This window comes from Pseudophryne corroboree, chromosome 11 (assembly GCF_028390025.1).
Source record: "Pseudophryne corroboree isolate aPseCor3 chromosome 11, aPseCor3.hap2, whole genome shotgun sequence".
Lineage (NCBI taxonomy): Eukaryota > Metazoa > Chordata > Amphibia > Anura > Myobatrachidae > Pseudophryne > Pseudophryne corroboree.
This window is the reverse complement of record NC_086454.1, coordinates 50,553,348-50,841,705: the sequence shown is the minus strand read 5'-3', so window position 1 is coordinate 50,841,705 and position 288,358 is coordinate 50,553,348. Positions and strand designations below refer to the sequence as shown.

General features: G+C 48.0%; 1 protein-coding gene across 1 annotated transcript; it reads right to left on the bottom strand.

Annotated features, from left to right (window-relative positions):
- Window positions 1–134,289: 134,289 nt before the first annotated feature.
- Window positions 134,290–279,741, bottom strand: LOC134969904 (uncharacterized). Its single transcript, XM_063946079.1, has 4 exons — window positions 279,113–279,741; window positions 208,862–209,119; window positions 148,160–148,300; window positions 134,290–135,142 (listed from the first exon to the last, which is right to left on the bottom strand). The coding sequence occupies exons 1-4, from the start codon at window positions 279,612–279,614 to the stop codon at window positions 135,093–135,095; spliced, it is 951 nt and encodes a 316-aa protein (XP_063802149.1). The 5' UTR covers window positions 279,615–279,741; the 3' UTR covers window positions 134,290–135,092.
- Between the last annotated feature and the right edge of the window lie 8,617 nt (window positions 279,742–288,358).

The window sequence follows — 288,358 nt, the reverse complement described above, 5'->3', positions numbered from 1 at the left end:
ACCATTGCCATGTCAACCTTTTGACCCTGTCGAACTTTTGCAATGTCTACCTCTTTACATGTTGACCTTTTGGCCCTGTTGACCTTTTGACCCTGTCGACCTAATGCATGTCTACCATTAGTGGCCGATCTCTTGACTGTAGACCTTTTTAGTGTAGATTGATAGTCCGGATACCATAATTTATTCAGCAAAAGTTACAAAAGGGAATGAATACATCCAGTGTCGGACTGGGGCATGAAGGGCCCACCGGGGGAATGCAGTGATAGGGGCCCATACTTAAGGGTGTGGCCAGCCTACAAAGGGGGTGTGGCCAACCTCCACAGAGGCTTGAAATACACAATAGTCTAGTGCAGTGTAATGCAACATATCTACCATGTATAATAAAAGTGCACAGTCTGGAACCTGATCCCTAGAGGAGGGAGTGGGCATTCAGACAGTGGGGCCTACCGGTGGTTTCCCTGGTACCCCTGTGGGCGAGTCCAGCTTTGAATACATCTATAAATGAAAGTAATCTGAAGGAGGACCCTTTAAGGTTTTATGTAGAGATAACGGCCCTCATTCCGAGTTGTTCGCTCGCTAGCTGCTTTTAGCAGCATTGCAAACGCTAGGCCGCCGCCCTCTGCGAGTGTATCTTAGCTTAGCAGAAGTGCGAACGAAAGATTAGCAGAACTGCTACTAAATAATTCCTTGCAGTTTCTGAGTAGCTCCAGACCTACTCCTAGTTTGCGATCAGCTCAGTCCGTTTAGTTCCTGGTTTGACGTCGGCCAGCCACTCCCCCGTTTTTACCTGGCACGCCTGCGTTTTTTAGCACACTCCCTGAAAACGCCATGTTGCCGCCCAGAAACACCCCTTTCCTGTCAATCACACTACGATCACTCGAGCGTTGAAAAAACGTTGTTCGAGCTTGTGTAAATCTCCAAAGTTTTGTGTTAAATAACTAAGATCATGCACGCTGCGTACCATGCGCATGCGCATTTTCCACCTAATCGCTGCGTTGCGAAAAACGGCAACGAGCGAACAACACGGAATGACCACCAACATTAAGTTGATGTCCCAGCACTTAACCTGTAACAAATGCTCTCTAGAAGGCTACCAGGGCAACGGATGCAGCAGGTATCGCTGACAGTGAGTGTGCAAGTGCAGGGCTATGTGAGGCCACCAGAGCTCTCTACTGCTGATATTTAGACTATGAACTCATGCAGAAGCGGATCACACTTTGTTCTGTGGAACTCTTGTTTTCTTAAGTTACTGTCATAATAGCCTCATTGTGTATGTACTGGTTTACGCTGTATGTAAACAAATCTCTATAACCATTTGTTCTCTCTCCCAACAGTATCCGTCTTTGCATCTCATTGAAGTCTGGAACAATGTGCAACATTGTTTTTTTATCATATGAGATATGGTCTAATAGGTCATCAGGGCAGATTCTGCAAAGGGCAAACTGTTATTTGGTTATCTCTCCACTTCCTTTCACTTGAGTATTTACAGAAGAATAGCAGTACGGCAGATGAGGGTGTATAATATTCCACAATAGATGCTCAGGAAGTGTGTGCGCTGAGGACACGGTGTAAAATCTGGAGAGTTGTTTCTATATTTAGAGTCGATTGGAATCTTCAGAGAATCTAATATTCCAACTTTAGAATCATGCAGGCGTTGGGCCAACTGTTATCTATATCAGGATATTAGAATGTAAGGGATTAAGGGGTCTATTAATTAACATTATTTTTACTAAAATAAAGTGAAAAAGAGGTGTTTTCTATTTTCGCACCCTTTTCACATTATTTTAGTATCACCTGAATGTATTAAAGGGCATTTGGAGCAGTTTTCATGAAAACCTGCTCCAAACCCTTTAATTCACATTTTTTTTTAGTAAGCCACATCGCATTCCCCATACTTATAATGGGAAATGTGATGTGGCTAAATTTCCTACAAAAAAAATGTGTAAAAATACAGCAGTGTGCCCTGTGATAATCTCGCCAGCTCAGGCTGGCGAGATCACAGGGCAACACTGCGATAAGGAGGCATTTGCCCAGCTTTCTCTGCCCCTGGCAGAGAAAGCTGAGCGGGACCCGGCTACAGTGATCAGCTATGTGTGTCCGATGGACGCACAAGCTGATCACAGTGTAAAAAGGAAAAAAAAAAAGGAAAAAAAACACACAAAAAAACTTACCAGTCCAGGAAGCCGGTGTCCGCTGCTCCGCTGAGCGCTGCCGGGTGTCGGTTCCCCATATGCTGCGCTGTGACCCCTGTACAGTAAAGTGACGTTGCAAAGCGGCAGCGCAGTGTACAGCACCGGGGGGTCACCGCAGCGCACAGGATCCGGCACCCGGCAGCCCAGCAGAAGCAGTGCGGACCGGCTCCCAGGACTGGTAAGTATATTGATCTGCTGGGGTGTGGGGTCTGCTGGGGTGGGGTGGGGGGGGACCAGGCGGTGGCGGTAGCGGCGATGTTGGCAGGGGCAGTGCATGCGATAATTGATACATCCCTGCGATCTAATCAATTATCGCAGTGCGAGTTTGGCCAATTTTATCACCTGTCATCCGCATCCTGGATGCGGATGGTGATAAATAGGCCTCTATTTATGCAGGGCTGGAGCAGGGGGTAATGCGTCCTGGGCACACGTGGCCCCCCAAACATGTGACATTATGACGTCACAATGAGGGAGCAGGGCCACCGGAACGAGGAAGAAGCTGAATGATCACAGTATTCTAAGGTTGCAAGGGGTAGGGAAAGCAATACTGTGTTGAGATTTAATGCATAAAAGTAACACCGGGCCCGATTCAGACCCGATCGCTGTTGTGCGTTTTCGCAGGGCGGACGATTATGAATCGACTACGCATGCGTAGATGGATCGTAATGCACATGCATGAGGCCAAACTGTGAAAGAATCCAGTGTCTTTTTTGATCACTAGGCGCATGCAAGTTGATTGACAGGAAGTGGGCGTTTGCGGGTGGTAACTGGCTGTTTTCTGGGAGTGTCAGGAAAAACGCAGGCGATCCCAAGCGTTTTCAGGGCGTGTGTGTGACGTCAGCTCCGGCCTCGATCAGCCTGTTTCTATCGCACTGTAGGAGTAGGTCCTGGGCTACGCACAGACTGGAAAAAACATTAGATTGTGAGTGTGTTGCGAACGGATTTGCAGCTGACCGACGTACGCAGAGCTTTTCGCAAGGCGTATGCAGACTTGCACGGGGCGGGTTTTCACTCTGTTTGGGCGGCGACTATGAGATCGCAAACGTCTGCAAATTTGCAGAGGAGCGATCAGTTCTGTAACGGGCCCACTGATACACGTTGGGGAAAAATAACATCCAATATATTGGCAACGTCTTTCAAAACCCCTTTGAGAGAGTCCTACAGGGGGGCAACTCTGTCCAATGAGTGATACGATCACATAATCATGACCCAACTACCGCTGTTCAAAGACGTACCTTAAATGAAGGGCTGGGCTACAATTATGCAATACAATGTAAACAACATCATCCAACCTCCGTTCCCATCACTTCAGTAAGAAAGTGGGAGGCAGCGGAACAGTGGTGGCATAGATTTGTGACTCTTCCGGACATTCCAAGAGGTTTGGCAAGTATGTGTTACATAGGTGCAATGGGCAGAATAAACAATACATGGAGGCAAGATAAACCTTGGGGTAAAGCAAAAAAACAATCTTTGTCTTCTTTTTTTTAACTACTGTTGGTCCAATTATTGCCAAAATCGTATTTTTCGGGAATTGTAACACCGGTTTGCTCATATACAATGCCCGTAAACCCCCCTCCTCTTGGCAAGTGGCTAAAATTATGACAATAGCAATAGTATATAATTACTAGAGCTGCCAGCACATCATGCAGTTTAAGGGACAGCAGCTTCTTCTACCAAGTTTGCTGTATGTGTGTGTCAGGAACCACAGTTCACGCACTGCTCGCACACGCCACTTACCGGTACGCTGGTATATTCTGTGCCGCAGATCAGCCACTGGTGCTTTCAGTAGTTACTAGCATGATTTCCATTTTCCACTGACTCTGGCAGAGTCACATGATCCAGTCACATGATCCAGAGTCACATGATCCAGGTATCCAGGTAATTACTTCCTGGTTCTGTGCATGCTGCTGCTGCTGCTGCCGGCAGCAACCAATCAGCATCCTTCTGGGGGGATATAAGCAGGCTTCCCAGAGTCCTCATTGCCTTGAACAACTTGTCAATTCTCCTGCAAGTTCTCCAGCATCGCTCTCAAGGCTTCAAGCTTGCTCCAGAGATCCGTTTACCTGTGTCCTGCTGTACCTGCCTTTCCTGGTTACTTACTTGCTGCCAGAGACTTTCACTATCTCCATCTCAGTGTGTTACCAGTCTGCGGTGCTCAGCCCAGGATTCCTCTCACAGGCTCCGGATATCCTCAGCTACCCAAGCACTCCAGAGTTCACCATCTCCGATATACTTACCTTTTCATGTCACCATCGGACTCACCATCGATGGTTAAGCACTTCAGTATAATCCGGTATTAAGCATCCCTGTATACCCGAGTGTCTCACAGCCTCCACAGAGGAACCTGAGCAGAGGGCCGCGACCTGCCCGTCAGGCGCAGCGAAGACCATATCCCCTGGCGGGGGTCACTGGCGAAAACCCCTGGCGAGTTAGACTCCGCGCCTCTGCTTCAGGTCTGGCCAATTCTCTGTGCTCAATGTGTAAACTTCCGGAGTGCTCCAGCATATGACTTGTCCATCTCTCAAGCCACCTAACTTCTGCCTCCCTGCGCCCTCCACTGGCTCACCCAGGTCATTACCAGGAACACAATCAGACCAGCCCCTGACAGATTGTTCAAGGCCGATGGACTCGGCACATGACCACAGTGTGGGCCCAGCGGCTCTTCAGGATGTTATTTCACGAATAGAGACACAGGAAGCCACGCAGCAGCAAGTCACTACCTACCTACAGGAAGTGTCCACTCACTTGGATGTTCTCCAGCAGTCACTCAGGTCACCTGCCCCTGTAGTGTCCACTCCACCAGCTGCTCATTCTTCTGTGTCTGTCTCTCACTTACAGCTTCCTGCTCCTAATAAATATGCTGGCAACCCCAAGCTCTGTAGAGGATTTCTCATTCAATGTGATATCCAATTTGAACTACAACCACAGAATTTCCCTTCTGCTAGGACCAAGATAGCTTACATTGTCTCCCTGCTAACTTGTTCAGCTTTAAGTTGGGTATCACCGCTGTGGGAAAGGTCTGACCCTTTACTCACTGATTACGTCAAATTTGTTTCCGCATTCAGACGCATGTTCGACGAGCCAGGTCGAGCAGCGTCCACCTCTACAGAGATACTCCGTATTAAACAAGGCTCCCGTCCCATGGGACAATTTGTAGTCCAATTCCAGACCTTGGCTTCCGAATTAAAGTGGAACAATGAAGCACTAACTGCTGCTTTCTGGCTAGGAGTTTCGGAGCGCATTAAGGACGAGTTGGCTACCCGTGATCTTCCAGTTCAGTTAGAAGATTTGATCTCCCTGTGTGTCAAAATAGACCTACGTCTCAGAGAGAGAGGTCTAGAGCGGCAGGAAAAAGTTTTCTCCAGAGTTTCTTCCACGCCTCTGCATTGTCCAGTGACTGCTAGTACAGAAGAACCTAAGCAAGCAGGTAGATCTAGGCTCTCACCGGAAGAACGATCTAGGAGGCAAAAAGAGAAATTGTGTTTGTATTGTGCCGCTTCCGGTCACTTTATCGGGTTCTGTCCTGAGCGTCCGGGAAAACACCAAGCCCTAACCTGCAACGGGGGAGTCAGGTTAGGCCGTTTAATAAAGTCTCCTCCTTCTCCTGACTTAGTACTTCCAGTTACCCTTGTGACTCCAGCAGGTTCCTATCACGTCCCTGCCCTGGCGGACTCTGGGGCAGCAGGGAACTTCATTACCTCAGACCTTGTCAAAAAAAGTAATATTTCAGTCTCGTCATTGTCTCCGCACCTCTATCTGACTGCAGTCGATGGTAATAAAATTCTTGGCAGTGATATCACACATCAGACAGCTTCTGTTACCATCCAAGTGGGGATTCTTCATCAGGAACGCATTAAGTTTCTCATCATTCCTAAATCGTCTTACGACATTGTGCTAGGGTTGCCGTGGTTACGACTCCACAATCCTCGCATCAATTGTTCCTCACTTCAGATAGAGGAATGGAGTGATTATTGCCAGAAGCATTGCACCAGTGAAGTAACTCCTATCCGGTCTACTAAGATTAAGCCCTTGCCTGGCCTACCCACAGCATATGAAGAATTTTGTGATGTATTCAGTGAACAGGCTGCTGATGTGTTACCTCCTCATCGTAAATGGGATTGCCCCATTGACCTTCTACCCGGAAAGTCCCCTCCTAAGGGGCGCACATACCCACTCTCTATACCCGAGACTAAAGCAATATCCGATTACATTCAGGAAAATCTGCAAAAAGGTTTCATCCGCCCTTTCTCCTCTCCCGCTGGAGCGGGTTTCTTCTTTGTGAAAAAGAAAGATGGAGGCCTGCGTCCCTGCATTGATTACAGAGGCTTAAACAACATAACAGTCAAAAACAGTTATCCTCTTCCTCTCATAACTGAGCTGTTCGATCGTGTCAAGGAAGCAAAGGTCTTCACCAAACTGGACCTCAGAGGAGCATATAACTTAATCAGAATCCGTGAGGGCGATGAATGGAAGACAGCTTTCAACACCAGAGATGGGCATTACGAGTACCTTGTAATGCCCTTCGGATTAAGTAACGCTCCTGCAGTTTTTCAAGAGTTTGTGAATGATATATTCAGAGATGTATTATACAAGTTCCTCGTAGTATATCTTGACGACATCCTGATATTTTCCCAAGATCTCCAAACCCATCGCAGTCAGGTGAAAGAAGTCCTGTCCCGTTTACGTGCAAATAAATTGTATGGTAAACTCTCCAAGTGTACCTTTGAAGTACCCTCTATACCTTTCTTGGGGTACATTATCTCCGGCTCAAAATTACAGATGGATCCCGAAAAACTTGAGGCCATCAACGGTTGGTCCCAACCAACTACGCTAAAGGCTGTCCAGCGCTTCATTGGCTTTGCCAATTATTACAGAAAATTTATCAGGGGATTCTCCACGCTCATCTCTCCAATTACAGCCCTGACCAAAAAAGGAGCAAATCCCGCCGCCTGGTCTGAAGAAGCCTTGTCCTCATTCCATCTGCTAAAACAAGCCTTCATCTCGGCACCTATTCTCCAGCAACCAGACCCTGATAAGCCCTTTTCCCTTGAGGTTGATGCCTCTAATGTGGGTATTGGCGCAGTGCTATCCCAGACCGCGGAAGATGGGAAGCAACATCCATGCGGGTTCTTCTCACGAAAATTCCTTCCTGCAGAGAAAAACTACTCCATTGGCGATCAAGAGTTGTTAGCGATCAAGTTGGCATTGGAAGAGTGGAGGTACTTGTTAGAGGGTGCCAAATTCACCGTAACCATTTTTACAGACCACAAGAACTTGCTCTACCTCCAAGCGGCCCAGTGCCTGAATCCTCGCCAAGCCCGCTGGTCATTATTCTTCTCGCGTTTTGATTTCAAGATCTTGTATCGTCCAGGCTCCCAGAATGTAAAGGCGGATGCGTTATCACGGTCCATGGAGGAAGATGTTCAGCCTCATGACCAGCGTCCCATCATCAGTCCCACTGCCTTTGCCACCACTCACGTGTCTCCTGTGCCACCTCCAGGGAAAATATATGTGTCGCCTGAACTTCGGCCGAAGTTACTATCCTGGGCTCATGCCTCACCATTTTCTGGTCATCCTGGGGTTCTCAAGACACTTGAACTTGTTTGTCGCTTTTACTGGTGGCCCAAAATTAGGAAAGACGTCCAAGATTTTGTGGCCTCTTGTTCCACATGTGCCCAACATAAAGTACATCGCCAAGCTCCTGCAGGTGCTCTACTCCCATTGCCCATTTCTACGCGTCCATGGACACACTTATCCATGGACTTCATCTCAGAGCTCCCAAAGTCCCAAGAGTGTAATACCATCTGGGTAGTGGTGGATCGATTCTCAAAGATGGCACACTTTATACCACTCACCGGTCTACCTTCGGCTCCCAAGCTCGCCCAAATATTCATACAGCATATTTTCAAGATTCATGGACTTCCTACAGAAATTGTCTCTGACCGTGGTGTACAATTCGTAGCCCGCTTCTGGAAATCCCTTTGTTCTGCCTTACAAGTGAAGTTAAATTTCTCCACAGCGTACCACCCCCAGTCCAATGGGCAAATGGAGAGGGTCAACCAGGACCTTGAAGCATTCCTCAGGCTATACATTTCCTCTTCACAGGATAACTGGGTTAGTCTACTTCCTTGGGCAGAGTTCTCGCATAATTTCAGGTACCATACGGCTACGGGTTATTCACCATTCTATATTGTGTACGGTCAACATCCGCGTCCACCTAACTTCGAGGCCCTACCAGCTTTAGAAGTGCCAGCTGCATCTTCTACACTCAAGCACTTCTCTCTAGTTTGGAAAAATGTCCATGTCTTGCTCAAGAAAGTTTCCAAGCGATATAAAATCTTTGCTGATTGCAAACGGCGAGCTATTCCTCTGCTGAAACCTGGAGACAAAGTTTGGCTCTCCACTCGGAATCTACGTTTAAGGGTTCCTTCCATGAAGTTTTCCCCTCGATTCATAGGCCCATACTCCGTGGAACAAATTATCAATCCTGTGGCATACAAGTTAAAACTACCAGCCTACCTGAGAATACCTAATTCTTTCCACATCTCTTTGCTGCGGCCTCTCATTCTTAACCGCTTCCAAAAATCTTCCCCTGAGTCCCCCAGAGTCTACACCCGTCGAGGAGTTGAGTTCGAGGTCAATAAAATTGTGGATTCTCGCCAGAGATATGGGCATATCCAGTATCTTATCGATTGGAAGGGCTATGGCCCAGAAGAGAGAAGCTGGGTTAATGCCTCTGATGTTCACGCTCCTCGTCTGATCTCAGCCTTCCACAGGGACAATCCTTCCAAGCCTCGTGGGTGTTCGGTGCCCACCCTAAAAGGGAGGGGTACTGTCAGGAACCACAGTTCACGCACTGCTCGCACACGCCACTTACCGGTACGCTGGTGTATTCTGTGCCGCAGATCAGCCACTGGTGCTTTCAGTAGTTACTAGCATGATTTCCACTGACTCTGGCAGAGTCACATGATCCAGTCACATGATCCAGTCACATGATCCAGTCACATGATCCAGAGTCACATGATCCAGAGTCACATGATCCAGGTATCCAGGTAATTACTTCCTGGTTCTGTGCATGCTGCTGCTGCTGCCGGCAGCAACCAATCAGCATCCTTCTGGGGGGATATAAGCAGGCTTCCCAGAGTCCTCATTGCCTTGAACAACTTGTCAATTCTCCTGCAAGTTCTCCAGCATCGCTCTCAAGGCTTCAAGCTTGCTCCAGAGATCCGTTTACCTGTGTCCTGCTGTACCTGCCTTTCCTGGTTACTTACTTGCTGCCAGAGACTTTCACTATCTCCATCTCAGAGTGTTACCAGTCTGCGGTGCTCAGCCCAGGATTCCTCTCACAGGCTCCGGATATCCTCAGCTACCCAAGCACTCCGGAGTTCACCATCTCCGATATACTTACCTTTTCATGTCACCATCGGACTCACCATCGATGGTTAAGCACTTCAGTATAATCCGGTATTAAGCATCCCTGTATACCCGAGTGTCTCACAGCCTCCACAGAGGAACCTGAGCAGAGGGCCGCGACCTGCCCGTCAGGCGCAGCGAAGACCATATCCTCTGGCGGGGGTCACTGGCGAAAACCCCTGGCGAGTTAGACTCCGCGCCTCTGCTTCAGGTCTGGCCAATTCTCTGTGCTCAATGTGTAAACTTCCGGAGTGCTCCAGCATATGACTTGTCCATCTCTCAAGCCACCTAACTTCTGCCTCCCTGCGCCCTCCACTGGCTCACCCAGGTCATTACTGGGAACACAATCAGACCAGCCCCTGACAGTGTGGATCTGAGTCCTCAATCAGTGCACTAGACCAGAGAGTAGCTGCCAGGAAGAAGAGACAGGAGCCATACCATGAGGTGGGAGAATGTATGCTTAGAAAGTGCAGTGCTGTTTTCCATACAGTATGCATTATATAAAGACCAATGTTTTCATTAATGTCCAGGGTCATTACTGGGTTCTCCTGCTGCTCCCCCAGACTCCCACACTTGTTTCAGTGTTCCGCAGAGTGGAATATTATGGACTGCATTTGGAAACCCCCCTCTAGAAATCCTGCGTTTGCCACTGCCAATACACATTACAGGTGTGTTCATGGAACTGTGTGCTATGCAGATTTGCCAAACTGTATAGATATGCCAGAGAGTATATACAGAGAAGATGCATTTTCAGGATGATGATGATAATGATGATAATGGTAACTGGACATGTCAACTGGTAGACTACTAGATGTTCTTTGCTCCTCCAAAGACATTGCCCCACTCATTAAGCACACTTATTAAATAGAATTGGGAGAAAGCTGGCTAGTGAGAGCTTTTCAAGAAGACCAGCACGCTCAGGCTAGGTATGTGACTGTTGTACGCCTTAAGCAGTTTGGTTATTCTATTTTACAAGAAAGAGTTTGGAGGCTGAGAAAGAAGCCCTCGCGCCATCAGTCAGCCAATCAGGAATGACACTGTTCATAAATACATGGTTGACTCACATTATTATGACCACCATGTGCAGCACGGACAGCAGCTTGATGGGCTGAACTGTCGTTTTGGACACACGTCTGGTAGCCCCCAGATTTTATTTGACAGTGAGCTGCCCCACTGGGGTGCGTCGGTCGGCCCTCATGCACCTTCGCAGCCGACGTTCACCTCATACATCAATGGCACGTGGTGCTCTGCAGTCTCCACGTCAGTATTTCGCAGTCAGGATAAATCTTCACCACAGCAGCACGCGCGCAAGTCACACACTGCGCCGTGTCAGAAATACCGCCACCCTTGGCCCGAAAGCCGATAATCATCTCTTTCTGCAACTTGGATAAATTGCACCTTTTACCCATGACAGCAACGAGTGATATATGTGCAGACGGGCTATCCCACACCTTATATACCCACCAAGCCATCGCACGACACGTGACGTACTTCATGGGATACGTTCTGCCGACGTCACATGTAGGAGGTGGTCATAATAACGTGACTCGACCGTGTACAGGAGAATTGAGAGTTGTGGTCCACAGTGTTCTGTGTTTATGCCGTGCTTTATGTATACCTCTTGCACAGTGCTGCCTACACCTTATTGCTAAAATATCTTCTATATATTAGCCCAGATCTGTGACTTAGTGACTCATTTGCTAACGCTGGGCGGAGTCACATCACTGGGAGGAGTCAAGTCACAGATCTGCCCTAATATATAGGAGAGATATAGGAGAATAGGAGAATTACATAGGCGAATAGTCTATATAGATAGAATTACTGATTATAAAAGTAGCAGGATGTAATTACTGAGACCAGTACAGACCGCTGGATTGTGCGGAGACATCAGCAGCTGCACCAGGTTAAGGCTCCATCCAGGTCCCGCCCCCCGATGTCAGCCATTGGACAGATGGTGGAAGCCTGCGCTGTGATTGGCTGCTGCGGCTAGCTGCTAGCAGCGCAATGCTTGAGTCCTGCTGGGTCCGCTCTCACGCATGGAGCATGGAGCCGCTGGCCGGACAATGGGATGCCACGCGGCTGCCAGACCGGTAAGGTATCCGTGCACGCCGTCCCCTCATACTGCGCACCTCCCGGTACCCAGACTCATCCCCCGTCCCCGCTGCTCTGGAGCACGCGCACCAAACCGCTCCTCTGCCCCTGCGTGCTCCAGAGCGGCATCAGGCACAACCTCTGCCTACTGTACATGGGCTAAAGCAACAGCTACATTGCCGCCCGTTATGTGCGGACACCGGAGCGGGGCCAGCAGCAGGAGTAGCAGGAGGATGGAGCCTGAGGACAAGGGTGACACCCAGCGCATCATCCAGAGGCTGGAGTGGCTGCAGAACCGCATCACCCGTCTGTATGCTGTCTCTGTATAACACATATACTATACCTACCTCCATCCCACCCACACCCGCCCCTACACCACCCGCAGCGCCTCTGGAACCCCTCCACTGCACCCCCGCCGCTCCCCCACCAACGTAACCCCAGCCCCTCACCAGCCCGCCGCACCACCGGACCCCAACACCACCCGCAGCACACCCGCCCCTTCCCCACTCGCAACACCTCTGGAACCCCTCCACCATCCACCGCACCCCTGCCCCTCCCCCACCCACATAACCCCAGCCCCTCACCAGCCCGCCGCACCACCGGACCCCCAACACCACCCGCAGCACACCCGCCCCTTCCCCACTCGCAACACCTCTGATACCCCTCCACCATCCACCGCACCCCCACCCCTGACCCTCCCACACCCACGTAACCCCAGCCCCTCACCGGCCAGCCGCACCACCGGACCCCCAACTCCACCCGAAGCACAGCCGCCCCTTCCCCACCTGCAACACCTCTGGAACCCCTTAACCATCCACCGCACCCCACCCCTGCCGCTCCTCCACCCACATAACCTCAGCCTCTCATCGGCCCGCCGCACCACCCACTGTACACCAACCCCTTCCCCATCCCCAGCGCCTCTGGAACCCCTGCCACATACGCAACAGTCCTGCACCTGCCCATCCCCCACACCCAGCACCTCCAACGTTACCCCAAACGCAGCACTGCCCACCCCCTCCTCCATCCACCACCCCTCCTCCACCACCTCCTGACCCCCTCTCCTATCTGCACCCCCCCATCCACCCGCAGCATGCACAGACACCCTCTCCCATATGCGGTCACCCCTGCGCTGTTCACCCCCACAACGCACGGGTACAAAGCGGATCTCTGCCATGGGTTTCAGCCAAGAATACATTTGCACGGTACTCGGGTTACAGGGGCGCAGCCCCTTCCGACGGTGTGAAGAGCGCCCGTAGGGCGTGATGAATCACCTAGTAATAATAATAATAATGATAATAATAATAATAATAATACAGCATTCTGGGCCTAATTCAAGGTTGATTGCAAAATAAACATTTTCCTCTAATGGGCAAAACCATGTGCAGTGCAGGTGGGGCAGATGTAACATGTGCAGAGAGAGTTAGATTTGGGTAGGGTGTGTTCAAACTGAAATCCAAATCGCAGTATAGAAATAAAGCAGGCAGTATTTACCCTGCACAGAAACAATATAACCCACCCAAATCTAACTCTCTCTACATGTTATATCTGTGTCCCCCCCCCCCCCATGCAGTGCAGCATGGTTTTGTCCATTAGAGGAAAATTGTGTTTTGCAATCAACCTTGAGGCCTCTCTATATATTCATATTTATGCATTGTTTGAAGTATGCAAAGTACACACATATGGTTGTGTCCCACTTTCAGCATACATCCATCTCTGCACGCATACAGTACACAATTGGGTACGCTTATTCCGAACGTAAAATGTAACTATGCCTACAAATATATACTTGCTCCTCTGTGTACATGGTATTGCCGTGAAAGTAATTCCAGCTTCCATACATAGGGCACGCCATGAGACCTGAAGCTGCAACCGCTGTATGTCTGTCGTTTATCTAGTTTTGGGGGGGACAACATTTTTTGTATTATTCGCATCAGTCTCACACCCACTCATTACATTCAGAAAGACAAGACCTGTTTGCAAGCGATCACAACATTAGCAGCATAACCTGCTTTGTAATCATGCCATTAAATGATAAAGGAGCCATATGATCGCCCTAAGGCTGTACCGTCTCTGGAACATAAATGAAAGGGATAAGAATTGTAACTTAATTGATGAGAAGTCATTGTGAGGTTCATCATTTATCATTTTCTGAATACAGCTATGTTCTGTACAGGCTATGAAATAATTTAGTTTTACTGTATATATTCATCGTCATTTGTGACATCTTGGGCCGGATGTAATGACCTCCGATTTAGCTGGACATGGGGGCTGCCAGCCGGACTTGGACTTATTTTTAAAGCGCCAATCATTTACAAGGCAAAATCATGTATTTTAAAAGATTGGCACTTAAAAAAAAACCGTTCAGCCGGCAACCCGCACCTCCAGCCAACTTGGACGGCATTACGGGGGTCATTCCGACCCGTTTGCACGCAGCGGTTCTTCGCTGCGGTGTGAACGGGTTGGAAATGCGCATGCGTGGCGGACGCATTGCGCACGCGTGTCGTTGCCTGGCGACGATCATCGCCGGGCAACACTGCTGCCAGCGACAAATGTAATCGCAAGAAGATGGAAAGGCAGGAGGCGTTCCGGGGCGGATACTCACCATTTCCAGGCGTTTTCAGGGAAGTGGTAAGAAAAACGCAGGCGTGTCCAGGCGAACGGAGGGCGGATGTCTGACGTCAAAACCGGGACCTGTATTGCTGGATCTATCGCACAGGGTAAGTAGGTCTAGGGCTAGTCTTGTTTTGTGAAACTTTTTTAGCGGTTGTAGTATGGTACGCTGGCGGCTGGGCTGCCGGGCGACCAGCATACTGGCGCCGGAATCCCGACCGCCGGCATACCGTCAGCACGGCGAGCGCAAATGAGCCCCTTGCGGTGCGGGCACGGTGGCGCGCTATGTGCGCCACACTATTTATTCTCCCTCCCAAGAGGGAGATAAAGTGTCGGTATGCCGGCTGTCGGGATTCCGGCGCTGGTATACTGTGCGCCGGGATCCCAACAGGCGGCAAACTGAAGACCACCCCTTTTAGCATAGCAGGGCTGCACAAGCGATCGCAGCCCTGCTATGCTAAAATACATTCCCCCATAGGCGGAGATTAGTTGATCGCACAAGCAGCAAAAAGTTGCTTGGTGCGATCAACTCAGAATGAGGGCCTACATCTGGCCCCTCCTTTCCAAAATGTAGTCCCATTTACTTGATAGTGGGGTTTGGGGGCTAGTGGTATTTGTCAGGTACCATTAACAAAACAGATGGGTAAAGTTGGCCCCAGCTTGCAGAGGTTTGCACTGCGGAACACTCTGACATGCCTACTTTGTCACATGATCATGCTGCCACTTCATTCCACAGCCCAATTAGATTCTATGGCCTCTTTACTTTAACTGTTGGTGCTCAGAGCGTCCAATCTTATTACGTTCAGGGACTGAAGAAGCAGCGTATTGTGGTGGTGGGAGTGGGAGCTTTACTACACACAGCTTTTACATTAGGACTAGTTTTGTGGGTGTGTGCTTGCATTATTTTGAATAATAAAATGATACCTATGTTGTAATTTGGATTATCAGAAATGAACAGTATGGAAAACTAGGCATTTTGGAGTTGAAACCCCATTTTGGTAGTACTCTTGGTTCTGGAATCGGGGATCCTAATCAATTAAGAGAGGAAGAGGTCCATGTACAGTCTCCGTGAGGGCCCACCCTCTCTCGCCAGCATGCTGATCTCTGGGAACATGGTGCCCACTCGATGTTCCCAGTAATCGCTATACTGCCCATACAGATGGGTCCATGTTTATCTTGACCTTTAATGGGATTAATTGAGACTGGGCAGTTGGATTTAATCCCCTGCTGTAATGATTTAATCCCCTGCTGTATTGTTCTCTGTATTGTATTGCAGCTGAGAACAATAGATGAAGGGTTTATGTTAATAAACCATGTTGTGCCTAGGCGCAGCAAACTAGCCAAGATAACCGTGGACCCATCTGTATGTAGAGCTCTAGGAAAATGGCAGCACCAATGGACAGGTAGGTATAATCTATGGGAGCAGGGTGTGGACCCTCCTGGATCACACCCTGCTTCCATTATAGTATGACAATGGTCCTAATGCTATACAAACTATGTCAAACTATGTAACAGCTTTAAGGCTCATTAATATATATATATAAGTCAATTATATAATACACCTCTCAGGCAGAACAGTACACTTCCACTTTAATGCCCAGCTCATAGGTGTTGCTTTCACGATCTCCCAGAAATACTTTGTAAAAAAGTAAGCACGTGTGCATAGAGGTCTGTTGAGATAGTTTTTAATGACTTATTAATTGCAATGAGGTTGATATCAATTATAAACAATTAGGGGATCCAGGCCTCACTCTTCCAATGCATTCATATCATGTTTTAACAAATGCGTCCCCATGCGCTCCTGTGACTTTTTAGTGCTTGCAAATTACAACATTTTGCAAGCTTGCCAAAGGGAATATCTAACTGTCACTTGGAGAACACCCTTGAATTATTTAAGCTACATTTTTTAATTTTGTAGATTAATGAACATGCCTCCTTGATCCTGCCCGGAGAATAGGTCTGCATTTTGAAGTCTTCTTCAAAGAATGTTCCTCCCATGAAACTTCAAAACATCCGCCTCCAGGTACTGGGAACACAGACACCTTTCAGATGGAATTCACAGCCTGTTTGTATTCGGATCCCATATATTGCTCAGACTGGTGAAATGAAGTGAAATCCCACATGAAAAATTCCTTGATGGCTTCTAGCACATTCCTTGGGTTAAAGTAATACTTGGAACAAGCAGTTGGCTTCTTTGACACATTAATTTGTGGAATTAAAAAAAAGAAACACTGGACAAAATTCAAGAAAGTTCAAGAAAATCTTCAGTATACTTCCGACGGATCCTGTGGGGTAGGTGGTCCAACAGGAACATGCCGAGTAGAAAACGAGTTCTTTTTAATGGAGCAAATATTTGTCTGGGTTGTTTTAGAAGAATGAGGGAAACTTTTCAGCAATGCTCCATGGGCAAAATATTGGAATTAGCCTCTCCAAATGTAGAAGGGAATTCTAGTATAAGCTACGTATACCATAGCCCTATATGTCAGTGCCACACCCATTGGGCTTTTAGAGCATAACCTGTTCCTGCTTCGGTATTATCAGTGTAGGGTAGGGATGGAATTCAACAGGTTAACCATAGCCATTGGTGGATAACCATTGCCATTGGTGGATAACCATAGCCATTGGTGGTTCAACAGGTAGCCATTGGTGGATAACCATCAATGCTTTGGGAATGATTGTGCCCAAGGAACGTGGACAGCGGCCACTCATGCACAGTTCCTAAGTGCAATAAGATTTTGCCATCGGACTTCACTCATCGATGGTATAACTATTTGCCATTGATGGTTGCGAGCTATCAACAGTAGATGACCATAACTCTTGCAGGGTAGACGGCTCTGGACACATGGATTTGTGAAAATCTAATGGCTTGCGGACATCTCAGATGTTTCCAGATTTGCCCATGATCTGTTCTACGCATGTGCAGATCTCTGTCTGCAGAGGCGTTCGCAGTGCCCCCTAAGCCGCAGCATGATTGACATCCTGGGGGCGGAGAAGGGGTGTGTCTGCCCCATTGCCTGGGTGTGCCAAGACCTGTAGTGGCTTCTTTGGACGCAGCTTCAATGGCCCCGGCTGCGTGACAACACAGGCACACCTTTAGGGTTACTCAGATGTTCACGCAGAGTGATCTGATGCTGTGCCCTCAGACTCAGCATTAGATCACAGAAGCTGGTCGGAGGCATCTATGTACACAAGCCGTCTTCTGAGGCATTAGCATCATCAGGCACTAAATATCGCACATTGTGATATGCAAATGTTAAATATAAATATATTAGCCCTCTTGCAGGCCAAAGCATGTATACTGGGTTTGAGACACCAAGAAGACATCTCATATAAATTTATTTCAAAGAAATCAAAGACAGTTTTTATACATTAGACATTTTAGATTTTTTCATTACTGGTGTATAATAATCACACTGGTACACTTACTTTTTGAGATTAATATTTTTAATTAAGAGACAAACAGTAAGTTCAAAAAAATAAAATAAGAAGATGCACTGAAAATCACAAACTACTTTCAAAGACAATTGTTTTGATGGGTGTTTGTCATCTTTATCTTCATGGAGCAGGATTTATGAAGCAAATGGGGTTCCAAGGGTCAGAGATAAGTGGCTATGCCCCACTATTGTGACAGATAGAAACATAGAATTTGACGGCAGATAAGAACCACTTGGCCCATCTAGTCTGCACCTTTTTTTTATCATATAGAGATGAGCGGGTTCGGTTCCTCGGAATCCGAACCCGCCCGAACTTCATGTTTTTTTACACGGGTCCGAGCGACTCGGATCTTCCCGCCTTGCTCGGTTAACCCGAGCGCGCCCGAACGTCATCATGACGCTGTCGGATTCTCGCGAGGCTCGGATTCTATCGCGAGACTCGGATTCTATATAAGGAGCCGCGCGTCGCCGCCATTTTCACACGTGCATTGAGATTGATAGGGAGAGGACGTGGCTGGCGTCCTCTCCATTTAGATTAGAAGAGAGAGAGTGAGATTGAGACAGAGACACTTGATTTACTGGAGCTTAGGAGTACTAGAGAGTGCAGAGTTTACTAGTGACTGACCACTGACCAGTGACCACCAGTGCAGTTTTATTTAATATAATCCGTTCTCTGCCTGAAAAAAACGATACACAGTGACTCAGTCACATACCATATCTGTGCTCAGCCCAGTGTGCTGCATCATCTATGTATAATATCTGACTGTGCTCACACAGCTTAATTGTGGGGGAGACTGGGGAGCAGTTATAGGTTATAGCAGGAGCCAGGAGTACATACATATTATTAAAATTAAACAGTGCACACTTTTGCTGCAGGCAGGAGTGCCACTGCCAGTGTGACTGACCAGTGACCTGACCACACTGACCACCAGTATAGTATACTATATTGTGATTGCCTGAAAAAGTTAAACACTCGTCGTGTGACTTGTGTGGTGTTTTTTTTTTTATTCTATAAAAAACTCATTCTGCTGACAGACAGTGTCCAGCAGGTCCGTCATTATATAATATATACCTGTCCGGCTGCAGTAGTGATATATATATATTTTTTATATCATTATTTATCATCCAGTCGCAGCAGACACAGTACGGTAGTTCACGGCTGTAGCTACCTCTGTGTCGGCACTCGGCAGTCCATCCATAATTGTATACCACCTACCCGTGGTTTTTTTTTTCTTTCTTCTTTATACATACTACATCTCATTATCATCCAGTCTATATTAGCAGCAGACACAGTACAGTACGGTAGTCCACGGCTGTAGCTACCTCTGTGTCGGCACTCGGCAGTCCATCCATAATTGTATACCACCTACCCGTGGTTTTTTTTTTCTTTCTTCTTTATACATACTACATCTCATTATCATCCAGTCTATATTAGCAGCAGACACAGTACAGTACGGTAGTCCACGGCTGTAGCTACCTCTGTGTCGGCACTCGGCAGTCCGTCCATAATTGTATACCACCTACCCGTGGTTTTTTTTTCTTTCTTCTTTATACATACATACTACATCTCATTATCAACCAGTCTATATTAGCAGCAGACACAGTACAGTACGGTAGTCCACGGCTGTAGCTACCTCTGTGTCGGCACTCGGCAGTCCATCCATAATTGTATACCACCTACCCGTGGTTTTTTTTTCTTTCTTCTTTATACATACTACATCTCATTATCAACCAGTCTATATTAGCAGCAGACACAGTACAGTACGGTAGTCCACGGCTGTAGCTACCTCTGTGTCGGCACTCGGCAGTCCGTCCATAATTGTATACCACCTACCCGTGGTTTTTTTTTCTTTCTTCTTTATACATACATACTACATCTCATTATCATCCAGTCTATATTAGCAGCAGACACAGTACAGTACGGTAGTCCACGGCTGTAGCTACCTCTGTGTCGGCACTTGGCAGTCCATCCATAATTGTATACCACCTACCCGTGGTTTTTTTTTCTTTCTTCTTTATACATACTACATCTCATTATCAACCAGTCTATATTAGCAGCAGACACAGTACAGTACGGTAGTCCACGGCTGTAGCTACCTCTGTGTCGGCACTCGGCAGTCCATCCATAATTGTATACCACCTACCCGTGGTTTTTTTTTTCTTTCTTCTTTATACATACTACATCTCATTATCATCCAGTCTATATTAGCAGCAGACACAGTACAGTACGGTAGTCCACGGCTGTAGCTACCTCTGTGTCGGCACTCGGCAGTCCATTCATAATTGTATACTAGTATCCATCCATCTCCATTGTTTACCTGAGGTGCCTTTTAGTTGTGCCTATTAAAATATGGAGAACAAAAATGTTGAGGTTCCAAAATTAGGGAAAGATCAAGATCCACTTCCACCTCGTGCTGAAGCTGCTGCCACTAGTCATGGCCGAGACGATGAAATGCCAGCAACGTCGTCTGCAAGGCCGATGCCCAATGTCATAGTACAGAGCATGTCAAATCCAAAACACCAAATATCAGTAAAAAAAGGACTCCAAAACCTAAAATAAAATTGTCGGAGGAGAAGCGTAAACTTGCCAATATGCCATTTACCACACGGAGTGGCAAGGAACGGCTGAGGCCCTGGCCTATGTTCATGGCTAGTGGTTCAGCTTCACATGAGGATGGAAGCACTCAGCCTCTCGCTAGAAAACTGAAAAGACTCAAGCTGGCAAAAGCACCGCAAAGAACTGTGCGTTCTTCGAAATCCCAAATCCACAAGGAGAGTCCAATTGTGTCGGTTGCGATGCCTGACCTTCCCAACACTGGACGTGAAGAGCATGCGCCTTCCACCATTTGCACGCCCCCTGCAAGTGCTGGAAGGAGCACCCGCAGTCCAGTTCCTGATAGTCAGATTGAAGATGTCAGTGTTGAAGTACACCAGGATGAGGAGGATATGGGTGTTGCTGGCGCTGGGGAGGAAATTGACCAGGAGGATTCTGATGGTGAGGTGGTTTGTTTAAGTCAGGCACCCGGGGAGACACCTGTTGTCCGTGGGAGGAATATGGCCGTTGACATGCCTGGTGAAAATACCAAAAAAATCAGCTCTTCGGTGTGGAACTATTTCAACAGAAATGCGGACAACAGGTGTCAAGCCGTGTGTTCCCTTTGTCAAGCTGTAATAAGTAGGGGTAAGGACGTTAACCACCTCGGAACATCCTCCCTTATACGTCACCTGCAGCGCATTCATAATAAGTCAGTGACAAGTTCAAAAACTTTGGGTGACAGCGGAAGCAGTCCACTGACCAGTAAATCCCTTCCTCTTGTAACCAAGCTCACGCAAACCACCCCACCAACTCCCTCAGTGTCAATTTCCTCCTTCCCCAGGAATGCCAATAGTCCTGCAGGCCATGTCACTGGCAATTCTGCCGAGTCCTCTCCTGCCTGGGATTCCTCAGATGCATCCTTGCGTGTAACGCCTACTGCTGCTGGCGCTGCTGTTGTTGCTGCTGGGAGTCGATGGTCATCCCAGAGGGGAAGTCGTAAGCCCACTTGTACTACTTCCAGTAAGCAATTGACTGTTCAACAGTCCTTTGCGAGGAAGATGAAATATCACAGCAGTCATCCTGCTGCAAAGCGGATAACTGAGGCCTTGACAACTATGTTGGTGTTAGACGTGCATCCGGTATCCGCCGTTAGTTCACAGGGAACTAGACAATTTATTGAGGCAGTGTGCCCCCGTTACCAAATACCATCTAGGTTCCACTTCTCTAGGCAGGCGATACCGAAAATGTACACGGACCTCAGAAAAAGACTCACCAGTGTCCTAAAAAATGCAGCTGGACCCAATGTCCACTTAACCACGGACATGTGGACAAGTGGAGCAGGGCAGGGTCAGGACTATATGACTGTGACAGCCCACTGGGTAGATGTATGGACTCCCGCCGCAAGAACAGCAGCGGCGGCACCAGTAGCAGCATCTCGCAAACGCCAACTCTTTCCTAGGCAGGCTACGCTTTGTATCACCGCTTTCCAGAATACGCACACAGCTGAAAACCTCTTACGGCAACTGAGGAAGATCATCGCGGAATGGCTTACCCCAATTGGACTCTCCTGTGGATTTGTGGCATCGGACAACGCCAGCAATATTGTGTGTGCATTAAATATGGGCAAATTCCAGCACGTCCCATGTTTTGCACATACCTTGAATTTGGTGGTGCAGAATTATTTAAAAAACGACAGGGGCGTGCAAGAGATGCTGTCGGTGGCCAGAAGAATTGCGGGACACTTTCGGCGTACAGGCACCACGTACAGAAGACTGGAGCACCACCAAAAACTACTGAACCTGCCCTGCCATCATCTGAAGCAAGAAGTGGTAACGAGGTGGAATTCAACCCTCTATATGCTTCAGAGGTTGGAGGAGCAGCAAAAGGCCATTCAAGCCTATACAATTGAGCACGATATAGGAGGTGGAATGCACCTGTCTCAAGCGCAGTGGAGAATGATTTCAACGTTGTGCAAGGTTCTGATGCCCTTTGAACTTGCCACACGTGAAGTCAGTTCAGACACTGCCAGCCTGAGTCAGGTCATTCCCCTCATCAGGCTTTTGCAGAAGAAGCTGGAGACATTGAAGGAGGAGCTAACACGGAGCGATTCCGCTAGGCATGTGGGACTTGTGGATGGAGCCCTTAATTCGCTTAACAAGGATTCACGGGTGGTCAATCTGTTGAAATCAGAGCACTACATTTTGGCCACCGTGCTCGATCCTAGATTTAAAGCCTACCTTGGATCTCTCTTTCCGGCAGACACAAGTCTGCTGGGGTTGAAAGACCTGCTGGTGAGAAAATTGTCAAGTCAAGCGGAACGCGACCTGTCAACATCTCCTCCTTCACATTCTCCCGCAACTGGGGGTGCGAGGAAAAGGCTCAGAATTCCGAGCCCACCCGCTGGCGGTGATGCAGGGCAGTCTGGAGCGACTGCTGATGCTGACATCTGGTCCGGACTGAAGGACCTGACAACGATTACGGACATGTCGTCTACTGTCACTGCATATGATTCTCTCAACATTGAAAGAATGGTGGAGGATTATATGAGTGACCGCATCCAAGTAGGCACGTCACACAGTCCGTACTTATACTGGCAGGAAAAAGAGGCAATTTGGAGGCCCTTGCACAAACTGGCTTTATTCTACCTAAGTTGCCCTCCCACAAGTGTGTACTCCGAAAGAGTGTTTAGTGCCGCCGCTCACCTTGTCAGCAATCGGCGTACGAGGTTACATCCAGAAAATGTGGAGAAGATGATGTTCATTAAAATGAATTATAATCAATTCCTCCGCGGAGACATTGACCAGCAGCAATTGCCTCCACAAAGTACACAGGGAGCTGAGATGGTGGATTCCAGTGGGGACGAATTGATAATCTGTGAGGAGGGGGATGTACACGGTGATATATCGGAGGATGATGATGAGGTGGACATCTTGCCTCTGTAGAGCCAGTTTGTGCAAGGAGAGATTAATTGCTTCTTTTTTTGGGGGGGTCCAAACCAACCCGTCATATCAGTCACAGTCGTGTGGCAGACCCTGTCACTGAAATGATGGGTTGGTTAAAGTGTGCATGTCCTGTTTATACAACATAAGGGTGGGTGGGAGGGCCCAAGGACAATTCCATCTTGCACCTCTTTTTTCTTTTCTTTTTCTTTGCGTCATGTGCTGTTTGGGGAGGGTTTTTTGGAAGGGCCATCCTGCGTGACACTGCAGTGCCACTCCTAGATGGGCCCGGTGTTTGTGTCGGCCACTAGGGTCGCTAATCTTACTCACACAGCTACCTCATTGCGCCTCTTTTTTTCTTTGCGTCATGTGCTGTTTGGGGAGGGTTTTTTGGAAGGGACATCCTGCGTGACACTGCAGTGCCACTCCTAGATGGGCCCGGTGTTTGTGTCGGCCACTAGGGTCGCTTATCTTACTCACACAGTCAGCTACCTCATTGCGCCTCTTTTTTTCTTTGCGTCATGTGCTGTTTGGGGAGGGTTTTTTGGAAGGGCCATCCTGCGTGACACTGCAGTGCCACTCCTAGATGGGCCCGGTGTTTGTGTCGGCCACTAGGGTCGCTAATCTTACTCACACAGTCAGCTACCTCATTGCGCCTCTTTTTTTCTTTGCGTCATGTGCTGTTTGGGGAGGGTTTTTTGGAAGGGACATCCTGCGTGACACTGCAGTGCCACTCCTAGATGGGCCCGGTGTTTGTGTCGGCCACTAGGGTCGCTTATCTTACTCACACAGTCAGCTACCTCATTGCGCCTCTTTTTTTCTTTGCGTCATGTGCTGTTTGGGGAGGGTTTTTTGGAAGGGACATCCTGCGTGACACTGCAGTGACACTCCTAGATGGGCCCGGTGTTTGTGTCGGCCACTAGGGTCGCTTATCTTACTCACACAGTCAGCTACCTCATTGCGCCTCTTTTTTTCTTTGCGTCATGTGCTGTTTAGGGAGGGTTTTTTGGAAGGGACATCCTGCGTGACACTGCAGTGCCACTCCTAGATGGGCCCGGTGTTTGTGTCGGCCACTAGGGTCGCTAATCTTACTCACACAGCTACCTCATTGCGCCTCTTTTTTTCTTTGCGTCATGTGCTGTTTGGGGAGGGTTTTTTGGAAGGGACATCCTGCGTGACACTGCAGTGCCACTCCTAGATGGGCCCGGTGTTTGTGTCGGCCACTAGGGTCGCTTATCTTACTCACACAGCGACCTCGGTGCAAATTTTAGGACTAAAAATAATATTGTGAGGTGTGAGGTATTCAGAATAGACTGAAAATGAGTGGAAATTATGGTTTTTGAGGTTAATAATACTTTGGGATCAAAATGACCCCCAAATTCTATGATTTAAGCTGTTTTTTAGGGTTTTTGAAAAAAACACCTGAATCCAAAACACACCCGAATCCGACAAAAAAAATTCGGTGAGGTTTTGCCAAAACGCGGTCGAACCCAAAACACGGCCGCGGAACCGAACCCAAAACCAAAACACAAAACCCGAAAAATTTCAGGCGCTCATCTCTAATATTTATCTCAAACCTTATTTGATCCTTTTTACTTTGTAAGGATATCCTTATGTCTATCCCATGCATGTTTAAATTGCTCCACTGTCTTAGCATCTACCACCTCTGATGGGAGGCTATTCCACTTGTCCACTACCCATTCTGTGAAGTCATTTTTCCTCAAATTTTTCCTGAAACTAGCCCCCCCCCCCCCCCCCCATCCTCCCCTCCAGTCTCGTGTCCTATTGCTTCTCTTCATTTGGAGAATGTTTCCCTCCTGGACTTTGTTAAAACCCTTTATATATTTGAAAGTTTCTATCATGTCCCCCCTTTCCCTTCTCTGCTCCAAACTATACATATTGAGATTTTTTAGTCTTTCTGGGTATGTTTTGTGATGTAGACCATGCACCATTTTAGTTGCCCTTCTTTGTACAGTCTCTAATGTATTAATATCCTTTTGAAAATATGGCCTCCAGAATTGAACACAGTATTCTATATGAGGCCGTACCAATGACCTATACAGTGGCATTATTACACTTTCTGCTGCTGATTCCTCTCCCAATGCAGCCAAGCATCTGACTAGCCTTCCTCATTGCTTTGTTATATTGCTTACCTGCCATTAAGTCACCAGAAATAGTGACTCCTAGATCCCTTTCCTCCTCAGTAGTTTCCAGTATAGTGCCATTAATACTATATTTAGCCTTTGAATTTTTGAGACCCAAGTGCATGGTTTTGCATTTTTGGGCATTAAACTGTAAATGCCACATTCTTAACCATTCCTCTAGTCTACCTAGATCCTCAGTTATTTGTTTTACCCCACCTGGTGTGTCTACCCTGTTGCATACCTTTGTGTCATCTGCAAAAAGGCATACTTTCCTTTTAATGCCATTTGCAATGTCACCAATAAAGATATTAAAAAGCACTGGTCCAAGTACAGATCCCTGGGGTACTCCATTGGTAACATTTCCCTCCTGTGAATGCACTCCATTTACCAAAACTCTCTGTTTTCTATCCTGCAACCAAGATCTTATTCATTCAATAATCCTAGTATCCAATCCCAAGCTTCCAAGTTTATTAAGCAGTCTGCGATGTGGACCAGTGTCAAAAGCCTTACTAAAGTCTAGATAAGCTATATCCACGGCTCCACCTTTATCCATCACTTTAGTTACACAGTTAAAAAAGTCAGTAAGATTTGTTTGACATGATCTCCCCCCAGTGAATCTATGCTGTTTGGGATCCTGTAAATTGCTGGATTTGAGATAATCTACAACTCTTTCTTTTAAGAGTGTTTCCATCAATGTCCCTACTACTTATGTAAGACTCACTGGTCTGTAGTTGTTTGCCTCTTCCTTGCTTCCACTTTAGTGCAGTGGGACTACGTTCGCTCTTTTCCAGTCCTCTGGAATTACTCCTGTAGCTAATGACTGGTTGAATAATTCTGTCAATGGTGCTTCCAGCACCTCTTTAAGTTCTTTTAGTATCAGTGGATGTATTCCATCTGGTCCGATAGATTTTTCCACTTTCAGCTTTGAGAGTTCTGTTAGGACTTTCTCCTCTGTTATACCCATTTCACATCGCAAAAATAACCCGGTATATTGCCGAGTTTGAGCCGTGTCAACCCGGTTTGAGGTGCAGTGTGAAAGCGCCATTATGAATTTACCGTGTCAAACAACCCGGTATTTCAACCCGTGTAAAAAGAAGGATCCTACACGGTTCGGAACCGGTTCATTTGGCAGTGTGAAAGCCTCAGACCCGCTATATTCAACCCGGTAATCTTAAAAAGGAGGTGATAGGTTGTCTCCCTGCATGATGTCACCTGTCTGAACCCGTAAATAAACAGGCAGCACGCTTTAAACAGTGTGAATTTATTTATACTACATTCACAGTGCTACAGTGCTTGGAGAATATGGCAAACTGGAGAGAGGATGAGGTTAGGGAGCTGTTACGGATAAGAGGGGAGTCTGAAATCACCCACCAAATGACAGGGACTGTTAAGGATGCAATCACGTACAAAAACATAACAAAGATGCTTGCAGCCTCTGGATTCCACCGCACCTCCCAGCAGGTAATCAATAAACTAAAGGCCCTTAAAAGGAATTTCCATAAGGTCCACGACCACAACAGAAATAGAAGTGGTGCTGCCCATATGGAGTGGCAATATTACGAGCAGTGTGCCCCATATTTGGACACACATCACTTGCAACACCGGTTAGCTTATCCTCCAGCATAGCAGCAGCAGAAACAAGACAGGCCTGTGCTGCTTCCACCTGCAGCGTACAGGACCCAGACACCCGAGCACAGGACCCAGACACCCGATCACCACCACCACCATCTCCACTACTCGTACTGGATGATACGCAACCGATGCAAACCACTAAGCCTGACCCAGTTGTACAGGAGCCCAGCAGAACTGAAACCACTGATGCGCCAGAAGACACAGAGGCTGGGCCAAGTCAAATGGCCCCAATTGCACAAACGCAGCCTTTGCGTGGAAACAGTAAGTACAACAATCCTAAAAGCATAATAATTAACATTAACAATGAACGTAAACTAAACACAAACTAACAACTCTAAACATTAACGTCATTAAATCTTAACAATAAATGCATATAATTAAAAATGATAAATGTTGCAGAGTATATACAGTGTGTAGGTGGGAGGAGGCCACAAACACGTTTGCGAACACTGCTATTTTATATAAGATCTTTGCTAATTCCAATAACATAATTATTTGATTTGTGTCTGAAGTATATACTGTTCCGCCAAGGAGGCGCCGCCCAAATAAAACGGCGCAAGCTGCAAGAATTATGACCACTGTCCTGGTGGAGAAATTAGAGCAGATGGACGCTGCCATGGCTGATCGAGACGATGCACGTCTCGAGCGATTTTTGCAGGCAGAGCAAGACATGAACAACACATTTATGACGCAGCTGATCTCTATGCAGGAAACCTATAATAGGGATGCAAGAGAACGTCAGAGGGAAATGCAGGAATTTCAAATGTCCATATTTGACCGAATGTTCCAATGCATTGAAGGGCTGCACACAGTGCCACCAAACTACCCTCAACCGTATACCCACTATTACCCTGGCCCCCCCTACTATGAACATACCCCACCTCAACCAACGCCACACCATACCCATCCTCAACATAACCAACCTCAACAAACCCCACCTCCAACTCCAACTCACTATACCCATCCTCGACATACCCAACCTCAACACACCCAATCACCTTCTGAAACGGAGACAACTACAGAGTCTCCTGTTTACCGTAATTTATCTTAAATGGTTATTGTTTTTTTAAAAAAGTTGTTTTTAAAATCATAGGAGTGTTTTTCCTACACTATTACTGGTTTGACTTTTATTACTGTAAAGATTTCACTACTTTATTTACCAAAGTTTTATACAAATTAAAATTCTACGGTCTCTGCCCTTTTGTTAATCTTTGGACTTGTCCTATTTTTACTTACAAACAAAATGCTTGAAACATCCATTTCAAATTGGATATTGATGTTGTACATTTGTTATCGACACAGTAGCAGAACGTCAACTAAACAGGTTTATTTTTTGTAGCAACAACAATTAACAGAATATACAAACTGAAAAAAAAATTAACGGAGTAATGAGGGAAGGTTGGCCATTATAGCAGACCTCATCTGTTCTGCACTTCCAGAATGGTCGCCCAGATAGGCCTCACAATCAAGTGCAGGGTACGCAGCGGAGGCCTGCACTCTCCACTCTGGCAGGAATTCCTCCCTCTGAAATTCACATAGGTTATGCAGAATACAACATGCTGCAACAATGTTAGGCATGATATTAATGTCTACATCATTGCGCTTCATAAGACAGCGCCAACGTCCTTTTAATCGTCCAAAGGCAATTTCGACCACCATTCTTGCCGAGCTCAGGGTGTGCGTATATGTAATTTGATTGGGGCTCAGCTGGACATGTTGGGTGAACCCCTTCATGAGCCATCGTCGTAACGGGTAGGCTGCATCACCAATTATGTGTACCGGGATCTCCACTCCGTCCACAAATTTAGATTTCTAGTAGGAATATAGATTAAAAAAATGTACGTTAGCAACAAGAAATTGGTATACAAATATGAGCAGACTCCTCCGTGATGGGCAGGCTGGTGGGCACATAGGAAGCATGTTTGAAGGTAACGACAACTAATTGGTTCCAATGTAAATTAAATTGCATTCATCTATTACCTGCTTGATTCATGAACATTGCGTCATTTTAACACATCTTTTCTTGGGCACGTTTTCAAAAGTATTAAAATTCTTAAACAAAATCACCTCTCTTGGAAAAAGGTAGCCCCCTTGCTTGTCCTCGGGATGCAGTCAGTTTACCTCCAATCAAAATCCCGACGTTCAAAATCCCGACACCAATTGGCCGATGGTCAAAATCCCGACATGGACAAAGTACCGACATTTAAAATACCGACAAGGTCAAAATACCGACATGTAAAATGCCGACATGTCAAAATACCGACATGAGTTTTTCATGATTTTTTTAATTGAAACCGACTTGTTCATACTCTATCATCCCAGTGGACCTGGAGGGGGAATATAATAGTGTGCCGAGCGCAGCGAGGCACCGTGCCCGAAGCATGGCGAGTGCATCGAGCCATGCGAGGGGACGCGGTACACTTTATATGGTGTCAATGTTGACTTATGTCGACATACACACAAAAAACAACAAAAAAACGAATGTCAGTATTTTGACCATGTCGGTATTTTAAATGTCGGGATTTTGACCTTATCGGGATTTTGACCATCGGTCAATTGGTGTCGGGATTTTGAACGTCGGTATTTTGATTGGAGGTATTTCATACCGATCCCTTGTCCTCTGCTAGCCGGTACAGATCAGAGTTAGCAAGCACTCGAGCGTCATGTGACCGGTCGGCCAACCGATGAATACGTCTGTGAAGCTAATATAAAAATATATATTAAGTTGTAAATTAGTTATAAACAATTAGCATTAAGAAAACACACTGACAAGAACATTACCAATACTTATGATCCACCACAGCTTGCAAAACAATGGAATGCCATCCCTTTCTGTTGTAGTAGTCGGCCGGATTATCATAAGGTGCGATTATAGGGATGTGGGTACCATCGATTGCACCTGCACACTGCGGATATCCAGACTCCGCAAATCCCTTAATTGTTTTATCCAAACGCTGGCCATGCGGAAGAGAAATAAATCTGTGGTATAGGTTGTCCACCAATGCTCTGGTCACCTCATGTACAATGGTGCAAACGGTAGATATCCCCACACCAAACAGGCAAGCAATTGTGCGATATTCACCTGGAGTGGCATACCACCACAATGCTATAGCTAGCCTCCTGCTTGGCTCTATTGGTGACCTGAAGTTTGTGGTCTGTCTAGAGAGTGCTGGGGTCATTAAATCCAAAAGATAGTGGAATGTGTGACGCGACATACTGAAGTGACACTTCCATTGAACATCCTGAAAGTTCAGGACACTTTGCATAAAAACTTGCCCATGCTGGCGGTCTCTAGACCACAATCTTCGTTGTATAGAGAGGTTAAGGTCAGGGGTTAAAGTGGGCCGGAACGGGGCGGAACTGCGTTCCGTCACCTCCTTCTGGAGGCGGAACCGTTCCGCCTCCGCCAGCCCACCTTCCCCTGCTTATACCCGAACAGCTACTGCTGGTGATGCGCCGCGCTGCATATTTAAATAGACGAGGGAGGCAGGCGGCACTACAGTGACATGGCCCGCCTCCCCCATCCGATGGCAGGCTGGGAATGAGACGCGGTGACATCATGGAGGGACGTCTGCCTCGTTCCCTGCGCTGCGCCACACACGCCGCACAGAGAGCAGCAGAGGAGCTGCTGCTGGGGTCGATGCTAGATCCCTGCTGCTGGACTTACAAGGCGGTAAGCATGCCATCGCTGCACAGATTAGGAGCGGGCACACAGATAGGAGTACTCGGCCAGCCCTACCTTACATGCAGCTGAGCCCACTCTGTTGTTGGCTGTGGGAGGTGCACACAGCAGCCCACAGGTTAGCAACAGTGGTTGAATGCTGGAGGAGGTGTGTGTGTGTGTGTGGAGGGGGGAGGGGGGGCTATTTATATCACATATGTCTAAAAAGTATTCTGAGGTTTGGGTTGTTGTTGTTTTTTTTTTTTTTGGGGGGGGGGGGGTGTGTTGTTACTAGTCATTGAGAATTGCTAGGGGTGTAATTAGTGAATGTGGGTGTGGGTGCTCTGGGGTGTTATTAATGAATGTGGGTGCTTTGGAATGTAATTAATAAATGAGGGTGTGGGTGCTTTGGGGTGTAATTAATGGGATGGCGCTGGAGAGATGAAGGCAGGGATGGCGCTGGGTAGATACAGGAATGGATGGAATTGAAGAGACAGGGGGAGGGAAGGTGCTGGAGAGACGCAGGGAGGCGGGGATGGCGCTGGGTAGATACAGGGAGGGATGGCGGTGAAGAGACAGAGGGAGGGATGGTGCTGGAGAGACTCAGGGATGGTGCTGGGTAGATAAAGGGAGGGATGGTATTGTAGAGACAGGGAGGGAAGATGCTGGAGAGATGCGGGGATGGCGCTGGGTAGATACAGGGAGGGATGGTATTGAAGAGACAGAGGGAGGGAAGGTGCTGGAGAGACGCGGGGATGGCGCTCGGTAGATACAGGGAGGGATGGCATTGAAGAGACAGAGGGAGGGAAGGTGCTGGAGAGACACAGGGAGGCGGGGATGGTGCTGGGTAGATACTGACAATGCTAAATTCCCTTGTCGTATAAACAACCCTTTATGAAGCTAAGAACACTGTACGCTGTTTACTTAAGAAGTACCGTAATGGTACGCTAGTTGCGTAACGATCGCTCAGCCGTAGGCGAGACGCTCAAGCGTCACGTTCGCTCACGGCCCAGCGATCACAGGACACGTTATTGGCTATGACTAGAGTAATGATTCGCTATGGCGTAGCGGACGCTCGAGACCACGAGGAGATCACCAGCGGCGCAGACGCTCACAACGCTATACCTTTATGTCTAAGCCTTATACCAATGAAATACACGGAATACCTTAATGTGAATACAGGGTGTAAGTGCAACCTTGTGTAACCTGACTAACTACAAAGCTGCTTGAGCGTCACCGACGCTCAAGTGAACACTTAACACTATAGGAAATACACAGATACTGGTTTAGGGTCCAAAGCCTATTAACTGTATTATATCTAGTATACTTGTAAAAAGGGGATAACAGTACAAATGATACACTACAATATAACAAAGACTTCCTAACCAAAATACAATACTATCTAATACAATACAATACTAGTCTAGGGGAGATACGAGAGAAAGAGAAGGGAAAGAGAGAGAGAGACGGAGAGAGATGAGAGAAATTGGCTCACAGAAAGACAATGATCACGGAGAGAAACTTACGCACAAGGGTAAACGATCGCATGCGCCTGGACATCCAGCACCCGATTTTCAGCAATGAGAACCGTTGAAGAGTGAGAGCTGGATGTGGTCGGCCTGCCTATTTATGCCCCCCACACAATGCAATCTCATAGTCCCTACAATCCCATTGTCCATTGGATGAAGGAATTCGACCCTGTATCACAACAAAAGGTCATAGGTTGATTCATACAGGTGGGCTGTGACGATTTCCAACAGCTCAGGTGGGTGGGAAACTAGGTTTCCCGCCGCATACCTGAGTATGAGTAAATAATAGAAATGGACATAAACTTCTTATGTCCATAACTATTCGCACGAGCGATTAATACGCTCCAAACCAACACCGGAATATTGCTAATTAAATACTCTTCCGATGGGTACCAAACACTGCTGTATGATTCCTGTTAGACCCTTCGTACGATACAAAGAGGGATTCCTTAGCTCAGGGACCTTCTATATTAACCAAACTTTCAGAGACTATCAAAGGGATCATGATCTATAAACTACATTAATTGTGAAAATATGTAACGAATGAGTCGCACGCTACGACTACATAAACTCTACCGTAAATACGCATACCGCGCCTGCGAGTGCACGCTATTGCGGGTATGCGCCTTCACGGGAGAGCGTACGCATGCGCAGCACGGACCAGTGTGCGGTGCAAATATGGCAACGTGCATAGAGACATTTTTCTGACTTTGACAGTCCACCCTTTGGCAGTCAATAATAACTGCCACAAAACATTTAAGGAGAAAAATGCAAGTCAGGGGTTAATTGATTTCCATGGTGGGGTAAGGAAGAAGAGAGGAGTAGGTGTGAAGAGGGTATGACCTAGTGAGAAAGTAGAAGCATGTGTGTATGAGTCCATGTTTGGAGGGTCATGTATCATCGTGCCGTACGTGTGGTAAATCAAGCTTCGAGGTATTGCGAAGTATACATTTGAATTCCTTCTTATCCTGTGGTACAGGTCTGTGGATGGGCTGTCAAACTTTACCGAGCTCTTTTCGGATTTTGAACAAAATGGGGAGCACATTTTAGTTGATGATACATGAATGGGGGAGGTATGTGGTTGCTGATATCTGTGCCTGTATTCCCTATCGTCTATGTGTGTCATTACCTGAGGGTTGTAGAGATGAAGATAAAGAACACTTATGGAAAATGCAATGATATTCTATGTCAGGGAAATGTACATCTGTCGTCGAAGTTGTGTTCGGTATCTGTTGAGAGTCGTCTTCTTTGCGCTGTATTGCTCCTTGGGCATGAGCAAATAGCTTTGTCTGAGCCATCAGATTTACAAAAAAAAAATGTTGGGCTAGCGTGAGTTTAAAAGTACTAGGGAAACTGGGGATCCATGGCAAAGTTCATCAAGTGTCCATATCATAGGTTGTCAAAACTTCATCTTTGGTGCTTGTCTGTTGTCTGTATAGCGTCTCGTCAACTTCCTCGTCCAAGGGGGTCTTTGTATCTTGGAGAAAAGCAGAAAAACAGGTGAAAGAAACGGACCGTATAATCGCATTTTCATCCCATCCTGGTTTCTATCATTGGGTCATAAATCAAATCCAGGTTAATTACAGTTTCCTCGCTCCTCAAGCTCATCACTCTTGTACTTTGTTTGCACCTCATTAAAGCCTGCCCGCATCTAAATATCAATCCAATCGATATAACGACACCCAAGATACATAGTAGAAACTTTCCAACATCCATTATGACTCCTTGAGCCCAGTCCCCCAAACCGGAGAACCAATTTCGCGGGTTCAACCATGACACCCAACCAGTCAGCTCATTACCTACAGCAGCAAGGGTGAGATTGTGTTTTTCGACGAAATTCCCACTTCAATTGGAGAATATCGTCCATCTTTTGGTCTATGACCTCTACCGGATCCTCGGTGCTATTCGTGATATAAGTGCAACACTTTATGCCGTACTGTGTTGCCAATGTAACACAATATCCGCCTGTTACTGCTGTAAGATAATTAAGAACCATCCTATGCTGAACTAGTTCTGTTTTATAAGCTTGAAGTTCTCTTCCAGTGTATCTAAACGTGTCATCATACATTTCAGTGATATTATCTAACAAATTGGCGAGTGCGGAAATGTATCTATAATTCATCACTCCTCGAGCGGTGCGAGTGAAATCTAACGCTACCAGAACCTGAATCCCGGTGGATTCATGGATAAGATCGGAGGCCGGATGCTCTAACCTTTCTGACAGTTGTCTTTTAACTCGGTGCTCGTAATGAGTGTGAGTATAAGGAGCTTGGGCACCACGGTGTATGTCCTTCATTTTGTCATGTGTTACAGTCATCACTTCAGGCAATACTTTTCCAATATAACACAATCCTTCAGAGTTTGGGGCAAGCCACTTGTACGCCTTTCTCCCGCATATGAAATATGCGTCATCTGGGAGAACATATGGGACGGAGAAGGACATGACCATGTTACAAACCTTCCAGGTGAAATCTCCTGACCCTAATTCTTCCATCTGCTTAATGCACGTATCAGTTTGTACGATATGTGCACAGTATCCTGGTGATACCTCTCCAACTCTAGTAATCCTATTTCCTAAGGTATATCGATACCGAAAAGATTTTCCTCTACTGGCTATGTGGCGTACCAGCTCTGTATCTGTAGGCATTCTATCTGCTCTGTGTGAAAAGGTCATGGTAAGGTTGCTCCATGACACTTCCCAATTTCCCGGTTTTCTGGGATTGGAGATATTGAAACATAAGAGGGACCTATCCACATGGTATTGGTGGAGCTTCAAACTAGGAGGGCTGGAGATATTAAACCTCCGGTCCACCGGTCTCCCACCACTTAGCTCAAGTACCTCCCCTAACGTTAAAGGAAATGGTACTAGCCCTGATTTGCTATGACCCTGAGGTACTTGAGAGCATACCCAACAATCTGTTTGGTTTAACACATTACCCACTAAAGAGTGATAGTCACTCAATGGATGCCGGTCTATATGGATATTAAAACTGGATTGGCATTTCTTTATGCATCCATCTTCAACCAGATTATCACAGAGCCTACAGATACAATTTTCTTCAGCTAACAATCCATCACAATTTCTTCTATCGGATCGTTTTCTGATACTCGCCTTTGCTTGTTGGTTTGGTTGATCTTGGAAAACTACGCCTCCATCATCATAATCGGAACCCATTCCAGAACCTCTCTCGACCTCTATGGTACTCTCGCCGGAACAGACTGCTCTGGTCAACATCATGGTTAACATCAAAATCCGGATCACAGTCTCTTGGGGCAAGTCCATCTTTGAGGAGGAAATAGAGAAGAATGAGAAGGGGGAAAAAAGAAATTTCAAGGAAGAGGGGATGGGAAGTGGAGAAAAACAATAAAAGGGAGAAGGGAGTCGACAACTGCTTTCGGTCTTCAAGGCTCAGGTGCCGCCTCAGTCCTCCTGGAACAGACACTCCAGTGATACAACCTCTACCGTCTGTTCCTTATCACGGGACTTCTCTGGATCAGCAACCTTTTTGCAGTGGGATGAATGGACCCAAGTCTCTCTCTCAGCCACCTTCAATGCTGTGGTGCTAGTCAATAAGACCTGGTATGGTCCTTCCCATCTATCAATAAGACAACCTGAGCGTAGAAAATTTCGTATCATTACATAATCCCCAGGTTCAATGTCATGACAATTACTATCTGGTAAATCAGGAATCACCAACTTCAGATTATCATTTTGATTCCTCAACTGCTTACTCATGTTAATCAAGTACTTTACAGTTACTTCATTGTTACATTTCAAATCATCCTGAGGGTTAATCATGACATGCGGTTGTCGACCAAACAAGATTTCAAAAGGAGACAGATTAAGAGGGGACCTGGGAGTGGTTCTGATGCTATACAAAACAATGGGTAAAGCTTCTGGCCACGTCAATCCTGTCTCTGCCATTACTTTACTCAATTTATTTTTAATAGTGCTGTTCACTCTTTCGACCTTCGCGCTCGCCTGTGGACGGTACGGAGTGTGCAGCTTGCTATCAATTCCCATCAACTTACACATTCCTTGAAAGACATCACCTGTAAAATGGGTACCCCTATCACTTTCAATGATTCTAGGGATACCATATCTACATACAAATTCCTGCACAATTTTCTTAGCTGTAAACATAGCGGTATTTGTAGCTGCTGGGAAAGCTTCGACCCAATTCGAGAAAACATCTATACAAACAAGTACATATTTCAAATTTCGACATGGGGGTAATTGAATGAAGTCAATTTGTATTACCTGGAAAGGGCCGCCGGCAGGTGGGATATGGGATGGTTCTGTAGGTATTGCTTTTCCAATATTCTTTCTCAGACAGGTAAGGCATGACATTGCTCTTTTACTCGCATGAGAGGAGAATCCTGGGGCGCACCAGTATGCTCTTACCAATTTGCACATCCCCTCCTTGCCTAGATGAGTCAGCCCGTGAGCTGCTTCAGCCAGACATGGAAGGTATGCCCTGGGGGCCACTGGTTTACCATGTCCATCCGTCCAGAGCCCTGAGGACTCCTGGCCATATCCCTTTGCCTTCCAGACTGCTCTTTCCTGTGTGGAACACAAATTCTGCATCTCACACAACTTTTGTGTGTTGATGGTATTAAATACCATCAGTTGTGTGGTGTCTGTCTGTATGGGGGTAGCAGCTGCAAGCTTTGCGGCTTCGTCTGCTCGGCTGTTACCAAGGGATACTGGGTCTTGGCTATATGTATGTGCTTTACATTTGATAACAGCCACTCTGTCGGGTTCCTGTATCGCTGTTAGAAGCCTTTTTATATACGCTGCATGCGCTATTGGTGTACCAGCTGCCGTCATGAAATTTCTGAGACGCCATAGCGCTCCGAAATCATGTACTACCCCGAAGGCGTATCTAGAATCGGTGTAGATATTGGCTGACTTACCCTTAGCCAATTCACATGCTCTGGTTAGGGCGACCAGTTCAGCAACCTGGGCTGAGTGAGGTGGGCCTAGCGGTTCCGCTTCTATGGTGCCTTGGTCATCTACGACTGCGTATCCAGTACACAAGTCTCCCGAGTCTGACTGTCTATGACAACTACCGTCCGTGTAGAACGTTAGTTCTGCATCTTCCAGTGGGTTGTCACTGATGTCAGGCCTTGCGGTGAAATTTTGGGTCAAATATTCCATACAATCATGTGTATCTTCCTTTGCATTAAATCCTCCTTCCCCATCACTCTCACCTTCCACCCTTTGTGCCTGACCAGGCACACCTGGGAGAAAAGTTGCAGGATTTAATGCGCTGCATCTCCTTATGGTGATGTTTACTGGGGCCATTAATGCCAATTCCCATCTTGTAAACCTTGCAGATGAGACGTGTCTGGTTTGGGCAGAATTCAATAAGGCAGATACCGCATGCGGTGTATGGATTGTGAGGTTGTGGCCTAACACGACATCTTCGCTTTTCGTCACTAGCAATGCTATCGCCGCAACGCTACGCAAGCATGTGGGGAGGGATCGCGCTACCGTGTCTAGCTGGGCGCTGTAGTATGCGACTGGCCTGCTGGCGTCACCGTGTTTTTGGGTTAGTACACCTGCTGCGCACCCAGCACTTTCTGTTCCGTATAGTTCAAAGGGTTTCCCATAGTCTGGCATACCTAGTGCTGGTGCCTGCGTTAGGCACTGTTTGAGTCTCTCAAATGCTGTTTCGGATTCGTCTGTATGCGAAATCCGATCAGGTTTGTTTGAAGAGACCATTTCCTGCAAAGGTAACGCCAATATGGAAAACCCTGGGATCCAATTACGGCAATACCCACACATTCCTAAAAACGTCCTGATCTGTTGCTGGGTTTGTGGCAGTGTCATGTCTCTAATGGCTTGGATTCTATCAGCGGTCAGGTGTCTCAGTCCTTGTGTTAGACAGTGTCCCAAATATTTTACCTTAGTTTGGCATAATTGTAACTTGTCTTTGGAAACCTTGTGACCTGTGTCTGAAAGATGAAACAGGAGCTGTTTCGTATCCTTCAGAGATGCTTCCAGTGAATCTGAACACAGTAATAAATCGTCCACATACTGTATCAATACTGATCCACTGTCTGGTTGGAAAGACTGTAAACAATCATGCAAAGCCTGAGAAAATATACTTGGACTATCTATGAAACCTTGGGGTAACCGAGTCCACGTGTATTGGACTCCTCTGTATGTGAATGCAAACAAATATTGGCTGTCAGGGTGCAGAGGTACCGAAAAGAAAGCGGAGCAGAGGTCAATAACAGTGAAAAATTTGGCAGTGGGAGGAATTTGCATTAGGATGACAGCTGGATTAGGCACTACGGGGAACTGACTCTCAACTATTTTGTTAATCCCCCTTAGATCCTGCACTAGCCTGTAACCCCTCCCCCCACTCTTTTTAACAGGGAAGATGGGACTATTGGCTGTGCTGGACGTTCTTACCAGAATGCCCTGTTGCAGCAAGCGTTCTATTACTGGGAAAACTCCTAACTCCACCTCTGGCTTCAGAGGATACTGTGGGATTTTTGGAGCTATCCTACCATCTTTTACTTGTACAACTACTGGAGCTACGTTTGCCATTAATCCAGTGTCCTGTCCATCTTTTGTCCAAAGTGACTCTGGTATCTGAGATGTCATCTCTTCTACTTGGGATGGGTTCCTATTTGTCATAATGGAATGTGACATTAATTTTGATGGGGAGTCTAACATGTCTCGTACCTCCTGAGCGTGATTCTCAGGAATGTCCAAGAATACACCTTCAGGAGTACAATAAATGACGCAACCCATTTTACATAGTAAGTCTCTCCCCAGGAGATTAGTTGGTGCCGATGCAGCCAGCAAAAAGGAATGCTTGGTATGCAAAGGCCCTATTGTAATCTCGGCTGGTTTGCTAACAGGGTAGTGCTGGACTACTCCTGTTACTCCCATGGCTGGAATTGTCCTACCAGTGGTTCTCATGCCCACTGTCGAATTTATCACTGACTTGGCCGCCCCTGTGTCTACAAGAAAGTTTAAAGTTTTACCAGCTACATTGATTGCAATCTCTGGTTCGCTTCCAAGACTGGCAATCAATTTAACTGGCTGCAGATTACAGGTGTGGCCACACCCCTATTGGGTATGCTGACCTCCCTGAATCCCATTGGCAGCAACTACTTGTGGGGGAGTTAGCTGGGAACTACCAGAGGCCTGCCAGTCTCTGTTCGGGGGATATCTTTTTGTTTCCCCTGTATGTGGCTCAAAACTCCGCCTCTGTGGACCCTGCTCCCAATGTCGTGTGTTGTGTTGTTGTCTAGGGGGTTGAAAAGATCTTTGTACATTCTTTGTTCTACATTCTCGTGCAAAGTGTCCCGGTCTGTTACAAGAAAAACATGTTATTACACTTGCCTTACCCACAGGATTCGGTGGTACATACGCAGGCTGCCTTGTGGTCAGCGCCTGTATACTTACGGACATCAACTTATCACTTTGCGACTCCCTGTGTCTAGTGATGTTTTTGTCGTGATCAACAGCAGCCTCTCTCAAGGTGGACACTGACAGACCTCGCCAACATGGTTGTGTGGTCTGTACCCTAGCTTTTAATGTTTCTTTCAAACCATCCATCAGTACAGATACTGCTACTTCTCGATGGTTTGGGTTGGTCTTAATGTCTTCTATACCAGTGTATTTTGCCATTTCTGATAGTGCCCGGTGGAAATATTCTGCTGCCGTTTCGGACTCCTTTTGCTTAATGGAAAATATTTTATTCCATTTAACAACGGCTGGGAAATACTCCTTTAGCTGTAAATTTATCCTTTTTACATTATCCTGGTCGTACACATCTGTAAGCGGTACATCTTTATCTAGTCCACAATCAGCCAAGAATTTAACTGAGTCGACATTGGAAGGTAAGCAAGCTCTTAGCACTATCTGCCAATCCTTATTATTGGGCTCTAAAGTGTTTCCTAGATCCCTGATGTATTTTTGGCTTGCCACTAAATCTTTTCTGGGGTCTGGGAATTCAGACACTATGGTCCTCAATTCCATTCTAGTGAACGGGCAATACATGGCAATGTTCCTGACGGGTGTGGCTCCTGATGCATCTGTTTTCCCATTGGGAACTACTATCACCTTTACAGGAGCAATTCTAACAGCCTCATTCTGCGTAGATTCTACAACTTGTGGTACAATTGTTTCAGTGTAGTGCATGGTGCCGTACTTACCCGTTGACACGACCTCACCTATCCCTCCGCTAGGGGCCTTCACTAATCTCGTGGGTGGTGCAGTTCCCACTGTGGTTTCTGATATGGTGGCCGCTAGAGAGAGCGCTGAAATTGTTGCCGAATCTTCTTCTTGATCACACTCCTGAGGAAGGTTCAAAACAGGGTACATCTTGCACGGGTTAATACTTGCATGAGTTATTTGGTTAACATCATTTACATTTACAGGGTTACTAAGAGTTTGTGTTTTACAACCCAGTGCGTTTCTCTCCGTAATCAGCTTCTCTCCTGCAATGTATGGTGGAGGTGGAGCTGTGGCTATCAGCTTCCTGACTGCCCCAGATCCCGCCGCCAGAGCCAAACCTCTCTGTATCTCACCTTCCTGGTGCCATAACTGTAAGTAATCATGATGCTGAATTCGTCTCTTTGATGATTTTACGAGACATATCCTCCTCCTTAAATTTTGTAACACGTCTGGACTGAAGCTACCTATTCTTGGGAATTTGTCCCTGTCTTGTACAGTCATTCTCTCCCATTCATCACATAAAGATTCTGTGTGACTTCCGTATTTTTCACACATGATGTACCTTGCCGACCCAACGGGTCGGTTCTCTGAATCATCCCGAACCGAGGTTGATCGCCCCCTACCTGAACAACTGGCCCCCATAATTCTGCAGGTGTTGCTTATTCCTCCTTGGATCTTTATCTCAAGGTTTTCAGCGAACCCTTACAGCAAACCAAATTGTCCAAAAATAGGCCGGCGGTGGCGGTTTACCGAGTACCCCACTCACTCGCCCACCTCGACCAATACGACCTGATCACACCGATATGGTGCTGGCATACTCGATACAGGGCCCCTATGGAACCTTCAGTTTACTGGAACATATGAGGGTTACCCGCAGGACACTTACTCTTTCCAGTAAAGGTGGGGTTGTTAGATAGTTCCTGAGTGACCAGCGAACTTCCCTTCCAAAAATAAAAAATTACACAAATCACGTCAGAATGTACAGATAGCGTTTGTGACCACTTTACTCTAATGGTATTAGGTCAGATTACTAACTACTGCACACAATTACGTGCGGTCCAATCGTTCAGTACATAAGCACTACTTGTCATGTACTGAAAGATCAATGGAATCGATGTTTCCGGCCGCGATTCCTTCAGCAAGAGCTTATGGCCTATATGGGTTCTGCACCAACACCCCAGGCGTTGTGCCACTGGACTTTTATAGCGGACCTCTTTGTCTATTTTACCTGTTACCTTATGACCTCCTGGTCTGTTACCGTCTGTTAATGACCTCCTGGTCTGTTACCTTATGACCTCCTGGTCTGTTACCTTATGGTCCGCTATACTCTAATGCTCAAATATTATTTAACCAAGGATGCCTCCCTAGCCACCGTATATGTCACTTACACGTGTGTCCCTTGACGAGTACCCGACTTTCCTTTTGGTTCAACCTCTTAAGTTATATAAACTTATGTAATAAAAACACACTCACTCAACACATGTACACTTTGTTTCTATATCTATTTCTGCGCAGAAATTGTCTTCAGTCCAACAGTGTTACTAATTAGGAGCAGGATCTGTTAAACTAAATTTCAGATTTTCCAAAAATAGATTTGCGTTATTTACCGCTGTGCGTTACTTATCGTCTTTGCGCTAATTATCGCTTTGCGCTGATTCAACTTTTCGTGACTTGAGCTACGTTGCGTAACCAGACGCTACGTTGCGTAATGTACGCTGCGTGCGTCTGCCGTTTGGATTGCGTACGCAAGTCTTTTGTTAGGGACACGTGTACGCAAAACAAAGATCCACCGTAACACAATTTCTACCTTTATCAATGTAGATGATCCCTGATCATCTACCGCACACCACACTGACTGTCTTATCTCCCAGACAAGCCGTGTGTTGGTCTATACTTTAACTATTACCTCTACTATGAAATAACAGCAAATCTCTTTTTGCACTTTCTATCAACTATAAAACTTGGCAAACAGGAATAGTGATATACGAAATTTGAAAAAGAAATGCAGATAAATGTATGTGTGCGTGTATACGCAAGACAGAAGAGAAATAAAACAGTTTTAAAAGACACAAGCGTTTTGTTCTTACTTCCGGTTCCCGGATTCCTTCAGCACTCTTTATCTAAGCGAAGCAGACGCTTATCCCGTCAGCACTGCGAGACAACCTCCCACCCTTTGCTGGGGGGATAATGTCTGCTGATCTACCTAGTGCAGATATGAGAAGGATAGGACGAGTCCCCAATTGACAATGCTAAATTCCCTTGTCGTATAAACAACCCTTTATGAAGCTAAGAACACTGTACGCTGTTTACTTAAGAAGTACCGTAATGGTACGCTAGTTGCGTAACGATCGCTCAGCCGTAGGCGAGACGCTCAAGCGTCACGTTCGCTCACGGCCCAGCGATCACAGGACACGTTATTGGCTATGACTAGAGTAATGATTCGCTATGGCGTAGCGGACGCTCGAGACCACGAGGAGATCACCAGCGGCGCAGACGCTCACAACGCTATACCTTTATGTCTAAACCTTATACCAATGAAATACACGGAATACCTTAATGTGAATACAGGGTGTAAGTGCAACCTTGTGTAACCTGACTAACTACAAAGCTGCTTGAGCGTCACCGACGCTCAAGTGAACACTTAACACTATAGGAAATACACAGATACTGGTTTAGGGTCCAAAGCCTATTAACTGTATTATATCTAGTATACTTGTAAAAAGGGGATAACAGTACAAATGATACACTACAATATAACAAAGACTTCCTAACCAAAATACAATACTATCTAATACAATACAATACTAGTCTAGGGGAGATACGAGAGAAAGAGAAGGGAAAGAGAGAGAGAGACGGAGAGAGATGAGAGAAATTGGCTCACAGAAAGACAATGATCACGGAGAGAAACTTACGCACAAGGGTAAACGATCGCATGCGCCTGGACATCCAGCACCCGATTTTCAGCAATGAGAACCGTTGAAGAGTGAGAGCTGGATGTGGTCGGCCTGCCTATTTATGCCCCCCACACAATGCAATCTCATAGTCCCTACAATCCCATTGTCCATTGGATGAAGGAATTCGACCCTGTATCACAACAAAAGGTCATAGGTTGATTCATACAGGTGGGCTGTGACGATTTCCAACAGCTCAGGTGGGTGGGAAACTAGGTTTCCCGCCGCATACCTGAGTATGAGTAAATAATAGAAATGGACATAAACTTCTTATGTCCATAACTATTCGCACGAGCGATTAATACGCTCCAAACCAACACCGGAATATTGCTAATTAAATACTCTTCCGATGGGTACCAAACACTGCTGTATGATTCCTGTTAGACCCTTCGTACGATACAAAGAGGGATTCCTTAGCTCAGGGACCTTCTATATTAACCAAACTTTCAGAGACTATCAAAGGGATCATGATCTATAAACTACATTAATTGTGAAAATATGTAACGAATGAGTCGCACGCTACGACTACATAAACTCTACCGTAAATACGCATACCGCGCCTGCGAGTGCACGCTATTGCGGGTATGCGCCTTCACGGGAGAGCGTACGCATGCGCAGCACGGACCAGTGTGCGGTGCAAATATGGCAACGTGCATAGAGACATTTTTCTGACTTTGACAATACAGGGAGGGATGGCGGTGAAGAGACAGAGGGAGGGAAGATGCTGGAGAGACGCAGGGAGGCGGGGATGGTGCTGGGTAGATACAGGGAGGGATGGCGGTGAAGAGACAGAGGGAGGGATGGTGCTGGAGAAACGCAGGGAGGGCGCTGGGTAGATAAAGGGAGGGATGGCGGTGAAGAGACAGGGGGAGGGAAGGTGCTGGAGAGACGCGGGGATGGCGCTCGGTAGATACAGGGAGGGATGGCATTGAAGAGACAGGGGGAGGGAAGGTGCTGGAGAGACGCAGGGAGGCAGGGATGGCGCTGGGTAGATACAGGGAGGGATGGCGGTGAAGAGACAGGGGGAGGGAAGGTGCTGGAGAGATGCAGTGAGGCGGGGATGGCGCTGGGTAGATACAGGGAGGGATGGTGATGAATAGGCAGAGGGAGGGAATGCTGGAGTGACGCAGGGATGGTGCTGGGTAGATACAGGGAGGGATGGCGTTGAAGAGACAAAGGGAGAGATGGTGCTGGAGAGAGGCAGGGAGGCAGGGATGGCGCTGGGTAGATACAGGGAGAGATGGTGCTGGAGAGACGCAGGGAGGCAGGGATGGTGCTGGGTAGATACAGAGAGGGATGGTGCTGGAGAGACACAGGGAGGCAGGGATGGTGCTGGGTAGATACAGGGAGGGATAGTGCTGGAGAAACGCAGGGAGGCAGGGATGGCTCTGGGGTAGGGAGGGATGGTGCTGGAGAGACGCAGGGAGGCAGGGATGGCTCTGGGGTAGGGAGGGATGGTGCTGGAGAGACGCAGGGAGGCAGGGATGGCGCTGGGGTAGATACAGGGAGGGATGGCATTGAAGAGACAGAGGGAGGGAATGCTGGAGTGACGCAGGGATGGCGCTGGGTAGATACAGGGAGGGATGGCATTGAAGAGACAGAGGGAGGGAAGATGCTGGAGAGACGCAGGGAGGCGGGGATGGTGCTGGGTAGATACAGGGAGGGATGGCGGTGAAGAGACAGGGGGAGGGAAGGTGCTGGAGAGATGCAGTGAGGCAGGGATGGTGCTGGGTAGATACAGGGAGAGATGGTGCTGGAGAGACGCAGGGAGGCAGGGATGGTGCTGGGTAGATACAGGGAGAGATGGTGCTGGAGAGACGCAGGGAGGCAGGCATGGCGCTGGGTAGATACAGGGAGAGATGGTGCTGGAGAGACACAGGGAGGCAGGGATGGTGCTGGGGTAGATACAGGGAGAGATGGTGCTGGAGAGACGCAGGGAGGCAGGGATGGTGCTGGGTAGATACAGGGAGAGATGGTGCTGGAGAGACGCAGGGAGGCAGGCATGGCGCTGGGTAGATACAGGGAGAGATGGTGCTGGAGAGACACAGGGAGGCAGGGATGGTGCTGGGGTAGATACAGGGAGGGATAGTGCTGGAGAAACGCAGGGAGGCAGGGATGGCTCTGGGGTAGGGAGGGATGGTGCTGGAGAGACGCAGGGAGGCAGGGATGGCGCTGGGGTAGATACAGGGAGGGATAGTGCTGGAGAAACGCAGGGATGGCGCTAGGTAGATAAAGGGAGGGATGGCATTGAAGAGACAGAGGGAGGGAAGGTGCTGGAGAGACACAGGGAGGCGGGGATGGCGCTGGGTAGATACAGGCAGGGATGGCGGTGAAGAGACAGAGGGAGGGATGGTGCTGGAGAGACTCAGGGATGGCGCTGGGTAGATAAAGGGAGGGATGGTATTGTAGAGACAGGGAGGGAAGGTGCTGGAGAGATGCAGTGAGGCGGGGATGGCGCTGGGTAGATACAGGGAGGGATGGTGATGAATAGGCAGAGGGAGGGAATGCTGGAGTGACGCAGGGATGGTGCTGGGTAGATACAGGGAGGGATGGCGTTGAAGAGACAAAGGGAGAGATGGTGCTGGAGAGACGCAGGGAGGCAGGGATGGCGCTGGGTAGATACAGGGAGAGATGGTGCTGGAGAGAGGCAGGGAGGCAGGCATGGCGCTGGGTAGATACAGGGAGAGATGGTGCTGGAGAGACGCAGGGAGGCAGGGATGGTGCTGGGTAGATACAGAGAGGGATGGTGCTGGAAAGACACAGGGAGGCAGGGATGGTGCTGCGGTAGATACAGGGAGGGATAGTGCTGGAGAAACGCAGGGAGGCAGGGATGGCTCTGGGGTAGGGAGGGATGGTGCTGGAGAGACGCAGGGAGGCAGGGATGGCGCTGGGGTAGATACAGGGAGGGATAGTGCTGGAGAAACGCAGGGAGCCAAGGATGGCGCTGGGGTAGATACACGGAGGGATAGTGCTGGAGAGACGCAGGGAGGCAGGGATGGCTCTGGGGTAGATACAGGGAGAGATGGTGCTGGAGAGACGCAGGGAGGCGGGGATGGCGCTGGGTAGATACAGGGAGGGATGGCGGTGAAGAGACAGAGGGAGGGATGGTGCTGGAGAGACTCAGGGATGGCGCTGGGTAGATAAAGGGAGGGATGGTATTGTAGAGACAGGGAGGGAAGATGCTGGAGAGATGCGGGGATGGCGCTCGGTAGATACAGGCAGGGATGGCGGTGAAGAGACAGAGGGAGGGATGGTGCTGGAGAGACTCAGGGATGGCGCTGGGTAGATAAAGGGAGGGATGGTATTGTAGAGACAGGGAGGGAAGGTGCTGGAGAGATGCAGTGAGGCGGGGATGGTGCTGGGTAGATACAGGGAGGGATGGCGTTGAAGAGACAAAGGGAGAGATGGTGCTGGAGAGACGCAGGGAGGCAGGGATGGCGCTGGGTAGATACAGGGAGAGATGGTGCTGGAGAGAGGCAGGGAGGCAGGCATGGCGCTGGGTAGATACAGGGAGAGATGGTGCTGGAGAGACGCAGGGAGGCAGGGATGGTGCTGGGTAGATACAGAGAGGGATGGTGCTGGAAAGACACAGGGAGGCAGGGATGGTGCTGCGGTAGATACAGGGAGGGATAGTGCTGGAGAAACGCAGGGAGGCAGGGATGGCTCTGGGGTAGGGAGGGATGGTGCTGGAGAGACGCAGGGAGGCAGGGATGGCGCTGGGGTAGATACAGGGAGGGATAGTGCTGGAGAAACGCAGGGAGCCAAGGATGGCGCTGGGGTAGATACACGGAGGGATAGTGCTGGAGAGACGCAGGGAGGCAGGGATGGCTCTGGGGTAGATACAGGGAGAGATGGTGCTGGAGAGACGCAGGGAGGCAGGGATGGTGCTGGGTAGATACAGAGAGGGATGGTGCTGGAAAGACACAGGGAGGCAGGGATGGTGCTGCGGTAGATACAGGGAGGGATAGTGCTGGAGAAACGCAGGGAGGCAGGGATGGCTCTGGGGTAGGGAGGGATGGTGCTGGAGAGACGCAGGGAGGCAGGGATGGCGCTGGGGTAGATACAGGGAGGGATAGTGCTGGAGAAACGCAGGGAGCCAAGGATGGCGCTGGGGTAGATACACGGAGGGATAGTGCTGGAGAGACGCAGGGAGGCAGGGATGGCTCTGGGGTAGATACAGGGAGGGATAGTGCTGGAGAAACGCAGGGAGCCAGGGATGGAGCTGAGGTAGATACACGGAGGGATAGTGCTGGAGAGACGCAGGGATGGCTCTGGGGAAACGCAGGGGAAAGCTGTAGGAGGATTGTGTCTCCAGCATGTTTGTTCAGGGAAGTTCACCTTTACCCTGCCCCAAACAATATTTAGTTAAACCTTTATTATATTAAGATGACAATACTATTCCTATGCAAACAGGTGGCTTCCGGGACACATCTCCTATATGTATACTTTACTGAATACCATCTCAAGACATGGGCCCTCATTCCGAGTTGATCGGTCGCAAGGCGAATTTAGCAGAGTTACACACGCTAAGCCGCCGCCTACTGGGAGTGAATCTTAGCTTCTTAAAATTGCGACCGATGTATTCGCAATATTGCGATTACTAACTACTTAGCAGTTTCAGAGTAGCTCCAGACTTACTCTGCCTGTGCGATCAGTTCAGTGCTTGTCGTTCCTGGTTGACGTCACAAACACACCCAGCGTTCGCCCAGGCACTCCCACCGTTTCTCCGGCCACTCCTGCGTTTTTTCCGGAAACGGTAGCGTTTTCAGCCACACGCCCCTGAAACGCCGTGTTTCCGCCCAGTAACACCCATTTCCTGTCAATCACATTACGATCGCCGGAGCGAAGAAAAAGCCGTGAGTAAAAATACTTTCTTCATAGTAAAGTTACTTGGCGCAGTCGCAGTGCGAACTTTGCGCATGCGTACTAAGCGGATTTTCACTGCGATGCGATGAAAAAGAACGAGCGAACAACTCGGAATGAGGGCCATGGTCTGCACAGGGAGACTCCCCCGATGCAAAGAAACCACCAAACAGGTAATAAAAGACCCAAACACAGGGTATACATACAGTAGGGGTTGCCAAAAAAAAAAACATTAAGTGACGAAGACTTGGATACCCAATAAAAAAAACAGAAACGGGTGGCAGAAAAATAATTGCGTGGCATAGAATTTTTCTTTTTCTTTTTAAGAGACCTAATATTGTAATCGCAGCTGGTGAAAGGGGTGTTAAAAAGCATCTAGAATGTATAACACACTATCATAGCCCCTACAGCTTCTGGGGGCCTAAGCGGCCCCCAGGCCCCCGGCTATTCACTTTCAATTTCCTATACACAACAGTGGGGGTAATTCCAAGTTGATCGCAGCAGGATTTTTGATAGCAATTGGGCAAAACCATGTGCACTACAGGGGAGGCAGATATAATGTGCACTTGTGCAGAAAGAATTAGATTTGGGTGGGTTATTTTATTTCTGTGCAGGGTAAATACTGGCTGCTTTATTTTTACACTGCAATTTAGATTGCAGATTGAACACACCCCACCCAAATCTAACTCTTTCTGCACATTATATCTGCCTCCCCTGCAGTGCACATGGTTTTGCCCAATTGCTATCAAAAATCCTGCTGCGATCAACTTGGAATTACCCCCAGTGTGTTTACATGTGCACATGGTATTCATTCCATGTGTATTGATGTTTAACACCATGGGGGTAATTCCAAGTTGATCGCAGCAGGATTTTTGATAGCAATTGGGCAAAACCATGTGCACTGCAGGGGAGGCAGATATAACATGTGCAGAGAGAGATAGATTTGGGTGTGGTGTGTTCAAACTGAAATCTAAATTGCAGTGTGAAAATAAAGCAGCCAGTATTTACCCTGCACAGAAACAAAATAACCCACCCAAATCTAACTCTCTCTGCAAATGTTATATCTGCTCCCCCCTGCAGTGCACATGGTTTTGCCCAACTGCTAAAAAATTTCCTGCTGCGATCAACTTGGAATTACCCCCCATGTTCTTACGCTGAAATTATTTGTGTTGCTAGTGTGTATTTTAGTACCTATATAACTACATTTTTTTCAAGATATTAAGTGCAACATTTCTTATGTGTTCTACACACCAACCCTAGTTGGTTGCAAATCCGGCAGTGGCAAGACACCATTTCAGGGTAGCTCCCCACCTAGCACATGGGGAAGGGGGTTTGGAGGACCAGGGGGGGGGGGGGGGGGGGGGGGGGTGTAAGCTGGCGATGATGGGTGAGTTCCACCACCTCTCCAGGACCACTTTAAGCACTGGTTACGGTTGAGTATGGTGGTCACAGAAGCTGATATAAACGATCTCCTCCTGCGCAGGTATTGTCGGCGACGAATGGCGGTGTCTCTCAAATACTGCAACCTCCTCCTCCTCCTCATAACATAGCTGCTGAACAAGCTACAGAATGTGAGAAGCTCAAATATCTTCTCACAGGCTGAATCCAAGAGCAGTACAGCTGAGACTATCATAAAGTCTATAGAGACATGTGCTGTGTCGGCCATGATTGCTGCACTACTGAGCACTCCCTAGCCCCTCCTTGTAATACATTACAAACCTCATCAATAGGAGACAGAAAAGTCCATTTAAAATGACATCATAAATGTTTTCAAAGGGTGAACCGGGTTCAGTGTGAAAGGCACCAACCCGGGAATAACCCGGTAATAACACGGCTCCAAACTGCAATGTGAAAGGGGTATAGCGTGTTCAGACTAGTGATGTGTACCGGAAATTTTTCGGGTTTTGTGTTTTGGTTTTGGGTTCGGTTCCGCGACCGTGTTTTGGATTCGGACGCGTTTTGGCAAAACCTCACCGAAATTTTTTTGTCGGATTCGGGTGTGTTTTTGATTCGGGTGTTTTTTTCAAAAAACCCTAAAAAACAGCTTAAATCATAGAATTTGGGGGTCATTTTGATCCCATAGTATTATTAACCTCAATTACCATAATTTCCACTCATTTCCAGTCTATTCTGAACACCTCACACCTCACAATATTATTTTTAGTCCTACAATTTGCACCGAGGTCGCTGGATGGCTAAGCTAAGCGACACATGTGGCCGACACAAACACCTGGCCCATCTAGGAGTGGCACTGCAGTGTCAGGCAGAATGGCACTTCAAAAAAATTGTCCCCAAACAGCACATGATGCAAAGAAAAAAAGAGGCGCACCAAGGTCGCTGTGTGACTAAGCTAAGCAACACAAGTGGCCGACACAAACACCTGGCCCATCTAGGAGTGGCACTGCAGTGTCAGGCAGGATGGCACTTCAAAAAAATTGTCCCCAAACAGCACATGATGCAAAGAAAAAAAGAGGCGCACCAAGGTCGCTGTGTGACTAAGCTAAGCGACACAAGTGGCCGACACAAACACCTGGCCCATCTAGGAGTGGCACTGCAGTGTCAGGCAGGATGGCACTTCAAAAAAATTGTCCCCAAACAGCACATGATGCAAAGAAAAAAAGAGGTGCACCAAGGTCGCTGGATGGCTAAGCTAAGCGACACAAGTGGCCGACACAAACACCTGGCCCATCTAGGAGTGGCACTGTGGTGTCAGGCTGGATGGCACTTAAAAAAAATTGTCCCCAAACAGCACATGATGCAAAGAAAAATGAAAGAAAAAAGAGGTGCAAGATGGAATTGTCCTTGGGCCCTCCCACCCTCCCTTATGTTGTATAAACAGGACATGCACACTTTAACAAACCCATCATTTCAGCGACAGGGTCTGCCACACGACTGTGACTGAAATGACTGGTTGGTTTGGGCCCCCACCAAAAAAAGAAGCAATCAATCTCTCCTTGCACAAACTTGCTCTACAGAGGCAAGATGTCAACCTCATCATCATCCTCCGATTCCTCACCCCTTTTACTGTGTACATCCCCCTCCTCACAGATTATTAATTCATCCCCACTGGAATCCACCATCTCAGGTCCCTGTGTACTTTCTGGAGGCAATTGCTGCTGGTGAATGTCTCCACGGAGGAATTGATTATAATTCATTTTGATGAACATCATCTTCTCCACATTTTCTGGAAGTAACCTCGTACGCCGATTGCTGACAAGGTGAGCGGCTGCACTTAAGACTCTTTCGGAGTACACACTGGAGGGAGGACAACTTAGGTAGAATAAAGCCAGTTTCTGCAAGGGCCTCCAAATTGCCTCTTTTTCCTGCCAGTATACGTACGGACTGTCTGACGTGCCTACTTGGATGCGGTCACTCATATAATCCTCCACCATTCTTTCAATGGTGATAGAATCATATGCAGTGACAGTAGACGACATGTCAGTAATCGTTGGCAGGTCCTTCAGTCCGGACCAGTTGTCAGCACTCGCTCCAGACTGCCCTGCATCACCGCCAGCGGGTGGGCTCGGAATTCTTAGCCTTTTCCTCGCACCCCAGTTGTGGGAGAATGTGAAGGAGGAGATGTTGACGGGTCACGTTCCGCATGACTTGACAATTTTCTCACCAGCAGGTCTTTGAACCTCTGCAGACTTGTGTCTGCCGGAAAGAGAGATACAACGTAGGATTTAAATCTAGGATCGAGCACGGTGGCCAAAATATAGTGCTCTGATTTCAACAGATTGACCACCCGTGAATCCTGGTTAAGCGAATTAAGGGCTCCATCCACAAGTCCCACATGCCTAGCGGAATCGCTCTGTTTTAGCTCCTCCTTCAATGTCTCCAGCTTCTTCTGCAAAAGCCTGATGAGGGGAATGACCTGACTCAGGCTGGCAGTGTCTGAACTGACTTCACGTGTGGCAAGTTCAAAGGGTTGCAGAACCTTGCACAACGTTGAAATCATTCTCCACTGCGCTTGAGTCAGGTGCATTCCCCCTCCTTTGCCTATATCGTGGGCAGATGTATAGGCTTGAATGGCCTTTTGCTGCTCCTCCATCCTCTGAAGCATATAGAGGGTTGAATTCCACCTCGTTACCACCTCTTGCTTCAGATGATGGCAGGGCAGGTTCAGGAATGTTTGGTGGTGCTCCAGTCTTCTGTACGCGGTGGCTGAATGCCGAAAGTGGCCCGCAATTCTTCGGGCCACCGACAGCATCTCTTGCACGCCCCTGTCATTTTTTAAATAATTCTGCACCACCAAATTCAATTGACAAAGCCTAATATTTATCCTATATAACACACTATAAAGAGGTTAAGAGACACAGTACGCAATTGGCGCACGAGGTACCGTAAGGGTACGCTCTTAGCGTAGCGGACGCTGTATCGGGAGCGAGCCGCTCGAGCGACACAAACGCTCGCGAGAATACGCTATTGGTATCGGGCACACTATAGGTGAGCGACTACCGTAATGCTACGCTATCAGCGTAGCGGACGCTCGAGACCACGAGGAGATCACGAGCGGCGCAGACGCTCACAAGATAACAATCAGTAGACCTTGAATGTAACACACAAAAGGATATTCTTATACTGTAGACCTTGTACTAAAACACTGTAGCGATATAACGCTGCTTAACCTTGTTTATACTAAAGCTGTTTGAGCGATAGAGACGCTCCTATTACCCTCTGCAATATAATGAACACACAATACCGGTCTAAGGGTCTAACGCCTTTTAAGGAAATGAATGAACGTTCAATTGCAAAAGAATAATACAATACAAGTTATACACTACCAAGATAACATAAAATACCTAACCAAGTAACTACACATAAAATACAATAAAGATACAATTACTTTTAAAGGGGGAAGGAGAGAGAGAGAGAGAGAGCGAGAGAGAATAGCTTATAACAATAAAGACAATATGATTGCAGAGAAACTTACGCACAAAGGGAAACAATCGCATGCGCCTTCTGGATATCCAGCTCCCGATTATCAGCAATGAGAACCGTTGAAGAGAATAGAGAGCTGGCCCAGATCGGCTTGTCCTTTTATACACTACACACAATACAGTACAATGGTCCCTATATTCTTATTGTTCATTGGACACAGGAATTCGTCTTCGCATTATAACAAAAGGTCATAGGTTGATTCATACAGGTGGGCTGTGACTATTTCCAACTGCTCAGGTGGGTGGGAAACTAGGTTTCCCGCCGCATGGATAATAAAGTGCAAATACAGTAAAAGTCCATAAACTTCTTATGTCCATAACTATTCGCACGAGCGATTAATCCGCTTCAAACCAACACCGGAATATTGCTAATTAAATACTCTTCCGATGGATACTAAACACCACTGTATAACCCCTGTCTGACCCTTCGTATCAAACAAAGAGGGATCTCTTTGTCTATGAACATGCTACATTAACTAAACTTTCAGATTCTATCAAAGGGACCATAATCTACAAAATACATTATATGGTTAAAATATGTAACGATTGAGTCGCACGCTAGACGTATACAAACTCTACCGTAAATGCGCATACCGCGCGCCTGCGGGTGCACGCAACTGAGAGTATGCGCACGCACGGGAGGGCTCATGCACGCGCAGCGGGGACACGCATGAGGTGCAAATATGGCAATGTGTAGCGTGATATTTTTCTGACTTTGACACAATGTATGTGCAAAACATGGGACGTGCTGGAATTTGCCCAGATGTAATGCACGCACAATATTGCTGGTGTTGTCCGATGTCACAAATCCCCAGGAGAGTCCAATTGGGGTAAGCCATTCTGCGATGATCTTCCTCAGTTCCCGTAAGAGGTTGTCAGCTGTGTGCCTCTTATGGAAAGCGGTGATACAAAGCGTAGCTTGCCTAGGAACGAGTTGGCGTTTGCGAGATGCTGCTACTGGTGCCGCCACTGCTGTTCTTGCTGCGGGAGGAAATACATCTACCCAGTGGGCTGTCACAGTCATATAGTCCTGAGTCTGCCCTGCTCCACTTGTCCACATGTCCATGGTTAAGTGGACATTGGGTACAACTGCATTTTTTAGGACACTGGTGACTCTTTTTCTGAGGTCTGTGTACATTTTTGGCATCGCCTGCCTAGAGAAATGGAACCTAGATGGTATTTGGTACCGGGGACACAGTACCTCAATCAAGTCTCTAGTTGACTCTGAATTAACGGTGGATACCGGAACCACGTTTCTCACCGCCCAGGCTGCCAAGGCCTGAGTTAACTGCTTTGCAGCAGGATGACTGCTGTGATATTTCATCTTCCTCGCAAAGGACTGTTGGACAGTCAATTGCTTACTGGAAGTAGTACAAGTGGTCTTCCGACTTCCCCTCTGGGATGACGATCGACTCCCAGCAGCTACAACAGCAGCGCCAGCAGCAGTAGGCGTTACACTCAAGGATGCATCTGAGGAATCCCAGGCAGGAGAGGACTCGTCAGACTTGCCAGTGACATGGCCTGCAGGACTATTGGCTTTCCTGGGTAAGGAGGAAATTGACACTGAGGGAGTTGGTGGTGTGGTTTGCAGGAGCTTGGTTATAAGAGGAAGGGATTTAGTGGTCAGTGGACTGCTTCCGCTGTCACCCAAAGTTTTTGAACTTGTCACTGACTTCTGATGAATGCGCTGCAGGTGACGTATAAGGGAGGATGTTCCGAGGTGGTTAACGTCCTTACCCCTACTTATTACAGCTTGACAAAGGCAACACACGGCTTGACACCTGTTGTCCACATTTGTGTTGAAATAATTCCACACCGAAGAGCTGATTTTTTTTGTATTTTGACCAGGCATGTCAATGGCCATATTTGTCCCATGGACAACAGGTGTCTCCCCGTGTGCCTGACTTAAACAAACCACCTCACCATCAGAATCCTCCTTGTCAATTTCCTCCCCAGCGCCAGCAACACCCATATCATCATCCTGGTGTACTTCAACACTGACATCTTCAATTTGACTATCAGGAACTGGACTGCGGGTGCTCCTTCCAGCACTTGCAGGGGGCGTGCAAATTGCGGAAGGCGCAAGCTCTTCCCGTCCAGTGTTGGGAAGGTCAGGCATCGCAACCGACACAATAGGACTCTCCTTGGGTATTTGTGATTTAGAAGAACGCACAGTTCTTTGCTGTGCTTTTGCCAGCTTAAGTCTTTTCATTTTTCTAGCGAGAGCATGAGTGCTTCCATCCTCATGTGAATCTGAACCACTAGCCATGAACATAGGCCAGGGCCTCAGCCGTTCCTTGCCACTCCGTGTCGTAAATGGCATATTGGCAAGTTTACGCTTCTCATCAGACGCTTTCAATTTAGATTTTTGGGTCATTTTACTGAACTTTTGTTTTTTGGATTTTACATGCTCTCAACTATGACATTGCGCATCGGCCTTGGCAGACGACGTTGATGGCATTTCATCGTCTCGGCCATGACTAGTGGTAGCAGCTTCAGCACGAGGTGGAAGTGGATCTTGATCTTTCCCTATTTTACCCTCCACATTTTTGTTCTCCATTTTTTAATGTGTGGAATTATATGTCAGTATCAATAGCAATGGCCTACTACTATATATACTGCGCACAACTAAAATGCACCACAGGTATAGAATGTAGATGGATAGTATACTTAATGACGACACAGAGGTAGGCACAGCAGTGGCCTTCCGTATCGTACTGCTATATTATATACTATACTGGTGGTCACTGTGTCAGCAAACTGCAAAACTAAAATGCACCACAGGTATAGAATGTAGATGGATAGTATACTTAATGGCGACACAGAGGTAGGCACAGCAGTGGCCTTCCGTATCGTACTGCTATATATAGTATACTGGTGGTCACTGTGTCAGCAAACTGCAAAACTAAAATGCACCACAGGTATAGAATGTAGATGGATAGTATACTTAATGACGACACAGAGGTAGGCACAGCAGTGGCCTTCCGTATCGTACTGCTATATTATATAGTATACTGGTGGTCACTGTGTCAGCAAACTGCAAAACTAAAATGCACCACAGGTATAGAATGTAGATGGATAGTATACTTAATGACGACACAGAGGTAGGCACAGCAGTGGCCTTCCGTATCGTACTGCTATATTATATAGTATACTGGTGGTCACTGTGTCAGCAAACTGCAAAACTAAAATGCACCACAGGTATAGAATGTAGATGGATAGTATACTTAATGACGACACAGAGGTAGGCACAGCAGTTGCCTTCTGTATCGTACTGCTATATATAGTATACTGGTGGTCACTGTGTCATCAAACTGCAAAACTAAAATGCACCACAGGTATAGAATGTAGATGGATAGTATACTTAATGAATGACGACACAGAGGTAGGTACAGCAGTGGCCTTCCGTATCGTACTGCTATATATAGTATACTGGTGGTCACTGGTCAGCAAAACTCTGCACTGTACTCCTCCTATATAATATTAATTATACTGGTGGTCCCCAGTCCCCACAATAAAGCAGCACACTGAGAACAGATATGGAGTATTTTTCAGGCAGACAACGTATACTGGTGGTCACTGTCAGCAAAACTCTGCACTGTACTCCTGCTATATAATACAGCTGCTCCCCAGTTCCCACAATTAAGCAGTGTGAGCACAGATATATTATGCAGCACACTGAGCACAGATATGGAGCGTTTTTTTCATGCAGAGAACGGATAAAACTGGTGGTCACTGATCAGCAAAACTCTGCACTGTACTCCTCCTAACAGCTGCTCCCCAGTCCTCCCCACAATTAAGCAATAAAGCAATCAAGTTCAACAATAAACGGAGATGACGCCAGCCACGTCCTCTCCCTATCATCTCCAATGCACGAGTGAAAATGGCGGCGACGCGTGGCTGCTTATATAGAATCCGAATCTCGCGAGAATCCGACAGCGGGATGATGACGTTCGGGCGCGCTCGGGTTAGCCGAGCAAGGCGGGAAGGTTCGAACCTGCCTCGGACCCGTGTAAAAAGGGTGAACTTCGGGGGGGTTCGGTTTCCGAGAAACCGAACCCGCTCATCACTAGTTCAGACCCGGGTCGGAAGCGTGTTCAAAAGCTGGTTCTTTACCGAGTTAGCGATGTGAAAGCGGTATAAATGTACTTGTTTCATTTTCCTGAATATCCCTGAAACTTAACTGTGGCCCATTCCCCTCTCTTTCAGTAGTGAATACTGAGCAAAAATAGTTATTAAGATGATCTGCTATTGAGTGCTATTACATTGTCTCCCTCAAGAAGACTCCCAGTCTCTGTCTTTAGTTTTATTATTCTGCCTATTGTTTTTCTCCTTTTGCTTATATACCTAAAAAAAGTTTTGCCTCCTTTACCCACTGACTGGGCCATTTTCTCCTCAGCTTATGCCTTTGCCTTTTTTAGTAACCCACATCGCATTCCCCATACTTATAATGGGAAATGTGATGTGGCCATATTTACTTCAAAAATTTTTTTTTTTAAATACCGCAGTGTGCCCTTTGATAATCTCGCCAGCCCAGGCTGGTGAATTCACAGTGCAGCACTGTGATAATGTGGCATTTGCCCAGATTTCTCTGCCTCTGGCAGAGGAAGCTGAGCGGGGACCCGGCAGAGTGATCAGCTATGTGTGTCCGATGGACACACAAGCTGATCACAGTGTAATTTTGTTTTTTTTAAAGTTAAAAAAATAATAAAGAAAAACATACTCACCTGTCCAGGGAGCGGATAACAGGTGATAAAACTGCCCCAACTCGCACTGCGATAATTGATTACATCGCAGGGATGTATCAATTATTGCATGCAGGAACAGAGCTTGCGGTCAAGCTCTGTCCCTGCGATGCCTCTTTGCAGCATAATTGGGGTATTTTTCGTAAAAAATACCCCACCTTGACGACATTGCTGCTACTGCCGCCGCTCGGTCGACCCCCCCCCCCGTCTCGAATACCCCCGCGCGCCGTGGCTCCCCCCCACCAGAAATCAATATACTCACCTGTCCGGGGAGCCGGTGTCCACTGCTCCGGTGAGCGCTTCCGGACGCCGGGTCCTTCTCCTGTGCTGTGACCCCTGGTGCTGTAAAGTGCACTGCCATTTTGCAGCGTCACTTTACTGCACCGGGGTCACCTTGCACCATATGGGGACCCGGCGCCCGGCAACACTCACCGGAGCAGTGGACACCGGCTCCCTGGACAAGTGAGTATGTTTTTGATTGTTTTTTACTTTTTTTATCATATTTTTACTCTGTGATCAGCTTGTGTCCATCGGATACACATAGCTGATCACTCTGCCGGGTCCCCGCTCAGCTTTCTCTGCCAGGGGCAGAGAAAGCTGGGCAAAAGGGTGCACATCGCAGTGCTGCCTTGTGAACTGGCCAGCTTGAGCTGGCAAAATTATCACAGGGCGTACTGCGGTATTTTTTCAAATTATTTTTTTCTGTAAATTCGGCCACATCACGGTGGTCATTCCGAGTTGTTCGCTCGGTAAATTTCATCGCATCGCAGCGATTTTCCGCTTAGTGCGCATGCGCAATGTTCGCACTGCGACTGCGCCAAGTAAATTTGCTAAGAAGTTCGGTATTTTACTCACGGCTTTTTCTTCGTTCAGGCGATCGTAGTGTGATTGACAGGAAGTGGGTGTTACTGGGCGGAAACAGGCCGTTTTTTGGGCGTGTGGGAAAAAACGCTACCGTTTCTGGGAAAAACGCGGGAGTGGCTGGAGAAACGGAGGAGTGTCTGGACGAATGCTGGGTGTGTTTGTGACGTCAAACCAGGAACGACAAGCACTGAACTGATCGCAGATGCCGAGTAAGTCTGGAGCTACTCTGAAACTGCTAAGAAGTGTGTAATCGCAATATTGCGAATCTTTCGTTCGCAATTTTAAGAAGCTAAGATTCACTCCCAGTAGGCGGCGGCTTAGCGTGTGCAAAGCTGCTAAAAGCAGCTTGCGAGCGAACAACTCGGAATGACCACCCACATTTCCCATTATTAGTATGGGGAATGCGATGTGGGTTACTTAAAAAAGTGAAAAAAGGGTTTGGAGCAGGTTTTCATGAAAACTGATCCAAATGCCCTTTAATACATTCAGGTGATACGAAAATAATGTGAAAAGGGTGTGAAAACAGAAAACACAATTTTTCACATTATTTTAGTAAAAATAATGTTAAGAAATAGACCCCTTAATGTCTATTAAACTCCACTCAAAACGCCATGTTTAGTCTTGGGTGCAGTTATCTTTTAATTCCCAGTACAATCTGTAATATTGAGCATCTTTTGCTGCACCAGACTCTGCTTTGTATTTTGGCATCCATGTAAATATGTGAGATGTCATTTAGGAGCTTACATAGCTCATCCACAGTTGGATTTCTTAAGACATTGTAAAAACACGTAATAAACTTTATGGTTCAGCATCAGTGGCAATGGTATGGCCACTTCCCACTAGGCCAGGCATGTCCAAACTGCGGCCCTCCAGCTGTTGAGAAACTACATATCCCAGCATGCCCTGACACAGCTTTAGCATTCTCTGGCAGCAAAACTGTGTCAGTGCATGCTGGGATATGTAGTTTCACAACAGCTGAAGGGCCGCAGTTTGGACATGCCTGCACTAGGCCATGCTCATATATTGTGAGAAAATCTGGCTCTGGTTCTAGCCAGTGCCTCTTGAGCCATTTACCTCACCACACGTCCCTGGGCCACACCCCCTCCATGACAGCAGAAGGGGATGCCTGCAAGGCTGCACCCCTTTATCCAAGGTAACACCTTTTGGCCACACAGGGTGTCACCGACCCCGTTGCCGCCACTGCCCAGAGAACAATGGTCACCAGAGGGGAGCACCGATTGGTTGCCATGGACAACTTCTCCACTGGCTAATATCCATATTTACACCGCTAATTAGTGAAGATGAAAGTTTACACTGCTGGATTCCTCCTGGTCATATCATTGCCCATGCGTGACTTTGGGTTATTCTCTAGTACACTGTGAGCGTATGTTGTTGTGTCTGCGATGCGACTAATGCCGGGCATACACGGGCAGATAAAATACCTGCCAGACTGATAGGCATTTCATCTGCCACTGCCGATATCCAGGACATACACCGTGAGATCTCTCACAGTGTATGTCACATGATATTGGCGCTCCGTCCCCGGGTGAGGAGACATTGCGCTGTTCCTTCCCATGTGAGATCTCTCACATTTATGTCACATGATATCGGCGCTCCGTCCCCGGGTGAGGAGACATTGCCCCGTTCCTTCCCATGTGAGATCTCTCACAGTGTATGTCACATGATATCGGCGCTCCGTCCCCGGGTGAGGAGACATTGCCCCGTTCCTTCCCATGTGAGATCTCTCACAGTGTATGTCACTTGATATCGGTGCTCCGTCCCCGGGGAGGAGACATTGCCCCGTTCCTTCCCATGTGAGATCTCTCACAGTGTATGTCACATGATATCGGCGCTCTGTCCCCGGGTGAGGAGACATTGCCCCGTTCCTTCCCATGTGAGATCTCTCACAGTGTATGTCACATGATATCGGCGCTCCGTCCCCGGGTGAGGAGACATTTCCCCATTCCTTCTCATGTGAGATCTCTCACAGTGTATGTCACATGATATCGGCGCTCCGTCCCCGGGGAGGAGACATTGCCCCGTTCCTTCCCATGTGAGATCTCTCACAGTGTATGTCCCATGATATCGGCGCTCCGTCCCCGGGTGAGAAGACATTTCCCCGTTCCTTCTCATGTGAGATCTCTCACAGTGTATGTCACATGATATCGGCGCTCCGTCCCAGGGTGAGGAGACATTGCCCCGTTCCTTCCCATGTGAGATCTCTCACAGTGTATGTCACATGATATCGGTGCTCCGTCCCCGGGTGAGGAGACATTTCCCCGTTCCTTCTCATGTGAGATCTCTCACAGTGTATGTCACATGATATCGGCGCTCCGTCCCAGGGTGAGGAGACATTGCCCCGTTCCTTCCCATGTGAGATCTCTCACAGTGTATGTCACATGATATCGGTGCTCCGTCCCCGGGGAGGAGACATTGCCCCGTTCCTTCCCATGTGAGATCTCTCACAGTGTATGTCACATGATATCGGCGCTCTGTCCCCGGGTGAGGAGACATTGCCCCGTTCCTTCCCATGTGAGATCTCTCACAGTGTATGTCACATGATATTGGCACTCCGTCCCTGGGTGAAGAGACATTGCCCCGTTCCTTCCCATGTGAGATCTCTCACAGTGTATGTCACATGATATCGGCGCTCCGTCCCAGGGTGAGGAGACGTTGCCCCGTTCCTTCCCATGTGAGATCTCTCACATTGTATGTCACATGATATCGGCGCTCCGTCCCCGGGTGAGGAGACTGTCAAAGTCAGAAAAATGTCTCAATGCACGTTGCCATATTTGCACCGCACACTGGTCCGCGCTGCGCGTGCATGCGCTCTCCCGTGGATTCGCATACCCGCAATAACGTGCACTCGCAGGCGCGGTATGCGTATTTACGGTAGAGTTTATGTAGTCGTAGCGTGCGACTCATTCGTTACAAATGTTCACAATTAATGTAGTTTATAGATCATGGTCCCTTTGATAGATTCTGAAAGTTTGGTTAAAATACAATGTCCCAGAGCTGAGGAATCCCTCTTTATATCGTACGAAGGGTCTAACAGGAATCATACAGCAGTGTTTGGTACCCATCGGAAGAGTATTTAATTAGCAATATTCCGGTGTTGGTTTGGAGCGTATTAATCGCTCGTGCGAATAGTTATGGACATAAGAAGTTTATGTCCATTTCTATTAATTACACATACTCAGGTATGCGGCGGGAAACCCAGTTTCCCACCCACCTGAGCTGTTGGAAATCGTCACAGCCCACCTGTATGAATCACCCTATGACCTTTTGTTATGATACAGGGCCGAATTCCTTCGGCCAATGGACAATGGGATTGTAGGACCAGGAGATTGCATTGTGTGTGGGGCATAAATAGGCAGGCCGACCACATCCAGCTCTCACTCTCTCATCAACGGTTATCTGCTGATAGCCGGGAGCTGGATATCGAGGCGCAGGCGATCATACCCTTTGTGCGTAAGTTTCTCTCCGTAATCATTGTCTTTCTGTGAGCCAATTTCTCTCATCTCATCTCTCTCTCTCTCTCTCTCTCTCTCTCTCTCTCTGTTCTGTTCTCTCATATCTCCCCTAGACTAGGCTAGTATTGTATTGTATTAGATAGTATTGTATTGTATTTCTTTTAGGTCAGAGTAGTATTGTCCTTTTGTATTTATTGTTTAGTTCTGTGGTTAGGAAGTCTCTGTTATATTGTAGTGTATCATTTGTACTGTTATCCCCTTTTACAAGTATATTAGATATAATACAGTTAATAGGCCTTGGAACCTAAACCAGTATCTGTGTATTTCCTATAGTGTTAAGTGTTCACTTGAGCGTCGGTGACGCTCAAGCAGCTTTGTAGTTAGTCAGGTTACACAAGGTTGCACTTACACCCTGTACTCACATTAAGGTATTCAGTGTATTTCATTGGTATAAGGTTTTATCATAAAGGTATAGTGTTGTAAGCGTCTGCATCGCTGGTGACCTCCTCGTGGTCTCGAGCGTATGCTACGCTACAGCGAATCATTCCCCTAGACATAACCAATAACGTGTCCTGTGATCACTGGGCCGTGAGCGAACGTGACGCTTGAGCGTCTCGCCTACGGCTGAGCGATCGCTACGCAGATAGCGTACCATTACGGTACTTCTTAAGTAAACAGCGTACAGTGTTCTTAGCTTCATAAAGGGTTGTTTATATGACAAAGGAATTTAGCATTGTCAATTGCGGGCTCGTCCTATCCTTCTCATATCTGCACTAGGTAGATCAGCAGACACTATCCCTCCAGCAAAGGGTGGGAGGTTGTCTCACAGTGCTGACGGGATAAGCGTCTGCTTCGCTTAGATAAAGAATGCTGAAGGAATCCGGGAACCGGAAGTAAGAACAAAACGCTTGTGTCTTTTTAAAACTGTTTATTTTTCTTTTGTCTTGCGTACGCATACATACCTGCATTTCTTTTCACTTGTGTATTTCATTTTTTCGTATATCACTATTCCTGTTTGCCAAATTTTATAGTTGATAGAAAGTGCTAAAAAGAGATTTGCTGTTATTTAATAGTAGAGGTAATAATTAAAGTATAGAACAACACACGGTTTGTCTGAGATACAAGGCAGTCAGTGTGGATTGCGGTAGATGATCAGGGATCACCTACATTGATAAATAAATATATTGTGTTACGGTGGATCCTTTGCATTGCGTACACGTGTCGCTAACAAAGACTAGCGTACGCAATCCAAAAGGCAGACGCACGCAGCGTACATTACGCAACGTAGCGTCCGGTTACGCTCACGTAGCTCAAGTCACGAAAAAGTTGAATTAGCGCAAAGCGATAATTAGCGCAAGGCGATAAGTAACGCACAGCGGTAGATAACGCGAAGCGGTAAATAACGCAAATCTATTTTTAGAAAATCTGAAATTTAGTTTAACAGATCCTGCTCCTAATTGGTAACACTCTTGGCCTGAAGACAATTTCTGCGCAGAAATAGATATAGAAACAAAGTGTACATGTGTTGAGTGAGTGTGTTTTGTATACAAAAGTTTATATAACTTTAAGGTGGAACCAAAAGGAAAGCCGGGTACTCGTCAAGGGACATACGTGTAAGTGACATATACGGTGGCTAGGGAGGCATCCCTGGTTAAATAATATTTGAGCATTAGAGTATAGCGGACCATAAGGTAACAAGACCAGGAGGTCATAAGGTAACAAGACCAGGAGGTCATAAGGTAACAAGACCAGGAGGTCATAAGGTAACAAGACCAGGAGGTCGTAAGGTAAAAGGTCCGCTATAAAAGTCCAGTGGCACAACGCCTGGGGTGTTGGTGCAGAACCCATATAGGCCATACAAGCTCTGGCTGAAGGAATCGCAGCCGGAAACATAGATTCCATTGATCTTTCAGTACATGACAAGTAGTGCTCGTGTACTGAACGATTGGACCACACGTTATTGTGTGCAGTAGTTAGTAATCTGACCTAATACCATTAGAGTAAAGTGGTCACAAACGCTATCTGTACATTCTGACGTGATTTGTGTAATTTTTTATTTTTGGAAGGGAAGTTCGCTGGTCACTCAGGAACTATCTAACAACCCCAACTTTACTGGAAAGAGTAAGTGTCCTGCGGGTAACCCTCATATGTTCCAGTAAACTGAAGGTTCCATAGGGGCCCTGTATCGAGTACGCCAGCACCACGTCGGTGTGATCAGGTCGTATTGGTCGAGGTGGGCGAGTGAGTGGGGTACTCGGTAAACCGCCACCGCCGGCCTACTGTGGAGTAATTTGGTTGTCTGTAAAGGCTTGCTGAAAACCTTGATACAGAGATCCAAGGAGGACTAAGCAACACCTGCAGACTATGGGGGCCAGTTGCTCAGGTAGGGGGCGATCAACCCTGGTTCAGGTTGATTCTGTGAACCGACCAGTTGGGTCGGCACGATATGTAATGTGTGAAAAATATGGAATTCACACCGAATCTTTATGTGATGAATGGGAGAGAATGACTGTACAAGACAGGGACAAATTCCCAAGAATAGGTAGCTTTAGTCCAGAAGTGTTACAAAATTTAAGGAGGAGGATATGTCTCGTAAAATCAACAAAGAGACGAATTCAACATCATGATTGTTTACAGTTATGGCACCAGGAAGGTGAGATACAGAGAGGTTTGGCTCTGGCGGCAGGATCTGGGGCAGTCAGGAAGTTGATTGCCACAGCTCCTCCTCCACCATACATTGCAGGAGAGAAGTTGATTGCGGAGAGAAACGCACTGGGTTGTAAAACACAAACTCTTAGTAACCCTGTAAATGTTAATAATGTTAACCAAATAACTCATGCAAGTATTAACCCGTGCAAGATGTACCCTGTTTTGAACCTTCCTCAGGAGTGTGATCAAGAAGACGATTCAGCAACAATTTCAGCTCTCTCTCTTGCAGCCACCATAGCAGAGACCACAGTAGGCACAGCGACACCCACGAGATTAGTAAAAGCCCCTAGCGGAGGGATAGGTGAGGTCGTGTCAACGGGTAAGTACGGCACCATGCACTACACTGAAACAATTGTACCACAACAAGCTGTAGAATCTACACAGGAAGAGGCTGTTAGAATTGCTCCTGTAAGGGTAATAGCAGTCCCCAATGGAAAAACAGATGTGTCTGGAGCCACTCCCATAAGGAACATAGCCATGTACACTCCATTTTCCAGAATGGAATTAAGAACAATAGTGTCCGAATTTCCTGACCCCAGGAAGGATTTAGTTGCTAGCCAAAAATACATCAGGGATCTAGGTAACACTGTAGAACCCAACAACAAGGATTGGCAGATACTGCTAAGAGCTTGTTTACCTTCCAATGTTGACGCAACTCAATTTTTAGCTGATTGTGCATTGGATAAAGATGTACCGCTTACAGACGTGTACAACAAGGAAAATGTAAAAAGGATAAATTTACAGCTAAAGGAGTATTTCCCAGCCGTTGTTAAATGGAATAAAATATTTTCCATTAAGCAAAAGGAGTCCGAAACGGCAACAGAATATTTTCACCGGGCACTATTAGAAATGGCAAAGTACACTGGTATAGAAGACATTAAGACCAACCCAAACCATCGAGAAGTAGCAGTATCTGTACTGATGGATGGTTTAAAGGAAACATTAAAGACTAGGGTTCAGACCACGCAACCATGCTGGCGAGGTCTGTCAGTGTCCGGCTTGAGAGAGGCTGCTATTGATCACGACAGAAACATCACTAGGCACAGGGAATCGCAAAGTGATAAGTTGATGTCCGTAAGTATACAGGCGCTGACCACAAGGCAGCCTGCGTATGTACCACCGAATCCTGTGGGTAAGGCAAGTGTAATAACATGTTTTTCTTGTAACAGACCGGGACACTTTGCACGAGAATGTAGAACAAAGAATGTACAAAGATCTTTTCAACCCCCTAGACAACAACACAACACACGACATTGGGAGCAGGGTCCACAGAGGCGGAGTTTTGAGCCACATACAGGGGAAACAAAAAGATATCCCCCGAACAGAGATTGGCATGCCTCTGGTAGTTCCCAGCTAACTCCCCCACAAGTAGTTGCTGCCAATGGGATTCAGGGAGGTCAGCATACCCAATAGGGGTGTGGCCATACCTGTAATCTGCAGCCAGTTAAGTTGATTGCCAGTCTTGGAAGCGAACCAGAAATTGCAATCAATGTAGCTGGTAAAACTTTAAACTTTCTTGTAGACACAGGGGCGGCCAAGTCAGTGATAAATTCGACAGTGGGCATGAGAACCACTGGTAGGACAATTCCAGCCATGGGAGTAACAGGAGTAGTCCAGCACTACCCTGTTAGCAAACCAGCCGAGATTACAATAGGGCCTTTGCATACCAAGCATTCCTTTTTGCTGGCTGCATCTGCACCAACTAATCTCCTGGGGAGAGACTTACTATGTAAAATGGGTTGCGTCATTTATTGTACTCCTGAAGGTGTATTCTTGGACATTCCTGAGAATCACGCTCAGGAAGTACGAGACATGTTAGACTCCCCATCAAAATTAATGTCACATTCCATTATGACAAATAGGAATCCATCCCAAGTAGAAGAGATGACATCTCAGATACCAGAGTCGCTTTGGACAAAAGATGGACAGGACACTGGATTAATGGCAAACGTAGCTCCAGTAGTTGTGCAAGTAAAAGATGGTAGGATAGCTCCAAAAATCCCACAGTATCCTCTGAAGCCAGAGGTGGAGTTAGGAGTTTTTCCCGTAATAGAGCGCTTGCTACAACAGGGCATTCTAGTAAGAACGTCCAGCACCGCAAATAGTCCCATCTTCCCTGTTAAAAAGAGTGGGGGGAGGGGTTACAGGCTAGTGCAGGATCTAAGGGGGATTAACAAAATAGTTGAGAGTCAGTTCCCCGTAGTGCCTAATCCAGCTGTCATCCTAATGCAAATTCCTCCCACTGCCAAATTTTTCACTGTCATTGACCTCTGCTCCGCTTTCTTTTCGGTACCTCTGCACCCTGACAGCCAATATTTGTTTGCATTCACATACAGAGGAGTCCAATACACGTGGACTCGGTTACCCCAAGGTTTCATAGATAGTCCAAGTATATTTTCTCAGGCTTTGCATGATTGTTTACAGTCTTTCCAACCAGACAGTGGATCAGTATTGATACAGTACGTGGATGATCTACTGCTGTGTTCTGATTCATTGGAGGCATCCCTGAAGGATACGAAACAGCTCCTGTTTCATCTTTCAGACACAGGTCACAAGGTCTCCAAAGACAAGTTGCAATTATGCCAAGCTAAGGTAAAATATTTGGGACACTGTCTAACACAAGGACTGAGACACCTGACCGCTGATAGAATCCAAGCCATTAGAGACATGACACTGCCACAAACCCAGCAACAGATCAGGACGTTTTTAGGAATGTGTGGGTATTGCCGTAATTGGATCCCAGGGTTTTCCATATTGGCGCTACCTTTGCAGGAAATGGTCTCCTCAAACAAACCTGATCGGATTTCGCATACAGACGAATCCGAAACAGCATTTGAGAGACTCAAACAGTGCCTAACGCAGGCACCAGCACTAGGTATGCCAGACTATGGGAAACCCTTTGAACTATATGGAACAGAAAGTGCTGGGTGCGCAGCAGGTGTACTAACACAAAAACACGGTGATGCCAGCAGGCCAATTGCATACTACAGCGCTCAGCTAGACACGGTAGCGCGATCCCTCCCCACATGCTTGCGTAGCGTTGCGGCGATAGCATTGCTAGTAACAAAAAGCGAAGATGTCGTGCTAGGCCACAACCTCACAATCCATACACCGCATGCGGTATCTGCCTTATTGAGTTCTGCCCAAACCAGACACGTCTCATCAGCAAGGTTTACAAGATGGGAATTGGCATTAATGGCCCCCGTAAACATCACCATAAGGAGATGCAGTGCATTAAACCCTGCAACATTTCTCCCAGGTGTGCCTGGTCAGACACAAAGGGTGGGAGGTGAGAGTGATGGGGAAGGAGGATTTAATGCAAAGGAAGATGCACATGATTGTATGGAATATTTGACCCAAAATTTTACCGCAAGGCCTGACATCAGTGACAATCCACTAGAAGATGCAGAACTCACGTTCTACACGGACGGTAGTTGTCACAGACAGTCAGACTCGGGAGACTTGTGTACTGGATACGCAGTCGTAGATGACCAAGACACCATAGAAGCGGAACCGCTAGGCCCACCTCACTCAGCCCAGGTTGCTGAACTGGTCGCCCTAACCAGAGCATGTGAATTGGCTAAGGGTAAGTCTGCCAATATCTACACCGATTCTAGATACGCGTTCGGGGTAGTACATGATTTCGGAGCGCTATGGCGTCTCAGAAATTTCATGACGGCAGCTGGTACACCGATAGCGCATGCAGCTCACATAAAAAGGCTTCTAACAGCGATACAGGAACCCGACAGAGTGGCTGTTATCAAATGTAAAGCACACACATATAGCCAAGACCCAGTATCCCTTGGTAACAGCCGAGCAGACGAAGCCGCAAAGCTTGCAGCTGCTACCCCCACACGGACAGACACCACACAGTTGATGGTATTTAATACCATCAACACACAGAAGTTGTGTGAGATGCAGAATCTGTGTTCCACACAGGAAAGAGCAGTCTGGAAGGCAAAGGGATATGGCCAGGAGTCCTCAGGGCTCTGGACGGATGGACATGGTAAACCAGTGGCCCCCAGGGCATACCTTCCATGTCTGGCTGAAGCAGCTCACGGGCTGACTCATCTAGGCAAGGAGGGGATGTGCAAATTGGTAAGAGCATACTGGTGCGCCCCAGGATTCTCCTCTCATGCGAGTAAAAGAGCAATGTCATGCCTTACCTGTCTGAGAAAGAATATTGGAAAAGCAATACCTACAGAACCATCCCATATCCCACCTGCCGGCGGCCCTTTCCAGGTAATACAAATTGACTTCATTCAATTACCCCCATGTCGAAATTTGAAATATGTACTTGTTTGTATAGATGTTTTCTCGAATTGGGTCGAGGCTTTTCCAGCAGCTACAAATACCGCTATGTTTACAGCTAAGAAAATTGTGCAGGAATTTGTATGTAGATATGGTATCCCTAGAATCATTGAAAGTGATAGGGGTACCCATTTTACAGGTGATGTCTTTCAAGGAATGTGTAAATTGATGGGTATTGATAGCAAGCTGCACACTCCGTACCGTCCACAGGCGAGCGCGAAGGTCGAAAGAGTGAACAGCACTATTAAAAATAAATTGAGTAAAGTAATGGCAGAGACAGGATTGACGTGGCCAGAAGCTTTACCCATTGTTTTGTATAGCATCAGAACCACTCCCAGGTCCCCTCTTAATCTGTCTCCTTGTGAAATCTTGTTTGGTCGACAACCGCATGTCATGATTAACCCTCAGGATGATTTGAAATGTAACAATGAAGTAACTGTAAAGTACTTGATTAACATGAGTAAACAGTTGAGGAATCAAAATGATAATCTGAAGTTGGTGATTCCTGATTTACCAGATAGTAATTGTCATGACATTGAACCTGGGGATTATGTAATGATACGAAATTTTCTACGCTCAGGTTGTCTTATTGATAGATGGGAAGGACCATACCAGGTCTTATTGACTAGCACCACAGCATTGAGGGTTGCTGAGAGAGAGACTTGGGTCCATTCATCCCACTGCAAAAAGGTTGCTGATCCAGAGAAGTCCCGCGATAAGGAACAGACGGTAGAGGTTGTATCACTGGAGTGTCTGTTCCAGGAGGATTGAGGCGGCACCTGAGCCTTGAAAATCGAAAGCAGCTGTCGACTCCCCTCTCCCTTTTATTGTTTTTCTCCACTTCCCAGCCCCTCTCCCTTAAAATTTCTTTTTTCCCCTCCTCATTCTTCTCTATTTCCTCCTCAAAGATGGACTTGCCCCAAGAGACTGTGATCCGGATTTTGATGTTAACCATGATGTTGACCAGAGCAGTCTGTTCCGGCGAGAGTACCATAGAGGTCGAAAGAGGTTCTGGAATGGGTTCCGATTATGATGATGGAGGCGTAGTTTTCCAAGATCAACCAAACCAACAAGCAAAGGCGAGTATCAGAAAACGATCCGATAGAAGAAATTGTGATGGATTGTTAGCTGAAGAAAATTGTATCTGTAGGCTCTGTGATAATCTGGTTGAAGATGGATGCATAAAGAAATGCCAATCTAGTTTTAATATCCATATAGACCGGCATCCATTGAGTGACTATCACTCCTTAGTGGGTAACGTGTTAAACCAAACAGATTGTTGGGTATGCTCTCAAGTACCTCAGGGTCACAGCAAATCAGGGCTAGTACCATTTCCTTTAACGTTAGGGGAGGTACTTGAGCTAAGTGGTGGGAGACCGGTGGACCGGAGGTTTAATATCTCCAGCCCTCCTAGTTTGAAGCTCCACCAATACCATGTGGATAGGTCCCTCTTATGTTTTAACATCTCCAATCCCAGAAAACCGGGAAATTGGGAAGTGTCGTGGAGCAACCTTACCATGACCTTTTCACACAGAGCAGATAGAATGCCTACAGATACAGAGCTCGTACGCCATATAGCCAGTAGAGGAAAATCTTTCCGGTATCGATATACCTTAGGAAATAGGATTACTAGAGTTGGAGAGGTATCACCAGGATACTGTGCACATATCGTACAAACCGATACGTGCATTAAGCAGATGGAAGAATTAGGGTCAGGAGATTTCACCTGGAAGGTTTGTAACATGGTCATGTCCTTCTCCGTCCCATATGTTCTCCCCGATGATGCATATTTCATATGCGGGAGAAAGGCGTACAAGTGGCTTGCCCCAAACTCTGAAGGATTGTGTTATATTGGAAAAGTATTGCCCGAAGTGATGACTGTTACACATGACAAAATGAAGGACATACACCGTGGTGCCCAAGCTCCTTATACTCACACTCATTACGAACACCGAGTTAAAAGACAACTGTCAGAAAGGTTAGAGCATCCGGCCTCTGATCTTATCCATGAATCCACCGGGATTCAGGTTCTGGTAGCGTTAGATTTCACTCGTACCGCTCGAGGAGTGATGAATTATAGATACATTTCCGCACTCGCCAATTTGTTAGATAATATCACTGAAATGTATGATGACACGTTTAGATACACTGGAAGAGAACTTCAAGCTTACAAAACAGAACTAGTTCAGCATAGGATGGTTCTTAATTATCTTACAGCAGTAACAGGCGGATATTGTGTTACATTGGCAACACAGTACGGCATAAAGTGTTGCACGTATATCACAAATAGCACCGAGGATCCGGTAGAGGTCATAGACCAAAAGATGGACGATATTCTCCAACTAAAGTGGGAATTTCGTCGAAAACACAATCTCACCCTTGCTGCTGTAGGTAATGAGCTGACTGGTTGGGTGTCATGGTTGGACCCGCGAAATTGGTTCTCCGGTTTAGGAGATTGGGCTCAAGGAGTCATAATGGATGTTGGAAAGTTTCTACTATGTATCTTGGGTGTCGTTATATCGATTGGATTGATATTTAGATGCGGGCAGGCTTTAATGAGGTGCAAACAAAGTACAAAAGTGATGAGCTTGAGGAGTGAGGAAACTGTAATTAACCTGGATTTGATTTATGACCCAATGATAGAAACCAGAATGTGATGAAAATGCGATTATACGGTCCGTTTCTTTCACCTGTTTTTCTGCTTTTCTCCCAGATACAAAGACCCCCTTGGACGAGGAAGCTGACGAGACGAGATGTATACAGACAACGGATTGACCAAAGAAGAAGATTTGACAACTTTAAATATGGACACTTGATGAACTTTGCCATGGATCCCCAGTTTCCCTAGTATTTTTAAACTCACGCTAGCCCACCATTTTTGTAAATCTGATGGCACTGACAAAGCTTGTTGCTCATGCCTAAGGAGCAAAACAGCGCAAAGAAGACGACTCTCAACAGATACCGAAAACAACTTCGACGACAGATGTACATTTCCCTGACATAGAATATCATTGCATTTTTCGTAAGTGTTCTTTATCTTCATCTCTACAACCCTCAGGTAACGACACACATAGACGATAGGGAATACAGGCACAGATATCAGCAACCACATACCTCCCCCATTCATGTATCATCAACTAAAATGTGCTCCCCATTTTGTTCAAAATCCGAAATGAGCTCGGTAAAGTTTGACAGCCCATCCACAGACCTGTGCCACAGGATAAGAAGGAATTCAAATGTATACTTCGCAATACCTCGAAGCTTGATTTACAACACGTACGGCACGATGATACATGACCCCCCAAACATGGATTCATACACACATGCTTCTGCTATCTCACTAGGTCATACCCTCTTCACACCTTCTCCTCTCTCCTCCCCTACCCAACCATGGAAATCAATTAACCCCTGACTTACATTTTTCTCCTTAAATGTTTTGTGGCAGTTATTATTGACTGCCAAAGGGTGGACTGTCAAAGTCAGAAAAATGTCTCAATGCACGTTGCCATATTTGCACCGCACACTGGTCCGCGCTGCGCGTGCATGCGCTCTCCCGTGGATTCGCATACCCGCAATAACGTGCACTCGCAGGCGCGGTATGCGTATTTACGGTAGAGTTTATGTAGTCGTAGCGTGCGACTCATTCGTTACAAATGTTCACAATTAATGTAGTTTATAGATCATGGTCCCTTTGATAGATTCTGAAAGTTTGGTTAAAATACAATGTCCCAGAGCTGAGGAATCCCTCTTTATATCGTACGAAGGGTCTAACAGGAATCATACAGCAGTGTTTGGTACCCATCGGAAGAGTATTTAATTAGCAATATTCCGGTGTTGGTTTGGAGCGTATTAATCGCTCGTGCGAATAGTTATGGACATAAGAAGTTTATGTCCATTTCTATTAATTACACATACTCAGGTATGCGGCGGGAAACCCAGTTTCCCACCCACCTGAGCTGTTGGAAATCGTCACAGCCCACCTGTATGAATCACCCTATGACCTTTTGTTATGATACAGGGCCGAATTCCTTCGGCCAATGGACAATGGGATTGTAGGACCAGGAGATTGCATTGTGTGTGGGGCATAAATAGGCAGGCCGACCACATCCAGCTCTCACTCTCTCATCAACGGTTATCTGCTGATAGCCGGGAGCTGGATATCGAGGCGCAGGCGATCATACCCTTTGTGCGTAAGTTTCTCTCCGTAATCATTGTCTTTCTGTGAGCCAATTTCTCTCATCTCATCTCTCTCTCTCTCTCTCTCTCTCTCTCTCTCTCTCTGTTCTGTTCTCTCATATCTCCCCTAGACTAGGCTAGTATTGTATTGTATTAGATAGTATTGTATTGTATTTCTTTTAGGTCAGAGTAGTATTGTCCTTTTGTATTTATTGTTTAGTTCTGTGGTTAGGAAGTCTCTGTTATATTGTAGTGTATCATTTGTACTGTTATCCCCTTTTACAAGTATATTAGATATAATACAGTTAATAGGCCTTGGAACCTAAACCAGTATCTGTGTATTTCCTATAGTGTTAAGTGTTCACTTGAGCGTCGGTGACGCTCAAGCAGCTTTGTAGTTAGTCAGGTTACACAAGGTTGCACTTACACCCTGTACTCACATTAAGGTATTCAGTGTATTTCATTGGTATAAGGTTTTATCATAAAGGTATAGTGTTGTAAGCGTCTGCATCGCTGGTGACCTCCTCGTGGTCTCGAGCGTATGCTACGCTACAGCGAATCATTCCCCTAGACATAACCAATAACGTGTCCTGTGATCACTGGGCCGTGAGCGAACGTGACGCTTGAGCGTCTCGCCTACGGCTGAGCGATCGCTACGCAGATAGCGTACCATTACGGTACTTCTTAAGTAAACAGCGTACAGTGTTCTTAGCTTCATAAAGGGTTGTTTATATGACAAAGGAATTTAGCATTGTCAAGACATTGCGCCGTTCTTTCCCATGTGAGATCTCTCACAGTGTATGTCACATGATATCGGCGCTCCGTCCCCGGGTGAGGAGACATTGCCCTGTTCCTTCCCATGTGAGATCTCTCACATTGTATGTCACATGATATCGGCGCTCCGTCCCCGGGTGAGGAGACATTGCCCCGTTCCTTCCCATGTGAGATCTCTCACAGTGTATGTCACATGATATCGGTGCTCTGTCCCCGGGTGAGGAGACATTGCCCCGTTCCTTCCCATGTGAGATCTCTCACATTGTATGTCACATGATATTGGCGCTCCATCCCCGGGTGAGGAGACATTGCCCCGTTCCTTCCCAAGTGAGATCTCTCACATTTATGTCACATGATATCGGCGCCCCGTCCCCGGGTGAGGAGACATTGCCCCGTTCCTTCCCATGTGAGATCTCTCACAGTGTATGTCACATGATATCGGCGCTCCGTCCCCGGGTGAGGAGACATTGCCCCGTTCCTTCTCATGTGAGATCTCTCACAGTGTATGTCACATGATATCGGTGCTCCGTCCCCGGGGAGGAGACATTGCCCCGTTCCTTCCCATGTGAGATCTCTCACAGTGTATGTCACATGATATCGGCGCTCCGTCCCCGGGTGAGGAGACATTTCCCCGTTCCTTCTCATGTGAGATCTCTCACAGTGTATGTCACATGATATCGGCGCTCCGTCCCCGGGGAGGAGACATTGCCCCGTTCCTTCCCATGTCAGATCTCTCACAGTGTATGTCACATGATATCGGCGCTCCGTCCCCGGGTGAGGAGACATTTCCCCGTTCCTTCTCATGTGAGATCTCTCACAGTGTATGTCACATGATATCGGCACTCCGTCCCAGGGTGAGGAGACATTGCCCCGTTCCTTCCCATGTGAGATCTCTCACAGTGTATGTCACATGATATTGGCGCTCCGTCCCCGGGTGAGGAGACATTGCCCCGTTCCTTCCCATGTGAGATCTCTCACATTGTATGTCACATGATATTGGCGCTCCGTCCCCGGGTGAGGAGACATTGCCCCGTTCCTTCCCATGTGAGATCTCTCACATTTATGTCACATGATATCGGCGCCCCGTCCCCGGTTGAGGAGACATTGCCCCGTTCCTTCCCATGTGAGATCTCTCACAGTGTATGTCACATGATATCGGTGCTCCGTCCCCGGGGAGGAGACATTGCCCCGTTCCTTCCCATGTGAGATCTCTCACAGTGTATGTCACATGATATCGGCGCTCTGTCCCCGGGTGAGGAGACATTGCCCCGTTCCTTCCCATGTGAGATCTCTCACAGTGTATGTCACATGATATCGGCGCTCCGTCCCCGGGGAGGAGACATTGCCCCGTTCCTTCCCATGTCAGATCTCTCACAGTGTATGTCACATGATATCGGCGCTCCGTCCCCGGGTGAGGAGACATTTCCCCGTTCCTTCTCATGTGAGATCTCTCACAGTATATGTCACATGATATCGGCACTCCGTCCCAGGGTGAGGAGACATTGCCCCGTTCCTTCCCATGTGAGATCTCTCACAGTGTATGTCACATGATATCGGTGCTCCGTCCCCGGGTGAGGAGACATTTCCCCGTTCCTTCTCATGTGAGATCTCTCACAGTGTATGTCACATGATATCGGCGCTCCGTCCCAGGGTGAGGAGACATTGCCCCGTTCCTTCCCATGTGAGATCTCTCACAGTGTATGTCACATGATATCGGTGCTCCGTCCCCGGGGAGGAGACATTGCCCCGTTCCTTCCCATGTGAGATCTCTCACAGTGTATGTCACATGATATCGGCGCCCTGTCCCCGGGTGAGGAGACATTGCCCCGTTCCTTCCCATGTGAGATCTCTCACAGTGTATGTCACATGATATTGGCACTCCGCCCCCGGGTGAGGAGACATTGCCCCGTTCCTTCCCATGTGAGATCTCTCACAGTGTATGTCACATGATATCGGCGCTCCGTCCCAGGGTGAGGAGACATTGCCCCGTTCCTTCTCATGTGAGATCTCTCACATTGTATGTCACATGATATCGGCGCTCCGTCCCCGGGTGAGGAGACATTGCGCCGTTCCTTCCCATGTGAGATCTCTCACAGTGTATGTCACATGATATCGGTGCTCCGTCCCCGGGTGAGGAGACATTTCCCCGTTCCTTCTCATGTGAGATCTCTCACAGTGTATGTCACATGATATCGGCGCTCCGTCCCAGGGTGAGGAGACATTGCCCCGTTCCTTCCCATGTGAGATCTCTCACAGTGTATGTCACATGATATCGGTGCTCCGTCCCCGGGGAGGAGACATTGCCCCGTTCCTTCCCATGTGAGATCTCTCACAGTGTATGTCACATGATATCGGCGCCCTGTCCCCGGGTGAGGAGACATTGCCCCGTTCCTTCCCATGTGAGATCTCTCACAGTGTATGTCACATGATATTGGCACTCCGCCCCCGGGTGAGGAGACATTGCCCCGTTCCTTCCCATGTGAGATCTCTCACAGTGTATGTCACATGATATCGGCGCTCCGTCCCAGGGTGAGGAGACATTGCCCCGTTCCTTCTCATGTGAGATCTCTCACATTGTATGTCACATGATATCGGCGCTCCGTCCCCGGGTGAGGAGACATTGCGCCGTTCCTTCCCATGTGAAATCTCTCACAGTGTATGTCACATGATATCGGCGCTCCATCCCCGGGTGAGGAGACATTGCCCCGTTCCTTCCCATGTGAGATCTCTCACATTGTATGTCACATGATATCGGCGCTCCGTCCCCGGGTGAGGAGACATTGCGCCGTTCCTTCCCATGTGAGATCTCTCACAGTGTATGTCACATGATATCGGCGCTCTGTCCCCGGGTGAGGAGACATTGCCCCGTTCCTTCCCATGTGAGATCTCTCACAGTGTATGTCACATGATATCGGCGCTCTGTCCCCGGGTGAGGAGACATTGCCCCGTTCCTTCCCATGTGAGATCTCTCACAGTGTATGTCACATGATATCGGCGCTCTGTCCCCGGGTGAGGAGACATTGCCCCGTTCCTTCCCATGTGAGATCTCTCACAGTGTATGTCACATGATATCGGCGCTCTGTTCCCGGGTGAAGAGACATTGCCCCATTCCTTCCCATGTGAGATCTCTCGCAGTGTATGTCACGTGATATTGGTGCTCCGCTCACCGGGTGAGGAGACATTGCGCCGTTCCTTCCCATGTGAGATCTCTCACAGTGTATGTCACATGATATCGGCGCTGTGTCCCCGGGTGAGGAGACATTGCCCCGTTCCTTCCCATGTGAGATCTCTCGCAGTGTATGTCACATGATATCGGCGCTCCGTCCCCGGGTGAGGAGACATTTCCCCATTCCTTCTCATGTGAGAGCTCTCACAGTGTATGTCACATGATATCGGCGCTCTGTCCCCGGGTGAGGAGACATTGCCCCGTTCCTTCCCATGTGAGATCTCTCACAGTGTATGTCACATGATATCGGCGCTCCGTCCCCGGGTTAGGAGACATTTCCCCATTCCTTCTCATGTGAGATCTCTCACAGTGTATGTCACATGATATCGGCGCTCCGTCCCCGGGGAGGAGACATTGCCCCGTTCCTTCCCATGTGAGATCTCTCACAGTGTATGTCCCATGATATCGGCGCTCCGTCCCCGGGTGAGAAGACATTTCCCCGTTCCTTCTCATGTGAGATCTCTCACAGTGTATGTCACATGATATCGGCGCTCCGTCCCAGGGTGAGGAGACATTGCCCCGTTCCTTCCCATGTGAGATCTCTCACAGTGTATGTCACATGATATCGGTGCTCCGTCCCCGGGTGAGGAGACATTTCCCCGTTCCTTCTCATGTGAGATCTCTCACAGTGTATGTCACATGATATCGGCGCTCCGTCCCAGGGTGAGGAGACATTGCCCCGTTCCTTCCCATGTGAGATCTCTCACAGTGTATGTCACATGATATCGGTGCTCCGTCCCCGGGGAGGAGACATTGCCCCGTTCCTTCCCATGTGAGATCTCTCACAGTGTATGTCACATGATATCGGCGCTCTGTCCCCGGGTGAGGAGACATTGCCCCGTTCCTTCCCATGTGAGATCTCTCACAGTGTATGTCACATGATATTGGCACTCCGTCCCCGGGTGAAGAGACATTGCCCCGTTCCTTCCCATGTGAGATCTCTCACAGTGTATGTCACATGATATCGGCGCTCCGTCCCAGGGTGAGGAGACGTTGCCCCGTTCCTTCCCATGTGAGATCTCTCACATTGTATGTCACATGATATCGGCGCTCCGTCCCCGGGTGAGGAGACATTGCGCCGTTCCTTCCCATGTGAGATCTCTCACAGTGTATGTCACATGATATCGGCGCTCCGTCCCCGGGTGAGGAGACATTGCCCTGTTCCTTCCCATGTGAGATCTCTCACATTGTATGTCACATGATATCGGCGCTCCGTCCCCGGGTGAGGAGACATTGCCCCGTTCCTTCCCATGTGAGATCTCTCACAGTGTATGTCACATGATATCGGTGCTCTGTCCCCGGGTGAGGAGACATTGCCCCGTTCCTTCCCATGTGAGATCTCTCACATTGTATGTCACATGATATTGGTGCTCCGTCCCCGGGTGAGGAGACATTGCCCCGTTCCTTCCCATGTGAGATCTCTCACATTTATGTCACATGATATCGGCGCCCCGTCCCCGGGTGAGGAGACATTGCCCCGTTCCTTCCCATGTGAGATCTCTCACAGTGTATGTCACATGATATCGGCGCTCCGTCCCCGGGTGAGGAGACATTGCCCCGTTCCTTCCCATGTGAGATCTCTCACAGTGTATGTCACATGATATCGGTGCTCCGTCCCCGGGGAGGAGACATTGCCCCGTTCCTTCCCATGTGAGATCTCTCACAGTGTATGTCACATGATATCGGCGCTCCGTCCCCGGGTGAGGAGACATTTCCCCGTTCCTTCTCATGTGAGATCTCTCACAGTGTATGTCACATGATATCGGCGCTCCGTCCCCGGGGAGGAGACATTGCCCCGTTCCTTCCCATGTCAGATCTCTCACAGTGTATGTCACATGATATCGGCGCTCCGTCCCCGGGTGAGGAGACATTTCCCCGTTCCTTCTCATGTGAGATCTCTCACAGTGTATGTCACATGATATCGGCACTCCGTCCCAGGGTGAGGAGACATTGCCCCGTTCCTTCCCATGTGAGATCTCTCACAGTGTATGTCACATGATATTGGCGCTCCGTCCCCGGGTGAGGAGACATTGCCCCGTTCCTTCCCATGTGAGATCTCTCACATTGTATGTCACATGATATTGGCGCTCCGTCCCCGGGTGAGGAGACATTGCCCCGTTCCTTCCCATGTGAGATCTCTCACATTTATGTCACATGATATCGGCGCCCCGTCCCCGGTTGAGGAGACATTGCCCCGTTCCTTCCCATGTGAGATCTCTCACAGTGTATGTCACATGATATCGGCGCTCCGTCCCCGGGTGAGGAGACATTGCCCCGTTCCTTCCCATGTGAGATCTCTCACAGTGTATGTCACATGATATCGGTGCTCCGTCCCCGGGGAGGAGACATTGCCCCGTTCCTTCCCATGTGAGATCTCTCACAGTGTATGTCACATGATATCGGCGCTCTGTCCCCGGGTGAGGAGACATTGCCCCGTTCCTTCCCATGTGAGATCTCTCACAGTGTATGTCACATGATATCGGCGCTCCGTCCCCGGGTGAGGAGACATTTCCCCGTTTCTTCTCATGTGAGATCTCTCACAGTGTATGTCACATGATATCGGCGCTCCGTCCCCGGGGAGGAGACATTGCCCCGTTCCTTCCCATGTCAGATCTCTCACAGTGTATGTCACATGATATCGGCGCTCCGTCCCCGGGTGAGGAGACATTTCCCCGTTCCTTCTCATGTGAGATCTCTCACAGTGTATGTCACATGATATCGGCACTCCGTCCCAGGGTGAGGAGACATTGCCCCGTTCCTTCCCATGTGAGATCTCTCACAGTGTATGTCACATGATATCGGTGCTCCGTCCCCGGGTGAGGAGACATTTCCCCGTTCCTTCTCATGTGAGATCTCTCACAGTGTATGTCACATGATATCGGCGCTCCGTCCCAGGGTGAGGAGACATTGCCCCGTTCCTTCCCATGTGAGATCTCTCACAGTGTATGTCACATGATATCGGTGCTCCGTCCCCGGGGAGGAGACATTGCCCCGTTCCTTCCCATGTGAGATCTCTCACAGTGTATGTCACATGATATCGGCGCCCTGTCCCCGGGTGAGGAGACATTGCCCCGTTCCTTCCCATGTGAGATCTCTCACAGTGTATGTCACATGATATTGGCACTCCGCCCCCGGGTGAGGAGACATTGCCCCGTTCCTTCCCATGTGAGATCTCTCACAGTGTATGTCACATGATATCGGCGCTCTGTCCCCGGGTGAGGAGACATTGCCCCGTTCCTTCCCATGTGAGATCTCTCACAGTGTATGTCACATGATATCGGCGCTCCGTCCCCGGGTGAGGAGACATTTCCCCGTTTCTTCTCATGTGAGATCTCTCACAGTGTATGTCACATGATATCGGCGCTCCGTCCCCGGGGAGGAGACATTGCCCCGTTCCTTCCCATGTCAGATCTCTCACAGTGTATGTCACATGATATCGGCGCTCCGTCCCCGGGTGAGGAGACATTTCCCCGTTCCTTCTCATGTGAGATCTCTCACAGTGTATGTCACATGATATCGGCACTCCGTCCCAGGGTGAGGAGACATTGCCCCGTTCCTTCCCATGTGAGATCTCTCACAGTGTATGTCACATGATATCGGTGCTCCGTCCCCGGGTGAGGAGACATTTCCCCGTTCCTTCTCATGTGAGATCTCTCACAGTGTATGTCACATGATATCGGCGCTCCGTCCCAGGGTGAGGAGACATTGCCCCGTTCCTTCCCATGTGAGATCTCTCACAGTGTATGTCACATGATATCGGTGCTCCGTCCCCGGGGAGGAGACATTGCCCCGTTCCTTCCCATGTGAGATCTCTCACAGTGTATGTCACATGATATCGGCGCCCTGTCCCCGGGTGAGGAGACATTGCCCCGTTCCTTCCCATGTGAGATCTCTCACAGTGTATGTCACATGATATTGGCACTCCGCCCCCGGGTGAGGAGACATTGCCCCGTTCCTTCCCATGTGAGATCTCTCACAGTGTATGTCACATGATATCGGCGCTCCGTCCCAGGGTGAGGAGACATTGCCCCGTTCCTTCTCATGTGAGATCTCTCACATTGTATGTCACATGATATCGGCGCTCCGTCCCCGGGTGAGGAGACATTGCGCCGTTCCTTCCCATGTGAAATCTCTCACAGTGTATGTCACATGATATCGGCGCTCCATCCCCGGGTGAGGAGACATTGCCCCGTTCCTTCCCATGTGAGATCTCTCACATTGTATGTCACATGATATCGGCGCTCCGTCCCCGGGTGAGGAGACATTGCGCCGTTCCTTCCCATGTGAGATCTCTCACAGTGTATGTCACATGATATCGGCGCTCTGTCCCCGGGTGAGGAGACATTGCCCCGTTCCTTCCCATGTGAGATCTCTCACAGTGTATGTCACATGATATCGGCGCTCTGTCCCCGGGTGAGGAGACATTGCCCCGTTCCTTCCCATGTGAGATCTCTCACAGTGTATGTCACATGATATCGGCGCTCTGTCCCCGGGTGAGGAGACATTGCCCCGTTCCTTCCCATGTGAGATCTCTCACAGTGTATGTCACATGATATCGGCGCTCTGTTCCCGGGTGAAGAGACATTGCCCCATTCCTTCCCATGTGAGATCTCTCGCAGTGTATGTCACGTGATATTGGTGCTCCGCTCACCGGGTGAGGAGACATTGCGCCGTTCCTTCCCATGTGAGATCTCTCACAGTGTATGTCACATGATATCGGCGCTGTGTCCCCGGGTGAGGAGACATTGCCCCGTTCCTTCCCATGTGAGATCTCTCGCAGTGTATGTCACGTGATATTGGTGCTCCGCTCACCGGGTAAGGAGACATTTCCCCATTCCTTCCCATGTGAAGGAACAGTGGAATGTCCATCGGCCCGATGCAGCCAACCGGACACTTAGAAAATATTGAATTGGAGGACATGCCCAACCGATCGATATTTTCAGATTGGTCGGCCACATACATGCTGCAATTATCTGGTCGATCCGCTGGCCAGATAATTGTACCATGTATGTCCTGCAGAAGATGCTAAATTGAAAGAAGAATACGGTCTGCTACTCTTCTTAGAGCTCCTCAGTTGCATCGGGTGTCTCGCGCCGTGGAGAGGGCACATCTGTATAATTGAACTTGAGTTTTTTCCAGTTTAGAAGACCTTTGCTATCAGTGCTATGAAGGCTCTGCAGTAGTACTGCCCTTGGTAGAATAAATGAGAGGAGACGAAATAATGAAAAGAAATTGTATGATGGAGTCATACAAAATATCACACACTATGTAATCAATTAAATATTGCAGAGCAATGCAGAGACCTGAAGGGCATCATAAGAGCTCACAAGCAGTGCCGCAACTAGACATTTTAGCGCTGTGTGCAAGATAGGGCATCGGCGCCCCCTTTCTCCCCTATTTAAAAAAAGGGGCAGTGCGTGTGAAGGTGCGGCCAAAATATATAGGGGCGTGACTTTGTGGGGAAGGGGTGTGGCCACAAAATAATACCAATTCATATTACATATTATAGTAGTCTCCATTATTCAAATTACGCCGCACAGTAGCCATCACTACACCAGGTACAGCCCCTCTTACACATTACGATGGACAAATTCCCCTATTTACACATTACGGCAGACAGCGTCCCCTTTTACACATTACGACAGACAGCATCCCCTTTTTGCACATTACGGCAGACAGCGTCCCCTTTTTGCACATTACGGCAGACAGCGTCCCCTTTTACACATTACGGCAGACAGCTTCCCCTTTTTACACATTACGGCAGACAGCTTCCCCCTTTTACACATAACGGCAGACAGTGTCCCCTTTTTACACATTACGGCAGACAGCGTCCCCTTTTTACACATTACGGCAGACAGCGTCCCCTTTTTACACATTACGGCAGACTGCGTCCCCCTTTTTACACATTACGGCAGACAGCGTCCCCTTTTTACACATTACGGCAGACAGCGTCCCCTTTTTACACATTACGGCAGACAGCGTCCCCACGGCAGACTGCGTCCCCCTTTTAACACATTACGGCAGTTAGTCCCCCTTTTTACATATTACGGCAGACAGCATCCCCTTTTTACACATTACGGCAGCCAGTCCCCCTTTTTACACATTAGGGCAGACAGCGTCCCCCTTTTTACACATTAAGGCAGGCAGACTGCATCCTCCTTTTACACATTAGGTAGACAGACCGATAGATAGATAGACAGACAGACAGACAGACCGATAGAATAGAATAGATGATACTTACGATCTCTCCGCTGGCTCAGGCAGTCAGGCTTCTCGGTGCTTGCAGCTCTGAGGGCAAGGGAGAAGGAGGAGGAGGGAGCCGCAGCAGCAGGGGCGGATTGGGAACAAAAAGCGGCCCTGGAAAAATTTGTACTAGTGGCCCCACATGGGCAGCATCAGAGGTGTTAGGTCTAGCCATGGGCCATGGCAGCAGCACCCTCCCCCCAAGACTTTCCAGGTAGTGGTCATGTCCAGCATCAAGGGGGAAGTTAAAAAGAAATAAAATTAAATATTATAAGCACATTATATGATACACCTTTAGAATTTAGGAAACTATATAATTCTTTAGAAAGATATATTTTCTTGCTTATTACACCATCCGTATCCCAATCACTATTCACTCAATCTTATACAGTATGTCAGCCAAGCAGGCAGACCGAGCATCAGAGGCGTAACTAGGGTTTTTGGAGTCCAGGGCTAGATGGAAAATGGCGCCCCCCCCCCCCCCCCCCTAAAAAAAAAAACACTAAAAGAAGCATGTGCGCGCGCCGAAGGCAAAAAAATGGGCGTGGCCACACACCAGAAGGGTGCGGCTACACTCCAGAAGGGGTGTGGCCACTGAAAATGGCCCACAGTGCCAATTACATTGCCCCACGGTGCCGGATACATGCCCCACGGTGCCGGATACATGCCCCACGGTGCCAGATACATGCCCCACGGTGCCAGATACATTGCCCCACTCAGTGCCAGTTACATTGCCCCACTCAGTGCCAGTTACATTGCCCCACTCAGTGCCGGTTACATTGCCCCACTCAGTGCCGGTTACATTGCCCCACTCAGTGCCGGTTACATTGCCCCACTCAGTGCCGGTTACATTGCCCCACTCAGTGCCGGATACAATGCCCCACTCAGTGCCGGATACAATGCCCCACTCAGTTCCGGATACAATGCCCCACTCAGTGCCAGATACAATGCCCCACTCAGTGCCGGATACAATGCCCCACTCAGTGCCGGATACAATGCCCCACTCAGTGCCGGATACATTGCCCCACAGTGCCGGATACAATGCCCCACAGTGCCGGATACATTGCCCCACAGTGCCGGATACATTGCCCCACTCAGTGCCAGTTACATTGCCCCACAGTGCCAGTTACATGCCCCACAGTGCCAGATACATGCCCCACAGTGCCAGATACATGCCCCACAGTGCCAGATACATGCCCCACAGTGCCAGTTACATGCCCCACATTGCCAGTTACATGCCCCACAGTGCCAGATACATGCCCCACAGTGCTGGATACATGCCCCACAGTGCCAGTTACAGTGCCCCACAGTGCCAGTTACAGTGCCCCACAGTGCTGGATACAATGCCCCACAGTGCCAGGCCCCCCCGTGCCGCCGCCGGACCCCCGTCACTCACCTGTGAGGGGAGGAGAGCGCAGCGCAGCTCCTCTCCTTTCCCTCGCCGCTCCAGGTCTCCGGATGCCGGCGGCTGTCTGGCGCCGGTTCGCTAGCCAATCAGAGCTCGCGGACCGGCAGCCAATCAGGAGCCGGTCCGCAAGCCCTGATTGGCTAGCGCTGGAGACCGGACATGGCAGCGGTGCTGGCAGCGCTGCTAGTGCTCCCAGCGGCGGTGAGGGGAGGGAGAGACGCTGCGCTCTCTCCTCCCCTCACATTTTGGGTTAACGGGGCGAGTGGGGCATGATGCCCTGGACGCCGGCGGCGCCCCCCTCTCCTGGGCCTGCCAGGGCGCCCAGGGCACGTGCCCCACTCGCCCTACCCTAGATACGCCTCTGCAGAGCATACACTAGATCATCTGCAATCAGGCTAAGTGGCAGTAATTTTCATATATGCAAATTATTTTGCATCTTATTCATTATGTCTATAAATAGGACCACATGTCCTCAAACAAAACAGGCCCCACGGGTGCGTCGGCCCACCGGGAATCTTCCCTGTAAACCCTATGGACAATCCGCCTCTGCGCAGCAGCACAGTGTAATTGCTGGCGGCGCCGCATGCAGCTGTCCCTCTCCTTCCGCATTGGCTGGCCGCCGCCGCTGTGAATGCTGGGATGAGGGAAGCGCATCCTAGCATTTACAGCAGCGCCGGCCAGCCAATGCGGAAGGAGAGGGACTACTGCAGCAGCGCCGCCACCAATTACATAGCGCTACTGAAAAGTAAAAAGATATGTAAGTGCACAGTCAGCAGCAGCTGGTAAGGGGATGGTCAAATCCCCGAATATAATAGAAATAAAAACACAGAATACCAGCGCTGGCTGTAAGGATTATAAAAAGACGGTTTGCTGAATAAAATAACAATTTATTAAACCATTAAAAAACCAGGAATAAATTCCTGTTATTATTCTTAATAACACTTTTGATTATAAATTCCCGCTGGGTATAATCACTTTTGTATCCACTCTCCTCTGGGACATATATTGTTACGGCTAGGACAGTCTCCAGATGGCATTCACTGTAGCAAAGGATAGTTACCAATTCCACAATGGAGGTGTATGATGGCATCAGCTTTAGGAAAAGTCCATTGCTAGCTGTGTTTGTGGATCCGGTCTTTTATCTTTGTTTGGATTAATTTCCCAGTGATAGGAGCAATGTCCAATAGGTGCCGAAGATGTCAAAGTCCCAATATATCGGAGAGTGATGCCCAGGTGGGTAAACAGGCTCAACGCATTTCGCTGGCAACAGGGTGATCCAGCTTCCTCAGGAGCATAGCGCTACTGCTGCTCCCTCCTCCCCCTCCCTCCTCCTCCTTCTCCTCCGCTGCTCCTCTCCTCCTCCGGCACAGGCGGCTTGTAATGAGTCAATTTGACTCATTATAAGCCGCTGACTTTAGGGAATGGGGGCCGTTGCGCCCTCAGTGCGACTGCGCTGTGTGCCAGGAACACCTGGCACACAAGTAATTACAAGTGCCAAAAGTGGTTTTTCCAATCATGACGCTACTAGACCCCTGCAAATTAAGTTGTAAAACTATAAGAGCTCCAGCTCGGTGGATGCGATGAAAAAGTTCTGAAATCAGATTTATTTATTTATTTTCATTATTTTTATTGAAACACATGCGTTTAGATCATTTAAATTATAGAGATAACAAAATACATAATGTCAGTACATTCGGATGTATACGTGGAGTTTAAAAGTACAAATCAAAATTTTAAATGTAGGACAAACAAAGCATAACACTGATACCAATGCAATACAATGGTAAAACGCGCATCTCACGCAAAGGAGCTTAGCTTTAAAAAACACGTTGTTACATCTCCTAGCAGTAGCTTTGTTATAAACAGCCAAAAGCATCTATCGGAGCGGAGGAGAGGCGGTTTAACATTCTCATCGATCCTATTCAGTCACCACCTGTCAGACTAAGTGCTAATAAGTCTAATAAGCCTCCGATCTCACATTTGATGGAGGAATACAATTTATTATTGTCTATTATCATTATGGTCCTTTATACATCTAATCCATATGATAAAGGGGCCATCTAGATACGTAAGGTAGGTATGTATGGGGTATTTGGGATGCCTTATGAGACAGAAATAATCAATAACCAATTTGTCCATAATTCAGGGGGTATGAGAGGAGGTATGTGTTGTCACAAAGACAAATAATTCTTCAATCTATTATAAATACTCCTAATGCACCTCCTGCATTGGGCATCCTTTATTATTGACATATACGGGGGATTAGGAACCCCGGGCATGCACTATACTAGGCCGTAGAATCCATCCCTCTTATATCAGCTATAACGCCTCCTCTCTTTCCCATACCCCCCGAAGTGCAGGGGATAGATAGGCAACAATGGAATAAGCAGACAGAAAAGTCCAACTTAAAATTTAGGACACAAATGTGACAAATATTCTGATTATTGTTGGCAATGATAAAGCACAGCCTATACGTATACTAAGCCGAGGTCAGGCTGTATGGTGCATTGTCAGGAATATGATTATGACATCACATTGACATGACTCTCATTATGACATCACAGTGACATGACAGTCATTATATCACAGCCTGTGGCCCACTGGCCCCTCACTTTCAGATTAGTGGTGGAGGAAGATGAGCAATCTGAAAATGCTAGGAATGTATTTCCTAATATTCTTTAGCCTGTTTGGCCTATTGTCTGAAAGTAAGGAACAATATATTTATATGATTTTATTTTAGTACAGGTTGAGTATCCCATATCCAAATATTCAGAAATACTGACTTTTTTGAGTGAGAGTGAGATAGTGATACCTTTGTTTTTTGATGGCTCAATGTATACAAACTTTGTTTAATACACAAAGTTATTAAAAATATTGTATTAAATGGCCTTCAGGCTGTGTGTGTGTAAGGTGTATATGAAACATAAAACATAAATCCAATATCCAAAATACCTCTGGTCCCAAACATTTTGGATAACGGATACTCAACCTGTATAGAGTTATAAATCAATTTATTTAGAATTATGGGCCTATTTATCATGTTCAAAGAGCTTATTATTCACCAAAAACAGCTCTTTCTATCATATGTAGTGCTATTTGTGTTATCCTTATTTACTTATTAAAGCAGTAAAAACAAACTTTATTAATTTAAGTTAAAAACAAATGAAGCTATATATTATATATAATGTTAATTAACGGCCAATCTTCTTTCTTAAATGATGTAACTGAATGTTCAGATCTGGGTTTCACATAATGTTAAAATTCAAAATATTTTTTATTTGCAGATACCACCCCGGAATTTCCGGGATATATGGCCATTCATGGTAAGTTTATATTTATCAAATACTTCTTTTCAGTCTATATAAATAATGAAACTGATTGCTAATACAAATGATGTCATCAGATTGGCAGGCAGTGACAGTTGCTCTAACCTCTGACCCCTCCCAGCAGTGTCAGGGAGGTTAAAGGAGAGAGTGAGGGGATAGTGACTAAGGCTAGGGCCACACATAGCAGCCAAGCTTGGCCGGGAGCGGGGTTTTGTCACATGGATCCTGTTCTGGAGGATGCCGCAGAACAGGGGTCGGCCAGTGATGCACAGGATTTCAATGGAACACAGCCGCACTGTGTGAACACATATATTGAAATGTATGTGTTCACATTAAAATCCCACCGTCCTGTCATCTGGCCCAACCACAACATGCTGTGGTTGGATATGGAGGCGGCGGGACTGCCGCACATGCGTGGGTGTCTGCATAGGCGCCCATGGCAAGTCTCCATCCAGCCAAGCGCTGCTATGTGTGGCCCTACCCTACGGCCCAGATTTATTAAGCCTTGGAGAGTGATATAATGCACGGTGATAAAGTACCAACCAATCAGCACCTAACTGTCATTTTTCAAACACAGCCTGTAATATGTCAGTTAGGAGCTGATTGGCTGGTACTTTATCATCATGCAATTAATCCCGGATTGATAAATCTGGGCCAGAGAGAGACAGTGGGGAGAGGGGAAGAGAGGTGGGGAGACAATGATAGGATGGGGAATAAAAAAAGTGGGAGAGAGAGGTGGGGTGAAAGTGTTCGGGGGGCTCAGCTCCAATTGCAGTCAGTCAGCACGGTGTCTCTAGCACTGGCATATTTTTAATGGGTACTGTCTTGGCGGTACACACAGGCACTCAGGGTCCAGGGCATCCAGACCGCTCACCCTGCATCAATTTTTTTCATGATAGCTAGTCTGTAATACAGATTATATAGCACTAAATTGTTTCCAGTTATGAGGTTTATGTATTAATAATCGAGGCATTGCTTAGCTTTTTGGAGTTTGGTACACAGGGGTCACATTGATAATAATGGGGACTATGATCTGCAGCGGTAGTTGGCCTTTTGCTTGAGATTTCTGTGAAATATCCTGCATGATGCTATTAGCACATAGAGCTGATCCATAACATTATGCAGAAACTATAGTTTTTGTGTAATTTATAAAAACAATTACCTCGATTATGTGTCTGTGTGGGAGATGCTATGTGTGTTGTATATTATGTGTCTGTGTGGGAGATGTTATGTGTGTTTTATATTATGTGTCTGTGTGGGAGATGTTATGTATGTTCTGTATTATGTGTCTGTGTGGGAGATGCTATGTGTGTTGTATATTATGTGTCTGTGTGGGAGATGTTATGTATGTTCTGTATTATGTGTCTGTGTGGGAGATGCTATGTGTGTTGTATATTATGTGTCTGTGTGGGAGATGTTATGTATGTTCTGTATTATGTGTCTGTGTGGGAGATGCTATGTGTGTTGTATATTATGTGTCTGTGTGGGAGATGTTATGTATGTTCTGTATTATGTGTCTGTGTGGGAGATGCTACGTGTGTTGTATATTATGTGTCTGTGTGGGAGATGTTATGTATGTAATGTTATGTGCCTGTGTGGGAGATGTTATGTATGCTGTGTATTATGTGTCTGTGTGGGAGATGTTATGTATGTATTGTTATGTGTCTGTGTGGGAGATGTTATGGATGTATTGTTATGTGTCTGTGTGGGAGATGTTATGTGTGTTGTATATTATGTGTCTGTGTGGGAGATGTTATGTATGTTCCATATTATGGGGTAAGTTTACTAAGGTGGAAGATTTTTAGAACTGGTGATGTTGCCCATGGCAACCAATCAGATTCTTCTTACCATTTTTCTAGCTGCTTCTAGCAGATAATAGATATAATCTGATTGGTTGCTTTGGGCAACATCACCAGTTCTAAAAATCTCCCACCTTAGTAAATTTACCCCTATGTGTCTGTGTGGGAGATGCTATGTGTGTTGTATATTATAGTGTTATGTCCTGTGTGGGAGATGTTATGTATGTTGTGTATTATGTGTCTGTGTGGGAGATGTTATGTATGTATTGTTATGTGTCTGTGGGAGATGTTATGTATGTTCTGCATTATCTGTCTGTGGGAGATGTTATGTATTGTTATGTGTCTGTGTGGGAGATGTTATGTATGTTGTATATTATGTGTCTGTGTGGGAGATGTTATGTATGTATTGTTATGTGTCTGTGGGAGATGTTATGTATGTTCTGCATTATGTGTCTGTGGGAGATGTTATGTGTGTTGTATATTATGTGTCTGTGTGGGAGATGTTATGTATGTAGTGTAATGTGCCTGTGTAGGAGGTGTTATGTATGTTGTGTATTATGTGTCTGTGTGGGAGATGTTATGTGTGTTGTATATTATGTGTCTGTGTGGGAGATGTTATGTATGTAATGTTATGTGCCTGTGTGGGAGATGTTATGTATGCGGTGTATTATTTGTCTGTGTGGAAGATGTTATGTATGTATTGTTATGTGTCTGTGGGAGATGTTATGTATGTTGTGTATTATGTGTCTGTATGGGAGATGTTACTATATGTGTGACTGTGTTGTGTATTATATGTCTGTGTGGGAGATGTTACTGTATGTGTGTTGTGTATTATGTGTCTGTGTGGGAGATGTTATGTATGTTGTGTATTATGTGTCTGTGTGGGAGATGTTATGTATGTATTTTTATGTGTCTGTGTGGGAGATGTTATGTGTGTTGTGTATTATGTGTCTGTATGGGAGATGTTATGTATGTTCTGTATTATGTGTCTGTGTGGGAGATGTTACTGTATGTGTGTTGTGTATTATGTGTCTGTGTGGGAGATGTTATGTATGTTGTGTTTCTCCGTAGCGGATGTCTGTATGTTGGAGATTAGGAAGGGGATCAGTTAGAAGTCTAGTTCCCTAGCCCAATGCTGGACAATACATGGCTTAATAGTGTTTGTAATCAATTTATTTTTCTTTGCAGAAAAGTATTCCACCCCAGAGGTGTATGAATACTACTTGATGTGGGAGCTAGAGGCGATCAGAGAGCACAGTAAGTCTATATTTACCAGAGATGTTTCTCACATGCATATATATAAAACACAGAGAGCCGGATGTACTAAGCGGAAAATGCGGTAAACCCCCTGTTTACCGCATTTTCCTGATGTACTAAGCCCCGTCCAGCAGGTCAGTGCCGCGGCGGGGTACGCCAGCTTTAGCTGGCGATAGTCCATAGAAGCCTATGGGCTTCAATCCGCGGCGCTGTGTGAGGGATCCGATCGAATCCCTCCCAGCATGCCCTGCGGCCGCCCCCCGTCACCCCGCGCATGCGCAGACTGACTCCTGGGGCCGAATCCCAGAAGTCAGGCTGCCGCTGTGCATCGCGGAGGACAGTTCTTATCGGAAGAGCTGTCCTCCGCAATGCTGATCGCATATGTTAGTACATATGCGATCAGCATCGTGGCGATGGGCGGCGATGTACATTAGTACATCCCGCCCAGACAGTCCCTGGCTTGCATGGCAAAGCGAGAGATGACAAGACTGGAGCACCCAGCAGTGCAGGTGGGGATGGGGGCAGAGTAGCAATTAGGCACAAGTCACACCTTCTGTGGCTGACAACAACCCTCCACAGCTGGCCAGGTGCATCATGGGTTGGTCACACCCCCTTCAGCAGCATCACAGAGGTCTGGTGTGCCCTCTATGTAGTCCTGGATAGCAGGCACCATATACCAGTGATGGGCAACAGGCGGCCATCATAAATACAGCAACATACAAAGTGAGCAGGTTTTAGCCTATGGTCTGAGCTTTTATGGCTCCGGGCCTAGCGGGTGCAGGAAGACAGGGTAACAGAATGGAGATTGGGGTCATGGAGAAGGGGAGAGTGATAAATGATACAAGGCTACAGAAAGTAATATAGGTGGGGGAGATGGGGGCATAGGTGAGGCAAGGGGACAGTAGTCAGGGGCGGGTCAAGAGAGGAGAGGGCCTGTGTGCAGGCTCCACACAGTCCCTCCTCACTGGTGGCACCACTATAGACGCTGACTTTGTGCCAGAGTCTACTGCGATTTCTGTCTGCAATGACGGTGGCCACCATGGGACTCTCTAGGGGTAAGTATAATTATGTGGGTGCAGGGTGTGTGGTGTGGGTCCGTGTGTACCGCACATTCTGCACCCATTATAGTTATGCCAATGGCAGGAGGATTTGGAGGACAAAGGGCAGACAGAGATGAAGCAAAAGGGACTGTGGGGGTCATTCCAGGTTGATCATAGCTGTGCTAAATTCAGACACTCAGACATGCGGGGGGACGACCAGCACAGGGCTAGTCCGCCCCGCATGTCAGTGCCGGCCTGACCCCGCAGAAATGCATTTGAGGAGTAACTCCCGGCCAGTGCAGCTCCTGCGGCTGGTCAGGAGAACCTCCTCGCTGCCCGGGTCGCAGCGGCTATGTGTGATGTCAGACAGCTGCCGCGGCCTGCCCACCGCGCTCCCTAAATGGCAGCTTAATGCCGCCGTCCAGCCCCCTCCTGCCTAGCGACCGCCTCTGCCTGTCAATCAGGCAGAGGCGATCGCTAGGCAGCAACGGCCTTCGGCCGCCTGGCATGCGCCGGCACACTGCGACGCCGGCACATGCACAGTTCCGACCTGATTGCTGCGCTGCGATAAACTGCAGCAGGCGATCGGGTCGGAATGACCCCCTGTGAGCAGAAGAGACATAGGGATGAGGAAAGCAGGCAGCAGGCAGATTAGACCTGAAAGAGACCGGAGACATGGAGGCAGAGGAGACTGAGATCCCATAGCTCTGTCATCTCCACATAATACAATGTTATATACAGTATATCGTGTCTTTTTGTTATCCCCACACCCTGTGAGATATAAATGCTTATTCTGGTTTAATGTTAATGTTATTTCACTCATTAATAATGTCTATATATTTGTTTTTAAAGGAGGACCAGACCTCACCCATATAATGAAAACTTTGTGGATTGAGGTACATTAATTATTCTATGTAATGTTCAATTATCTTGATAGACAGCTTAATTAATGGAATTTAACGTGTTATCTTATATTATTGTATTTCTCCTGTAAGAGTGTGTCATCATACTGTATACAGCGGTTTATGGCAGTGTGTGTCAGAGACGTGAGGGGAGACATTTTATTTCCTACCCTCAGCCAGCAAACTGATTGGACAAGGGGTCAGCGCTACCATTAGGTGAAACTATGCGGTCGCCCAGGGTGCCATGGTTTAGGGGCATCTACAATACTTAATGAGCAACATAATCAAACTCATATCCCCTTCAGTGTCTTTATTTGCCTTGTGGTTCCCCTCTGTGACAAGGAAGAGAACCATCCGGGTATAACTGTTAGTAAACATCTTAGTGATATTTGGTGGACCCCTTTCTTTGAAAGTAAAGCATTCATAACCTAGAACCAGAAATAACGACACTGAGACTTGAATTTTGGCAGAAAATTGCTAGCTATTTATTTGTCCCTATCCATTAGGAAACCTGTAATAAAGAAATTAATTTAATATGCCGCTCCAGCTGGCATATGGTGGCGGCCCAAAAGAACGGCTCAATTAATCTGAATTAACTTTAAATAACTAACCCTATAAATTTACTAAAACTTACTATAAACCGGTAATAGGTGACAACTCAACCCCCACAGTGACTACCCACCGCTCCTGGGTGCCCTGCCGCTGCCTTCCCGGACGGGTGGTCAAGCGGCCATAAGTCGATGGAGGTGAGTGCACCTAAACCACAACAAACTGTAAAAAACACTACAGTTTTCCCTACAATACAAAACTGCTGTTCTTTTCCGCCAATAAATAGCCAAAGAAAACAGCCAACAACTTAAAGCCAAAGCCCACGTGCCACAAATTCTTAATACCAGGGCGGGAGGGTGGGAAAGCAAATCACCAAGAGACTTAAGATGGCCTCTTCTTCCCTATATATAGCAAACCCTCCCCCTAAAGAAGGCTGTACTTTCCTCACAGCTAGGTCCACCCCTCCCCAGATGTTTAACTCTTTCCTCTCCTATGCAGTCAATACTCTCTCCTAACTCCCCGTGAGATTAGTTCCATCATGAATCACGATAGCCGGCTGTGGTGAATGCGCAGTTACACTCTCATGGTGTTTTTCATGAAAAATACCATGAGAAGTTTGGGGAGGTTTGCAGGGACAGAACTTCCTCACAAGCTTTTTCCCTGCATGCGGTATCTGATACATCCCTGCAACGTATTCAATTATCGCAATGTGAATTGGGGCAAATTTATCACATCCCATCTGCATGTGAGATGCGGATTTCAAAAAATATGCCCCGTAATGAGATTGCTGGCAGTATAATTAGTGAGGGTGCTGGTAAACTGTCAGGGTAGTTGCTGGCAGGCTCGGTTCTAGCCCTTTTGGTGCCACGGGTGCAAAATAGGGGCGTGGTTTCATAAAGGGGGCATGGTCAGTTACGCCCCCTGTACGGTTGTGCCCCCATTTGTGCCCCCTGTAGAGTAGCGCCGCTTACACAAAAAAAATAATAATATTTACTATCCCCACTCCTGATTCCCGACCACTGCAGACCTCCGCCGGCGCCGCTCCTCTCCTCGGATCTATGGGAGAGACGTCATGACGTCTCTCCCATAGCACAGCATAGATAGACATTAGAGGTCAATTATGACCCCTAGTGTCTGTGTCAGTCCCACAATGCTGTGCGGTGCGCAATGACGTAATTGCGCACTGCACAGCAAAGGTCCTCTCCACGAAGGGAAACTAGATGGGTAGCGTCTAGTTCCCTTCACAGCGGGGGACACAGCAGACAAGGGGGGTGCACAGCAGCGGATCTTGCCATGGTGCGGCGCCCTCCGGATGGCGCCGGCGTCCTCCGGAAGGCGGTGCCCCGGGCAAAAGTCCTGCTTGCTCGTGGCAAGATCCGCTACTGATTGTTGGCATGCAGTGTGGTTAGTGAGATTGCAGACACAGTATAATCAGTGAGATTGCAGACACAGTATAATTAGTGAGATTGCCAGCATGCAGTGTGGTTAGTTAGATTGCCGGCATGCAGTACGGTTAGTTAGACTGCAGGCATGCAGTATGGTTAGTGAGATTGCGACACAGTATAATTAATTAGTGAGATTGCCGGCATGCAGTATGTTTAGTGAGATTGCTGACACAGTATAATTAGTGAGATTGCTGGCAGGCAGTATGTTTAGTGAGATTGCTGACACAGTATAATTAGTGAGATTGCCAGCACGCAGTACGGTTAGTTAGATTGCTGGCATGCAGTACGGTTAGTTAGACTGCAGGCATGCAGTCTGGTTAGTGAGATTGAGACACAGTATAATTAGTTAGATTGCCGGCATGCAGTACAGTTAGTTCGATTGCCGGCATGCAGTACAGTTAGTGAGATTGCCAGCATAGAGTATGGTTAGTGAGATTGCCAGCATAGAGTATGGTTAGTGAGATTGCCGGCATGCAGTACAGTTAGTGAGATTGCCAGCATAGAGTATGGTTAGTGAGATTGCCAGCATAGAGTATGGTTAGTGAGATTGCCGGCATGCAGTACAGTTAGTTAGATTGCCGGCATGCAGTACAGTTAGTTAGATTGCCGGCATGCAGTACAGTTAGTTAGATTGCCGGCATGCAGTATGGTTAGTTAGATTGCCTGCATAGAGTATGGTTAGTGAGATTGCCGGCATGCAGTACAGTTAGTTAGATTGCCGGCATAAAGTATGGTTAGTTAGATTGCCGGCATAAAGTATGGTTAGTTAGATTGCCGGCACATAGTATGGTTAGTTAGATTGCCTGCACATGATAGTGATAAAAGAAAAGAGACATTTACTTTGTTGAATTCCCCTGGTGGCTCCTCCTTGCTCTTTTGCTAATCGTAGTCTTCTGCTCTTTCCTTCTCTTCCAGGCATACATTGATAACGTCTCATGCATCCGCGCACATTTATGGAAGCCAACAATGTATAACGTCCTGTTGTGCCGCCTCCAGGTGTGCCATGCACTACTGACACACCTGTTCTTCTAACAGAGACGCTGGGATCAGGGGCTTATACGGGGAATGGTTGCGCCCTATGCACAGGTACTGTGTTACTTGTGTGTAAAGTACCCGTAGTTTAATAAGCCCTGACCCCAATTGAAAGTAAGTCAGTTAAGAAAGGTCAAAATAGCGGTGTTGTAAATAAAAGACGAAAGTTGATAGATCTGATCTTAGAGTTGCCCATACAGACTCCAGGCGGGATGTATTAAAATACCTCACCACCCACCGCAGCGATGCTAATCGCATATGTACTAATATATACGATTGTAAAGAGAGTTTTTTTAGGTCAGTGCGCTTAGTCTCGCGTCCAAATGTTCCTTTAAAGGAAGGGGTCGTCAGAAAGTTCTGCTGTTTAGATTTAGTCAGTCGTGGATACTCCGTTAATAGACACCTCCCAAGCTTCTTTGGTGGCTGCTCAGTTCTTCAAAATACGACTTGGGTATGTTCAGTCAAGCAATTCTGTGAAGGCAGGGGAGAAGAACAAGCGCCATATGGTGTAGTATTTTAGAATAAATGGGAGCGGTAGATATGTATATAAAATGTAAGTACTGGATAGATTCTTGAGATTAGGCTTGTCTGTCTCAATAAATTCTTTGTGGCTGTTCCCCACCTAGGAAACAAAGATCATCGCCATATGGTGTAGTAACCTCAAATATATCTTGGGGTGCCCACCCCTATATTTCATGCGTACCAAAAGAAAGATTCAATATAGCATATAGGATATTCTTATATCCTGGTGGATCAAGTCGGTCCAGTGAGATTTCTCCTGAGGAAGCCCTGGAGGCGAAACGCGTTGAGACTGACCTGCCTACTGCCTATACCAATCAGCTAAGATTTTTGATTTGATTTATTTGAATTTGTGTATTATTATTTTTGTTGATTAAAAACTTTATTGATATTACATAAGGCAGTGGCAGGCAATTGATTCAGCCATTACATCTCACTGGACCGACTTGATCCACCAGGATATAAGAATATCCTATATGCTATATTGAATCTTTCTTTTGGTACGCATGAAATATAGGGGTGGGCACCCCAAGATATATTTGAGGTTACTACACCATATGGCGATGATCTTTGTTTCCTAGGTGGGGAACAGCCACAAAGAATTTATTGAGACAGACAAGCCTAATCTCAAGAATCTATCCGGTACTTACATTTTATATACATATCTACCGCTCCCATTTATTCTAAAATACTACACCATATGGCGCTTGTTCTTCTCCCCTGCCTTCTCATAATATATACGATTATCATCATAATGCGATGACAGAAGCCCCCCGCGATACATGTGAGAAGGTGTGCGGGGGTCTCCGTCATCTCCCAGGGGACTCTGTCACCTCTCATCCCCGAGAGGTGAGTCAGTCCCAGGCTCCTCCTCCATGCTGCTGGAAGGATCTCCGGCTGTATTGCTGGGGAAGGAGGCGTTTAGGTTCCGGGACCATGGGCTGCCTGCACACAGGTACACCAGGGGTGGGGGGTGGTCACCGTGAGCGGCATGGAATGGCACCGGGTGGTGATGGGGTCGGGATGCGGTAAGAAGCCCATGGGCGATGATGGTAATGATACCCTCTGCGTCCATAACCCAGCAGCCGGGGGTTAGTACATATGAAAATGGGGGGTTTACCACATTGTCCCTCTAGTACAGGCATGTCCAAACTGCGGCCCTCCAGCTGCTGTGAAACTACATATTTTGCTGTCAGTAAATGCTAAAGCTGTGTCAGGGCATGCTGGGATGTGTAGTTTCTCAACAGCTGGAGGGCCGCAGTTTGGACATGCATGCTCTAGTACATCCCGTCCTCCATCTTTAAAGACAAAAACGTTACTTTATGTAATATACCTTTAAGTAAATGTATTATTCAAAACACAAGAAATGTTCTGAAAGGAACCAAATAGATTGTTCCCATTAGCTTCATAGTGTTGGAATGTATTTAGATAAAATATAGCTGTGTGACCTTCACAACACACACAGAACACAATGAGAATAGATGAGGAGGAGTTTGCCAGGTGCAGAAGCTGAACTCCACCACGTATTTCTTGCACATCTTAAGGGGGGACACATATAGAGATGTGTGCTGAGCGGAGGAGGGGGGTGACGGGAGGGGGGGACTCTCACTTCACAGAGCGGGGAAGTGAGCGATCTAACTAGATAGCGCTTGCATACAGGCCGATCTAGAGTGAGCGATAGCGATGCGCGGGGCCACGCCTCACTATCGCTATGGGACATACACACGGAGAGATGTGTGCTTCTTTTCTAAGCAATCTAGTCAGACATCTCTCCGTGTGTACCCCCCTTTAGACGTAGCTATAATATAAGGATTGTCTGTACAATGATCCTTTGTATTGTATGACTCACAAATGTTATTATATGTATTGCACTGTATGAGTTTGCCTATAATGGGTGTAATTCACTCCGATTAATCGATAAATAATGACGTTCTTCTGAAATCATTCAACTTCATTTATTGCGCTTGCAAAAACAGATTCCATAACTTGCATTTCAGCAGGGGGGAAGGACCCGGAATGCGGAGCGGCCTTCCCCTGTGCTCGGCAGCGCCGCATGCTAGAGAATGGAGTTGTAGTATTCCGATTTCTCGCAAATCTACAACTTATTATTATTATCCTTTATTTATATGGCGCCATAAGGGTTCCGCAGCGCCCAATTACAGAGTACATAAGCAAATAATCAAACCAGGTAAACAGTGACTTACAGTTGAAGTCAATATAGGACTAGTACAGGGTAACTAAACATAACTACATCACTAGATGACACTGAGATAAGTATCAGGGTGGCCGAAAACTGCAGGATTTGGGTCAGTTGAGGATTATTAAAGTAAGAAAGGGATAAGCACATGAGGGAAGAGGGCCCTGCTCGTGAGAGCTTACATTCTAAAGGGGAGGGGCAGACAGACAGGGGTGACACAGATGGGGTAGACCGAGCATGAGACAGAGGGTTAGGATGAGATTTGGCTGGGTTTGGTGAAGAAGTGGGTCTTAAGAGCCCGTTTGAAGTTTTGTAGAGAGGTGGAGAGTCTGAGGGGGAGAGGTAGGGAATTCCAGAGAAAGGGAGCAGCACGTGAAAAATCTTGGGAGATAGGAGTGGGAGGAAGTAATCAGTAGACAGGAGAGTCGGCGTACATTAGCAGAGCGAAGAAAACGGGTGGGAGAGTAAAGGGAGAGAAGGTCAGAGATGTAAATGGGAGAGGAGTGGGTGAGGGCTTTGTAACAACTCAGGCTGAATTAGGTCTATAATAATAAATAGGAAATATGGAAAAGAAACTTCATGAAAATAACAAACAAGGGCAGGAGATCAAAGTGACTGTAATCTTGGTATATATATTTTGTATCATTTAGAGAAAGCTTAGTACAAAATTATTATTCATATTGAATAGTTTCCTAACTTAGTTTTAAGTATCTTAGGACCTGACTTACTAAGTGTCATTTCTTTTTTCTCTTGCTTGCTTCCCTGCTCCATGTTCCGGCTCCATAGAAGACCTCCTGGGACTAAGTGCGCCTTGGCTTCCGTTAGTCCAAATATAACATACAGTACAAAAGGAGGAAAAAATACATTTTAAAAATATTTGTGTTCATTTGTGTTTATTTTTATGTTTGTAGATTTTTAACAATCTAGGACACTCGCTTATTTCTAGGGTGTCAGCTGACCCCAAAATAATATAGCGATGGTAGGTTGCTTAGCTAAAATCATAAAAACATAGAGAAGGGTATTAGCGACCACTGGTGTCCCACCATAAAACATATAGAAAATGAATCTGTGTCTTTAAAAAGAGACCATAAACATTTTTCAGTTTAAAAACTGGAGATAATTAATAAAAAAAAACAACATACTATTAAAAATAGGTAATTATAGCAGCACAAATACAGAAAAAGCCCGATCTCAGAGGTCAGTTCGGGCATCCCAAATACATTTCGTCAATCAGATTCATCAAGGTACTAGTTTGGGGGATAGTCTTAGACAACATATTTATACCACAGATAATCAACTAATGAACATAATGGGCATGACCTCACTTCATGTTAGTCAGATATGTTACTTACTATTAAATGAAGATATTATATGCTTTGCTTTCCAGTCTTTTCCTCAACAATCCACCTTTTAAATATAACAGACATCTAAAAAAAAAATATAAGATCCAAAAACATATTAAAATGTCATAATTAAAGGGACTTTCTGTCCCCGCCCCTACCGAGTTACTTTCACCCCACTTCCAGTATCCTGTTTGCAATACTGTGCATGTAAAAGTTCTCCAGCGCTTCTCATTTCCATACAGATGGTGTAATGTTTAGCATTACTGCCTCACAGCACTGAGGTCAAGGGTTCAATTTTCACCATGGCCCTAACTGTGTGGAGTTTGTATATTCTTCCCGTACCTATGTGGGTTTTCTCTGGGCACTTTTGGTTTCCTCCCACAGTCCAAAAAAACACTGGTTGGTCAATTGGCTTCCAACAAAAATAAGCTCATATTTATGGGCTGCTGTGTCATCTATCTAAGGGACTGCTGTGGGCTCATATTTAGGGGCTGCTCTGCAGAGGTGGGCTGGCCCGGGGGGCAGGGTACTATGTGCCCCCCCTGGGCAACCCTACTGCCAAGGGTCACGGGCCGGTGGCCACCTTCCACTACACCAGCGGTGGCAAACCCACGGCTCTCGAGCCGCATGCGGCTCTTTCTATCTCTGCATGCGGCTCGTAAGCTCCTGCGGCGCCTCCTGCTGTCCTAGTCTGCAGTGCCCGCACCGGTCCGTGAGCCAATCAGAGCTTGCGGACTGGCAGCCAATTAGGAGTCTTAGCTGCCGGTCCGCGAACTCGGATTGGCTCATGGGCTGGCGCCTAATTAGAGAGAATCAATGCCACCGGAGAGTGGAGACTGAGGGGGAGGAGAGGCGCACGCTGCGCTCTCCTCCCCTCACAGCAGACTGAGCAGAGCAGCAGAGCAGCAGTGCAGCGGTGAGTAGCACTTGGGGGGCGCAGTATGGGGACATGTGTATCTTACACTGGGGGCATATCTGGCACTGGGAGTATGTGTATCTCGCACTGGGGGCATATCTGGCACTGGGGGACATGTGTTTCTGGCACTGGGGGCATATCTGGCACTGGGGGGACATATGTTTCTGTCACTGGGGGCATATCTGGCACTGGGGGGACATATGTTTCTGTCACTGGGGGCATATCTGGCACTGGGGAATGTGTATCTGTCACTGAGGGCATATCTGGCACTGGGGGTATATCTGGCACTGGGGGGATGTGTATCTGGCACTGGGGGCATATCTGGCACTGGGGAGATGTGTAGCTGGCAGTGGGGGCAAATCTGGCACTGGGAGGATGTGTAGCTGGCAGTGGGGGCAAATCTGGCACTGGGAGGATGTGTAGCTGACAGTGGGGGCATATTTGGCACTGGGGGCATGTCTGGCACTGAGGGGACATGTGTATCTATTTTGTGCTGTACCCCTGTATACATCCAGAGACTGCTGATGTTGGTTCATCAAGGGGCTGCTCTGTCTATGTAAGAATTGCGCTGTCCGTCCATCCAGGGACTCTGCCCCAGTGTTAAAATATATATATATGTAGTATTAGTGTAATTGGCGCCTTGGGGTTGTTATAACACCCCTATTTTTGTGACAGAATGACCTAATGTCAAATGAAATCTTGTTTAGGAAAACAAAAAATGTGTTCCAATACGCAAAATGTATTAAAATTTATAAAAGATCATCTGATACTGCATTGATATAACTGCCCATAAAACATTTCAACCACCACTAACATCCAGTGGTGGTCCACATAAGAGCAGATGTACAAATATTTATTTTGCGAACTCCTCCTTCAAGGATTGTAAGTTGGAGGTCAGATCACAACAAATTCGATAACCCAACGCGTTTCGTCTCACAGAGACATCATTAGGGGTACATCTAAAACATTAGAACATAATTTTAAGAACATATGCTCACTGGTTTACACAATTTTTAACCACAAGTTATAATACAAATAAAAATTGGAACACAACTGTTAGACAGGCTAATGGAAAACAATGTGAAGATAACATAGCCGTTTGCATAGAGTAATATGTAGGCACATACCTTATTCGAGTAATTAGCCTCAAACAATCAATGGATTAATTTACTCAATGGATTAATTTACTCTTGGATATTAACATCGGTGAAAAGTGGATCATCCACTATGAGTACATAGCCAATAATGCCTATTAAAAAAAATGGTGCCATCAAACTGAGCTGAGGGCCAATCAATCAGTAACAGCACATACCTGGCCAAACAGGAGGGATAAAAGTGTGGAAATTATGGAATCAAAAACCCACTGGAGATTCATATAATTCACAACCTATAGGATTTATTAATGAATGTATTCAGTATCAGCTCTAAGGCAGCAAGTATGCACGGGGAGAGTGGAAGATCAATTACTATTAACTATACTAGAGATCCAATATCAGAAGGGACCAAGTTAACCAATAATGAACAGTGGGTTTTTTTTTTATAATAAACTTACTTATTGGTTCACAAACTTCATACAAAAGATGGTACTTCTATAAAACTTTCATAAAGCCATTTTATATTTACCAAGGGCACATACCTGATCAATCTTAAAAATCGGCATGTGATACTCAAAGAATCAAAATCAGTAGTAGCACTCAATGGTTTTGTACCTGAAGGGTTCATTATTAAGTAAAATTAGAATAATCAGTGTCAGACATCTGTCATAAAATATATACAGATAGGGAAACCCAATGGTTTTTTATTTGTATGTAGATAAGAATATATAACATGCAGTGGCCAAAGCTAGATGTTTAGTATCATAGTTATGTATTAGTGCAACCCTGTTTTCAAAAATGCATAATGCCTTTAGAGAGAACTTATAGTCACCATATGGTTCTAATAAGGGGACTAAAATCATCCTATCTGTATATATAATAGTGATGTGCACCGGAAATTTTTCGGGTTTTGTGTTTTGGTTTTGGGTTCGGTTCCGCGGCCGTGTTTTGGATTCGGACGCGTTTTGGCAAAACCTCACCGAAATTTTTTTGTCGGATTCGGGTGTGTTATGGATTCGGGTGTTTTTTTCAAAAAACCCTAAAAAACAGCTTAAATCATAGAATTTGGGGGTCATTTTGATCCCAAAGTATTATTAACCTCAATATCCATAATTTCCACTCATTTTCAGTCTATTCTGAACACCTCACACCTCACAATATTATTTTTAGTCCTAAAATTTGTCCTAAAATTTGCACCCAGGTAGCTGTGTGACTAAGCTAAGCGACCCAAGTGGCCGACACAAACACCTGGCCCATCTAGGAGTGGCACTGCAGTGTCAGACAGGATGGCACTTCCAAAAAATACTCCCCAAACAGCACATGATGCAAAGAAAAAAAGAGGCGCACCAAGGTCGCTGTGTGACTAAGCTAAGCGACACAAGTGGCTGACACAAACACCTGGCCCATCTAGGAGTGGCACTGCAGTGTCACGCAGGATGGCCCTTCAAAAAAACACTCCCCAAACAGCACATGACGCAAAGAAAAATGAAAGAAAAAAGAGGTGCAAGATGGAATTGTCCTTGGGCCCTCCCACCCACCCTTATGTTGTATAAACAGGACATGCACACTTTAACGATCCCATCATTTCAGCGACAGGGTCTGCCACACGACCGTGACTGAAATGACTGGTTGGTTTGGGCCCCCACCAAAAAAGAAGCAATCAATCTCTCCTTGCACAAACTGGCTCTACAGAGGCAAGATGTCCACCTCATCATCATCGTCCGATTCATCACCCCTTTCACTGTGTACATCCCCCTCCTCACAGATTATGAATTCATCCCCACTGAAATCCACCATCTCAGGTCCCCGTGCACTTTCTGGAGGCAATTGCTGCTGGTGAATGTCTCCACGGAGGAATTGATTATAATTCATTTTAATGAACATCATCTTCTCCACATTTTCTGGAAGTAACCTCGTACGCTGATTGCTGACAAGGTGAGCGGCGGCACTAAACACTCTTTCGGAGCACACTGGAGGGAGGGCAACTTAGGTAGAATAAAGCCTGTTTCTGCAAGGGCCTCCAAATTGCCTCTTTTTCCTGCCAGTATACGTACGGAATGTCTGACGTGCCTACTTGGATGCGGTCACTCATATAATCCTCCACCATTCTTTCAATGGTGACAGAATCATATGCAGTGACAGTAGACGACATGTCAGTAATCGTTGGCAGGTCCTTCAGTCTGGACCAGATGTCAGCACTCGCTCCAGACTGCCCTGCATCACCGCCAGCGGGTGGGCTCGGAATTCTTTGCCTTTTCCTCGCACCCCCAGTTGCGGGAGAATGTGAAGGAGGAGATGTTGATGGGTCACGTTCCGCTTGACTTGACAATTTTCTCACCAGCAGGTCTTTGAACCCCTGCAGACTTGTGTCTGCCGGAAAGAGAGATACAACGTAGGTTTTAAATCTAGGATCCAGCACCGTGGCCAAAATGTAGTGCTCTGATTTCAACAGATTAACCACCCGTGAATCCTGGTTAAGCGAATGAAGGGCTCCATCCACAAGTCCCACATGCCTAGCGGAATCGCTCTGTTTTAGCTCCTCCTTCAATGTCTCCAGCTTCTTCTGCAAAAGCCTGATGAGGGGAATGACCTGACTCAGGCTGGCAGTGTCTGAACTGACTTCACGTGTGGCAAGTTCAAAAGGTTGCAGAACCTTGCACAACGTTGAAATCATTCTCCACTGCGCTTGAGACAGGTGCATTCCACCTCCTTTGCCTATATCGTGGCCAGATGTATAGGCTTGAATGGCCTTTTGCTGCTCCTCCATCCTCTGAAGCATATAGAGGGTTGAATTCCACCTCGTTACCACCTCTTGCTTCAGATGATGGCAGGGCAGGTTCAGGTGTTTTTGGTGGTGCTCCAGTCTTCTGTACGCGGTGCCTGTACGTCAAAAGTGGCCCGCAACTCTTCGGGCCACCGACAGCATCTCTTGCACGCACCTGTCGTTTTTAAATAATTCTGCACCACCAAATTCAAGGTATGTGCAAAACATGGAACGTGCTGGAATTTGCCCAGATGTAATGCACGCACAATATTGCTGGTGTTGTCCGATGTCACAAATCCCCAGGAGAGTCCAATTGGGGTAAGCCATTCTGCGATGATCTTCCTCAGTTGCCGTAAGAGGTTTTCAGCTGTGTGCGTATTCTGGAAAGCAGTGATACAAAGCGTAGCCTGCCTACGAACGAGTTGGCGTTTGCGATATGCTGCTACTGGTGCCGCCTCTGCTGTTCTTGCAGCAGGAGGCAATACATCTACCCAGTGGGCTGTCACAGTCATATAGTCCTGAGTCTGCCCTGCTCCACTTGTCCACATGTCCGTGGTTAAGTGGACATTGGGTACAACTGCATTTTTTAGGACACTGGTGACTCTTTTTCTGAGGTCTGTGTACATTTTCGGTATCGCCTGCCTAGAGAAATAGAACCTAGATGGTATTTGGTACCGGGGACACAGTACCTCAATCAAGTCTATAGTTGGCTCTGAAGTAACGATGGATACCGGAACCACGTTTCTCACTGCCCAGGATGCCAAGGCCTCAGTTATCCGCTTTGCAGCAGGATGACTGCTGTGATATTTCATCTTCCTCGCAAAGGACTGTTGGACAGTCAATTGCTTACTGGAAGTAGTACAAGTGGTCTTCCGACTTCCCCTCTGGAAAGACGATCGACTCCCAGCAGCTACAACAGCAGCGCCAGCAGCAGTAGGCGTTACACTCAAGGATGCATCGGAGGAATCCCAGGCAGGAGAGGACTCGTCAGACTTGCCAGTGACATGGCCTGCAGGACTATTGGCTTTCCTGGGTAAGGAGGAAATTGACACTGAGGGAGTTGGTGGTGTGGTTTGCGGGAGCTTGGTTACAAGTGGAAGGGATTTACTGGTCAGTGGACTGCTTCCGCTGTCGCCCAAAGTTTTTGAACTTGTCACTGACTTATGATGAATGCGCTGCAGGTGACGTATAAGGGAGGATGTTCCGAGGTGGTTAACGTCCTTACCCCTACTTATTACAGCTTGACAAAGGCAACACACGGCTTTACACCTGTTGTCCGCATTTGTGTTGAAATAATTCCACACCGAAGAGCTGATTTTTTTTGTATTTTGACCAGGCATGTCAATGGCGATATGGAAAAAGATAGTATACACTATCAAGGGAGCGCTTAAATCGTATTGGATTTTAAATATATTTATTTTATTTTGTTCATATTCCTTTTATAACATAAAACATGAAACCATATGTAGATACAAATTAATATATTCAAATAATCCGATCCGCATGCAATATCCACATACAAAAACTCCTATAAAATAGCCCTTTAAAAATATTAATAAAAAGTGTCCATGAGTTGTCTTTTGTATATATACTTATTAGCAATTGCTACATGAACAGCTGTTCCTTGTAAGTACCGGAATATAAAGTGCAGTTTATTGATTTTAGCCACTTTGATCCAATTATTAGAGTTTATCAGGGGGAGAGCGCTGTGTATTGTGCTGTCCACAGCGGTATGCTACGACCCAGTTATCCTCTGACGAAACCGCCAGCCTATTTAGCGGAGAAACGCGTAAGTAAGGCACCAGCATCTGCAAACTACTGCCCGCTGTTATCCAGTTCCAGTGAGCACCGGAAAACCATCAAACAGGGCAAAAGCTATAGCGAGACCGAGCAAAGGAGGTCCGCACCCTGTTTATTTCAAAGCCGCTGCAGCCGTGAGTAACCAGTGATTCATACAGTTGCTAGACAGCACAGGGGTGAAGTGTATCGCCGCAGCTAATAATCAACATAGCGGACTCTCCCTGTTAGCAACAAGCAAGCCCACAAGTGAGTGAAGCTATTGATCTACACCTTTATTCCGGCTAAAGAGTTTCAATATGACGGTATACTAATTGGGGTCGTAGCATACCGCTGTGGACAGCACAATACACAGCGCTCTCCCCCTGATAAACTCTAATAATTGGATCAAAGTGGCTAAAATCAATAAACTGCACTTTATATTCCGGTACTTACAAGGAACAGCTGTTCATGTAGCAATTGCTAATAAGTATATATACAAAAGACAACTCATGGACACTTTTTATTAATATTTTTAAAGGGCTATTTTATAGGAGTTTTTGTATGTGGATATTGCATGTGGATCGGATTATTTGAATATATTAATTTGTATCTACATATGGTTTCATGTTTTATGTTTTATGTTATAAAAGGAATATGAACAAAATAAAATAAATATATTTAAAATACAATACGATTTAAGCGCTCCCTTGATAGTGTATACTATCTTTTTCCATATTGTTTACCTTGGGTGATACAGTGTCGCCAGTGGGAGACGCAGGAATCTTTCTTGGATATTTTTATATATATTTTTATATATATATATATATATATTAATCTTTTTTTGGTGGTAGCAAGTGCTGTGTTTTAGTATAATATAATGTCAATGGCGATATTCCTCCCACGGACAACAGGTGTCTCCCCAGGTGCCTGACTTAAACAAACCACCTCACCATCAGAATCCTCCTTGTCAATTTCCTCCCCAGCGCCAGCAACACCCATATCCTCATCCTGGTGTACTTCAACACTGACATCTTCAATTTGACTATCAGGAACTGGACTGCGGGTGCTCCTTCCAGCACTTGCAGGGGGCGTGCAAATGGTGGATGGTGCAAGCTCTTCCCGTCCAGTGTTGGGAAGGTCAGGCATCGCAACCGACACAATTGGACTCTCCTTGGGGATTTGTGATTTCGAAGAACGCACAGTTCTTTGCTGTGCTTTTGCCAGCTTAAGTCTTTTCTTTTTTCTAGCGAGAGGATGAGTGCTTCCATCCTCATGTGAAGCTGAACCACTAGCCATGAACATAGGCCAGGGCCTCAGCCGTTCCTTGCCACTCCGTGTGGTAAATGGCATATTGGCAAGTTTACGCTTCTCCTCAGACGCTTTTAATTTTGATTTTTGGGTCATTTTACTGATCTTTTGTGTTTTGGATTTTACATGCTCTGTACTATGACATTGGGCATCAGCCTTGGCAGACGACGTTGATGGCATTTCATCGTCTCGGCCATGACTAGTGGCAGCAGCTTCAGCACGAGGTGGAAGTGGATCTTGATCTTTCCCTATTTTTTTAACCTCCACATTTTTGTTCTCCATATTTTAATGCGCACAACTAAAAGGCACCACAGGTATACAATGTAGATGGATGGATAGTATACTTATGGATGACGGGTGACGACACAGAGGTAGGTACAGCAGTGGCCTACCATACTGCTATATACAGTATAATGGACCTGGTGGACACTGTCAGCAGACTGCATTTATAGTATTAAAAAAAAGCCACCACAGGTATACAATGTAGATGGATGGATAGTATACTTATGGACGACGAGTGACGACACAGAGGTAGGTACAGCAGTGGCCTACCGTACTGCTATATACAGTATAATGGACCTGGTGGACACTGTCAGCCGACTGCGTTTATAGTATAAAAAAAAAGACACATGTATACAATGTAGATGGATGGATAGTATACTTATGGACGACGAGTGACGACACAGAGGTAGGTACAGCAGTGGCCTATCGTACTGCTATATACAGTATAATGGACCTGGTGGACACTGTCAGCAGACTGCGTTTATTATAGTATAAAAAAAAAAGACACCACAGGTATACAATGTAGATGGATGGATAGTATACTTTATGGACGACAAGTGACGACACAGAGGTAGGTACAGCAGTGGCCTACCGTACTGCTATATACAGTATAATGGACCTGGTGGACACTGTCAGCAGACTGCGTTTATAGTATAAAAAAAAAAGACACCACAGGTATACAATGTAGATGGATGGATAGTATACTTTTTATGGATGACGAGTGACGACACAGAGGTAGGTACAGCAGTGGCCTACCGTGCTGCTATATACAGTATAATGGACCTGGTGGACACTGTCAGCCGACTGCATTTATTATAGTATTAAAAAAAAGACACCACAGGTATACAATGTAGATGGATGGATAGTATACTTTATGGACGACAAGTGACGACACAGAGGTAGGTACAGCAGTGGCCTACCGTACTGCTATATACAGTATAATGGACCTGGTGGACACTGTCAGCAGACTGCGTTTATAGTATAAAAAAAAGACACCACATGTATACAATGTAGATGGATGGATAGTATACTTATGGACGACGAGTGACGACACAGAGGTAGGTACAGCAGTGGCCTACCGTACTGCTATATACAGTATAATGGACCTGGTGGACACTGTCAGCCGACTGCGTATATAGTATAAAAAAAAAAGACACCACAGGTATACAATGTAGATGGATGGATTGTATACTTTATGGACGACGAGTGACGACACAGAGGTAGGTACAGCAGTGGCCTACCGTACTGCTATATACAGTATAATGGACCTGGTGGACACTGTCAGCAGACTGCGTTTATAGTATAAAAAAAAGACACCACAGGTATACAATGTAGATGGATAGATAGTATACTTATGGACGACGAGTGACGACACAGATGTAGGTACAGCAGTGGCCTACCGTACTGCTATATACAGTATAATGGACCTGGTGGACACTGTCAGCAGACTGCGTTTATAGTATATAAAAAAGACACCACAGGTATACAATGTAGATGGATAGATAGTATACTTATGGACGACGAGTGACGACACAGAGGTAGGTACAGCAGTGGCCTACCGTACTGCTATATACAGTATAATGGACCTGGTGGACACTGTCAGCAGACTGCTAAACTAGTATAAAAAAAAGCCACCACAGGAGTGTTTTTCAGGCAGACAAACGTATACTGGTGGTCACTGTCAGCAAAACTGTGCACTGTACTCCTGCTATAGCTGCTCCACAGTCCCCTCAATTAAGCAGTGTGAGAACTCACCACAGATATATCATGCAGCACACTGAGCACAGATATGGTATGGAGCGTTTTTTTCAGGCAGAGAACGGATAAAAAACTGGTGGTCACTATTAGCAAAACTCTGCACTGTACTCCTCCTAACAGCTGCTCCCCAATCCTCCCCACAATAAGCTAAGCAATCAGATCAACTGTGTAGTATATAACTATATAAACGGAGAGGACGCCATCCACGTCCTCTCTCTATCAATCTCAATGCACGTGTGAAAATGGCGGCGACGCGCGGCTGCTTATATAGAATCCGAATCTCGCGAGAATCCGACAGCGGGATGATGACATTCGGGCGCGCTCGGGTTAACCGAGCCATACGGGAGAATCCGAGTATGGCTCGGACCCGTGTAAAAGGGTGACGTTCGGAGGGTTCGGTTTCCGAGAAACCGAACCCGCTCATCACTAATATATAATATATATATATTTAATTCTATTTTGTGCTGTACCCCAGTATAGATCCAGAGGCTGCTGCTGTTGGTCCATCAAGGGGCTGATCCGTCCATTAAGGGGTGTTCTGTCCGTCCATCCAGGGGCTCAGCCCCAGTGTTAAAAATAATAATAAAAGCTAAAAACAAAATGCCTAAAATTATAATTATAAAAATATATATGGATTTTATTGTTTGTGCTGTACCCCAGTGTACTGTACAATTTGTATTTTATTTTCATAAGTACTGTGACTGTGTAAGTATTATTTCCTACTGATACACATATGGGGGGTAATTCCAAGTTGATCGCAGCAGGAAAATTTTTAGCAGTTGGGCAAAACCATGGGCACTGCAGGGGAGGCAGATATAACATTTGCAGAGAGAGTTAGATTTGGGTGGGTTATTTTGTTTCTGTGCAGGGTAAATACTGGCTGCTTTATTTTTACACTGCAATTTAGATTGCAGATTGAACTCACCACACCCAAATCTATCTCTCTCTGCACATGTTATATCTGCCTCCCCTGCAGTGCACATGGTTTTGCCCAACTGCTAAAAAATTTCCTGCTGCGATTAACTTGGAATTACCCCCCATGTGCACTGCAGGGGAGGCAGATTTAACATGTGCAGAGAGAGTTAGATGTGGGTGTGGTGTGTTCAATCTGCAATCTAAATTGCAGTGTAAAAATAAAGCAGCCAGTATTTACCCTGCACAGAAATAAAATAACCCACCCAAATCTAACTCTCTCTGCACATGTTATATCTGCCTCCCCTGCAGTGCACATGGTTTTGCCCAACTGCTAAAAAATTTCCTGCCGCGATCAACTTTGAATTACCCCCATTGTGTGATGTTGTCGGTGAAGTTAACCGCAGTGTGTAATTATTATATACATTTCTGACTCATTTGTGACACCCCACTTCGTACCCCACTTAATGTTTATAGAAATGGAGGACAAACAATTGAAAGATCAGGAACCACTTCCTACTACTAGTGCTGAAACTGCTTCCACTTGTCATGACATTGAAAATGTAAGTCCGTCAACGTCATCTGATAAGGCCGATGCCCAATGGCATATAGGCCATGTAAAAACAAAGAAGCCATATTTTACGGTGATAAATACAAAAATTTTTTTAAAAATGAGCTAATGAGAAACTTAAAATTGGAATTATATTCACTACACAAAGTGGCAAGGAAAAGCATTGGCCTGTGTTTATGACTGGTGGTTCTGCATCTCATAATGATGATTTAAGCCTCCTCCCTGTAGAAGAGTTAAAAAAATGCAACTTGCTCAGGCACAGGAACCAACTGTGAGTTCAGAAATATCACCAATCCCCAAGGAGAGTCCAAGTGTGTCCGCGGTTGTAATGTATAAGCCTAACCTTTCCAGTACTGGAGGAGACTCTTTCCACCATTTGCATGCCCTCTGCAAGTGTTGGGAGGAGCAGCGCCAGGCAACGTGCTGACATTGAGATTGAGGATGTCACTGTAAAAGTACACCAAGAGTAGGAGGATATTGGTGTAGCTGGCACTAATGAGAATGTTGACGATGAGGATTTTGGTGATGGGGATGTGGTTTGTTTAAATAAGGCTCCAGTGGAGACAGTTGTTGCCCATGGTATGAAAAACAAGCCTGGGCAAAAGACAAAACAATCCACCTATTCTTCTGTGTGAAATAATTTCTCCCCACACCCAATTACTATGGGGCCATCTGCAGCCTTTGTAAAGCCATTGTAAGTAGAGGTAGGGATCATAACCACCTAGGAATCTCCTCCCTGTTACGCCACTTGCAGCGCATACATCACAAGTTGTTGAAACATTCAGAAACTCCCCACCACCAACCAACACCTTCATTGTCAATTTCCTCCTCAATCAGGATCGTAAGTAGTCCTGTATCCAATTATTCAATAGGATCCTTGAGTGCTACACCTACTGCTGCTGCTGTTGCTTCTAGGAGTCGATCTGCATCCCCGAAGGGGACCAGGAAGACTACTTTTAGTTTAACAAAAAAATTGACTGTTCAACAATCCTTTGCAAGGAAGATGAAGTATGACATCAGTCACCCAGTTGCAAAGTGGATTACCGAGGCCATAACAACTATGCTGGTGTTAGATGTGCATCCAGTATCCACCATTAGTGTAGTGGGATTTAGATAGTTGATTGACGTACTGTGTCCCCAGTACCAAATGCCATCTAGATTCCACTTCACTAGACAAGCAATTCCCAGCCTGTACAAGGACATTAAAAGAATTGTTATTAGTGTCCTCAGAAATGCCATTGTATAGACTGTCCACTTAACCAAGGATATGTGGACAAGTGGAACATGGCAAACTAAACAGCAGCATCAGCATCTCACAAATGCCAACTCAGTCTGAGGCAAGCTACACTGTGTATCACCGCTTTCAATAAGAGGCACACCACTGAGAACCTCTTAGAAAAACTCAGGGAAATCATTGCACAATGAATTACACCACTTGTACTCTCCTCGAGATTTGTGATATCTGACAATGCCACCAATATTTACATCTGGATCAATTACAACATGTCCCATGTTTTGCTCACACAATTATTTTGGTGGCGCAGATTTTTTTTTTAAATGACAGGGGCGTTCAGTAGATGCTGTCGGCGGCCCAAAAAATTTGTGGGCATTTCCAACATTCAGCAACTGCATGTTGAAAACTGGAGCACCATCAAACACTCTTGAATTTGCCTTGCCATCAGCTGAAGCAAGAGTTAGTAACAAGGTAGAATTCTACCCTTTATATGCTTCGGCGGATGGATGAGCAGCAAAAGGCCATTCAAGTCTACACATCCACCTAGGACATAGGGAAAGGAGCGGGAAAGCACCTGAGTCAAGCGCAATGGAGAGTAATTTCTGTGTTTTGCAAGTTTCTCAAACCCTTTGAAGTTGCCACATGTGAAGTTAGTTCGGACACTGCCAGCTTGAGTCAGGTCATTCCCCTCAATAGGCTTTTGCAAAAGCGGCTGGAGAAAGTGAAGGAGGAGCTGAAATGGACCGATTCCACTAAGTATGTTGGACTTGTAGATGAAGCCCACCATTTGCTTTGCCAGGATTCAAGGGTCGTCAATCTCTTGAAATCAGATCACTATATTTTGGTGACCATACTTGATCCTAGGTTTAAGCCATACATTGTGTCTTTCTTTCCAATGGGCACAAATCTGCAGAGATGCAAAGAGCTGTAGGTGAGAAAATTGTCAGCTCAAGCGGAACATCTACTCCTTTCTCCAGCAACTGCGGCTGCGAGGAAAAATCAAAATTTTCCTAAAAGACCCATTGGCAGTGATGCAGATCAGTCAGGAACAAGTTTTAACATCTGATCCGGACTGAAGACGCTGCATTCAATTACTGGCATGTCTACTATAACTGCATATGATGCTGTCACCATTGAAAGAATGGTTGACAACTATTTCAGTGATAGCATCCAAATAGGCATGTCAAACAGTCCGTTTCAATACTTGTAGGAAAAAGAGACAATTTGGAGGCCCTTGCACAAACTGGCTTTGTTTTACTTAAGTTGCCCACCCTCCAGTGTGTACTCAAGAAGAGTTTTTAGCGCAGCTAGAAACCTTGCCAGCGATCGGTGTAGGAGGTTACTTCCCCAAAATGAGCGGAAGATGATGTTCATCAAAATTAATTACAAATTCCATGAGGAAGACCCTTTACTAGCAATTACCACCAAAAAGTACAGAGGGACCTGTGATGGTGGATTCCAGTGGGAACGAATTAATAGTCTGTGAAGAAGAGGATGTACACACTGATGGGGGTGAGGAATCAGATGCTGATGACGACATCGTGCCTATCTAAAGTACTAAAGCCAGTTTGTCCAAACAAACCAATCATTTCAACCACAAGTGACAGTCCTTGTCGCTGAAATGATTGGTTTGTTAAACTGTGCATGTCCTGTTTAATATAAAATATAAGGGTCGGTGGGAGGGCCCAAGGACAATTCCATCTTGCACCTCTTTTCTTTGCATTATGTGCTCTTTGTAGCATTTTTTTGGGCATAGTTTATAAACCTGCCATCCTGTCTGCCATTGCAGTGCCACTCCTAGATGGGCCACGTGTTTGTGCCACCCACTTCTGTCGCTTTGCTTAGCCATCCAGCTACCTCGGTGCAACCTTTTCAATTAAACTGGATGAAAACAATATTGTGAGCTATGGCCCAGTGCACACCCCTAAACAATACTAGTCCAGCCTGGTGCCTCACCCTGTCGGGTTTGACCCCGCTTCCAACAATACACACGGCTCGGCAGCTGAAGCCGCCGATCTGCGTGTATTCCGACAGTCTCCCGACAAGTCAGAATTCCTGACTTGTCGGAAAAAACGTACCCCTTCCGACCTATTCCAGTTGGAAACTTCCGTCTTTCCGACAAGACGGCAGTTTCCGACTGTAATTGAATATATCCCTATAGGTTTTATGGGGTGGTCTTCAGTATGCCGACTGTTGGGATCCCGGCGCATAGTATACCGGTGCCGGAATCCCGACAGCCGACATACCGACACTTTTTCTCCCTCGTGGGGGTCCACGACCCCCCTGGAGGGAGAATAAAATAACGCACGCCACCGTGCCCGAAGCATGGCGAGCGCAGCGAGCCCGCAAGGGGCTCATTTGCGCTCACCACGCTGTCAATATACCAGTGGTCGTGCTCCCGGGGCCGGTATGCTGGTCGCAGGGAGCCCGGCCGCCGGCATACCATACTACACCCGGTTTTATGGTGGTCACAGGGAAACTGTGCGTACTGTCATTGGAATGCTTTGTGTATCTATTGTGGTCACTGGGATGCTCTGTGTAGTGTATGAAGATCACGATATACTACATTCTTGGATCAACAATCCAGGAATATGTTACTAAAAACATTATTAGAGCATCAATAAACCGATATGATGAATGACTAATCACTAGAGATGAGCGGGTTCGGCTCCCTGAGAACCGAGCACCCCCCCCCCGACCACTACTTGAGCCCGGATCTGAGTCAGGCGTGGGATTTCCTGCCTTACTCGGAAACCAGAACGAGGCAAAGCGTCATCATCCCTCTGTCGGATTCTCGTGGGGTTTGGATTCCATATAAGGAGCCGCCATTTTCACTCCGGCATTTGAGAGTGCAGAGAGAGGACGTGTCTCCATACTCAGTGTCCTGTATCAGTTCAGTGGAGTGTCTTGTGCTGCATCAGTCCAGTGGTGGTGTCTTGTGCTGCATCAGTCCAGTCACAGTGGTTGTGTCCTCTGCTGCCATATGTCCAGTGCTGCTGTATAAGTCCAGTCCATTGCACTGGTGCTGTGTTATCCTGCATCAGTCCAGTGGTGGTCCCTGTGCTACTGTATATGTCCAGTGGTACTGCCGTATATGTCCAGTGATACTGCCATATATGTCCAGCGGTACTGCCGTATAAATCCAGTGATACTGCCATATAATTCCAGTGGTACTGGCGTATAAATCCAGTCCAGTGATACTCAGTGGCGGAAGTTCCGGAGGCAATGGAGTCGGTCGCCGCCGGGCTCCAGCTCTGAAGGGGGCACTCAGCCTGACCTTCTCCATTGCCTCTGGTGAGCTCCAGCCTCTGTGTGCAGCGTAAGAGCACTCAGAACAGCGCTGTGTATAGTAGCGCACTCCTTACTCTCAGTGGTGGGAGGAGGCGGGGTTTGCCGGCAGTGTCAGGCATTGTGCCCGCCTCCTCACAGCCTTGCTTGTTTGTCTCAGGCAGCTTTCCTCTCCCCCGCATGCGGTTCCACCGCACTCTCGATACCGAAAGTGGTGACGTGACGTTCAGGATGCAGCCTCCACATATCACAAATCACGTTCAGACGCAATAACCGGATCAGCCGCGATACCGGAAATACCAGCGGTGGAACGCACTACAAATGCCGGAAGTCACATTCAGTGTCCCGCTGACTATAAGTCCTGTGCTGCTATTGTCAAAATGAAAAGAGTTAAGATGGCAAAAGCACAGCAAAGAACTGTGCGTTCTAAGATGGTATCACAAATCCCCAAGTCACAAATCACACAAGTCCAAGTGTGTTGGCGGTTGCAATGCCTGACCTTCCCAACACTGGACGGGAAAAGGTGACTCCTTCCACCATTTGCACGCCCCCTGCAAGTGCTGGAAGGAGCACCCACAGTCCAGTTTCTGATATTCAAATTGAAGATGTCAGTGTTGAAGTACACCAGGATGAGGATATGGATGTTGCTGGCGCTGAGGAGGAATTTGACGAGGAGGATTCTGATGGTGATGTAGTTTGTTTAAATCAGGCACCGGGGAAGACACCTGTTGTCCATGGGATGAATAAGCCCATTGTGATGCCTGGGCAAAATACCAAAAAAGCCACCTCTTCGGTGTGGAATTATTTCTCTACAAATCCGGACAACAGGTGTTAAGCCGTGTGTTGCCTCTGTCAATCTGTAATAAGTAGGGGTAAGGACGTAAACCACCTAGGAACATCCTCCCTTATACGTCACCTGCAGCGCATTCATCAGAAGTCAGTCTCAAGTTGTGAAACTTTGGGTAAGAGCGTAAGTAGTCCACTGACACCTAAATCCTTTCTTCCTCTTGTACCCAAGCTCCTGCAAGCCACACCACCAACTCCCTCAACGTCAACTTCTGCCTCAGTCAAGAATGTCAGTAGTCCTGCAGGCCATGTCACTGTCAAGACTGAGGAGTCCTCTCCTAACCGGGATTCCTCCGGAGGATCCTTGCGTGGTACGCCTACTGCTGCTGCTACTGCCGCTGCTGTTGTTGCTGCTGGGAATCGATCGTCATCCCAGAGGGGAAGTCGGAAGACCACTTGTACTACTTCAACTAAGCAGTTGACTGTCCAACAGTCCTTTGTGAGGAAGATGAAATATGACAGCAGTCATTCTGTTGCAAAGCGGATAACTGAGGACTTGACAGCTACGTTGGTGTTAGACGTGCATCCGGTATCCGCCATTAGTTCAGTGGGATTTAGAGAATTGTTTAAGGTAGTGTGTCTCCGGTACCAAATCCCATCTAAGTTCCACTTCACTAGGCAGGCGATACAGAGAATGTACAGAGACGTTCGAAAAAGTGTCCTCAGTGTCCTAAAAAATGCAGTTGTACCCACTATCCACTTAACCACAGACATGTGGACAAGTGGAACAGGGCAGACTAAGGACTATATGACAGTGACAGCCCACTGGGTAGATGTATTGCCTCCCGCAGCAACAACAGCGGCGGCACCAGAAGCAGCATCTCGCAAACACCAACTCATTCCTAGGCAGGCTACGCTATGTATCACCGCTTTCCGTAAGAGGCACACCAATGACAACCTCTTATGGAAACTGAGGGACATCATCGCACAATGGCTTTCCCCATTTAGACTCTCCTGGGGATTTGTGATATCGGACAATGCCACCAATATTGTGCGTGCTTTACATCTGGGCAAATTCCAGCACGTCCCATGTTTTGCACATACAATTAATTTGGTGGTGCAGAATTTTTTGAAAAATGACAGGGGCATGCAGGAGATGCTGTCGGTGGCCCGAAAAATTGCGGGCCACTTTCGACATTCAGCCACCTTGTGCCAAAGACTGGAGCACCAGCAAACACTCCTGAACCTGCCCTGCCATCACCTGAAGCAAGAGGTGGTAACGAGGTGGAATTCAACACTCTATATGCTTCAGAGGATGGAGGAGCAGCAAAAGGCCATTCAAGCCTATACATCCACCTACGATATAGGCAAAGGAGGGGGAATGCACCTGACTCAAGCGCAGTGGAGAATGATTTCCGTCTTGTGCAAGGTTCTCCAACCCTTCGAACTTGCCACACGTGAAGTCAGTTCAGACACTACCAGCTTGAGTCAGGTCATTCCCCTCATCAGGCTTTTGCAGAAGCAGCTGGAGAAATTGAAGGAGGAGCTAAGATGGAGCGATTCAGCAAATTATGTTGGACTTGTGAATGGAGCCCTTCATTTGCTTTGCCAGGATTCAAGGGTGGTCAATCTGTTGAAATCAGAGCACTACATTTTGGCCACTGTGCTCGATCCTAGGTTTAAAGCCTACGTTGTATCTCTCTTCGCGGCAGACACAAGTCTGCAGAGGTTCAAAAACCTGCTGGTGAGAAAATTGTCATCTCAAGCGGAACGTGACCCATCAACAGATCCTCCTTCACTTTCTCTGGCAACTGGGGCTGCGAGGAAAAGGATAAGATTTCCTAGCCCACCCGCTGGTGGTGATGCAGGGCAGTCAGGAGCGAGTGCTGACATCTGGTCCGGACTGAAGGACCTGCCAACGATTACTGACATGTCTACTGTCACTGCATATGATTCTGTCACCATTGAAAGAATGGTGGAGGATTATGTGAATGACAGCATCCAAGTAGGCATGTCAGACAGTCCGTATGTATACTGGCAGGAAAAAGAGGCAATTTGGATGCCCTTGCACAAACTGGCTTTATTTTACCTAAGTTGCCCCCCCCTCCCTCCAGTGTGTACTCCGTAAGAGTGTTTAGTGCAGCCAGTAACCTTGTCAGCAATCGGCGTACGAGGTTACTTCCACAAAATGTGGAGAAGATGATGATCATAAAAATGAATTATAAATTCCTCCGGGAAGACCTTTACCAGCAATTGACTCCAGAAAGTACACAGGGACCTGAGATGGTGGGAATTATTACTCTGTGAGGAGGAGAATGTACACACTGAAAGGGGTGAGGAATCGGAGGATGAGGTCGACATCTTGTCTCTGTAGAGACAGTTTGTGCAAGGAGAGATTTTTTGGTGGGGGCCCAAACAAACCAGCCATTTCAGCCACAGTCGTGTGGCAGACCCTTGTTAAAGTGTGCATGTCCTGTTTATACAACATAAGGGTGGGTGGGAGAGCCCAAGGACAATTCCATCTTGCACCTCTTTTTCTTCTTTGCATCATGTGTTGTTTGGGGATTAGTTTTTTTTAAAGTGCCATCCTGTCGAACACTGCTGTACAGCTCCAGGGGTACTGCCGTATAAGTCCAGGGGTACTCCCATATAAGTCAAGTCCAGTGGTGCTGTCTTGTGCTGCATCCGTCCAGTGGTGGTGTCTTGTGCTGCCATAAGTCCAGTGGTGATGTCCTGCAGGGGTGTATCTTCCTATTGGCCAGGATGGCACTTTCCTGTGCGCCGGCCAAAGGGGGTGGGGGGTGGGGGGGGGGTGCCGCCCGGCAGTGCCACCCGAGCCAAGGGGTAGAATGACATACTAGTTCTTACTGAGTATATCCCTTAGCAGTGCTCATCCACTGCCAGACTCTCAGAAGCGTATTGCACTCTGACACTCTCTGTGACTACAGTCACAATGATAGTGAATATAGCCGGGGAGCGGGGCACCTCCTCTTCCTCATCCGCTTCCCTTCTCATTGGTCCCTCGCGGTCTGTCACCAAACACCAGCCACTGCAATCAGCACCAGTCAGCAGTGCAGCATGAGCATACCTGTACATTTTCTGCGGTACCGTAGCTGCACTGCATGTTCTATCCTGGCAGTCTGGATCACAGCTTACAAAGAGCTCTGTATGGAGAGGTATCTAGACCAGTCACTGCCTGTCCAGTTGTGTTGAGACTACAAGTCCCAGCACACATTGTCAACTGGATTTGCTGGGACATGTAGTGCCAACACACCTAGAAAGGGGTTATTAATAGAGATGTGCACTTGAAATTTTTCGGGTTTTGTGTTTTGGTTTTGGGTTCGGTTCCGCGGCCGTGTTTTGGGTTCGACCGCGTTTTGGCAAAACCTCACCGAATTTTTTTTGTCGGATTCGGGTGTGTTTTGGATTCGGGTGTTTTTTTCAAAAAACACTAAAAAACAGCTTAAATCATAGAATTTGGGGGTCATTTTGATCCCAAAGTATTATTAACCTCAAAAACCATAATTTCCACTCATTTTCAGTCTATTCTGAATACCTCACACTATTATTTTTAGTCCTAAAATTTGCACCGAGGTCGCTGGATGACTAAGCTAAGCGACCCTAGTGGCCGACACAAACACCTGGCCCATCTAGGAGTGGCACTGCAGTGTCACGCAGAATGGCCCTTCCAAAAAACACTCCCCAAACAGCACATGACGCAAAGAAAAAAAGAGGCGCAATGAGGTAGCTGTGTGAGTAAGATAAGCGACCCTAGTGGCCGACACAAACACCGGGCCCATCTAGGAGTGGCACTGCAGTGTCACGCAGGATGGCCCTTCCAAAAAACACTCCCCAAACAGCACATGACGCAAAGAAAAAAAGAGGCGCAATGAGGTAGCTGTGTGAGTAACATAAGCGACCCTAGTGGCCGACACAAACACCGGGCCCATCTAGGAGTGGCACTGCAGTGTCACGCAGGATGGCCCTTCCAAAAAACACTCCCCAAACAGCACATGACGCAAAGAAAAAAAGAGGCGCAATGAGGTAGCTGTGTGAGTAAGATAAGCGACCCTAGTGGCCGACACAAACACCGGGCCCATCTAGGAGTGTCACTGCAGTGTCACGCAGGATGGCCCTTCCAAAAAACACTCCCCAAACAGCACATGACGCAAAGAAAAATTAAAGAAAAAAGAGGTGCAAGATGGAATTGTCCTTGGGCCCTCCCACCCACCCTTATGTTGTATAAACAGGACATGCACACTTTAACCAACCCATCATTTCAGTGACAGGGTCTGCCACACGACTGTGACTGAAATGACGTGTTGGTTTGGACCCCCACCAAAAAAGAAGCAATTAATCTCTCCTTGCACAAACTGGCTCTACAGAGGCAAGATGTCCACCTCATCATCATCCTCCGATATATCACCGTGTACATCCCCCTCCTCACAGATTATCAATTCGTCCCCACTGGAATCCACCATCTCAGCTCCCTGTGTACTTTGTGGAGGCAATTGCTGCTGGTCAATGTCTCCACGGAGGAATTGATTATAATTCATTTTAATGAACATCATCTTCTCCACATTTTCTGGAAGTAACCTCGTACGCTGATTGCTGACAAGGTGAGCGGCGGCACTAAACACTCTTTCGGAGTACACACTTGTGGGAGGGCAACTTAGGTAGAATAAAGCCAGTTTGTGCAAGGGCCTCCAAATTGCCTCTTTTTCCTGCCAGTATAAGTACGGACTGTGTAACGTGCCTACTTGGATGCGGTCACTCATATAATCCTCCACCATTCTTTCAATGGGGAGAGAATCATATGCAGTGACAGTAGACGACATGTCCGTAATCGTTGACAGGTCCTTCAGTCCGGACCAGATGTCAGCATCAGCAGTCGCTCCAGACTGCCCTGCATCACCGCCAGCGGGTGGGCTCGGAATTCTGAGCCTTTTCCTCGCACCCCCAGTTGCGGCCCGGGAGAATGTGAAGGAGGAGATGTTGACAGGTCGCGTTCCGCTTGACTTGACAATTTTCTCACCAGCAGGTCTTTGAACCCCAGCAGACTTGTGTCTGCCGGAAAGAGAGATCCAAGGTAGGTTTTAAATCTAGGATCGAGCACGGTGGCCAAAATGTAGTGCTCTGATTTCAACAGATTGACCACCCGTGAATCCTTGTTAAGCGAATTAAGGGCTCCATCCACAAGTCCCACATGCCTAGCGGAATCGCTCCGTGTTAGCTCCTCCTTCAATGTCTCCAGCTTCTTCTGCAAAAGCCTGATGAGGGGAATGACCTGACTCAGGCTGGCAGTGTCTGAACTGACTTCACGTGTGGCAAGTTCAAAGGGCAGCAGAACCTTGCACAACGTTGAAATCATTCTCCACTGCGCTTGAGACAGGTGCATTCCACCTCCTATATCGTGCTCAATTGTATAGGCTTGAATGGCCTTTTGCTGCTCCTCCAACCTCTGAAGCATATATAGGGTTGAATTCCACCTCGTTACCACTTCTTGCTTCAGATGATGGCAGGGCAGGTTCAGGCGTTTTTGGTGTTGCTCCAGTCTTCTGTACGTGGTGCCTGTACGCCGAAAGTGTCCCGCAATTCTTCTGGCCACCGACAGCATCTCTTGCACGCCCCTGTCGTTTTTTTAAAAATTCTGCACCACCAAATTCAAGGTATGTGCAAAACATGGGACGTGCTGGAATTTGCCCAGATTTAATGCGCACACAATATTGCTGGCGTTGTCCGATGCCACAAATCCACAGGAGAGTCCAATTGGGGTAAGCCATTCCGCGATGATCTTCCTCAGTTGCCGTAAGAGGTTTTCAGCTGTGTGCGTATTCTGGAAACCGGTGATACAAAGCGTAGCCTGCCTAGGAAAGAGTTGGCGTTTGCGAGATGCTGCTACTGGTGCCGCCGCTGCTGTTCTTGCGGCGGGAGTCCATACATCTACCCAGTGGGCTGTCACAGTCATATAGTCCTGACCCTGCCCTGCTCCACTTGTCCACATGTCCGTGGTTAAGTGGACATTGGGTACAGCTGCATTTTTTAGGACACTGGTGACTCTTTTTCTGAGGTCTGTGTACATTTTCGGTATCGCCTGCCTAGAGAAATGGAACCTAGATGGTATTTGGTACCGGGGACACAGTACCTCCAACAAGTCTCTAGTTGGCTCTGCAGTAATGATGGATACCGGAACCACGTTTCTCACCACCCAGGATGCCAAGGCCTCAGTTATCCGCTTTGCAGCAGGATGACTGCTGTGATATTTCATCTTCCTCGCAAAGGACTGTTGGACAGTCAATTGCTTGGTGGAAGTAGTAAAAGTGGGCTTACGAGTACGACTTCCCCTCTGGGATGACCATCGACTCCCAGCAGCAACAACAGCAGCGCCAGCAGCAGTAGGCGTTACACGCATGGATGCATCGGAGGAATCCCAGGCAGGAGAGGACTCGTCAGAATTGCCAGTGACATGGCCTGCAGGACTATTGGCATTCCTGGGGAAGGAGGAAATTGACACTGAGGGAGTTGGTGGGGTGGTTTGCGTGAGCTTGGTTACAAGAGGAAGGGATTTACTGGTCAGTGGACTGCTTCCGCTGTCGCCCAAAGTTTTTGAACTTGTCACTGACTTATTATGAATGCGCTGCAGGTGACGTATAAGGGAGGATGTTCCGAGGTGGTTAACGTCCTTACCCCTACTTATTACAGCTTGACAAAGGCAACACACGGCTTGACAAATGTTGGCCGCATTTCTGTTGAAATACTTCCACACCGAAGAGCTGATTTTTTTGGTATTTTCACCAGGCATGTCAACGGCCATATTCCTCCCACGGACAACAGGTGTCTCCCCGGGTGCCTGACTTAAACAAACCACCTCACCATCAGAATCCTCCTTGTCAATTTCCTCCCCAGCGCCAGCAACACCCATATCCTCCTCATCCTGGTGTACTTCAACACTGACATCTTCAATCTGACTATCAGGAACTGGACTGCGGGTGCTCCTTCCAGCACTTGCAGGGGGCGTGCAAATGGTGGAAGGTGCATGCTCTTCACGTCCAGTGTTGGGAAGGTCAGGCATCGCAACCGACACAATTGGACTCTCCTTGTGGATTTGGGATTTCGAAGAACGCACAGTTCTTTGCGGTGCTTTTGCCAGCTTGAGTCTTTTCATTTTTCTAGCAAGAGGCTGAGTGCTTCCATCCTCATGTGAAGCTGAACCACTAGCCATGAACATAGGCCAGGGCCTCAGCCGTTCCTTGCCACTCCGTGTGGTAAATGGCATATTGGCAAGTTTACGCTTCTCCTCCGACAATTTTATTTTAGATTTTGGAGTCCTTTTTTTACTGATATTTGGTGTTTTGGATTTTACATGCTCTGTACTATGACATTGGGCATCGGCCTTGGCAGACGACGTTGCTGGCATTTCATCGTCTCGGCCATGACTAGTGGCAGCAACTTCAGCACGAGGTGGAAGTGGATCTTGATCTTTCCCTAATTTTGGAACCTCAACATTTTTGTTCTCCATATTTTAATAGGCACAACTAAAAGGCACCTCAGGTAAACAATGGAGATGGATGGATACTAGTATACTTATGGATGGACTGCCGAGTGCCGACACAGAGGTAGCTACAGCCGTGGACTACCGTACTGTGTCTGCTGCTAATATAGACTGGATGATAATGAGATGAAATCAATATATATGTATATATAATATCACTAGTACTGCAGCCGGACAGGTATATATATTTATTATGTAATGACTGATGATGGACCTGCTGGACACTGTCAGCTCAGCAGCACCGCAGACTGCTACAGTAAGCTACTATAGTAGTATGTATAAAGAAGAAAGAAAAAAAAAAAAACACGGGTAGGCGGTATACAATTATGGATGGACTGCCGAGTGCCGACACAGAGGTAGCTACAGCCGTGGACTACCGTACTGTGTCTGCTGATAATATAGACTGGATGATAATGAGATGAAATCAATATATATGTATATATAATATCACTAGTACTGCAGCCGGACAGGTATATATATTTATTATGTAATGACTGATGACGGACCTGCTGGACACTGTCAGCTCAGCAGCACCGCAGACTGCTACAGTAAGCTACTATAGTAGTATGTATAAAGAAGAAAGAAAAAAAAAAACACGGGTAGGTGGTATACAATTATGGATGGACTGCCGAGTGCCGACACAGAGGTAGCTACAGCCGTGGACTACCGTACTGTGTCTGCTGATAATATAGACTGGATGATAATGAGATGAAATCAATATATATGTATATATAATATCACTAGTACTGCAGCCGGACAGGTATATATATTTATTATGTAATGACTGATGACGGACCTGCTGGACACTGTCAGCTCAGCAGCACCGCAGACTGCTACAGTAAGCTACTATAGTAGTATGTATAAAGAAGAAAGAAAAAAAAAAACCACGGGTAGGTGGTATACAATTATGGATGGACTGCCGAGTGCCGACACAGAGGTAGCTACAGCCGTGGACTACCGTACTGTGTCTGCTGATAATATAGACTGGATGATAATGAGATGAAATCAATATATATGTATATATAATATCACTAGTACTGCAGCCGGACAGGTATATATATTTATTATGTAATGACTGATGACGGACCTGCTGGACACTGTCAGCTCAGCAGCACCGCAGACTGCTACAGTAAGCTACTATAGTAGTATGTATAAAGAAGAAAGAAAAAAAAAACCACGGGTAGGTGGTATACAATTATGGATGGACTGCCGAGTGCCGACACAGAGGTAGCTACAGCCCGTGGACTACCGTACTGTGTCTGCTGATAATATAGACTGGATGATAATGAGATGAAATCAATATATATGTATATATAATATCACTAGTACTGCAGCCGGACAGGTATATATATTTATTATGTAATGACTGATGACGGACCTGCTGGACACTGTCAGCTCAGCAGCACCGCAGACTGCTACAGTAAGCTACTATAGTAGTATGTATAAAGAAGAAAGAAAAAAAAAACACGGGTAGGTGCTAGGTGGTATACAATATTATATATATATTATATACAATTATATATATATATATATATATATTAAACTCATAAACTGGTGGTGATTATTAAACTGGTGGTCAGGTCACTGGTCACACTATCAGCAACTTGCAAGTAGTACTCCTGAGTCCTAAGCAGACAATCACAATATATATTATACTGGTGGTCAGTGTGGTCACAAACAATGGCAGTGTGGCACTCTGGCAGCAAAAGTGTGCACTGTACGTTATATGTACTTCTGAGTCCTGAGTCCTGCTCTCAGACTCTAACTGCTCCCCACTGTCAGTGTCTCCCCCACAAGTCAGATAATACAGTCACACTATCTCTATCACTTCAGCAAGTACTAGTAGTAGTAGTACTCCTCCTAATGCTCCCAATTACTACTGTGTCTCTCTCTGTCTCACTCTCTTCTCGAATCTCTATAAACGGAGAGGACGCCAGCCACGTCCTCTCCCTATGAATCTCAATGCACGTGTGAAAATGGCGGCGACGCGCGGCTCCTTATATAGAATCCGAGTCTCGCGATAGAATCCGAGCCTCGCGAGAATCCGACAGCGTGATGATGACGTTCGGGCGCGCTCGGGTTAACCGAGCAAGGCGGGAAGATCCGAGTCACTCGGACCCGTGTAAAAAAACCTGAAGTTCGGGCGGGTTCGGATTCCGAGGAACCGAACCCGCTCATCTCTAGTTATTAACTGTATGTATGTGTGCATATATCCCCTCGGTCTCCCTGCCCGCATCATCCCTGTAACTGCCCCCTCAGTGACCCTGCCCATACACTCCTGTAATTCCCTTTCAGTGTCCCTGCCCGCACCCTTCCCATAATTCCCCCTCAGTATCCCTGCTGCACCCTCCCCGTAATTCCCTCTCATTGTCACTACCCGCACCCTAACTGTAAATCTACCCCAGTGTCCCTGCCTGTACACTCCTCGTAATTCCCCCTCAGTCTCCCTGCCTGCACCCTCCCCGTAATTCCATTTCAGTCTCCCTGCCTGCACCCTCCCCGTAATTCCATCTCAGTGTCCTTGCCCGCACCCTCCTCATAATTCCTTCTCAGTGTCCCCGCCTGCACCCTCCCTGTAATTCTCCCTCAGTGTTCCTGACCTCATCCTCCCTGTGACTCCCGCCTCAGTGTCCTTGCCTGCACAGTGCACACTACTGTAATTCCCTCTCAGTGTCCCTTCCCGCACCCTCCCTGTAATTGCTTCTCAGTGTCCTTGACCTCAGCCTCCCTGTAGCCCCTCCCTCTCATTTTCCCTACCCGAACCCTCCCTGTAATTCCCCTTTAGTGTCCCTGACCTCAGCCTCCGTGACTCCCCCCTCAGTGTCCCTGCCCATACCCTCCCCGTAATTTCCCCTCAGTGTCCCTGCCCGCACACTCCTGTAATTCCCCCTCAGTGTCCCAGCCCGCACCCTCCCTGTAATTCTCCCTCAGTGTCCCTGACCTCATCCTATCTGTAAGTCCCCCCTCTGTGTCCCTAGGTGTGGGAGTGCCACTTCCTTACTTTGCCAGGGGCGCTCAGACCCCTAGATACACCCCTGGTGTCCTGTGCTGTATATTATTTACTCCAAATAAAAGGGTTATATACATTACTTATATTATTATCCAAATACATTTTACAGGGTTTTCCCTGTGTGGTGCAGGGGTACGATCGCCTGTGCTGCATAGTATTATAATAGCTCAAAATAAAAGGGTTATTATTATACAAATTAATTTTACAGGCTCTGCCGTCTGTGTGTGTGGTTTAGGGGTACGCTCTCCTGTGCCACCAATATTGTGTGTGTATTACATCTGGGCAAATTCCAGCACGTCCCATGTTGTTTGTGCCGCACACTTGTGTAGCTTAGCTTAGTCATACAGCTACCTCATTGCACCTCTTTTTCTTCTTTGCATGATGTGCTGTTTGGGGCCTAGTTTTTTTAAGTGCCATCCTGTCTGCCACTGTAGTGCCACTCCTAGATAGGCCAGGTGTTTGTGCCGCACACTTGTGTCGCTTAGCTTAGTCATACAGCTACCTCATTGCACCTCTTTTTCTTCTTTGCATGATGTGCTGTTTGGGGTCTAGTTTTTGCCATCCTGTCTGCAACTGCAGTGCTACTCCTAGATGGGCCAGGTGTTTGTGTCGGCCACTTGGGTCACTTAGCTTAGTCACACAGCTACCTCATTGCACCTTTTTTTTTTCTTTGTATCATGTGCTGTTTGGGGACTATTTTGTAAATCTGCCATCCTGTCTGACACTGCAGTGCCACTCCTAGATGGGCAAGGTGTTTGTGTCGGCCACTTGGGTCGCTTAGCTTATCCATCCAGCGACCGTGGTGCACCTCTTTTTTTCTTTGCATCATGTGCTGTTTGAAGCCTATTTTTTATATCTGCCATCTTGTCTGACACTGCAGTGCCACTCCTAGATGGGCCAGGTGTTTGTGCCGCACACTTGTGTCGCTTAGCTTAGTCATCCAGCCACCTTGGTGCAACTTTTTGGCCTAAAAACAATATTGTGAGGTGTGAGGTGTTCAGAATAGACTGGAAATGAGTGGAAATTAATGTTATTGAGGTTAATAATACCGTAGGATCAAAATTACCCCCAAATTATGTGCTTTTAGCTGTGTTTTTTTTTTTTTTTTTTTTTGCAAATCATCCAGATCCAAAACCAAAACCAGAACCAAAACACGAAAGGGTGGTTTTGGCAAAACCAATCCAGATCCAAAACACGAGCATGGAACCAGAATCAAAACCAAAACACAAAATACGAAAAGTGCCCGCCGCACATCTCTAATGATTATTAGTCTGGAGAAAAAGAAACATTGATGTGCATATACACAGCAGGCTTACATGTAAGCATTGTGTAAGCACTAAGCAGCCATTTATTATTCCACACAGTGGTGATTTTCCAGTGAAACTGCGGGGAACACCTGTTGGGAAAGAATCTGTGTGGCACGATTATTTCCTCCTATGAAGCACTTGCTACCATAGACTGTTCATGCAATATTACACTATTGTATTTTTTTTTATTTTCTTGCATGGTAAAATCTGCTTCAAAACCCTAACCTGAAAGGAATCTTGGTTGGAGAAAAAAACCTTTGGGACATTGGTAGCTATACAAACATATTATTGAAGCACAATTGTTTATTTGATGTTTGTTGTATATTCTAATGCATATGTACTCAGTACTTGGTTGGGCCCCTTTTGCATGAATTACTGCCTCAATGAGGCGTGACATGGAATCTATCAGCCTGTGGCACTGCTGAGGTGTTATGGAAGACCAAAATTCTTCAATGGCGGCCTTCAACTCTTCTGCATTGTTCGGTCTCATGTCTCTCATCTTTCTCTTGGCAATGCCCCATAGATTCTCTATGGGGTTCAGGTCAGGCGAGTTTGCTGGCCAATCCAGCACAGTAATCCCACGGTCATTGAACCAGGTTTTGGTACTTTTGGCAGTGTGGGCAGGTGCCAAATCCTGCTGGAAAATGAAGTCAGCATCTCCATAAAGCTTGTCTGCTGAAGGAAGCATGAAGTGCTCTAAAATGTCCTGGTAGACGGCTGCGGTGACTCTGGACTTAATAAAGCACAGTGGACCAACATCAGCAGATGACATGGCTCCCCAAATCAACACAGACTGTGGAAACTTCACACTGGACTTCAAGCATCTTGGATTGTGTGACTCTCCATTCTTCCTCCATACTCTGGGTCCTTGGTTTCCAAATGAGATGCAAAATTTGCTCTCATCAGAAAAGAGAACTTTGGACCAGTGAGCAACAGACCAGTTCTTTTATTTTTTGTAGCCCAGGTAAGACGCTTCTGACGTTGTTTGTTGATTAGGAGCGGCTTGACAAGAGGAATACGACATTTCAAGCCCATGTCCAGGATCCATCTGTGTGTGGTGGTTCTTGATGCACTAACTCCAGCCTGGGATTACTGTGCTGGATTGGCCAGCAAACTCGCCTGACCAGAACCCCATAGAGAATCTATGAGAGAAAAGATGAGAGGTATGAGACGGAACAATGCAGAAGAGCTGAAGGCCGCCATTGAAGCATCCTAGTCTTCCATAACACCTCAGCAGTGCCACAGGCTGATAGACTCTATACCACGCCGCATTGAGGCAGTAATTCATGCAAAACGGGCCCAAACCAAGTACTGAGCACATATGTATGATTATACTTTTCAGGGGGCCGACATTTCTGTATTTAAAATCCTTTTTGTACTGATTTTATGTAATATTCTAATTTTCTGAGATTTTGTATTTGGGGTTTTCTTAAACTGTAAGACACAATCATCAAAATTATAACAAATAAAGGCTTGAAAATATCTCACTTTTACATGTAATTAGTCTATATAATATATTAGTTTCACCTTTTAAGTTGAATTACTGAAATAAATGAACTATTGCATGATATTCTAATTTTCTGAGGTTCATCTGTACAGTACCAACCAATCATCTTCTATCATTTTAAAGGATGTGTTTGAAAAACAACAGTTAGGAACTGATTGGTTTGAACTTTATGTCTCTCCAAGGTTTCATACATCTCCCCATAGTTTGGTGTATTGTGGGCTGATAGCAGAGGCGGAACTACCGGCAGTGCAGGCAGTGCACTGCACTGGGGCCCGCCTCTGTCCAGGGGCCCAAGCATGTAATGAGTCAAACTGACTCATTACATGCCGCTGTGCGCTGCAGGCAACCGCTGCCCGCAGCGCACAGCCGCCCGGAGATAGGAGCTGAGCAGCGGTACAGACGGGGGAAGGAGGAGGGAGCCGGAGGACGGAGCCGCAGCAGCGCTTTGTTACTGGTGGAGGCGCTGCTGCTGCTGCTCCTCTGCTTCCCTATAGGCTGTCTTCCGAGAACAGCCTATAGGGAAGCAGAGGGGCAGCAGCAGCAGCGCCTCCACCAGTAACAAAGCGCTGCTGCGGCTCCGTCCTCCGGCTCCCTCCTCCTCATTCTCTACTGCCCGGGAATCGTCGTCTGACGCAGCTGCACCGAGGAGCCTGAGGGTAAGTATAATTCTTCTTTCTTTCTTTCTTTCTTTCTTTTTCTTTCCTTCTTTCTTTCTTGTGCCTGCCTGCCGCAATGTGTAAAAAGGGGGGACTACCTGCCGCAATGTGTAAAAAGGGGGGACTGCCTGCCGCACTGTGTAAAAAGGGGGGACTGCCTGCCGCAATGTGTAAAAAGGGGGGACTACCTGCCGCAATGTGTAAAAAGGGGGGACTGCCTGCCGCAATGTGTAAAAAGGGGGGACTACCTGCCGCAATGTGTAAAAAGGGGGGACTGCCTGCCGCAATGTGTAAAAAGGGGGGACTGCCTGCCGCACTGTGTAAAAAGGGGGGACTGCCTGCCGCAATGTGTAAAAAGGGGGGACTACCTGCCGCAATGTGTAAAAAGGGGGGACTGCCTGCCACTATGTGTAAAAAGGGGAATCTGCCTGCCGTAATGTGTAAAAATGGGGACACTGTCTGCCGTAATGTGTAACAAGGGCACGCTGTCTGCCGTAATGTGTAAAAAGGGCACGCTGTCTGCCGTTATGTGTAAAAAGGGGTAATCTGCCCGACGCTATGTGTAAAAATGGGGAATCTGCCTGCCGTAATGTGTAAAAAAGGGGGGCTGCCTGACGCTATGTGTAAAAATGGGGAATCTGCCTGCTGCTATGTGTAAAAAGGAGGAATCTGCCTGCCGTAATGTGTAAAAATGGGGACGCTGTCTGCCGTAATGTGTAACAAGGGCACGCTGTCTGCCGTAATGTGTAACAAGGGCACGCTGTCTACCGTAATGTGTAAAAAGGGCACGCTGTCTGCTGTAATGTGTAAAAAGAGGAATCTGTTCGCTGTAAGGTGTAAAAGGGTCTCTACCTGGTGTAGTGGTGCTACTGTGCGGCGTAATTTGAATAATGGAGACTACTGTGTTGGTATTATTTTGTGGCCACACCCCTTCCCCACGAAGCCACGCCACTATGTATTTTTGCGCGCGCCTACGGCGCGCACTGCCCCCGGGGTGGACTTGGATGGGGGGGGGGCCAAAGCATTTTGTCGCACCTGGGCCCACCGCTTGCTTGTTCCGCCACTGGCTGATAGGTAGGGAATGGATGTCTCTTACATATGAGATAGCTGGAGGGAGCGTTACTGTATGCTGGATGATTGAAGCTGGATTTATAAACTGGAGAAATGGGCAAATTATATGCAGGCCACTGTGCCCGAATAATATGATGAACACATGTGGCTGTAAAATGAGCAGTGAGTGTTGTTTTCTTCCTCATTTAACAATTAGTGTCATCTCCCATGAATGCTTTGTGTGCCTTTCTTCTGTCACTAATAACCGGTTCACCTGTACAGGATGTTTAATGTTGGTAAGCAAACCTCAGCCAGCCACACATGTGTGACTTTATGTATCTTTGGAATTAATTCAGCTCTTGCAGTAGTTCTGCATTCAGGGGCTGCTACAAACTCTCCCTGCATTTGGTTTTCTCTTCTCAGTCGCAAATTTACCAAATCCGTCCATGATAATATGCATCTGCGTCCTTTATTGAGTTATTCTTAACAATTGTCAGTTTTATTACTTTTTGACTTTTTTTGTTTTTGCTCTTAATTAGTAATTAGTGCTCTTAATTGCTCTTAATTAATTAGTTAATTAGTTAGGGCAAATAGGAATAAGAAAAGGACGCAAGTCAGTATGTAGTTGCCGACCATACGCAATTACAGGTGACGGAGAATCGTACACAACTGCGTTGCATGTCCAGTGGCACTTGCACGTACAGATATCACCTGGCGCCCATATGCCATATCGTGCGGATTCCAGACTGAGATGCTCCGGGAGGTGTAGCGTACCATATTATTCTTTACATTCTACATCTTATGCGCATAGCACATGCAGACTGATTTTCAGCACCACGGATAGGACTGGTGCTGTGAAACCAAGCGTGCAAACAGGGGCAATCCAGCTATATAGACCTTTGCATTCAGGCAAATATGCGCATTTAGGACCCTATCCAGCACGGATCGCAAAATTCACAAAACGCAATCCGGCCGATTATCGAACAACTGCGTATGCACAGCGTTCACAATGCATTGTGCACCTGCGGTTTGCGATTATTTCTGTGAATGCATTGAGCTTCAACGCAATCGCATTTTGATTGACAGGAAGCTAGTGTTTAGTGGAGGAAATATGGTGTTTTGTAGGTGTGTTTGTAAAAATGCAGGAGTGGCAAGGCGTTTTTATGGTGGGTCTATGACGTCAACGTGACCACTTCCAGCCTCTTGCTTATGCAGAATTGTGGACGACCTTGCCTGGCGCAGATGGAAAAACTCTTCAATGTTCCGGTATTTGCGGATGGTTATGCGATCACACATTGCCATGCATTTGCAATTTCTGCACTGGCCTTTTTTTCTGGTCGGCAACTATTTGATCGCAGCAACTGCTTTTTAGCAAGTTTTGCGATCCAACCTGCATGAGGGCCTTAGTCCCATGCACACAATGCGGAAGGAATTACCAGTGCTTTGTGCTGCACCCTGCACCGGCACCTATAATGCATTGAATGGGTATATTTAGCTGATAACCCCGCCCCCAAACAGCAAAATGCCTCTGTAAATTTAATTTGTTGGCTATGACAAGGTGTTGATGTCTTAAGAGATCTGACTGCTCCCGGAAGTGTCCTAAGTACTGGGGGCGCTAAAGCATGTGCCGCTGGACACCCCATACCTGATCTTGGCTGTGCCATCTTCCTTATGATATAGAGGTCTATTTACTAAGCCTCAGAGAGAGATAGAGTGCCAGCCAATCAGCTCCTATCATGTTGGCTCTGTTTGAAAAGTGACAGTTAGGAGCTGGTTGGCTGGTACTTTATTTACGTCCACTTTATCTCTCTCCAAGGCTTAGTAAATAGACCCCATATTGAGAAATATGGCAAATGCGCAGAAGAGCAAAAACTGGCACGGTACCATAGTCTTTGCCACTCCTGTTCGGCGATATCTTTCCGAATGTATCACCGGAAAGATGATGCCACCAGATGAGTGTATGGAGTGGGGCCAAACAGGTGGCTACAGTGGTGAATGGTTGTGCAGTACATTATTCTGTGTGCACCGCACACCATGCACCCATAGATAGATATTGTACGCCACTGACTGCTCCGCATTCTCAACTCAAGGCGAGGAGCAGATGCATAGAGGAATGTTCTCCTATAAATAATGCTCACACACACACACATTATTGAATGTCACTGAATTTCATGGAGAAACATCCGAGAGGACTCATCATTGAGCTGCTACAGATTACTGTTCCCCACTGTTCATGCTATGACAGCTAGAGAGAAAATTGGCACAACACCGGCAGCAACGGCTGGAGCGCCAAAGGGTGCCCACCTATTATTTATGCAGAGAGGAATGTGTACGTGGGTGGTTTTGGGAATGTGGTGAGCTGTATTAACTGGACGGCTTCCCTTTAATGTCAATGACTGATTAGTGGCAAAGTTATTATAGAGACTGAACCCTATTGAGTAATATGTTTTCATTTCTGTTGAAAGTGGTTGCCACAGAACCAAGATCAATAGATGGAACAATGCTACAGTGATGACACCTTGCAGAAACAATGCACTGGGCCACATCTAACTTTCTCCAATTCCTCTGGTAATGTCAAGATTTCAGAGAAACTCCCATCAAAGTAATTATGCTGGTTATGTAATGTCATTCTCTTCTTGTGTCGTTTTTTCCCTTTCGTCTTCTTCTTCTCCTTTCTCTTCCTTTCAAAACCTCTCATGTTCTCAATGTTTACTCTTTGGCTTCAAGAAGAGTTAGACATGAAGGTGAGCGGTGTTGTTACTCTGCCTTCCCATGGGAAAATGACACAATGTCTTTCAACAAACGCAGTATGGGGAAAGGAATACTGTAGAGACTGTTTACGTTAGCAAACCTCTCGGTTCACACCTTCACTGCTGGCCAGGTTGTGCGCACCTGAGGAACAGTCAAAAACAAAGCAAAACCCAGTGAAAGTGATGAAAAGAATAGAGATACGGCCCTAACTGTGAGCAAGGAACGTATTGTCTCTCCCGTACTATTTCACACCAAAAGTAACTTTAAACGCAGGGGATGTGAAGGGTTAACCTGACCTCAAAGGATATCCTCTGCATCCTGTATGTCAGGTACAGGTATCATCGCTTTGGCTCCCGTCCAGCCAACTAAAAATAATCACAAGACTTCCCGGCAAATACTGAACGTTCTTCTGTTTCCAGTCACACCGCTTTTGCTAGACAATCTCATGCAAGAAGAAGAATCGTAATATAAAATATGCAAAAAATGCTCAGGTTATGCTATATATGTGTCAGTCACGCTGTATCTAGAGGGCTATTTATAAAACAGTGACTGTTTCTGGTTTAAAAAAAAAAGGATGAAATCATTGCATAACGGAGACATAGGGCTGGTGCAAGGGTTTTCTACACCTTAGGCAAAACGTCTTAAATATTTTAATAACTATGCGTGACATTTTGTGGGGACCCCCAGGCAGCAGGGTCGGGGCAAGGTCTCTCTGCACCCTAGGCAAAGCTTTAGCCGAGCTCCTCCTAATCTGCAATCTCCACCGCTGCCACCATCTCTCGGAGGGGAGATGCAGGTGGCCACTAGGTGGGCTGCGGTGAATTGCATCATTATACATATACAGAGAAAAGGGACAACACTCAAGGGGTGGGATGTACTAATATACATGGCCGGTCATCGCAGCGATGCTAATCACATATGTAACAACATATGCGGCTACTATCGCAATGCGATGACAGAGGCCCCCTGCGATACCTGTGAGAGCCGCGGGAGGTGACGTCTGTGCCAGTCCAGGGTTCCGCCTCCTCCTGCCTGCAGCTGGAAAGACAGCTGGCTATGTTAAGGGGGAGGTTGGAGGACCGGACAGCACGCCGGGAGGCTGACAGCATGCAAGTGAGGGGGGATGACGTGAGTCGCCCGTAGACTTCTATAGGGTATCGCCATAAAAAGCTGGCGATACCCTCCGCATTGGTAATATATATGTAAAGCTCAACGGAGTTTGCTGCACTATATAATAAACTGTTAAGAAATATTAAATATAGGGTCTGATTAGGAGAGTTAATTGTTTGTATATACATACATAAATACATACATATACACACATACATATCATACTTGCCTACTTTTGGAAATGCATGTCAGGGAGATTGTGAAAGTAACACCTATCAGTACGGACGTGTACTGCTACATCAGAGAGGCGTGTCATGAAAATGACTTATATCCAAATGTAAATGATCCCCAAAGTTAGTAAGATCTACTTGTTGAAGAAACGACACTGATATTTTGCACCATTCTTTCATGTATTGTGTTTTACAAAAGCTTCCATATACTGTAAGGGGCCACAAGATACCTTATATAAAATGCATGTAACCATAGGGATCAATGGGGGACATTCCGACCCGATGGCTCACTGCAGTTTGTCGCAGCGCAGCGATCGGGTCGGAACTGCGCATGGCAGCCGTCGTTGCCTAGCGATCGCCTCTGAGACAGAGGCGGTCGCTGGGCGGGAGGGGGCTGGATGGCGACGTTAAGTCGCCATTTAGGGGGCGCGGTCCGGCCAACGCAGGCGTGGCCGGACCATTGGTGGGGGTGGGCCGCGGCGGCGGCGTGACGTCACACGCAGCCGATGCGGGCCGGGGAGCAATGAGTAGCTCCCGGCCAGCACGCTAAAGCTGCGCTGGTCGGGAGATACTCTTGAAATGCAAGGGGGGGAGCAGGGGGGAACTGACATGTGGGGCGGACTAGCCCTGTGCTGGGCGTCCCCTGCATATCAGTGTGAATGATCGTAGCTGTGCTAAATTTAGCACAGCCACGATCAACTCGGAATGACTCCCATTGTGTCTTATAACCAATGCAGGGAAATGGCGCTGATGTTCCTATTTGAATGTATGTATCTCTGATTTCTTTCTCCCCCCCCCCCAAGAATATAACAGCTACGTAATGGGGGTAAGGTACAATCAGGGAGATTGCTGCTTTATTCAGGGAGTCAGGGAGATTGCTGCTATTTCAGGGAGTCTCCTGCAGAATGAGGGAGAGTAGGCAACTATGATACATATAATTGTATGAGCCTTATTGTGTTCCATCCTCTATCTGTAAATTCACTTCTGACAAACCCCCCCCCCCCCCATTCTCCTCCATATATACTGTATTGTGCTCCAGTGCCTGTGTTTTCCCTATTATGCTGTTCAGTGGCGTGCGGTGAGGTCAGAGGCTGGTGAGGCACTACAGCCATAATGTCCTCCGGATTCTGCCGATGACCCCTACCGCCGCCGAGCCAATGCCCGCTACTGCCCCTGAGCCGATGCCTGCTGCCACCGCCAATGGCTTACAAACTTGCCCACCATCAACTGACCCAGCCCTCCGCCACTAATTTGCATCTCAATCCGATGCCGCCAATGCCCGCTGCCTGCCTGCTCATCATACTTGTGATATATTGTACATTTTTATAGAAAAAAAATTAAAATTAGTGTTTGGGACTGGGAAGGGAGTGGGAGGAGGACATAAATGCAATGTTGTTGTCCAGGGCTTCTATTAACTTAATGGAGAAGGGTCTGAATGGGTTAAAAAATAAAAAAAAAATGCGTGAGGTCCCCCTTCCTAAGTATAACCAGCCTCGGGCTCCTTGAGCCGGTCCTGGTTGTTTAAATACTGGGAAAAAATTGGACAGGGGTTCCCTGTATTTAGACAACCAGCACCGGGCTCTTAGACCAGTCCTGGTTCCAAAAATACGGGGGACAAAAAGATGTAGGGGTCCCCCGTATTTTTAAAACCAGCACCGGGCTCCACTAGCCAGGGACATAATGCCACAGCCGGGGGACACATTTATGTAGGTCCCTGCGGCCGTGGCATTACCCCCCCCCCCAACTAGTCACCCTGGCCGGGGTTCCCTGGAGGAGTGGGGACCCCTTAAATCAAGGGGTCGTCCCCCCCCTCCAGGCACCCAAGGGCTAGGGGTGAAGCCCGAGGTGCCGGGCTGATAGCCATAAGTGTGTAAAAAAAAGAATATTGTTTTTTGTTGTGGAACTACAAGGCCCAGCAAGCCTCCCCCGCTTGCTGGTACTTGGAGAACCTCAAGTACCAGCATGTGGGGAAATAATGGGCCCGCTGGTACCTGTAGTTCTACAACAACAAAAAATACCCAAATAAAAACACAACACACACACCGTGAAAGTAAAAATTTATTAAAACACACTTACACACTCACACATACTTACCTACATCCAACGCTGAGATTCACGTCCACTTGTCCAGTAGAATCCAATAGGGCCGGTACCTGTAAAAATTAAAATTATACTTACAAATGAAGTAATCCACAAGAGGAGAGAGAGAGAGAGAGAGAGAGAAATAGAGAGAAATTAATGAATATTGGGGGTAATTCCAAGTTGATCGCAGCAGGAAATTTTTTAGCAGTTGGGCAAAACCATGTGCACTGCAGGGGAGGCAGATATAACATGTGCAGAGAGAGTTAGATTTGGGTGTGGTGTGTTCAATCTGCAATCTAAATTGCAGTGTAAAAATAAAGCAGCCAGTATTTCCCTGCACAGAAACAAAATAACCCACCCAAATCTAACTCTCTCTGCACATGTTATATCTGCCACACCTGCAGTGCACATGGTTTTGCCCAACTGCTAAAAATTTTCCTGCTGCGATCAACTTGGAATTACCCCCATTATGCACTCGCTGACGCGGAAGGACGTTAGCACAGACGGGAGAGTGCTGCTGCTGGCTGGGAGGATGGAGCAGGCGCCCCCAATAGTTGTGAGCCCAGTAGCTGTGCCCCCAGTAGCAGTGCCCCGAGTAGTTGTGACCCTTGTAGCTGTGCCCCTTGTAGCTGTGCCCCCAATAGCTGTGCCCCGAATAGTTGTGCCCCCTGTCGCAGTGCCCCCAGTCGCTGTGCCCCCTGTAGCTTTGCCCCTTGTAGCTGTGCCCCCAGTAGCTGTGCCCCAAGTAGTTGTGACCCCTGTAACTGTGCCCCCAGTAGCTGTGCCCCTTGTGGCTGTGCCCCCAGTAGTTGTGACCCCTGTAATTGTGCCCCTTGTAGCTGCGCCCCCAGTAGCTGTGCCCCCTGTAGCTTTGGCCCCAGTAGCTGTGCCCCCAGTAGTTGTAACCCCTGTAATTGTGCCCCCAGTAGTGTACCCCTTGTGGCTGTGCCCCCAGTAGTTGTGCCCCCAGTAGTTGTAACCCCTGTAATTGTGCCCCCAGTAGCGTACCCCTTGTGGCTGTGCCCCCAGTAGTTGTGACCCCTGTAACTGTGCCCCCAGTAGCTGTGCCCCTTGTGGCTGTGCCCCCAGTAGTTGTGACCCCTGTAATTGTGCCCCTTGTAGCTGCGCCCCCAGTCGCTGTGCCCCCTGTAGCTGTGCCCCTTGTAGCTGTGACCCCAGTTGCTGTGCCCCTTGTAGTTGTGCCCCCAGTTGCTGTGCCCCTTGTAGTTGTGCCCCCAGTTGCTGTGCCCCTTGTAGTGGTGCCCCATTGCTGTGCCCCTTGTAGTGGTGCCCCCAGTTGCTGTGCCCCTTGTAGTGGTGCCCCCACTTGCTGTGCCCCTTGTAGTGGTGCCCCCACTTGCTGTGCCCCTTGTAGTGGTGCCCCCAGTTGCTGTGCCCCTTGTAGTTGTGCCACTTGTAGTGGTGCCCCCAGTTGCTGTGCCCCTTGTAGTGGTGCCCCTTGTAGTGGTGCCTCCACTTGCTGTGCCCCTTGTAGTTGTGCCCCCACTTGCTGTGCCCCTTGTAGTGGTGCCCCCACTTGCTGTGCCCCTGGTAGTTGTGCCCCCACTTGCTGTGCCCCTTGTAGTGGTGCCCCCACTTGCTGTGCCCCTTGTAGTTGTGCCCCCAACACAAACACATGAAAAAAAAGAATTCACACACACACACACACACACACACAATACTTACCGATCCTGCAGCGCTGTCCTCCGTCTCTGGCTGCCGGCTCCTCACTACTATGGGAGAGACGTCATGACTCATGACATCTCTCCCTTAGTAGCGCCGCTCAGACACCAGGGGTCAATTATGACCTCTGGTGTCAGTCAGCGGCGCTGGCTGCAGCGGGCGCCCACACAGCCCACGGCGCCTGCTGCAGCCGGGAAGGGGGATCGCTAGTGATTGGACAGCGGATCCAGCACTGGATCCGCTGGGCCAATCACATCTTGGGCAGTGACAGGGGCGTGCATTCATCGGGACTGAATGCACGCCCCTGTCATTGAGGCACCTGTAGTGGTGCCGCTTCTCCATTCTTTTTCAATGGGCTTTCACAGCCCATTGCTGCACCCCGCCCCCTGCCCGCCCCCCGCTGCCCGGACTTTAATGTTAGCAGCGGGAGGCACCTCTCCCGCTGCCTCCCACCCTAACATGCAGCCACAGTAATAGGGGAAAAATGATTCCAATAATAAAAGAAGATATTTATCACAGACTCTGTGATAAATATCTTCTTTTTATTATTTCAATCATTATGACAGGGAGGCACTGCCTCCCCTGCCTCCCCTGACTGCACGTCCCTGATGCTGTTTACAAGTGCACACTACCCTTCATGCTGTAAGTTCTGTACTGTCTGTGGTCCCGCAGAAACCCCTATGGGTTACTTACCAAAGTGCAAAAGACTTGCTCACCGTTCCGTTGGGCCGGGAGCGGCACACGAGTTTCAGGAGCCTTCCGGCCATTCCAGGAGGGTAGGCAAATATGATACAGTGACATCCTTCAGTGTTTTGCTAGATGAATTCAGTGGCGCCCACCAGGGACCGGCACCCCTAGGCACCCACGTAGTGGTAGAGCCAGCCCTGCCAGACAGGCTGACGTGTGTACATTGCAGGACATAACAAGATAGATAGATAGATAGATAGATAGATAGATAGATAGATAGATAGATAGATAGATAGATAGATAGATAAAGTGTGTGCATGGAGCTGGGGGAATATATAGATATATATGGAACTGGGGGTATATATAGCCAAAATGTGCTGGGACTTCTAGTTCCACAGCCAGCTGCAGTGTGATATGAGGTGGGACAGATACAATTTCCATCTGAGAATGGCCAGTTACCCGCATCTCACAGCACAGATCGGAAAGTGCTGGAAGGACACCCCCCTAATGCAGCTGACAACGGGTCACTCGTCTGTGGCTATCAGTTACCAGTACACGTGCGGTTTGCGGTGGTGCATGGGCAGCCGTGCCTGCGGAGATCCGAGCACTGAGCGGCGGGGAGAGAACCCCAGCAGCATGTTCCAGGCAGGTAGCGGCAGCTGCTCGTGGAAATCCCCCTGGCTGGGCAAACGCCAGCGGGACACACAGGGGGCAAACACACATCAGTGCTGACAGACATCCGGGCCCAGGGCAGACGCTGCGGGGAGAAAGACCAGTGAGCATTGCCGATGGAAGCACACAGTCACAGTGACGGACAGCGGTGGCTGCGGCTGGCTAGACCAGTGCTGTGGCCGCCGCTAGACCATACAGCCATAGCACAATGTAACCTCACTACTCATTTACTGACTGCGTGCGGCGCCCTCTAATGGCCGGCGTCCCTAGGCAGCTGCCTAATGGTGGCACCGGCACTGTGGATACAGCAAACTGAAATAATAAAAAATGGGTGTGGATCATTGGGTTGACTCAAATTAGGTTGACAGTCATTAGGTCGACCACTATTGGTCAACAGTGACTAGGTTAACACCTGGAATAGGTCGACATGGAAAAAGGTCGGCATGAGTTTTTGGATATTTTCTTTGTGTCGTTTTCTTTGTGAAGGAACCCCAATTAGTACACCATCTCCCCTCGCACGGCTCACTTCGCTCACCACGCTTCGGGCACGGTGCCTCGCTCGGCTATCACTACACAAGTTACTATTCCCAATCATAGTCTACGTGGATTGTAAAGTAAGAAAAAGTTTGAAAACTGAATTTTTTTAACAGCTCATATCGACGATTTCATGTGATGACCTTTTCCATGTCGTCCTAATGCATGTCGACCAGCAGTGGTTTTCTTGCTCATAGGCAGGACTCAACATGGTCTGGCCAGAGGGGCATTGGTTTGGGTGTGTCAGGGTTTTGGATGGGCTTGGTGATGGGTGCACAGCTATGTAGCCATGCCCCCCCCCCTTCCCCCAGGAGTGGAGCATTTTTCCCCCTGCACAGCTGGCCTGGGGACCTGCCGGGCCCCTTATACAAGCCCAAGACTGGTTAATTAGTGTCTGCTCCCCCCTCTTGTTGGCGCCCCTGATTGTAAGTTTGTTGTTTGGCAGCGTCCGGAGCACTGGGTGGCAGTATATTGCGAAAAAGTTTTGGAAGACATCATGTTTCTTTAGTGTGCTATGGCAGGGGCAAACGCAGGATTCCTAAAGGGGGTTTCCAAATGTAGTCATCAACGGAACATTGGAGCAAGTGCAGGAGCCGGGGGAGCGGTAAAAGTACCTAGTATTGACAGTGCTGGCAACAGAAATTTTGGGGCCCGGTACACTATCTCTGGGGGCCCCTCAAGCCCCCATGATCCCCCCACTTTTAAATCAGAGGGCGGTTGTAGAGAAATATAATATATCATATATATATATATATATATACACACACACACTATATATATATATATATATATATATATATATATATCATATATATACACACACACACACACACACACACCCCCCCCCCCCCCCCACATATATATTAGTGGTGGGCAACGATTAAAATTTCTAATCGCGATTAATCGCATGATTTTCTCAGATTAATCGCGATTAATCGCATTGTTATGCCCAAGTTTCAATAATGAATTCAAAAGTAGTGTATTGCGCTCCTGATTGGCTGCCAGTCCTCGAGTTCCGATTGGCTCGCTGGCGGCCAGCAATACACTTGAAATGGCACCGGCGCCGTCAGGGTCTCCATGGCTGCCCGCAGCTAACTACTGTATGCACCAACAGCTGGGAGGACGAAGAGAGCTGATTACAACTGCACAGTGCTAGGGTGGAGGGTGGGGGTGATCGCCACAATCACCCTCCGCCAGGGCTGCCATCAGAAATGAAGGGGCCCGGGACTGACAAATGAGGCAGGGCCCCCCTCCCCACACAAACGCTGCCCCATTCCTCCCCCCTGCATTCTACAAAACTTACATTTTGAGCAGGCTTGCCTACCCTCCTGCATTCAGCGGGAGGCTTCCGATTTTTAGATGAGCCTCCCGCTGCCCCGGAATCTTTGATAGCCCTCCCGGTTTTTATAGGCCCTGACTGAAAATGTGGACCGCTCATGCGCGAGTCCGGAGCGGCCGGGGGGCGGGGCCAGCACAGGAGACTTCATACCTAGCTGGCCACCGCAGGGTTGTGTGTAGCAGCGGCCGACACTGCAGCAGGCCTCTGCTTCTCCGTGGCTGGCCCTCCCACCACTGTCAGGGCTGCAGCGTCTGTGTGAGGATCAGCCCAGCAGCAGCAGCAGCAGCAGCAGCAGCAACAGCTTCCTCTTCCTGCTCCTCGCCTCTCACTGGGGGTCTCTGCACTATGCTGCCTCCCACACTGTCCCGGGTCAGCCTTTACAGGAAGGATCAAGGTAACCAGGTGGGTGCTGGGGTTATCTTGGGGGAATGTAGGCTGTGTGTAATATAATCTGATGTACTCTGTAATCTAGTAATGGGTCCAATTTGGGGGGGAGGGAGGAGGAGGAAGAGACCTGTGTATAATTCACATTGGTGTGGTACTGGGTGTAACATGGGGGGGTGTCTGTGTACTATATATACTATGAATAATGTGATGTGGGGGAGGAGATATGTGTCTGCTGTGTTTAATGTAATGTACTGGGTGTAAGTGTAATCAGTGCCGTTTCTAGCGGCGGGCGAGCCGTGCAACCGCACGGGGCGCCCGCCGCGGCACTTTGTGTGTCTTTATCTGCTCTCCTCCCTCTTCCCGAGCGCTCCTGCTCGGGGGGCGGAGTTTCACGGAATGACGCGTTTGCGTCGTGACGTCACGACGCAAACGCGTCATTCCGCGAAGCCCCGCCCCCCGAGCAGGAGCACTCGGGGAGAGGGAGGAGAGGAGATAAGCCTGGAAGGAGGAGGCGGCCGGCGCGAGGGACGTGAGGCGGCCGGACCCGAAGAGCGGGAAGATGTAAGTATTATCTCTATCTCTCTCTCTCCCCCTTCCTTCCCCCCTCACTTGACACCTGCCTGCCGCACTGTGTAAAATGGGGATACCTGCCTGCCGCACTGTGTAAATTGGGGACACCTGCCTGCCGCACTGTGTAAAATGGGAACACCTGCCTGCCGCACTTTGTTAAATGGGGACATCTGCCTGCCGCACTTTGTTAAATGGGGACACCTGCCTGCGTACTGTGTAAAATGGGGATATCTGCCTGCCGTACTGTGCAAAATGGGGATACCTGCCTGCCGCACTGTGTAAAATGGGGGCACCTGCCTGCGTACTGTGTAAAATGGGGATACCTGCCTTCCGCACTGTGTAAAATGGGGATACCTGCCTGCCGCACTGTGTAAAATGGGGATACCTGCCTGCCGCACTTTGTAAAATGGGGACACCTGCCTGCCGTGTTGTGTAAAATGGGGGCACGTGCCTGCCGCGCTGTGTAAAATGGGGGTACGTGCCTGCCGCGCTGTGTAAAATGGGGATATCTGCCTGCCGTACTGTGTAAAATGGGGATATCTGCCTGCGTACTGTGTAAAATGGGGATATCTGCCTGCCGCACTTTGTAAAATGGGAATATCTGCCTACTGTACTGTGTAAAATGGGGATACCTGCCTGCCGCACTTTGTAAAATGGGGATACCTGCCTGCCGCACTGTGTAAATTGGGGACACCTGCCTGCCGCACTGTGTAAAATGGGAACACCTGCCTGCCGCACTTTGTTAAATGGGGACATCTGCCTGCCGCACTTTGTTAAATGGGGACACCTGCCTGCGTACTGTGTAAAATGGGGATATCTGCCTGCCGTACTGTGCAAAATGGGGATACCTGCCTGCCGCACTGTGTAAAATGGGGGCACCTGCCTGCGTACTGTGTAAAATGGGGATACCTGCCTTCCGCACTGTGTAAAATGGGGATACCTGCCTGCCGCACTGTGTAAAATGGGGATACCTGCCTGCCGCACTTTGTAAAATGGGGACACCTGCCTGCCGTGTTGTGTAAAATGGGGGCACGTGCCTGCCGCGCTGTGTAAAATGGGGGTACGTGCCTGCCGCGCTGTGTAAAATGGGGATATCTGCCTGCCGTACTGTGTAAAATGGGGATATCTGCCTGCGTACTGTGTAAAATGGGGATATCTGCCTGCCGCACTTTGTAAAATGGGAATATCTGCCTACTGTACTGTGTAAAATGGGGATACCTGCCTGCCGCACTTTGTAAAATGGGGACACCTGCCTGCCGCGCTGTGTAAAATGGGGACACTTGCCTGCTGTAATGTGTAAAATGGGGACTTTTTTATTTTTATTTTTTTTCCCCTGTGGTGGGCGTGATGATATCAGACGAGCCCACGCCCACTTTAATGAGACCACGCCCATTTTAATCAGGCCACATACCCTTGTCGGGAGCGCGCGCCTTCGGCGCGAGCATGCTTTTTCTCTCTATAGCTATATGGGGGGGGCACGCAATTTTTTTTTATAGCAATGGGGGGGGGGCCGCATTTTTAAATCTCGCACTGGGAGCCAAATTGTCTAGAAACGACCCTGAGTGTAATATGGGGTTGGGGGGGGGGGGGGGGGGGGGCTGGCTATGTACTGTATGCTGTGTATAACGTGATGTGGGGGCTACATACTGTATATAATGTAATATGGGGGCTACGTACTGTATGCTGTGTATAATGTGATGCGGGAGGCTACGTACTGTATGCTGTGTATAATGTGATGTGGGGGGCTACGTACTCTATGCTGTATATAATGTGATGTGGGGGGCTACGTACTGTATGCTGTGTATAATGTGATGTGGGGGGCTACGTACTGTATGCTGTATATAATGTGATGCGGAGGGCTACGTACTGTATGCTGTGTATAATGTGATGTGGGAGGCTACGTACTGTATGCTGTGTATAATGTGATGTGGGGGGCTACGTACTGTGTGCTGTGTATAATGTGATGCGGGGGACTACGTACTGTATGCTGTGTATAATGTGATGCGGGGGGCTACGTAATGTATGCTGTGTATAATGTGATGTGGGGGGCTACGTACTGTATGCTGTGTATAATGTGATGTGGGGGGCTACGTACTGTATGCTGTGTATAATGTGATGCGGGGGACTACGTACTGTATGCTGTGTATAATGTGATGCGGGGGCTATGTACTGTATGCTGTGTATAATGTAATATTGGGGAGGGGATCTGTGTATGCTGTGTTTAATGCAAAGTACTGGATGTCATTTGGGGGAGGGGGACTATGTACTGTATGCTGTGTATAATGTAATGTGTACTGAACATGGACGGTTCTATCGATACTCTGGGTACGCACCAGAGTAGGGCGCCGCATAGAGGAGGGCCATTGTGATTGTGGGTGAGCCACGGCTCCTTTACTTAGGCGTCTGATGTTCAAGTCACACTGGCATTGGACTGCGGCGGGCAGTTTGTAAGGAGTCCCTGGCCTGAGCCTGCATGCATATGCTAGCAGCAGTGGCGGCGGTCAGCGGCGCCCCTCGAGTTGGCAGGCCAGGCTCCTAGTACCATCACTCCTGAAAGATATGGAATACTCATGTGTACGGAGCGCTGCTATTGTGGGCGTAATGTGTATGGAGCACTACTAATGTGGGCGTAATGTGTACGGAGCACTACTAATGTGGGCGTAATGTGTACGGAGCACTACTAATGTGGGCATAACGTGTAAGGAGCACTACTGATGTGGGCATAATGTGTGAGGAGCACTACAACTGGGCTTTTCTGTGAGACCACACACCTTTTTACTTTTTCAAGGATGTGCCTTTTGCGTGCACAAAAGTACTCCAGGGGCGTCGTATATATTAACTTACCAAAATAATTGGCCTCAGGCCGGACCTGGTACTGGTTGTAATATACAGTAGGGGAGATGAGTGTGTGTATAATGTAATATAATTAGGTACTGGGTGTAATAAGTGGGAGAAGGGCTGGGTATAATGTAATGTACTATGGTGTTGTTGTACTGGGTGTAATATGTGTTTACTGTATTGTGGGTGTAATATCAATCCTGTACAAGTGTATATAGATTTTCTATTTCTCCGTCTCGTCTCACAAATGTACACGGTATACAGTATAGTGTACCTATATTAGTGCTCCTTTTTTTTTTGCTGCTTCTTTTAGTACTACTGTATAATTTTCATCTGCCATTGCAGGACACGCCCCTGAGTGGCAATAAATACGCCCATAGGTAGAGCTAGATACGCCCTTTGGGCGGAGTATGACATACCCCTCAATGGTACATTCTGCTCCCACCTGGAATCTCCCTGAAACTAGTTCTCAAAAGTAGGCAAGTATGATTTTGAGGGGACCCGGGAGGCAGCAGCAAAGATTGGGACAGGGACAGCTGCCTGCGAACCGCCAGGCAGCCACGGCATGGAGGAACAGAGCCGCAACGCTATTATTAGTACAGAGCCTGCCGTGAGCCAATTGGGAGGTCACGGGCCGGCAGCCAATCAGGAGCTGCCAAATGGCAGCTCCTGATTGGCTGCCGGTCTGTGACCTCCGATTGACTCACGGACGGCATTGTAGTTAGAATAGCGCCGCGGCTTAGCCTCTGTCCTTCCAAGGCAGCTGCCAGTGCGCAGCGTTAAAATAATTGTCGCTGTTATTTAGTTAATGCGTTAACGCGATATTAACGCGTTAACTTGGCCAGGCCTAATATATGTATACATATATATATATATATATATATATACACACATATAGGCGGGTGCAGCACCCCTGGCGTCTTGAATAACTCAAGCTACAGCAGGCACGGAGAACGGCAACGTTTCAGTGCCCTTTATTCCCGGCACTTTCGTCAGGTCAAAAAAAGAACATTACAAACAGCTTACCTTTATACAAGATGTGCCCCCTGTGCAAACAGTCGCTTTCCGGTCGCGGGACCGCACTCCCGGACGGTCGGTGCCCAGTGGATGATGTCATCAAAAGACGTCCTGTCCACGTGCTCCCCGTCACCATGGTTACACAGTACACTGAATAGAAACATGAAAATACACATAATAATATAACAAATTAAGTATTACATAGGTATTACGTGGGATCGGTATCAAAATCCCGACGGTTGAAATCCCGACAGCAATTGACCGACGGTCAAAATCCCGACAAGGTCAAAATCCCGACATGGACAAAATACAGACATTTAAAATACAGACAAGGTCAAAATACTGACATGTAAAATGACGACAGGTCAAAATGCCGATGTGAGGTTTCCATTTTTGTGTGTGTATGTCGACATTGGTCGATATGGACACCATATAAGTGTACCGCGTTCCCCATGCTGCGCTCGCCATGCTGCGCTCGTCACACTATTATATTCCCCCTCCAGGTCCACTGGGATGGTAAAGTATGAACAAGTCGGTTCCAATGACAAAAATCATGAAAAACTCATGTCGGCATTTTGACCTGTCAACATTTTACATGTCGGTATTTTGACCTTGTCGGTATTTAAAATGTCGGTTTTTTGACCATGTCGGGATTTTGACCTTGTCGGGATTTTGACCGTCGGTCAATTGCTGTCGGTATTTTGACCGTCGGGATTTTGATTGTCGGTAAATTGACTGCATCCTGTATTATGTATATAGTGTCTCATTGATACTACAGCAACACTGAATGAATTGAAATGGAGCTACGAAAAAACGATCCCATAATAGAGATACACTTATATGCATACAACAATATTAGTCACGGTGGAACTAGTATAAAACCACCCAATAATTATCTGTTGTAGTCCATATCTTATTGAACTGAATACTTCGTACCTGTACTACTATAAAATAGCTAAACACACTATATTATAGTAAAAAGCTATTCCCAAATGTAAAAACAGGAATGAAGAGAACTACTACCGAATTTATGAAACGGAATATGAGTCCCAGCTCAATCATAAAAAATCAATATGTAACTGTCTATGTTTTAGTGATATGCATGCTTAAGCACAGATGGTTAACATACAGTAACTGAGATACTAATTAAGTCACCTGTACTCAAGTATGGCTATACTTAAAACCTGGACCGTTAGTGTGCCTTGAGAACAGTGATTGGGAACCAGGGGCGTTTTAAGAAAAGAGGAAGCCCGTGTGCAGACTCCGGGCGGGTACCCTCTCTCCACGGCGCAGTAGGCTCCAGCATTGTGCCAGAGCCTACTGCACATGCGCAGGTCTCCGGAAACATGGTGCTCGTCATGGTCTGGAGACAAATATCATACTGCGCGTGCACGTTGCCCATTTTGGCAGCGCCCATCACGGGACTCCGGAGAGGTAAGTATTGAAACAACATGGACACAGTGGGGTATATTTACTAAGGTCCCGATTTTGACCGAGATGCCGTTTTTTCTTCAAAGTGTCATTTCGGTAATTTACTAAGCAAAAATCTCGGCAGTGATGAGGGCATTCGTAATATTTTGGAAGTCCTAGGAAAAAATCACGAATCAATACACCATCGGTCAAATACGCCTGCAATTTGGTAGAAATCGGGAATTTACTAAAAAGTGCAAATCACAAATACTGCCGACAATAGCCAAACACTGCCGTGCAGAAATACAATTCGTGAAAAAGTGCTAAAAAAAAAACAGACCTGCTTTTTTATCCCGTGTTTGTATAGGCATGCACGGATCCATGAGATCCGTGCATGTTTATCAGTGGGAAGGGGATGGGAAAGTGTTTATTTTTTGAAAAAAAATTGCGTGGGGTCCCCCCTCCTAAGCAAAACCAGCCTCGGGCTCTTTGAGCCGGTCCTGGTTGCAAAAATATGGGGGGGAAAAATGATAGAGGTTCCCCCATATTTCAACAACCAGCACCGGGCTCTGTGCCTGGTCCTGGTTCCAAAAATACGGGGGACAAAAAGCGTAGGGGTCCCCCGTATTTCTGAAACCAGCACCGGGCTCCACTAGCCAGATACATAATGCCACAGCCGGGGGACACTTTTATATAGCTCCCGGCGGCCCTAGCATTACATAACCAACTAGTCACCCCTGGCCGGGGTACCCTGGAGGAGTGGGGACCCCTTCAATCAAGGGGTCCCCCCCTCCAGCCACCCAAGGACCAGGGGTGAAGCCCGAGGCTGTCCCCCCCATCCATGGGCTGCGGATGGGAGGCTGATAGCCATTGTGTAAAAAAATTAATATTGTTTTTAATAGCAGTACTACAAGTCCCAGCAAGCCTCCCCCGCAAGCTGGTACTTGGAGAACCACAAGTACCAGCATGCGGAGGAAAACCGGGCCCGCTGGTACCTGTAGTACTACTACTAAAAAAATACCCCAATAAAAACATAAGACACACACCTTGAAAGTATAACTTTAATACATACATACACACCTCCATATACACATACTTACCTATGTTCACACGAGGGTCGGTCCTCTTCTCCATGTAGAATCCATGGTGTACCTGTGGAAAAAATTATACTCACATACTCCAGTGTAGAAGCCTCTTCTTCTTGTAATCCATTTGTAATCCAGGTACTTGTAAAAATAAAAAAACGGACACCCGACCTCGCACTGAAAGGGGCCCCATGTTTTCACATGGGACCCCTTTCCCCGAATGCCAGAAACCCCCTCTGACTTATGTCTAAGAGGGTTTCTTCAGCCAATCAGGGAGCGCCCCGTTGTGGCACCCTCCTGATTGGCTGTGTGCTCCTGTAGTGTATGACAGGCGGCACACGGCAGTGATACAATGTAGCGCCTATGCGCTCCATTGTAACCAATGGTGGGAACTTTGTGGTCAGCGGTGAGGTTACTTTCGGTCACCCGCTGACCACAAAGTTCCCACCATTGGTTACAATGGAGCGCATAGGCGCTACATTGTAACACTGCCGTGTGCCGCCTGTCATACAGTAAAGGAGCACACAGCCGATCAGGAGGATGCCACAACGTGGCGTTCCCTGATTGGCTGATGGAACCCACTTAGACATAAGTCAGAGGGGGTTCCTGGCATTCGGGGAAAGGGGTCCCATGTGAAAACATGGGGCCCCTTTCAGTGCGAAGTCGGGTGTCCGTTTTTTTATTTTGACAAGTACCTGGATTACAAATGGATTACAAGAAGAAGATGCTTCTACACTGGAGTATGTGAGTATAATTTTTTCCACAGGTACACCATGGATTCTACATGGAGAAGAGGACCGACCCTCGTGTGAACATAAGGTAAGTATGTGTATATGGAGGTGTGTATGTATGTATTAAAGTTGTACTTTCAAGGTGTGTGTCTTATGTTTTTATTGGGGTATTTTTTTAGTAGTAGTACTACAGGTACCAGCGGGCCCGGTTTTCCTCTGCATGCTGGTACTTGTGGTTCTCCAAGTACCAGCTTGCGGGGGAGGCTTGCTGGGACTTGTAGTACTGCTACTAAAAACAATGGCCCTCATTCCGAGTTGATCGGTCGCAAGGCGAATTTAGCAGAGTTACACACGCTAAGCCGCCGCCTACTGGGAGTGAATCTTAGCTTCTTAAAATTGCGACCGATGTATTCGCAATATTGCGATTACTAACTACTTAGCAGTTTCAGAGTAGCTTCAGACTTACTCTGCCTGTGCGATCAGTTCAGTGCTTGTCGTTCCTGTTTGACGTCACAAACACACCCAGCGTTCGCCCAGGCACTCCCACCGTTTCTCCGGCCACTCCTGCGTTTTTTCCGGAAACGGTAGCGTTTTCAGCCACACGCCCCTGAAACGCCGTGTTTCCGCCCAGTAACACCCATTTCCTGTCAATCACATTACGATCGCCGGAGCGATGAAAAAGCCGTGAGTAAAATTACTTTCTACATAGCAAAGTTACTTGGCGCAGTCGCAGTGCGAACATTGCGCATGCGTACTAAGCGGATTTTCATTGCGATGCGATGAAAAATACCGAGCGAACAACTCGGAATGAGGGCCAATATTCATTTTTTTACACAATGGCTATCAGCCTCCCATCCGCAGCCCATGGATGGGGGGACAGCCTCGGGCTTCACCCCTGGTCCTTGGGTGGCTGGAGGGGGGGGGACCCCTTGATTGAAGGGGTCCCCACTCCTCCAGGGTACCCCGGCCAGGGGTGACTAGTTGGTTATGTAATGCCAGGGCCGCCGGGAGCTATATAAAAGTGTCCCCCGGCTGTGGCATTATGTATCTGGCTAGTGGAGCCCGGTGCTGGTTTCAGAAATACGGGGGACCCCTACGCTTTTTGTCCCCCGTATTTTTGGAACCAGGACCAGGCGCAGAGCCCGGTGCTGGTTGTTGAAATATGGGGGACCCTCTATCATTTTTTTCCCCATATTTTTGCAACCAGGGCCGGCTCAAAGAGCCCGAGGCTGGTTTTGCTTAGGAGGGGGGACCCCACGCATTTTTTTAAAAAAATTTAACACTGATTTAAAAAAAAAAAAAAATGCACAATGAAGCCCAGCACGGATCTCTCAGATCCGGCCGAGATTCATTGCATTAAAGTCGGCAGTGTTTTACAAGTCACTCACGTAAAACACTGCCAAAAAAAAAACGAATGACATCGACATCGGTAAAACGGAAAATGCAGAATATGACAGCTTAGTAAATTAGCCGTAATAAATTCAAAAAGTTGCAAATTTACACTTGCGATGTCATTCGTGATTGAACTTTGACCTCAAACGGGAAAATACGAATCTTAGTAAATTTACCCCACTGTATGTGGAGTGTGGGCCCCCCTGGACACAGTGAACCCTCGATAGAAACGCCAAAGTTGGAAACCCCTGGTATAGGATGTATCAAACATATTTAATATAAACATAAGTAGTGATGAAAAAAGTGAAACATTACGTAATAAATAAATAAACAAACAAACTTAATAGAACCAGTAGAAGAGAGAACTGCACTTTCTAAGCACGCATTCTACCACCTCATGGAAAGGCACCTGTCTCTTCTTCCTGGCAGATGCTCTCAGGCCCAGTACTCAGATCCACACATGCAGTAAACTTGGTAGAAGAAGCTGCTACTGTACATTGAGCATGTGCAGCAGCTCTGCTCTGTCCTAGTGGTCATAATTTGAGCTACTGTCATATATGAGGTGGAGAGTTTCCGAGCAACCAGAACCCCCCCCCCCCCCCCCCCCCCCCGCATCTGCCTATGCATGGCTGGTATCATGGTCACTGCAGAGTGTAGAGAGTAGCTGGGGCCACTAGACAAGGAATATTGGACCTGATGCAGCTTCACCTGCAGTTTTGCGAAATTAGCAAAACTGCAATTGGCTAGAATCGCATGCTGGGGGCCGCCCAGCACAGGGCCAAGCTGCCCAGCATGCTAATGGCGGCCAGCGATGCGACCACAATTAAATTGCGATCACATAGCTAAATAAGTGAAGCCCCCCTACCTCTGCAGCTTCGCAGCCAGGCCACCGCCATTTTACTGTTTGCAGCATGTGATGTCACGCGGCCACCCTGAAGGTGCCCCCATTTCCGACTCCACGCCACCGCAACACTGAGTCGACGCCCCCCGACGGCCCTGTGAATGCCTCTGCCTGTCAATCAGAAAGAGCCATTCACAATCAACAATCAATTGTGACTTGCGCGTGCACACTGGGGCTTAATAAGGCTTAATGCAATCGCATTGCTGATGCGCTTGCTGAATAAGGCCCATTGCTAGGATTTAGTTAAGATATGAGGAGGTTGGAAAGACCAGTTTGTAAGCATGAGAAGAATGTGGATAATCAACTGAGATGTTCAAACCACCCACGGTGACGGTGATATTGCCAAAGATAAAGAATGAAGGAACCAAGGTGGTCATTCCGAGTTGTTCACTAGCTGCATTCGTTTGCTGTGCAGCGATGAGGAAAAAAATGGCACGTATGCGGCGCAATGCGCACACGCAACGTACTATTACAACGAACAATGTAGTTTTGCACAGGGTCTAGTGATGCTTTTCAGTCGCACTGGCTGCCGCAGAGTGATTGACATGAAGTGGGCATTTCTGGGTGTCAACTGACCATTTTCAGGGAGTGTTGGGAAAAACGCAGGTGTGCCAAGAAAAATGCAGGCATGGCTGGGCGAACGCACGGCGTGTTTGTGACGTCAAATCCGGAACTGAATGGTCTGAAGTGATCGCAAGCGCTGAGTAGGTTTGAAGCTACTCTGAAACTGCACAAAATTATTTTGTAGCCGCTGTGCGTTACAATTGTTCGCACTTCTGCTAAGCTAAAATACACTCCCAGTGGGCGGCGGCATAGCATTTGCACGGCTGCTAAAAACTGCTAGCGAGCTATCAACTCGGAATGACCCCCCAGGTACTGTGTAGAAATTTTCAAGAAACTTTTGGGGTTGAGAAACTGTTGGGGTTGACCACAGGACCGCTGATCCCAGCCGCATACAGAGAGAATAGATTTAGGATCTGAATATACCTTAAAAAGGAATGTGAGTGACGGAACATTGATAGAGATTATAGTTGTGCCGCAATTTACCATATAATCACTGGCGTAACCTCCACTCTTCTGCAAGGTTTCGCCGGCAGATTACTGCTTCCGACGAAGGGGAAAACAAGATGCGCAGCAAGCGCCCTCACACGTGCATACAGGTGAAACTCAGAAAATTAGAATATCATGCAAAAGTTCATTTATTTCAGTAATTCAACTTAAAAGGTGAAACTAATATATTATATAGACTCATTACATGTAAAAGTGAGATATTTTCAAGCCTTTATTTGTTATAATTTTGATGATTGTGGCTTACAGCTTAAGAAAACCCCAAATACAAAATCTCAGAAAATTAGAATATTACATAAAATCATTAAAGAAGGTGTTTTAAATACAGAAATGTCGGCCCTCTGAAAAGTATAATCATACATATGTACTCAGTACTTGATTTGAGCCCCTTTTGCATGAATTACTGCCTCATTGCGGTGTGGCATGGATTCTATCAGCCTGTGGCACTGCTGAGGTGTTATAGAAGACCAGGAGGCTTCAATAGCGGCCTTCTGCATTGTTCCGTCTCATGTCTCTCATCTTTCTCTTGGCAATACCCCATAGATTATCTATGGGGTTCAGGTCAGGCGAGTGTGGGGGAGCTTCACAAGGAGTGGACTGAGGCTGGAGTTAGTGCATCATGAGCCACCACACACAGACGGATCCTGAACAACAAACAACGGTGGTCATTCCGAGTTGTTCGCTCTGTAAATTTTTTCGCATCGCAGCGATTTTCCGCTTAGTGCGCATGCGCAATGTCCGCAGTGCGACTGCGCCAAGTAAATTTGCTATGCAGTTAGGAAATTTACTCATGGTTTTTTCTTCGTTCTGGTGATCGTAATGTGATTGACAGGAAGTGGGCGTTTTATGGGTGTGTGGGAAAAAACGCTACCATTTCTGGGAAAAACGCGGGAGTGGTTGGAGAAACGGAGAAGTGTCTGGGCGAACGCTGGGTGTGTTTGTGACGTCAAACCAGGAACGACAAGCACTGAACTGATCGCACTGGAAGAGTAAGTCTCGAGCTACTCAGAAACTGCACAGAGATGTATTTTCGCAATAATGCGAATCTTTCGTTCGCAATTTTAAGAATCTAAGATTCACTCCCAGTAGGCGGCGGCTTAGCGTGTGCAATGCTGCTAAAAGCAGCTTGCGAGCGAACAACTCGGAATGACCCCCAACGTCAGAAGCGTCTTACCTAGACTAAAGAAAAAAAGAACTGGTCTGTTGCTCAGTGGTCCAAAGTCCTCTCTTCTGATGAGAGCATCGGAGGATGGGATGGAGTTAGCTATCATCATATACTGTGTTAGCTTGCTGTCCCCATAGCGGAAAGAGAGGTACCAGCGGGAAAAAAATTACTGTTTAGTGTTTACTTCTTGATAAATAAGGAGAAGTGGTGATAACACCTTTCCCTGGCTCCATAGAACCCTTAGGGGCCAATTTATCATATCCTGCATTTTAAATGCAGTGTGGTTATGAGAATATTAACGACGGGCCTGGTCAGAGATGTACAATAATGCCACTGCTGTTGCTGCGTCTTCGTATGCAGATACTGTTTGAAAATATACAAATGTAGCAGCAGCTGGGATTTGTAGTGAGACACCCACCTGCGACTTTGTAAATCCATGCGAATGCTGCACTGGACGCAGTTCAGTCCGTTACCGGCCTTGTGAGTAACCTTGTGGCCGAAAAAACTAAGGCGTCAGCACCAGTGAAGCTGCATACAAAAATGCAGTCGCTGACGCCGACAGGCCCAAAAAAAACGCTTGCGGAACGCCTGTGTTTTTCTAGCCACCCTCTCCTTACCATCCACAGATGGTTGCTGGCCTTCAATCAGTCTGTACCTTAGGGGTTTATTTCAGCTCCTAACTGTCATTTTTCAAACGCAGCCTGTAACATGGTAGTTAGGAGCTGATTGGCTGGTACTTTATCTCCGTCCACTTTATTTCTATCCAAGGCTTAGTAAATAGACCCCTAAGTCCTCTCTGTGAGCGGAATAGCAGAGGCGTCAGGACACGTGCGATTCATATGAATGCACAGTGATAAAAACAGGGGGCACCTGCGTGAATACACCGCTGAATCAGGCCCTGAGTGTCAACACTTGCCATGCGTAAGCGTGGCCAGCGCTCTGCACATGTGTCATCGGGGGCAGACAAAGAAGGATCTAGAAGAATTGCAGTAGCCCATAGACTACTATAGACTAACGCCATGTTCAGCTCTGGAATGCAAAACTAACGCCATGTTCAGCTCTGGAATGCAAAACTAACGCCATGTTCAGCTCTGGAATGCAAAGCTTGGTAAATCCGACAGCAGAGCTGCTATCCCCCCCCCCCCCCCTGCTTTGCGGCAAAAATAAAGGGACTGTGGCATATATCAGAGATACTTGCTGCGGTCCTTCCATGTTAACTGCTGGTCATCCTTAATATCTGCGAGCACACCTTCAAAGTGTCTATTTTCGGGGGATATCACGGAAATGCTCTTAAATAAATGATATCCGGTCTGTAGGTCGACCTCACTCAGGTCGACAGTGATTAGGTTAACCACTATTGGTCGACATTCATTAGGTCGACATGGTCTTCAGATCAACATGATCGGTAGGTCAACACATGAAAATCTCGACATGAGTTCCCCCCCCCCCCCCCCCCCCCAAAAAAAAAAAAATTTTTTTTCAAAAACTTTTTCTTACTTTATGATCTACGTGGGCTATAATTGGGAATAGTAACCTGTGCAGAGTGCAGCGGTAGCAGAGCGAGGGGACATGGTGCACTAATTGGGGTTCCCAGTCACTTTACGAAGAAAACGACACCCATAAAAAACAAAAAAAACTCAGGTTGACTTGTTTCCATGTCAACCTTTTCTGTGTCAACTCATGACCCTGTCGACCTATTTCAGGTGTCGACCTACTCACTGTCGACCAATAGTGGTCGATCTAATGACTGTCGACCTAGACCCAATGAACCACACCCTGAATAAATATGCCCTTAATCACATGATAACTTATTTTCTTATTAATATTTACTATTTACTAATGAAACCTCCTAAAAAGAAGTTATCACCCACAATAAAATAATATAAAAATGCAAATGTTTTCATCTAGATGATATTAAGTCCCCTTTTCCCTCCCCAGTAAAAAGTTTTGAACTACCCAATGAGATGGGTTTAATATAATTCTACAGTTTATTATTCTCCCACCGTCTGCAACTACATGTCATCCTCTTTGTTCGTGTAAGTAGAGCATATCGCATGTCCCCCTACTTAGCTCTCTATCCCATAACTACTGCTTAACCTGAGGATCAAATACAACCTGCAGCCATAGGAGCTGACAAATGGATTCTAGACAGCTGCCAGAGCCCAGAGTATGAATGAACCACTCCAAGTGGAAAACTCAGCTCTGACAAAAGGAGGCACAACTCCTATTGCAGAAAGGATGTAAAGGAGCTAAACAGAGAAAAACGCCGGGTGCTGCTGCTTTCACGTCCCTCCCCTCCTCCCTACATCTGGCGTCGATATCAGATGCAAAAGCTGGCATATTGGGAGCCACAATCATACAGCTAAACCCAGGGATGGGAGGATACTAATTGCACTAATTGACCTGTTAAAATATTAAATAGCACTCACACACAGATTGAAGGGATGTGCAGTTGGTGATGATCCCCTTGGGTGTGCAGAGAATATACATATCAGTCATATAGTGTAATACTAGGCCTGTGGATCACGCCATTCTGTGTGTATATAATATAATATGTGGCGCAGTGCACGGGAAGGAACAGGAACTACAGGAAGTCTGGAGGAATATACAAAGCACCAATAAACTCGTCTAGAGCATATTAACTACCGATAAAGAAAGCGTTACGCAGCTATCACAAACGTAACAATTCCGATACCACGGCGGAATATAGAATTAAGACCTCTATTAAACTAGAAGGGTCAATTCAATTTGTCAATAGAACCTCACATGCAACCCCTTGGAATACTAGAGAAGGAGTACCTTGCTTGTTTTTGCTTTTGTATCGTAGAGGTGCAAGAAAAAAAAAAGTTTTTTCTTTCGCAATCAGCAAACATATACGCAGTCGCAGATTGCACATGAAACCTGTGGATAATTGAATCTGCAGAATGTATGTTCATTTGCACAGCAGTTCGTCCCAGGAAGTGAGAGCCTTATCTTTGGTTGCGCCATCCTAGGAGCAACAGAGACAAAGGGGTCTATTTACTAAGTCTTGGAGAGACATAAGGGGGCAGATGTATTAACCTGGAGAAGGCATAAGGAAGTGATAAAATAAGATTTTACTCACCGGTAAATCTATTTCTCGTAGTCCGTAGTGGATGCTGGGAACTCCGTAAGGACCATGGGGAATAGCGGCTCCGCAGTAGACTGGGCACAACTAAAAGAAAGCTTTTAGACTACCTGGTGTGCACTGACTCCTCCCACTATGACCCTCCTCCAAGCCTCAGTTAGGATACTGTGCCCGGAAGAGCTGACACAATAAGGAAGGATTTTGAATCCCGGGTAAGACTCATACCAGCCACACCAATCACACCGTATAACTTGTGATACTATACCCAGTTAACAGTATGAAATATAACTGAGCCTCTCAACAGATGGCTCAACAATAACCCTTAGTTAGGCAATAACTACATACAAGTATTGCTGACAATCCGCACTTGGGATGGGCGCCCAGCATCCACTACGGACTACGAGAAATAGATTTACCGGTGAGTAAAATCTTATTTTCTCTGACGTCTTAGTGGATGCTGGGAACTCCGTAAGGACCATGGGGATTATACCAAAGCTCCCAAACGGGCGGGAGAGTGCGGATGACTCTGCAGCACCGAATGAGAGAACTCAAGGTCCTCCTCAGCCAGGGTATCAAATTTTTAGAATTTTGCAAACGTGTTTGCCCCTGACCAAGTTGCAGCTCGGCAAAGTTGTAAAGCCGAGACCCCTCGAGCAGCCGCCCAAGATGAGCCCACTTTCCTCGTGGAATGGGCTCTTACTGATTTAGGATGCGGCAATCCAGCCGCAGAATGCTCCAGCTGAATTGTGCTACAAATTCAGCGAGCAATAGCATGCTTAGAAGCAGGAGCACCTATTTTGTTGGGTGCCTACAGGATAAAAAGCGAGTCAATTTTCCTGACTCCAGCCGTCCTGGAAATATAAATTTTTAGGGCCCTGACTACGTCCAGTAACTTGGAATCTTCCAAGTCCCTAGTAGCCGCAGGCACTACAATAGGTTGGTTCAAGTGAAAAGCTGATACCACCTTGGGGAGAAACTGGGGACGAGTCCTCAATTCTGCCCTATCCATATGGAAAATCAGATAAGGGCTTTTACATGACAAAGCCGCCAATTCTGACACACGCCTGGCCGAAGCCAAGGCCAATAACATGATCACTTTCCACGTGAGATATTTCAAATCCACAGTTTTAAGTGGCTCAAACCAATGTGATTTTAGGAAACTCAACACCACATTGAGATCCCAAGGTGCCACAGGAGGCACAAAAGGGGGCTGAATATGTAGCACTCCATTTACAAATGTCTGAACTCCAGGCAGTGAAGCCAGTTCTTTCTGGAAGAAAATCGACAGAGCCGAAATCTGGACCTTAATGGAACCCAAGTTTAGGCCCATAGTCACTCCTGACTGTAGGAAGTGCAGAAAACGACCCAGCTGAAATTCCTCTGTTGGGGCCTTCCTGGCCTCACACCACGCAACATATTTTCGCCAAATACGGTGATAATGGTTTGCGGTTACTTCTTTCCTGGCTTTTATCAGCGTAGGAATGACTTCCTCCGGAATGCCCTTTTCCTTTAGGATCCGGAATTCAACCGCCATGCCGTCAAACGCAGCCGCGGTATGTCTTGGAACAGACAGGGCCCCTGCTGTAGCAGATCCTGTCTGAGCGGTAGAGGCCATGGGTCCTCTGATATCATTTCTTGAAGTTCTGGGTACCAAGCTCTTCTTGGCCCATCCGGAACCACGAGTAACGTTCTTACTCCTCGTCTTCTTATTATTCTCAGTACCTTTGGTATGAGAGGCAGAGGAGGGAATACATAAACCGACTGGTACACCCACGGTGTCACTAGAGCATCCACAGCTATCGCCTGAGGGTCCCTTGACCTGGCGCAATATCTAGTTTTTTGTTTAGGCGGGACGCCATCATGTCCACCTGTGGTCTTTCCCAACAGTTTACCAACAGTTGGAAGACTTCTGGATGAAGTCCCCACTCTCCCGGGTGTAGGTCGTGTCTGCTGAGGAAGTCTGCTTCCCAGTTGACCACTCCCGGAATGAACACTGCTGACAGTGCTAAGACGTGATTTTCCGCCCATCGGAGAATCCTTGTGGCTTCTGCCATCGCCATCCTGCTTCTTGTGCCGCCCTGTCGGTTTACATGGGCGACTGCCGTGATGTTGTCTGATTGGATCAGTACAGGCTGGTTTTGAAGCAGAGGCCTTGCCAGACTTAGGGCATTGTAAATGGCCCTCAGTTCCAGAATATTTATGTGTAGGGACGACTCCTGACTTGACCAAAGTCCTTGGAAATTTCTTCCCTGTGTGACTGCCCCCCAGCCTTGAAGGCTGGCATCCGTGGTTACCAGGACCCAGTCCTGTATGCCGAATCTGCGGCCCTCTTGAAGATGAGCACTCTGCAGCCACCACAGTAGAGATACCCTGGTCCTTGGAGACAGGGTTATCAGCCGATGCATCTGAAGATGCGATCCCGACCACTTGTCCAAGAGGTCCCACTGAAAGGTTCTTGCATGGAACCTGCCGAATGGAATTCTGCTTCGTAAGAAGCTATCTTTTTTCCCAGGACTCGTGTGCAGTGATGCACCGATACCTGTTTTGGTTTCAGGAGGTCTCTGACTAGAGATGACAGCTCCTTGGCTTTCTCCTGCGGGAGAAATACTTTTTTCTGTTCTGTGTCCAGAACCATCCCCAGGAACAGTAGGCGTGTGGTAGGAACCAGCTGTGACTTTGGAATGTATAGAATCCATCCGTGCTGTTGTAGCACTTCCCGAGATAGTGCTACTCCGACCAACAACTGCTCCTTGGACCTCGCCTTTATAAGGAGATCGTCCAAGTACGGATAATTAAAACTCCCTTTTTTCGAAGGAGTATCATCATTTCTGCCATTACCTTGGTAAAGACCCTCGGTGCCGTGGACAGTCCAAACGGCAGTGTTTGGAATTGGTAATGGCAATCCTGTACCACAAATCTGAGGTACTCCTGGTGAGGATGGTAAATGGGGACATGTAGGTAAGCATCCTTGATGTCCAGGGATACCATGTAATCCCCCTCCTCCAGGCTTGCAATAACCGCCCTGAGCGATTCCATCTTGAACTTGAATTTTTTTATGTATGTGTTCAAGGATTTCAAATTTAACATGGGTCTCACCGAACCGTCCGGTTTCGGTACCACAAACAGTGTGGAATAGTAACCCCGTCCTTGTTGAAGTAGGGGCACCTTGACTATCACCTGCTGGGAATACAGCTTGTGAATTGCCTCTAGCACAGCCTCCCTGCCTGAGGGAGTTGTCGGCAAGGCAGATTTGAGGAAACGGCGGGGGGGAGACGCCTCGAATTCCAGCTTGTACCCCTGAGATACTACTTGAAGGATCAAGGGATCCACCTGTGAGCGAGCCCACTGATCGCTGAAATTTTTGAGGCGGCCCCCCACCGTAACTGGCTACGCCTGTGGAGCCCCCGCGTCATGCGGTGGACTCAGAGGAAGCGGGGGAAGAATTTTGATTCTGGGAACTGGCTGACTGGTGCAGCTTTTTCCCTCTTCCCTCGTCTCTGTGCAGAAAGGAAGCGCCTTTGACCCGCTTGCTTTTCTGAAGCCGAAAGGACCATACCTGATAATACAGTGCTTTCTTAGGCTGTGAGGAAACCTGAGGTAAAAATTTTTCTTCCCAGCTGTTGCTGTGGATACGAGGTCCCAGAGACCATCCCCAAACAATTCCTCACCCTTATAAGGCTCTATGTGCCTTTTAAAGTCAGCATCACCTGTCCAGTGTCGGGTCTCTAATACCCTCCTGACAGAATGGACATTGCATTAATTCTGGATGCCAGCCGGCAAAATATCCCTCTGTGCATCCCTCATATATAAGACGACGTCTTTAATATGCTCTTATGTTCGCAAAATAGTATCCCTGTTTGACAGGGTCACAGACCACGCTGCAGCAGCACTATCTGCTGGTCTCAGTCTAGTACCTGAGTGTGTAAATACAGACTTCAGGATAGCCTCCTGCTTTTTATCAGCAGGTACCTTCAAAGTGGCCGTATCCTAAGACGGCAGTGCCACCTTTTTTGACAAACGTGTGAGCGCCTTATCCACCCTAGGGGATATCTCCCAGTGTAACTTATCCTCTGGCGGGAAAGGGTACGCCATCAGTAACTTTTTAGAAATTACCAGTTTCTTATCGGGGGAACCCACGCTTTTTCACACTTCATTCACTCATTTGATGGGGGAACAAAACACTGCCTGCTTTTTCTCCCCACACATAAAACCCTTTTTTAGTGGTACTTGGGTTAATGTCAGAAATGTGTAACACATTTTTTTTTGCCGGGATCATGTAACGGATGTTCCTAGTGGATTGTGTATATGTCTCAACCTCGTCGACACTGGAGTCAGACTCCGTGTCGACATCTGTGTCTGCCATCTGAGGTAACAGGCGTTTTTTGAGCCCCTGATGGCCTTTGAGACGCCTGGGCAGGCGCGGGCTGAGAAGCCGGCTGTCCCACAGCTGTTACGTCATCCAGCCTTTTATGTAAGGAGTTGACACTGTCGGTTTATACCTTCCATCCATCCACTCTGGTGTCGGCCCCACAGGGGGCGACATCACATTTATCGGCATCTGCTCTGCCACCACATAAGCCTCCTCATCAAACGTGTCGACACAGCCGTACCGACACACCGCACACACACAGGGAATGCTCTGACTGAGGACAGGACCCCACAAAGTCCTTTGGGGAGACAGAGAGAGAGTATGCCAGCACACACCAGAGCGCTATATAATTTAGGGATTAACACTATATTGAGTGAATTTTTCCCAATAGCTGCTTGTATATACAATATTGCGCCTAAATTTAGTGCCCCCCCCTCTGTTTTTAACCCTTTGAGCCTGCAAACTACAGGGGAGAGCCTGGGGAGCTGTCTTGAAGCTGCACTGTGAAGAGAAAATGGCGCCAGTGTGCTGAGGGAGATAGCTCCGCCCCTTTTTCGCGGACTTTTCTCCCGCTTTTTTATGGATTCTGGCAGGGGTATTTATCACATATATAGCCTCTGGGGCTATATATTGTGATATATTTGCCAGCCAAGGTGTTTTTATTGCTGCTCAGGGCGCCCCCCCCCAGCGCCCTGCACCCTCAGTGACCGGAGTGTGAAGTGTGTATGAGGAGCAATGGCGCACAGCTGCAGTGCTGTGCGCTACCTTGGTGAAGACTGATGTCTTCTGCCGCCGATTTTCCGGACCTCTTCTTGCTTCTGGCTCTGTAAGGGGGACGGCGGCGCGGCTCCGGGAACGAACACCAAGGCCAGTTCCATGCGGTCGATCCCTCTGGAGCTAATGGTGTCCAGTAGCCTAAGAAGCCCAAGCTAGCTGCAAGCAGGTAGGTTCGCTTCTTCTCCCCTTAGTCCCTCGATGCAGTGAGCCTGTTGCCAGCAGGTCTCACTGTAAAATAAAAAACCTAAAATAAACTTTCTTTCTAGGAGCTCAGGAGAGCCCCTAGTGTGCATCCAGCTCGGCCGGGCACAGAAATCTAACTGAGGCTTGGAGGAGGGTCATAGTGGGAGGAGTCAGTGCACACCAGGTAGTCTAAAAGCTTTCTTTTAGTTGTGCCCAGTCTCCTGCGGAGCCGCTATTCCCCATGGTCCTTACGGAGTTCCCAGCATCCACTAGGACGTCAGAGAAACCAGTGATATGTGCAAGCTGATGAAGGCACCAGCCAATCAGATCCTAACTGTTAATTTACATATTGGAGCTGATTGGCTGGTATGTTTATCACCTTGCACATATCGCTGGTTTATCACTTCCTTATGCCTTCTCCAGGTTAATACATCTGTCCCAAAGTACCAACCAACCAGCTTCTAACTGCCATTTTTCAAACCTGCAACATGGCAGTTAGGAACTGATTGGCTGGTACTTTATCTCTCTTATGAGTCTATTTACTAAGCCTTGGATGGAGGTAAAGTGGATGGAGATAAAGTTCCAGCCAATCAGTTCCTGTCATATTTCAAACACAGGGGCAGATGTATTAACCTGGAGAAGGCATAAGGAAGTGATAAACCAGTGATATGTGCAAGGTGATAAAGGCACCAGCCAATCAGATCCTAACTGTTAATTTACATATTGGAGCTGATTGGCTGGTGCCTTTATCACCTTGCACATATCACTGGTTTATCACTTCCTTATGCCTTCTCCAGGTTAATACATCTGCCCCACAGTCTGTAACATGGTAGTTAGGAGCTGATTGGCCGGTCCTTTATCTCCATCCACCTTATCTCCATCCAAGTCTTAGTAAACAGACCCCAAAGCTTTTACCCCAACCTCTATGCACCAACATGTCTTCCCACTGGTCACTTACCACTCTGCAAGGGGGTAATTCTATTAGCCACAAGTTAGGAAAGTTGACATGCCATTGCCTAATCATTCATTGTTAGGGTAATACCAGTACAGTGGTGATAACCTTATTACCAGTCCATGTGGTCTTCACCATTAGGAAGACGCCTTTCCTTAAAGCTAGACATTCGGATGCCCCCGGGTATTCCACTCCAAGTAATACGTGCATACAGTATAACCATAAAGTACTGCCTAGGTTTAGGGTTGGATGAGCAGCACTTATATAGTACAGTACGTCCAAATACTGCATACCAGTGACTGGACACGGAGGTGAGACAGTAGGAAACAGATGCTAGCGGGAAGCAAGACTGGTACCAGGCAATCGCGCAGATCATACAAATCTGAGACATGGCTTACTGCAGACAGTAAGAAACAATAGGACAGGCTAGGTCAGGGCAGGCTGCAGACAGGAAGAAACAATAGGACAGGCTAGGTCAGGGCTGGCAGAAGATAGGCAGGAACAATAGGACAGACTAGGTCAGGGCTGGCAGAAGATAGGCAGGAACAATAGGACAGACTAGGTCAGGGCTGGCAGACAGGAAGAAACAATAGGACAGGCTAGGTCAGGGCTAGCAGCAGACAAGCAGGAACAGTTAGACAGTCTGGGTAAGAGCTGGTGGCAGACAGGCAGCTACAATTAGATAGGCTGGGTCAGGGCATGCTGCAGACAAATATGTATTCCAGAGACAAGCCAAGTTAAGAGGCAGGACGAGTCAAGAGAATACATACTGAAATCATACTGAGTCACCAAACAAAAATACTTATAACGTAGTTTAAAAGTTTCATTTGAAATATACATAATATTCAACCTTCCTGATTATTAAGTATCAGGTCACAAACCCCCCCCCCCCCCCCCCACTACATTTAGTTTTTGAGATAAGTGCACGTAAGTCGTTATACTATTCTCCTATTCCGCCGTGATTTATACCTTTGATGTATAATGTGCATGTACTGAAGGAGCCTCTTACTAAACTGCTGGCTTACACATGATGCCCAATGTTGTAAATATTGAGTTCTCTTTTACTTTGGGAACTTTTACATGTCATTTATTTCTGGAACTTACAGATCTTTTAATATTGAGCCAACTTTCACTTTTGCATGCAAAAGATTGCAAACTATGGACCCTATTCAGGTTGGATTGCAAATTCTGCCGTCCAGCGCAGGGCAAGGCCGCACACTATGCTGACCATCCCAGCGGCTGCAAAGGCAGTCACACCGCAGCCATTTTTTCCTTCGGAGCGGCTCTATGTGACGTCACGCAGACGCACCGAAAACAGCGCCCGCTTGAAGCGTCCCATCCCCGTAAATGCCGCGTCGCCACCCTGCAAACAACTCTGCCTGTCAGTCAGGCAGAGGCATTCGCAGCCAATGCAGTAGCAGGGTGTACATGCGCGGAACGGGACCTGCGCATGCGCACTGGCGCCGACATGGGCAAATTGCGGTTGCATCGTGATAGCGACCTGGATAAGGCCCTATGACATTTATCAATAGGGCTAAAAAGGGTTAAGTGAAATCACTAGTGATTATTCACTTGTGAGTCTTTAGCACTGTTCACTGTAAAGGTCACATTGTCAGGTACACAGACCAACCTCAACACATTTCTCCATCTTGACATATACCAAAATGAACAGGATACAAAGTCCATTACAAAGCTATCCAGTGTATGGGGAGGATTATCGGATAAATAGGCTGGACAGGAAACATTCTAAATAACAGTGTAATGAGCTATAAAAGAACTGAGTTCTCCTTATCAGCAATATAAATATTATCAATGGCAGCTGCTCTGCCAGGAGAAGGCCTTTCAGGTGCTAACACAATATCATTTGATTATGTGCGTAGGTGTTGGTGTATCTATGCAAATCAACAGACCAACAAAATAAAAAAATAAAAAGCAAATCCAAAGTATTAGTCATTGGCTGCCGTGACATAAAATATTCGTTTGATTATCACAATTGCAGAGTCATAAATATCAGTGCTACATGACAGCTAGATCCGGTGGCATTGATGTAAGATAATGTACACTGTAAAACACAAGCCTCGATTGCACCGACGCACAACAAACATTTTATATTCAACAGATGTTAGATAACATACCAAATGACACAAAGGCAAGTAGCTGGAGTTACTGTATGTTAGAATTAAAAGCCAGGGTTTAAAAAGGAAAGTAATATATTAACTTTTTTTTACTAGTTTAGAAAGGGCTGGAATTTTCCGGATCCGGTCTCTTGGTCGACAGTAACTAGGTCGGCTACTATTGGTCGACAGTCACTAGGTCAACAGGGTCTCTAGGTCGACAGGTCAAAAGGTCGACATGAGTTTTTCACAAATTTTTTCTTTTTTTTGACCTTTTTCATACTTAACGATCCACGCGGACTACGATTGGGAACGGTAACCTGCGAGACACGGGGCACTAATTGGGGTTCCCGGTCACTGTACGGGGAAAACGACACCAAAAAAACATTAAAAACTCATGTCGACCTTTTGACCTGTCGACCTACACCATGTCGACCTAGAGACCCTGTCAATTTAGAGGACCTGTCGACCTAGTTACTGTCGACCAATAGTGGTCGACCTAGTTACTGTCGACCTTGCATACCACACCCGGAATTTTCATGGCTTTCTTGAATTTGCGGCAGTGGTGCTATTGCTGTGTGACAGATGAGTCAGGTTTTTTGCATCATGTGACCATGCAGCATAAGTACTTAAAAAAAATGCAGCATCTTTAGTAAGGCATCCTGTATATTAAGTTCAGCGGTCTTTTGAGAATTGTCTTAGTTATGCCCACCCCAGTAATCTTCCACTTTTGTCCTTTCAAATGTATTCCGCAATTGCTTGTCCTCTTCTACTAGTTTCAAAAGATGGGTGATGTGCAGTTTGACATCTTATGTATATTGGAGGGGGAAGGGGGCTGGACTGTATACCCTAATTCTAAACATAATGAGAGGTCCTATCATGTTGAGACTTGTAATGCCACACAGAAAAAATAGAGACAATGCAGGCGCGCGCTCTAAACACTAAGAACACTGGCAATCAGAACAATTATAATAAACTCTGCAATTTAACATGGTGGAAAATTGAGATTCTTAGAATATTTTTTGACCAAACATATATGGGCACACCTACCCCGGCCAGATGACCTCATCAGGTGGGTCCTTAACAATCTTGAGGTTCCAGAGTATGGGACCATGCATGTACATATCTTTAAAGATCAGAGTAACTTGTATGAATTCCTCCATGTGACACATCCAGCACTTATGTAATGTAGGGTAAACTGACTTACAGGCACCAAGCACCAATCCTCTGTTTACTCCTCAATGTTCTAGGATGAGGCAAGCTATATAGTCCCTCTTTAGTTCTGTACATTCCTCCCAGCAATGGTAGCATCGCAGCCAGACAAAATCATTACAAGAAAGTTGAGACACTAGCTGCTTAGGTTAGGGGCATGATGGTGTAACTAAGTATTTCAACTGCAGTACCACCAGTGGGTAGATTGGTTGTGGGTGCTGCTGGCACCTCCCAAAACCCAGTGTCTTAGGCTGGAGCCTGATAAGCGTAATGGTTGAATAGGCACTGGCTGGACAGACCTGGGCCCAGGGGGCTCTTGAGAGCACTCATCTTCTTCCCTCTACCAACACCCCCACACTCCCTATACCAAAACCTTCTTTCTCCATCCACTAACACCATCCCACTCCCTCTTCCAATTCCATCTCCTTCCCTCCACCAACACCATCCCACTCCCTCTTCCAACTCCATCTCATTCCCTCCACCAACACCACCCCACCCCACTCCCTCTACCAAAACCTTCTCTCTCCATCCACTAACACCATCCCACTCTCTCTTCCAATTCCATCTCCTTCCCTCCACCAACACCATCCAACTCCCTTTTCCAACTCCATCTCCTTCCCTCCACCAACACCATCCCACTCCCTCTTCCAACTCCATCTCCTTCCCTCCACCAACACCATCCCACTCCCTCTTTCAACTCCATCTCCTTCCCTCCATCAACACCATCCCACTCCCTCTACCAAAACTTTCTCTCTACATCCACTAACACAATCCCACTCCCTCTTCCAACTCCATCTCCTTTCCTGCACCAACACCATCCCACTCCCTCTTCCAACTCCATCTCCTTCCCTCCACCAACACCATCCCACTCCCTCTTCCAAATCCATCTCCTTCCCTTCACCAACACCATCCCACTCCCTCTTCCAACTCCGTCTCCTTCCCTCCACCAACACCATCCCACTCCCTCTTCCAACTCCATCTCCTATCCTCCACCAACACCATCCCACTCCCTCTACCAAAACCTTCTCTCTCCATCCACTAACACAATCCCACTCTCTCTTCTAACTCCATCTCCTTTCCTGCACCAACACCATCCCACTCCCTTTTCCAAATCCATCTCCTTCCCTCCACCAACACCATTCCAATCTCTCTTCCAAAACCATTTTTTTCCCTCCACCAACACCATCCCACTCCCTATTCCAAAACCAGTAGCCAGAACCCATCTACTTCTCCAGTGAGGTAGGCGGGTGGGTCACCAACATCACCTCCCCACAATGCTCATCTGGACCTTCCCCTCTCCGTATCTCCTGGAGGTCATCTTAAAAAAGTAGGTAAGTATTCAAATATTATTCTGCCAATAGGTGCATACTTAAGCCTCTTGAAAACATACCAATCTGGATTAGATCTGGTATTCCTGTACATTTACCATTTCTTACTTTATTTTGATTTTTTTTTGTGGTTTTTCAAGAAAATTGGTTAACCACCACCCAAAATAAATAAATAGTTATACTATTTGTTAATTTCAGTCTTTTTTCATTTATATTATGCTAATACTCTACATTCCAATTATAGTCTTACATATAAGATCAAGAGCACATATTGTTAAGTCTTATCTAGGGATTATTTCAATGAAATGTATAAATAAAAGGTAAAAAATAAATAATATAAGTAAAAGCTACAAATAAATCACCACTCTCATTCTGTACACCAATGTGGGAAACCAATATACTTTACTAATATGAACTGTTGACTTAGCTTCTGTGTACTTAGTTAAATCATTGGTTTAAATATGTAACATTTCCATATAACTCAACTTTTGATCATGTGAAAACAGATTACCAGTCCACCTGACATGACTGGAAGGTGTCCAGAGGGCAGAATTGTAGGCACAAGAGGAGAGACACTATGGGGCTGAATGCAAGTCCGTCTGCAGAGCTTATCCTGCAATGTCGTACTGCGTTTGCTCTGGAACAAAGTGTGTGCCACTATGTGCGATGGAGAGTAGAATGCATCTCAGTTACTTCTCCACTGGGCGTAACTGGGTATTCTCACATAATAGGCTAAGGGCATTATTTAGGGATGCAACCGCATTTTTTGAGATCAGTGGCTACCGCGCATGCGCAGGTCCTGTCCTGTGCGCGCACAGTTAATACGGTTGACCCCCATTAACTGAGAACGCCTTTGCCTGACTGACAGGCAGAAGCATTCGCGGGGCGGGTGACGACTGAGCGTTTTGGGGGAGGCGCGGGGGAAACGGGGGCTTGTAGCTGGCGTTTTCAGGTCGCTTTTCCCTGCAATGGGCGGCCCCCAACATGCAACTGACAGGATTGCAGATTGCTAAAAAGCAGAATCTGCAATCCTTACTGAATAAGGTCATAAGTTCAGAGAGGGCGTGTCGATGGAATTGTGCATTTATAATGATGATGGCTGTAAAACCAATGGAGAGATGTACTAAGCCTTGGACAGAGATAAAATGAATAGAGATAAAGGGAGACATTTACTAAGCAGTGATAAGAGCGGAGAAGTGAGCCAGTGGAGAAGTTTCCCTATCAACCAATCAGCAGCTCTGTATAATTCAGTGCTGATTGGTTGCCATTGGCACTTCTCCACTGGCTCACTTCCCCTCTCTTATCACTGTGTAATAAATGTCCCCCAAAGTGCCAGCCAATCAACTCCTAACTGCCATGTTACAGGAAGAGTTCAAAAAATGACATGAGCTGATTGGTAGGTAGTTTAACTCTCTCCACTTTATCACAATTCACATCTAACAATGCGGATGATATCATTGGCCCAATCCGCAATGCGATTATTGATTACATTGCATGGATGTGTCAATATTTGCAAGCAGGGACAGAGCTTGCGAGAAAAAAAAGTGAATGAACGGGTATTCAAGGGTTTGGAGCAGTTTTTCACAAAACCCCTTTTATACATTCAAGTGAAACTAAAATAATGTGTTTAGGGTGCAATAACACCCCTTTTTACATTGTTTTAGTAAAACAAATTGTTGATAAATCTGCCCGTAAGGCTTAGTACATCTGACCCATAGTCAGTTGCATCTCCATCTACAGTATATGGGGGAATATCCAAAGTTTATATGTGCACACAAGGCAGAAGTAAATGCGGCTGGTATTCATTTAACTCTGAATTGACTGCTATGTTTTATGTATTATATATAATATTTTTATTCTCCATAGAAACGCATGTCCTCCAACATGACCCATTCCATTAGATCAGAGGTTCCCAAACGTGGTCCTCAAGGCACCCAACAGTCAAGGATTTAGGGATATCCATGTCTCAGCACAGATGGTTAAATCAAATTGACTGAGGTGCTAATTAAGTCACCTGTGGCCAGGCATGGATACATTTAAAACCTGGAGCGTTGGGGTGCCTTGAGAACCGCGTTTGGGAACCTCTGCATTAGATACAAAATGCTCTGTTCCTGGGCTTCCTTGCCAGTGGCAGTTGCAGGGGTGGGGCTGCCGCGCAGTCCAAAATTCAAATAATGGAGCCGCAGTATGTGATAATCACTAGATGCAACTGCATAGAATAAGGGGCTCGATTCAGATCTGATCACTGTGCTGCAAATTGCACTGTCCTACGATCAGATAGTCTCTGCCCAGGGGGAGTGAAAATTTGCGATTGCATGTGTACGCTCTGCGAAAATTTCCCTCAGTCAGTGGACAGTTGCAAAACCGTTTGCATCACACTCACCATTGAATGTTTTTCCCATTCTGTGCAGTGTGTGCGTAGCTCAATACTTACTCCTCCAGTGCGATCGGGGCTGGACGTCACACACCCACCCTGAAATGCTTGGGAACACCTGCGTTTTTCCAGACACTCCCTGAAAACATCCTCTTCCAGTCAATCACCTTGCGAACGCCCGTGCAATCTAAATGTTCGCACCATCCTCTCGCTGTTTGGCGACGTGCCTGCACAGTGTGGTGCATATGCATGCACAGTAGTTCAATAATCGCCTGCTCTGCGAAAACGCACAGCAGCGATCAGGTCTGAATCGGGCCCTATGTGAAAGCAATGAAGCTGTTGCATGTCGTGACAAGGGCGTGTAAGCCAATTTCCACGCTCTATCATAGCACGGGGATGGGACACCAGTTTTAGACAGACCTGCATATATTATCACAGCCGGCACTCCGGCAACAGGCGCTAGAGCACATACAGCAGCTCCTACCTCTGAATCAGATTCCAAGTTCTCTGTTTCATTTCTTTAGTCATGTGCATGTGCAGTAGAGAAATCACTGCCAAAATGGCGCCGGTGCCATTTTCCTGGTGATACATTGCATGTGTAGTAGTAGACTCTCGCACAGTACCACAGTCTACAGTGCACATGGGACCCCTCCCCTCATAAGACACCCTTAACAAAATATAGAATACAAAGACCTGCACCCATACATACAGTACATGTCTGTCAGTGCAACAGAAATCACTAGGAAAAAAGTGCAGTCCCATTTTTCTAGAGATCTGTGCAGGAGCAGTAGAGTGATCTCTGGGAAAATAATGCAGGCGCCATGTTCCCAGAGGTAAGTGCACATGCAGCAGACTGGCGCACTGCATGTGCGAAGGTGTGGTCTGCATGGAGACCGTACACAGGCCCCCTCTCAATCAGACCCTGGCACCATCAGTACTGTCTCAGAGTAAAGAGAGGATGACTGCAGGCAGGAACAGTGCCGTAACTAGGTATTTTAGCGCTGTGTGCAAGAAACGGTAATGGCGCCCCCCCTATGGAAGATAGGGCCAGTGCACGCCGCAGGCGCGCAAAAAATATATAGGGGCGTGGCCTCATGGGGAAGGGAAATAATACCCATTCATACTACGGTGCATAGTAGTCCCAATCATTCAAATTACGCTGCACAGTAGCACCACTACACCAGGTAGAGCCCCTTTTTACATTACAGCAGACATCGTCCCTTTTTTACACATTACAGCAGACAGCGTGCCCTTTTTTACACATTACGACAGACAGCGTGCCCTTTTTACACATTACGGTGGACAGCGTCCCCCTTTTAACACATTACGGCAGACAGCGTCCCATTTTTACACATTACGGCAGACAGCGTCCCCCTTTTTACACATTATGGCAGACAGCGTCCCCTTTTTACTTATTATGGAAGCCAGCATCCCCCTTTTTACTCATTACGGCAGCCAGCGTCCCCCTTTTTACACATTACAGCAGCCAGCGTCCCCCTTTTTACTCATTACGGCAGCCAGTGTCCCCCTTTTTTACACATTACGGCAGGATAGATAGATAGATAGATAGATAGATAGATAGATAGAATAGTTGATACTTACCATCTCTCCGGAGCAGCAGCATCACAGCCGGGTGAGTGCAGCGGCAGCCAGACCCTTAAGTGTAAAAGCAGCGCCGGCAGTGGGGGACGGGACACAGGCGGCGCTGCACGCTGGACACAGGCGGCGCCACCAGCGGCAGTGACTGTGTGCAGGCTGGAGTCTGGAGATTGTGGCCCTGCGGGGGTGTTGCCCGATGGTGCGCCTCAGTGCATTTGCGCTGTGGGCAATGCACCATCGGCACACACCTAGTTACGGCTCTGGGCAGGAATAAAGGGATTGCAACAGGTATCGGTGATATCTGCTGCAGTCCCTCCTACATACATTTAGGTGATACTTAATATTTGCAGTTAGCGCTGAAAACAGATGTTTTCAGGGAGCAAGCTGCAAATTTTTTTTTTTATAAATTAGCCCCATGTAGTTCAATGGCATAACCTGGATTTAGGCTTTATATTATTACGCTCCTGTTTTCAGTGCACTCCTATTACAAATACATAGTTGAAGTGGCCTCAATCAAGTATTTAAGTCATTTATTGTATAAAGCTTTCAATAGTAAAGTAGTATCATTAACTAGGGACAGATGTTTTATTCTGATTATTATATCCTGTAGGTGGCAGCATTGAGCCTTTAGCAGCAACAGATGTACAGCACCAGCAGAGAACTGTGCCGTAGATCCTTTGCTGCAGGGATGGGGAACCATCGGCCCTCCAGCTGTTGTTGAACTACACATCCCAGCATGCCCTGCAACAGCTTTAACATGGCCAAATAGCAAAACTGTAGCAAGACATGCTGGTATGTGTAGTTCAACAACAGCTGGAGGGCCGAAGGTTCCCCATCCCTGCTTTACTGCACCAATACTCTGTCTGCTGTACTACAGGGCTTGGGCAGTTATTTGCTGCCGTTGTGCCGACGGTATCCGGTATCTAGGTCGACCACACTTAGGTCGACAGTCATTAGGTTGACCACTATTGGTCGACATGCATTAGGTCGACAGTTTCTGAGTCGACATGGTCACTAGGTCGACATGTTCTAGGTCGAAATGGCAAAAAGTCGACATGAGTTTTTTTTTTACAATTTGTTTCATTATTTTTTTTACTTTTTCATACTTTATGATCCATGTGGACTACAATTGGGAACGGTAACCTGTGGCGAGCGCAGCGAGGCACCTTGCCCAAAGCATGGTGAGTGAAGCAAGTCATGCGAGGGGACACGGTGCACTAATTGGGGTTCCCGGTCACTTTACGAAGAAACAACACTAATTTTGTTTTTTAAAAACCTCATGTCGACCTTTTGTCATGTCGACCTTGCTGATGACGACATAATGCTTGTGTCGACCTATTTTGGGTTTCGACTTATTTACTGTCAACCAATAGTGGTCGACTTAGACACTGTCGACCTAAGTGTGGTCAACCCTATGAACCACACCATGCTGGGGTATGGGCCGTTGGGTCGACTCAACTTAGGTCGACAGTTATTAGGTTGACCATGGAAGGTCGACATGCATTAGGTCGACAGGGACAATAGGTCGACATGGTAAGTAGGTCGACATGTACTAGGTCGACAGGTCAAAAGGTCGACATGGGTTTTTGGACTTTTTTTGGCGTTGGTTTCTTCGTAAAGTGACGAGGAACCCCAATTAGTGCACCGTCTTCGCTCGCCATGCTTTGGGCAAGGTGCCTCGCTCCACTACCGCTGCACTCGGCACAGATTACCATTCCAGTCGTAGTCCACGTGGATCATCAAGTATGAAAAAGTCCAAAAAAAAGATTTTTTTTTAGAAAAAACTCATGTCGACCTTTTGACCTGTCGACCTAATACATGTTGACCTAATTACCATGTCGACCTAATGCATGTCGAACTTCGGTGGTCGACCTAATGGCTGTCGACCTAAGCTGCGTCGACCTAACGACCATATCCCGGTCCTATGCTGACATGTACACAAAGCAAAGCACCAACACTGAGTAGGCTTACTGAACATTTTTTGCATCAACTGCGGGCCGCTGATCTGTGTTGCCAATGCCTAGCTATCTATGGACACTTGGGATAGTGCAAGAATAGGCTACATGTGAATGCACCATGGGGGTAATTCTGAGTTGATCGCAGCAGCAAGTTTGTTAGCAGTTGGGCAAAACCATGTGCACTGCAGGTGGGGCAGATATAACATGTGCAGAGAGAGTTAGATTTAGGGTGGGTTATTTTGTTTCTGTGCAGGGTAAATACTGGCTGCTCTATTTTTACACTGCAATTTAGCTTTCAGTTTGAATACACCACACCCAAATCTAACTCTCTCTGCACATGTTACATCTCCCCCCTCCACCCCCCTGCAGTGCACATGGGGGGTAATTCCAAGTTGATCGCAGCAGGATATTTTTTAGCAGTTGGGCAAAACCATGTGCACTGCAGGGGGGGCAGATATAACATTTGCAGAGAGAGTTAGATTTGGGTGGGTTATTTTGTTTCTGTGCAGGGTAAAAACTGGCTGCTTTATTTTTACACTGCAATTTAGATTGCAGATTGAACACACCCCACCCAAATCTATCTCTCTCTGCACATGTTATATCTGCCTCCACTGCAGTGCACATGGTTTTGCCCAACTGCTAAAAAAATTCCTGCTGCGATCAACTTAGAATTACCCCCCATGGGTGAAGCAAAGCCTGTGCTACTGTATTTTTAGAGATTCCTTTCCATAGGAACGATACAGGAAATGTATGATTACTGCACGCTTACAGCCAGTACTACATCGTTCAGCTCTGTGTCAGGAACAAGCTACTGTACCGTCCAGCTGGAGACACAGTACACCCTGCATCTGTGGTCGTCTCTGTTATCTACTTAGATCTTGTATTCATTCTCTGCACTGAACGATATTTCTGGATATTGTTTTATAAATAATATGTTTTTGTTTTTTTGTTTTTAAAGTTGCTACTTCATCTCAAGCAATGTTCTGCAAGCTGCACTATTGCTGGTCAGTGAAAAACAAAAGACTGCTACGGAATTGAATGACCTGTCCACACCGCAGTTGGCTACCACCGTCACTGGAGAGGATGGTCTACGTACTCAGGGAGTTCAGAATTGATAACAGGATACAGATTAATACCGTCAGTATACAAATTCACATAGAAACATATTTCCAGAAAACGGGAAGCAGTCAGGATCCTGGCTGTCGGGATATCCCCGCAGCCAGAATGCTGACACCGGAATACCGACCCTATTCTGAATGCCAACACCAGCATACAGAATGGGTATCCATCCTTGAATCCCAGCGCCGGAATACTGACAACCGGAATCCCAAACAAGGCAGGTAAGCCATGCGGGTGGGGTGGGGGGGGGAGGTTAGGTCTAGGCTGTGGTTGGGAGGGTTAGGGTTAGACTGCATCCCGGGGGTAAGGCTGCAGGCAGGGGGTGGGTTAGGGTTAGGCACCCCCTCGGAGGGTTAGGGTTAAGCTGTGGGCTTTAGGTTTAGGCAGTGGGGACAGGGGGTTAGGTTTAGGCACCTACAGGGGGAGGTTAGGGTTAGACACCTACGGGGGGCGGTTAGGGCTAGGCTGTGGGGAGGGAGGGTTAGGGGGTTGGGGAGAGGGCCAGAGGCAGAACTCTGGGAGGCAACGGAGTCATTTGCCGCCGGGCTCCTGCTCTGAAGGGGGGCACCTCTCCTCCCATTCTGTGACACCATTGAATTAAGGCCCTCATTCCGAGTAGATCGCTCGCAAGGCGAATTTAGCAGAGTTGCTCAGGCTAAGCCTACGCCTACTGGGAGTGTATCTTAGCTTCTTAAAATTGCGACCGATGTATTCGCAATATTGCGATTACAAACTACTTAGCAGTTTCAGAGTAGCTTCAGACTTACTCGGCATCTGCGATCAGTTCAGTGCTTGTCGTTCCTGGTTTGACGTCATAAACACACCCTGCGTTCGCCCAGACACTCCCCCGTTTCTCCGGCCACTCCTGCGTTTTTTCCGGAAACGGTAGCGTTTTTATCCACACGCCCCGAAAGCGCCGTGTTTCCGCCCAGTAACACCCATTTCCTGTCAATCACACTACGATCGCCGGAGCGAGGAAAAAGCCGTGAGTAAAAATACTATCTTCATTGTAAAATTACTTGGCGCAGTCGCAGTGCGATTATTGCGCATGCGTACTAAGCGGAATTTCACTGCGATGCGATGAAAATTACAGAGCGAACAACTCGGAATGAGGGCCCAAGTTAATTGATAGCTGCCGCTGTCTTTTCAGTGGCTGACTTCCTCACTGGTCCCTGTACCTTACAAATCACACCTTCTTTATTATACTGAATATACACATTTTACAAGTGTCACACCCAGGATTAGAAACCACAACCTATTACACTGGAAGCAGACACCTTACTGATGAAGCTATTTGCTCCTGTATAGGAAATATGAGAATTTTACTATATGAAGTTACTTCTCTGACAATTACACGTAACTTCATATAGTTATAATTCCAGTGGCGTGCGGTGAGGTCAGTGGCTGGTGAGGCACTGCAGCTATAATGTCAGCCGAGTCCCGCCGATGCCCGCTACCGCCTCCGAGCTGATGCCGGCTACCACCACTACCCCTGCATGCTCCGAATGCATATTATATATATGTTTGATGTCTTGCTGCTAATAAAAATGAGAATTTTATGAAGACTGGTGAGTGCTCCTATTTACTGGATTTATATATATATATATATATAATATATATATATATATAAATACACACACGCACACACAAAGTGTGATCTGCCGGCACTCGCGGTCAGTGTATAAATATTGATAAGGCGGTTACACCTATAAACTTCTCAATGTTTCAATTTTATGACAACATTTTTCATCAAGTGTAAAATAAGATAACTGTGGCTTACCTTAAATACTCTTCACCAAGCCCCATATGCAGCTATGCTTCCTGCTGTTCCAGACTCCCACTGACGTCAGAATGGCGCCCATGACGTCAGCTGAAATTTTTTTCATAAAATTGAAATGTTGAGAAGTATACAGATGTAACTGCCTTATAATAATTTATACTGTTACCCACCCCGCCAGATCACTATTTCTTTAACCCCTGCATTGGAGGGCACCCAGGACACTGTACTGATATGTAGCCCATACACTTGTGCGATGCCCTGCGACGTCGCGGGGCATCGCACCTGAACAGCCAAAGTGACTACCATGCGATCATGCGATAGATTGCATGATAATCACGTGATGGGCACGTCACTGCCTCTGGCTGCTCCCGGCAGGTGCCCATCGCGCATCGCAGTGCGATATATCGCACAGCGTCCCCTTTTTACACATTATGGCAGACAGCGTCCCCATTTTACACATTACGGCAGACAGCGTCCCCTTTTTACAGATTACGGCAGAGAGCGTCCCTTTTTACACATTATGGCAGACAGCGTCCCCTTTTTACACATTATGTCAGACAGCGTCCCCTTTTTACACATTACGGCAGACAGCGTCCCCTTTTTTACACATTATGGCAGACAGCGTCCCCTTTTTTACACATTACGGCAGACAGCGTCCCCTTTTTTACACATTATGGCAGACAACGTACCCTATTTTACACATTATATATGTAGTGGCCCCCCCTCATCCTCACCCCTTATATATTTACTGATCCTCCCACCCAATAAATATTTAGTAACCCCTCTTTCCCACCCTTTATATATTTAATGAAACTTTCACTCCCACCCTGTAAAATATATGCAATGATTCCCCCAGCTGGACAACCCTTCCCCGCCTCCTCTGTCTGACCTCAGTGCAGGCTTGTTAGAGTCCAGCTCCAGGGTCCGAAGTCGCCCTCTCACTCAGGGGATGAGACGTCATGAAGTCTCACCCCCCAGTGCCTGCTACACAGCACTGTCACTGGCACCACCGGAGGGGCGGAGCTTGAAGCGTTGCAGCAGCCGCTGGTTCAGCCTGCAGGAGCCGGGGATAATACTTCTTCTCTCCAGACTCCGCCTCCAGAAGCAGCTCTCTCTCCTCTCTACCGCCGCTGCTGAGAGTGCTGTGAGTTACTAGGAGACGAGGGTTGGGCCGGGGGTTGACGGGGGTGGGGGCACTGCCGCTGGCCAATTAAATATAAATCATTGACAGGAGGACGTGTCAAAGCGGCACTTCCGGTAGGTGCCGCCTACATGGATTTTTTTAATGGGCTTTTATTGCCCGATGCTCAGCCCGCCCCCCACTTCCGTCCCTTTAACATTGTTAGCTGGAGGCACCGAGAGCGGTGCCTCTGAAACAAATTCAGAACACTTTTTTATGAAGTCGAAATGATTAAAATAATGTAAAGGCTACAGCAGATACTTATGACACAGAATATGTGTCATAAGTATCTTCTTTATATTATTTTAATCATTAATGACAGGGGAGGCACTGCCTCCCCTGCTTCCCTTGACTGCACGTCCCTGTATAATTCCAATGCTTCCTATGCAGGAACAAATAACTCCATCAGTAAAGTGTCTGCTGTTAGTGTAACAGGTCATGGGTTCTAATCCTGGGTATGACCGCTAAGAAATGTGTGATCACCAATATTTATCTTGCCTCCAGGCAACTGGGACGTACTTACACCACTGGAGAGGGCAGAACACCCCTTACTCACCCCTGTAACTTCACACACATTAGGATCCCTGCATCGGTATTTCGAGCACTGTGATCCCATGCGCCGGTAAATCATACTGCTCCCGAGAAGACAAAAGGAGGAAGGCCTGGCTCATAAGAGCTTACAATCTATAGGATAACACATACATATTACAACATCTTATGATGCCCATACACTAGGGTCATTGGCCGCAATGCGATATCGAGCTACGATTTCCCCGGCAGGCAAGGCTGCGACAAATCGCATCAGCAGTGGGGTTTTTGCATTCAATGTGCATGTGATCAATCGCATGCCGCTTTCGACCTGAAATCAGGTGATCGCATGTATCCGCAGCACAATGGGTTGAGGGGAGTGCTAAGAAAGTGAGCTCAAAACAACACAGATCGCAAATCGCAGTGCGATAAATCGCTCTTACCAACTCTGACATCTTTCTCCCATGTATCCAGTGGCGGATCCAGGGGGGGGGGGGGGGGGCACTCGGGCCCGTGCCCCCCGTCATTTGTGGCCTCCGTCCCCCCCAGCGCCGGCGCCGCTCAGGGAGATGACGGGCGCCCGCTGAGATTGTGTTACCAGCGGGCACCCGTCTCCCTGCACAGCGGCAGCCAGAGGCAGGAGCTCAGTACTGACCTCCGGCTTCCGGCGCTGTCACTGTGCGCCGTGCGCTATGGGAGAGACGTCAGTCATGACGTCTCTCTCATAGTGCTGACTGAGGAGCGGACGCCCAGGGAGGAGGAGGACTGCAGCGGCCTGGAAGTGGGAACGGGGCACGGTAAGTATGTTTTTTTCTTCCTTAATGCAGCGGGGGCATCTACTGGGGGCAACCTACGGGGGGGACATTACTGCTGAGGGGCATCAACAAGGCAATAAGGGCATTACTACTGGGGGGGGGGGGGGCATTACTACTGGGGGCATTATTACTGGGGGAGCATCTACTGGGGCATTACTACTGGGGGCATTACTACTGGGGGGGATCAACAAGGGGCATTACTAATGGGGGCATTACTACTGGGGGGGCATCAACAAGGGGCATTACTACTGGGGGGTTATTACTACAGGGGGCAAACTACTGGGGGCATAACTGGGGGGCATCTACTGGGGGCATTACTACTAGGGGGCATTACTACTGGGGGCAAACTACTTGGGGCATTATTACTGGGGGGCATCTACTGGGGGCATTACTACTGGGGGCATTACTACTGGGGGACATTTTTACTGGGGGGAATCTACTGGGGGCAAACTACTGGGGGACATTATTACTGGTGGCATCTACTGGGTGTATTACAACTGGGAGGCATCTACTGGGGGCATTACTACTGGGGACATTATTACTGGGGGGCATCTACTGGGGGCACACTACTGGGGGACATTATTACCGGGGGCCAACTACAAAGGGGCTAACTACTGGGGGAAAACTACAGGAGGGCATTACTACTGGCGGCGTAACTTCAGGGGCATTACTACTGGCGGCGTAACTAAAGGGGCATTACTACTTGGGGGCTAAAATACAGGGGGGGCATAACTACAGGGGCCAAACTACTGGGGGATAACTACAGGGTCCAAACTACTGGGGGCATTACTACTGGGGGCTAAACTACAAGGGGGGCATAACTACAGGGGCTAAACTACAATGGGGAAAACTACAGGGGGGCATTACTACTGGTGGCTAAACTACAAGCAGGCAAACTACTGGGGGCATTACCACTGGGAGGCTAAACTAAAGGGGGGAGTAAACTACTGGGGTCATAACTGCAGGGGCATTATCACTGGGGGCATAACTACTAGGACGCTAAATGACTGGGGGCATTACTACAGGCAACATAACTACTGGGGGCAATACGGGCATTGCATAAGGGGCACCACTACTATGGGGTCTCTATAAGGGGCACTACCAGTACAGTGGACATTGCATAATGAGCGCTACAACTGTGGGCATTGTATAAGAAGCGCCACCTCACATGCACCGAAGCCGCACGCAAATGTACTTGCCCCTTCCATGGTGCCCCCCCCTATCATTTTCTTCTGGATCCGCCCCTGCATGTATCTGGAGAGGAAGTCATGGCCCTCATTCGTTCCTCACCCCCTCCACCTCCCCACTTGACCCTATCCCCTCCCACCTCCTCCACTACCTCCTCTCTCTCTCTGCCTGCTTCCATCTTGCCCACCTCTTCAATCTCTCCCTATCATCGGGCACTGTCCCCTCTGCCTTCAAGCATGCACTCGTCTCCCCTCTTCTTAAAAAATCTACCCTTGATCCACACACTCTCTCCAACTATCAACCCATCTCTTTCCTTCCTTTTGCCTCCAAACTCTTTGAGCATATTGTCTATAACCGCCTGACTGCCCTTCTTTCCTCCCACTCACTACTTGACCCATTCCAGTCTAGCTTTCGTCCTCTCCACTCCACTGAAACTGCCCTCACAAAAGTCTGCAATGACCTCCGATCTGCTAAATCCAAGGGTCACTAGTGCTTATTCTACTTGACCTCTCTTCTACTTTTGGCACTGTGGACCACCCTCTCCTTCTGCAAATCCTTTACTCCCTCGGTCTGTGTGATACTGTCCTCTCCTGGTTGTCCTCCTACCTCTGTGACCGTTCCTTCTCTGTCTCCTCTCATGGCTCCACCTCCCCCACACTTCCGCTAACTGTAGGTGTCCCCCAAGGTTCTGTTCTTGGTCATCTCCTTTTCTCTCTCTATACATCCTCTTTAGGAGAATTTACTAGCTCTTTGACTTACAATATCATCTCTGTGCTGATGATATTCAAATCTACCTTTCCTCACCTGACCTCTCTCCTGCTCTCCTCACTCGTGTATCCAACTGTCTCTCTGGTATCTGTTCTTAGATGTCCCAGCGCTTTCTAAAACTTAGCATGTCTAAGACTGAGCTGCTCATCTTCCCACCCACCCGAACAACCTCACCTCCCACAATTTCATTATCTATCGATGGCACTACTATCTCCTCTAGTCCCCAAGTGCGCTGTCTTGGAGTAATCCTTGACTCCTCCCTCCCCTTCAAACCACACATTCAGCACCTATCACAAACCTGTCATTTTCATCTCAAAAATATTTCCAGGATCAGACCATTTCTCACCCAGGATGCCACCAAGACCCTTATCCACTCACTAGTCATCTCCAGACTGGACTACTGTAATCTCCTCCTGACTGGTATCCCTAACACATACATCTCTTCACTCCAATCTATCCTCAGTTCTGCTGCCCAGATCATCTTCCTCACCAAACGCACTACATCCACCTCTCCTCTCTTACAAGCCCTTCACTGGCTCCCCTTCCCCTTCAGAATCCATTTCAAGCTTCTCACACTCACTTACAAAGCCCTCACCCACTCTTCTCCAAGTTACATCTCTGACCTTATCTCCTTTTACACTCCCGCCCGTCCTCTTCGCTTTGCTAACGCACGCCGCCACTCCTGTCTTCTGATTACCTCCTCCCACTCCTACCTCCAAGATTTTGCATGTGCTGCTCCCTAGTTCTGAAATTCTCTACCTCTCCGCCTCAGACTCTCCACTGCTCTACAAAACTTCAAACGGGCTCTCAGGACACACTTCTTCACCAAACCCAGCCATCTCTCATCCTAAGCCTTCTGTGGCCTACGCTCACTTTCTACCCCATCTGTGTCACCCCTGTCTGTGTGCCCCTCCCCTTTAGAATGTAAGCTCTCACGAGCAGGGCCCTCTTCCCTCATGCACTTTTATATTTCTTACTTAACCTATCATCTTTTTAATACTCCCTTTGATGGCACTAAATCCTTCAGCTTTCTGCCACCCTGATACTTATTTCAGTGCTGTTTACTGACGCAGCTGTGTTATTTATATACCCTGAACTTGTCCTATATTGTATTAAACTGTAAGTCACTGTCTTCATGCTTTGTTTATTTGTTTACTCTGTAATTGGGCGCTGCGGATCCCATGTGGTGCCATATAAATAAAGGATATTAATAATAATAATAATAATAATAAAAATAATGTGCTTAAAAACCACATACAATAGCATATCTGATTCAATAAATATTAAGTGTGGCACATAAAATCTTGTGATGCGAGTTTCGACCAGCGTGCCCGTGCATCGCATCAGGGGACACATGCGATTGACATGCGATATATCGCACCGATGCGGTTGTAATTGCATGATAGAACCCACTATTGCCCTAGTGTATGGGCACCATTAGAAGCAAATGATACAATATAGGTGGAACAAGTATAGTGGCTGCTGAGATTTCTCCTTTCTTGCAGCCTCCAGCTTCCTCAGGAAGCTCTCAGGAAGCAGACAGAGGGAGATGCAGTCCATCATCGTATAATACTGCTATCCTGCTGCATTGGATTTTCTTGGTTTCACTTTTAAACTATCTGCATGAAGGAGAATGGCTACACCAGGGAGATAATACCCATTCATTGGCTCTGTGCTGATTGTCTCACCGAGAAACTGAATGGAAATTAATTATGGGAGTAATGGGCAGCCGGAATGGGAGCTTTCTATTGGCTCTTTGGCTCCCTTAATAAGACACCTTTCTCCTTTTTTCTCTGTAATTGCTTTCCCTAGTAGAAGCGGGATAAAGGGGCTAGCTAGATAATAGGGAAAGAGAAAAATAAATATGAAAGAAAGAAAAATAACAGAAGAGAAGAAGCCAATTATAACAGCCTATAATGGTGCTCAACCTTTTATGGTGTGGTGAAGCAAATGCTGACTGACATAGGAGATCATTTACGAGTGCGCCATATTGCCTTGGTTTTGCATGGTGTGCCTGGATGGTCTTCCCAATACACATCAAGGGGTCAATTCAGTGGTGTTTCAAGAGAGGAGCTGGCCGATGTGCAGGCTCCTTGCTGGCCCCTCCTCTCTGACAGCGAGTAGACCCTGGCTTTATGCCAAAATCTACTGTGTGTGTGTGCAGGTCTCTGGGAATATGGTGCTCGCGCATGGTTCCCGGAGACATCTCTATTACACGTGCCCAAATCACCAGGAAAATGGACCCGTGATTTTCCCCACCACTACTGGTGGACTTGGTGGGGGTAAGTATAGTCATAGTTACCTACTTTTTTTGGCTCCTCTCCGGGGTGTGGATCTTTAGATCGACAATGTCTAGGTCGACAGTGTTTAGGTCGACCACTATAGGTCGACAGTCACTAGGTCGACAGGGTTTCTAGGTCGACATGTACTAGGTCGACAGGTCAAAAGGTCGACGTGAGGTGTTTTTTTGGGGTTGTGTAGTTTTCTTCGTAGAGTGACCGGGAACCCCAATTAGTGCACCGTGTCCCTCGCATGGCTCGCTTCGCTCGCTCCGCTACCACAGATTACCGTTCCGATCATAGTCCACGTGGATCGTTAAGTATGAAAAAGTTAAAAGAAAGAATTTTTTTTTAAAAACTGATGTCGACCTAGAACATGTCGACCTAGAAGCCCTGTCGACCTTCCAACCCTGTCGACCTAGTGACTGTCGACCTATAGTGGTCAACCTAAACATTGTCGAACTAGACAGTATCGATCTTCAGACTGGATCCCCTTCTCTGGGAGAAGCCTGAAGAGGAGACGCAGCCTGACACTTTGGGGGGGGGGGGGGGGGGGCAGGACCAGAGTGCAGCGTCAACAGGCCCCGCCACCAAACATAGAAATGCCCGTGACTCGTGTGTCCGTGGGTAGGGGCTAAATGACGTGATTGTGACTTTAAGCCCCACCCCGCTGCTGTGCTTTCAGTGTCTTTATCTTCACCCTGCCCGCTTCAGTAGGAACCGGCAAGGTGCGGGCTAGATACGGGAGAGCCACCTACCCTTCTGGGGTTGTGGTGGACTAACCCAAAAATCAGGAGTTTCCCGCAGCTTCCGGGAGGGTAGGCAAGTATGAGAATAATATATGGGTACACGGCGTGTGGTGTGGGCCCCCCTGGACCCATGGCCCATGTGCACAGCACATCTTGAACCGTTTATAGAAAACACCTATGGGTCAATTCAATTAGGAGTGAGTTGGGTACGGTGAGCCATGCAATTCCAAACTCGCATTACATTTTCTCTGCAAATACACATTTCTCTGTGTGCACACACCTGAGTAGGTGGAAAACGTAGGGGAAATATTTATTTTTAGGTAGATAGTACAGGACCTCTGAACACCCCTCTGAATGAATGATCATGTGCTTGGAGGGGTTTGTCCTGCTACGTTAGTTGCCACTCTTCTGGGGTCCAGGATGATTTCAGCACTTTTCATGTACTTTTTTGCCTGATATCTTATTGCATAAAAGTTGCGCGACATCACTGCTAGTCCTGTGAATCGCCATTTGTAATTGAATCTCACACTTCGCGAGTGTACGCATTGCCGAGATGTATGAATGTGCAATCTCGCACCTGCACTAATTGAATTGGACTCCAAAATGCAAACCTACCTTCTGCTTTCCGCCTCATCATTGTAGAAGTGCACTGAGGTGTGTGCGCAGGGATCCGGTCTGAAGATCGACAGTGTCTAGGTCGACAATGTTTAGGTCGACCACTATAGGTCGGCAGTCACTAGGTCGACATGGATGGAAGGTCGACAGGGTTTCTAGGTCGACATGTGCTAGGTCGACAGGTCTAAAGGTCGACATGAGTTTTTCACATTTTTTGTGGGGGGGGATTTTTTCATACTTAACGATCCACGTGGACTACGATTGGAACGGTAAAGTGTGCCGAGCGAAGCGAAGGCACCATGCCCGAAGCATGGCGAGCGATGCGAGCCATGCGAGGGGACGCGGTGCACTAATTTGGGATCCCGGTCACTTTACGAAGAAAACGACACCCCCAAAAAAAAAAAAATCCTCATGTCGACCTTTAGACCTGTCGACCTAGCACATGTCGACCTAGAAACCCTGTCGACCTTCCATCCATGTCGACCTAGTGACTGTCGACCTATAGTGGTCGACCTAAACATTGTCGACCTAGATACTGTCGATAAAACGAACCACACCCGTGTGCGCAGACTGACAGAAGAATTTACAAAAGCATAACACGCAAAACTATAAACCCCACTAAAAGTTAGTTGAACCTCCTAATGCTTTAAAAGCCACCTTTTAAATTATCTTACAATACAGCTCAGTTTAACATTTGTTTATTATTACCAGTTATTTATATAGGGGGTAATTCCAAGTTGATCGCAGCAGGAAATTTTTTAGCAGTTGGGCAAAACCATGGCCCTCATTCCGAGTTGATCGGTCGCAAGGCGAATTTAGCAGAGTTACACACGCTAAGCCTACGCCTACTGGGAGTGAATCTTAGCTTCTTAAAATTGCGACCGATGTATTCGCAATAATGCGATTACTAACTACTTAGCAGTTTCAGAGTAGCTCCAGACTTACTCTGCCTGTGCGATCATTTCAGTGCTTGTCGTTCCTGGTTGACGTCACAAACACACCCAGCGTTCGCCCAGGCACTCCCACCGTTTCCCCGGCCACTCCTGCGTTTTTTCCGGAAACGGTAGCGTTTTCAGCCACACGCCCCTGAAACGCCGTGTTTCCGCCCAGTAACACCCATTTCCTGTCAATCACATTACGATCGCCGGAGCGATGAAAAAGCCGTGAGTAAAATTACTTTCTTCATAGTAAAGTTACTTGGCGCAGTCGCAGTGCGAACATTGCGCATGCGTACTAAGCGGATTTTCACTGCGATGCGATGAAAAATACCGAGCGAACAACTCGGAATGAGGGCCCATGTGCACTGCAGGGGAGGCAGATTTAACATGTGCAGAGAGAGTTAGATTTGGGTGTGGTGTGTTCAATCTGCAATCTAATTCGCAGTGTAAAAATAAAGCAGCCATTATTTACCCTGCACAGAAATAAAATAACCCACCCAAATCTAACTCTCTCTGCACATGTTATATCTGCCTCCCCTGCAGTGCACATGGTTTTGCCCAACTGCTAAAAAAATTCCTGCTGCGATCAACTTGGAATTACCCCCATAGTGCACACATATTCCGCAGCGCTTTACAGAGAACATTTGCCCATTCAAATCAGTCCCTGCCCCAGTGGAGCTTACAATCTATATTCCCTATCACATGTACACACACACACATTCACGCAAGGGCTAATTTTGTTGGGAGCCAATTAACCTACCAGTATATTTTTAGATTGTGGGAGGAAACCGGAGTACCCAGAGGAAACCCACGCAAGTACAAGGAGAATATACAAACTCCGCACAGTTAGGGCATGGTGGGAAACGAACCCATGACCTCAGTGCTGTGAGGCAGTAATGCTAACCACTACACCATCCGTACTGCCCAAATTTATGTTTGTACACAATGGCCGATTATCACGCAACGCAACAATTACTGACAGACTGTGTATGTGCTGCGATCGGAATGTGCATGCACAAATATACCGATGCAATCTTCCGCACAATGGTGGTCATTCCAAGTTGATCGCTAGCTGCATTCGTTCGCTGTGCAGCAATGAGGCAAAAAAAGGCACTTCTGCGCATGCGAATGCGGCGCAATGCGCATGCACGATGTACTATTACAACGGCCGAAGTAGTTTCACACAGGGTCTAGCGAAGATTTTCAGTTGCACTGCTGGCCGCAGAATGATTGACATGAAGTGGGCGTTTCTGGGTGTAAACTGACCATTTTCAGGGAGTGTTCAAAAAAACGCAGGCGTGCCAGGAAAAACGCAGGCGTGGCTGGGTGAACGCAGGGCGTGTTTGTGACGTCAAAACAGGAACTGAATGGTCTGAAGGGATCGCAAGCGCTGAGTAGGTTTAGAGCTACTCAGAAACTGCACAAAAAACCTTTGTAGACATTCTGCGATCCGTTCGTTCGCACTTCTGCTAAGCTAAAATACACTCCCAGTGGGAGGCGGCATAGCGTTTGCACGGATGCTAAAAACTGCTAGCGAGCGATCAACTTGGAATGACCGCCAATCAGTATTTCTGGGAAATGGTGTTTAACTAAAATGACATTACTTCCCTTTCAAGGAGAAACAGTCACATTGTGCTACATAGTGACATCAGACCCAGGGCCCTGCGTCAGAGTAATAGGACGAGACAGCACGAGAGTTTGTATGTAATGAAAAGTGTAGCAATCGCCATCATGAAAACCTGCGCATTTCACAGCAATTATTGATGCATCGCGAGTGGATATCAGCAAACAAGCAGCATGTTCAAAGAACAGGAAGACGGAGAACTTCAAATACAAAACAGGAGATGAATTTTCGTGAAATAAAAAGGAAAAACAAACAAAATGATTACGTTTATCACAGGCTTTTATGCTTTAGGTCTTCTTAACTCACACGTTCCTAAGTGTCTCGTAATGAGGCCTATTCATCAAAGTCATCGCTTGTTTTTTCAATAGAAAACTGACTTCTTTGTAAGAGGACAATTCATCAAAATAATAAATAGATTTGTCTCTAGAGGTATTCATACCCATGTGTGCGAGATAGGAATAATTCATCAAGCTCGGATGGGAAGATGGAATGGCCTGCTGTGGCCATGGGCCCTCAAACCTGCTCCGTCTCTGTACCTGGTTCCATCTGGAAGGGTACAATTCAGGATTCATCTGCTTGTCTTGTGCCCAGGGGTGGTTTAACTTTTTCTGCAGTGTAAGGCAAAGCATAAAAACTAAGCCTCCTCCCAAACCCTGCCCACACACACAGCTTTCACTATGTTTTACAATTAGGTATATTTTATTTATTAACAATTTCTTATATAGCGCAGGAAATTACATTGCGCTTTACAATTGGAAATAACGATATAACAAAACTGGGTAATAACAAACAGTCATAGAGGCAGGAGGGCCCTGCTCGCAAGCTTACAATCTATAGGGAAATAGGCATGTATACACAAGGATAGGTGCTATCTATTGCATAGTTGTTCACCAGATTGCAAAGGTTCTTGGTGGGCTGTATGATATGGTCACACAGCAATGATGAACCGGGTTCGAGAGGAAGGGAAAGTGAAGAATGAGAAGACGTGAGGATATGTGTGTGGACTGTGCAGAGTGGATGCAATTTGATCGGAAGGTTTATGAAAGTTATATATAATGCCAAGCCCGTTGTGACAGCACCTGTACAGTACAGATCTCATTGTGGCGGGCACGCTATCTATTTTCCCTCCAAGGGGGTCGTGGAACCCCAAGAGGGAGAAAAAGGTGTTGGTATGCTGGGTGTCTGGATTCCAGCGCCGGTATACTTTGCACCAGGATCCCAACAGCCGGCAGCACATATACAAAACTGGGCCTGTTTTGGAGGCACAGTACAATAAGAGACCGTTGTGGCCGCACATGTCCAATAAAGAGCCGTTTGTGGCCACACATGTACAATACTGAGCTCCTTGTGGCCTCACATGTACAATACTGAGCCCCTTGTGGCCTCACATGTACAATACAGAGCCTATTTTGGTGGCACATGTACAATACAGAGCCTATTGTGACCGTACATGTATGATACAGAGCTCTTTGTGGCGGCACATTAACAACACAAAGACCCTTGTGGGGCACATGTACAATACAGAGCCCCTTGTGGTGGCACCAGGCTCGGACTGGGCCACCGGGGAGCCGGTGAACCCACCGGTAGGCCCTGCCGTGGCACATGTACAATATAGAGCCCGCTGTGTTGGCACATGTACAATACAGAGCCCCTTGTGGGGCACATGTACAATACAGAGCCCCTTGTGGGGCACATGTACAATACAGAGCCCGTTGTGTTGGCACATGTACAGTATAGAGCCCCTTGCGGCGGCACATGTACAATACAGAGCCCCTTGCGGCGGCACATGTACAATACAGAGACCCTTGTAACGGCACATGTACAATACAGAGCCCCTTGCGGTGGTACATGTACAATACAGAGCCCCTTGCGGCAGCACATGTACAAAACAGAGCCCCTTGTGGGGCATATGTACAATACAGAGCCCCTTGTGGCGGCACGTGTACAATACAGAGCCCCTTGCGGCGGCACATGTACAATACAGAGACCCTTGTAGCGGCACATGTACAATACAGAGCCCCTTGCGGTGGTACATGTACAATACAGAGCCCCTTGTGGTGGCACATGTACAATACAGAGCCCCTTCTGGTGGCACATGTACAATACAGAGCCCCTTGTGGCGACACATGTACAATACAAAGCCCCTTGTTGGGCACATGTACAATACAGAGACCCTTGTTGGGCACATGTACAATACAGAGCCCCTTGTGGTGGCACATGTACAATACAGAGCCCCTTCTGGTGGCACATGTACAATACAGAGCCCTTTGTGGCGACACATGTACAATACAGAGCCCGTTCTGGTGGCACATGTGCAATACAGAGTCAGAGTTGTCGATTTATATAAAATGGGATGAGCTATAATTAGATTTATGGGAAAGAACATAGGGACTCTTTATTAAGGTAAATAATATTGTGATCAATCAGTTACTGTATTTTATAGTATTGGGGCTATTTAACAAGGAGATTCCACTGCAGAGATATCTACAGTAATCGCTTAATTATTATTATTGCAAAATTCTGTCAGTGGGATAGGCCCGGCCAGAGAGAGATCGTCAGTTTCTCCTGTATAGGTCAGACATTCCTCCTTCCTCTTTTCACCAATTACTGTAAGCGAATGGGAAGCCATCATGCACAGTGGACATGATTCATGATTGTAAGTAAAGCAAAAGAGCAAGCTATTGGGCAAAACCATGTTGCACTTCAGGCGTGGCAGATGTAACATGTGCAGAGAGATTTAAGCTGGCCATACACTAGGTCAATAGTGTGTACGAATACACGATATCGACGCGTCGATCTCCCCATCGTATGCACATCGTGCATGCTTTGTGTGTGATTACAATGCGATGCGTGGTCCCGTCGATCCCAGCAGTGCTGAATTGCGGAGGAACAACAGATTATGCAGTGCAAAGTCACCATACGATCTATCATACGTCGGGCAGCTGGCGGGAAGGGGTGGGGGCGGTGGTCGCAGGACAACTCGCATCTAATGCGAGATGTCCTAGTGCAGGGGTGAGGAACCTCCGGCCCGCGGGCCGTATAAGGCCCGCGAAACCGTTTGGTCCGGCCCACCCGCTCCTCTCAGTGAGACACGCCACCGCACAGTCCGGCGGCAGCGTGTCTCAGCTGTCACCACACGGAGGAGAGCGCGGCTATTGTCGGGCGGCGGCGTGTAGGACTTGAAACCAGCCGCCGGTTCGTGAGCCAATCAGAGCTCGCGGACCGGCAGCCAAACAGGAGCCGCGGCTGCCGGTCCGCGAGCTCTGATTGGCTCTCGAACCGGCAGCTGGTTTCAAGTCTTACAAGCCGCCACCCAACATAGCCGCGCTCTCCTCCGTGTCCCCGCCGAAAGGAGCGGCAAGCGGGACGGGGGGGGGGGGGCATCTGTATACCTGGCACTGTGGGGGAACATCTGTATACCTGGCACTGTGAGGGGCATTTGTATACCTGGCACTGTGGGGGCATCTGTATACCTGGCACTGTGGGGGCATCTGTATACCTGGCACTGTGGGGACATCTGTATACCTGGCACTGTGAGGGGCATTTGTATACCTGGCACTGTGGGGACATCTGTATACCTGGCACTGTGGGGGCATTTGTATACCTGGCACTGTGGGGACATCTGTATACCTGGCACTGTGGGGACATCTGTATACCTGGCACTGTGGGGGCATCTGTATACCTGGCACTGTGGGGACATCTGTATACCTGGCACTGTGAGGGGCATTTGTATACCTGGCACTGTGGGGGCATCTGTATACCTGGCACTGTGTGGACATCTGTATACCTGGCACTGTGGGGGCATTTGTATACCTGGCACTGTGGGGGCATTTGTATACCTGGCACTGTGGAGGCATCTGTATACCTGGCACTGTGAGGGGCATTTGTATACCTGGCACTGTGGGGGCATTTGTATTCCTGGCACTGTGGGGGCATTTGTATACCTGGCACTGTGGGGGCAATTGTGGATCTGGCACTGCACTATTGGGGGCATATGTGTATCACGTCCCATTTTAACTGGCCACACCCATTTTTTGGGGGGCAGACTTGTTTGGCCCCCCGAAGGATTTTATAAATTTCCAAATTGCCCTCGGTATAAAAAAGGTTCCCCACCCCTGTCCTAGTGTATGGCCAGCATTAGATTTGGGTGGGGTGCAGCGCGCCGACACAGTGCTAACATTTGTGGGCTACATGCAAAAGGAGCCGGTATTTACCCTGAACAGAAAACGTGCAACTGTGTTACCTCTGCTTGCATTGCAACATGGGACCTAATTCTGAGTTGATTGCGGCTGCAAATTTGTTAGCAGTTGGGCAAAACCATGTGCACTACAGGGGGGACAGATGTAACATGTGCAGAGAGAGTTAGATTTGGGTGGGGTGTATTCAGACTGAAATCTAAATTGCAGTGTAAAAATAAAGCAGCCAGTATTTACACTGCACAGAAACAAAATAACCCACCCAAATCTCTCTGCAAATGTTATATCTGCCCCGCTGCAGTGCACATGGTTTTGCCCAATTGCTAACAAACTTTCTGCTGCGATCAACTCAGAATTACCCCCATGGTTTGTTCCAGACACAAAGATACTTGCTTTTTTTGCTTTACTTACAAACATAAATCAGGCCAATGTATAGGACACTCCCTGATTGGATGTGCTGTCCTGGCTAGAATATCTTAGCATCTCTAATCATCGCACAAAAACAACAATATTGGTGTAATTTGGGATCCCGAATGCCAGAATCCCGATTGAGCTCTGCCGGAAATCCAGCTTGGTAAACTGCGGTGGGGGGTTAAGGGTTAGGTTGTGTGGAGAGGATTAGGGATTAGCGCAGTGATCGCTAACCTTGACACTCCAGCTGTTGTTGAACTACACATCCCAGCATGCCCTGCATCAGTTTTAGCATGGCCAAATAGCAAAACTGTAGCAGGTCATGCTGGGATGTGTAGTTCAACAACAGCTGGAGTGTCAAGGTTAGCCATCACTGGGTTAGGGTTAGGCTGCGGGGTAGGGAAGGTTAGGGTTCTACTGCGGGGAGGGGGGTTAAGCTATGGGAAGTGGGTTTAGGTTTAGGCACCACCTGGGAGGGTTAGGGTTAGGCTATGGGGGAGAGGTTAGGGTTAGGCTGCAGGATGGAAGGGTTAGGGGGGTAGGGGGTAAGGGTAAACATACTTACCCAACCCCTGTTGGGATTCTATGCTTCGGGATGCCGGTGTCGGTAATATGACCGCCGGCATCCCATCCCCCGTGATATTGTATGTAACCCTACTGTACTATGAGACTGTACTATCTCTACTGATTCAGTGATAGGTGCAATTCACACAGCAGCTGCATACAAGTATATGAATCAAACTTACCTACCCTGAATATTTCCTAACCGGGAGATGCCCAGAGATGAGAAGCAGGTGGGCAGCGAAAGCTAATTGCGTCATTAGGCCCCGCCTCCTTGCTGGGAAAATTGTGCGATTGGGTCCTATTTGCATTGGGGATGGGGCTAAAATTATGCCACCCCCTTCACAGGGACTGCACATTCACTGTGCTTTTCTCCGCATTCTGCCCACTCCACTAGTGGGGGTGCAGGGGAATACCCTGAAGAATCTGGCATCTCCTACATGAACCAGGGGTGTGTAGACAAGTATGATTTGGCTGCAGGTACTGTGCTGATGGTACAGGAGGCATCTTGTGTAAATAGACAGCTTATCTGACTGGCTGCTGCATCACACGACATAGCATCAGATTATCCGCGGCCAGGAAATCTGCATCAGAAGACCCTGGCTTCGACACGCCTACAAAACGGGGCCATCACGCATTAACTAACACAATTAAATAGGTAATAGTTGTTCAGCACTTATTACCCCATATAATGCTTTTGTTGTGTTGAGCTTCCAGTTCTTTTAAAGCAGTTTAGTTGAGGTTTTTGCCACTACACTTCCTAAAACAGCCCCTGTCAGATCAAGCCTAATAAATCAGAAAAGGAAGAAGCCAATATCTGCCAATGGAATAATACCTCCAGGAACGTTATATGGGGCCACATATGGTCTACATATTACATAAGACACTGCCATGAAAATCAGTGATATCTCCTTACTTTATTGATTTACTGGGCAACCTGATCTTGTTCATCTGAACCTCTAGGGTGCTACAGATTACATTCTCAGTGCAGCAATGGATTGCGCGTTTCAGCCGTAAACCCCTCAGCTCTTGTGACAGGGCTGATTCTGAGGAGGCAGCAATGCAAAAACAAATGAGTAACTTTGGGTATAACCATGGTGCACTGCAGTTGGGGCAGATGTTTAATGTGCACAGAGATTGAAGGGCCTATTTACCACCATCCGCATCCAAGGATGCGGATGTGACGTGATTAAATCGCCCGAATCCCACGGATGTATCAATTATCGCATGCAGGGACAGAGCTTGTGAGCAAGGTCTGGTCTGCGATGCCTGTCCACAGCATCATCAGGGTATTTTGGAGGAATAATACCCTGATGTCCTGCTGCACTTCTGCTGCCACCAACGCCGCCGGGTCAACCCCCCGTCCCCGTGCGGTGACCTCCAGTGTTGTATAGTGAACTGGTGTTTTGCAGCGTCACTTTACTGCACAGCACATGGAAGGCCCAGCGCCCAGCAGACCGCAGTGGAACACTGATCACCAGCTCCTGGACTGTTTTTATTTTTTGGGGATTTTTTTTTGTTTACTTTTTTTTATTTTTTACAAGTGATCAGCTTGCGTGTCCATCGGACACACAGAGCTGATTACACTGCCGTGTCCCCGTACAGCTTTCCCTGCCAGGGGGTATAGAAAGCTGGGCAGAAGGCAGCTTATTGCAGCCTTGCCCTGTGATTTCGCCAGCCTGGCGAAATTATCACAGGGAACGCCGAGATTTTTTTTTACTTTTTTTTTTTAGTAAGTTCGGCCAAGATCGCATTTCCCATTATAAGTATGGGAAATGCGATGTGGGTTACTAAAACAAAGTGAATTAAAGGGTTTGGAGCAGTTTTTCGTGAAAACTGCTCCAAATGCCCTTTAATACATTTAAATGATACTAAAATAATGTGTAACACCCTTTTTCACATTATGTTAATAAAAATAATGTTAATAAATAGGCCTCTAAGGCTGTGCACATACTTAAATGACAGATTTGGTAAACTATACACATAGCGCCAGCCAAATAAGAAGACACCACCACACAAGTATACGCATTAATTCTCCAGTATAGCTCTCTCAGAGGTCTATTTATTAACATTATTTTTACTTATATAATGTGAAAATGGGTGTTTTGTTTCACATTATTTTAGTATCACCTGACTGTATTAAAGGGCATTTGGAGCAGTTTTCATGAAAACCTGCTCCAAAGCCTTTTTTCACTTTTTTTAGTAACCCACTTCTCTCTGCTTTCGGCCAAATCCAGGGGCCACTTCTCTCTGCTCATCCTTCTGGACCTCTCTGCTGCCTTTGACACCGTAGATCATCCTCTCCACCTCCGCACACTCCAAAACGCTGGCCTCTCTAGCACTGTCCTTGACTGGTTTTCTTCTTACCTCACTAACCGCTCCTTCTCTGTGTCTGCCTCCAGCACCACCTCACACCCTTCCATCCTTCCTGTTGGTGTCCCTCAGGGTTCTGTCCTTGGACCCCTTCTGTTCTCCCTGTATACCTCTTCCCTGGGTGCGCTCATTAACTCCTTTGGCCTCCAATACCACCTCTATGCTGATGACACACAACTCTACCTCTCCTCTCCTGATCTGTCCCCCTCTGTCCTCTCTCAGGTTTCCAGCTGCCTCTCCGTAATCTCCTCCTGGATGTCTGAACGCTCTCTGAAGCTCAACATGGACAAAACTGAACTTATCATCTTCCCCCCATCCAGAGCAACACCCCCGACCAATATCTTCATCATTGTTGACAACACCACTATCTCCCCCGTTCCCCAACTCCGCTGCTTGGGCGTCACTCTTGACTCCTCCCTCTCCTTTGCACCCCACATCCAAGCTCTGGCACAATCTTATCGCTTCCAGCGACGCAACATTGCTCGTATCAGGCCATATCTCTCCCAGAGTGCAACTAAACTCATCATCCACTCACTGGTCATCTCACGACTTGACTACTGCAATGTTCTCCTCACTGGCCTCGCTTGCTCCCATCTTGCTCCCCTCCAATCTGTCCTGAACTCCGCAGCTAGGCTTATCTTCCTCTCCCGCTGCACCACATCTGCCACTCCCCTTCAACAAAATCTACACTGGCTCCCATTCCCCTACAGAATCCTCTTCAAACTCCTCACCCTCACATACAAGGCTATCTCTAATTCCACTGCTCGCTACATCTCCAACCTCCTTTCCCTTCATACTCCCTCCCGCCCCCTACGGCCAACCAATGACCGTCGCCTCTCCTCTACCCTGGTCACTGCTTCCCATGCACGAGTTCAGGATTTTGTCCGTGCTGCACCCCTTCAGTGGAACGCACTCCCCCGCTCCATTAGACTCTCCCCAACCTTGCAAAGCTTCAAACGGGCACTAAAAACCCACCTATTCATCAAAGCATACCCTCCCGATGCATAACCCAGTGCTGAAGCCGCACCTCCACCCCCCTGCCTCATGCCGTGAACATCTCAGCTTTGCTTGCATACTGCCATCAGGCTACCTCCTACTTGCCTGCACCTCTTGTCATCTGTCTGTCGCCCCTACCCACTAGATTGTTAGCTCTTCAGAGCAGGGCCCTCTTTCCTCTTGTTTTCGAAGCCCTCGTCTCGACACATTTCACTCGCAGCTCTCCCCTACTCAACGACCATCTTTACCTTGCTAGTAAAGGCTCATCTCCATCTATGGCCACCAGCCTCTAGTACACAGGTTCTCAAACTCGGTCCTCAGGACCCCACACAGTGCATGTTTTGCAGGTCTCCTCACAGAATCACAAGTGAAATAATTAGCTCCACCTGTGGGCCTTTTAAAATGTGTCAGTGATTAATTTATACACCTGTGCACCTGCTGGGTTACCTGCAAAACATGCACTGTGTGGGGTCCTGAGGACCGAGTTTGAGAACCACTGCTCTAGTAGTACGATGATCACTCCCTCAATACTTACATCTTAGCTGTATTATGTATGAGAATTGTCAGGGCCAGTTCAAGGCCGCTCTGCGCCCCGGGCAGGAAATGGGGCGTGGCCTAATACAGGGGGCGTGGTCAGTTACGCCCCCTGTACATTACTAGCGCCGCTTGAAAGCTGAGCGGTGCGCGATGACATCATTGCGCACCGCACAGCAAAAGGTCCTCTCCGCGAAGGGAAACTAGACGCGTAGCGTCTAGTTCCCTTCGTGGAGAGGACCTTGCTGTGCGGTGCGCGATGACGTCATCGCGCTCCGCTCAGCAAAGGTACTCTCCACGAAGGGAAACTAGACGCGTAGCGTCTAGTTCCCTTCACAGGAGGCGGGGACACAGCGGGCCGGGCAGCGGGCAGCGGAGGTGGACGGGGGACACAGCGGGCAGCAGTGGCGGATCTTGCCACGGTGCGGTGCCCTCCGGATGGCGCCAGCGCCCTCCGGATGGCGCCAGCGCCCTCCGGAAGGCGGCGCCCCGGGCAAAAGTCCTGCTTGCCCGTGGCAAGATCCGCTACTGAGAATTGTGGTGCTCTGTGTTACCTGTACTCTATTTCTGTTATTTATTTACTGTAATGCTATGTTTTGTCTCCCTATACTGTCCTTTGTACGGCGCTGTGAAACACATGTGGCGCCTTATAAATAAAATGTAATAATAATCGCATTCCTCATACTTATAAAGGGAAATGTGATGTGGCCAAATTTACAACAAAAAAAAATAAATGAAAAAATACTGCAGTGTGCCGTGTGATAATCTCGCCAGCTCAGGCTGGTTCACAGGGCAGCACTGCGATGTTCACCCTTTTGCCCAGCTTTCTCTGTCCCTGGCAGAGAGAGCTGAGCGGAGACCCGGCAGAGTAATCAGCTATGTGTGTCCGATGGAAACACAAGATGATCACAGTGTGAAAAAAAAAGTAAAAAAACCCCAAAAACCATACTCACCTGCCCAGGGAGCCGGTGTCTGCTGCTCCGCTGAGCGCTGCCAGGCGCCGGGTCCCCCATGTGCTGCAATGTGACCCCGATGCAGTAAAGTGACGCTGAAAAGCGGCAGCGCACTTTACAGCATTGGGGCTCACCGCAGCACACAGGATCCGGCAGCCCAGCAGAATCAGCGCAGACCGGTTCCCTGGACTAGTAAGTATATTGATATTCTGGGGGGGGGGGGGGGGTCCGCGGTGCGCAGGAGTAAAAGCGGGGGGGGGGGGGGCGACGGGCAGCGGTAGCGGCGATGTCGACGCAAGCGCAGCAGGACATCAGGGTATTTTTAACGAAAAATACCCCGATGATGCTGCGAAGAGGCATCACAGGGATAGAGCTTGACGCAAGCTCTGTCCCTGCATGCGATAATTGATACATCACTGCGATGTAATCAATTATCGCAGTGCGAGTTTGGGCGATTTTATAACCTGTCAACCGCATCCTGGATGCGGATGGTGATAAATAGGCCCCTCAGTCCTCAGTCACCTGTCTTCTTTTCAGTGCCCCTATAATTGTTGGGAGAAGGCACTTTTTGGGCATAACATCGCTAACCGAGTGTTAATAATATATAGAGAAGTGCCAGGAAAACATTCTGCCTGCACACAGCCCTTAACGCAGAGTGCGGAGCTTTCATACATGTCCAGACATTTCCATTTATTTGAGTGTATGTTAAAATTCACAGGCGGAAAATGCATCTAAACCTGAGATATCTTCCACGTGGTTTTGTGAGTTCAGCAAACTGCTGTTTTTTATAGATAGAACCCAGGGGCGAGTTGCATGATCTCGGTGACTTGTGGACATGTGTATAACAATCTCTACCACGTTCTAGAAAGCAGACGCTAAGAAGCCAAGTAAGCTGAAGAGCATTTGTTACTTTGTATCATGACTACTCATTAATGCCAGAGCCAGCTGTCAGCGTTCCTACATTCTGCGGGGCCTAGAGCATAGAGTTATAAGGCAGGTGTTCTAACACCCACCTGGCCAAGAAAGGCTGATACTGATCTATAATCTACCTTCTGTAGGTTAATATTTAGTTCAGCCATAGTGAAGACGCTCTATTGGCTAAAGCTTATCCAGCAACCTAATGGTGGGTACACACTGATAGATATATCTGCAGATCAATTGATCTGCATATATATATATATATATAATATATATATATATATATATATATGTATATACACGAATCGGGCAGTGTGCCATGCATACACACTGCCCAAGCCGTCGGGGACTGACGTCATGAACTGGGCGGGCGTATATACATGCCCGCCCAGTTTAGCTGTCAATCACCACCGGCTGCAGCAGCTTCTGTACGGGCGGTCGGCTGGTCGCCCATACACACACAGCGATGCGCCAATATATCGGTAGATATATTGGCCGTCGGCTGTGCTGCAGGGCCGACGCGATATGTCTGTGTACGATGGAGTTCACAGACATATCGCCCGTACACACTGGCCGACGGACCCGCGATATATCGGCCGTTCAATAGAGCAGCCGATATATCGTCCAGTGTGTACGGACCTTAAGGCCCAGATTTATCAAGCCTTGGAGAGTGAAAAATTGCACGATGAAAAGTACCAACCAACCAGCTCCTAACTGACATATTACAGGCTGTGTTTGAAAAATGATAGTTAGAAGCTGATTGGTTGGTACTTTATCACAGTGCAGTTTATCATTCTCCAAGGCTTGATAAATCTGGAACCTAAGTCATCTACAAATACAGAGAAAATAAAATTGGAGATGGCAGTTTGTATTGCGGACCAGAGGCCACGAGTCCCGTTCTAACCATTTCCTGTCAGACACACTGGTTGTATTATACGGGTGTGTATCGGGATGCCAGCCACAGAATGGCAGGAGGGGGGAGTGGGGTGCAAGCGTAGCAAGCCACTTGCACGCTCGGTGGCCACGGGTTCTATTCCCACTCTATGGGACACCCACAGGTGGGAATAGTCCCTGCTGGTCGATATGAGGAACCGTCGGTATTGTGAGGGGGCGGGATGTAGGGGGAGGTAATGTGGCCGGTGGTCTCCTGGCGGTAACATACCTACATTCCGTATTATACAGTGCTGTCATTTAAATATGTTTGCATGGTCTCAGCACAGAGTTGGATTGCCCACATGTGCACAGGGGAAATCCTTGGTGGTCCCCTCTGCCTGAATGCCCCCCCACCCACTTCTCTAGGGGTCAGTACCTTGGTGGAGCAGGTACATGGTTGAACTTGGTTGCTTAGTTTGTTTCCATATATATAAGATTAGCCCTCCTGCTAATCAAAGTGGGTGGTCCTGGCACACTCCTTTTACCTCCATTATAATGGGGCCCTGTTCTTTGCATGTCCTCTTTAATGGTTGGCTAAATCCCTCTGTGGTGGCTGGCCACCCCCCTTATGCTTGGCCCCTGCCATTGCAATACCTGGCAGGGGCAAATGCAGGATTTTCATGGGGGGGGGGGGGGGGGGGGGTTCCACACACAGCATATACACACACATAGCATACACATACACAGCATATGCACGCAAGCACACACATAGCATACACACACACAAAGCATATACACACAAACATACAAAGCATACACACACAGCATACACACACATATACACAGAAACACACAAAAAGCATATAAAAGTAACATGTGTGATCTGCCTTCTGCCACTTACCTCATACACATCTCCTGATCTGACCACTTCTCACCTCCCCTGCCCAGTGTTTATTTCTGTGGCGATAATCAGGTTTACGCAGTACCGACACCTTTTTTTGGAAGTGATTCTTCTTTCTTAAAACTAGTTCCTGAGACAGGGGGAAAAAACTGTGAAATAATTTCTGAAAAGAAAAGTAGTTGGGTTCCAGCACTTTTCTCCATGGTAAACAAAGCACTGTCACTATCCGGTTCTAGGCTCTAGCACTGGATGAGGTTGCAGCCGGTAATGTTCCCTATAAACCATGTACAGAACTAGCCAGGGACGTGCGGTGAGGTAAATTGCTCAAGAGGCACTGATTAAAACCAGAGCGAGATTTAGATGTCTATTTATCACCACCCGCATCTGATTATGCGGATGACAGGCGATAAACGAAACCAAACTCGCACTGCGATAACTGATTACATCACATGAATGTATCAATTATGGCATGCAGGGACAGAGATTGCGGGCAAGCTCTGTCCCTGCGATGGCTCTCTGCAGCATCATATGGGTATTTTTTCGTAAAAAATACCCTGACGTCCTGCTGCGCGTGCTCCACCAGCCGTCGCTACCGCCGCCGCCAGATTCCCCCCATCACTACTACCCCCTTTCCTGCAAAAAGTACACGCACACCCCCACCCCCCTGGATTTTATGCTTACCAGTCCTAGGAGCCGGTGTCCACTATCAAGGAGGCTGCCGGGCGCCGGGTCCTTCTTCTGCTCTGGGGCCCCTGGTGCTGTAAAGTGAGCTGCTGTTTTGCAGGGTCACTTTACTGCACCAGGGTCACAGCGCAGCACAAGGAGGACCCGCAACCCGCACAGGACCACCGATCAACGGCTCCTGGGACAGGTAAGTATGTAGGTTTTTTATACTTTTATTTTTTACACTGTGTTCAGCTTGTATGCCAGGGGCAAAGAAAGCTGGGCAACAGGATGCATATCACCAGGGTAGGACTGGACTGCAGGGGAAACCCCCCGGTGGGCCCTACTGCTATGGGCCCACCTTCTCCTCTGGGGATCAAGTTCTAGAGTATTCACTTGAGTTATATATGTCTATCATGCATGCACTAGCAGTATTTACTATATATATTCATCAAGGGGCCCATGCACTCTTTAATGGCTAGCCAAAATCTCTGGGGTGGCTGACCACACCCCTAAACATGGGCACCAACTACTGCATTTCCCCGGTGGGCCCTTCATGACCCAGTCCGACACTGCATATCGCAGTGCTGACCTGTGATCTTGCCAGCCTGAGCTGGCGAAATTATCACAGGGCACACTGCGGTGATTTGTTACATGTTTTTTTTTATTTTTTTTTAGTAAATTTGGCCACGTCGCATTTCCCATTATAAGTATGAATTAAAGGGTTTGGAGCAGTTTTTCATGAAAACTGCTCCAAATGCCCTTTAATACATTGGAGTGATACTAAAATAATGTGAAAAGGGCGTGAAAACAGAAAACACTCTTTTTCACATTATTTTAGTAAAAATAATGTTAATCAATAGGCCCCTTACACACAATGGGGGGTAATTCCAAGTTGATCGCAGCAGGAATTTTTTTAGCAGTTGGGCAAAACCATGGGGGTCATTCCGAGTTGTTCGCTCGCAAGCTGCTTTTAGCAGCTTTGCACACGCTAGGCCGCCGCCTACTGGGAGTGAATTTTAGCTTATCAAAATTGCGAACGAAAGATTAGCTAAATTGCGAATAGACACTTCTTAGCAGTTTCTGAGTATCTCCACACTTACTCGGCATCTGCAATCAGTTCAGTGCTTGTCGTTCCTGGTTTGACATCACAAACACACCCAGCGTTCGCCCAGACACTCCTCCGTTTCTCCAGCCACTCCCGCGTTTTTCCCAGAAACGGTAGCGTTTTCTCGCACACACCCATAAAACGGCCTGTTTCCGCCCAGAAACACCCACTTCCTGTCAATCACATTACGATCACCAGAACGAAGAAAAAACCTCGTAATGCCGTGAGTAAAATACCTAACTGCTTAGCAAATTTACTTAGCGCAGTCGCACTGCGGACATTGCGCATGCGCATTAGCGACTAATCGCTCCGATGCGAGAAAAAAATAACGAGCGAACAACTCGGAATGACCCCCCATGTGCACTGCAGGGGAGGCAGATATAACATGTGCAGAGAGAGTTAGATTTAGGGGGGTTATTTTGTTTCTGTGCAGGGTAAATACTAGCTGCTTTATTTTTACACTGCAATTTAGATTGCATATTGAACTCACCCCACCCACATCTAGATCTCTCTGCACATGTTATATCTGCCCACCCTGCAGTGCACATGGTTTTGCCCAACAGCTAAAAAATTTCCTGCTGCGATCAACTCAGAATTACCCCCAATATATGAGCCAAAGAGTTCATGTGGGCCTTATGCACATGTGCAGAGGTATAAACTCCTTGAAATCTGGTGAGTTTTGATCAGAGAAGTATGGAAAAGAAAGATAGGCACTGCCTCACCTGCCATAGACATTATACTTCAGAGTTTTAACTATAAAAATGATTAGAATAATACAAAGAAGTTATTTCTAACATATTCTGTGTATTTTTCATATACTTTATATAATCAAAACTCTGGGGCAATCGTTAGTATGACAGGAAAGGCTCTGCCCCACCTGCCTCACCCCACCTGAAGCCAACTATACCATATTGTTGAATAGAAAGATAAAGCAGAACAATACTGGAAGTTCTACTGGAAGATGGGGAAGAGCAGAAGTGCAAAGGCATCGCACAGCCAGCCCCTGCCAGGGGGAATGGGAAAGGAAGCGTTGGAAATACATGTGTACTGGCTTGAGGATGTATCAGAGTTTCTGTACACACCAGCAGATGCCTTACACCAGGCCTGGCCAACCTGTGGCTCTCCAGCTGTTGTAAAACTACAAGTCCCATCATGCTTTGCCACAGTTCTGCTATTACGGAAGGCTCAAACTGTGGCAGGGCATGCTGGGATGTGTAGTTTCACAACATCTGGAGAGCCACAGGTTGGCCAGGCCTGCCTTACACCTATGAACAGCCCAGTACTCAGTACCGTAACTAGGCATTTTAGCGCTGTATGCAAGAAACGACATTGGCGCCCCCCCATGCAAGATAGGGGCAGTGCGCGGCGTAGGTGCGCAGAAAATATATAAGGGCGTGGCTTCATGGGGAAGGGGCGTGGCCACAAAATAATACCAATCCATACTACGGTGCACAGTAGTCTCCATTATTCAAATTACGCTGCACAGTAGCGCTACTACACCAGGTAGAGCCCCTTTTACACATTACAGCAGACAGTCCCCCTTTTTACACATTACGGCAGACAGCGTACCCTTTTTACACATTACGGCAGACAGCGTCCCCCTTTTACACATTACAGCAGACAGTCCCCCTTTTTACACATTACGGCAGACAGCGTACCCTTTTTACACATTACAGTAGACAGCGTCCCCTTTTTACAATTACGACAGGCACAGTCCCCCTTTTTACACATAACGGCAGCCAGTCCCTCTTTTTACACATTGCGGCAGGCAAAGTTCCCCTTTTTACACATAACGGCAGCCAGTCCCCCTTTTTACACATTGCGGCAGGCACAGTCCCCCCTTTTACACATAACGGAAGCCAGTCCCCCTTTTTACACATTGCGGCAGACAGCGTCCCCCTTTTTACACATAACGGCAGCCAGTACCCCATTTTGCACATTGCGGCAATCAAAGTCCCCCTTTTTACACATAAAGGCAGCCAGTCCCCCTTTTTACACATAAAGGCAGGCACAGTCCCCCCTTTTACACATAACGGAAGCCAGTCCCCCTTTTTACACATTGCGGCAGACAGCGTCCCCCTTTTTACACATAACGGCAGACAGTACCCCTTTTTGCACATTGCGGCAGGCAAAGTCCCCCTTTTTACACATAAAGGCAGACAAGATAGAGAGAGAGAGAGAGAGAGATACTTACCATCTCTCCCGCTAGCAGTCAGGCTCCTCGTGCTGGCAGCTCCGGAGGCAGGGGAGAAGGAGGAGGAGGGAGGGGGACTGGAGCCGCAGCAGCGCTATTTCATTGGTAATAAGCGCCGCTGCAGCAGTCCCCTCTCCTTCTGTATTGGCTGCCCGGCGCTGCTGTGGATGCTGGGATGAAGGAACTGCATCCCAGCATCCACAGCAGCGCCGAGCAGTCAATACGGAAGGAGAGGGGACAGCTGCAGCGGCGCTTACTACCAATTACATTGTGCTGCTGCGGCTCCAGTCCCACTAACTCCTTCTCCGCTGCCCGGCGCTGCTCTCTCCTCCACAGCGTGGCGGCGGCGCATGGCGCACACAGCAGAGGCGGCATGTAATTAATCAATTTGACTCATTGCATGCCGCTGACCGTTGCGCCCTTAGGGCAACTGCGCTGTGTGCCAGGCACACCTGGCACACAGTTACGGCCCTGCCAGTACTTAACCAGTGGAGGGGTTTTATTGAAGCTACAGCAAGTATATTCACCCTTACAGACAATAGTAGATGGAGCAGGGGCAGGGCTGCCAAGAGAAATCTTGGGCCCCGGTACAACAACTCCCTGGGCCCCCTGCCCCCACTACTCTTTAGGGGGCGTGTCTAGCACATCAGAAGCACCCACTCACAGGAGCACGGCATGACACCCAGCCAGTACTTTTCAGGGGGCATGGACCAATCAAAAGAGGCGTGGACCTAGGCCTCCACTGGGCCCTTCTGACAGACCTGGGCCCAGGTAAATTGTACCCCCCCCCCCCCCACCTCTCGGCACCACTGAGCAGGGGGGTCATACAGCTCACGAGCCCTTGAGTGTATCTGGGTACCGGGTAGCGGTGCAGGATTCTTAAACAGCATCTAAAACAGCAGGTCTCACTGGAGCTGAGTGGAGGATCACTGTGGCGCTCTCACACATTCCCAAGATGGCTTTGCACATGCCCAGTAGTAGCTTAAGCAGCCATCTTGTTAGAGGGAATGAAGCCTCCCTGGAGGAGCAGCACCATACTGTAGATTCTGTTCAGTAGTGCACTCCACTTTCAACGGAGGGGGAGGGGTTTAATGGGCGGTATCAGGGAAAGACAGGTGGGTTCTAAGAAAATTAGTAAATGGTAGCAAAAGCAATTAGAATAATATCATAGAACATACAAAATGAATAAAAATGCAGATATGCAGACAAATTAATGCATTATTAATGGTTTTATGTATGAATGCGCCTAGTGCTTTTAAGCATCTCGGACATGCAAGCATCAATATGAGGTGAGATTAAACTACTCAGCCAAACGGCACAGACTGAAGATTTATGCCTTGGTTAAATCTGCTTGTCTGCGTGTTTACCCCTTCTCTCAGGAATACTGTAATTGCTGTGAAGCCACAAAAGCCTCTCTGATCACTCGTCTTTCAAGGCTCCACCGAACGATTGGAAAAAAACTTTAAGAAGTAGGTTACAGAGCAACCTATTGATGACCTGTAAAAAAGCATCTCTGTTTCATTTGGAATTTCCATAACCTGAACGTGCAAATCACATGGAAACTCGGCAAGAAAAGGGCACCCCCTGTCTAACTGCGGGACATTTTCTCTACAGCGCGTTTTCCTGCTGTTTGATTTGGTCCAAGACAAGGCCAAAGTTCACTCCGGTTTCCAACACTTTCAGGAGAAAATGTCCTCGCTGCATAGTTAGACAGTGAAATCTGTGTGTGAGACACTGAGATATGTTTCTAAAGAAAATACCATCTTTAATGTCACTTCTGAATATACAAAATATAGTCAAAATGAATGAAAATAGTGCAAAACGCCAGCCTATAACTGTATTTATTAAATGCACTTATTTGGGGCGCAAAGACCGTGGGAATGGTAAGCACAAAGTGCCAGCACCCTGATCTGCCAATTAGGTGCAGTCAAGTGCCCAACATGCTGTAGCCACGCCCACTTCTGTCCCTGGCAGGTCAGCATCTGTGTATGGGGCCCTGAAAGCTTTAATGTGACCATACCCCCTCTTCTGCCCTGGATTTGAGGGGGCGCAGAGATGGGCGGAGCTCCCCGGACCCATCTTTAGCTGGTGATTGTGACCAGGCTCTGGGCTTGTGGCGCTGGACTAATTAGCAGGGTGCCGGGATCACCGGAAGAACAGTGGGTGAGGGGCCTGCCACTACCACTGCCCCAAAGAGGAGCAAGGAGAAGATCCAGGTAAGTGGGGGTGGGGGGAAGGGGTAACGCAAACACAGGCTGCTGTTGCAGAGATATGGGGGGGGGGGGGGGACACAGGCTGTTGCAGTGTTACGGTAGGGGGGCAGGGACATTGACTACTTTAGAGTCACCAGGCACAGGCTGCTACATAGACTCTGGGGGGAGGTAGTGGAATTACTGCCTTGCCCGGTTGACAGAAACCCGGCTGTGATGCTTTTGTACCTGAAGAGTAGCTCCCTACCAGCGCAGCTCCTGCGCGCTGGCAGGGAGATACCCATCGCCCCCCGCACGGTCCGAGCACGCCTGCAGTGCCCGGACTGCGCCCCCAAAATGGCGGCCCAACACCGCCGGCACGCCCCCTCCCGCCCAGCGGACGCCTCTGCCTGTCAATTAGGCAGAGGGGATCGCTGGGCAGAGTTGCGCCGCATGTGCAGTTCAGACCTGATCGCCCGCTGTGCAAATTAGGCCCTAAGTCTCTGTGTTTTTAGTGACTCTCAAATAACATACCCATAGGACGGTCCATCTCCATGCGTTTGAGTAGCCACCTCCCTGGCATCATCCAGCCACCTCCAAGGACCGTCCAATACATTTTCATTACACTTCTGCATGCTTGTGTCTGAAAATTCCACTGCAAATCCATAGGAACACAATTAGGACGCTTGCGTGGAGTGACTAAGACGCACGTGCAGTAACAAAAATCAAACCACTTAGCTGCGTCCGACATCGACATAGTACCGGAATCCGAATAAGCCCCAGGTTGTGTTCCTGCAAAAATTGTATCATCACATTACAAAATAACAATGGCATTATAACTGTGTTTTGAAATATACATGTTTGTAAATAACCATTAACTTAAATGATTTATTTTTTTATCCAGTCATGGGTAAGGAAGTTGGGACAGCTTAGGCCCATTCATTAATGTCAACATTTACTGAACATTTGTGTAATTCTGAGAAATTCATGCAAATTTTCTCACCGCAGAGGAACTATTTTACCTGCTTTATCTCTCCAGATAAGACAGCCAGGGTGGCTTGCACAAAATCAGCAAATGTATTTAATGTGGAACTAGATCCAAAATGAAACAAGGATTTCAAAATACAGTTGAAACCATGATGTGTCTCTTAAAGCAACAGTAACACCCAAATGTAAATAGTTACAACTGTAGCCAATGTGCCATATATTATTACTAATAAAGGGACCTGACATATGCCGGGCCACCTCAGTCTATCCCCTGCCCCCCTCCCACACTTTACCCCCCTGCCCTGACTGGCCTTCAGTTTGCCGGCTGTCGGGGTCCCGTCGCACAGTATACTGGTGCCGGAATCCCGACAGCCGGCACACCGACACTGTTTCTCCCTCTTGGGGGTCCACGACCCCCCTGTAGAAAGAATAGATAGCGTGGAGCGCGTAGCGTCACGCGCCACCGTGCCCGAAGCGTGGCAAGCACAGTGAGCCCGCAAGGGGCTCATTTGCGCTCGCCATGTCGTCGGTATGCCGGCGGTCGGGATTCCGGCGCCGGTATGCTGTGCGCCGGGACCCCGACCGCCGGCATACCATACTACACCCGACTGACCCGATCCCCTCACTTTCCGCTCCTACACCCAGGGCCGTTTCTAAACAATTTGTGCGAACAGTAAAATAATGCACCCCCTCACCCATAGACATTCTAAAATAGGGCGTGGCCTCACTAAAATGGACGTGGCCTTGCTAAATGGGCATGGCCTTGCAGGAAAAGGCTACCTTACACCAAACTTTTTGACCCTTCACCCCCAGACCTCGGCCAACACAGAATGAAATAAAATTCCACCATATTATACCCAAAACAGTAATGCCCCTTGCACCATATTATGCCCCACACAGTAATGCCCCCTGCACCATATTATGCCCCACACAGTAATGCCCCTTGCACCATATTATGCCCCACACAGTAATGCCTCTTGCACCATATTACTGGACAATTCAGGGAGAGCAGGAGATTGTTACTATTTCAGGGAGTCTCCTGCAGATTGAGGGAGGGTAGGCAACTCTGCCCTGGCTGCAGGCTTGGACTGGCCCACAGGGGTACAGGGGAAACCACCGGTGGGCCCCACTGCCTGGGGGCCCACCTCCTGCTCTAAGGATCAGGTTCCAGACTGTGTACTTGAATTATACATTATACATGTTACCTTATACTGGACTATAGTGTATTTTCTAGAGTGCATTATCATTCATCCAGCAGCTGAATTTACTGTATATATTTATGAAAGGACCCAGACGTTGCACTCTTAAATTGTTGGTCAAACCAATGAGGTGGCAGGCCACACCCCCTCTGCAAACTGGCCATACCTCTAAACATGGGCTCCTACCACTGCATTTTCTTGGTGGGCCCTACATGCCCCAGTCCGACACTGCCTGGCTGCACCCCCTATCTGCTGGCAGTGTCGGACTGGGGCATGAAGGGCCCACCGGGGGAATACTTAGGGGTGTGGCCAGCTTACAAAGGGGGTATAGCCAACCTCCACAGAGGCTTGAAATACACAATAGTCCAGTGCAGTGTAATGCAACATACAGTAGCGGATCTTGCCACGGGCAAGCAGTACTTTTGCCCGGGGCGCCGCCTTCCGGAGGGCGCCGCACCATGGCAAGATCCGCCACTGTGCCCCCCGCAGTGCCCGCCGCTGGTCCCCCGCTTTGAAGGGAACCAGACGCTAAGCGTCTAGTTTCCCTTCATGGAGAGGACTGTGCTGTGCGGTGCGCGATGACGTCATCGCGCACCGCACAGCATAGTGGCACAGACACTAGGGGTCATAATTGACCTCTAGTGTCTATGCTGTGCTATGGGAGAGACGTAATGACGTCTCTCCCATAGATCCGAGGACAGACACAACCATCCGAGGACAGGAGAAGAGCGGCGCCGGCGGAGGAGGAGGTCTGGAATCAGGAGCGGGGATTGTAAGTATACTTGTATTTTTTTTTTTTTCCAGCTGCGCTACAGGGGGCACAAATGGGGGCGTAACTGACCACGCCCCCATATGAAGCCACACCCCTATTTTTGCCCGGGGCGCCACAAGGGCAAGATCCGGCCCTGGCAACATATCTACCTTGTATAATACAAGTGCACAGTCTGGAACCTGATCCCTAGAGGAAGGAGTGGGCCCTCAGGCAGTGGGGCCCACCGGTGGTTTCCCCTGGACCCCTGTGGGCCAGTCCGACCCTGTCTGCTGGTCTGTCCCGTTCCACTGCACCTTCTCTCAGCCATGAAACCTCTCCCACCACTCAGTCCAGCTCCCATACTTACCCCTTCCACATCAGCCAACCAGATCCTCCTTATGACCTGTCTCCCTAGCAGTGGGAGCCATTGAGACGCGCTGCCTTGCTCCTGCTTCACATGTATGTTAGAGACAGGACAGTCCTTAGAGAATTATTACCTAGATTATTATTATGCTTTTTCATACAACAAAAGTTATAATAGACTGTATAGCTTCTTTATGCAGGACCCTCTCTCCTTTGTCTTTTGTACATTGGGGGTCATTCCGAGTTGTTCGCTCGTTATTTTTTTGTCGCAACGGAGCGAATAGTCGCTAATGCGACTGCGCCAAGTAAATTTGCTATGCAGTTTAGGAATTTTACTCACGGCATTACGAGGTTTTCTCTTCGTTCTGGTGATCGTAATGTGATTGACAGGAAGTGGGTGTTTCTGGGCGGAAACTGGCCGTTTTATGGGTGTGTGCGAAAAAACGCTACCGTTTCTGGGAAAAACGCGGGAGTGGCTGGAGAAACGGAGGAGTGTCTGGGCGAACGCTGGGTGTGTTTGTGACATCAAACCAGGAACGACAAGCACTGAACTGATCGCAGATGCCGAGTAAGTCTGGAGCTACTCAGAAACTGCTAAGAAATGTCTATTCGCAATTCTGCTAATCTTTCGTTCGCAATTTTGCTAAGCTAAGATTCACTCCCAGTAGGCGGTGGCTTAGCGTGTGCAAAGCTGCTAAAAGCAGCTTGCGAGCGAACAACTCGGAATGACCCCCATTATTATGCTAAATGCTCACTTTATGTATTTATGTGAATTTATATATTGCCTGTACTTATATTTCTTCTTGACTGTTTTATCACCCTGTAAGGCAGTTCAGAACTCTTGAGGCGCCTTATAAATAAAGGATAATAATACTACTATAACTGTAGTAATAATAATTACAAAAAATGAAGATACAATTGTGCATTTCTCCAAAACGACCTTGGCATGAGATAACCAATACAACCGGTCCCACTAATGCTGCCTGTGATCCAGCCACCCACTCATACGCCATGCAGCCATTTTACACACTCTGTTGGCACGGTTTGACTCTCAAGCCGTAAGTAAGAATTGCAGTATGAGTGTGTCCAGACTTACAGAGCGACTGCCAGGCCCAGATGATTTTGCAGATAAATATTCACACATGTTCAGTATAACAAATAATAATAATAATAACAAGCTCTTTTATATTGTTCTAAACTGATGGTTTTGTGAATGGAGAGTTTGTTATTAAACTATGTTAAGAGGAGAATGCCTGTGGTTTTGTGGTTTGCACAGTTGACACAAGTAGGAAAACGGTTGTGGGCCCAGTTCTTCCTCCCCTCCGGCCACTTCCACTTCCACAATGAGTGTATCCCTCATCTTCCGCATTTTCTTTGCAAAACTACCGCTCACTAATGAACAGCCTTCCTTATCAAGCACAGCGTCGTGAGCACGGGCAGCGCAGTAACTTTCATGGATGATAAATAAATGACAAGCAGTTGTAATTACCTCACAGTCTCTTAGAATAACTCCCTTAAGAATTAAGGGCCTTGTGGAGCATTGGAAGAAAGTTGGATGAACAGTACGTTGATCCTGAACTGCGTGCGTGGGAAAAATGCATATATCCTCCCATATGCAGAGCTGCATGTATAATGCAGTGCCTCCGCTCGCTGCAGGGCTGATTTTGAATCCGTGCGCAATGCCAATATTCACATAGTTGAGTGTATATTTGGAACTGCATATGCATGGAAAATTCTGAAATCTCCCACAGTGCAGATAGGTGATGGGAGTTCTGGGGCAGTGACTGGGTGCGGGTGGTGGTTAGTAGTGCATGCAAAAATGGTCCTAGGGCAGGAAGTATACCTTCGATGATGCAGACCCTGAGCTCGGCACACCTACAAAATGGGTGTCACTACCCATTTTGTAAAGCAGTAATTGACATTCTGCAGCTAAGGGGGAGATGCAAGCAGGCCCGGCGACAGGGGGGAAAAAGGGGACACTTAAGATGGGCTCCGAGATTCCAAAGGGTCCTGGACCCTTAGGGATCTCGGGAGTCCAGGTCCTGTGTCTCCGTTGCCTGTGATGCGCTTTAGTCATCAGGCCAAATGCCGAAAGAGAAGGTGGGCTAGCACAGTAAAGTTTGTTTCGTGGCAAGTCTGATGCAGAGCATGTGACGTCATGATGCCGCGCCACTGCACAGCAGAGGAGCCGAGTCGCCTGCGAAGATGGAGCAGCAGATTCAGCAATGCATGCAGCAGGAGGTAAGCATGGGCTGGAGAGGCACGGGTCGGGTGGTGGATATACAGGATGAGGCTGAGACACGGGAAGGCTGAGCCACAGGGGGAGGAGACTGAAAGACACAGTGGGGTGGGAGCACTGGCGTTTCTATAATGGGTGCAGTGTGTGCGGTGCACACGGGCCCCTGAGTCCAGAGGGGCCCCCCCCCGCACACACTGCACCCATTTGTAAAATACTTACCCCTCCGAAGTCCAGCGCTGGCATCCGTAGCGCCGCTAGAACACAGTGAAAATGGCCCAGTGGCCATTTTCACTGCGTTCTGCGCATGCGCAGTAGAGAGATCTCAGGGAAAAATGGCCACCGCGCCATTTTCCCGGAGATATGCGCATGCGCAGTGGAGTCTGAGCCCTCTAGTGCTCAGACTCTACCGCGCTCCGGGCAGAGAGGAGGGGGCCCGACGGAAGAGGCTGAACACGGGCCTCCTCCTCTCTTAAAACGCCCCTGGGTGGGAGGTGGTTGATGAGAGAGACAGGGGAAGGTGTTGATACCAGGGGAGTGGGAGGCTAAGAGAAACAGGAAGGCTGGGCCACAAGGGAAGGGGACAGACACAGGAGAATGGGGAAGCTGAGAGACACAGAGGAATGGGGAGGCTGAGAGACACAGGGTACTGGGGAGGCTGAGAGACAGGGGGAGGCTGAAAGACACAGAGGAATGGGATTGATGGTGATGGAGAGCCAAAGGTAAGGATGAGGCTGGAGAGAAACGGGGGGATAAGCCAATGGACAACCAGCCTGTACCTACCTTTGAGGAACAGGGCCCCAAAAAATAGGAGTGTCCCAATATTTCTGTTTCCAGCCCTGACTGCAAGCAACCACTCTGGACTCATTCTGCACATGCACAAAACGTGTCCATACACAGTCCCCCACCATTGGTTTAGTATGTGTTCTGAATCAGGCCACGTGTTCACAGATGCACAGCCACAAGCATAGGAGGCCACAGTCAGACAGAGAAACTTTTGATGGCGCGACCGATGTTGGCGTATCAGTTCTTGCACACACATGCCAGCCGTCGTTGCCTAGCGATCGCCTCTGAGGCAGAGGCGGTCTCTGGGCGGGAGGGGGCTGGACGGTGGTGGGAGGGCCGCCATTTAGGGGGGCGCGGTATGGCCAATGCAGGCGTGGTTGGACCGTTAGGGGGCGGGCCGCGGCGGCTGCGTGACGTCACACACAGCCGCTGCGGGCCGGGGAGCGACGAGTATCTCCCGGCCAGCATGCTAAAGCTGCGCTGGCCGGGAGCTACTCTTGAAGTGCAACGGCAACGCCGCTATGCGATGCCTTTGTACTTCTGCGGGGGGAGGGGGGGGCGGCACTGACATGTGGGGCGGACTAGCCCTGTGCTGGGCGTCCCCCCGCATGTCAGTGTGAATGATCGTAGCTGTACTAAATTTAGCACAGCTACGATCAACTCGGAATGACCCCCATTGTGCAACCACTTCACTGATGATTTTTCCCCCCACATAACCGCTCAGGAATTGTAGTTTATTTTTCTTACTTAATAAAGTTAAAAAAAAAATTCCCCCATGAACATAGGCCTCTATTATAAAATAACTTCCCACCCCCACTGGCAATAGACCTGCCCCCCAGTGGTCTTAAATCCTAATTATAGTACCCCTGCACCCCCTTTGTAGCAACAACAAAAAAAACATGTTTTATAAACCCCCCTGTAAAAAGCCTCTTGGCAAATGTATTTTTTTCCCCAAAGTTTTTATTTGCAATCACGTCCCATTGCATAATATCGGCGGGTTTAGATTACGTAATAATATAATAGGAGCCCCCACTTTCAAAGTCAGTTTGAGTGTATGGGTGAGCCAGGGGCGTTTCTACAGAGGAGGGGGCCCATGTGCACCTACAGGTGGGCCCCCTCCTCTGCACGGTGCTGTAGACTCCGGCATTGTGCCGGAGTCTACTGTGCATGCGCAGGTCTACGGAAACATGGCACCCGCCATGATCTGGAGACCAATTTGGCTACCGGGCATGCTCGGCGGCCATTTTGGCTGCGATTTCTGGCGCGATCACAGCTCCTGGCGCTGGACTTCGGAAAGGTAAGTATTAAAATGGGTGCGGTGTGGGCCCCCCTTGACCCAGGGGCCCGTGTGCACCACACCCATTATTGAAACGCCAATGGGCTGAGCACTGTGTATACTCTCACACTGGCCAGTCGCGCATGCTGTCAGTTTGGCCTTCGCCTTTTGACTAGTGTTCTTATAGACTTTAGCTGAAATGTATAGAAAAACATAGAGAGAAACAAAATATTTAAAAGTAATGTTACTTTGAGGAAAAGGAATAATTTTTCACATAAATGAAATTAGGGTCTAATTCAGCAAATTTGTTAGCAGTTGGGCAAAACCATGTGCACTGCAGGGGGGGGGGCAGATGTAACATGTGCAGAGAGAATTAGATTTGGGTGGGGTGTGTTCAAACTGAAATCTAAATTGCAGTGTAAAAATAAAGCAGCCAGTATTTACCCTGCACAGAAACAAAATAACCCACCCAAATCTATCTCTCTCTGCACATGTTACATCTGCCTCCCCTGCAGTGCACATAGGGGGTCATTCCGATCAGTTCGCACGCTGCAGTTTGTTGCAGCGGTGCGAATGGGTCGGAACTGCCCAGCTGAAAAAGTGATCGCAGTGGCGATCGCAAGAAGACTGACAGGCGGGAGGAGTTCCGTGGACATCAACTGACCATTTTTTCAGGCGCGGTGAGGCGAACGCAGGCGTGTCCAGGCGTTTGGAGGGCGGATGTCTGACGTCAAGTCCGGGATCTTCGTCACTGGATCCGTCGCACAGGGTAAGTAAGTCTGACCCTGGTCTTGTTTTGCAGGAAACTTTTTTAGCATAGCAGGGCTGCACAAGCGATCGCAGCCCTGCTATGCTAAAATACACTCCCCCATAGGCGGCATCTAGTTTATCGCACGGGCAGCAAAAAGTTGGTACGTGCGATCAACTTGGAATGACCCCCATGGTTTTGCCCAACTGCTAACAAATTTGCTGCTGCGATCAACTCTGAATTACCCTCTAAGAACTGAAAGAAAAGGGAAAAACTGAAATGTTGTCTCAGTAAGGAAGAATTACATCAATTTTTCTGGAGAAACAGGATAATATGTATCAATCTCTACAGAGTATGAAATGAAGTCCATCGCTGTGATATATCAGTTTAGGTAGCGTAAGCCAAGAAGCGCTCGGACGCCATTTGTTTTCTTTTACTTGATTCACTAAAATCATCACTGCTCGGCTCCCTTTTGTCATAGATTAATGTTTCATACACCTAAACCTTCCACGAGAAATGAGCTATAGAATTGTTAAAACCGCAAAAAAATCAATCCAGTGGATCTCGAAATTAGCTTGAACAGACAGACAAATGCCTACAAGGAACTTTATTTTATACTATGTAAAGATGAGTATTTAAATGCAAAACCATCACCTTATTTTCATTCAATATACATATATGGTCCGGTGGGTATTGTAGTGCTGTTGTAGGGCCAGAGAGATAGAATTATGTGTAACCTGTGTAGATTAGCCGCTAAAGGACTGATTCTTCATGACAGATTTGCGGAGTTCAGCATACTGCATATGTACCAAAGAAAGAAATCGCCTTCTGTGTAAGTGCTAGATTAGGTTTCCGCAAATGGGCGCAGAACGCTAGTGCATATGGATTGAACCGTTCCATCGATGGACCACACTCTCTGTAAAATGGTAACTGGGCGTTGACCATGCAATCTCAGTGAATGTTGTGGGCTGTGTCAGCCAGCTTCCATTTTCATTCACAGCATGTTGACGGAGAGCAGACGTCTATTTCATCCAGATCTTTTGCAGCCTGCATTGGGCTGGTATAAGCCCCCATACTAATGCTGCAGCTATGGACATAAGAACAGTGGGCAGGATAGGCTCCCACAAGCAGACGCACGGATTTTTACACTAAAAAGACGCTTTCTGGTATTACCAGAATGTAGTAGACATCCGTGGCCAGACACATCCATGGCCAGTGACTACAGATGTGTCCAACTCAGCCCCAAAATATCCCTGGAAAAAAATTTCGTGTTACAAGTTTAAAATACATTTCTAATTAGGTTACAACAAATAAATATATAAGTGAGACTTTTATAATGTTTGAGAGCCTCCAACGCATCTCATATAGCGTATTTAATTTAATATAAAATTAGTGGTTTTTTTCATATTTGTTGCTTTTTGCAGTTATAATTAGTATTCATAGAGTTTAGGCTTTGCACCATTTAGCCAAAGAGAACCAATATTAAATTATATCGTCAATTGGATAGAACACCTGCTGATTGAACCACTCACAGTTATTAGCCGTATATAGTATGTCTAACTGGATCTATAGCTATAAGTACAGGTACTGCACATAATATACATGAATGAGTGTTAAGTTTTGCAGCCATGTTCAGCAGGAAATGGTTTGCATTCACTCGTAGCCACTTTTCTCGTTGCACAGGATGTTTTATGAGGCCAACAAATGATTAAGACAGAGGATAGGATGTTTAAATATAACTTGCAAGCTCAATTGAACCCCATCCATCACTTCAGCATCTGTTAACCTAAATATAAACAGTGGTGCAGTCTACTGAGAACATGCAGCTGTGAGTATGTAGATATATATGTATTTTCACCTATTGGGCTACAAGATCCTGAAAGAGCATTGGAAGTTCTGAGGCAGGAAGTAAGCTATGGTAAAATGGCCCCGTCATCCCTACAAATAAACATGTTCTTATTTCATCCCTGTACACAAAGACCTACTAGATGTTGAGCATACCATTTGTTACCTGTCTCCTTCTATTTCTGCCAACAGCTCTTATCCAATGACCATGGCATATTGTGACAGAGAGAGTAGACCAGTGATGGGCAACATGTGGCCCACTAGCACTTGACCTGTGGCCCCATGCTCCATCTTGTTTATGACTCAGTGTTTTTTTTCTCTGGTATAAGCGTTTGTGCCACATCAACCCCAACTCCTTTTCTCTGCTTTATCTCCACCAAGCTTCACCCATGGCCCTAACTCTTATTTTAAAAGAGGCTTTTCCGGCATAAAGGAGAACTGAAGACGGAACTTATTCTTTGCCTGGATCCGCCAGTTTCAGCATTGTATGACCTTATCCACACAAAGCAGGTAGGTTATGCATTGTCTTGAGAACATCTGGGACCATTAAGGAGAACATAAAAGTAATGTTAGTCAGGGTGTTATTAGTCCTAACAATAATAGTTGATGGTCACTGCTAAATCTAAAGGCCATTACTCACTACTTATTCTCCTTGATCTCTCTGCTACTTTTGACACTGTTGACCACTCTCTTCTCATACAAACACTACAATCCCTAGGTCTTCAGGACACAGCCCTTTCTTGGTTCCATCCTACTTATCTAATCGCTCCTTCAGTGTTTGTTTCTCTGATTCCACCTCCTCTTCGCTACCTCTCTCAGTTAGAGTACCGCAAGGCTCAGTCTTAGGTCCTCCGCTTTTCTCTATACCACATCTCTTGGTAAACTAATCAACTATTTCGGATTTCAGTACCATCTGTATGCTGATGATACTCAAATCTACCTATCCTCCCCTGATTTGTCACCATCTGTATTGGGCCGTGTCACTGAATGCCTTTCTGCCATTTCATCTTGGATGACATCTCGCCACCTCAAACTTAATATTTCCAAAATAGAATTCATTATATTTCCACCGGCCAATAGTAGTTACCAACCTGATATCTTTGTCACTGTTGATAGCTCACCAATCATCCTTACCCCACAAGCTCGCTGCCTAGATGTCATTCTTGACTCTGAACTGTCCTTTGTTCCCCACATTCAATCTGTTTCAAGATCATGTTACATACATCTAAAAAACATCCAAAATACGACCGTATCTCACACATGACACAGCAAAAACTCTAATCCATGCTCTCATTATCTCCCACATTGATTATTGTAATAGTGTTCTGACTGGACTTCCCAAACATAGGCTCTCACCACTACAATCCATTTTGAATGTAGCTGTGAGGCTAATCTTCCTTCCTAGACATTCTTCGTCTGCAGATCCGCTCTGTCAGTCCCTCCATTGGTTACCGGTATTCTACTGTATTAAATATAAAATACTTTTACTTACATACAAGGCTATTAACCAAACTGCACATACATCTCTTCACTCATCTCAAAATATCTCCCTACCCGACCTCTCTGCTCTACACAAGATCTGCGTCTCTCATTACTTGTTCACTGTATTACTTGTTCACACTGAAAATTACAGGACTTTATCTGGGCTTCATCCATTCTGTGGAATGCCCTCCCACGCACAATAAGACTCACCTCTAGTCTCCAAACCTTTAAACGTTCCCTGAAAACTCACCTCTTCAGACAAGCATATCAAATTCCAGACCCACCACACATAACCTTCAGTACTTCCCTATCTAATTGCATCTTCTCTGTACAGTACACAAAACATCACATATCTTGTCTTTCTTTACTCTCACACCCTCCTGACCCTTGGCCAACATTGCTGGATGATCATATCATACAACCCATTAAGAACCTAGCAATCTGGTGGACCATTATGCAAAAGGTAGCATCTATCCTTGTGTGTCAATGCCTATTTCCATATAGATTGTAAGCTTGCGAGCAGGGCCTTCCGTTCCTACCTCTATGTCTGTCTGTTTTTAGCCAGTTTTGTTCTGTTACTGTTGTTCTAATTGTAAAGTGCAATGGAATATGCTGCACCATATAAGAAACTGTTAATAAATAATAAATAACGGTTACTGGTATTCCCAAAGTTTGTGTAACATCTGATGTAGGCCTACATGGGGAATTTGAGGTATGAGTGGGAAGACTAGGAACATTTTAGGCCAAGAGGGCGATATTAGTGGAGTTTTGGGATAAATACAATACAGCAAAGGTTCTCAAACTCAGTCCTCAGAATGCCAAACAGTTCACTTTTTTCAGGTCTCCTCACAGAATTTCAAGTGAAATAATTAGCTCCACCTGTGGATCTTTTAAAATGTGTCAGTTAGTAATGAATACACCTGTGTACCTGCTAGGTGAGCTGGAAAATGTGAACAGTGTGGGGTCCTGAGGACCAAGTTTGAGAACCACTGAAATACAGTATGGTTCTAAAGGGAATATGGAGGGGGATTGGTCAAGTGGGGAATGTGATGGGTATTTTTTTTTGTGACAAGTAAGCGGTTTGTGTGGTATGTGGGGAACTCTGAAGGATGTTTTGCATTCCATGTGGGATATATTCTAAAGGCATGCGGTGCTTTACTCATTCATTCAATGTTGTTTCAACTTACTACTGGGAGCAAGAGTCATTTTCAGTTTCTCTGGAGATTGGAGAGCCACACATGTAGCTCTTATGGCACATCACTTCAGTAGACAGTTTCTGTAGACATGGTAGTAGCTTGTATCTCCCATTTACATACCTCCCAACAGGACCCTCTCCAGGAGGGACAGAATGTTCTGCTTCTGGACTGTTCTATTTTATGATTGCCGGCACCTGTTTAAGAAAGGTTAATGGATAAGAAAGGTGTTTCACCACAGGTGATGACAATCATAAATGAAGAGGGAAGTGCAGGAGCAGAGCATTATGTCCCTCCTGGAGACGATCATGTTGGGAGGTATGCATTTATCTTGGCAGCTACTACTAAATGACAGTGGCATACAATGGGAGATAGTAGCCAAGGTCTCTAGGCGTGATAGCAGCTTTCTCCAACCCCTTCTACTGACAGCTCCTACCTAATGACAATGGCAGACTGTAGGCAGATTCTCTAGGTGGGTTCCGTATGGATTACCAGCGAGTGGGATGCCAGCTGTCAAAATCCTGACAGGGACTTCCCGCCTAGTAGAATGCCGGCAGTGGGGCGAGCGCTAATAATCCCCTTGCGGGCTTGCTGTGATCGCCACAGGATCTATTCCCACCCTATAGGTGTCATGGACACCCACGAGTGGGAATAGCCCTGTTGCGTTGGGATTCTGGCTGGTGGCATAACCGGCTGTCGGGATTCTGGCGTCAGTATCCTGATCGCCCGGATCCCGACAGCCGGTAAATCAAATGCATCCCCTGTAGGCATAGCAGTAGTTTGTAAAAGGATTGGGAAATAGATCATGCAGCTATAGCGTGGTAAGGGAATACAAAGGTCATTCTAGAAATTTCCACAGCGTATGGGAGGTTATAGACCACATTTTACATTTCACATTAATAATATTACTCAATTTTTGTTTGCAGAGTACAAAGAAATATATCACAATTACTTGTCCTAATACATTCACATTTCAGAACAGTCCGGGTGCCAGGGATTTACTGTATGACTACAAGGAAACAACATAGACAAATATGGAACCAGTGAACAATTGTGGAACGTGCTCCCTATGGCTTCGTGAGATTTATCAATGACCTGATTTTATAATAATCTTTACATTCATTTTATATTTTATATTTAAAAGATGCTGTGGAAATTTATGACTGTGCAAATTTCTGATTAACAGTAAGTACAGGTTGAGTATCCCATATCCAAATATTCCGAAATATGGAATATTCCGAAATACAGAATTTTTGGAGTGAGAGTGAGATAGTGAAACTTTTGTTTTCTGATGGCTCAATGTACACAAACTTTGTTTAATACACAAAGTTATTAAAAATATTGTATTAAATGACCTTCAGGCTGTGTGTATAAGGTGTATATGAAACATAAATGAATTGTGTGAATGTACACACACTTTGTTTAATGCACAAAGTTATAAAAAATATTGGCTAAAATTACCATCAGGCTGTGTATATAAGATGTATATGTAACATAAATGCATTCTGTGCTTAGATTTAGGCCCCATCACCATGATATCTCATTATGGTATGCAATTATTCCAAAATACGGAAAAATCCCATATCCAAAATACCTCTGGTCCCAAGCATTTTGGATAAGGGATACTCAACCTGTACTTGATTCATTTCATGTCCTTAAAGCTTAAATTAATCCCTAGTGGTGCATTTGGCTCCTATTTAATAATAGGTCTTATTCAGCTCACATATATATTCATATATATAAATAAATAGCTTATTATAGCAATGCAAACGCATTTCCCGGCATTAACTGCCAGTGCCCACGCTCAGAACCCGTTCTACGCATGCGCTGGACGGAAAATGCGCTTGCATCGCAGTGATGCAAACGTCTCTGCCTGATTAATAGGCATAGGCGTTCACGAGGTGGCTTTGCGGGGGGCGGCAAGTCGGCGCTGCCGGGGCATGCCGCTGGAAACGGAGGTGGGTTTGAGGCATTACATGTGGCCGCTGCGATCCGGAAAATGTCCGACCTGCGTCTGCCTTCGCAGGCAGGTTGCAGAGGCAGAGTGGCACCCACAATTCATCGATGCAATCACAATTTAATTGCACTCTCATCGCTGCGGGGCATTTGCATGCTGGCCGGCCTTGCCCTGTGTTGGGTGGGCCCCAGCATGCGATCACAAGCAGCTGAATAAGGCCCAATGGCGGTCATTCTGACCCGATTGATCGCTGCAGTTTCTCGCAGTGCAGCGATCGGGTCAGAACTGTGCATGCGCAGGCGCCGCAGTGCGCCGGCTGATAATGTCGATATTATCTTAAACCATAAAGCTATACCTTTAAACACACTTTTATCATGGAGACGCTGCGGCCGCTAGACTTAATACACACGCTACGCACTTTGTACGCTATTTGCATACAGAGTCCCGTACCTTGTACGGACTTAGCGTACAAACGCCGCGCTGGGGGTACAAAGTACACACAGCGCGCACACACACTCTTGATAAACTTTACACCTTATTCGTAATGCAATGCAATGATATTATTACACTCTAAACCTTATGCAGCAAAGCACTGCAATGATGTTACACCTTAAACCTTTAAACAGCGCTGACGGTATAAAGTACCCGCAGTGCGTACACACCTTATCAATACACTCTTAAACCTTATACAGTTAGGGTATGTAATACGCTTTAAACCCTAGCAGGGAAAAGAGGACATAACACCGATTTGTAGTTAAACACTGGGCTCCGAAACCTCAGCGTATATATCTGGAAGGGGACAACAATACAATTTATACACTACAAAATACAACAGAGTAAAATGGCTACAGTCAATGTACATACGTGAGAATATTCGCTTGCGCAACCTGGACCAGTCCTCCGCTCATCAGGTAGATAGCGTTCAGAGTCTTCTGACCGGCCAGGCAGCAACAGGCTTTTTATACACTACTTCCATAAACAATACAATGGATACTATAATCCCTTTGTCCATTGGACACAGAGATGCATCTTTACATTACAGGAGAGGTCATAGGTTGATTTGAAAAGGTGGGCGATGTCTTTCCCAACTGCTCTTGTGGGTGGTCTCCTCTGGATTCCCGCCGCATACATAATATACAGTAAATACAGTTTATATCTATATTCTACTTCTGCACATAACTATACGCAGGAACATGCGATCTTCCTCTAACCAACACCGGAATGTTACCCTTAAAATACCCTACAGCTGGATACTAGACATCACCTTATAACCTTAGTCTGTCCCTTCCTATCATGCAAAGGCGAATCCCTTAGTCCTGGAATCATTTAAACTGTTGATACTTGCTGATGTGGTGCGGGGGGCTATGTGTACAATGTGCACTATTTGGGTTAAATATGTAATGTTTTGATAACCCTCTATGCGCTCACAAACTCCGCCGTAAATACCCATACCACACGCAGGACCGCGGGAGCGATCATACGCAAATTGCGGATATGTGCACGCACGGTGGAACAAGTGCACGCGCAGCGGGCATGTGTGTGTGGTTAGTACGTGGTGTATGTACTGGATTATTTTTCGACTTTGACAGTCCACCCTTTGGCAGTCAACAATAACTGCCACTATCTAACACTAAACAGAAAAATATACAATACAATATCTACAGATGATTGGATGGTAGGAGGAGAGGTGTAGGTGGGAAACGTATGACCTAGTGAGATAGTAAAAGCATGTATGTATGAATCCATGTGTTAGGCGCCGGGGTCCGCTTGTCTGCGCGGCCCGGCGCCTAGCAACTAGAGACGCCGTGCGCGTACAGCCGCCGGCTCCCTAGCAACGCTAGACGCCGGGCGCGCTGAGCCGCACGGACCCTAGCAACGGGGACGCCACTGGCGGACCGCGTTCCCCGTTGCTAGGCTTTAGGAAATTAAGATATTCACCTGCTCTCTGGCCGTGCAGCAAGGCAGCTGCACGGCATTTATTCTAATCAGCCTTTAGCAGCTGATTGGAGGACTCCTTGTTAAATACACTCCCAGGGCTTCTCACAGACGCCGGTAATAGCTTCCTGCATGCTGCCTTTGTTTGCTGAGAGTCTGTTTCCAGTCCTGCTGTATCCGGTCATTCCAGTCCTCAGAAGTCCGGTATTCGGGAGTTGTCATCTCATCCCAAGAGGTCGTTTGGTTCCCTGGAGTCCTGACTGATCACCGTTTTATATCCAGTGGTGTTCGTGAGTTGCGGCTCAGCCGCTTTATCTTTTATATTTTGTGTTTGGAGCATTTGCGGAGGGTTCCGCTTCCACAAGTCCTCTCTGGTACTCGGCGGTGCCGGGTAGGAGAATTGGACAAGTGGATATTTTGGTTGTCCTTTTCCCTGGTGGTTTCTCCGCACATATTATAGTTTTGAGTTTGCTTAACCCCTGGCCTGGTTGTTTAGTTAGAGGGCCTCTTGTTATCACCCTGTCTCGGGTTTCCCTTTGTCTCTCATTAAGACCGGGGGGCATCGAAGTTCCAGTGCTCCGGTCCTTGCCATAAGATCTCCTCTGACCAGAGTGCTGGAATCATAACATTATTACCGGCCATACCAAAACTTAAAATTAAACGGGGTTTAATTTTTTCTCATTCAGTTTTGTGAGAGTTTATCGGCCTCATGAATCCAACAGGTTTAGGGCCAAATCCTGGTCAGCTCTTAGTCAGCCAGATTCAAGAACTTACTCAGATGGTTCAGGATCTTTCTCTTCGGGTGAAGTCGCAGGAAGATCTTTTGCGAGCTTCCCCAAGGGTAGTCCCTGAACCAAAGATGCATTTGCCTGACCGTTTTTCTGGTGATAGAAAAGAGTTTTTTAATTTTAAAGAATCCTGTAAGCTTTATTTTCGTTTAAGACCGACTTCCTCGGGTACTGAATCTCAGCGGGTCGGGATTATTATTTCTTTGCTCCTGGGGGATCCTCAGACCTGGGCATTTGGTTTAAGAGCAGAGGATCCGGCATTGTTGTCAGTTGACGCTTTTTTTGAGTCTTTAGGGCTCTTGTATGATGACCCTGATAGAGAGGCGTCCGCTGAAAGTCAGTTGCGCGCTCTCAGACAGGGTAGAAATCCTGCGGAGGTTTATTGTACGGAGTTTCGCCGTTGGTCGAACGACTGTGGCTGGAATGACCCAGCCCTGCGCAGTCAGTTTCGCCTCGGCTTATCAGAGTCTATAAAAGACAGTCTCCTTCAGTACCCCGCTCCTGAGACTCTCGATAAACTCATGGAGCTTTCTATTAAGATTGATCGTCGTCTTAGAGAGCGGAGGGCTGAAAAAGGAGCACCTGTAAGGTCAAGTCCGTGTGTATATTCCATTCCTGAAGACGTAGAGGAGCCCATGCAGATGGGTCTCTCCCGGCTGTCTCCTGAAGAAAGAGCCAGAAGGCAAAATTCTGGTCTTTGTCTGTACTGTGGGGGTAAGGGACATTTTGCTCGTAATTGTCCGAACAAGTCGGGAAACGCTTTGACCAGGTGAATTGTGAGGGGGTTCACCTAGGTCTGCAGCTTATCTCCTCGAATAACTCCCTTTTAGTCCCAGTTAAAGTTTCCTTTGGCAGCCTCAGTTCTTCGGTGTCGGCTTTTGTTGACAGTGGAGCTGCAGGAAACTTTATGGATTTAACTTGGGCTAAGGCCTTAGGCATTCCTCAGTTACCTTTGGGTAGGTGTGTCACCATGCATGGCTTAGATGGGAGTCCGCTGTCTAATGGGATTATTTCTCTCCATACACCCCCTGTACTACTTACAGTAGGAGCTCTACATTCCGAGAAAATCGAGTTCTTTCTTACACATTGCCCAGCAGTTCCAGTTGTTCTGGGTCACCCTTGGCTGGCCTTTCATAATCCCACCATTGATTGGCGGTCGGGGGAGATTTCACAATGGGGTACTTTTTGTGATAAGGAATGTATCACGTTTCCAGTCAGAGTAGCAGCTATCATTCCAGAACTCATTCCGGTGGAATACGAGGAGTTTGCTGATGTTTTCTCCAAAGGCAATGCGGACATTCTGCCTCCCCATCGGCCTTATGATTGTGCTATTGAGTTAATTCCTGGTGCCGCATTGCCAAAGGGAAGATTATATGCATTATCTGGGCCAGAAACTGCGGCTTTGAATGATTATGTAAAGGAGAGCCTTGAGAAAGGATTTATTAGACCATCAAAATCTCCTTTAAGTGCAGGCTTCTTCTTTGTGGAGAAAAAGGATGGCTCGCTTAGACCTTGCATTGATTTTAGAGCCCTGAATAAGATCTCAGTTAAAAACACCTATCCTTTGCCGTTGATTTCTGTACTCTTTGATCAGTTACGTTCTGCTGTGATTTTTTCTAAAATTGACCTTAGAGGAGCGTACAACCTCATCCGAATTAAATCTGGAGATGAGTGGAAAACGGCCTTCAGTACTCAGTCGGGTCACTACGAATACCTGGTGATGCCGTTCGGCCTGTCCAATGCTCCGGCAGTTTTTCAAGACCTCATTAACGATGTGCTCCGTGACTTCCTAGGGAAATTCGTGGTCGTTTACTTAGACGACATCCTGATTTTTTCTGAATCTATGGAACAACATGTTACCCAGGTGCATCTGGTTCTTCAAAAGTTACGCGAGAATCATTTATATGCCAAGCTGGAGAAGTGTGAGTTTCATGTCACGGAAGTATCTTTTTTAGGGTACATAATTTCCCCTCAGGGATTTTCCATGGAACCAAAGAAACTCCAGGCCATCCTTAGTTGGGCGCAACCCACCAATTTAAAAGCAATTCAGCGCTTTTTAGGGTTTGCGAATTATTATAGGAGGTTCATTCATTCTTTTTCTGACCTGGTTGCTCCCATTGTAGCTCTGACAAAGAAAGGAGCGGATCCTACCAACTGGTCGCGTGAAGCTGAGTTGTCCTTCCGGGCCTTGAAACAAGCCTTTGTCTCGGCTCCAGTCCTCAGACATCCTAATCCGGAATTGCCCTTTGTGGTGGAGGTTGATGCCTCGGAGGTTGGAGTGGGGACTATCCTTTCTCAAAAGGATCCGGAGTCTCTGGAGTTACATCCTTGTGCCTTTATGTCCAGGAAATTCTCCTCCGCTGAATCCAACTTTGACGTTGGTAATCGGGAGTTACTGGCGGTAAAGTGGGCTTTCGAGGAGTGGAGGCATTGGCTGGAGGGAGCAAAACATACTATTTCGGTATTGACTGACCATAAGAACCTGCAATACATTGAATCGGCTAAGCGGCTTAATGCCCGGCAGGCACGTTGGGCATTATTTTTTACGTGTTTCAAATTTATAATCACTTTCAGGCCTGGTTCCAAGAATACTAAGGCTGATGCCCTGTCACGTAGCTTTCTTCCGGTTCACAATAACAATCCTGTTACCCCCATACTTCCATCTTCGGTCATCTGGGCGGGCCTCACACAAGATTTATTTACCCAGTTAAAACAGCTTCAACACTAAGCTCCTAGAATTACTCCTGCTGGTCGTCTTTACGTCCCTGAGTTTTTGAGAGCTACTGTTTTAACGGAATTCCATGATAACAAAGTTTCAGGGCATCCAGGAGTCTCTAAGACATTGGAGTTAGTCTCTCGCTCAGTATGGTGGCCTGGTCTTTCTAAAGATGTCAAGGAATTTGTTTATTAATGTCAGGTTTGTGCACAGCATAAGGTTCCCCGTTCCTTGCCCATCGGGCAACTTATGCCCTTAAATGTTCCTCTCAGGCCGTGGTCTCATATTTCCATGGATTTTGTGGTTGACCTTCCCCTTTCAGCCGGATTCCGAGTCATATGGGTGGTAGTGGACCGTTTTAGTAAAATGGCTCATTTTATTGCTCTTCCCCGATTGCCTTCTGCCCAAGGGTTGGCAGTTTTGTTTCTCCGCCATGTATTCAGGCTTCATGGGTTGCCTACTGATATTGTTTCTGATCGGGGTCCACAATTCATCGCACAATTCTGGAAATGTTTTTGTGCCTCATTGAAGATGAAATTGTCGTTAACATCCGGTTACCACCCACAATCCAACGGGCAAACCGAACGAGTTAACCAATCATTGAAACAATATTTGCGCTTGTATTCAGCCAAACTCCAGAATGATTGGTCCGAGTTTCTTCCGTTGGCTGAATTTGCTTACAATAATTCTTGTCATTCCTCCACTAAAGAGTCTCCATTCTTTTCAGTTTTTGGTTTTCACCCCAGAGCTAATTTTTTTTTTCATCATTCCTCAGTCTCCTTGCTAACCTTAACCTCCCATCTCAGAGCCATTTGGAAAAAGGTGCACCTTGCTCTCAAAAAAGCGGCCTTTCGAGAGAAGAAATTTTCTGACAGGCTCCGACGTCCTTGCACTTTTAAGGTGGGAGATAGGGTGTGGTTGTCGACTCGCAACATCAGGCTTCGACAATCCTCGGCTAGACTGGGACCCAAATTTATTGGGCCATTTCTTATTATTAAAAGAGTCAACCCAGTTGCCTTTCGGTTACGTTTACCAAGATCTCTCAGGATTGGAAATACGTTTCATTGTTCCCTGTTGAAACAATACGTTTCTTCCAGTAGATTTCCTCGGAAGATCTCTCAGGGTAGATCTCCAGTGGATGTACAGGGACAACAGGAGTTCTTGGTAGAGAAGGTTCTCGATTCCAAATTGTCCCGGGGTCGGCTGTATTTTCTAGTTCACTGGAAAGACTATGGTCCGGAGGAAAGGTCTTGGGTCCTGGATAAGGATCTTCATGCCCCGAGGCTCAAGAGGGCATTTTTTCGGGAATTTCCTCAGAAACCTGGCTTTAGGGGTTCCTTGACCCCTCCTCAAGGGGGGGGTACTGTTAGGCGCCGGGGTCCGCTTGTCTGCGCGGCCCGGTGCCTAGCAACTAGAGACGCCGTGCGCGTACAGCCGCCGGCTCCCTAGCAACGCTAGACGCCGGGCGCGCTGAGCCGCACGGACCCTAGCAACGGGGACGCCACTGGCGGACCGCGTTTCCCGTTGCTAGGCTTTAGGAAATTAAGATATTCACCTGCTCTCTGGCCGTGCAGCAAGGCAGCTGCACGGCATTTATTCTAATCAGCCTTTAGCAGCTGATTGGAGGACTCCTTGTTAAATACACTCCCAGGGCTTCTCACAGACGCCGGTAATAGCTTCCTGCATGCTGCCTTTGTTTGCTGAGAGTCTGTTTCCAGTCCTGCTGTATCCGGTCATTCCAGTCCTCAGAAGTCCGGTATTCGGGAGTTGTCATCTCATCCCAAGAGGTCGTTTGGTTCCCTGGAGTCCTGACTGATCACCGTTTTATATCCAGTGGTGTTCGTGAGTTGCGGCTCTGCCGTGTGTTGCGGCTCAGCCGCTTTACCTTTTATATTTTGTGTTTGGAGCATTTGCGGAGGGTTCCGCTTCCACAAGTCCTCTCTGGTACTCGGCGGTGCCGGGTAGGAGAATTGGACAAGTGGATATTTTGGTTGTCCTTTTCCCTGGTGGTTTCTCCGCACATATTATAGTTTTGAGTTTGCTTAACCCCTGGCCTGGTTGTTTAGTTAGAGGGCCTCTTGTTATCACCCTGTCTCGGGTTTCCCTTTGTCTCTCATTAAGACCGGGGGGCATCGAAGTTGGGCAGACATAATCCGCCCTTCAAACGCGGCTGCCAAGGGCTCAAGAAACCATAGTCTCGCAGGGGATTTCTGACAACACGGGTGAGACAACAGAGTTAGGGCGCCAGGGGCTATTTTCCTGTCCTGCTCCCTTCCCCAGCATTCCGTTCCAGTGCTCCGGTCCTTGCCATAAGATCTCCTCTGACCAGAGTACTGGAATCATAACACCATGTCTGAGGGGCATGTATCATCGTGCCGTATATGTTCTAGATAAGCTTCGAGGTATTGCGAAGTATACATTAAATCCTTCTCATCCCGTATTAAGGGTCTGTAAGTGGGCCAACAAACACTACCGAGCTCTTTTTGGCTTTTTGTTCCAACAAATGGGGTGCACATTTAGTTGATGATACATGGAGGGGGAACATATGTGAGTGATAATATATGTGGATATCACCTGTCAACTATGTGTGTCACTAACTGAAGGTTGTAGAGATGAAGATAAGACACATATCTAAAATACATTTACATAACACTTTCATAAAACATTCTTGGGTGTAGTTGATGTCTTTTCCGGATCGATGTATCTGGGCAAAGGGGGAGACAAAGGAAAAACGGGTGAAAGAAACGGGCCATGGAATTCATTTGCAATCCTTATCATAACATTGTCTCTATGGATGGGTTGCAAATCAAATCTGCTGCTGTAACAATGCCCCCGCTCCTTAAACTCATCAGATTTATGCTGTGCTTGCGCCGCGTTAGAATTCGAACACACCTAAATATCAAGCCAATAATTATGACGACTCCCAGGATACAAAGAAGAAACTTTCCTACACTCATAATAACATTTTGAGCCCATTCTCCTAAACCTGAGAACCAATTGCGTGGGTTCAACCATGAGACCCAGCCGGTCAGTTCATTACTCACAGCAGTCAGGGTATGGTTGTGTCTCCTTCGGAACTCCCATTTCAACTGCAAGATATCGTCCATCTTTTGATCGATGATCTCGGTTGGGTCATCAGTGCTGTTTGTAATATATGTGCAGCACTTCACACCATATTGAGTTGCCAAAGTGACACAGTACCCACCCGTCACAGCTGTGATATAATTAAGGACCATCCTATGCTGGATCAGTTCTGTTTTGTAAGCTTGCAACTCCCTACCCGTATACCTGAAGGTGTCGTCATACATCTCGGTGATATTATCTATCAAGTTCGCTGGCGCATGGATATACCTATAATTTTTAATTCCTCTGGCAGTACGGGTGATGTCTAATGCGAGAAGGAATTGAATCCCGGTGGATTCGTGGATCAAATCAGAGGTTACGTGCTCTGTCCTATCTATGAGGTGTCTCTTAACGATGTGTTCATAATGAGTATGAGTATAAGGAGCCTGAGCACTGCAGTGAATGTCTTTCATCTTATCATGGGTTATGGTCATGACCTCTGGCAACACTCTTCCAATGTAACACAATCCCTCTGAGTTTGGGGCAAGCCACTTATACGCCTTCCTCCCACATATGAAATAAGCATCATCAGGGAGAACATATGGGACAGAATATGACATTACCATATTACAAACTTTCCAAGTGAAAAACCCAATCCCTAGTTCTCCCATCTGCTCAGTACAAGTATCAGGCTGGATGATATGAGCACAGTACCCTGGTGATACTTCTCCAACCCGCATGGTCTTGCTTCCTTGAGTATACCTATACTGAAAATACCTTCCACTGTTGGCTATTTGGCGTATAAGTTCAGTGTCTATGGGTATCCTATCAGCTCTATGCGAAAATGCCATGGTTTGATTATTCCATGTCACCTCCCAATTTCCTGGTTTTCAGAGATTGGAAATGTTGAAACATAACAAGGATCTATCTACATGATACTGGTGGAGCTTCAAACTAGGGGGCCTAGAAATATTACATTTCTTGTCCACCGGTCTCCCACCCCGTAATTCGAGTACCTCATCTATTGCTATAGGGTATGGTACTAATCCTGACTTACTCTGACCTTGAGGTACTTGTGAGCACACCCAGCATTCTGTTTGGTTTAAAACCTTACCCACTAGTGAGTGGTAATCACTCAATGGATGACGGTCCATGTTGATATTAAGGCTGGACTGACATCTCTGGATGCACCCATCCTCAACTATGTTCTCACAATTCTTACAAATGCAATTTCCTCAGCCAATAACCCTTCACAATGCCTCCTAGTTCCCTGACTACCAGATCGTTTTCTGATACTCGCCTTTGCTCGAGTGATGTGTTGCTCTTGGAATTCTACAAATCCGTCCTCGCCATCAGAACCCATTCCAGATCCTTTCTCGACCTCTCTGGGACTCTCACCGAAACAGACTGTTCTGGTCAACAACAGGGTTAACAGGAAAACCCGGAATGCAGTCTCTTGGGGTAAGTCCATCTTGTTAAGGGGAGAGAAAGGAAACAAGAAGGGGGAGGAAAAGGGAAGGAGAGAAGGAGGGTAGTGGGAGATGGAGAAACTAATAATAAAGAAAAACTGGTACGACAACCGCCTCTTGGTCTTGTTGTTCTCCGCGCTCAGGTGCCGTGACAACAGTCCTGCCTCTCAACCTTCCCGGAACAGACACTCCAGTGATACGATGTTCTCTCCGAGTCAGCGACCTTTCTGTAGAGAACATAAATCTTGTATTTCAATGTGTTCAACTGTAGTATGAAGTAAACCATCTTGGAAAGTGAAAAGAGAGGGGAAATAATAAAAAGAAAATTTGTCAGATTTGCGTTCACCATCAGGCTGTCACACCATCATGTATATCGGTATCTATGCACAGTCTATCTTCACCAGTATTCCCATTCTCCACCCTTTGTGCATGACCAGGCACACTGATACTGGTGTCCTTATGCTAGTGAGATATACTGGATTTAGGCAGAGCTCTGGCAACCGAGTAGGCATGTGGCATTTGAACTATAATCCTGTCAGTGAATTTAAGAGGATGAAGAGGAAACTTTGAAGACAAATCGCAGAGTTTAGTAACAGGTAAGTTTGTAAAGGCAAAGAAGATTTTACAAAGTTTGACATCTGGATTGGGCACTACGGGGAATGATTCCCTAATCGGTCTGTTCCCCTTAAAAAAATGTTTTATGTGTGTTATATCTCTACTGGGACTATCCCAGCCATCAATCCAGTGTCTTGTCCACTCTAAGTTCATAGGGAACCCGGTATTTTTTAGATAATTTCCTCTACCTTTGATGGACATGCTTCTAAAACAGTGAAATGCAACATTAGTCTTCATGGGTATTTTAACATATTTTGTGCTTCCTGGGTGGGAGCACTCTATATGTATACCATCTCTAACAAAACTCCTGTTAAATTACTTAGAGGTCACTTCTGCTAGAGAGAGAGAAGCAGAAGTTTAGAAGCCTCCTCCTAATCTCCGTAAATTCTGTCAAAAGGGTAAAGTTGCAATTATTCTGTTCTTCCCATTAACCAAATCTGTGTTTTTCTATACTGTATCGTGATTCCTTACTATATGTCCCTTGATCCCGTCTATGTGTTTAATAACGTGGCTTGTTTTCTTTGTCTAGGGGTCTATATTGGCTATGTGCTCTACAACTCTTACAATTTATAGCAAAATGTCCTTCATTTTTACAAATGTAACATATTCTCGGTCTTTTGTTACTACTAGGGTTTTGGGGCTTGGGCTGATGAGACTTTGGTGTAAGAGCCTGCATACTTTCAATCCTCAGCCTCTCCTCTTGTTGTTTTCTACGCCTAACAATATTTTTGTGGTGTACAATTGCGCACTCTCTAAGGCAAGCTACTGTGACCCCTCTCCAATTAGGCAAAGATGTTTGTACTATGTCCCTCACTGTCTGATCGAGTCCGTCCATTAGCACAGACACAGCCACCTCTCTGTAATTTTCATCGTTCCCTGCATCTAATACCCCCATGTATCTATCCATTTCCTGCAGTGCTCGGTGAAAATATTTAGATGTCATTTCATTTTCCCTCTGTTTTATGGAGAAAATTCTTCTCCACTCAGTGGGGAAACACAACTCTAGTTGCCTATTAATTCGTTCTATATTTTCCTGATTGTTTCTGTCAGTCATAGGACTATCCGACTCTAGCCTACAATCAGTGGTAAATTTTTGGGTGTCAATATTAGGGGGTAGGCATGCTCTCAAAAATGTCCGCCAATGTTGGTTTGTCGGTTCATACACATTACCCAGATCTCTGATAAATTTCTGACATCTGGCTAAATGCTTTCGAGGGTCGGGGAATTCTGAAATGATTGATCGCAGCTCATCTCTGGGCCACGGGCAATACATTGCATTATTCCTGGTGAGGACTACTTCCTGACTATCGGTTCCCCCATTGGGAGTTACTATTCCCAAGACAGGGTGTAATCCTACTATTCCGTTCCTAATCTGTTTATTGTGTGGTGTTGTTGTTCCTGTGCAATGAACTGTCTCATACTTACCGGTAGCTGTGACCTCACCAGTTCTTTCATTGGAGAATATTGTTACTGCGCTACCTGCTTGGACAGGTCCCACCTGAGTTTCCTGCAACATGACTGCTTGGAGGAGAGCTGCGATTTGGCTGAATCCTTCATCTCCCTGTGACCTAAAACCTTGGAGAGACTTCAAAACAGGATACATTTTGCAAAAATTAGGGTTAATACATTGTTCTTTCATATTACTATCATTTACGGATGTATCATTGACTGTAGCCTCCTGTTCCCTTTCAACCTGTGTCGACAATGGTGTGTTTGTGTTCTCATCCCCGCTAGGTTTGGAACCTGTTGCATATGTTAATTTCTCTTGCATATCACCCTCTTGCTGCCATAAATTTAAACAGTTTGTGTGTCTGACCCTTTGCTTTCGGGATTTTATCAGACATATCCTAACCCTTAAATTCTGCAATACCTCTGGTTCAAAACTGCCTACCTTAGGGAATGGTTCCCTATCTTCCGCAGTCATACGTTCCCATTCATTGCACAAAATTTCTGCGTGTGGTCCATGCTTCTCACACATTATGTACCTCGCCGACCCCCTGGGCCGCGGAATGTCAACCTGAACCCTGGTTGAACGTCCCTTACTTGAGCAACTGGCCCCCATATTTTGCAGGTATTGCCGTCCCGGCTAATCCTACAAAAAAACCAAAATACTCAATATAAGGCAACGGTGAAAGTTCTCCAAATGCTTTCACCCACTCACCGCCCACGTTGGTCAATACTACCAAACACTGTCGTTAGCGGAGGTACGTACCCAACCTTGGGCCCCTATGTAACCTCTATTTACTGGAAGTATCTGGGAGTGACTTACCCTTTCAAGTAAATATTGGTTGTTGGAGAGTTCCTGAGTGACCAGCGAAACTCCCTTAACCTTTATTATACACAAATCACGCTTGCGTATGCTATATCCAGCGCTAATGATCCCACGATTTTACGCAAAGCTCGTAAAAAGGGTATCACGTTGCGCTAAGTATTGCACCCACGAACGCGCGGTCCAATCGCACAGCGTATAGGTAACTGTTACTTATCCGCCGTACGACCAATGGAATCGATTTTTCAGGCTGCGAAACCTCAGCCGGAGCGTATCAATCAAAAGCCTATATGGGTATCTTCGCTAACCCCCTGGGCTGCGGTACTCTAAACAAAAACCTCGCTGACCTTTGGTCTGCGGTACTCTAAATCTTTGCTGACCTTCTGGCCTGCGGTACTCTGCTACCTTGCTCCTTTGTACTTCAATTTATATTAACGTGAGCCAGCTATTCTCACGCCACCAAGTCTCCACTCACCTGGTGTACCACCTCTACGGGATCCCGAATTCCCTGGGTCCACAAAACCTTTATTTTGTTTGCACACTCACGCTCGTTCACTCAAATACACTTTGGTTTTTCTGTACAGAAAATTAACTTTTATTCAGATAAACAGCCTTAGTACCAGAGGTAATACAGTAAAAAAAAGGTTTTGTTTAAACTAAATCTTGGAAACTGAGCAATTTGTGCTATTGTCGCGTGGCTACCGTCCCGCGCCTAAACTAAACAATGCTATTGTGTAATTTGTACTTAGTGGCCGTACCCTTACGCACGTTGCGTAAACACGCGACCGTGCGTATGTCTTTACGTTGCGTACGCAGTCCCTTACTTTGTCCGAGACACGTGTACAAAGACCGTACGTCAGCAGTAGTACAAATCCCACACTTCTATAAATGTAAGCGATATTACCTATAATCGTTTACTTAACACAACACAGTATCTTTCTGTATAAACCTGTTTAACTAGGCCAGACTGTATTTGTGTTTTACGTTTACTTCCTTAATATTTAGTCTATGTTTAACTAAATTGCAACAAATTTCTCAGCACAGGTCAAAATGAATCTAATAATCAATACTTATGGCAACAATGCGAGCAGGTATACAAAGTACAGGTGTATGCTTGTGTTGTGTGCGTATTTGGCGCCAAACAGAATTTCACAGACTTTTAAAATAGCTTTGCGTATTTACTTTACGGATCCCACCAGCATCCCTACAAACCATGCAGAGCAGACGCCATCTTATCAGCAATGAGATAGGGTTTACCAGTGTATCCACCAACCAGGAGAAGGCTTACGTGGATACCTGTCCGCCCTTTGCTGATAGATAAAGTCTGCTTTAACCTGCTAGGCTGCGAGTATGAGGAAAAACCGGACGATGTCCCCAATTGATAATGTCGATATTATCTTAAACCATAAAGCTATACCTTTAAACACACTTTTACCATGGAGACACTGCGGCCGCTAGACTTAATACACACGCTACGCACTTTGTACGCTATTTGCGTACAGAGTCCCGTACCTTGTACGGACTTAGCGTACAAACGCCGCGCTGGGGGTACAAAGTACACACAGCGCGCACACACACTCTTGATAAACTTTACACCTTATTCGTAATGCAATGCAATGATATTATTACACTCTAAACCTTATGCAGCAAAGCACTGCAATGATGTTACACCTTAAACCTTTAAACAGCGCTGACGGTATAAAGTACCCGCAGTGCGTACACACCTTATCAATACACTCTTAAACCTTATACAGTTAGGGTATGTAATACGCTTTAAACCCTAGCAGGGAAAAGAGGACACAACACCGATTTGTAGTTAAACACTGGGCTCCGAAACCTCAGCGTATATATCTGGAAGGGGATAACAATACAATTTATACACTACAAAATACAACAGAGTAAAATGGCTACAGTCAATGTACATACGTGAGAATATTCGCTCGCGCAACCTGGACCAGTCCTCCGCTCATCAGGTAGATAGCGTTCAGAGTCTTCTGACCGGCCAGGCAGCAACAGGCTTTTTATACACTACTTCCATAAACAATACAATGGATACTGTAATCCCTTTGTCCATTGGACACAGAGATGCATCTTTACATTACAGGAGAGGTCATAGGTTGATTTGAAAAGGTGGGCGATGTCTTTCCCAACTGCTCTTGTGGGTGGTCTCCTCTGGATTCCCGCAGCATACATAATATACAGTAAATACAGTTTATATCTATATTCTACTTCTGCACATAACTATACGCAGGAACATGCGATCTTCCTCTAATCAACACCGGAATGTTACCCTTAAAATACCCTACAGCTGGATACTAGACATCACCTTATAACCTTAGTCTGTCCCTTCCTATCATGCAAAGGTGAATCCCTTAGTCCTGGAATCATTTAAACTGTTGATACTTGCTGATGTGGTGCGGGGGGCTATGTGTACAATGTGCACTATTTGGGTTAAATATGTAATGTTTTGATAACCCTCTATGTGCTCACAAACTCCGCCGTAAATACCAATACCACGCGCAGGACCGCGGGAGCGATCATACGCAAATTGCGGATATGTGCACGCACGGTGGAACAAGTGCACGCCCAGCGGGCATGTGTGTGTGGTTAGTACGTGGTGTATGTACTGGATTATTTTTCGACTTTGACACGGCACATGCTATCCATCGTTGCCTAGCGATCGCCTCTGAGGCAGAGGCGGTCGCTGGGTGGGAGGGGGCCGGACGGAGGCATTAAGCCGCTGTTCAGGGGGAGCGGTCTGGCCAACGCAGGCGTGGCTCTACCGTTGGGGGAGGGAAGGTCCTGCGGTGGCTGCGTGACATCACACGTAGCCGCTGCGGGTCGGGGAGCGACGAGTAGCTCCCGGCCAGCACGCTAAAGCTGCGCTGGTCGGGAGATACTCTTGAAGTGCAAAGGCATCGCCGCTGTGCGATGCCTTTGCACTTCTGCGTGGGGGGGGCCGGCACTGACATGTGGGGCGGACTAGCCCTGTGCTGGGCGTCCCCCCGCATGTCAGTGTGAATGATCATAGCTGTGCTAAATTTAGCACAGCTACGATCAACTCGGAATGACCCCCAATATGCAGCAATGATTTTCTTCTGCTGCTTATTGCAGCGATAGTAAATGAGTAAATGGCACAATTTACACAGAACGTATTTCCGGAGTAGATAAGTGATACTGGGCGATACGGGTTGGTATGAATAGTTTTACAAGTCTGCTGGCTCCTGCATGCACAGTGGAACTGCTAAGAAATGTAAAAAAAATTTTTTGTAAAAAGTAAATAATAAAATGGGAAATATATATGTTTATGTTTTACAGAACACTTTTTCTCTGTTACACTGTTGACATTCCGCATCCTCCTCTGTGGCAGTTTCATTCTGATTCAGCTCATTGTCTATACCTGGGAGGTGCAATAACTTGCAGTAAGTGAAGCAGAACAAAACTTCGGAAAAGCAGGAAGTTGCTGTCTCATTGAGAAAACTACTCGTCACTTTCTCACCATTCATAAAACTTTTAGGTATCTTTGCAGTCATTCAGTGTTTACATGCAGAAGTGTGGGGAATATGACACAATATGGACAGTTTCATTTTTGCCAGACTCCTGTTCTATGAAACCACTGTGGTGACTGTGAGACTTTAGGTATGACTGCAGCATTCACACGTATCCCATAACAACATGTAAATGAATAATCAAAATAGAAGTACAAAGGCAAGCGATCCCTTGGATTGTCATACAGTTAAACCTTCAGGTTTGCGGAGGAAAATGCAAATTTATAGCAGTTTCCACACCTCAGATAGTTAACCCGTAGTGGCCTTCTTTCCAGGAATGACTGGACTCATGAATTGCGAGGAACTCTCTCAGACTCATAGAGCATTGTGGGAAAAGCTTCCTGGATCCACTCGCTTCCTCAGTAAAGTGATTGGTTTGGGGACTATATGAGGTGATTTGTAGTGAAACGCGCTATAATGTCCCCCACCTCTCAGTGCCACACATCACGGAGCAGGGGTCGGTGTCGGGATAACGCAAATCACCACACTACGGGGTCTATTCAATTGAAGTCGGAATTGCCGTCAAGTCGGAAAGACGGCAGTTTCCGACTTTTTTAGGTCGAATCAGGATTCTACCTATTCAAATAAGTTGCCATTTTTCCCACTTGTCGGAAAACACGTGGAACGGCGGATTAGCCGCGGATCCACGTATTATGTCAGATTTGCAGCCATTTCCGACAGATTTTTGCCCCGTTTTCGACAATGCTGATTCGACTTACAAAAAAAAAGTCAGATCAGCATCGTTGAGAAAGGGGCAAAACCTGTCGGAAATGCCCGGAAATTGAATACTGAACTGTTGGATCCTCTCCATCGGAGAGGATCCGACAGGCATTGAATAGACCTATACATCTCCATCCCCCTTGTCTCCACCTACTTGGACATTTAGAAAGTAGGTAGCAGTAAGTATGAGTAACATACCAACATTTAACATAGTACTGATATCGAGACATGGCCACATCCCTTCAAACAGGGCCACTTAACATTTGAGGAGTGGACATGTTACATTGGACAAGGTCGCTATGCATTAATCTACAACCAACTCCCCACCCCAGCAAGCTTCTCATTGGCAGCCTGCAGCAACCAATTGGAAGCTAGCAGTGGGTATCATCGTGTCCTATCATTTGCCTAGTGAGGATGGACAGAGGAGAAGGAACGAAGGAGAAGATGATGGCAGAAGAAGGTAGATTGCAGTGATGGCAAGAACATGAACATTACCTACAATGGTTTATTCGATAATACGTAATTTATGGGGACATGTACTAAGCAGTGATCAAAGTGGAGAAGTGAGCCAGTGGAGAAGTTGCTCATGGCAACCAATCAGCATTGATGTAAAATTTATAATTTGCATACTATAAAACTATACAGAGCAGCTGATTGGTTGCCATGGGGGCCGAGGATCTTCTATGAGCAACTCCTGAAGATCTGGATACCAAGCCCTCCTTGGCCAGTCTGGGACAATGAGGATCGGTCGAACCCTTGTTCTTCTTATGACCTTGAGAACTTTTGGTATTAGTGGAAGTGGAGGGAAGACATACACCGACCGAAACACCCACTGTGACAACAGTGCATCCACTGCTATTGCTTGAGGGTCTCTCGACCTGGAACAATATCTCTGTTGAGACGAGACGCCATAATGTCTACTTGAGGAATTCCCCAAAGACTTGTCACCTCTGCGAAGACTTCTTGGTGGAGGACCCACTCTCCTGGATGGAGATCGTGTCTGCTGAGGAAGTCTGCTTCCCAGTTGTCCACTCCCGGAATGAAAATTGCCGACAGAGCTTTTGCATGTCTTTCTGCCCAGAGGAGGATCTTTGTCACCTCTGCCATTGCCGCTCTGCTTTTCGTTCCGCCCTGATGGTATATGTACGCGACTGCTGTTACATTGTCCGACTGGATCTGCACGGGTTGATCTTGAAGAAGATGCACCACTTGTAGAAGGCCGTTGTAAATGGCTCTCAATTCCAGAACGTTTATGTGAAGTCAGGTTTCCTGACTTGACCATTTTCATTGGACGCTTTTTTCCTGTGTGACTGCTCCCCAGCCTCGGAAACTTGCATCCGTGGTTACTAGGACCCAGTCCTGAATCCCGAACCTGCGTCCCTCTAGTAGGTCAGAACTGTGTAGCCACCACAGGAGCAAAATCCTGGCTCTGGAAGACAGGATTATCTTCTGGTGCATGTGCAGGTAGGATCCGGACCACTTGTCCAACAGGTCCCACTGGAATACTCTAGCATGGAATCGGCCAAACTGTATGGCCTCGTAGGCCGCTACCATCTTTCACAAAAACCGAATGCATTGATGGATCGACACTCTTGTCGATTTCAAAATTTGTTTGACCATTCTCTGGATTTCCAGAGCCTTTTCTACTGGAAGAAATACCCTCTGCACTTCTGTGCCCAGTATCATCCCCAGAAAGGACAATCTTGTTGTCGGTTCCAACTGCGACTTTGGAAAATTCATGATCCAACCGTGTTGTTGGAGTATGGACAGGGAGAGTGCAATGTTCCGCACCAACCGTTCCCTGGATCTCGCTTTTATCAGGAGATCATCGAGGTAAGGGATTATATTGACTCCTTGCTGTCGAAGGAGGACCATCATCTCTGCCATCACCTTGGTGAATACCCTCGGCGCCGTGGAGAGTCTGAACAGCAACGTCTGGAACTTTTAATGGCAATCCTGTACTGCGAATCTCAGATAAGCTTGATGAGGAGGATAAATGGGAACATGTAAGTAGGCATCTTTTATGTCCACTGACACCATGAAGTCCCCTTCCTCCAGACTGGAAATCACTGCCCTCAGAGATTCCATCTTGAACTTGAATCTTTTCAGGTAGAGATTCAGAGATTTCAGGTTTAAAATTGGTCTGACCGAGCCGTCTGGCTTCGGAACTATGAAGAGGCTTGGATAAAAACCTTCTCCCTGTTGTGACAAGGGTACTAGGACAATGACCTGATCCTGACATAATTTTTGAATTGCAGCTGTTACTACTTCTCTGTCCGGAAGAGAAGCTGGTAAGGTCGATTTGAAAAATCGGCATGGGGGGACGTCTTGAACTCCAGTTTGTATCCATGGGACACTACTTGCAAGACCCATGGGTCCAGGCCAGATTGAACCCAGGTCTGACTGAAAAGTTTCAGACGTGCTCCTACCGGAGCGGACTCCCACACGGGAGCCCCAGCGTCATGCTGCAGACTTGGCAGAAGCAGGGGTTGATTTCTGCTCCTGTGTTCCTGGAGACGCTGTGGACTTTTTTCCTCTTCCCCTACCTCTACCTGCAAAGAAAGGGGATCCTGTATCCTTTTTGTATTTGTTGGGCCGAAAGGACTGCATCTGAGAGTGATGTGTGTTTTTTTGTCGGTGTAGGAGCATAAGGCAAGAATGTCGACTTACCTGCGGTAGCCGCAGAGACCAAAGCATCCAGCCCATCTCCAAACAAGGCCTCACCTTTATACGGGAGAGCATCCATATTTCTTTTGGAATCCGCGTCAGCATTTCATTGGCGAATCCACAACGCCCTCCGAGCTGAGACTGCCATAGTAGCGACTTTTGAACCCAAAAGGCCAATATCTTTCATGGCTTCTAACATGTACGCAGCAGCGTCTTTAATATGACCTAAAGTTAGGAGTATCTCGTCTCTATCTATCATGTCAATTTCAGATGACAAGTTGTCTGACCATTTTTCGATAGCCCTACTCACCCACGCACAAGCAATGGTGGGCCTGAGTAGCGTACCATTGGCCACATTAATAGATTTTAACGTAGTCTCTAACTTGCGGTCTGCCGGCTCCTTTAGTGAAGCCGTCCCAGGCGCAGGGAGAATCACCTTTTTAGTTAATCGTGACAGGGCACTGTCTAAAACGGGGGGTGACTCCCACCTTTTCCTGTCCTCTGCCAGGAAAGGATAAGTAACCTGAATTCTTTTAGGAATCTGAATTTTTTTTTTCAGGGTTTGCCGAAACTCCCTAAAAGAGAGTATTTAGCTTGTGAGAAGGAGGGAAAGTTACATTAATTTTCTTTTCCTTATAAAAATAAGCCTTCTCCTGAGGTAAAGGAGGGGCTTGTGTAACTTCTAAGACCTGCTTTATAGCAACAATCATGTATTGAATGCTTTTTGCCAATTTAGGATCTATTCCCCTGGAATCACTAGTGTCGACACAGGAATCAGAGTCCGTGTCGGTATCAGTTTGTACTATTTGTGCAAATGGCCTCTTATGTGACCCAGAGTGGTCCCCTGTGGATGAAAAAGCAGAACTATGAGAAATCACATCTTCCACTGATTTTCTCCAGTTTTCTGCATGAGACTCAGACTTATCCAATCTCTTACTGATATTATTCACACTATCACGTAATTCTTTCACCCATTCAGGCTCATGGTGTACTGGCAGCGCCACCACATTACAACTCTGTGTCCCTAAAATGGCTCCCTCAGGGGAAGAGCTCCCTGCCTCAGACATGTCACACACGTGCACAACTACACCACAGACACTCCGGGACTTATAGGGGACAGACCCACAGTAAAATCTGTCAGAAGGACACAGAAAGTATTTGCCAGTTCACAACTCAGCGCTAATGATATAATCCCTGTGTAACACAAAATGCCCACAGACCTGTAGCGCTTTTATAATGACAAATTCACCATACAGCACCAATTTATACTGTGCCTCCCTGTTTTGTACCCTGATACTTGGTTCAGAAGTGGAGGAGGACCAGCGTTCTTCTCTGCAGCTTGCTAGGAGAAAAAATGGCGCTGAGCAGTGTGCTGGCTGACTGAGGAGGAAGCCCCGCCCCCGTAATGGCGCGTTTCCCCTCAGACTTTTCAATACTATTTTTTATACTGGTGTAAGGGTGCTGATACGGTGTAATGTCTGCGGCCGTGCAGGTGTACCGTTCCTTACCTCAAAATGCTTCTCCTCGTTTCCAGACCGCTCTATTTCGGTTTGTCCGAACAAAAATTCTTCTTCAGGGTCTCTACCCGGGGCTCGACCTGGAGAACCGACGGCTAGAGGAAAAAGAGACACTATCACCGTGTGCTCACCCCTTCCACGCCGGGGTAAGAGGGGCACACCGGGGTGGCCGCGACGTTCACCGGTTAGGAGAATGTCATCATTGGCCCGTGGGCCTCAGCCACCCAAATTGTCACCTACTCGGCACTTGCGCACCTAGGTGGGAGCGAGCCCGCTAGGCCTAGCGGGGTCTCGCGACCGGCGCTCAACGCAGACAAGGACACACACCCACAGAGTATACTCACACTGGTACTCTTGTCAGCTTGCTTGCTGCGAGTCCCTGCTCCTGGAAAGAGAATGACAGCAGCCTCCCTACGAACTAATAAATGGCAAACAACGGAACTGAGCCTATTTACTATGAACTTCAAACAGTGTAACTTGGTTGGCTACTTCATCTAACTCCCGCAAACAGTACAAGCAGATACAGGATAACAGTATGAATATAAAACAAAATGGAAGTTACCTCTCCAGTCCGGTCTGATGAAGGTTCCGCTGCTTTGCGTCAAGAGGATAATCACTGGTACTACCTACGGGGATCGCCGTTCACTCCGGCGCCCGGGTACAGACTGTGCAAAACCGGGCGGTCTCTCCACAGCCTCTCTGAGCACCAAGGGGGCGTCCAGGATCCGTGGGTCAGCCGACCCTCCGTACCCGACCTACAACGGGCCCCAAGCGAGCTGCCACACATCCCACTCGCCGGGGTACCCAACTAAAGAGAGGGACTCAGCCTGTACCAGGGACTCCTCCCCTGGTGTGCCTACCCTGGAACAAAGGTCCCCACAGCCGAGGTTACGATTTGGACCCTAGGTTTTCCACGGCCTACTGCCGATATTTCCCCTTAGACCTAGCGCCTGTCAGTCAAGTGGTGTGCAGTCCTGACTTAATGCCAAGACCACTTATTCAAATGGTGGCCCCGTTTATCCTTGCTGTGGCACAGGCCTAGTGCCTGACTGCAGCCTCAGGCCTAGTGCCTGCCTAACTGGTCACTCGTTGGGCGACCGGGGCCTAAAGCCCGGGGTCACCTTATATCCCTAAGCCACCGGAATTCCCTAGGGCCTAATACCCTCTATGGTTCCCCAGGCCTAGTGCCTGATGTGCCGCTCGGGCCTAGTGCCCGCCTACTGCGCTGGAAGAGGGTGGCTTGGGCCTAATGCCTAAACCACCGAACCAGATGATGACCCCCCAAACTCCTAGCTGCGCTCGGGCCTATTGCCCGTCCGTGCCCACGGGCCTAATGCCCGACACCCTGGTGGCCTAGGGAGGGGATAAACACTCTCGGCTCAAGGCCGCTTACCGGACCGTAGGGAGAGGCTGCAGTGGGGAGCTTTGTTAGCTCTTTTGCCTCCCACACACTGCAGCACTCTCCACCGGACCTCCGCGTCGACTCCCGGGCTCCTTCTTCTCGCCAGCCGCCGCGGCTCCTTCTTCTTCCTGGACGCCGCCTCTTCTTCTCTTCCGCCCCGCCGCCTCTTCTCCTTGGCCGCCGCTTCTTCTTTCTTCTGGAGCTCTTCACCGCTCCGGGTCCGGCGCCGACTGACCGCTCCCGCTCCGCAGCGTCTGTTATATGACGCTGGGAGGGGGCGGCGCTATGACGCGACGAGCCCTGATTGGCTCATCGCGGCCCGTTCCCATTGGCTGACCGGGCGGGAGCCCCGATTGGCTCCCGCCCGGCGCCACACTCACGTAGCCGCGTCACGATTGGAGGAGCTTGAATCCCAGCGGATGCAAGCCCCTCCGTGCCGGAACCTCACCACGACGCCGTCTCTCGTCGCGTCCCACCGCTGTCCGTCCGGGGAAGACAGAGGTGAGAAACCTCCCTCGTCCCCCCAGCCTGGCGTCCCTTCACATTTCCCCCCCCCCCCCCCGTTTCCTTTGTAGTCCCTACAAAGATGTGAGTAGCTGCCCACTCAAAGTTTGGGTCCGCAAAACGGGGGGCCGGTACTCCCAACGTCGTTCGGGTGGAACGCCTGGGCAGAGTCGCTGGGGGCGGAACAGAACTCTCCGGATCAACAACCTCGGCTGACCTTCCCGATGGCATGGGCTCTGGTGCCACATCAGGTGGTGGAACCCACCAATCATCTTCATCTAATCCAGGAGTAGTCACGGGGACTGTTCCAAGGGGGGACAAATCCTCAAAGAGGCAAGGACGCAGCATGTTCCGATGCAAAGTGCGGGCACGTCCACTCCTGTCTTCTGCCTTTACCTCATAAACTGGATTGTTAGGAGACACCCGCCGCTGTACGATGTAAGACATCACCTCCCATCGCTCGCTCAACTTGTTCCCAGGCCGCTTCTCTCGGACCAACACCCTTTGTCCCTCAGCAAATGGTCCTCCCAACGTCCTTCCAGGTCTGGGATGCAGTTTGGACCCGATGTTTCCTGCCGCCACATCCCGGGCAAACTTCAGGCGACGTTTCTGCTCCTCAATCCATCCACTGTGTGTCCACTGATCCTCCTCCACTGGTAGGGACAGATCAAGGTCTTGCAGTTCCTTCCCTGGTCGGCCAAACAGCAAGAAATACGGCGAGAATCCAGTGGTCCGGTGTACTCTGTTGTTATACACCCACACCAATTCCGGCACAAAGTCGGGCCAGCGCCGCTTCTTTTCGGCCTCCAGGACCCTCAACATTTGTAGCAACGTCCGGTTGAATCACTCACAGGCTCCATTTCCCTGTGGGTGGTACGGGGTGGTCCTTGATTTGTGCATGCCATAGGTGCGGCACAGCCGCTCCATCACCCAACCTTGGAAACACGCACCTTGATCGGAATGGACGCGCTCCGGGCAGCCATACCTACGGATAAAATGTTCAACAATAGCCTTGGCCGCCGTGTTGGCCGTCTGGTCCATGGTAGGGACAACTACCGTGAATTTGGTAAAGTGGTCGGTCATCACAATAGCATATTGATACCCACGCACCGATTCCCCTATCAAGACATAGTCCACCACGAGGAGCTCAAGGGGTCTTGTGGTCCTAATGGTCTGCACCGGTGCCCGCTGCTCGCCACCCTTGGTAACAGCACACCTTCTACAGGTCCGGCACACACCTTCCACCAGGGTCTGCAAGCCTGGGAAGAAATACTGACGACGGATCCATTGTAGTGTCTTTTCCGCTCCAAAATGGGCGACTTCTTCGTGCGCTTCGGTCACCAGATCACGGGCTAAATCTCTAGGGAGAACGATCTGCCACACCTTCCAAAGCTCGTGCTCGAGGTAAGTCTGCCGACATAACACACCTCCTCGTATGGCCAGCCGATCCCATTGATGTATCAGCTTCTTACCCCACGGACTAAGCTGCAGCCTCTCCGAAGAGGAAGGCCAGTGATCCCGTTCCTTCCACCCACGTACACACTGCACCTCCTGGTCCTGCCCTTGTTCTATAGCCCAGTCCGGCAAGGTCTTCTGTAGCAGAATTCCGCATGTCACCTTTGGCTCTGCCGAAATGGGAATTATCCTGGCAAGGTCAGGGATCTCTTGCCCCTCCCGCTCCTCATCTGTGGGACCAGTAGGCAACCCCGCCTTCCCCGGGCGATATCGAATTTTAAATGAGAATATTGCCAAGCGAGCCACCCAGCGCTGCTCCAGAGCACCCAACTTATCTCTATTCAGGTGTGACAGGGGGTTATTATCCGTGACCATCTCAAATTCGGCGGCGGTCAGGTACTCCGCAAACTTTTCGGTGACCGCCCAGACGACCGCCAGCAGCTCTAGCTTGAACGAGCTGTAGTTGTCTGTATTCCGCTCCGACTCCCGGAGGCTCCGACTCCCATAAGCAATAACTCGTTCCTGGCCCTCCTGTAGCTGGGAGAGTACAGCCCCCAGGCCTTGGTGACTCCCGTCGGTGTACAACATAAATGGCTTATCAAAGTCGGCATAAGCCAGTACTGGGGCCTGGGTGAGGGCCTGTTTCAGACAAGTAAAAGCATCCTCTTGCGCTTGATCCCACACCACCGCCCGATTCCGTACATCAGTAGCAACACCTCGCAATAGTTCATGTAGGGGACCCACGATCTTGGCAAAGTCCCGGATAAACCGCCGGTAGTAACCCACCAATCCAAGAAATGCTCTCAACTCCGTCACGTTGCCCGGGGTCTTCCATTCTTGGACCGCGGCAATTTTGTCGGGGGTGGGCATCACCCCTTCCTCCGAGACCACATGGCCCAGGTATTCCAAGCTGAACTTCAAGAGGTGACACTTCCTGGGTTTTAGTTTGAGGCCGTATTGTTCCAGTCGTTGAAGCACCTGTTCCAATCTATGCAAGTGTTCCTCCAAGGTAGGGGCAAACACTCTGATGTCATCCAAATAGATAAGAATTGCCTCAAAGTTCAAGTCCCCGAGGCAGCGCTCCATAAGGCGTTGGAACGTGGCCGGGGCTTTGGAGAGCCCGAAGGGCATTCGACAGAAATCAAAGAGTCCCATGGGCGTGATGAATGCGGTCTTCGCCTGGTCTTTTTCTGCCACGGGCACCTGCCAGTACCCACTGGCCAGATCGAGTTTGAAAAGAAGTGAGATTTTCCCAGAGCCGCCAGTGACTCCTCAATACCGGGCAACGGATAGGCGTCCCGGACGGTGCAGCTGTTCAATCTCCGGTAATCCACGCAAAATCGAATTGTCCCATCCTTCTTCTTTACCAACACAATCGGGGCAGCCCATGGGCTCTTACTCTCCTTGATGACGCCATTGGTCAGCATTTGTTGAATCATAGTCTTGACCTCCTGGTACAGCTTCGGGGGAATCTGTCGATATCGTTCCCGAGCAGGCAAACTGTCTCCAGTGTTGATTTCATGTTCTATCTCGGTCGTGTGACCAAAGTCTTCCTCGTTACGTGAAAACGATTTCTATCGTGCCCACAGCATTTGCTTCACCCTGTCTACCTCTGCTTTACTAAGGCCTTCCAGTGATACATCCATTTGTTCCAGAATCACTCCCCCGTTCCATTCAGCGGTGGGCTCCTGTTCCTCCTCGAGGGTGACGGCCAACGTCCAAGGCTCGCATGCATCAGGCCTTAAGGTAACTCTGGGGCCTGGTTTGATACCACCCTCCGGGATAGCCTCTAGATGGGCCAACACTGACCTGGCCGGAATCTTGATCGGCGAGTTTCCCAGGTTGCACACCCGTAGGGGTATGGCGCCATCCCGCACCACCGCTACGGCTCTGGCCAACAGCAAACCGGCCTCCACTTGTCTGAACCAACAAGGTTCTATCACAACCTCCCTTCCAACCGCTGCTGTGAACGGACGGGTACTTCCAGGACCACCTCTTGTCTCGCTGGGATCCTCACCTTTTGGTTATGCCGCATCTTCAGGCCTAGGGGACGTGAGGCTTCTACGGAGGCGGTGTCCTCGTTCCGCCGGACGACCCTCTGGAAAGCTTGCTGCACCGGTTTCTGCACACCAAGATACTTCCAGTACTGGGGGCCCTTATCTTGCACGAGAACTTGATCCAGACTCCGCAGGATGTTCATCCCCAGGATCACCGGCCCATGGTGGAACTCCTCACCACTGACCACTACAAACCCTTTCTTCCCAAGGGATTCTCCATACACCTCCACTTCGATCCACACGACCCCTTTTACGGGAATGGGAAGATTGTTTGCAGCCACGAGGGTCACCCAATTCCCGACACTGGTGGTCGTGAAGTGAGCATAGTCTTCCTTAAACCGTTTCTCGGACATGGTGGACACTTGCGACCCTGTATCCAAAAGACAACGTTGATCCCTCCCTCCCAACTTTGCTACTACAGTGGGACACTCACCGAACAAATCGGATGAGTTGACGACATCTACTCGCGCGCCTTCTTCCCCCGCGGATTGTCCCGCCACCGCGAGGGACCCTAGTTTAAAGGTCTCCTACGCCCTTCTCTGCCGGGTCGGCGGACCCAGCTCTCCGCCCGTTCCACCCTCTGCCTTAACTGGGACACTTCGTCCTGGACGAGGAGGAGTGTGGTGGTTAATTCCTTGATGCAGCCCTCCAAGGGACTAACCTCCGGCATCCGAACTCTATCTACCGGTTGGATTTGTGGTGTGGACATGGCGCTGGAACTGAACTCCGCATTTTCTTCTTTCTTCAGCGCCATACCCAACACTTCAAAGAAGGTGAGCTTGCCATCCCCATCGACCTTGTCCTGGAGGTAGTTTCGTAGGGACCTACTCCTCAGCCCACCTATTAGAATACCTCTCAAGGTGGAATCCGGATCCCCAGTCATCAAATCCTCGTCCTCCCTCGTCTGGATCTCGCTCATATATTCCTGGATCGCGTTAGCGAATTGGGAGATAGTCTCATCTTCCCTTTGGATCCGTGCGAAAACACGCTTCTTCAGCGTGGTCGTGGTAGCCTTTTCTCCATATACGCCCTTTAGAATGGTGAAGACGTCAGCCAGGCTTTTACGGAGCCGTTCAGGACGTACCCTTACCGTCTTCCGGGCGTCGCCAGTCAAGACCTTCAACGCCAAGTTTACTTGTACACTTTTCGGGATCTTGTAGAGGTCAATAGTGGTCTCCAACTGTTCGATCCACTCCGTCAGGGGCATATTCTGCCCGTCAAACTTGTCGAGATGGTTCAGGGCTGCCCCGATGGGCAGCTTGGCCCGAGGCTCATCAGTGTCGCTCCCCGACTTGTCTGCTTGGTCCATTCTTTCCAGTAAATCCTGCCGACTACGCCAAATGTAAGGGTGCTGATACGGTGTAATGTCTGCGGCCGTGCAGGTGTACCGTTCCTTACCTCAAAATGCTTCTCCTCGTTTCCAGACCGCTCTTGTCCGAACAAAAATTCTTCTTCAGGGTCTCTACCCGGGGCTCGACCTGGAGAACCGACGGCTAGAGGAAAAAGAGACACTATCACCGTGTGCTCACCCCTTCCACGCCGGGGTAAGAGGGGCACACCGGGGTGGCCGCGACGTTCACCGGTTAGGTGAATGTCATCATTGGCCCGTGGGCCTCAGCCACCAAAATTGTCACCTACTCTGCACTTGCGCACCTAGGTGGGAGCGAGCCCGCTAGGCCTAGCGGGGTCTCGTGACCGGCGCTCAACGCAGACAAGGACACACACCCACAGAGTATACTCACACTAGTACTCTTGTCAGCTTGCTTGCTGCGAGTCCCTGCTCCTGGAAAGAGAATGACAGCAGCCTCCCTACGAACTAATAAATGGCAAACAACGGAACTGAGCCTATTTACTATGAACTTCAAACAGTGTAACTTGGTTGGCTACTTCATCTAACTCCCCAGCAAACAGTACAAGCAGATACAGGATAACAGTATGAATATAAAATAAAATGGAAGTTACCTCTCCAGTCCGGTCTGATGAAGGTTCCGCTGCTTCGCGCCAAGAGGATAATCACTGGTACACCCTAACTCCCTACGGGGATCGCCGTTCACTCCGGCGCCCGGGTACAGACCGTGCGAAACCGGGCGGTCTCTCCACAGCCTCTCCGAGGACCAAGGGGGCGTCCAGGATCCGAGGGTCAGACGACCCTCCGTACCCGACCTACAACGGGCCCCAAGCGAGCTGCCACACAGCCCACTCGCCGGGGTACCCAACTAAAGAGAGGGACTCAGCCTGTACCAGGGACTCCTCCCCTGGTGTGCCTACCCTGGAACAAAGGTCCCCACAGCTGGGGTTACGATTCTGACCCTAGGTTTTCCACGGCCTACTGCCGATATTTCCCCTTAGACCTAGCGCCTGTCAGTCAAGTGGTGGGCAGTCCTGACTTAATGCCAAGACCACTTATTCAAATGGTGGCCCCGTTTATCCTTGCTGTGGCACAGGCCTAGTGCCTGACTGCAGCCTCAGGCCTAGTGCCTGCCTAACTGGTCACTCGTTGGGCGACCGGGGCCTAAAGCCCGGGGTCACCTTATATCCCTAAGCCACCGGAATTCCCTAGGGCCTAATACCCTCTATGGTTCCCCAGGCCTAGTGCCTGATGTGCCGCTCGGGCCTAGTGCCCGCCTACTGCGCTGGAAGAGGGTGGCTTGGGCCTAATGCCTAAACCACCGAACCAGGTAATGACCCCCCAAACTCCTATCTGCGCTCGGGCCTATTGCCCGTCCGTGCCCACGGGCCTAATGCCCGACACCCTGGTGGTCTAGGGAGGGGATAAACACTCTCGGCTCAAGGCCACTTACCGGACCGTAAGGAGAGGCTGCAGTGGGGAGCTTCGTTAGCTCTTTTGCCTCCCACACACTGCAGCACTCTCCACCGGACCTCCGCGTCGACTCCCGGGCTCCTTCTTCTCGCCAGCCGCCGCGGCTCCTTCTTCTTCCTGGACGCCGCCTCTTCTTCTCTTCCGCCCCGCCGCCTCTTCTCCTTGGCCGCCGCTTCTTCTTTCTTCTGGAGCTCTTCACCGCTCCGGGTCCGGCGCCGACTGACCGCTCCCGCTCAGCAGCGTCTGTTATATGACGCTGGGAGGGGGCGGCGCTATGACGCGACAAGCCCTGGTTGGCTCATCGCGGCCTGTTCCCATTGGCTGACCGGGCGCGAGCCCCGATTGGCTCATGCCCGGCGCCACTCACGTAGCCGCGTCACGATTGGAGGGGCTTGAATCCCAGCGGATGCAAGCCCCTCCGTGCCGGAACCTTGCCGCGACGCCGTCTCTCGTCGCGTCCCGCCGCTGTCCGTCCGGGGAAGACGGAGGTGAGAAACCTCCCTCGTCCCCCCAGCCTGGCGTCCCCTCACACTGACGGGGGTAGGACTGTGCCTCAGCATCTTATGTCTCCTTTTTAGCCAGTTTTGAGTAGGTTCATGCAGCCCAGGGCGCCCCACCCCACCCCCCGCGCCCTGCTGGTCCTGTGTTGATGGGTAGCATGGCGCGCAGCATTCCCGCCCGCTGCGCAGTACCTTTTAACCGTCATGATGACTGAAGATCCCCTTCTGTACACTCACCTGTCTTCTGACTTCTGGCTCTGTAAGGGGGTGACGGCGGGCTGTGGGAGTGAGCGCATAGCCGCAGCTAGTGTTCACTACCCTTCAGGAGCTAATGGTGTCCTGTCAGCCAGAAGCAGAGCCATTAACTATTCAGGAAGTTGGTTCCTACTTCTGCCCCCTAAGTCCCACGAAGCAGGGAGACTGTTGCCAGCAGTCCTCCCTGAAAATAAAAAACCTAACATAAAGTCTTTCAGAGAAACTCAGTAGAGCTCCTCTGGAGTGCATCCAGTCTGCCTGGGCACATTTTCTAAACTGAGGTCTGGAGGAGGGGCATAGAGGGAGGAGCCAGTTCACACTCTGAAAAAGTCTTAAAGTGCCCATTGCTCCTGCGGAACCGTTTACACCCCATGGTACTGAAGTGGACCCCAGCATCCTCTAGGACGTATGAGAAATTAGGGCTGAAAGGTCTATAGGCAAACATGACTATACGTATACACTACTACTGGTAATTTCCTGTTATATATTTTTTTTGTCAGGGGGGGTCCAGGGGTCGGTTCAAACAGGTGGTGGGGGGGAGGGGTTATGTGTGTATGGGGGAGCAGTTATGTAATAGAATTTCACAGGACCGTTTTGATTTCAATGAGATTGCAGCTAAGGGGTATATTCAATAAGAGTCGTATTGATTCCGACATGCATTTGTCGGAATGGATCCGACAATCCCTATTCAATAGAGGGGCCAAATCCGACTGTCGGATTAGGCCGGCGTCCATGCAGCTGCTGTCAGCAGCTCCCTGTGTGTGAGATCACAGGGAGCTGCTGGAGAAAGCCGCACATCACGGCACTCAGCCGTTTATCCCAGTGCCGGCCGGGGAGCGCTGCAGGTGGGACGCCCGTCAGGTGCATGCATGCCCTGCTGCTCCTAGCCCGCCGCACCACTCTCCATAGCCCGCCGCACCGCTCCCCCGTCTCCTCACCTCAATCCAACTTTTTTTAAAGTCGGATTGAGATTGTCGGAAACGCGGCCAAAACCTGTTGGATCTGGCCCTGTTTCCGACAGAAGCAGGCGGAACGGCGGCTATTCCACCGATCCACGTGTTTTCCGGCAAGTCGGGAATTCCCGACTTGTCGGAAAAAAACAACAAATGTTCAATAGGTCAGAACCCCTTCTGACCAAAATCGGTTGGAAGCTGCCATCTTTCCGACAAGACGGCAGTTTACTGACAGCTACTGAATACACCCCTATATGTGGCAATCTGTTATAAGGCTGGTTCACCCTTACATACCTCCCAACATGACCCTCTACAGGAGGGACACAATGCTCTGCTCCTGGAATTTTCTCTTAATTTATAATTGCTGGCACCTGTTTTGAACAGGTTAATGGATAAGAAAGGTGTTTCTGCACAGTTGATGGCAATCATAAATTAAGAGAGAAGTCCAGGAGCAGAGCATTCTGTCCCTCCTGGAGAGGGTCATGTTGGGAGGTATGCCCTTATTACTGATTGGCGTTTTAAATTTAGGGTCAATCTTGCTGAAATCCTGCCGGTTCTGTGAAATCGGAACCTAATACATTACCACCATTATTATATTGCAAAGTCACGTCCATGAACATATGACATATGTTGAGAGGTATAATGAAATCGCAGGCAGGATGTACTTCACGTGGATCTTTCCATACAGGATATATCGTACTACCACGCAGGTGTCCATTTTCCATATATGCATTTGGCCCTTATATGGCTCACCTCCCACAGTGTAACCTTTGTAGTGCTTTCAGCATGGCTGCCTCATCTTGTATGTTTGTGGATGGGATGATAAATGCATGGACCTGACGCTTTTGTTGGGACCCTACTCTGAGCATTAAGATGTTACAATCTCCCCATTTTGTGTCATCTCTTCTAGAGGTAGACTATTCCACCCAGGGTAAGCCTACACAGTGCGTCCAATACGCCTGCCTCACCTGCTACCTTGTGAGGGTGGAGTATAAAACCCATGGTAGTTATTACCCCAAATGCCTACACCAATCCTGCATTATGCTAACTGTGCGCTCTATGTGTTCTTTTTTTATGTCTGTGTGGCTTGTCTATTGCTCTATTACTTACAGTAAGTCTTCTGTGCAGGGCCGCCATCAAGGGGGTGCTGGGAGCACAGCTGTCCCGGGCCCAGCCTCTCTGACAGAGAGAGGAGGGCCAGGGATGCTCATGCAGCCACCTGCCCGCCCGCAGCCGTCCCCCGATCGTCCCCGCTGTTCTGCCACTGTCCTCCGACCCTCCAGCAGCTCTGCATTGAAAACTTCCCTCCAAAAATGGCCACCGCCACAGAGGAGACAGTTATTCAAGATACTAGAGGAGCCCTCTAGTATCTTGAAAAACTGGCTCCTCTGAGGCTGTGGGCATTTTGGGAGGGACGTTTTCAATACAGCTGCAGGAGGGCGGAGGAGAGCAGAACAGCGGGGATGGAGGCTGGCAGGCAGCGGCATCAGCATCCCGGGCCCTCCCAACAGCGGCACACGTATGTATGTATGTATGCATGCATGTGTGTGTGTGTCTATTATATATCTTTCTCTTACGTCCTAGAGGATACTGGGGTCCACATTAGTACCATGGGGTATAGACGGGTCCACCAGGAGCCATTGGCCCTTTAAGAGTTTGAGAGTGTGGGCTGGCTCCTCCCTCTATGCCCCTCCTTCCAGACTCAGTCTAGAAAATGTGCCCGAGGAGACGGACATCTTCAAGAGAAGGATTATACACAGATAGTGGCGAGATTCACACCAGCTCACACATACAAGGCAACCCAAGCTAACTAGCTTGAAACTCAACAACCGCTGAAACATTACTTACCAAGTAACAAGTCACAGCTAGGGGTGCTCCATAGGAGTTTCTTTCGTTTTTTTATTTTAAACAAAGTTTAGGCACAGGGAGGCTGCTGGCATCAGCCTCCCTGCTTCGTGGGACTAAGGGGGGAGTAGTGTCCACCCTGAGTGGTGCGAGCCACTATCTCCGCTGACAGGACACTGAGCTCCTGAGGGGACAGATCGATCGCCGCCACAGGGGATCGCTCACCCCAGCAGCATGCCGTCAACCCCAGAGAGAGCCAGAAGACGGTGGTTAGTTAGTCGCTGCCCCCCCTACAAGCGGGGAGCCGGTGTGAAGATGGCGGCAACAGGGTAGGAGCGCAGTACTAACTGTGCTTCGGGGCTCAGCGGTACATGGTGCGGCGCTGTGAGGGGCGCCCTGAGCCAGCGCCTACACCCTCAACTGGTCACACAGCCTGTCGGGGACTCCGGATCACCGCCAGCAATTCACCTCAGGCCAGTGTAAAAATTCAAATATGAGTGGGAGCCAGCGCCATGGAAGGGGGCGGAGCTTCTCCTCAGCGTGGACCCAGCAGCGTTCAGCGCCATCTTTCCTGCATGCAGACGCTGACAGGGGAGAGCTGTCCCTCCACATCGACTCCAGCTGCCTTGTAACGGTACCAGGGGGTTGTAGAAGGGGGGGGAAGGCTGTGATTTAGACTGTGTAACCTATTAAGGTACACAGTTAGCGCTGGTAAGGGGTGTCCTTATCTCCCAAGGCACTGTGTATGGGTTGGCTCCAAACTCTGTGTCTCTCTTGGCATTCTTAGTGGGGGAACTCTGTCTGCCATTTCCCTGTGTGTGTGTGGGGGGGGGGGGGGGGGGTGCTTGCTGTCTCACATAAACCATGTCTAGGGATTTTGTGTCATATGCTGCGGAAGATATGTCATCTCAGGATGATCCCATTCCATGTAATCAGGATTGCTCTGGTTTAGCACAGATTCCATTAAGAGAACCGGAGTGGTTAACCTCTATCAAGAGTGTTCTTTCTCAGATTTCTACTAGAGTAGCACAAAATGAAAATGCAACTCAGGTTTTACAGACCTCTATGGCTGTTTGGTCCGGTTCAGCACCTTCAGGGCCCCCTGGCACTCACTCTCAAAAATGTGCTCTTGCCCAGATTATGCAAAACGACACAGACACCGACTCTGACACGGTAGACGGTGATGGGGAAGTGCTGAGGGGGGCGGCATTTCTTGCAAAAGGGGTGCAGTTAATGATTGAATCCATTAGAGGTGTGTTAAATATTGTTGACACCAGGGCCGGTTCTAGACCTTGTGGCGCCCAGGGCGAAAGTTTCCCCTGCAGCTGTGCCCCCAGTAGCTGTTATGCCCCCCTGCAGCTGTGGCCCCAGTAGTTGTGCCCCCTGCAGCTGTGCCCCCTTAGTTGTGGACCCAGTAGTTGTGCCCCCTGCAGCTGTGCCCCTATTAGTTGTGGCCCCAGTAGTTGTGCCCCCTGCAGCTCTGGCCCCAGTAGTTGTGCCCCCCTTTGTGTGCCCCCTGCAGCTGTGCCCCATTAGTTGTGCCCCCTGCAGCTGTGCCCCCATTAGTTGTGCCCCCATTAGTTGTGGCCCCAATAGTTGTGCCCCCTGCAGCTGTGCCCCCATTAGTTGTGGCCCCAATAGTTGTGCCCCCTGCAGCTGTGCCCCCATTAGTTGTATAAAAAATACTTACCAGCTCCGTTCCTGTTCCCGACCACTGCACTGTCTCCGCCGCCGGCGCCGCTCCTCTGATCTATGGGAGAGATGTCATGACGTCTCTCCCATAGCGCTGCACAGAAAGGCCCTCTCCGCGAAGGGAAACTAGACGCTACCTCACTGCGCGTCTAGATTTCCTTCGCGGAGAGGACCTTTTCAAACCCACCACCGCCATCCTAGTTAGTAGTGGCTCTTGCCACGGCGGCAGCGCCCCAGGGACAGCGGTGCCCCGGGCAAAAGTACTGCTTGCCTGTGGCAAGAGCCGTTACTGGTTGACACAATACCTGAGCAGGTTGAAGAGGCTTACTTCACCGATACTAAGAAAGCCTCGCTAACCTCTCCTGCGTCTAAAGAATTAAATGCTATATTCGGAAAAATCCTGGGAAAACCCAGAGAAAAAATTCCAGATCCCAAGAAAGGTTCTGATTGCATTCCCCTTCCCTGAGGAGGATAGAAAGAAATGGGAAACCCCACCCATAGTTGACGCATCGGTATCCAGACTGTCAAAAGAGGTGGTTTTACCTGTCCCGGGATCTGCCGCGTTGAAAGAACGGGCTGATCGCAAAATTGACACTACGCTCATATCCATATACATGGCTTCAGGGGCGATATTACGGCCTACTATTGCCTGTGCATGGATTTCAAAAACTATAGTAAAGTGGTCTGGCACGTTACTTGAGGAATTGGATACAATGGATAAATGTGACATTGAATTGTTCTCACGTAACATACAGGATTCTGTGGGATTTATGGTGGAATCCATGAAGGACCTGGGTTCGATGGCTGCTGGGATATTTTCAATATCGGTCTCAGCTCGTAGAGGACTCTGGCTGTGCCAATGGTCTGCCGACACGGAATCCAGGAAAGGCGTGGAGAACCTACCCTACACAGGTCAGGCCCTATTTGGGGAAGCGCTAGATGCGTGGATCTCCACAGCAACGGTGGGTAAGTCACCCTTTCTTCCTTCAGCTGCGCCTGCCACGAAGAAACCTTTTTCGTCACAGTCCTTTCGGACTCCTAAAATGAGGACAAAAAGCCGCATAACACCTTTAGAGGAGGGTGGGCAAAATCAAAAAAACCTGCTACTGCAGGCCCCCAGGACCAGAAGCCTGGTTCTGGTACATCAAAATCCTCAGCATGACGGTGGACCGCACGGCCTGGAGGAAGGACCGGCGGGGGTGAGGCTCAGAAGGTTCAGTCACGTTTGGGTGACGTCGGGCCTGGACCCCTGGGTGCAAGATATTGTGTTCCTGGGGTACAGGCTGGAATTTCAGGAGCTCCCACCTCACCAATTCTTCAAATCAGGCTTGCCAGCTTTGCTGCCAGACAGGGCTATCCTACAGGAAGCCATCCAAAAATTAGAAGGGTCACAGGTCATTGTCCCAGTTCCACCTCATATGCACAACAAGGGTTACTATTCGAACCTTTTCGTGGTACCAAAACTGGATGATTCGGTCAGACCAATTTTGAATTTGAAATTGTTAAACCCCTATCTGAGGGAGTTCAAATTCAAAATGGATTCTCTGAGAGCGGTGATTTCAGCTCTGGAGAAGGGGGAGTTTCTGGTATCCCTGGATATCAAGGATGCTTACCTCCACATTCTGATTTGGCCGCCGCACCAGGCTTATCTCAGATTTGCAGTGTTAGACAGTCACTATCAGTTTCAGGCTCTGTCATTCGGCCTCTCCACAGCACCGAGGGTGTACACCAAGGTGATGGCGGAGATGATGGTTCTCCTCCGCAGGCAGGGAGTAAACATAATTCCATACCTGGACGATCTGCTGATAAAAGCAGTATCCAGGGAGAGGTTATTACAGTCGATTACTCTTACGACTCAACTGCTCAGGAATCATGGTTAAATCCTGAACCTTCCGAAATCACATTTGGAGCCGACAAGGAGATTGTCTTTCCTGGGGATAGTCCTCGACACGGAAGTGCATAGGGTGTTTCTTCCAAGGGAGAAAGCGTTGGTGATACAGTCTATGGTCCGGGATGTCTTGAAGCCTGCCCGGGTATCGGTTCATCAGTGCATTCGCCTTCTGGGGAAGATGGTGGCCTCATACGAGGCTCTACAGTACGGAAGATTCCATGCTCAATCCTTCCAACTGGATCTCCTGGACAAATGGTCGGGGTCTCATCTGCACATGCACCAGAGGATACATCTGTCGCCGAAGGCAAGGATTTCGCTCCTCTGGTGGCGGCAAATGCCTCACCTTCTGGAGGGCCGCAGGTTCGGAATTCAGAACTGGATCCTTCTGACCGTGGATGCAAGTCTCAGAGGTTGGGGAGCGGTCACCCAGGGGGAAACCTTCCAAGGAAGATGGTCAAATCAGGAAGCCATTCTTCCAATAAATATTCTGGAATTAAGAGCCGTGTACAATGGTCTTCTCCAAGCGGTTCATCTTCTGCAAGATCGGGCCAGTCAAGTACAGTCGGACAATGTAACGGCGGTGGCCTACATAAACTGACAGGGAGGAACAAAGAGCAGAGCTGCAATGTCAGAGGTGACAAGAATCCTCCTCTGGGCAGAAAGGCACGCATTGGCGCTGTCAGCGATCTTCCTACAGGGCGTGGACAACTGGGAAGCAGACTTCCTCAGCAGACACGATCTCTATCCAGGGGAATGGGGCCTCCATCCGGAGGTGTTCACAGACATGACCAGTCGTTGGGGCATGCCTCAAATAGACATGATAGCCTCACGTCTCAACAAGAAACTTCGGAGGTACTGTTCCAGGTCCAGAGACCCACAAGTAGTGGCGGTGGATGCCCTGGTAACTCTGTGGGTGTTCAAGTCAGTATATGTGTTCCCTCCACTTCCACTCATTCCAAGAATCCTGAAGCTCGTAAAGAGAACAAGGGTTCGGGCAATTCTCATTGCTCCGGACTGGCCAAGGTGAGCTTGGTACGCGGATCTTCTGGACCTATTGCTGGAAGACCCGTGGCCTCTTCCTCTTCGCGAGGACCTTCTGCAACAGGGGCCGTTCGCTTCTCAGGACTTACTGCGGCTGCGTTTGACGGCATGTCGGTTGAACGCCAGATCTTAGCCCGAAAGGGTATTCCAAGCAAGGTTATTCCTACCCTAATACAGGCTAGGAAAGGGGTAACGTCTAAACACTACCATCGCATTTGGAAAAAATATGTGTCTTGGTGTGAATCCAAGAAGTTTCCTACGGTGGAGTTTCAACTTGGACGGTTTCTCCTTTTCCTGCAAGCAGGTGTGGATATGGGTCTACGTTTGGGATTCATAAAGGTTCAGATTTCGGCCTTATCCATTTTCTTCCAGAAACAATTGGCTGCCCTTCCTGAGGTTCAGACCTTTTTGAAAGTGTTTCTGCATATCCAGCCTCCCTTTGTTGCGCCGACGGCGCCCTGGGATCTTAGCATGGTGTTGCACTTCCTGTAATCGGATTGGTTTGAGCCTTTACAGGAGGCTGAGGTTAAGTTTCTTACGTGGAAGGCTGTCACTTTGTTGGCCTTAGCTTCTGCACGACGTGTGTCGGAATTGTGGGCCTTGTCCTGTAAAAGCCCCTATTTAATCTTCCATGAAGATAGAGCTGAGTTCAGGACGCGTCAGCAGTTCCTTCCAAAGGTTGTGTCGGCTTTTCATATCAACCAACCTATTGTGGTACCAGTGGCTACTGACTCCTCAATTACATCTAAGTCTTTGGATGTTGTAAGGGCTTTGAAAATCTACGTGAAGAGGACTGCTCGTCATAGGAAAACGGACTCTCTGTTTGTCCTGTATGATCCCAAGAAAATTGGGTGTCCTGCTTCTAAGCAGACGATTTCTCGCTGGATCAGGTTCACTATCCAGCATGCGTATTCTATGGCAGGTTTGCCGTGTCCGAAATCGGTTAAGGCCCACTCTACTCGTAAGGTGGGGTCTTCCTGGGCGGATGCCCGGGGTGACTCGGCTTTGCATCTTTTGCTAAGTTCTACAAGTTCGATACTTTGGCCTCTGAGGAACTAAAGTTTGGTCAAGCAGTTCTGCAGGAGCTTCTGCGCTCTCCCTCCCATTCTTGGAGCTTTTAGTACATCCCCATGGTACTAATGTGGACCCCAGCATCCTCTAGTACATAAGAGAAAATAGGATTTTAATTACCCACCAGTAAATCCTTTTCTCGTAGCGCTTCATTTTCCTGCAGTGGTTCTTTAGTTCAGTACAACTTTGTGTTAGTTACGTACTGCTTTTGTTACTTGGTAAGTAATGTTTCAGCGGTTGCTGAGTTTCAAGCTAGTTAGCTTGGTTTGCCTTGTATGTGTGAGCTGGTGTGAATCTCGCCACTATCTGTGTATAATCCTTCTCTCGAAGATGTCCGTCTCCTCGGGCACAGTTTCTAGACTGAGTCTGGTAGGAGGGGCATAGAGGGAGGAGCCAGCCCACACTCTCAAACTCTTAAAGTGCAAATGGCTCCTGGTGGACCCGTCTATACCCCATGGTACTAATGTGGACCCCAGCATCCTCTACGAACTACGATAAAGGATTTACCGGTAGGTAATTAAAATCCTATTACACACACACACACACACACACACACACACACACACACACACACACACACTTTAACTGGTGCAATTCTAGAGCTGACTCCTCCACAGTGGGGGGGCCCTGCCTATTTTCCTATTTTGTCAGTCCCGGGCCCCAACATTTCTGATGGCAGCCCTGCTTCTGTGTGCAGAAGTCTTATGTGCATTTTTTTTTATGTCTGTAAAGCATCTTTGAGTCCTGTTGGAGAATGAGTGCTATATAAATAAAATAATAATTATTATATATGCACAGTGAAAACGTGTGGGAAAAACAGTTTGTATTTTATTTTATAAAGTTTGTGTTTCACTTCCATGGCATGTATTGTACACAAGGGTACCGTACAGGTATATTTAATTACAGTACAGTACATGATGAGCATTATGCTCTAAGCTGCTAATAAGGTACATCCACCTTCACGTATTTCTCCTTTTTGTCAGGTCGCGAGGAAAAATCGGTGATGTTATGGTGCCCACACACGGTGCAATTCTCACATGCTATTTGATCTTTTTAGTTCAAATTGCATTGTGTCTAGCTCAAATCGTACCATGTGTATTGTCCCTTGCGATGCGCGCTCCCGTCTAGTCCATATCTCAAGGCAAAATAGTATGTGCAGGCAGGTAGCTTTGTACTACATTGCATATATTACATTGCAGTGTATTCAAAATCGGATGTAGTTCAAAAAGCGTTTAGCACCATGTGTACACTCCAAATCGCATAGCACACATTGTATAGGCTCAAATCGCACCTAGAACAAATAGGTGGGCACCATCACACCTATTGGCTGCAACCATGCTAATCGATTGGCTATTTGTATTTAAGTCGCATAAGCAAGTTGCAAAATTTAGACAGTATCACCTGTACCATGAGCTTTGTTCATCCGCCAGTTGTATGTGGTCAACAAACAGACCACATTCACTGTAACATTACTGATTTTAAAATGTAACATGTATAATTAAGTCGGTGCAGCCCCATTGTTCAGCTACATTTTCATTAGTGAAACTGTAACATGAAATACTGTAATAGGAGATTGTGATGTGTCCGGTAGGCTGGGGGTACACTGTTAGATTAGATGTCAGACGGATTCGCCTGGTGAATCTGCCCAATTTTGCCGCACTTTACGGTGGCGGAGATCTCACTCAAAGTTGTCACTTTTAGGTGAATGGGGCATTTGGCCAGCCAGGTGAAGGGGGCGAATTTGGCAGCCATTGCTGGTGTTTAAATGCTGCAGCAACGGCAATTCAGCTCTTCACACATAATTGAATTCCCCCCAAAGAAGCCGATACACATAGGGGGTCATTCCGAGTTGTTCGCTCGCAAGCTGCTTTTAGCAGCTTTGCACACGCTAAGCCGCCGCCTACTGGGAGTGAATCTTAGCATATCAAAATTGCGAACGAAAGATTAGCAGAATTGCGAATAGACACTTCTTAGCAGTTTCTGAGTAGCTCCACACTTACTCGGCATCTGCGATCAGTTCAGTCAGTTTCGTTCCTGGTTTGACGTCACAAACACACCCAGCGTTCGCCCAGACACTCCTCCGTTTCTCCAGCCACTCCCACGTTTTTCCCAGAAACGGTAGCGTTTTTTCACACACACCCATAAAACGGCCAGTTTCCACCCAGAAACACCCACTTCCTGTCAATCACATTACGATCACCAGAACGAAGAAAAAACCTTGTAATGCCGTGAGTAAAAAACCTAACTGCATAGCAAATTTACTTGGCGCAGTCGCACTGCGGACATTGCGCATGCGCATTAGCGACTAATCGCTCCGTTGCGAGAAAAAAATAACGAGCGAACAACTCGGAATGACCCCCATAATCCCATACATACCTACTCACCCAAAAGGTGCATGAGACTCACAATTTTTCTGTTAGTCCTCTAGACACCTGGAAGAGCTGGAAGAGCTGGCATGCAGTATCTCCCGCATCCCATCCACTTTCTAGTAAAGTGGGCAGGATAGGGAGATAATACCGGAAATCACAGGCCTCGCTGTTAGCTGCATGCCGCAAGACCTAATAGGGTGTAAAGAACCCACCCCTGGGACTATGTATATATATATATATATATATATATATATATATATATATATATATATCTCCGCACTGGACTTTCACCTGAGAAATGAAATGAAAAGTTGGGCCGATAATTGCACAATGTAAGGCCGCCTTTGCACATATTAGGAGAAATGAACAGCTCGCGGTGGAGCCATGAGTAGTTCTTGTTTTAGATTTTTTTATTTTAATGGACATGGCTATGCCTCCCTGATTTTGTTCGTGTACCCTTGCCTGCTCTCGACAGCTCTGCATCTGATGATAAATATACTATGCATGTTGGGTGTACTGACAAGTCCAGAATGAGAATCCCCATCATAAGATAGCCAGTATAGTCAGTGTCCTGCCAGCACCCAGATGGGGGAAGATGGTGTTAGTATAAGTAAGCACGTACGTTTCACCCGATGCTATAACACATCTAAAACAATCCTTTGGCTTTAGTCCTCCAGTAAGACATATATGGAGTTCTACCCATATAAATACAGTTTATCCGTTATGTTAATCTCTCACTTTGTTACATATGCAGATGACTCACATTCATTATTATGTCGTGATGAACATATTTTACTGGATATCATTTTTTGGAAAGCCCCCAGTAGTTCCAGCTTAAGCTAAACTGAAAGGCAAACAATTTAACAAGATAAAACGGAAATCAAATCTGCCTTGGAAGCTGAAAGCCTGTGAAGCATTTCCCATGGCGTGATTCACCCTTTTCCGTACCTCAGCAGACGGAGGCGCCAGGTCTGTTCAGCTGTTTGTTAATATGCAAAGTGTTTCACTTTCCTACCTTTATCAGTTAGTGACACAGTCCATTGTATCGCTGATAAATCTAGAACATGCTGCTCAAAACGAACCTTTATTCTCAGACTAACAGAGAATGCTGTGTGACTAATTCAGAATGTATCTGTGCTGAGCAAACTTTGTGAAACCTTTCTCTGTATACTTATAGGGTTATAAAATAGGGCTTCATGTATTTATGTTTGTATCGGAGGCCATAGAAGCTTCATGGCTTATTTTCAGCAGGCGAAAGGAAATAAGTTACCAAATAATAGGCAGCTTGTTGTAGTGTAATACATTAACACTTATCTATGTTTAGATGCTTTTTCTGGAAAGTGATTAAAATACAGCTAGTCTGGATCTGGGCAGTCACAATGCCAAAGCCGAAATCCCGACTAGCGGTGAAATGCTGCCGCCAGAATACCGGCGCCACAGTCTATTCTCCCTCTGTGGGTGTCCATGACACTCATAGAGGGAGAATATAACCTGTGGCGAGCGCGGCGAGCCACCGTGCCCGCAGCATGGCGAGCGCAGTGAGCCCGCAAGGGGCTTTCCAGCGTTTGCCCGTCCGCCGGCATTTCATATTGATCCCCTTTTTCTAATACAGTTTAGAACACAAAGGAATAGATTTACTAACGCTTCTAAAAATAAAAAGTGCTGTTTCCCATAGCAACCAGTCGGGGGTGGTGGGGTTAACCCGATCAGCTGATTGATCTCAAGATCACAATTTAGGTATGTACCCAGCTTAAGAGGGAGATGTACAGTACTAAGCAGTGAAAAGAGTGGAGAAGTGAGCCAGTGGAGAAGTTGCCCATGGTAACCAATCAGCATTGAAGTAACATTTATAATTTGCATATTATAAAATTATAAAGAGCAGCTGATTAGTTGCCATGGGCAACTTCTCCACTAGCTCACTTCTCCATTCTTTTCACTGCTTACTACATCTCTCCTTCTATCGTATTTGTATCTCCCCCGTCTTTATATTGTTGCCCCCCCCCCCCCCCCCATTCCCCAACCGAACCAGAAGTTAACTTCCCTCAGGCTACCTAGTACCCTTGTGTCTATGAACCGCTCCTGTAGTATCCACTCTTAATTGATCGCCGATGTTGCTACGCCGTTACATTGAGTCTGCGACACTGGCGGTAAAAGGTAGTCGCCCCCATTTATACTCCGGCACTGATCTAGATCTGTAGTCCGAATCGAATATATTGCATATCAAACAACCAGGGAACCTCAGAAAATAGGTTCAGCTCTGTACAGAAGAGTCTCTTTCATGTATTATTATTATTATAACTTTCATCTCTTTGAGCTACAGTATTTATAAGCTGTTTGCTAGATGCTTACAAGATGAATCACTAATGAGAAAGAAAACATTGGATTCAAAAGTGCATTCTTTGTACTGGTGGGCAGTGATTTCTGGAGACCTGTAGATCTACAGTCCAAGTGTCCACAGGGAGGTTTTGGTGACCAAAATGTGCAAATATTTTGCAGGGTGCCACAGCTGTGTATCACTTGTGTGTGCTGGTGGCCTTGTACAACTGTGCACAGTGATTGTGATGGTTATCAGTTGTACTGTGTAGTTGATTCTGATTGGCTGATTGGGGATTGACCACCTCCGGCTGATAGTACTGGTACTGCAGCTGTATTATATACCAACCAGCATTTACAAATGCATTGTGACATAAGCTCTGCCTTGATCCACCCAAGTGCCACCCCTGTAAGTTCTGGTTTCCACCACTTTTGTGCCCAACTGTGTCAATTTCGTGGTCTGCAAAGTCGCTGTTGACTATTCACATGGTTCTATGGACACTCCTGGCAGCTCTGCAAGGTGCAGGGTGAATGCCCAGAGCGTTCTTTAGATACTACGGGAGGCTTCAGTGTGCCATTCCAGGTACCTTACAAGCCAAAAGTCAGGTGCCATGAGACAGTGACTGTCTAGCCCTTGGGCGGCGGCACTGCTCCCGCACCCCCACTTATGTCTTTGGTATAGACCATACTGGCTTCCTTTATAGGTCTAAATAGGAAGTACAGGGGGGATTGGGTCCATTGCACAATGAGCAGTGCTGAAAGTAGGATGTACGGAGTACCATTAAGAAATATCACTATTTATTAATTTATAAGGGGCGTTTTTGTAAAATGGTGTCAGTGGCATAACTGTGTGTGACATAATATATAATAGGCATTACGGTGTCTAGAATAATGTGCAATGGGCATTACGGTGTCTGCCATAATGTGTAATAAGCATTACGGTGTGTGGCATAATGTGTAATCGGCATTACAGTGCTTGGCATAATGTGTAAGGGGCATTACGGTGTGTCGCATAATGTGGCCATGCCCCTATTGTCATGTAGCCACTCCCTTAGTGTTGTGTGGCCACGCCCCCTGATGACACGTAGCCATGCCCATTTTTACTATCCGTACCACTAAGAAAAAATTTCTACTTGCACCACTGACAATGAGAATAGATATTGTCTGGGGAGGGGGCTGGAGAGTGATTCTAAAAGTTGAACCTTGCCATGTGTGTATTAAGCAATACGCCCAATGGGATGACTAAGACCCTCTGGTAGGGCAACACCAACATGGTGCTAGGGAGGAGACACAGCTTTCTCTGGCCTGGGCACTAAAATATCTAATTATGGCTCTGCGTCCTCCAAACTGCCTGTTTTCTTCTGTTTGGCCATGTGTCAAAATGTCATCTTAAATCTGTCTGTCCTGTCATTTGGGATGGCAGGGAGCGGCTTATGTGTGTCCTCTGCACAGCAGTCTACACAGCTGTCGGATGATGGCACTCTTAGAGGTTCCTGCTTTTGTCAGCTGCATCCTATCAGGAAACCAAAGCACAGGAAGACATTCTTCCACCAGAGCACTGAGCCAACAGTTATGAACTCATTGTGTTTTCAAGTTTCTTTATATCATTTACTGTATCTGGTCTCTTGTGTCTCTGGGGTGTTGCCTTCTCCATTGCTCTCCGACTCTTACGTGATATACTGGGATAAAAAATGTCTCTTGGTAAAGTGGGCATTTTGTAGAGGACTGCTCTCGTTTGTAAAATGCACCTAGGATAAGGGGCCCTTTAAGGTGAGCAACTGATAACGAAAGAGTGAACTGGTCTGGACAGAGCACCCTGACTTGACTGCCACAACCCCACCTGGGCTGTATACACAGAGCACACGCCTTTCTTCTTCCCTGTGTGGGAGGATCCCTCCAGTCCCACACAGAATCTGAGACTCACTATCGCCACCTAGCTTGATATTGCCTATATATATATATATATATATATATATATATATACATACACACACACTAGGTGATTCATCGTGCCCTACGGGCGCTGTTCACACCGTCGTAGGGTGCTTCACATGGACAAAGGGTGTGCGATGGTTAATGGGTCTTAGCCCCTTGCAACGGTGTGAATAGCGCACACAGAGCCTGATGAATCACCTAGTAGGTGCTGTGGTTCGGGGAGTGGCGGGTGCAGGGATGACACGGATGGGGGAGGGGGTCCGCGGGTGGGGGAGGGGCTGGTGCGGTGGTGACACGGGTGGGGGAGGAGCGGTTGTGGGGGTGCCGCAGGTGGGGGAGGGGTGAGTGCAGTGGTGCCGTGGGTGGGGGTGCTGCGGGTGGGTGAGGGGGTCCGGAGCCACCGCGGGTGGTGGAGGGGGGTGTGTGGTGGTGCCGCGGATGGGGCCCGGAAGTACTGCGAGTGGGAGAGGGGTGGGTAATGCTTCTCCTACTTTCTCCTCCTGGAAGCAGCTAAGCTGTTGTCCTCCCTTTGGCAGTGGCTCTCCCGGAGACTCGCACAGCAGCCAGTCACTATTGTTAGCGCCGGTATCCCAATGCGCCGTACACTATTGTTAGCGCCGGTATCCCAATGCGCCGTATCACAGGGAAGAAGATGCACTCAATAAATTACAGCTCCTAGCCGGCCTTAGCGCGGGAATGCTTGGCGCTAAGGGCTGCTGGGAGCTGTAGTTTATTTAGTGCATCTACTTCCCTGTAATGCAGTGCGTTGGGACAACGGCGCTAACAATAGTGACTGGCTGTCAGAACTGACTGACTCGCTGAATCAATGTAAAAGGTGAGACTGCTGTGCTGAGTCAGTGAAACTGCACACCCACTGCACTGCACAGCACTGTCACCTTTTACATTGATTCAGCGTCCAGACATTACCCTCCGTGATATCACCCACTCTATCCGTTACATTAGCCATCTCGGGGCTTCCAGGCCGGCAGGCCAGGTGCTGTGTTGCGGTGTCAGGGCCTCTGGGGATCTGGGTGCGGTTGTGGTGGGGAGGCACTTCTGTGACATCACGCACAGAGGAGTCTCTGGGGCTCAGAGAGTATGCGGCGCAGGAAGGGCTATGAAAGACTTCCGCTGCGCCGCTTTCATACACATCTATGCCGGTGGCTGCAGCAGCATTTGTTCCACCTGTGCCGCGGCTAGGGAGTGGGGATTGTTGATGCCGGAGGGGGCAGGCGGACTGGCGGCAGGACATAGGGCGCTGCAGTAAAAGGATTTTTCTCTGACGTCCTAAGGGGATGCTGGGACTCCGTAAGGACCATGGGGAATAGCGGCTCCGCAGGAGACTGGGCACAACTAAAGAAAGCTTTAGGACTACCTGGTGTGCACTGGCTCCTCCCACTATGACCCTCCTCCAGACCTCAGTTAGAATCTTGTGCCCGGCTGAGCTGGATGCACACTAGGGGCTCTCCTGAGCTCCTAGAAAGAAAGTATATTTTAGGTTTTTTATTTTACAGTGAGATCTGCTGGCAACAGACTCACTGCAGCGAGGGACTAAGGGGAGAAGAAGCGTACCTACCTAACTGGTGGTAGCTTGGGCTTCTTAGGCTACTGGACACCATTAGCTCCAGAGGGATCGACCACAGGACCCGACCTCGATGTTCGGTCCCGGAGCCGCGCCGCCGGCCCCCTTACAGAGCCAGAAGCAAGAAGTGTTCCGGAAAATCGGCGGCAGAAGACTTCTGTCTTCAACAAGGTAGCGCACAGCACTGCAGCTGTGCGCCATTGCTCCTCATGCACACCTCACACTCCGGTCACTGATGGGTGCAGGGCGCTGGGGGGGGGGGGCGCCCTGAGGGCAATATAATACACCTTGGCTGGCAAATCTACACCATATATAGTCAGGAAGGCTATATAGGTGTAAAAATACCCCTGCCAGAATTCCAGAAAAAGCGGGATAAGTCCGCCGGAAAAGGGGCGGGGCTATCTCCCTCAGCACACTGGCGCCATTTTTTCTTCACAGTGCAGCTGGAAGACAGCTCCCCAGGCTCTCCCCTGTAGTTTTCAGGCTCAAAGGGTTAAAAAGAGAGGGGGGGGGGCACTAAATTTAGGCGCAATATGTGTATACAAGCAGCTATTGGGGGAAAAATCACTCAGTTATAGTGTTAATCCCTGCATTATATAGCGCTCTGGTGTGTGCTGGCATACTCTCTCTCTGTCTCCCCAAAGGACTTTGTGGGGTCCTGCCCTCAGTCAGAGCATTCCCTGTGTGTGTGCGGTGTGTCGGTACGGCTGTGTCGACATGTTGGATGAGGAAGGTTACGTGGAGGCGGAGCAGAGGCCGATAAATGGGATGTCGCCCCCTGTGGGGCCGACACCAGAGTGGATGGATAGGTGGAAGGTATTAACCGACAATGTCAACTCCTTATATAAAAGGCTGGATGACGTAACAGCTGTGGGACAGCCGGCTTCTCAGCCCGCGCCTGCCCAGGCATCATAAAGGCCATCAGGGGCTCAAAAAACGCCTGTTACCTCAGATGGCAGACACAGATGTCGACACGGAGTCTGACTCCAGTGTCGACAAGGTTGAGACATATACACAATCCACTAGGAACATCCGTTGCATGATCTCGGCAATGAAAAATGTGTTACACATTTCTGACATGAACCCAAGTACCACATAAAAGGGGTTTTATGTTTGGGGAGAAAAAGCAGCCAGTGTTTTGTTCCCCCATCAGATGAGTGAATGAAGTGTGTAAAGAGCGTGGGTTCCCCCGATAAGAAACTGGTAATTTCTAAAAAGTTACTGCTGGCGTACCCTTTCCCGCCAGAGGATAGGTCACGTTGGGAGATATCCCCTAGGGTGGATAAGGCGCTCACACGTTTGTCAAAAAAGGTGGCACTGCCGTCTTGGGATACGGCCACTTTGAAGGAGCCTGCTGATAAAAAGCAGGAGGCTATCCTGAAGTCTGTATATACACACTCAGGTACTATACTGAGACCTGCAATTGCCTCAGCATAAATAGTGCTGCTGCAGCGTGGTCTGATACCCTGTCAGATAATATTAATACCCTAGACAGGGATATTATTTTGCTAACATAGAGCATATTAAAGACGTCGTCTTATATATGAGGGATGCACAGAGGGATATTTGCCGGCTGGCATCCAGTATTAATGCAATGTTCATTCTGCCAGGAGGGTATTAGAGACCCGGCAGTGGACAGGTGATGCTGCCTTTAAAAGGCACATGGAGATTCAGCCTTATAAGGGTGAGGAATTGTTTGGGGATGGTCTCTGGGACCTCGTATCCACAGCAACAGCTGGGAAGAAAAATTTTTACCTCAGGTTTCCTCACAGCCTAAGAAAGCACCGTATTTTCAGGTACAGTCCTTTCGGCTTCAGAAAAGCAAGCGGGTCAAAGGCGCTTCCTTTCTGCACAGAGACAAGGGAAGAAGGAAAAAGCTGCACCAGACAGCCAGTTCCCAGGATCAAAAATCTTCCCCCGCTTCCTCTGAGTCCACCGCATGACGCTGGGGCTCCACAGGTGGAGACAGGTGCGGTGGGGGCGCGTCTCGGGAACTTCAGGGACCAGTGGGCTTGCCCACAGGTGGATCCCTAGGTTCTGCAAGTAGTATCACAGGGATACAAGCTGGAGTTCGAGGCGACTCCCCCTCGCCGTTACCTCACATCAGCCTTGCCTGCTGCCCTCGGAGAAAGGGAGGTAGTACTGGCGGCAATTCACAAGCTGTACTTCCAGCAGGTGAAATCAAGGAACCCCTCCTTCAACAAGGCCGGGGTTACTATTCCAAAATGTTTGTGGTACCGAAACCAGACGGTTCGGTGAGACCCATTCTAAAATTGAAATCCTTGAACACTTATATACGTAGGTTCAAGTTCAAAATGGAATCGCTCAGGGCGATTATTGCAAGCCTGGAGAATTTCATGGTATCACTGGACATCAAGGATGCTTACCTGCATGTCCCTATTTACCCTCCTCACCAGGAGTACCTCAAAATTGTGGTACAGGATTGTCATTACCAATTCCAGACGTTGCCGTTGGTCTGTCCCCGGCACCGAGGGTATTTACCAAGGTAATGGCCGAAATAATTATCCCGTACTTGGACGATCTCCTTATAAAGGCGAGGTCCAGGGAGCAGTTGTTCGTCGGAGTAGCACTATCTCGGGAAGTGCTACAACAGCACGGCTGGATTCTGAATATTCCAAAGTCGCAGCTGGTTCCTACGACGCGTCTACTGTTCCTGGGTATGGTTCTGGACACAGAACAGGATAAAAAGGGTTTCTCCTGGAGGAGAAGTCCAAGGAGTTGTCGTCTCTAGACAGAGACCTCCTAATACAAATACAGGTGTCGGTGCATCAATGCACGCGAGCCCTGGGAAAGATGGTAGCTTCTTACGAAGAAATTCCATTCGCCAGGTCCCATGCAAGGATCTTCCAGTGGGATCTGTTGGACAAGTGGTCCGGGTCGCATCTTCAGATGCATCGGCGGATAACCCTGTCTCCAAGGGCCAGGGTGTCGCTGTTGTGGTGGCTGCAGAGTGCTCATCTTCTAGAGGGCCGCAGATTCGGCATACAGGACTGGGTCCTGGTGACCACGGATGCCAGCCTCCGAGGCTGGGGGGCAGTCACACAGGGAAGAAACTTCCAAGGACTATGGACAAGTCAGGAGACTTCCCTACACAAAAATATTCTGGAACTAAGGGCCATTTACAATGCCCTAAGTCAGGCTAGACCCCTGCTTCAACACCGGCCGGTGCTGATCCAGTCAGACAACATCACGGCGGTCGCTCATGTAAACCGACAGGGCGGCACAAGAAGCAGGATGGCGATGGCAGAAGCCACAAGGATTCTCCGATGGGCGGAAAATCATGTGTTAGCACTGTCAGCAGTGTTCATTCCCGGAGTGGACAACTGGGAAGCAGAAGACACGACCTCCACCCGGGAGAGTGGGGACTTCATCCAGAAGTCTTCCAAATGATTGTACACTGTTGGGAAAGGCCACAGGTGGACATGATGGCGTCCCGCCTCAACAAAAAGCTAAAAAGATATTGCGCCAGGTCAAGGGACCCTCAGGCGATAGCTGTGGACGCTCTGGTAACACCGTGGGTGTACCAGTCGGTGTATGTGTTTCCTTCTCTGCCTCTCATACCCAGGGTAATGAGAATAATAAGAAGGAGAGGAGTAAGAACTATACTCATTGTTCCGGATTGGCCAAGAAGAGCTTGGTACCCAGAACTCCAAGAAATGATCTCAGAGGACCCATGGCCTCTGCCGCTCAGACAGGACCTGCTGCAGCAGGGGCCCTGTCTGTTCCAAGACTTACCGCGGCTGCGTTTGACGGCATGGCGGTTGAACGCCGTATCCTGAAGGAAAAGGGCATTCCGGAGGAAGTTATCCCTACGCTAATTAAAGCTAGGAAAGAAGTGAACGCAAACCATTATCACCGCATATGGCGGAAATATGTTGCGTGCTGTGAGGCCAGGAAGGCCCCAACGGAGGAATTTCAGCTAGGTCGATTTCTGCTCTTCCTACAGTCAGGGGTGACTATGGGCCTAAAATTGGGTTCCATTAAGGTCCAGATTTCGGCTCTATCGATTTTCTTCCAAAATAGAACTGACTTCACTGCCTGAAGTTCAGACTTTTGTTAAGGGAGTGCTGCATAGTCAGCCCCCGTTTGTGCCTCCAGTGGCACCGTGGGATCTCAACGTGGTGTTGGATTTCCTGAAGTCGCATTGGGTTGAGCCACTTAAATCCGTGGAGCTAAAATACCTCACGTGGAAAGTGGTCATGCTGTTGGCCTTGGCGTCGGCCAGGCGTGTATCAGAATTAGCGGCTTTATCATGCAAAAGCCCTTATCTAATTTTTTTATATGGATAGGGCGGAATTGAGGACTCGTTCCCAATTCCTTCCTAGGGTGGTATCAGTTTTTCATGTGAACCAACCTATTGTGGTGCCTGCGGCTACTTGGGACTTGGAGGATTCCAAGTTACTGGACGTAGTCAGGGCCCTGAAAAATATATGTTTCCAGGACGGCTGGAGTCAGGAAAACTGACTCGCTATTTATCCTGTATGCACCCAACAAGCTGGGGGCTCCTGCTTCTAAGCAGACTATTGCTCGCTGGATCTGTAGCACGATTCAACTTGCACATTCTGCGGCTGGACTGCCGCACCCTAAATCTGTAAAAGCCCATTCCACGAGGAAAGTGGGCTCTTCTTGGGCGGCTGCCCGAGGGGTCTCGGCTTTACAAATTTGCCGAGCTGTTACTTGGTCGGGTTCAAACACTTTTGCAAGAGTCTACAAGTTTGATACCCTGGCTGAGGAGGACCTAGAGTTTGCTCATTCGGTGCTGCAGAGTCATCCGCACTCTCCCGCCCGTTTGGGAGCTTTGGTATAATCCCCATGGTCCTTACGGAGTCCCAGCATCCACTTAGGACGTCAGAGAAAATAAGATTTTACTCACCGGTAAATCTATTTCTCGTAGTCCGTAGTGGATGCTGGGCGCCCATCCCAAGTGCGGATTGTCTGCAATACTTGTATATAGTTATTGCCTAACTAAAGGGTTATTGTTGAGCCATCTGTTGAGAGGCTCAGTTATATTTCATACTGTTAACTGGGTATAGTATCACGAGTTATACGGTGTGATTGGTGTGGCTGGTATGAGTCTTACCCGGGATTCAAAATCCTTCCTTATTGTGTCAGCTCTTCCGGGCACAGTATCCTAATTGAGGTCTGGGGGAGGGTCATAGTGGGAGGAGCCAGTGCACACCAGGTAGTCTTAAAGCTTTCTTTAGTTGTGCCCAGTCTCCTGCGGAGCCGCTATTCCCCATGGTCCTTACGGAGTCCCAGCATCCACTACGGACTACGAGAAATAGATTTACCGGTGAGTAAAATCTTATTTTTCTCCCTATCTACAGCGCAGAGACGTGCTGCAGATGCAGTGGCATACCCTCCAGCTGTACCTTTTATGGCAGGTACAGTACCTTTTTTTATGGTCTGTACAGATTTCTGGCTCTCCAAACTTCCATTGAAAGTATAGGAAAGGGGGTGTGGCCACGCCACTTTACCCGTGACCATGCCCCCTTTTTTGGATTTGAAGCAATTTTTAAATTGAGTAAATTGTTTGAGGGTTTTGTTGCTGCAGATGCAGTGGGCCTATTTTGGGGTGTGGGCCTGGATCTGCAGCTCCATCAGCCCCGTTGTTAATCCTGCTCTGGTAACACACAGCAGCCAAAGGGCAGAGCCTCCCATCGGATGTAACCAGTGCGGGAGGGCGTTTCTCGACCAATCAGCTGTGGACTGGATGTGACAGACCTGTTGCTAACCCAATGAGAGCTCCTAGCCATGCCCAGCGTTATACACACAGGCACAAAGTCACAGATTCTGGGCTATTATATAGGATAGATATATATATATATATATATATATATATATATATATACTGTACATACATGTAGTCATGCACATCTTACTGCTACGACAATTCCCAGCTAGCAATCGCTTCATTAATTTCATTAATTTCTTTAGCCGTGTTGCATCGCAGCAAATATGACTATATTATATATATATATATATATATATATATATATATATATATATATATGATTTGCAAAAAACGAGGCGGCACTCAGGAGACTGCGGTAAACAGGTGAACTCTGTCAAGTGGAACTTTAGCGACGTTTCGGGGTGCAAGCCCCCGTCTTCAGGACACTGTGTGTCCTGAAGACGGGGGCTTGCACCCCGAAACGTCGATAAAGTTCCACTTGACAGAGTTCACCTGTTTACCACAGTCTCCTGAGTGCCGCCTTGTTTTTTGCAAATCATACATACCCAGACTGCCTAGTCTGGGAGGGAAGGCACCGGAGCAGGAGCTTTGCTCAGATAGCCCAAGGGGGAGTGCCAGACAATTTGCCCAGTATATATATATATATATATATATATATATATAAACACATCAATTCCAATTCAGCGGCACTCACGGCGTACAAGAAACGACAGAAGCCTTGTCTTCTTAGGTCAACGTTTCAATGTTAATGCAAAATTTTCATCAGAACTGTGTATGTGTGTATATATGTAACAGGGAGGTACGGTGTAGTGTTGTTGCAAGTGCAGGTGTCGGTTGACGTACCTGGATTCTTCACCTGGAATCACCTCTTCACCTGGAATCACCCTACGGGCGCTCTTCACACCGTCGAAAGGGGCTGCACCCCCTTAACTCCTGCAGAGAGGCGCGAGGCGGACGGGAGGGGACACAGAGAGGCGCGGGGCGGCAGGGAGGGGACACAGAGAGGCACGGGGCGGCAGGGAGGGGACAAAGAGAGGCGCTGGCTGCAGGGAGGGGACACAGAGGCGCGGAGCAGATACACAGAGGCGCAGGGTGGCGGTGGGGGGACACAGAGGCACGTGGCGGCAGGGGGGGGACACAGACACGCGGGGCGGCAGGGAGGGGACACAGACACGCGGGGCAGTGGTGGTGGATACAGAGACGCGGGCGGTAGGGAGGGGACACAGAGACGCAGGGCGGGGACACAGACGCAGGGAGGGGACACAGAGGCGGGGCGGCAGGGAGGGGACACAGAGGCAGGGCGGCGGGGGGATACAGAGACATGGGGCGGTGGGAGGGGACACAGACGCAGGGAGGGGACAAAGACGCAGGGCGGTAGGGAGGGGATACAGAGACGCAGGGCTGTGGGGGGGATACAGAGACGCAGGGCGGTGGGGGGGATACAGAAACGCAGGGCGGTGGGGGGGATACAGAGACGCGGGGCAGTGGTGGGGGATACAGAGACGCGGGGCAGTGGTGGGGGATACAGACGCAGGGCAGTAGGGAGGGTACACAAATGCAGGGCGGTAGGGAGGGGATACAGAGATGCGGGGCGGTAGGGAGGGGATACAGAGACGCGGTGCGGTAGGGAGGGGATACAGAGATGCAGGGCGGCAGGGAGGGGATACAGAGAAGCGGCGGGGTAGGGGGGGGATACAGAGACGCGGGCGGTAGGGGGGGATACAGAGACGCAGGGCGGTAGGGGGGGATATAGAGATGTGGGGGGGCAGGGAGGGGATACACAGACGCGGGGCAGCAGAGAGGGGATACAGAGATGCAGGGCGGCGGGGGGGGGATACAGAGACGCAGGGCGGTGGGGGGATACAGAGACGCAGGGCAGTGTTGGGGGATACAGAAACGCAGGGCGGTAGGGAGGGGATACAGACGCAGGGTGGTAGGGAGGGTACACAGATGCAGGGCGGTGGGGGGATACAGAGACGCAGGGCAGTGTTGGGGGACACAGACACGCAGGGCGGTGGTAGGGGATACAGAGACGCGGGGCGGTAGGGAGGGGATATAGAGGTGCGGTAGGGAGGGGATACAGAGACGCAGTGCGGTAGGGAGGGGATACAGAGATGCGGGGCGACAGGGAGGGGATACAGAGACGCGGGCCGGCAGGGAGGGGATACAGAGAAGCGGCGGGGTAGGGGGGGGATACAGAGACGTGGGGCGGTAGGGGGGATACAGAGACGCAGGGCGGTAGGGGGGAGATACAGAGACGTGGGGGGGCAGGGAGGTACAACACAGACGCGGGGCAGCAGGGAGGGGATACAGAGATGCAGGGCGGCGGGAGGGGGATACAGAGACGCAGGGCGGTGGGGGGATACAGAGACGCAGGGCGGTGTTGGGGGATACAGAGACGCGGGGTGGTAGGGAGGGTACACAGATGCAGGGAGGGGATGCAGAGACGTGGGGCGGCAGGGAAGGGATGCAGAGACGTGGGGCGGCAGGGAGGGGACACAGAGACACAGGGAGGGGACGCAGAGAGGCGGGGCGGCAGGGAGGGGACGCAGAGTGGCGGGGCGGCAGGGAGGGGATGCAGAGACGTGGGGCGGCAGGGAGGGGACGCAGAGACGCAGGGAGGGGATGCAGAGATGTGGGGCGGCAGGGAGGGGACACAGAGACGCAGGGATGGGACGCAGAGATGCGGGGCGGCAGGGAGGGGACGCAGAGATGCGGGCGGCAGGGAGGGGACACAGAGACGCAGGGAGGGGACGCAGAGATGCGGGCAGCAGGGAGGGGACGCAGGGAGGGGATGCAGAGATGCGGGCGGCAGGGAGGGGACACAGAGACGCAGGGATGGGACGCAGAGATGCGGGGCGGCAGGGAGGGGATGCAGAGACGCGGGGCGGCAGGGAGGGGACGCAGAGACGCAGGGAGGGGATGCAGAGACGTGGGGCAGCAGGGAGGGGACACAGACGCAGGGAGGGGACGCAGAGATGTGGGGCGGCAGAGAGGGGACGCAGAGATGCGGGGACGCAGGGAGGGGACGCAGAGACGCGGGGCGGCAGGGAGGGGACGCAGAGATGCGGGGCGGCAGGGAGGGGACACAGAGACGCAGGGAGGGGACGCAGAGATGCGGGGCGGCAGGGAGGGGACGCAGAGACGCGGGGCGGCAGGGAGGGGACGCAGAGATGCGGGGCGGCAGGGAGGGGACGCAGAGACGCGGGGCGGCAGGGAGGGGACGCAGAGCTGCCTGTGCACTCTCTCTCACCTGTATCCGCTGCATTATCCATGCCACAGTAGCAGGCGCGCTGTCCCCCGTCTCTGGCCTGTGGAGCCGGCAGGCCAGTCCCTGGGTGTGCAGTCCGGGCCTCTGGGGATGGTGGGAGGCAGCTTTGTATTAGGTGTGCGGAGGAGGAGGCGGCGGCACACGGAGGGCTATGAAGACTTCTCCTAAGCCAGCCGTCCCTGCTAATTTGTATGCCGGCGGCCGAAGTTACAGGCGCGGTTGAAGCTGCGGCGTCAGGGCACTGGCTCTGTCCTGTTTTGTGGACTGCGTCAGGTGGGACAGTGTGTCCCAGGCGTGGCTGCAATGTGCTGGGGGTGTGCAGAGGGTGGGTTCGCGGCGGTGTGAGCTGCGGCGGTTTGGTCAGGCGTGGGGCAGACGCTGGGTCCCGTTCCAGTCTGTCACAGCCGCGGCTGCAATGCACGAGCTGGTGGCGGGGTTGTGCGGAGGGAGGGAGGGGTGGTGTGGGCTGCAGCTGTCTGGTCATCCGTGGTGCGGCTGGCGGGGCCCGGCCACCATGTCCCTGCCGCGGATGGATGTGAGAGATGGTGCTGGGATCGGTGCTGTGGGGTTAGGGTGTGTGTGCTGGAACGTTATGCGGACGTCGGGTATGGGGGTGGCTGTATGTGGGAGCTGGTGCAGGGGTTTTGTGGAGGGGGGGTGTGGTGCGGGTGGCATTGGGGTGTAGGTGGCTTTGTGTTTGTGGGGAAACCAAAGGAGGGGTGCATGCTTACCCAGCACTGTGCTACGTCCGTCCACTGGTGGCTTCTGTGTGGGGATGGTGGGTGGTTTCTGTGGCTGCTGCTATGTTCTGTGCTGGCACTGGGACAGGGCAGGAGCTGCTAACTCCGCCCAGCCTTGTGACTCCACCCAGCGTTAGAGGGCCAGGCACAGACAAGGCAAATATATAGGAGATATGAAGACAATAGGAGTATGGCGCCACATGCATATGTGATAACACTATAAAAATCTTTGTCAGTGTTGACTGCTAAAAACACTCCCTTAAACAATATAGGGTGTCGTCTGATCCCTAAATATTTAGCATAGGTAAGATGTTATAGAATTGAATATAGGGGGTCATTCCGAGTTGTTTGCTCGCAAGCGGATTTTAGCAGATTTGCTCATGCTAAGCCGCCGCCTACTGGGAGTGAATCTTAGCATCTTAAAATTGCGAACGATGTATTCGCAATATTGCGATTACACACCTCGTAGCAGTTTCTGAGTAGCTCCAGACTTACTCGGCATCTGCGATCAGTTCAGTGCTTGTCGTTCCTGGTTTGACGTCACAAACACACCCAGCGTTCGCCCAGACACTCCCCCGTTTCTCCAGCCACTCCTGCGTTTTTTCCGGAAACGGTAGCGTTTTCTCCCACACGCCCATAAAACGGCCTGTTTCCGCCCAGTAACACCCACTTCCTGTCAATCACATTACGATCGCCAGAACGATGAAAAAGCCGTGAGTAAAATTCCTAACTGCATAGCAAATTTACTTGGCGCAGTCGCAGTGCGAACATTGCGCATGCGCACTAAGCGGAAAATCGCTGCGATGCGAAGATTTTTACCGAGCGAACAACTCGGAATGACCCCCATAGATACAGGGATAGGGATAAAAGCGACCAACGGTGTTTAAGCTGCTATAGTCTGAATTAGAAGGCTAAAAAGTCCAGAGAATAAATACAAATAAAAGATGGGAGATATTCTGTGTAGATAAAAGCGAACCCAGTTTTTAGGTTAAAGATAATAACAATATTTTAATTTAAATACAGAAATAACCAATTAAAAAAGTTATATATAGACCATAAAAAGATACTTATTGGACTGTGTAAAAAAAAGGGAGAATGGGACATAAAATAAATAAAAACATATAAGACCGTTACAAGACAAAAACAAAACCAGTACAATCTAAAATGATGAGAGGTTTTGAGCTTACCTTAGTATATGGAGTCAGTTTCGTCTTCATCAAGACTCCTTGATGAAGTCAGCCAGACGAAACACGTTGGGGGTACCTCACTGACTCAATATACTAAGATAAGCTCAAAACCTCTCATCTTTTTAGATTGTACTGGTTTTTTTTTGTCTTGTAAAGGGCTTATATGTTTTTATATATTTTATGTCCCATTTTCCCCTTTTTTTAGATAGTCCAATATGTATCTCTTTATGGTCTATATATAAGTTTTTTAATTGGTTATTTCTGTATAATGCTGACGTAGGCGGCACTCAGGAGACTGGCAATTAGGTGAAGATTTCCGTTTATTGCATCATAGTCCAATGCACGTTTCGGGACACAGCCCGTTGTCAGGGACAAACACAGTGCCACTAAAATAGACCACTACCATATACCCTAAGATAAACCTTCTCAGATAGCCAGATTGTACTCACCTGCAAGGTGCCATACCTCCAACCACACCATGGTAAACCAAACACCAGCCATGCTGGGACAATGATGTCATCGGACAGTGCCTTTGCAGGGAGCCAATCACTGCAAGACTATGCGTATCCATGGTAACTCGTGTACCTATTACAAAACACAGACATATTACAAACTAGGTGCTTCATCGCGCCCTACGGGCGCTCTTCACACCGTCGCAAGGGGCTACGCCCCCTTAACCCTTGCATGCCTTTCTGGGGTTTAATATTTGTATTATATGGAGTATTACCTGCATTCCTTTGTTAGTGGTTAAATATTGCACAATGAAAGGGCGTGCGATGGTGAAGGAGGCGCAGCCCCTTGCGACGGCGTGAACAGCACCTGCAGGTCACGATGTACAGAATGTAGCGGGTGCGGGTGGGACTGCGGATGGTGTCTGTAGATGCTGCGGGTGGAGGGGGGGCAGAAGTGGGGGTGGGGCCCGGATGGGGAAGGTTCGGGAGGTGCTGTGGGTGGGGGAGGGGCAGAGGAGTGGGGGATGCAGATGGGGAGGGGTCCGGAGGCACTGCAGGTGGGGGAGGGGCAGGGGTGCCACGGGTGGGAGAGGGGCAGGTGTGGGGATGTTGTGGATGGGTGAAGGGTTCCGGAGGTGCTTTGGGATAGGAAGGGACGGGAGTGCCGGGGGATGGGGTAGGGGACCGCAGGCACCATGGGTAGGGTAGGTGCAGGTACAGGTGGTGCGGCGGATGGGAAAGGAGGTCCGGAGGTGCTGCAGGTGGTGGAGGGGCAAGTGCGGGGGTGCCATTGGTGGGGGAGGGGGGGACCGCGGATGGAGGAGGGTGTCTGCAGATGTTGCGGGTGGAGGGGGGCAGGTGTGGGGGGAGACATATAAGGGGGGTGAATGGTGGATGGGGCCTGGAGGTGCTGTGGGTGGTGAAGGGGCGGAAGAGTGGGAGCCGCGGGTGGTGTAGGGGGTCTGGAGGCACAGCATGTGGGGGAGGGGTGGAGTGCCGCATGTGGTGGAGGGGAAGGTGCAGAGGTGTGGTGCATTGGGGAGAGGTCTGGAGGCGCTGCGGGTACTGTACATGCCATAAAAGGTAGTTGGAGGGTATGCAGTAACAGGGCCAGGACAGGGGTGACAGGGTCAGAACAGGGTTGACGGGGCCAGGACAGGGGTGACAGGGTCAGGACAGGGGTGACTGTGCCAGGACAGGGGTGACGGTGCCATGACAGGGGTGATGGGGCCAGGACAGGGACGACGGGGCCAGGACAGAAATGACAGGGACAGGATAGGGGTGACAGGACCAGGACAGGGGTGACGGGGCCAGTATAGGGTTGACAGGGCAAGCACAGGGGTGACAGGGCCAGGATAGGGGTAACAGGGCCAGCATAAGGGTGACAGGGCCAGGATAAGGGTGACAGGGCCAGGATAAGGGTGAAAGGGCCAGGATAAGGGTGGCAGGGCAAGGCCAGGGGTGACAGGGACATGACAGAACACAGGGCACGGGAGTAATTGGTATTAGGGACAAAACAGTGGTGACAGACAGATGTGTCTTACCGGAGTCACTGCTGCTGGCTGCTGCTGTTCCACTCCAACCTGTTGGGATCTGCTGCTGCTGGAGACTTGGCATGGCTGACTCTCTCAGGCTGGAGTCCTGCTTCCTCTGCCCGTCCGCATCCCTCCCCCCCTCCTCAGTCACACACCGCAGACCTCGCGCAGCTGCCGGGCACTGTGGTAAGGTGAGACTGGAAATGACTGGTTAGCCCCCAGGAGATGCTGCGGCTGGAGGGAGGAGGGGGTCATAGCATGCACGTGGCGCGGACCTCGCGGCTGCCGGGCACTGTGGTAAGGGGAGACTGGGAGTGACTGGTTAGCTCCCAGGAGACGCTGCGGCTGGAGGGAGGAGTGGGTCGGAGCCTGCAAGCAGCTCGGATTTCTGCAGTGCTACCCGCCAGCTAAAGTGTGTGAATGAGCTGGGCGCACCTCACTGCGGGTGGCAGCGCTGCAGCTAGCGGTGGGGTTGCCGGGGCTGGAGATAACAGAGGCAGTACGGAACCTGCACAGCGGCAGGTGCCCCACAAAACTGCAGCTAAGAAGCGTGGAGTGTGCCAGAAAGTGACGCTCCTCCGCGCCAGAGAGACCCTGCTGAGTATGCCGATGTGGGGGGTCAAGCACAGAGTGAGCCGGTACCCGTCTGTCTGTATGACATACCCCTCACACACCCCCATACCTCCCAAATGTCCCGTTTTTCGCGAAACAGTCCCATTTTTGGGGGTCTGTCCCGCTGTCCCACCCGCGGGTCGCAGTGTCCCGCGGTGGGGGGGGCAGTTGGAAAGCTCCTGTACTCGCTGTTCTGCTTAGCAGAGCAGCGGTGAATAGTGGAGACAGAGGGAGAGGGGGCATCAGGGGGTACGGATTAAGGGGGGGTTCCAGCAGCAGAGCCGGATTAAGGGGGGGGGGGGGCAGGGGGTACGTACCGTTGGCCCCACAGTTTTAGGGGGCCCCCCGGCTGGAGTAGCTCTGTCCCAGCTCAGAAGCTCCCCCCCCCCCCGTCCTGCCAGCAACAACGGCAGCATTGTGCTACAGTCGGCAGGTCTGTGGTGTTACAGGGAGGCAGCAGTCTCCCTGCTTTCTTCTGCCTGTGCGGGTGTGTAGGGGGGAGCAACCACCTCCTCTGGATTTAGCCCTAGCTGAGGGGCCAAAATCCCATTAAAAAAATAAAAATAAAAATCGGAATTTGCATAAGGGGGCGTGGCCGTGCGGGCCGCGATTAGGCCACGCCCCCAAACCCACAGCAGGCACAGCAATGTGATAGGGCTCCCCTGTCTCAAGTGCCCTGGGCCCCCCGGACTCATAATCAGCTCCTGGGGGCCTGCCAGCAGCTCACAGAGCGCTGGACATGCCCCCTCACTGACGAAAACGGGGCCCTCCCGTGAAGCCACGCCCCCTTTTCGCAGAGTGTGTGTCCCTCCTTCTGCCTGAAGAAAGCTCCTGCAGAAAGCTGGGAGGTGTGCACCCCTGCCTGTGCCATGCCCATACTATCTGCTTCTGCTCCTAGTCTCCTGTAGATTTGACCAGATCTGTGACTCATTTGACTAACTCCGCCCAGTGTTGTGACTCCGCCCAGCGTTAGCAAATGAATCACAAAGTCACAGATCTGGGCTATTATATAGGAGATAACAATGTTAAAAATTATATAAGCATAGAAATGGTAACAGATGGATACATCATTGCATATCTATAACGTTTTAGCATAATTCAACATTAGAGTATAAATGTAAACATCATTATATATCTAGCGGTATATGTCTTCCACAGAGGCATTCACAAAAAGCATTGAAAGCCCAGGGTCTCATTGAGGCCTTTCAGGGCTAGTGTATCTAAAGTAAAAATCCATCTGCTTTCTAATTAGAGGAATTTTTTTTAATCACAATTACCACCTCAGATTGAAGGGGGGAAATGGGCAATAATGTCAGGCCATGGGTTGTTCACTCGTTTCCAAAGCGTTTCTGAAACCATGTACCATATAATGTCATACGCTCCCTAAACTGGCATTCGGTTTTGCCTACATAATACATACCTCATGTTTTTGGAAAGTGGAAATGTGTATTTTTTACCCGTGCGGGATGATTGATGGTATCGCCCACCAATAGGGATCTACAAGTGGTGCATCCCAAGCATCCATAATTACCGTTTTTTTGAGACAAAAGATGTTGTGGAACCTGTTTCTTAGTGAGATTTGTGACATCTAATTTCGCCAGAAAATCTTTAAGATTCTTCCCCCTGGTGTAACTAGGCATTAACCTGGTGTTATATAATGCAGGTAACGCCTTATCGCTTTTCACTGTGGCCACAGTTTCTCTACATTTTTGTTAATGCTGTCACACCTCACAGTATATCTGTTAACCCAAGGTAAGGCTGTTGGTAACTGTCGATTTGTGCCTGGTGTCAAAAGGTTTTCCCTAGGGATCTGCAACACTTTATTTTTACTCTCTTCCAAGTGTTTACGTTTATAGTTCCGTTGTAAAAACGCTGTAACCACTTAATTTAATTCATCCTCTATCTGGTTATCCTTTTTCACTCTTAACATCTGTGAGTAGGAAAGACCTCGTTGCAAGGGGAGAGGATGGAAGCTGTCAAACCTAAGAACCGTGTTCCTATCGGTTTCTTTTAATAGATTGATCTTAAATTTATCATTATCAATTTGTATATTAATATAAAAAAAGTGAGTTTGTATATTACTGATTAAGTACGTAAATTTTATCACACTGGCAGAGGTATGTTGGTTTAATGTAACCTCAAGATTAAATTGACTTCCTGTCCAGGCTATTAGTAGGTCATCTATAAACCTGCAGTACATTGCAATCTCATTTGCAATCGCACTGTCTTGATAGAACAACTGACTCTCCACTTTGCACATATACGCATTTGCATCTGAAGGGGCCACATTTGAGCCCATCGCTACGCTGGACTTTTATAGGTAAAATCTACTGTTAAATATTAAATAATTTCTTGTCAGCACCAATGCCAAACATTGTATAAAAATTCTATTGGGGGACCCTCATAATATTCACTAAAGCTAATAAGTTCTTTTACAGCTTGTATGCCTTCAACATGTTGTATACACGTATATAGGCTTGCCACGTCAGCACTGCATACCCATATTTCAGATGCATCAAATTCCACATTATTAAGTTTATTTAACAGGTCAATCGTATCCTGAAGATATGACCTGTTTGCTGAATACATGGGTTGAGTAAAGCGTCAAGGTAGGTGGAGATGGGTTGGTAGAGGGACCCCCTGGCAGATATAATGGGTCTACCAGGGGGATCACTCAAGTTTTTATGCACCTTTGGCAAGGTGTAAAACATAGGTACACGTGGACAATCAACTAATAAAGCTTTCCTCAAATCAGCACCAATCCATTGTTTCTGTTCAGCCTAACACTATGTCCAGTTCTTTTATATAACATAGTAGGATCAAATGATAAGATTTTGTATGTAGTTGAGTGCTGTAGGGACCTTATGGAGCCTATGACATTACATGGTGCAGGTATCAGAAACGCTCTGGAAACGGGTCAGAGTGAACAACCCATGGACACACGTTGTATCAAAGCTGGCCATGATGTAGCATCCATTAGATGTAAATTATTGCCCATATCCCTCCTTCAATCTGAAGTAGGGATCGTGATAAAAACTCCTCCAATTAGAAAGTAGATGGATTTTTACTTTAGATACACTAGCCCCGAAAGGTCTCGATGAGACCCTGGGCTTATGCTTTTTGTGAATGCCTCTGTGGAAGGCATATACCGCTAGACATATATTCATGTTTACATTTATGTGCTAATGTTGAATTATGCTAAAACGTTATAGATATACAATGATGTAGCCATTTGTTACCATTATTATGCTCATAGAATTTTAATATTGTTATTTGTAATATATCTGTGTTTTGTAATACACGGGTTATCATAGTCTTGCTCCCTGCAAAGGCACTGACTGATGACGTGACTGGCATTTGGCGTTCCATGGTGCAGTCGGAGGTATGTCGCCTTGCAGGTGAGTACAAACTGGCTATCTGTGGTGGTGTGTCTTTAGGTATATAGTAGTGGTCTGTTTCAGTGGCACATTGTTTGTCCCTGACGACGGGCTGTGTCCCGAAACGTGTGTTGGGCTGAGACACAATAAAGTAAATCTCCATCTAAATAGCAGTCTGCTGAGTGCCGCCTACGTCTGCATGCTATATATGGTATTCGTATACCCTGGAGGGCACCAAAGGAAATTCACTATGTAAATATAGAGATGAGTCTCGGGCATCAGGTATATATATGTGTATATATATATATATATATATATATACACACACACACACACACATATATATATACACACACATATACACACACACAGTCGCAGAAAGTTTTTCTTCCGTTGGAAAGGCATCGGTAATCCACTCGATGGTTCGGGATGTCCTGAAGCCAACCCAGATATCGATGCACCTATGCATTCGCCTTCTGGGAAAAATGGTGGCCTCTTACGAAAGGACGGAAGGTTTCATGCACGACAGTACGAAAGGTTTCATGCACGAGCCTTCCAGCTCGATCTGTTGGACAAACAGTCCGGATCACACCTTCACATGCACCAGAGGATCCGTCTGTCGCCAAAGGCCAGGATCTCCCTTCTGTGGTGGCTACTGACTTCTCACCTGATCGAGGGCCGACAGTTCAGGATTCAAAATTGGATTCTGCTAACCACGGATGCAAGCCTCAGAGGTTAGGGAGCAGTCACCCAGGGGGTGCAGTTTCAAGGAAGATGGTCAAGTCAGGAAGTCGTCCTTCCTGTCAACATTCTGGAACTCAGGGCTATATACAACGCCATTCTGCAGGCCTCCTATCTACTTCAAGATCGGGCCATTCAGGTACAGTCGGACAATGTTACGGCAGTAACGTACATAAACTGACAGGGCGGAATGAAAACAGAGCAGCAATGTCAGAGGTGTCAAGAATTCTCCTCTGGGCAGAAAAACACACTGCGGCTTTTTCGGCAGTCTTCATTCTGGGAGTAGACAACTGTGAAGCAGACTTCCTCAGCAGACGCGACCTGCACCCGGGGGAGTGGGGCCTTCACCCGGAGGTGTTCAGGTGCTTGACAAGTCGATGGGGATATCCACAGATTGACATGATGGCCTCTCGTTTCAACAAGAAGCTCAAGTGATATTGTTCCAGGTCGAGAGACCCACAGGCAGTGGCAGTGGACGCTCTGACGACTCCATGGGTATATCAGATGGTGTACGTGTTTCCTCCACTTCCTCTGATCCCAAGAATTCTGAAAAGAATAAAAAGGGAAAAGGTTAAAGCATTTAT

Excerpts from the sequence above, each read along its gene's own strand:
- LOC134969904 (XM_063946079.1), bottom strand. The coding sequence starts at position 279,614 with ATGACCAGACAGCTGCAGCCCACACCACCCCTCCCTCCCTCCGCACAA. Across the intron at positions 148,301-208,861 it reads GGAGATGGACCGTCCTATGG|TGTACTGTGTAACCATGGTG; the intron begins GTATGTTATTTG and ends GTTTCTATTCAG. Across the intron at positions 135,143-148,159 it reads GGGGCACATCTTGTATAAAG|GTGCGCACAACCTGGCCAGC; the intron begins GTAAGCTGTTTG and ends ACTGTTCCTCAG.